General features: G+C 31.3%; 7 protein-coding genes, 1 long non-coding RNA gene and 1 pseudogene across 12 annotated transcripts in view; 4 read left to right on the plus strand and 5 right to left on the minus strand.

Annotated features, from left to right (window-relative positions):
• The window catches only part of LOC134725571 (40-kDa huntingtin-associated protein-like), an 18677-nt gene extending 4148 nt beyond the window's left edge, over positions 1 to 14529 (minus strand). The window contains exons 1-10 of one of the 2 annotated variants that reach the window (XM_063589501.1): positions 14432 to 14529; positions 12584 to 12630; positions 11441 to 11513; positions 10917 to 11076; positions 10117 to 10185; positions 9847 to 9909; positions 9071 to 9091; positions 5083 to 5140; positions 4799 to 4861; positions 163 to 254 (exon numbers count right to left, since the gene is read on the minus strand). In XM_063589501.1, the coding sequence (XP_063445571.1) occupies positions 163 to 254; positions 4799 to 4861; positions 5083 to 5140; positions 9071 to 9091; positions 9847 to 9909; positions 10117 to 10185; positions 10917 to 11076; positions 11441 to 11513; positions 12584 to 12630; positions 14432 to 14490 (705 nt within the window). In that variant the 5' untranslated portion in view covers positions 14491 to 14529. The remainder of the gene's footprint in view (positions 1 to 162; positions 255 to 4798; positions 4862 to 5082; positions 5141 to 9070; positions 9092 to 9846; positions 9910 to 10116; positions 10186 to 10916; positions 11077 to 11440; positions 11514 to 12583; positions 12631 to 14431) is intronic. The other variant, XM_063589502.1, reaches the window with a different exon arrangement.
• Positions 14530 to 16486: 1957 nt separating this feature from the next.
• Positions 16487 to 148487, plus strand: LOC134725572 (unconventional myosin-XV-like). Of its 3 annotated transcripts, XM_063589505.1 has the most exons (64): positions 16487 to 16526; positions 18541 to 18610; positions 20612 to 20748; positions 36182 to 36251; positions 48009 to 48098; positions 54440 to 54503; positions 56300 to 56409; positions 59785 to 59859; positions 67165 to 67365; positions 69577 to 69640; positions 75200 to 75313; positions 77492 to 77767; positions 78223 to 78281; positions 78729 to 78858; positions 87634 to 87987; positions 90218 to 90295; positions 90704 to 90858; positions 91292 to 91462; positions 92778 to 92901; positions 93412 to 93587; positions 98312 to 98396; positions 100108 to 100188; positions 104597 to 104678; positions 105111 to 105244; positions 105735 to 105836; positions 106430 to 106504; positions 106760 to 106920; positions 107365 to 107534; positions 113595 to 113667; positions 114722 to 114928; positions 115444 to 116146; positions 116591 to 116620; positions 120948 to 121059; positions 121821 to 121924; positions 122873 to 122887; positions 124288 to 125076; positions 125470 to 125653; positions 125908 to 126134; positions 126920 to 127055; positions 127494 to 127615; positions 127940 to 128055; positions 128452 to 128542; positions 128845 to 128895; positions 129140 to 129254; positions 129498 to 129601; positions 130082 to 130138; positions 131479 to 131529; positions 132378 to 132484; positions 132996 to 133111; positions 134694 to 134746; positions 136942 to 137014; positions 138352 to 138428; positions 138984 to 139066; positions 139739 to 139964; positions 140994 to 141074; positions 141739 to 141829; positions 142139 to 142317; positions 142624 to 142692; positions 143204 to 143268; positions 143670 to 143809; positions 144312 to 144361; positions 144763 to 144849; positions 146080 to 146214; positions 148093 to 148487. In XM_063589505.1, the coding sequence occupies exons 5-64, from the start codon at positions 48034 to 48036 to the stop codon at positions 148207 to 148209; spliced, it is 8142 nt and encodes a 2713-aa protein (XP_063445575.1). In that variant the 5' UTR covers positions 16487 to 16526; positions 18541 to 18610; positions 20612 to 20748; positions 36182 to 36251; positions 48009 to 48033; the 3' UTR covers positions 148210 to 148487. The 3 variants fall into 3 exon arrangements, with proteins under 3 accessions (XP_063445575.1, XP_063445574.1, XP_063445576.1); XM_063589504.1 differs by lacking the exons at positions 16487 to 16526; positions 18541 to 18610; positions 20612 to 20748 and adding an exon at positions 32892 to 33096 and having other exon boundaries at positions 144763 to 144894; XM_063589506.1 differs by lacking the exons at positions 16487 to 16526; positions 18541 to 18610; positions 20612 to 20748; positions 36182 to 36251; positions 48009 to 48098 and adding an exon at positions 48362 to 48373 and having other exon boundaries at positions 144763 to 144894.
• On the plus strand, positions 80201 to 85964 carry LOC134725570 (uncharacterized; annotated as a pseudogene).
• A 5766-nt stretch (positions 148488 to 154253) lies between the features above and the next one.
• On the minus strand, positions 154254 to 168518 carry LOC134725573 (chitobiosyldiphosphodolichol beta-mannosyltransferase-like). The gene is made up of 13 exons (XM_063589507.1): positions 168249 to 168518; positions 165079 to 165159; positions 164383 to 164486; positions 163577 to 163725; positions 162560 to 162646; positions 161547 to 161663; positions 160408 to 160517; positions 159718 to 159756; positions 159423 to 159485; positions 158917 to 159027; positions 157598 to 157712; positions 156443 to 156518; positions 154254 to 155501 (listed from the first exon to the last, which is right to left on the minus strand). The coding sequence occupies exons 1-13, from the start codon at positions 168448 to 168450 to the stop codon at positions 155355 to 155357; spliced, it is 1401 nt and encodes a 466-aa protein (XP_063445577.1). The 5' UTR covers positions 168451 to 168518; the 3' UTR covers positions 154254 to 155354.
• Positions 168519 to 168672: 154 nt separating this feature from the next.
• On the plus strand, positions 168673 to 200663 carry LOC134725574 (ankyrin repeat domain-containing protein 54-like). Its single transcript, XM_063589509.1, has 8 exons — positions 168673 to 168790; positions 173318 to 173546; positions 174436 to 174483; positions 196133 to 196231; positions 198378 to 198449; positions 198925 to 198972; positions 199257 to 199381; positions 199864 to 200663. Exons 1-8 carry the CDS (start codon positions 168701 to 168703, stop codon positions 200041 to 200043), a joined length of 891 nt encoding a protein of 296 aa, XP_063445579.1. The 5' UTR covers positions 168673 to 168700; the 3' UTR covers positions 200044 to 200663.
• LOC134726069 (uncharacterized) lies at positions 179480 to 194903 on the plus strand. Its single transcript, XM_063590465.1, has 4 exons — positions 179480 to 179727; positions 186609 to 186860; positions 190898 to 191082; positions 193087 to 194903. The coding sequence occupies exons 1-4, from the start codon at positions 179581 to 179583 to the stop codon at positions 193580 to 193582; spliced, it is 1080 nt and encodes a 359-aa protein (XP_063446535.1). The 5' UTR covers positions 179480 to 179580; the 3' UTR covers positions 193583 to 194903.
• Positions 200664 to 208374: 7711 nt separating the features above from the next.
• On the minus strand, positions 208375 to 214019 carry LOC134725575 (uncharacterized). Its single transcript, XR_010108569.1, has 3 exons — positions 213858 to 214019; positions 212936 to 213009; positions 208375 to 209184 (listed from the first exon to the last, which is right to left on the minus strand). It is a non-coding gene; the product is annotated as an uncharacterized LOC134725575 (long non-coding RNA).
• An 8534-nt stretch (positions 214020 to 222553) lies between these two features.
• On the minus strand, positions 222554 to 236346 carry LOC134725576 (uncharacterized). Of its 2 annotated transcripts, none has more exons than XM_063589510.1 (12): positions 236265 to 236346; positions 234252 to 234434; positions 233644 to 233723; positions 232796 to 232933; positions 232195 to 232310; positions 230950 to 231068; positions 229045 to 229157; positions 227563 to 227693; positions 226563 to 226681; positions 225716 to 225885; positions 224898 to 225011; positions 222554 to 223767 (listed from the first exon to the last, which is right to left on the minus strand). In XM_063589510.1, exons 2-12 carry the CDS (start codon positions 234363 to 234365, stop codon positions 223509 to 223511), a joined length of 1473 nt encoding a protein of 490 aa, XP_063445580.1. In that variant the 5' UTR covers positions 234366 to 234434; positions 236265 to 236346; the 3' UTR covers positions 222554 to 223508. The 2 variants fall into 2 exon arrangements, with proteins under 2 accessions (XP_063445580.1, XP_063445581.1); XM_063589511.1 differs by lacking the exon at positions 236265 to 236346 and adding an exon at positions 236057 to 236144.
• Positions 236347 to 239349: 3003 nt separating this feature from the next.
• On the minus strand, positions 239350 to 243442 carry LOC134725577 (collagen alpha-1(III) chain-like). The gene is made up of 3 exons (XM_063589512.1): positions 243225 to 243442; positions 241381 to 241476; positions 239350 to 240147 (listed from the first exon to the last, which is right to left on the minus strand). Exons 1-3 carry the CDS (start codon positions 243394 to 243396, stop codon positions 239537 to 239539), a joined length of 879 nt encoding a protein of 292 aa, XP_063445582.1. The 5' UTR covers positions 243397 to 243442; the 3' UTR covers positions 239350 to 239536.
• Positions 243443 to 259657: the final 16215 nt, after the last annotated feature.

Genomic DNA, 259657 nt, shown 5'->3' on the forward strand with positions numbered 1-259657 from the left:
TGCTGATTTTAGTGTTTTGAGCACACATTTTGTACTCAAAGCACTGACTAAAGTTTTATGACCATAGAACTTGAACTTTTCGCTGACACCACCATTTTTTCATCATACTTTAATAACTTAAAGTTATCAAGTCTTTTTTTCCCCAGAGTATTTATACTATACCTGTAGCAACATAAGAAGTAAAACTCTGCACACTTCACATCTTGCCAGTATATCACAATAAGCTCCTATTGGCTTCCCTGTCGTAGATGATCCTATAAAGTATTTTAAAGTCATATTATCTAATATGATGACGTAAAAAAAGTTTTTAAAGACTTCTATTTGATATTATACATTTATTTCCCAGGCCTGAGGGAAATGTGAAGATGTGTTCACCCAAGAACATCATATTTCACGAGGGCATCGAATGGGAAATATGACTTTTCAAGGGTGAACAAATCTTCGCATCTCATGAAGCTAAGGGAAATTAATGTTTTATTCCACTGACTTTACTTCTTTTAATTTTGAATATAAATTTACATAATTGTTTTCTTATTCATTTTGTTTTATAACTTAACACAACATACACAATGATAATCAGTACTGATTTAAAGTTAATTGTTTATCTTCTCTTTTTCTAATTGTTTTTAGATTTGAAATATTTTTTAAAACAAACTGTATCTAAATGTTTATTCAACCCTTTCAAGGCGAACAATGCGTTGAGGCATCCCCGTAGCCAGGCCGAACAATGTGTTGAGGCATCCCCGTAGCCAGGCCGAACAATGCTTTCAGGCATAGACAATCACGTGATAATCATATTTTTTTTGTCTTTTAACTCATTTCCCCCCGTAAAGCTACGTTTAACCAATACATATAAAGGTTTTCAGGAAGCTTGTATATCACAGTTAAAGAATACCAATTCTGACTGAATTTGATACCTTATATATACTTCAATACAATGAAAGATCGGTAGCGTCAACAAACAAAATAAGCCGCAGTCATTTTGTACAAGACATGTGATGCGAACATGTGATCTTTTTCGTCGAAAAAAGGTTATTTGGATTGAAAGTTGAATTTAATTTCATGAATATTTTGATTAACATTATGATACAAATTACGAAAAACGATTTTAAAAATTGCACGGAGAATAAAATCAAGTAATAATCCGACTTCCGTCGGCGCGGTAATTGGATTTTTCCCAAGAGTGCAAAAGGTCGCACTCCTTTTATGGAAGTTCTAAATAAAACAATCCAATCACATTCCTCTCTCACTTGCCGATGTCAAGGACGCAAAATTATAGTAAATATTAGTAAAATGTCGTTTCATGGTCTGTATCGTGTCTGTAACATTCTGAGACACAAAAATGTCCGATAGTTCTGAGAACGAGTTTGAGGGATTTTCTATGGGAGAAGTAGATCTTCTTGGTCAACGGTATGAAATGCATTGACCTCAAAATGACATCGGTGATGATTTCATGATCACTCCTGAAGTGATGTTGAAAGAGAAGGGGTCAGCGAACTTTCAGACGAAAAAAATTGCAGCTGGCAGATGTAAATATGTCCCCCCAACAATGACTGATGGCACCAAGAATTTTATATATTGAAATTTGAAAGAGGTTTTCCCCATTCTTCCCAGAAGTAACTGGTCCACAAAACATATGAGACCCAAAGAAGGATATTTTTTCCAGATGTTTCTATCTCACAACCAAATAATTGATAGTTATAATTAGATAAGATAAGACATTTGTATTCCAAAGATAGGATATTTTGATTACAGAGATAAGATATTTTTATTCTAATTAAAGGGCCCATGAAGAGCAAAGTAATATTGCAATGATTTGATGATTTACATGAAACCTGTAATGTTTTTATAAATCATATATAAATGTGAATATAATCATCTCAAATCTAAGATGTTAAACCGCAGCCAGATCAGAGCCACACACATATATTAAAGTAACAAATATTTTTATTTTAACAGGCAATTATTCTCATATTCAATATATATGTACATTGACGGAAAATAAAATATAATTGTATGAGCTTTAGAATTTAGGACAAAAATGTTATATTTTCTGACAATGTACATAGATTGTTTTTATCCTGAAATGTATTAATCCCAACACTTGAAGGTTTTATCATGTTTAAAGTTATTAAAAATATAAGTCATGGTCTCTTAATTTTTCAAAGAAATGGACGAAATTATGCAGATAATAAGGTATCTTCACTTCACTGATACGCACCAGCGAGGTGAGCAAAGATGGGAGGCTAATAATGATGTATCTTACAAACTCAGAAATAAAAGACCCCCTTAACAGACAAAAATGAGGGACCAACATGTCCCCAAACGATAGGTGACCATTCATGATACCTTACAAAGGGAGGGATGCATTCAAGCAATTCATGCCTCCTAAAACAAAGAAATGGGCCATCAAACTTTGGGTTTTGGTAGCGTCAGACACAGTGTATGTCATATTGTGAAATCTACCACGTCAAGACAGATCAAACACATGTAGGTTAACTCTGTTTGCCAGTAGACTTTGGGAAACAAGATAAGGTGTCACATATGCTGGGCTAGGGTAAATATTAAAGGTACACAGGAAAAAAGGTTTCAAAATATGGTTGTGTTGAATGTAGAAAACCCCTTTGCCTACCCCATTGCTTCACTGTCTCCCACTCAGTCAAAAATTAAACTTTAACAGCTATTTGTTACAATTTTTAAGTTGAAAGGATATTATATACATAATTTGTTGAAAAGGTTTTCACAGATAAGTTGTTGAAAGGATATTCATAATTTATATTTGTTGTTACAGTTGACATTTTCATTTAATAATTTTTGTCATTTTTCTTTAATAAGGAACATTAAATTATCTTCATCATTGAACAATACAAAATCAAAGACAGTGAAAATTCTAGCATCCCATGGAGTCAGGACACTTATAATAAATAATTTTAAAAATAAATCATAGACTTTTTCAAAGTAATTTTATTTTTAAAAGTTCATGATTGTCTTTCAACATTTAATTATGTCTCACTTAATTTATCAACACATTATTAAAGTGTTAAATGTACATGGATTAGTGTGTCAGGTCATCTTACATTTAATTAATATTTCCATGCAGTCAGTGTTTTGATACAAAAAAAAAAAAACAGAAAAAAATATTTGCACATTAAAAAAAAAGCACATATCAATCTCAAAAGTTTTGATTTTACCAGATTAAAATATCATTAGATATCTCCATTAAAATATCAAAAATTCCACAAAAGATCCCAATAGTCAATTTATATCTATATTCATACAAAAATTCAAAGAAAACATCGGACTAAGAAAGACAACTCCAACTTATCCAGGGACACAACTTCCTATCTGGTGATTGCATTGTACAGGTAAAAAAATGGCCGCCGCGTAATTTGACAAACCATTTTCATTCGTATTTATTCTGACTAATAAGCTAGAATTTTGACTCTGGAGTTATTTTTTTTCTATAAAACTTCGATAAAGGAACACTCGAAATTGTTAATTACCGTTTGTATTGTTAATTTAGAAGATGGGAGGCAAAAATGTAAACCGGTCACAAAAAAAAAAAATATTTTGCAAATCAAACGTCATTTTCTTTCCACAAAAGGTTAAACAAAATCAAAAGTAGGTATTGTCATGTAAATTTATTTATACTGCAACACTCCTTTGATACTTAAGTGTAACAATATCGAGTTTGAAACCGATTTGATGAGAAACAACAAAGATACACACGTTTTTTCTAAAACGTCATTTTTTTTCCCATTCACACGTCAAATTAATTCAGGCCAGGCAAACTGCGCGCGGAAATTTGATCAGGTCACACAACGTCGCGGAAAAAAACAATTCAGTAAGGAAAGTGTTAAACATTAACCTAGGGTAATGTCACACAAGGCAATCCTGACGTTAAGAGGGGTATATGAAGTTTTGTTCGAAATCACATGTGATAGTTTCAACCAATCAATATATTGATTTTGCTATCAAAATTATCATATGGAATATTATACATTTATTTTCTGTTTCTGAGGGAGATATGAAGATTTGCTCACCCAAGAATATTTATATTTCACGAGGGCTTTGCACATTTACTGTGTTTAATATAAAACTATGAGTTCCCGATTGACAGAAGGGAATATGATGTTCAGAGGGGAATATGATATTCAGAGGGGAATATGAAGTTTTGTTGGACACCACATGTGATAGTTTCAACCAATCAAATGTTGATTTCACCATGAAAATCAACATGCAGTGGAATAATAAGTTTTAATCTATTTTCATTGGTAAAGGGAAATAAGATTGAGTTGAACTGTATAATTTGTAATGAGACACTGACCATACATTTATAATTCTAATGCAACATCATTTGCATTGGATAACATCATCAATTCTCATGGGATCAATTGACAATTGATGCTATGAAAATGTTTGTGCAAGCACAGACGATGTTTGATAATTTTAAATGTGTGATTTTAAATTGTTTTCTGTCAGTTTCATTACAATGCAGATAACAATATTGTATTCTAAGCTCCGACGGCATCAATTGGGGATTTGATGGTCATAAATACCTGTTTACTGGCCTCGCTAAACAATCGCCAGTAAACTTAATTTGCCTCCATCAAATCACCAATTGATGCTGTCGGAGCTTAAAATACAATACAGCTATCTCCTAAAATTCTTCAAGTCCTAAGCTTTTCCCTTGAAAATGCCTGTAAAATTCTAATTCTGAAAGAAAACAAATTATGCTGATCCATAACAGATATAAGTGCTATACTGTGACAGCAAATAAAAACATCAAAGTAATTACCTCCCCTTTCTTGCGCTAAATATGCCATTTCAGTAAAAACACCAAGTGCTCCATCATAATCTCCTGAAAAATAAAAACCATGCAAATCATTTAACACCAAATTGAAAGATACACCTTTATAAAAAATAGAAGTGTATAACTGATGCATTATCATTGTAAAAGAATAATTTTTAACCCAAAATGTCAGCTGTTATTGCAAATCAAATATAAATAAGAAATGAGGTCTGGAAGCTATATTTTTTTTTAAATTGCTGAGTACTCTAATATAAAATAAACTAACTTACTCATTTCTATTTTACATGTGGCTACCAACCCCAGTGACTGGAGACATTCTAATGGACTCTGAAAAACACGAGGACAAAGCATTTTTATCTATAAATCAAGTTTGTTAATTTGGATAAAAATTGTAATACAGTTTCTTTAAGGACAATCATGTGATTTGTTTGCATAAAATACATTTTATCAATGTGTCTAGTTGTTTATTCAGTTAACTATGATCAACTGGAGGTAACTTTTTTAGATCATTAATTTTTATTCATATCAGGAATGATCATCAACTGTCATTTTCTCTAAAAATGAATTCAATGTGTAAAACCTAAATAGGAGCTCTCATTTAAAGGACTATTTTTATACTGATGTGATCACAATAAATGTAGATCCAAATATTTTCGTTTTCACACCACAATTGTTTTAATATAACAGTTCTGTATATTCAGCAGTCTGTTAAAATCGCTTTCGAAAATTTCTGAACTAATCTTTTTGGAATTTGTAATTTACTCATTTTGCTAGAATTTTTCTTAATATTAAACTTTCATTTATAAAGCGGCCTCTTTTTAATCAGGAAGTTTAAGAAACCAACAGTGTTTTCCTAATTCACAACATAGCACACATTTTTAGCATGATTTTATTGGTTACTTTTTTAATTTTCAACCAAATATATATGACAGTCAAAATAGTGAAGTATCAGATTCCTTAGCCCACAATTGTCTAAAGAAAATACTGACAGTCTAATATAGTTACTGAATGATATCAACTGTCACCTTCTTTTGAAATAAAAAACTAGAGGCTCTAAAGAGCCTGTGTCGCTCACCTTGGTCTATGTGCATATTAAACAAAGGACACAAATGGATTCATGACAAAATTGTATTTTGGTGATGATGATGTGTTTGAAGTTCTTACTTTACTGAACGATTTTGCTTCTTACAATTATATCTATCATGAACTTTGCCCATTAGTAACAGAGAACTATATTTGGTAAAAATTTACATAAATTTACCAAATTAACGAAAATTGTTAAAAATGGACTATAAAGGGCAATAACTCCTTAAGGGGTCAATTGACCATTTAGGTCATGTTGACTTATTTGTAGATCTTACTTTGCTGAACATTATTGCTGTTTACAGTTTATCGCTATCTATAATAGTATTCAAGATAACCAAAAACGGCAAAATTTCTTTAAAAATTACCAATTGGAGGGCAGCAACCCAACAACCAGTTGTCCAATTCATCTGAAAAATTCAGGGCAGATAGATATTGACTTGATTAACAATTTAACTTCTTGTCAGATTTGCTCTAGATGCTTTGGTTTCATAGTTATAAGCAAAAAACTGCATTTTACCCCTATGTTCTATTTTTAGCCGTGGCGGCCATCTTGGTTGAATGGCCAGGTCATCGGACACATTTTTCAAACTAGATACCCCAAAGATGATTGTGGCCTAGTAGTTTCAGTGGAGATTTTGTAAAAGATTACTTAGATTTATGAAAAATGGTTAAAGATTGACTATAAAGGGCAATAACTCCTAAAGGGGTCAACTGACCATTTTGGTCATGTTGACTTATTTGTAGATCTTACTTTGCTGAACATTATTGCTGTTTACAATTTATCTCTATCTATAATAATATTCAAGATAATAACCAAAAACAGCAAAATTTCCTCAAAATTACCAATTCAGGGGCAGCAACCCAACAACCGATTGACCGATTCATCTGAAAATTTCAGGGCAGATAGTTCTTGACCTGATAAACATTTTTATCCCATGTCAGATTTCCTCAAAATGCTTTGGTTTTTGAGTTATAAGCCAAAAACTGCATTTTACCCCTATGTTCTATTTTTAGCGGTGGCGGCCATCTTGGTTGGTTGACCAGGTCACGCCACACATTTTTTAAACTTGATACCCCAAAGATGATTGTGGCCAAGTTTGGATTAATTTGGCCAAGTAGTTTCAGAGGAGAAGATTTTTGTAAAAGATTACTTTAATTTACGAAAAATGGTTAAAAATTGACTATAAAGGGCAATAACTCCTAAACGGGTCAACTGACCATTTTGGTCATGATGACTTATTTGTAGATCTTACTTTGCTGAACATTATTGCTGTTTACAGTTTATCTCTATCTATAATAATATTCAAGATAATAACCAAAAACAGCAAAATTTCCTCAAAATTACCAATTCAGGGGCAGCAACCCAACAACCGATTGACCGATTCATCTGAAAATTTTAGGGCAGATAGATCTTGACCTGATAAACATTTTTATCCCATGTCAGATTTCCTCAAAATGCTTTGGTTTTTGAGTTATAAGCCAAAAACTGCATTTTACCCCTTTGTTCTATTTTTAGCCGTGGCGGCCATCTTGGTTGGTTGACCAGGTCACGCCACACATTTTTTAAACTAGATACCCCAAAGATGATTGTGGCCAAGTTTGGATTAATTTGGCCAAGTAGTTTCAGAGGAGAAGATTTTTGTAAAAGATTACTTTAATTAACGAAAAATGGTTAAAAATTGACTATAAAGGGCAATAACTCCTAAACGGGTCAACTGACCATTTTGGTCATGTTAACTTATTTGTAGATCTTACTTTGCTGAACATTATTGCTGTGTACAGTTTATCTCTAACTATAATAATATTCAAGATAATAACCAAAAACAGCAAAATTTCTTCAAAATTACCAATTCAGGGGCAGCAACCCAACAACCGATTGACCGATTCATCTGAAAATTTCAGGGCCGATAGATCTTGACCTGATAAACATTTTTACACTTTGTCAGATTTGCTCTAAATGCTTTGGTTTTTGAGTTATAAGCCAAAAACTGCATTTTACCCCTATGTTCTATTTTTAGCCGTGGCGGCCATCTTGGTTGGTTGACCGGGTCACACCACACATTTTTTAAACTAGATACCCCAATGATGATTGTGGCCAAGTTTGGTTTGATTTGGCCCAGTAGTTTCAGAGGAGAAGATTTTTGTAAAAGTTAACGACGACGACGACGGACGACGGACGCCAAGTGATGAGAAAAGCTCACTTGGCCCTTCGGGCCAGGTAAGCTAAAAAGTATCATGCAATGCAAGAAAAATGTATAGAAATTCCTAATTCATCACCAATCAGTTTTAACACATGCAAGAGAAACACATGCATTTAACCGACCAAGTCCATAAACTTATAGAGCAGATAAATATCTTAATCAATTGTGCAAAGTTGCAAAGTGGTTGAATCTGTTTCTCTGATGACTGAAAGGAGAATGCTGAGTCAACATTATAAACAGTATGGCAGGAAATCACATTTCCTTTTTAAAAATTAATCAAACTGGTCAGAGATGGTTTAAAAGTATACATAAAATACATAATAAACAGCTTACTTAATTAAATTTCAATAAACATCAAAATGTGTTTCTTAATTTTTTTCTCTTGGAAAAGTAAACAAATGCAAAGTTAAATGAATTGAAAAGAATGTCATATAAAATATAAGTCATCATTATCTATATTAAAATAAGAGTCTTTATATCTGTTTTTTTTTTTTAAAAACATGATGTCAAATCAACAATTACTGTGTTTATTTGACATTTTTTTGTAAATATCATTGATCAGACAGTCAAAAATATTCTGCAATATTTTGATTGCATGAAAATTGTATACATTGTATAACAAATTCATATATAAATATTTCAATATGAGGTTAAAATACTTGCAATCATCACCAATGTTATTCCAGGATGAACAGTAAGCACAAAGGTTAGATAGCATAAGGAACAAAGCTAGCATGAAGTAGCAGGATAGTAGGTTTTTAAGAAGGTAAATGCAATTAACTCCAGAATTTTTCTGTTTTAATTCATACTAGACTGTTGAATCACTACTAAAGGATGATTTTCAATTTAAACAACATGCCATCCACACATTGAAGCAATCTTGTGACAATGGGTCACACACCTTTAGTACCATTACATTTGGGTACCAAAATGCACATGATTTCTGATTTTTGTGAGTGCATATACTTACAAATATACCATAAGTCTTCATCTGATATGAGACAATTTATCAAAGATCAATAACAAAATATTAAAATGCTATATTATGATCTCTGACTCTCTTCTTATGTTATAATAGTTAATATATATTATTAGTAAAACTAGAACTTTAAGTGAGCTCACAGCAGATTACCCCTTGCACCTAAATGTTAATAGTTTATTGAAGTTAGTACATGAATTATCTACCCTTTATCATGTTGGACTAGGATTATATTACTTTATGCACATCCTATGAAAATGTTCTACAACTATTCAAGATGAGACAAGGTGTATGAACTCAAAGTTAGGACTGAGTTATATCAATGATGTATACACTGTAAATTCAGAAATTATTGGGTGCATTTATTATTGCGATTTTGTCATTTTAAACTAAAATGCGATTTTAATTTTTACGATTTTGAAAAAAGTCATGCTTAATTCAGTTAAAATATGCGAGTTTTAATTATTGCATTTTCATCTCTGTTGCATTATTCGCAATAATAAAAACCTCGCAATAATTTCTGAATTTACAGTTGTATAGGTCAAAGTGACCTACTTTAAATGGCCTACTGCCTTACTCCCCTATATATATGCCCACACAAAGTCAAATCATTGCAGTTCAATATGTATATGAGAATTGAACACAGATTTCAAAACTAAGTGAAACTAGTCACATTAAAAAAAAGTTTTTACAACACTTTTTAATTAAATTCAATAATATCATAGAAGCATTTACTATAAACTTTGATAATAAAATTTCAAACAAACCTGTGACTGTAATTCTGCGGCCCTTTGAAAGTGTGCCATTGCTTCTCCAGGTCTTTCTAGTTTCTAAAATAAAACATCAAATATTTAGGTAAGTTTTCCTGACAGTTAAATACCAAAAATGTTAATCAGGTGCTTATTGTTTGAAATTGACCTAGTGTGTTAGTAGATTCCAGTATCAGAATAAAAAGGTCCACTTAGCTTATAAGTGGTAGGGTAAGGCATGACAAAATATGGAACTGTTAAAATATAAAGTGATACATGTTATATTACCTGTAAAGCATTGCCTAGTTCTATACACAATGCTGCTGCCAATGATGGGTTGTTGTTTTCAATGTAAACCTGAAAATGCATAATAAAAAAGTATATTTTTACAATAATCAAATATATATTTTCAGCAGACCTCTAAAAATCAATTCTGTTATCTTGAACTGGGCTGTCCAAAGAAAAGAACTGACAATTCAAACACTTAATAGACAACTTTCGAGGTTGTTGCATTTCTGTCAAAAACTTTTGTGGACATCATTCATGCGTTGAGTTCATTCCTATGTTGAGTGATAGGTTGAAAACATATAATGCCTAATTGTACAAATCATTCGGCAAATTAAATTCTTATGAATGATATTCAGCACTGCTATCATAAGGAAATTGTGATTCAGCACAAATACTATTTCTAGTCTATCCTGCATAACTACGATTACAAAGATGCTTGATGAACTTAAATAGAGCAGGGATACAGACCATCCCCTCTATTTGGTAAGTGACGTCACAAAAGCTAACAAAATTGAAGAACTTTTCCTACATAACTACTATTACTAAGATGCTTGATGAAATTTAATAGAGCAGGGATACAGACCATTCCTTCTATTGAGAAACTTTTCTGTGAAATTCATGTCCTATCAGAGACCTTTGAAATTTTTGAATCCAGCTTCTTTAAAGAGAATGCTGATCAACAGATACCTTGTTCATGTTATTTTTAAATTTCGGGAGCTACAAATTCAAAAACATCTAAAAAAAATCTTACATAACCTAAAATAATATCAAGAAAATAGATTTCAATCTAATGTACAAACCCTGATGGCATGACTATAACAGTTAATGGCAGCCGTTAGATGTTCCTCAAAGCTTGGACACTTTATATCTCTGTTATTCATTTCAGCATCTAGAAAGGCCCTTGCTGCTTCTGTCAAAGCTTGAGCTTCTCCAGCAGCATTTACAAGAGTATGTTCACATCTAAAATCACAACAAACAAATTAAAAAGAGGGTTTATCCAGCAGCATTTACAAGAGTATGTTCACATCTAAAATCACAACATACAAATCAAATATAGGGTTTATCCATAGTTTCACCTGAAATATATCATGGATACATGTATATATGTGTTTGTTAAATGCACACCTAATGGAATGTCACATTTGTTTGTTTCTTCATAACCATGAATTGTAAAAGTGATTCTCAAACTTTTTCTATTCCAAAATAACCTGTAATAAACATAATATCACGACTTTTCAATTTAAAAATGTAAAATAAAAATGATTGTTTATGATTTGAAGTAGAATAACATATCATTTAGACTGTATGTTGTAATAGAATATACCTTGCTTGTGCTAAGCAACAAAATCCAGCATACTGAGGACATTCTTGTTGTCGTAGGGATTTTGCCAAAGCACCTAGAAATAAAAATAGTTCTGTTCTAATAAATATATTCAACATCAAGTAATTAGCAGTGGTATAAGGTATATCAACTTATTCAAGTTATACATGTATGATCGGGGCCTTCTATAGCTGACTATGCGGTATGGGCTTTGCTCATTGTTGAAGGCCGTACAGTGACCTATAGTTGTTAATGTTTGTGTCATTTTGGTCTTTTGTGGATAGCTGTCTCATTGGCAATCATATCACATCTTCTTTTGTATATGTATGAATCTGTTTCCAAGATAAAAACATTGTAGAGTTAATTAAATAATTATTGGAATAATAAACATGATTTTTAAAACATATTACTACATCTTTTGATTGATTGATTGGTGTTTAATGTCTAATGGCATATTAAGGTGATACTATGCCAATGTTATGTGAATGTCCATGCTAAATGTGCTGGACAGACTCATTATTAAGTCCAATTTATTTATTTTTTTCGTTACAAACTCAGTTGTATGAAATCTGCTCATAAAGACTGTTACAGATATTACAGTGTAGAATGTCAATTTTTTTTCCCAGTAAGTTAATAACTTGATGATGATTTGGAATTGTTTATTATTGCTGTGCTTGCAATTCTGTCTTTAATATCATTTATAATTGTATTACAGAGTCAAGCACTTTTTCTCAATTATTTTTCTTGTACTGATCAAGATTGAACAGAGAAGGATTGAGAACTCAGAAAACAAGTCTTTCTCACACCATTAAGCCTGACATATTGAAAAGACACTGCTCTACAGTTGAATGTATTGAATTTTGTGACAATGGATTGTTGTCTCCCTGGTGTATCCAGAAAAATATGTTATACTCTGTCACATTAATTTGAAATTTAGCTGACTAATCTTTGCTTTTCATCCTAAAATTTAAATAAGTGTCTTTTAAGTTTTAACAAGCCAAGGATGAAATCTATTAACTCCCAAACTCAATAAAAGCATGAGACCACTAATGCTCTGTTAAATCCCATATTATATTGTTACTTTTATAATATATTTAAGTTGTAAATGTTTCAACAACAAACACCAAGTACAAAAGCAAAATTTACCATACTGTTCTATTCCTTCCGCAATATTTGGTCTCTTCAAGAAACGTCTGCAAATATAAATAACAATAGAGGTTTATAAATTTTGAAGAATCATTGGGTAAACCTAATATGAAAAGCCTTAGTTGAATTTTACTATAAATTATTATAATAATCCTGCTATAAATCCTTAATTTATATTAATTAATAACATATGTTGCTGAATATTAATGATTTACCCTAAAGAGTGAAGCGTGTTCTGCTAGATTAGAGTATTTTAGGGCACAGTGCTTGCTACTCACATCAAAATATGCCTATAAAATCTCAAGTCAGCACAGTTTTAGTGGCGACCATCTTGGAGAAAAAAGGGGGACCAATTGACAACTTTAAATTGTTCATAACAATGTAACCCTACTTTGGATTTTAAAAAAACAAGGGCTTAAAATGTTTGTCTTGACAAGATCTTTAAAAAAATATGCAAATTATACAATATATTCCCTGTAATAATATAGGCCTGGAATCTCTACATAAGGGACATGTAATTAAGTACCAACAGAGCAATCATCAATGATATTTTTTCTAGTTTATTGAAATATAGTGCATACAATGTATTAATGACGATCATGATGACGCTTCATAAATTTTAATAGTGAAGGGATACAGGAAATAACTTTTACATGTAGTTGGTTAATAATGTCATAAAGACATGCATAATTGAGGAACATTTCTGGTGATCTAAAGTGGTCTAATAATAAATATCTGTTAATAATCAACCACACTGTTAATTCTTGTTTGACCCTTTGTCCATGATGTAAGGTCACATCAATGTTGTTGTTTTCCAAGCACAGCAATTAATATTTGACTTTAATAAGTGATAAAATTGAGAAATGAAACGGGGAATGTGTCAAAGCGACAACAAACCGACCATAGAGCAGACAACAGCCGATGGCCACCAATGGTCTTCAATGTAGCAAGAAACTCCCGCACCTGTAAGTGTCCTTCAGCCAGCCCCTTAAAAAATATGTATCCTAGTACAGTGATAATGGACGTCATACTAAACTCTGAATTATACACAAGGAACTAAAATTAAAAAGCATACAAGACTAACAAAGGCCAGAGGCTCCTGACTTGGGACAGGCGCAAAATTGCGGCAGTGTTTATTTTATTACCATAAACTGTACTAGCTGCGAAAACATAGCTCTTAAGGTCCTTTTGATGATTTTGTTACATGTATTTGCGGACTATTGCACTATGGCAAAAAAAAAATTTAAAGGATAATAGAGGTGTGGTAAGGTTACATTAGCTAGACATGACGAGTACGGACTGGGACGAGAGGACGAGAGAACCAGAGAGGCCAACTGGAAGTGTGTGTGTGGAGTAATCGTCCTCGTGTGAAAGACAGTTGCAGACCAGTGTCACAGATATATTGCAGACAATTTGAGAGCATTTAAGAGTAACAATACTTATACCTACAATCTAAGCCTTGCCAATCACAGCATAATTGATAAGTTAGCTTAAATATACATCAGAGCTAAGTTTTCATAGCTAAAACTGTAAATGTTTATGTTTTAAAAATCTAAATCAGACTGTCTCAGAATTAAAGTATCTCCAATCTTCTTGGGGAATTGTTTACCATCTACCTAAATCAAAGTAGTGTCATTAACAAATACTTTATTCTTAAACCAGAAGCAGACAAGAATAGAATAAAAGACATTTATTTGTTTCTCAGCTATTCCCCAAAAATTGAGGCGAAAACTCATAATGAGGAGCAAGCCGCGGTTGGTGCGTATGGTCGAACTCAGATCTTTAGGGAAATGGGGGTAAGGTTCAAGGGAATGATATGTTTTGCCGTTTATGTGTCTGCTATCTTACTTCTTTAATTTATTTGTGACATTTCGATATTTGCCCAAAACATCAACATCTCTTTCCATTTTCACCTTCTTCACAGGAGAGCTGCAGATTTTCGATACTCTCGGATTTTTCCGTAAGATGATTTATTTTTGGCGCCAAATTAAAGAGTACAAATCAGGTAGTCCCCTATGGATATGTTAGCTACTGTCCTCTCAAGTATTATTTTCATTAAAAATTCCGTTCATCAAACTTAATCTAAGACTAAGGTATTGACTGTTGTTCGATCCAGACAAGTGCTCTGTTTTAGATTTAACTTGACTCCACTAACATGATACTGAGACTACTGTGTTAAACTTATAGTAGTCTCAGCATGATAGAGTAAAATATAAAGTCCACTGAATAGCTACTGTAATTCCTATTTTGGCATATGATACAAATACATTCAGATTTTAAATGTAAAAAACACATGTCAACAATATTCCATCTTCATCCATAAACTTTATTGAGAGGGGGTTGGAGGGGTCCTGATTATGAAATCATGAGCTTAAAAACACAAGATCCCAAAATCCCGGGCTTAAAATCACGAAATCCAGAGGTCCCGAAATTGGAAAAAATCAATTCCGGGATCCCGAGAGTGTCAATCCCCAAATCCACAGCTTAAAAAAAAATGATCCCAGAGTCCCAATAAAGGTCCTATCCCCCCTCTTTATTATAAGACTTTTTATAATCAACCAATGTTTTCCCACGAAAGAGGGGGCCTGGGCAGTGACAGATCCAGAAATTTCCAAAAGTTGGGGCCCATTGACTGCCTAAGAGGGGGGCCTGCTCCTGTCATGATTCAGTGATTCTTTATAAATATAAGCAACCAAATTTTTCCAAGAAAAGCCCCCCCGGCCCCCCGCCCCCCCTCCCCTTCCCTTACATCCGCCTCTGCAGGGCCCCAAGAAAAAAATAAAATTTATCTGCCTCTGGTGAAAGAAAAAGCTTACACATCACTTGCAAACCTGTTTGTAGGAATTTCCAAAAAGGGGGTGGGTATTTCACAATTCAAACAGAAAGTTGACGAAAAAGCAAGTCATAGCGATCCTACATTCTGTCGTTGGTGTCGTGTTTTTGAAATTTTAATAACTTTCTGAAACTATCTTGGATTTCTACCAAACTTGGACAGAAGCTTGTTTATAATCATAAGAAATATCCAGAGAGATTTAAAAAAAAAAAAAAATCCTGTATTTCCTTATTTTACTTGTAAAACATGTAAAAGGTCGAAGATTTTCTGCCATGAAACAATATATTAAAGTTTGTAAAATTTGAATAACTTTCTTAAAACATCCTTGATTTGTACCAAACATGGACAGAAGCTTGTTCATGATCAAAAGCTAGTTCATTTTTGTTAAAATTTTGTACCTGTTTTTCTGTAGTTTACATATATATGGACTTAGTTTTTCTTCCAGTTAACATTACATATAGTCTGCAGTTAAAAAGTTTTTAAAACATTTATTAGATTCATAAACTATCCTGAAGTTTTACCAAACTTGGACAGAAGCTTCTTACAATTAAAAGATAGTAAAGAGAGGAATGTTTTTATTGATATTTTTCCTCATTGTTGTTGAGTCTGCAATCAACAGCAAAAGTAGGCATGACACCCTTACATTATTTTTTATATTTACCATTTTGATATAATTTAAAACAGTTTTGTTATTGCCAAACCTGTTGATGATCAGTGATGTTTTATGAATTATTTTGACATTTAAAAGTGCATTTTGTGAAAGAAACCATCTTAAGTTAGTATATATGTCAAATAGTTGATTATAAATATTTGAATTTTAGTATAATATAAATCATTCATTAGTTATTCACGACTTAATCATATACATGTATTATGATTATCATATACCTGTATTTTTTTCAAGATCAATGACAATTCTTATGTGTTCAATAGAGTTACTTCCCTTTAACTGTCTATAATCATTTGAATGTGAAATTGTAGAATTATGAGGTAAAATTTAACCTTATTTCTTCACCATGTCCATGGTGTTCCTTTGAGTGAATCAATTTAATATCTCTTCTTTTTTACAGAACATTTTGGTTATAGATGGTGGGATGAAAACAACTGAAGGTAGTTTCTGTCAGTTTGTGTTCATAGAGCATGTTGAATAAATATACATGTATATATTATAAAAATAAGGAGATGTTGTATGATAGCTAATGAAACAACTATCCACCAGAGTTCGAGTGGATTAAAACAAGTATAGGCCATCAATTGCAACAATGAGAAAAAAACACATTCTGCTTTGTCTGATATAAAAGACCTGACATAAAAAATGTGAAACAATAAAGGAATGGAAAAATATGAGGGACATGCTCCAACCACAACCAATGCACTAAAGACTCCTAACTCAGGACAGGCATATAGAATATGGTGGGGTTAAACATGCCTGTTAGTGCTTAAGGGCATATGATACAGTTACAGGGAAGGTAATGACGTTGCTTAGGTAAAATGTTATTTTCGCGATGTCAAACTATGACATATTGGGAAAAGATGCATTTTTCGACTAATTTTTATCATTGAAACTGATTAAATTGGAAAACGAGTGCATGGACCCCTATTTTTTAAAACAGCAATTTGTTTCATTTTGCAAGGAGATTATGTGACCCAAATTTTATAAAACTGTAAATTGTGCAATTTTTTTAATTTTGATAAACATGCAGCAAAAAATGATGTTTTTTTGTGTCTATTCATGAACATTTGATAAATATAGAGTTATTTTGGAATGAAAATTGCATAATTTTAAATGATACTTATAAAAAAACAGAAATTACTGATTATTTAACAAAATAAAATCTTTTAAAACAAAAAAGTTATGTCTTTCTTTTGAAAGAGAAAATATGGACACAAATCTGAATTTTGAGCAAATGTACATAATTTCGACCTCATTTAACTCAAAAAGTAGCACATGAAGGTATATTTTTTATTACATCTTTGATTTGATCAGGTAAAAAAAAACCTATACGCAAATTTTCATCAACTTGTAAATACAGGTTCAAAACTGTATTGTATGCCCTTAACCTTTTCCCTACACTTGGCATAAGAATAAACTGTAAAAAAAATACTGTTAACTATTGTGCACTTGTTTCATTAACTCAATGCACAGTTTTCAAGCTAGCTAGATGAAGATTATATAGAATTTCAGATTGAGGAATATTTGTACACATGCAAAAATATGTATAGTTTTAAGAATTTTGTTTTCTTGCATAATATAAATTAAATAGTTAAATGAAGTTAATTATGCATTTGTCATGTTTGTTAGTCTTTTTCATGATGAAAAGTGACTTTTTAATGCAGAGAATATAAAATACATTGCTGCACTACTGTAGATAGTACAATAATGAAAATGTTGCATCATTAAAATCTTCAGTATACTTAACACTCTTCATAGTTTGTTTCTTTTAAGTTTGGGATATGATAACATTTTTTTAAAACAAAGATAAAACTTTTTAAACTGCCTTAGGTCAGATAAAATGAAAGTTGGGTATATCCATGTTTGACTTGGATGAAAAAAGACTTTGTAATTTAATGGACCAAAACAAGATTGGAATCTTTAGTTGTTCAGTGGAGAAATTATACTTTATTAAGTTTCTGTTGATTTTTCTGTTGTATTGATATTCTGAAATATAAGTTCCATGCTTTATCATTGTCATCTATAAATAAATCGTCCAATTCCATCAAATAAAATAAGTAATGTTATGCTTATCGATTCAATATAGAATATGATTCAAGATATAAATTTCTGATAGATTGTAAATACATTTGTACAACCATTATCATGATGAAACATTTTGTAGCTTGTTTCTTAGAAAATTGAAGGATACATATAAACTAACACAGGTGACATTTCTGAATTCTTTAATTAAATGATTTAACACTTTTTAAGTAGACATTGACAAATTTGATTTACAAAAAAACGTTTATAGAAGACAAACATTACCACAGTACTACTTAAGTGTTTTAGTTGTCTAGTTTCTTCTACTGATTTAGTAATTTATGAGTTTAGTAACACTTTCAGACTAATAAAATGGTCATTTTTGTCGTTTGTTTAACCACCTTTTAGTTAGTCTATTATTTATTGTAGGTTGTTAGTCTCAAGGATACATGATAGAGTATGACAGATTTGTCAGTTACAGTTTTAAGGACATGTTGAGGTAACTTTAAGAAAAGATCCATAATAAGTAATGTTGGAATGCATTGTCAACAAAGTATAACATAGATTGTAAAAAGCTTAATAATCTTCTTTCTGATAAGAAAAACCGTGTTGTTTTTCGGCATTGACCTAAAGGCTACAAAAGTCATTGCAATCATTGGAGTTATCATCATCACCTGTCGTGTTAACAGTTTTGTTGTTATTACATATATTTATATATATAGTCTCCAAAACAACTTTCTACCATTTATGTAGCTAACTTTGAAGAGCAGATTTAATTTTGTACTGGTTTCTTTATTTTGAAATAATAATTTTATGCCCCACCTGAAATATAGAATTGTCCAATGTTGGTCATGGCTATCAGGCATTTTATTTGTGCTCCCATTCTCTTTGTAAATAAGGAAACACTGTCTTCTTTCCTGTTTGTTTTAGGTAACTTATATAAGTTTTATTTAATTGACATTCAAATTATTTCTTCATAGAATGCTATTTTGAAAACTATAAAAGATAAATAGAAACTTTAAAAACCAAACATGTTCAGCATGATGACATCTTCAAATATATCAAATTTTGGCTGAAATTCTTAGTAAACTTGTTACAGGAGTGATTGGCCTTGTCTGACCATTTTTTTTTTTTGGGGGGGGGGGGGACACAACAATAGATGTTACAATTTCCAAAAATAAAAGAACAGTAAAAAATTATCAACAATATAACTAGACAAATAGTTTTTTGTCAGGAATTTATTTTTGTCTATATGTTGGAGAGTGTCCATTGCTGAAGATGCACATAAGCCTAGGCGAGAGATACAGACTCTTAACAGACCCTTTACAGTCTCTAGTTTGTATTTTTTGACATGAGATAAAGATGAATAATTATAGCTGGTTGTTATATTAGGTAAATGCACTTGTTCTTTGTTTAAACCAGTACTGTCTAGTTTCTCAACTTAAAATATACAGACATGAAAAGTAAAATTAAAAAAAACCACAGATATTAACTGTTTGTCTTGTCTTTTACATAAATAAATTATTCAGTATTGAGTATATGCTATCACTACCTATAATTGTTTATTTATATTAAAGTTTAAACTATGCTGATTGGTTGATTTCAATAGACTCCTATATATATATTTGTATTAAACTGTTTTACATGATTAATTTAAGTACATGTTCTTGGTTACTCTCCCTCAAAAGAATAAGTTCAAATAAAGATAGTGAAAGTACTTCCTGAATTATGTCTGGAACAAAAATGAAAGTTGTTTGAATTTCAGACCATATCAATTTAAAATATTTTTTAATCAAATTGATTAAGATCATATCTACAATACTCACGTCTAGAATGACTAATAGATTACTTACACTAATGTAGATAATATAATGAAAAGAAGAAAATAGTTTTCTCTAATAGACAGGTGTGGTATCAGGTGGCAGTTATTCAGAAAGTTTACAAATGCAATATTTTAAAAATGCAATGAAAAGTCCTTTTTAAAAATGCTTAATTTTATTGTAGACCTATCAATTCACTGTGAACATGAAATTCACTTGATTTTATCCATATAAAACTTTAATATTCTTAAAACTTCAAAGAAATTTTCAGAAAATATTTAATTGTCTATTTTTAAATAGCAGTATTTATTAAGTCTACTGTATATAAAGATAGTAATTTCACAATGGAGATTTATAACTGTCAGGTAAACAGTGGATTACATTGAGAGGATTACGGATAAAGTCATTGTAATCCTCTAATGCTGTCAATTTAAAAAAATAATATCAGTTTGACAGTCACTTTTTATTCGGAAATTGTTTTTGAAAATGCTATGTTTATAAAATTTTAACTTGACATTTGTGAGTTATAGACTTGTATTTATGTAATGAACATATTGAAAATAACAATAAAATAGTTTGATATTGTATCATAAAAAACATTGGAAAGTTTTCAAGATGCCTTTATATTCCCTTTGATTGGCCTTTGAGATATCCTAAGCTCTCTCTCCTTTATATTATAGGTGGTTATTGATTTAATATCATGTAGAAAGTGTTTGACAACTATAGGATTTACTTTGGCAGACCACAAGCACCTGTTTTTTACTCATTGAAGAAAATCGTGGCCTCACCTGGATACCATACTAATTAACGAAGAAAGGTAACTTAATTGATTAAGGATGTCACTTCCTGGTTTTCAATTGCTTATACTATAGTACCGATTTCTTAATGGGACATGATCATGTTAAAGTTACGAAAGCACCCGCTACAATGATGCTGGACGATTTTAGATAGTATTGACTAAAAAAGTACTGATCTTTTTTGTATAACTATATTGATGTATTGAAGAAAGTTTTGTTGAGGCTGCTTGCAGAGATAATTTATCAATTCAGATCAAGAGAATTAAGAACAAGGTATGGTAAATTGGGCTGTAAACAGCATTTAGTAAGATTTTGCATATAAATTAGACATGCTGAAATTTAATTTTACTGAAAGGTATAAGAAAGAAACCTGAAATTCCTGAAATTGTAACACATTTGTATAGAAAGCATGTAAAAAAGGTAAAAAATATTCAAAAATTTGCCAAGTATTTAAGAATCTTATCTTCCTTGAAACCAGTCCATAGGGATTCCTTGGATATGTAATTCAGAAAATACAACTCTAAACAATTTGGCTCTATAATATTTTTTTGTGCATTAGGGATAGTGATCTGGCGGCGGCTAAGGAGGCAGCGGGGTGAGCTCACTTCTTAAAAGCTTTATATTTTAGAAGGTGGAAGACTTGGATGCTTCATACTTTGTATATAGATGCTTCATGTTACGAAGTTTCCGTCAGTCACATGTCCAATGTCCTTGACCTCATTTTCATGGTTCAGTGACCACTTGAAAAAAAAGTTCAGATTTTTGTAATGTTGAATTCTCGCTTATTATAAGTAAAAGGATAACTATATTTGATATGTTCATACCTTGCAAGGTCCCTATGTCTGTCAGACAGTTTTCACTTGACCTCGACCTCATTTCATGGATCAGTGAACAAGGTAAAGTTTTGGTGGTCAAGTCAATATCTCAGATACTATAAGCAATAGGGCTTGTATATTCGGTGTATGGAAGGACTGTAAGGTGTACATGTCCAATTGGCAGGTGTCATCTGACCTTGACCTCATTTTCATGGTTCAGTGGTTATAGTTAAGTTTTTGAGTTTTGGTCTTTTTATCTAATACTATATGCCATAGGTCAACTATATTTGGTGTATGGAAATATTTTATGATCTTTATGGCAGTTGCGCAGGTTTTATTTGACCGTGACCTCATTTTCACGGTTCATTGCACAGTGTTACGTTATTGTGTTTTGGTCTATTTTTCTTCAACTATAAGTAATAGGTCAACTATATATGTTGTATAGAAGCATTGTTAGCTGTACATGTCTGCCTGGCATGGTTCATCTGACCTTGACCTCATTTTCAAGGTTCATTGGTCTTTGTTTAGTTATCTTGATTAATGTTAAGTTTATGAGACAGTTGTAATAAAGCTTTATACTTAGGACTATCAACATAATATCAATGATTAGTACAGAAGGCGAGACATTTCAGCGTGTGCACTCTTGTTTACAAATTTGCATCTGTTTTTAGGATTAAAAGAATATTCAGATATTAGTTTCTCAAATATATAAGGAAAAAAGCATTTATTTTTGAATTTTCAGTGAGTTAAATATGCTGAATTTGTTTATGCAAAAAAATAGTACAATCCATAAAAGTTATAAATGTTGGTTTGCTCCTGTTTACAGATATGAAACAACAGTTAAACAACATCTATTGGAGATCTTGTTTGAAAATGATCATATAAAAATTGAAATCAGAAGCTTAATGCTGAATATTGCAAGCTCAATTCTTGATTATTTTGAAAATATTAAAAGCCTATATTTTGAACACAACATGTACAGCATGTAGTTTTATATTATGGTACTTTGTAAGATTGTTTACCACAAGTAGAGAATGTGATGTGAATAAGATTGAAGCTTTAGCATAAAGGTTAAGGTCATAAGAATTATTCAATGTTTACTAATTTTTGTCAGCAAGGTTCCTTGAACCCCATGATATTCAATGCATTGTAGACCTGTTGGTGACCTTCTGCTGCTGTCTGCATTATGGTCGGGTTGTTGTCTCTTTGCCACATTCCCCATTTCCATTCTCAATTTTTAGCTCACCTGGCCCGAAGGGCCAAGTGAGCTTATGCCATCACTTGGCGTCCGTCGTCGTCCGTCGTCTGTCGTCGTAAACTATTTCAAGAATCTTCTCCTCTGAAACTACTGTGCCAAATACTTCCAAACTTTAACTGAATGTTCCTTAGGGTATCTAGTTTATAAATAGTATCCGAGGTTTTGATCTATCAACAAACATGGTCGCCATTGCTAAAAATAGAACATAGGGGTCAAATGCAGTTTTTGGCTTATAACTCAAAAACCAAAGCATTTAGAGCAAATCTGACATATATTGTTCATCAGGTCAAGATCTATCTGCCCTGAAATTTTCAGATGAATCAGACATCCCGTTGTTGGGTTGCTGCCCCTGAATTGGTAAGTTTAAGGAAATTTTGCTGTTTTTGGTTATTATGTTGAATATTATTATAGATAGAGATAAACTGTAAACAGCAATAATGTTCAGCAAAGTAAGATTTACAAATAAGTCAACATGACCGAAATGGTCAGTTGACCCCTTTAGGAGTTATTGCCCTTTATAGTCAATTTTTAACCATTTTTCGTAAATCTTGGTTATCTTTTACAAAAATCTTCTCCTCTGAAACTACTGGGCCAAATAGTTCCAAACTTTAACTGAATGTTCCTTAGGGTATCTAGTTTATCAATTGTATCCGAAGTTTTATCTTTCAACAAACATGGTCTCCATTCCTAAAAATTGAACATAGGGGTCAAATGCAGTTTTTGACTTATAACTCAAAAACCAATGCATTTAGAGCAAATCTGACAAGGGGTATTATTGTTAATCAGGTCAAGATCTATCTGCCCTGAAATTTTCAGATGAATCAGACAATCTGTTGTTGGGTTGCTGCCCCTGAATTGATAATTTTAAGGAAATTTTGCTGTTTTTGGATATTATCTTGAATATTATTATAGATAGAGATAAACTGTAAATAGCAATAATGTTCAGCAAAGTAAGATTTACAAATAAGTCAACATGACCGAAATGGTCAGTTGACCCCTTTAGGAGTTTTGCCCTTTATAGTCAATTTTTAACCATTTTTCGTAAATCTTAGTAATCTTTTACAAAAATCTTCTCCTCTGAAACTACTGGGCCAAATACTTCCAAACTTCAACTGAATGTTCCTTAGGGTATCTAGTTTATAAATTGTATCCGAAGTTTTGATCTATCAACAAACATGGTCGCCATTGCTAAAAATAGAACATCGGGGTCAAATGCAGTTTTTGGCTTATAACTCAAAAACCAAAGCATTTAGAGCAAATCTGACAGGGGGTAATATTGTTTATCAGGTCAAGATCTATCTGCCCTGAAATTTTCAGATGAATCAGACAACCTGTTGTTCGGTTGCTGCCCCTGAATTGATAATTTTAAGGAAATTTTGCTGTTTTTGGTTATTATGTTGAATATTATTATAGATAGAGATAAACTGTAAACAGCAATAATGTTCAGCAAAGTAAGATCTATAGATAAGTCTATCTGACCAAAATTGTCAATTGACCCCTTAAGGAGTTATTGCCCTTTAAAGACTTTTTTCACAATTTGTTCATCATGTTGACTTACTTTAAAAAATCTTTTCCTTTGAAACTGCTGTATCAATTTCAGCCAAACTTTGGCTAAATAAGTTTCATAGTATCTAGTATAAATTTTATATTTTATTTCCTTGTATGTCAAGAAACATAGCTTCTATGGCTAAAATAGAACATAGGAGAAAATGATTTTTTTTTTGCTTTTGAAGAAAATAGGACGATCCAAAAAACATTTAAATAAATTGAAAAGCCAAAATAATCATTGATGAGAGATTTAACCAAAAGAATTAAGGTGAGCGATTCAGGCTCTTCAGAGCCTCTTGTATTGATAATACTTTCTATAATAGTTTAGTATAATAGAAAGTTTATTGTTAAATAATAAGGTTGAATTGACATTGAAAAGATCTAGATCACAAACTTCTTGTAATGTAGCAGATTCTAGATCTAGATCACAAACGTCTTGTAATGTAGCAGATTCTAGATCTAGATCACAAACGTCTTGTAATGTAGCAGATTCTAGATCTAGATCACAAACGTCTTGTAATGTAGCAGATTCTAGATCTAGATCACAAACTTCTTGTAATGTAGCAGATTCTAGATCTAGATCACAAACGTCTTGTAATGTAGCAGATTCTAGATCTAGATCACAAACGTCTTGTAATGTAGCAGATTCTAGATCTAGATCACAAACGTCTTGTAATGTAGCAGATTCTAGATCTAGATCACAAACTTCTTGTAATGTACCAGATTCTAGGTCTATGGTTACAAATTGCTTCTGTGATATTTTGAGAATTAGAATTACTTCACCATTGCAAGACTGTAAATTCCTTATAAGTTTGCAGGTCATCCTTGGTTCATGTTAACAAACTGTGTACACCATTATGTACTGATTTTAGTTGAATAAGCATACTTTCTATGACTGTCATTTCACTTAAAAATTTGTTCTGTAGAAAGTGAAATCTATTCTTTGAAGGCAAAGCTTCTAAGCTTTATATGAAAGTAAAGTATAGACTCTAGGATAATGAGCCAATATGACAAGAAGATGTTTAAAATAACACAACATTCAATACATAAAAACTTACCAAAATAGTGGGATCATGAGCTCCAGGATAGATGTGTCTGAATATACAGAATTTGATAGTTAAATTGAAATTTTTTGAATATAACTGACATGAATACCTTCAGTTTACAGGAGGCATTCTTTTCTTATCTATGACTTCTGCTAGATTACTGGACAGAAATCATCCAAAAGCTCTTAATCATTGCAGGAAAAAAAAATTATACAACTATTCATAGCTTTCTATCATTGCTCAATATCAAGATTCATTGTTTAGTTTTGTTTCTCGGGTACTATTAGAAGCAAAGGTCAAGTATATTAGATGTAAGAAATGTTTTAAGGTGTACATGCCTGTCTGACCAGTCCTATCTGAACTTGACCCAATTTTCATAGTTCATTGGTTAATGTTCAGTTCTTGTTATTACATCTGTTTCTCAGATACTAGAAGCAACTGGTTGACCATATTTAGTGTATGGAAGAATTGTAAGGTGTAACTGTCTGGAAGGTTTGATATGAATTTCACCTTATTTACATAATTCATTGATAATGTTATGTTTATGTGATACTTGAAGTTAAACCTTTATCTTAAAGACTTTCAATTCAATTATGATACATTATTCAGGAGAGACATTTCAGTGTGTCCACTCTTGTTTTCATACAATTCTAATTCCAATATTTGGTCACATTTATGTCTTAGATTCACCCAGGCCAAATAGGGAGCATTAACACAGGAATGTCTTCTCTGGTATACTGACATCTATATAAGTTAAAAATAATAAAGTAATAACATAAATAGGAAATCAATTCATGAAACAGATTCTGATCATTCAATGGATAAGTAGGTTATGTGTACTGCATACTGATGTTTGTCTTTTTTGTTTTGCCATGGAGTGGTCAGTTTATTTTTTGACTTATGAATTTGATTGTCCCATTGGTATTTTTCACCTTTCTTCTATGCTTTGATGGAACTGACCTATTCTTAATCAATAGTTACTTGGAATGTGTGGTATTTTTTAAAGCATGGAAAACGAAAGTGATTTTAAATTAAGTTACAAAAGAAAATGTTCATAGTGGACTATTCAAACTTTTATCCATTTGGAAATGTCATATAATAAAATCAAAAGAGTAATAACTTTGAAAAGTATGAGCTTGGAAGGATACATGGCTTAAGCTCAATTCTCTTACTTATTTTCATAATCAGCTGTTTTGAAAAGCCTACCTAGTCAAACAAATATGAAAGGGAAAGCTATTTGAAACTGAGAAAAATTGAAATGAGCATATAGATTTTCATATGTTTGTTTCTATAACTTTTTAACTTGATATTGTTTCCTATTCAAATTTTCAGCATGCAGGAAATCGAAAAGTATACTCAATATTATTTAGTTTAATAATTGTAGCAAACCTGTAATTGATTTTCATTCAAGTGTGAAAAAACATGTTTTGATGATAAGTAGTTCATGTTTATATTCATTGCATGGCATTCGTGGTGAATATGAAATGTTTTTATTTTTTCATAAAAATCCATATTAATTGATTATTCTTACCACGTGTTATAATTTATACAAACTTCAAAGGTGTTTGTATCCTGCTATCTCAATTGTATTTTCTTGTGGTCTTGTATTGTATTTTCTTGTAGTGTTCTATTGTATTTTCTTGTAGACTCTTATTATATATTTCTTGTGGTCTCATAGGGAAATATTATTTCTTGTAGTCTCATATGGCAATATTATTTCTGTAGTTTCAGTAGGAGGTTGTGTAATCTTTTGTTTGTGTAATCTTTGTTTGTGTAACTGTTGAGGGATCCTGATATAGCAAATCTCAATAAAGTCAGCATTGCAATATGATAGCTATATATAGCCCACCTTAAAATGAGCAAAAAGACCAAATAACTGCTCCAAAACAAACTACAACCAAGGCAAATATAAGGGGTTTCTGTGTGTAAACCAAAACATAGTCTCAGCAAATCATACTGGCTTAAAGCAGAAAGACAGTTAGAATAATAATATTTATTAAAAAATCATTTAATTTTGGCCCTTGAGAAACACTCAGCATACAAACGCAATTTTGAGTTCCTGCCTGAGCAAGTCAGCTTGCAACCTTCAGTGTAAGGAAGAACCTGCCTGCCCGACAATGCGCCAGCCGGGGAATGTGAAGCGAGGGTTCTCCACTTAGGTGATGAGACTAGGCGTCTCATCGGCAGCCAGGTAGTGCAAGGGTCTGCCTGGGGGATAGCCCATGTACTCGTGAAGTAGCAGGGGTCTATCAAACTGGCACTGGAATAAATTTGATAAAATTTGTCCCCGAAATGCTTGGGGATGAATGAAATTTTAGAAATGACCAGTGATAAAATTCCATTAAGGTCCAAAAACTCAGATGGAAACATATGAGTGCCCCCAAGGATTTAGGAGTTTGGATTATTCACCTTCAATAAAGTCATGAGAAAAATTAAAAAAAATAATGAAAATATATGTTACATACTGATTCATAATAATGTTACTACATGTACATGTATTACTAATGATATTTAGTATTTAAAGATTAGAAGTTAATGATAAAATTTTCTTAACAAAACTGCATACTTGTTAGGAAATAAACATGAGAATTTTATAAACAAAGGTATCCAGTATTCAAAACATTAAGTGATGCTATTAACATAGAATTCAGTATCCCAAATTTGAAAATGTTATAAAAAATGATATTCAGTATTCCAATTTAAAAAAAAAATGCTATACAAAAATGCAATCCAGTATCCAAACAAGATTAATTCAAAATTTTATATGTTTAAAGATTCAAACATGATTATACTACCATAGTCAGTATATTCAATGATGAGAATGCTATAAAAATGATATTCAGTATATTCAATGATTAGAGTGCTATAAAAACAATACTCAGTATATTCAATGATGAGAATGCTATAAAAAATTATATTCAGTATATTCAATGATGAGAATGCTATAAAAAATTATATTCAGTATATCAATGATGAGAATGCTATAAAAAATTATATTCAGTATATCAATGATGAGAATGCTTCAATGATAGAGTGTGTCAGTATCAGTTTCTGAAATACAAAAGCTGCACCAGATGGTTGATAAGATTTGAACCTTACAAGAAATGCAATCAGTTTTCAATTCAGAGTGGGGGAGAAACTGCCTGTATAACAATCTGCTAGTTTAGGGAATGTGGAGCGAGGATTCTCCACGAAGAGTGAGACATGGCGTCTCATTTGTAGATGTTTGTATGCAAGGTATGCTTGGGGATATCCCTGTGCTAGTACATTACCATACAGGCATGAGAACTATAAATCCATAATTCAAACATGATAAATTTTCCTAAACAAATTTGTGAAGAAAATGCCACTCTGTTCAGTTAAGGCAATTATAAAATAATACTTTCGGGCTAAAAATTTCTCATCATTGAATACGATGTTATTATATGCAGTTATATATTTAATAATTTTTTACGAGGTGTGTCAAATTTCACAGCTATAAAGTTCTGTTAGATTCTAGGGTATATGTAGTATTAAAGCTATGTATACTTCCATCTGCAATTTATCATTATGTGAGTAAAAGTTTAAAATACATTATACTCTACAGAAAATATCACTATATCCCATAGTATAAATATCTTTAACATCAATAAGACGATATAAACAATCTCTATAATATCTTAAATAAATAGGAAAACTGTAAAGATCCTTGGTTTTGACATATTTTAGATGTAAAGTTGTCTATTTAAAAAGTGTATGTTGTCCAATTTTAAGAACTCAAATTGCTGGAATAGCTACATCCCGAGTTATGTAGTAGGTTTACAATAAGGTTCGATATAATATACTTCTAGACTGCTTGGGCACTGACGAGGCTGTAGTTTGTCCTTTATGATACATCACAATTACGTAGTAGGTTTACAATTTTGGTTCACAATCAGTAACATACTTCTGGAATGTTGCACGGGCACTGATGAGGCTGTACTACTGCCTTCTAGTCAATAGCTAATGTGCTACATGATCTCATTGAAAGGTTGGAGAAATAATATGTCCACACAGATAACGGAACTGATATATACACTTATGTCCATGTTGAAATGCATTAAGTCTCATTTCAAAGTTAAATATCTGCCATGTCTGTAATGTAATCCTGTTTGAAAACCTTCTGAACTTGATAAAAGTGAGAACTAGTGCTGAATGTGCTTTAAACCACATAAGCTGGTAGAATATGATAAGAACACTGGCAATGTTCATGCTCTGTATAATATGTAGGTACGACTGAGGTACAGTTGAATAAATGTAAAGTTTAAAACAAGAGTGGAAGTATATCCATGCCAAGTAAGTCAAGCTGTAATGCCACATCCAAAGTAAAAAGAAGAACTTGATCATGTTGATAATGTCTAATCCTTTGTTGTAATTCTGATGAAACCAAAGTGCATACAGGATGTGTCTATGTCTCCATTTCCTCAGTGTTAAAATATGCAATATAAGAAATGAAGAAAGGTGTCAGTAATGGGCAATATCAAAAGCTGTACTTATGTAATAATTCTATAAATGTAAACTGTATAACAAGAAAATAACAGTTTGACTTATTTAGAATAATTCAAAAACTGAATAAAATATACTAAAAGTATCTTATATCTTATCTATCTAAGATCATGAAACTACTAAATAATTATTTGCAGAATGCATGAAGGCAGGGTATATATGAAGACAGCAAGTAAAAATAATATAAAAAAAGAAATAAAGATAAAATAAAGCATTGATCACTATATACTAATCCAAAAAATAAAAAAAATAGGATAACCAAAATTCCAAGTGGCTGTTTCTGAATAAATATTTAAATTACAGAAGTGAATATTTGTTCAAGCTCGTCTCTAAATTGCCTTTAGATAATAATAATGAAAAGAAAACACCAAACACCATACATCTGTATATAAGAAATAAAAGTTCAAACAAATATACTTGCCTAGAACAGTTGTGTAGAATGTAAAGCCACTTCAATATATAACACTCATGGAAATCTCTGTATGGTCACAAATATATAAGGATCTGATGATATATAGATCCTGCTCGATCACATAATACTCTCTAGCACAGTAACATGGTTATAAACTTCACATGAAAAACTACACAAGTTTGCAAACAATATAAACTCAGCTGTGTATAAGTAAATAAGATCCAAAGGTATAATAAACATGATAGTTCATATCGCAAGAAGTAGATATCTAAAATTAGTATGGTAGCGGTTGAAAAATAATGCAGCCACATTGTGACATAATAATGGTAAAAGTTAAAAAACAAATGAAGTCCAGTGAATAAATTGAATAATAGCACTGTAAAACTCCATCAACTAGTCAGGCTGCTATGAACCAAGAAACTGATTATACAAAAACCATGCAATAGGCTTTACACACAGATTGGGTACATCTAACATCCAGGGGAGGAGACTGACCTACTGACCCTCAAATAATATACTATTTATTGTGTAATCAGTATTAAAGAGATCTGGTATCATATTCTGCTTCCTCTCCCACAGTGATTGTTTGTGACATGTATCTGATTAAGACAAGATTAGTGTGCCTCCTAGTGAGATTCCAGTTGTAACTTCAAAGTGTCAAATGTTAACAAGTGGTCTGTGTATGTTAATTAATTGCATCCATAATGTCAGCATCTTTATCATAAAATTAATTACTTGAAAACTGAAATAACTTTTCTGTTTGTATAAACAATACTTAAATTACATATAAGTAACATTAAAACTTTAATACTGTTTTAAATCAATGAAGTTTACTGACTTTCTAACAGTTTATACATCCTTGGAAATTGTGATCACATTTATTTGGAACATGGATTAAAGTGAGGAGACTAAAGTTTTGAATAAAATTTGTAATTAATGTTCTTTACTCAAATTTATCTTTGGAAAATTAAGAACAGTGAAGATTGTTATGACTGTAGTGCCGTCCATCCATGTGCAGAATTATTGCTATAGCAAAATAGTGCCATTTAAACTAGTTAAAAGACAAACTTTAACTGATGCAAGCAACAACTCCTTGAATTTGTCTCTCTGTATCATTGGACTTTTCTCCATTCATAATCGCAGTATTGATTGATTCTGCAAGGTAGGACATATTACATATTTTAATCAGGATTTTATAACATTCTTTCCATCTGTGTTGATATAACTTCTAAAGATATTATATTGATAAAAGGAGTCCATGACACAGCAACTCAAAATCACAATAAACTCTATATAAGAATATGTTTTATATATTTTACATGTTTTGTACTAGTGTTGTTCTCATTTTGTTGACAATGTAATGGAATTTGATGCGACTGTCATACAAATGAGAGGTTTAGCTAGCTATGAAACCAGGTTCAATCCACCATTTTCTACATTAGAAAATGCCTGTACCAAGTCAGGAATATGACAGTTGTTATCCATTCATTTGTCAAAAAACATAGAACAACAGTCCACTAAACACTATTTTGCAAGATTGAGCACCAAGAACCTAATAAAAGACAGTGGGAATTCCTGTGCAACTTGTGGCACCTGTTTAGGGTGTACTAAGTCATGATTCTGTTATGTTAATGAAGGCATAAAACTTTGCTCAGTGCTCGGAGCACAAAAATCATGCTCAGGCTCTCGTCATTAAACTTTACTCAGAACTAGAAGCATAAGATTTTGTACTCAAAACACAAAATCAAGTATTTTAATAAGTTCATTTCTCAGTTTGAGTATGATAATATTGCTTAAAAGTTTAATGACTGCAAGACCAGATGATCATTAGACAATTGGAAAAGAACACAAAGTATTTCAAAGTGGAAACTCTTTCAAACTTCAGTCAACTTTGTATTTTCCTAGGCAAACTTTGGAAACAGTCTATGTAAAGTATATTTGGGTATGATATTAGCATATACATAAGATTTGTTATATAACAGTGTTAATATTTTCTTTTTAACCCCTAATTTACACTTTCAAAATTTATTTTTTTCTCTGATATACTTTGTAAAAAAACTATGTATCTTCTTTCAAAATCAAGTTTGTTGTTATTATCCCAAACATTAGAAAATATATTTTTACAAAACATAATTTTTATGCTGTATAAAGTATGTTCTAAATAAAAACTTCTCTCGATATTGTTATAAAAGATTTTGTTTAACAAGACTGTAGGTTCACTTTGATGACCTTATAAAGTATATATATATAAGTTTAATACTTGTCCACATGTTTATAATAAATTGTTTACATTGTAAACAAAGATTTGATCAATCCAATATTCACTGGTTAATAATCAATACAAAATTAGCTCTCTTCTTCTAAAGATTGCCCAGAAGCAATCTTTTACTGCATGATTTAAATGTTTCGTTCCTTTTCATGTCACGGTCATGTTTGAAAATGTGTATTAAAACAATCAAATTAAACATGTGTGGAATAGACATTGAAATTTAGTTGTGTTTATAAACCCGTGAAGAGAACAGAAAAAAACTTGTAATATAAGTATATGCCCCGTCAACCATGTTGAATTCCTTGTATTGTTATTTAAATGTTCTGAAGGTAACTAGCCCTTCTGATTACCTGTGAAGAAACGGTTTCACTTTGTTGATAAGGTCCGTCTAACTTCTGTCTCGGGGAATTTTAAAATTTAGTTTTAGATTCTGTATCTGGATTTATTTGCACCTATTCGTTTGGATTATATCATTTTGTTCATTTCGTTAAAAATGGTAAGTTTATGAATTATTAAAATGATTATGAATGGAATAAATATTATGAAACATACCTGTTCAGGTAAGTTTTAACACCTGTAATCAATTGGCTAATTATACCTGTCAATAAATGATTCTGTTGAAAATGCATTATAGAAAAGAATAAGAGTTGGTTTGAAGACTGGGATTTATAATTTCTTTTCTAGCTTTTATGCATTGATATTTTCAGAAAATTAAAATCAATTTTTACTATTTCATTCTTTCTTTTTAAATGGCAGGTGTGGCCTATAAATTTTTTGTTGTCAAGTTTTGATATCAAATTATTGAAGTATGACAGCTAGTAAAAAGAAATGTCAGGTACTAAAGTTTAATCTATAACATTGTTTGAAAGTACAAAACATATAAAACTTGTAATAAAATAGACATATACATGATTTCTTAACAGCAATGATTGCTATTTTATTTTATTATTGTATAATTTGGTTAAGTCCTGATTTACGGTAAAAAAAATTGTGGTCAATGTAAAAATTCAATTTCAAGTTCTTGTATGTGTACATGTACTTTTTTATTCTATAAATAGATATTTAATCAGATTTTTCTGATAGGAATTTAATCAGATTTAAATGACATCATTTGATGTAAAATTTACAGACACTATTTAAAAAAAACATTATGTTACTTAATTTTTGAAAGAAACTTAATTTGTTTGGGAATTTGTTTGTACTTGAATGTGGAATATTAAAGTACTCAATGAAATAATCTGCTGATCAAACATGAATGATTTTTTATTCAATCTTGGAATTTTGGACGAAATTTGAAACTTTCAAATATCGCTGTTTAATTTATTTTAAATAGGTAAATTACTTTTGAATTGAAGTTTCATTATAACAGGTAGATCATATATCCTGTTATATCTAGTTAGAATTATTTTGTATATAGAAGGCACACTGTGTCTTTTTCCTCCCTAAATCAACAACTGAAATTAAAGATGTGTCTGAAAAAATAAGACATTTCTATTTACTCTCAAAAAAAGAGTTAATACTCTATGCATTTTCACCAACTCAAGAAAATAATTTCCAGTTTATGATAGAATATTACAATTTTGAATTAATTACTTTTTTTAGTTAGATGAAGACATAGTATAACCTTCAATATCTAATAATTTCATGTTTGTGCAGCATAAATGCTTTGCATTAACAGTATAACAGCTTAAAGTTGCTCATATCTACGTCATTTGGTTGGTCTCTGGTGGGTAGTTGTATCAATTGCAATCATAACATACCCCTAATTTTTTATATTAAGTTTTTTAGTGATACTGTTAGTTAATAGATTTATTTCATTGAATAAATGATCATTTTGAGACTTTTTTTTGTTATCGTAACTTTTTTTACATAATCCAATTACTTGAAAATTCAATTAAGTAATTATTACACTTTGAAGCAGACCACATATTGATTCAATAACTGTAATCAGACTATGTTATTCAAATAGAATAAATTTATTTGAGGAATTATTTATAAGGTTATGATAGCAATAAAACACAGGTAAGATTTTTGTCCCAGTCAACTTTACTGCAGTAATCATACTTTTGTATACCCCACCATGGGGCAATTTGATTTTTTTGTCTGTGCATCATCCAACAATTTTTCATCTGTCTGTCTGTCCCTCTTCAGGTTAAAGTTTTTGGTCAAGGTAGTTTCTGATGAAGTTGAAGTCCAATCAACTTAAAATTTAGAATACATATTCCTTATGATATGATCTTTTAAATTTTAATGCCAAATTAGAGTTTTTACCCCAATTTCACAGCCCATTGAACTAAGAAAATAATAGTGCAAGTGGGACATCCTTGTACTATGGACATATTCTTGTTACTTTTATGTTTACATGTACATCTGTTATGGCACTTTCAAAAAAAAAATTTTGCCAGACTTTCTTTAGTTTTGGGAAAGGTTAGTAGAAAAGAAAAAGGTTATGGGCCAAGTGTCTGGTAACCTGTGCCAAGCTGATGAAAAAAGCACATTCTGTATAGTAATATTAGGATGCTGTGTGGTTAGCATTGAGACAACTATCCAAAAATGTCTTTATTTAGACGATAACAGTGTTGAAGGTTGTACCTTCGCCTATAAGTTTACTTCTTTACATTGTTACTTGGATGGAGAGTTTCTCAATGGCACTTATACTACCTTCCTATATCTATTGTATTTGAAGTGTCCTGCAAGTATCGATTACACTGACTGGAGATGGTTTAGTAAAGCCAATAAAAAACATATTTGTGACCATCAAATAAAAATATTGATGTGCAGCACTCAAATCTTTAAATACAATTACTGTTATCCAAGTTCTGATTCCAACCATTTTGTCATATTCTTGTGTGATTATTTTTTATTTATTTTGATATTGATGTGGGCTCAGTCATGCCACAGAGATAACCTTCTCAATTTACATTTTGTTTGTGCAAAATGTATGACTTGGGATGACTATATTGGCATAAAAACAAGTTTCTCTCAGATCTCGATGACAGTTTTATTTGTATTCAACTTTAAAATTCTCAATCTTGATTTCTGTCGTTACTTAAAGGTTTATTTACATAGGAAATTAATGAATGTTTTATAAATAAAGGTTTTCTTTCTAATTGAATCATACATTATAAAACTTATTTGTTTCATGTTAATTACTTTATATCCGACAAAGGTTGTATTTGTTACAGAACCAGGAAATGGCTTTAACTGACATTATCTGTTTAAATTAAAGTTCATGTCATATAGTTCGTCACAAGTTTGTCTCAAGTTCGCCACAAGTCCGTCATTGAACCAACATCTTTCATAATTAACAAGATTTTGTCAAACAGTATAAGGTGACTTATGTAGAAAAAAGCAGATTGACAAATTACTTATCAATTTCCTTGTTAGGAAACATTTCTCAAACAAAACTTTTTTTGAATTTCATTGTTTTTGCAACTGGCTAATAAGATGTGAACTGACAGGCGATGATCTTGATTCTTTTTCATTTATATAAGTACAGATGACCTCTATAGATTGATGTCAATTTCATTATGACATTGTCATAAAACTCTTTGATCATATCTGTGTTGTTATTATTGTAGATGTAAGTGATACAAAGTGAAATGGACATGATTGACAAGCACCTGTCACCAATCTACAGGTAAACTCTAGGTAAGATGTAATTAAATTTGACATTGATTGGGGCAAGGACTTCCGTGAAATTCGAAGAAAAAAAATGTTTGAAAAAATAAAATTGGATATGATTTGAACTTTAACCCCCTCAAGGATGACTTGGGAGTAGAAATATGATCCTTCCTCATCCTGCTGACTGACAGTAAAACCCAAACCCTTGCCATAGTGGGATGTCCGCTTGGTAGTACTGGAACCTATACATGCATGAAATATTTGCCACTGGATGTTAAACCACCAACAATCATTGAACCCTATGGGCATTTTGTAGATTTTTGTGATTTAGAGAAAGTTATATTATACATAAAGACTGGAGATAGCATCAAATTAAGTTTAGTCAATACTAGAAACAGGCAACAAATTAAAACAGAATCCAAAGAAAAGATTTAGGCAACCCTAAACAGAATATATTGATCAGATTTATGCAATTTAAAGCCTAATCCAGAGATTCTATCTTCTACTTTGCATGTTGCATTTATAACATAATCTAGTTTCCAGAGCAAGAATCAAAGACAACACCAAGAATAGCATGCCGAACTTGTTTCCATCAATGTAAGATTTTTTTTATAATAATTCAGAAACAACATACATGACATACTTACATTTATTCTAAATCTTATGAATTTCATCTAAAACATTGGGTAATACTATGAAATAGTGAACTGCCTTGAAAGCAATGGTTCTCTCCTTCAGCTTGGATGAATATTGAAAACTCAGTATGCATTACATGTAGTAAAAATACTGATTTATTGATATCTACATTAAATGTATTTGTTTAAAAGGTTGAAGATATATTTTATATTTTATGTGAAATATGGACTAGTTTCATTAAGCCTCCTATCTTTACAAAAACTAAATATGTTTTTTTAAAGTTTTGGATCAACATATCTAGTATTATTTGTCTAATAAGCAAATTTCTGGCTTTTATTTATTTATTGGATTCTAACATTGTTCAATAAGATTATGCTGAAATGTTATATGATTTTTCTATACCAGTAGCAGTGCCAAGTTGTCATAAATATTTATGATGTAAAATATTGTTTGTAAACTTGGCATGTTGCTCATTGACGGATACTTCACAATTCATACAAATATCAATGATCAGTTTATCACCACTTATGTAAAGCCATATTGTATATTATAGTTATCAGAGCATGACTACCCTTATTGAGGAATAGGGTAGATATCTATTTATTTAAGAAAATAGGTAGACCTCAATGCTTATGTATTGTATTGGTTTTATCTTGTCTACTATGTACTATATGTGCCGTCATTCTTTTGTATTATTGTTAGAATATCAGTGTTGTCAAATCTCAGGTTAGAGTAAGATACAAAAAAAATATCATCAAGAAAATTTATATATATTTTGATAATCTGAATCCTTCATATATATAAAACTTTTTTTTTGATAATGTCTCAAATCCAGAATTAAAGCATTTTAAAATGAGGGAGAGGTATTTGGAGTATTTTAATAGACAAACTTGTCATCTTTTCATATATTTTTTGTTTAATTTCTTGAGTTATCATATATAATGTAACTGAAAATTAAAAGTTCATAGTTACCCATTCAAGGGGCTCATCCCTACTATTTCTTACATAGTAAATGCTGCTAGCCTAAAACACACATATATGGAAGGAGGGTGCTTCAGTAGCTCTGTGGTCTTAGTTGTTTATTTGTTTTGATCACAAGCCTGTCATTTCTGGTGTTCTGCATCCAAAGCCTACTTTTGTCCAGTTGTTTTCCACTCTGATCTTTATTGAGATCTAAGCAGCTTTCATACCAAAGGTTGTGTTTCTCTCCATACACTTTGACACTCTCTACCAATAAAACTTGGCCACAATGATTTAGCTGAGAGGTTGAAATTAACATTAAACACCAATAAAACATGCAGCTTCTGTTTGTACTTGTTCTTAGTCAGGAATATGATGTTCAGTTGTTGTTGTCAGTTGATGGGCTTAATAAGTGTTTTTCGTTCCTTGTTTTTTATATAGATAAGACAGTTGGTTCCTGTTTGAATGATATGGTTTTAGACTACGGGTAGTCATTTTTGGGGCTTGTTATAGCTTGCTGTTTATTGTGAGCCAAGGCTCTGTGTTGAAGACCATACTTTGAACTATAGTGGTTTACTTTTACAAATTGTGACTTGGATGGAGAGTTGTGTCATTGGCACTCAGACCACATCTTTTTATATCTAAGTACCAAAATGTCTTCAACTGTTAGACTAGGAAGTCTATCAAGATCAATATGTTACCTTTTATTGGCAAAGTAAATATTGTTTCAATTGATCGCCACCTAATTAAAGACTAATTGCTTGAGTTGAAATTAAATATATTGTAGGTATAAGTTCTAGATTTATGTCTGGTTGAAAATTCAGGTTGATCTGATAATATTGTCCATCCCAGTAATAGTCGATTATCATTTCTAAAAGATTCTGCTTCTTATAAAAAAAACTTGATGTGAATCCTATGGACAAATATTTGGAATAACCAGTTATATTTTATGGAATATATGAAAATATTGAGAATTGTTACTTTAAAATTAGTTTATTTTTTTCTACATTTGTTTTGTAAACATTTTTATTCTGAGAACATATACTAGTCATGTTTGTTCAGCTTTAAAGGACGTTTTTCTAGAACCTGTTTTAGTTTTATGACATTATAGCACTGATGATCTATTTGTAAACTACTACGCAGTTGTCAACATTTGGTTACTCTTAAACATTTTCTCTCATTATTTTTTCTAAATTGAGTTCTTTCTTCTAGGGTTATACTTGTTTTAAAGAAAATGTAAGTTTAGTATATGGTTGTCTATGCAGAATAATTGCATACTTAACAGATAAAAATATCTGTTTATTTTGCATGTAATTGCGTAAATTATTTTGACATGTCATGGTGTAATTAAGTATTTAAACTTTCACTTTCTGAAAATTTCATGCATTTGAAATTTTCAAACTGCAAGAATGATTATTTCATTAACAAAAGTATGAGAACATGTACTGAAAAGTTGATCACATTATAACAAGTTTTCCTAAATAATCATTTTAAATTTTGAAACTTATAATTCATATGATAAGTTATAATGTACCATTTAAAGATTTTTTAAATGATTTTGTGCAGTTTTCATGCTTTAGTTAATTTTAGGAGAGGTGTATTACTGTAAACAAGTATTGGAAATACCTTTGTGGTTAATATAGGGGGAAGTCATACATATCATACATGTTGTTTTGCATGTATAGTAAAACAAACTGATAGAATGAACGTGAGAGATAGTCAGCAGTAAGTACTGGTAGAAAAGTTTTGCTACACTGAGGTTGAATTAAATTGTTTTGGCTGTCCTGTTGAAAGTCTTGATTTTGCCAATTTTTGCTGAATACCTTTCGATTTAGACTACTTTGGCTGCTCTTTTGAGGCCCTTTTGAATTGTCAAAGGTTTTATATTTTAGGTATTCAAACGCTTGGTCTTCAGAGTACCTGATGGAGATGCAGTATACAGCAAAGGAAATTTGTTTCATTAGGGCTACGCTAAAGGCGGGTCGCCCTATAGTGATCAGTCTGTCCGTCCGTCCGTTCGTCCGTCCATCCGTCTGTCCGTCCTTCCGTAACACTTTCGTGTCCGCTCCATATCTAGAGAACCATTATGATTTCATACTTAATACTTAACATGATTATTAACCAACACCAGATGTTGTGTCATGTTGTATGTACAACTTCCTAGGTCAAAGGTCAAGGTCAAAAACTTTGGTTTCAGTTGACAACCCCGTGTCCTGTGGTGAAGATTGTGTCCGCTCCATATCTATTTAACCATTATGATTTCAAAGTTTATACTTGACATCCATTTTAACAACCACCAGAGGGTGTGTCATGATGTATGTACAACTTCCTAGGTCAAAGGTCAAGGTCAAAAACTTTGGTTTTCGAGTTGACAACCCCGTGTCCTGTGGTGAAGATCGTGTCAGCTCCATATCTAGATAACCGTTATGATTTCAAAGTTTATACTTGACATCCATTTTAACCACCACCAGAGGGCGTGTCATGATGTATGTACAACTTCCTAGGTCAAAGGTCAACGTCAAAAAAACTTTGGTTTCAGTTGACAACCCTGTGTCCTGTGGTGAAGATTGTGTCCGCTCTATATCTTGAGAACCGTTATGATTTCAAATATTATACTTGACATCCATTTTAACCAACACCAGAGGGTGTGTCATGATGTATGTACCACTTCCTAGGTCAAAGGTCTGTCTGTCTGTTGGTCTGTCCATCGCTAACAAATTTGATCCACACTATATTTTGAGAGGACAGCTGTTATTATTTCATACTTTATACCTGACAAACATTTTCAACTTAACATATATATTAACCAACACCAGAGAATGTGTCATAATGTATGCATCCTAGGTCTAAGGTCAGTCTGTCGGTCTGTCCATCCGTTCGTTGTTCTTAACAAATTGTGTCCGCTCTACCTCTCGAGAACCGCTAATATTTCATACTTTATACTTGGTGGGTCTTAATATATTGAAGGCATAATTCTAAAAATATGTGACAAATATCAATTGGGCAGCACCTTTAAACATATTGTTCAAACATCAATCCATATATCCAGAAGTCACCTTAGAGTAGTCAACAATGAGTTCACATCATGCAGTCATGTCACTATTATTTTATGAAAGTAAGATGAGAATATTTATCAGTTTTAACTTAAAATCTTAGATCAAAATCACACATGAGACTATGTAATAACTTCAAATAATGCTTCATATCAGATTATCCATGCAACTTATTTACCCCACGTTATTGACAGCGGGGCCCACAGAGATGGCTCCCATCTCAATGATATCTAGTTCTTTTTCTTAGCACACTGTAATAAAGTTTGCACTCTTTGGGTATATCCATTGAGAGAGATTTTTTACTCAATCTTAGAAACACCAACATTAAAAAAGCATATTTTCAGTATATAAGCTTTAGTTTATATATACATATACTTGGCTTAAAAGAAAAACATTTAGTTTGAATCAGTAGAATAATTTGTACTTTTGACTAAGATATTATCCTAACATTTCACCAGTGACTACCTAATTTAGAGATTAAGTTTGATATAACATAGAGGCATACTGTCTTGTTTACACTTCTTTTGAAGCATATCTTTCAACTATTTGAAAATCGTCAGTATAAACACACTTAGATTCTAAACAGAAATTATATTAAAAATTTTTGTATACACAGTCAAACATTTGAATTAGGGATATGAAGCAATTATAGATAAACTTTGCCGATAAATTTTTGAAGAATTTTGTTTGATCATATAGATTAAAGCATATATTTAAAAAGCTTTCAACTACATGTATTTCTGTCTATAATATTATGCAATGTTTACCAATCCTTTAAGTCACCACAAATTATGGTTGTCATTTTTTGTCCGTGAATAAGGTGTTTTGGTAAATGTAAACAGTGATTCTGTTGTCTGACTGTCGTGTTATCAAGTTTTTACCATTTAACAATCATTTTTTTACATGCATATATTCTTAGAACTGATATTTTGTCTTTTTATTAAAATATTTTTTAATTCTTCAATTTGTTAAAATGTACATTTAAATTTAGGATTACATTGTGTTCTGAATATCATGACGCAATACACAAACCCCTGTTTATGTCATGTCTAACATCCATGAATTGTTCTTATGGGTTATTTTTGGGTTGTATTTTTTTTGCAGTTTGTGTCTTAGGCTTTCAACATTTATATTACAGCAGATAGCAATAGATGCAATATTAAGGAGTAAGAATGTGAAATCACAATTTCCTTTTACATTCTTTACATACAGATCCCCTTTTATGAACCTCATTTAAGTAAGATTGACAATTGTGCATATTTTAAAATTTTAATTGTGTATTGTTTGTAATTTAAGTTTTATTAAACCGCAAGTTTGACAATTTTCTTATTTTTCTTTTTCCGTTTTTGACCTCTGTGTCTTTTTAATGACTAATTTTTCAAAAAAGAATGTATTATAAGTAGAGTATTATTCTTAATGATCATTCAATTTGAAATGCACCAAGGTACTTGCAAACTCAGTTTGTGATACACACTGCCAGGAAATGTTCTCTATGGTTAACTTGGCCAGAAATAATGAATCATTCCATCCCTGGTTCCCTAAATATATAATTACTGAGTCCTTATAAGTTTGAAAACTGAATTCATGCAGAAAAAAAAGGCAAAATCTTGATACCCGACAAAGGTCTTCCTCCTAAAACCATAAGAAAAATCGCTTATTATGCTTGAATGGAAACTATATTTGTAATAACAAAGGAAGTTTTTGGATATCCATAATTATTTTTGATATTTTCTGAGAATTCAGTACACGTAGACTGACTACTTTGATGACAACAGTTTCTCATATTTGCTGAGTGGACAGTATCTTTTGTTTTGAAATTATTACAGTGAGCAGGAAATTAATGTCCCATGATATCAGTCCACTGTGTATAAGTCACTTTAGTTATATTAGTGAAGAAGTCATGTGTTAAACTATTGCATGTAAACTTACTACTTTATTTGTTGTATAGTATACCATGAAGAATTAACGGAAATGAAGCTGATGACAAGTTGATGAATTATTTAAATATTTTTCTTGATTTAAATGCTACAACTGAATAAAATTTATTAATGGTCCAGCTATTATTAGGTGAGGTTTTCATACTTTAAGTTAACATTTGAAATTGACCGATCATTGATTTGGAATGAGAAATCAATAGTAATCACTATTTATTACGGCTTATTTTGGTGCAGACTTTTGTTATTGATCATCAAATTTTCACGATTGAACATTTTACAATAGTTTAATTATAGATCAGTTTCAGGTACTGTACATTGATTGTAGTATTATGAAGTTTCTGGGTTGTTAAAGCTTAAGTATTTGTATCTGTATTGTTGTATTATGATGTTTCTTGGTTGATAATTCTATGGAATTTTCATATCCAACAGGGGCGTATTGTCAAAAGTATAATTTTGTTAACAGTTGAAATGTTTTTATTACAACAAGTTGATTATAGAGTTTTTTACATGTTTTATTGGTTTCCAATGAATTTTTGATTGTCATATTTTTAAGTTTGAATGATAACTTTTAAGATTTCAGGGTTATTCTAAACGATAGCTCATATTAACAGGAACAATGAACAGAAATACCCAGTATATCCTTGTTGATTTCCTACATTTGATAGTGTATGCTTCATCAGTAAAGTTACTTCAAGGGGTACATATGCCGTGTAAACCCTTTATGCTGAATAATCAGACCTTCTTCGGAAGACTTAGGGTACCTTCATTGAAAGTTTTTATATTTTTTTGTGAGGACTTTAATTTTAGGCATCTTGGTAGTCACATTAAATATTTACTCTGAGTCAAACAAAGTCAAAAACAGGTCAGTGTCATTTCTTTACACCAGTTCTCTTAATGCAATTAAGTTGTGGTGTTGAATTAGACTTTTTGAGGAGTCAACCCTCACCCTTTAATCTCTACAGCTATCATATGTGAAATAAATGTTTCATAGAATAGTATTGGTGACTGAATTATATAATGCCCTATCGTTTGACTCATATTAGAAGGTTTTGTGGAAAAGGGTCAAGGCAGATCAGGAACTAAAATTCTGAAATTGTCATCCAAGAATGCAATATTGTTTTTAACAAGTTACAATTTGAGCTTCTATTTAGAGTTGCCGGCAATTTAACTAGCTGTAATGAGCTTATTTAGTTCAAAAAGTTGAGTTTTTTGAAAGGTTAAATTATTTTAGGATTATGTAACTTGTATAAGAAATGAATCTGTATTACGAAGAAATTGAAATGGGCTGATAGGAAATATTTACATATCTCTATTGGTAGCATCAGTATTAAAGCCAACACCTAAACGATTTATTTATGTATATATATTCCTATATATGACATCACTTTTATAAAAATTTAAATTATATATGATAACTGGTGTAGAAATGGTTATTTAATGGGAAATTCTGCAAAGCTTGTACCAAAATTTGCAACCTTGTAACAAGATCGAGTTACCAGTGGGCGGTTTTCAATTAAAAGTCATTTTACAAATCTTTTGAGATTGTTGAGATTGTGCTGTATTGTGTATTCTGTACATGAAATTATTTTCTTCCCAAAGCTTTTTCTCCCATAATACCATTGAAATGAGTTATTATATTACACAATATTTTGACATTGCAGGAAAATTATAATTTAATGAGTTTTCGACATAGGTAATTTTGTATTTTATACTCCTTTCATATTTGTATTTTTTCTATGTAGTGTTGTCATTTTGAGAACTTCTTGTCAGAACCTTTGTTATTTATTTTTGATGTTAACAAAATTAAACTAATTTCATGCAGGTCTTTATGCTGTGGTAGATCTTAAGTGTTGAATTTTGCTGTATAAAATATATGAGATAATTTCTCATGTTGATGAAACCATATACTAATGTTAAATTTATTACTCTCAGATTAAATATCTTGATAATCTTTCTATATAGGAATGAAAATATCTGCCTCCACTCCACATAACCTTTTTTCCGCTAATGGCAGTTCTATATTTACCACTTATCATTTTGTTCCACCCCTTTTACAGAATTTTCCCATTGAATTTAATATAAACAGAGGTGGATTTAGGGGGGGGCAGTGTTATATAGTTGCTTATATAGGGATTCACTGAAGCCTGAAGGGATTGGGCCCCCTCTTAGGCAGCCAGTGGGCCCCACTTATGAAAATTTCTGGATCCGCCACTGATAAATATAAGGGATGTGTTATGATTGCCAATAGATGCTGTTCATTAGAGACGAATTAAGGTGTGTCAGCAACTATGGATCACCTTATGCCATGGCCTTCTTAAATGAGCAAAAAACAAACCAAATTCCCCAAGGTGAAACAATTAAAACAAAAATACTACCAGTCTGATTTATTACATAACAGTAAATGACAAAAACAAATGTGTCAAACAGCAACCACCAACAACCACAAATGGCTAAATGTTCTATTCTTTCTTCCTCTGATATGCATGAAATATTTGCCACTGGACTTTCAATGAATAAAAGTTAAATTAGGAATATAAGTATAAAAAGAAGGTCTGAGGATTAACCATGAGTAAGACTTTAAGTGTCTGTGTTCAACCAGAATTCAAAAGAAACCCATGTATTTTTAACTGATCAAAAACAGGATTTTAAATTAACAAATTTAATTACACATGAAGAATTGCACACACACACAGTAAGTCTACTTATTGACCTAATATCTATACATATACGATTTACATTCATTACATTCAAACAAGTTCTACGCATTTCATTCTAAATATAGAAATAAAAATCACATGTTGGGTGGACTCCTTAATATTTATGTCACTACTTTAGAAATTATGAGTAATGAGAGGTTATCAGTGTTATAACACCTAGGACAGTTTTTAAAACACAGTTTTTCACATTTCTGACATATATACCTGTATTTAATTTCTTCTAAAGAAAGGTCGTATGTTTATAAATGTGTCTTGTATTACTAATGACCAACATGATTCTTTAAACATTAAACACAAAACATTAACTTTTTGGAGGTTTATTTTTTTATTTTGAACTGGATTGCTTGAAGCTTATACCCTGACAATTAGTAGTATTAAATAGTTCTGTTAAAAAAATGACATGACAAATTTGCAAGTTTACAAATTAGGGACACATTTGTAAATATTCAGTTCATGTTGTCCTTAGAATACTTGAAATTTATTTATGCAATAGGGAGTAGGGGTGGGAATTTTGGAATTTTATTTTATCTTTTAAATCATTATGATTCCCTCTTGTTTAAAAAACAAATAAAAACACTTTTTTTGAACCATAAAAATTGATACAATTTTCTACACCAAACAAATGAGATGAACTTAGTCTTAGAATAATAATCTATATAAATCAGTATATTAACACTACCACTTAAATGTTCGGCTGGCTGTTTATACATGTAGTTAAATTAACTTATAGAAGACTTTTACCATATTATGTGCAAGCCATTTAATTTATCATGTTATGTGCAGGCCTTTTATCATATTATGTGCAGGCCTTTTACCATAGTATGTGCAGGCCTTTTACCATATTATGTGCAGGCTTTTTACCATATTATGTGCAGGCCTTTTACCATATTATGTGCAGGCCTTTTACCATATTATGTGCAGGCTTTTTACCATATTATAGACACCTTTTACCATATTATTTGCAGGCCTTTTACCATAGTATGTGCAGAACTTTTACAATATTATAGGCAGGCCTTATACCATATGATAGGCAGGCACATAGAAGTGCATCATCCATGCCAAAAAAGTACAAAATCATTATTTTGATTAATACACTTCCCTTTTTAGCTCACCTGGCCCGAAGGGCCAAGTGAGCTTTTCTCATCACTTGGCGTCGTCCGGCGTCGTTAACTTTTACAAAAATCTTCTCCTCTGAAACTGCTGGGCCAAATTAATCCAAACTTGGCCATACCCATCATTGGGGTATCTTGTTTAAAAATTGTGTGGTGTGACCCCGCTAACCAACCAAGATGGCCGCCAAGGCTAAAAATAGAACATAGGGGTAAAATGCAGTTTTTGGCTTATAACTCAAAAACCAAAGCATTTAGAGCAAATCTGATCTGATGTAAAAATGTTCATCAGGTCAAGATCTATCTGCCCTGAAATTTTCAGATGAATCAGACAACCTGTTGTTGGGTTGCTGCCCCTGAATTGGTAATTTTAGGGAAATTTTGCTGTTTTTGGTTATTATCTTGAATATTATTATAGATAGAGATAAACTGTTAACAACAATAATGTGCAGCAAAGTAAGATCTACAAATAAGTCAACATAATCAAAGTGGTCAGTTGACCCCTTTAAGAGTTATTGCCCTTTATAGTCAATTTTTAACCATTTTTCGTAAATCTTAGTAATCTTTTACAAAAATCTTCTTCTCTGAAACTACCAGGCCAAATTTAAACAAACTTGGCCTCAATCATCATTGGGGTATATAGTTTAAAAAATGTGTGGCGTGACCCGGCCAACCAACCAAGATGGCTGCCATGGCTAAAAATAGAACATAGGGGTAAAATGCAGTTTTTGGCTTATAACTCAAAAACCAAAGCATTTAGAGCAAATCTAACAGGGAGTTAAATTGTTTATCAGGTCAAGATCTATCTGCCATGAAATTTTCAGATGGATCGGACAAACCACTGTTTGTTTGATGCCCCTGAATTAGTCATTTTTAGGAAATTTCGCCGTTTTTAGTTATTATCTTGAATATTATTATAGATAGAGATAAACTGTAAAGAGCAACAATGTACAGCAAAGTAAGACTTAAAAATAAGTCAACATGACCTAAATGGTCAATTGACCCCATAAGGAGTTATTGCCCTTTAAAGTCAATTTTTAACAATTTTCATAAAATTTGTAAATTTTAATTAACATTTTCGACTGAAACTCTTAGGCCAAGTTCAATATAGATAGAATGTTTGTAAGCAGCAAGAATGTTCAGTAAAGTAAGATGTACAAACACATCACCATCATCAAAACACAATTTTGTCATGAATTCAAATGCGTCCTTTGTTTAATATTCACATAGACCAAGGTGAGCGACACAGGCTCTTTGGAGCCTCTAGTTTACAACAGTTGTTGACCAATTACCCAGGCTCTAGTTTGTTGATGCCCAATAATTAAATTTTGGTTCTATTTGACTATTATTATTATTTTTTTCTCTTCCTCAGATAATCAGGTAAAGGTGCTGTCAAAATGGAGGTAGCAGAACAAAATGGTGGTGACCCTGAAAGAGGGGTGGAGGATATGATCAACCTCAGGTATGTATTTAGTGTAATATGGGGAAGGGAAGGGAAATAAAACAAAATGGTGGTGACTCTAAAAGAGGGGTGGAGGATATGATCAACTTCAGGTATGTGTTAAGTGTAATGTGGGGTAGGAGAGGGAATCAAACAAAATGGTGGTGACTCTAAAAGAGGGGTGGAGGATATGATCAACCTCAGGTATGTATTTAGTGTAATATGGGGAAGGGAAGGGAAATAAAACAAAATGGTGGTGACTCTAAAAGAGGGGTGCTGGATATGATCAACCTCAGGTATGTGTTAATAAAATTGAGAATGGAAATGGGGAATGTGTCAAAGAGACACAACCCGACAGCAGAAGGTCACCAATAGGTCTTCAATGCAGCAAGAAATTCCCGCACCCAGCTAGCCTCTAAATAAATATATATACTAGTTCAGTGGTAATGAATGACATATTAAACTTCAAATCATACACAAATAAGGTGGTTCAAGTAGTTGAAATTCTAAATCATTAACCAGTCAACACTGAGGTTGTGAGTTTGAATCAAGCACAAATCAGTTGAACTCGACTCTAATCTTAATTGACTAGTATTGACAGTTTTCTACCAAAGGTTAGTGGTTCTCCCTGGACACTCTGGCTTCCTCATCCAATAAAAATTGACAGCCACCAAAATAGCACAATAGTGTTGAAAGTGGCGTTAAACACCAATCGATCAATCAATCAAATTGTCTCGGTAAACATCATATGATAATGCAATTGACTTCAACCACACAGTATCTGGAAAATAAACATGTAACTCAAATATGACTTAAAGACAAAATATAGTCTGAGTGACTATTTTTCCAAGAAGATTAGTGTACTCTTTCATCCTCACACTAAATAATATGATAGTAGGTATTTTGCTGAGAAAAAGGTACGTAAGTCAATGAAGCATGAAAAAATAAAAGTCAAAGTGACGATTTTGATCTAGGAAGATGCTTTATTCCCAGCAGTTCAGAATCTCCTAAAGTACCCGAGAACTAAACACTTATGAAAAACTCAATCATGTTTAAAACTATCAAAGCCACTGAATCTAAACTAATGTCCATACACAGGTTTTATCCATGGTCCTGATAGAGGAATAGAATGTCATCAAACTGATATTGCATTTTATTTTGAAACCAACACTTTAAAGAATGTCTCGAAACTTTCAACGGTTGTCTCAAAACTTTCAACGGTAATAGACTAGTGCAGGGGTTTGAAAAGGCTCATGTCCAGTTTTGATAGACTGGTGCAGATGTTTATGAATAATAAATGTGAAGTTCAGTTTTTGAACGGAGTTTATATTGACATTCCAAAAATAGTTTCACAACTATAAATAAAGTTTAAGAAAAGTCATATTAACTTAGTATCCCTTTATAAAAGAAATAAAATCCAGAAGCATTGTGTGTCACTTCTTCTAGGTTTATAATTTGGCTTTGTATGACACTTAAAAATACTACAGAACCTAATGTATTGTAAAATCCTTGGAAAAAATAAAAATAGTCCCACCCAGATTGGCTCTCTAATTGTAGAATTGATTGATTGCATAAGATGATATAAATCTGGTGTAATATGAAGGAATTTAAGTGACACAAAAGAATAGTGGATTATATCATTCTGGCATAATAGAAAGAAAAAAAACCCAACAAAACCCCATAAAGTCGTGATATTAATTTGGATTTACTTTAGAATTAAACACATGGTTTTTGTCAGCGCAGGTCTTCGTAAACTTTGTGTTATGTAATTGAACTTATCTTTTATTTGATCAGAGTGCAGTAATATGCATGTAAGGGTTGTATACATTTTACATGCATGAAATTCTTAAGTTGTTTAAATAATTCATGTTGAGAGAAGATTTTAATTGATAAGTGCTCCCAGTTATATCCACGCACAGTAAATCCTCATGTTATATAAGGCTTGATTAAGCAAACACGATATTGTATTGAGATATGATGAAGATATCTGTCTTAGCTGACTCTTATTGTGAGGATGCTTTTCATTGCTGTTAAACTCAAATTTGAGAAAGCATTTTTTGATGAAAATTTGTTAATAATATGTGACAGATGCATCTTGAAGACAAAATTTTTCTCTGACTTTCTTGTGATGAACTCAAATTTAAGGAGCCATATTTTTTATAAAAACCATAAAGTTTATAGATCTTTATAAGATGTTATATAACAGATGCATCTTAATGTCTTTAGGGTCAGTTTTATAGATAGGTATAAAGGATTGATTTTCATAAGAGACCTCACAACATAGACCATAAAGTTGATGTATAGGGCCTTATTAACATCCCGCAGAAAGAATGAGGATATAAACTTTTCAAAACTAGGATCATACTGATATGGTACCTTATATTCTATGGTTTGAAAAAAAAATTGATAAATTATATTACAGTATTGTCAAACACTTGAAACAGCCAGATGTAGTTGGAATTCAAGACTAAATATTTATTAACAAAGCTTTCCAGTATTTTCTCTTTCATTGAAGTTTTTCATTGTTTGAATGGCTACCTAATGTGTGTGAGTCACACTTTTGTCCAGTTTAATTCCAATTAAGCGGTTTGATAGTGGGGGATTAAGATAATATGATATAAGGAAGTAGGTAAATCTATAAGCTTAATATTTAACGTGGATTATATTTGAGGATTGTGGGTAGAACATTGTCCTAGTTTCACAAATGGAACAAAACTGGTCTATTATCTGTACGAGATATAAATAAAAGAAAAGCTAGGGCATACATCAATTAGACAGCAACACAACCACAAAAATCCAGAACATTTACAAGTGGTCTTCTTAAAAAAAAATTGTAAAAATATCAAAGTCTGCAAAATTTTATATCTATTTACACTAATGGCTTGTCTTTTCAAATCAGGCTACTGGTAGCTAGTTCCTTCTTGTTGTATTCTGCAGCCATTGTTAGCCTGACAATGCACATTGTTGATGCAACTTCTTGTTTTATATCATTTGGAATAGGTTCTAATCTGTTTTTATTAACGCTTTTATTGAACTATGCAAAACTTTAAAAAAACTTAATCGATGGTAAATTATAAATTTAAAAAGAGATAAAAGTCACATCACATATCAATTTGCCATTTTAAGGTTTAGAAGAGTTGTGGCTAATAAAAGTACATATGATTTAATACTACATGTATAGCTATTGGAGACATGTTGAATTTTATAGGTAGACAGATAAATTATGATGCTTTATGATAAAGCACTCACTTGTTAAAAAAAAGCATGTCTACTGATACTTATATTTTTTGGAAAAGTTTAACCTAAATCTTGGAAGCTTTGACATTCATTAAAAGGTTAGACGCTCCCATGTCCCTCAAATGATTTAATCAGTTTAAACAAACTGAATGAAATCTTATTCATTTTGTAGATTCAAATTTCATGCTAGTTTATTGAGAATGAATTATAAAAACATATATTCGGGGCAAATGAATTGATTATATTTACTCCAGTAAATAATCTAAAAAGTGTTTGCTTTAAAAAGTAAATTATAAAAACATTAGTATGTTTCACACATTTTATTGCTTTATCAAATTAATCTTATATTATCAAATTAAATATTGGCAAATAGCACTTTTTTAAGGATTTAAAAAAAATCAGCAGATTTCTCATAGCCATTAGCCAAGATTTTTAAATAATCTAATTTCTTATCAGTTTTCCTTGCAGAAATAATATTTTTCTTTATTTGAAAAGAATTTGAAACTGTGATACAAAACATTTCACTTGTAACCATGCTATATTTATCATTGGGGTTGTGGTAATAATTTTTGGAAGTTTTTGCATTGGTTGTTCCATTGTATGACATTTGTTGTGTAACAGTAGATGTTCTTACAGTAATGGTTAAGGTTTTTGATGAGTTGATTACCATAAATTTATTTGAACCCTACTTTTTTTTAGAACTGATTTTTTATGCATATCTCATTCACTTACTATACATCATTTGATCATGTTGACTAGTGGATGCATTTGTTCTTGAATGTAGGTCAGCATATAAGCAAAATTAGGTCACTTACATAATATTTTTGAATTCATGACTTCAATGAAGTTTTATGGTCAATTTGTTATTTCTATAACTCTACATAAATTGACCATGTAAATAGGGTACCTTTTTTAAATAATCACCTTTTGCATTATACTGATAATAGACAGTTTTGCTTGCTGGTGAGCATACATGTAATTTCAGGACAGCTGTTTGTTTTTGTATTGAATGTTCCAGACCTCTTTTTGGAAGCCCAATGCTTTAATATGTTATTCTCTTTGGTAGTATTGAAGTGATTTCATGCATTTATCAATATCATACAACTTAAATGTTCTTGTTAACAGATCTTTTACATAATCAACCTCTTAATAATACATAAGATCTACTCAATTTGTCTTCATAAGAAATAACAAATCGACAAAAAACATGCATGAGGTGAAACCAAGCTGGAATTATATTTTGTAATACAAGCCTGTGAAGTGCTAGATTATATTGTTCTCTAGCCTATACTTTTCATGTCGCTGTGAAAGGATCTACCAGATGGTTTATTTATTATCCCATCAACACAATTAAAAGAACTTCGAAATCCCTCCATAATCTCCATTACATTATTAAGGTCACCCTTTAAATTCATTCAGTATTACAGTAGCACACCTGAATAACTCTATACAAATAGTAGAATGCTAGAGAACTGAGGATGACAGAGGATAAATAGATACTCCATTGTTAAAATTACCTGGCCCTTTATTAATTATGTTGTTTTTGTTACTTAAGATGTATCTTTATATTTTTTGCTAAGCTGTCAGTCAAAAGTTGTCTGGTCGTCAGCATCAATTCTTGTGAGAAAATTTTAATCTGATCCGAAAGAAGGACACAAGATAATTTTTTTTTCAATACAAACAAAGAAGGAGTTCATCGAACCGTTGAAAGTTTATCCTGTATAGACCTGATGGTTTTTTTTTAAAGTAAAAACACATAAACAGAAAAGTGTTTCTCAAAACTTATTCACATGACCGTGCTTGCATAACATATAGTTGGCAGAGCACCATTGATACAATTGAGAAAATTAATTTGATTTCAAGCATGAGCTTGAACAATTCACAAGACTGTTAACTTTGAGCGATAAAAAGTATGGTATATCCTTGTCAATAAATCAGTACAATATTTCTTCACTTAAGAAAATAAACAAATATATAGTTTAATTTTCATTCATAAAAAGTTGAATCTAATGATTGTTCAAATACACAAAACTAGTTTATCTTTACTATTGGTACAAACCTTTCCTAACTTGGACTTAGTAATATTTATTTTAACGGTTTTGACACATACCGGTAACGGTAACGGGTATGGCCTGTCTAGAATATATAAATCTTTTTTTAAAGAGTCTGACATAAATTATACCTGTCAGATCTATATTATTCATTGTTGATAAAAATCTTACATTCAAATGTGAAAGTGTGAGTAGGGCATGATGCCCTATGGACACAAATTATTGCTATCTGATGTGTCAGACAATTATATGAAAGTCTTATTGGGTTGGAAGTATTCAGTCTCCGATGTTGTGATTTGTGAACTATAACTTATTATTTAAACAAAGGTTATGGGGTATCCATCCATAACACAAAATCAGTTCATGCACAGCAAAAAAAAACAACATTCAAAGCAAACAGAGCTTTTTATTGCTGTTCTTCATCTCAAAGTCACAGTGAAGCCTTCAGCATAGAGCAAAACAAACTCTTATCTCACTGCAAGTCTAGCACTGGCTTCAGCAGATTTCTTGGCAAAAATAATTTGGATAGACTTTATTAGATGTAACACCACCTACTTGGGCTGGACCATTTTATGCCCCACCTACGATAGTAGAGGAGCATCATGTTTTCTGGTATGTTCTTGTTTGTCCTCTTTCAGTTTAAAGTTTTTGGTCAAGGTAGTTTTTGATGAAGTTGAATTCCAATCAACTTCAAACTTAGTACACATGTTCCCTATGATATGATCTTTCCAATTTTAATGCCAAATTAGATTTTTGACATCAATGTATTGTCACAGTCCACTGAATATAAAAAATCATAAAAAATCATAGTGCTAGTGTGGCATTTCTGTACTGTGGACACATACTTGTTTAGTTCTTTTCCATGGCATTTTCAGTTTGTTTTCAATCTTTCAATCTGACCCTGTTAATAGGAGGCTAGAGTGTGTGTTAAGAAAAAAATTCTATATGTTTTAGAATTCTCAACTAAATACAAACTTTAAGGAATATACTCTGCATGTTAGTTTATTGAGCTATATGTTTTATTGTACCTTTACTGTAAAAGCTAATTTCATATATATTTAATTTTCATTGCAGTTTACTTGACGAAGAGGTCATTCTAAAGAATATCAAAGCCAGATATGAAAGAGAACTTATATATGTAAGTTTACAGGACAACAGGTTTGAGGAAAAATTGATTCCTTATAGCTCCTCAAGTGTCTGATATTCGAGTAAAGGGTTTAATGCACATATGTTATTGATTTCAGTTGGAACAACATTGACATATGTCTAAACCATAAATGATGGGGTTATCATCTGTCAGACAGCACCTACCAACACAAACAAACATGACCTTCACCTATAATGTGCATGAACCCATCCCATGTCAGGCTCTTAATAAGCCTTAGCCCAAGTACAGACATTTATATCATCAAAGATATGGTATTGATGTCCCAAATTTTAAAGCAGTAAAAAAATGATTACAATAAGTTGGATATTATATTTCTGTCATAAATCAACCCAACAATACAAAACCCTCTTGAAGATATTTATAGGTCAACATGTTTTCCTCAAGAAACTATGTCAAACTCTAATGACATCCCAGAATCAAGACTAGCTATAAATAAATTGAATAGAGAAACTAACAAATGTTTGCCATCAGTTACAAATTCCTTACTGGATCAAAAATACTTAAAAGAATCAAAAACATCAGACAGGGGTGGGTTATAAATTGGCACATGCACATTAAGATATGTGAATCAGAGTATTCAGCATTATAAACCCCCGCCTCTTTTTTTGCCCCACCTACAATAGAAAGGGGGCATTATGTTTTCTGGTCTGCGTCTGTTCGTCCATCTGTTCTTTCGTCCGTCTGTCCAGCTTCAGGTTAAAGTTTTTGGTCAAGGTAGTTTTTGATGAAGCTGAAGTCCAATCAATTTGAAACTTAGTACACATGTTTCTTATGTTATGATCTTTCTAATTTTAAAGCCAAATTATACATTTGACCCCATTTCATGGTCCACTGAACATAGAAAATGAAAGTGCAAGTTTCAGGTTTAAAGTTTTTGGTCAAGGTAATTTTTGATGAAGTTGAAGTCCAACTTGAAACTTAGTACACATGTTTCCCTATGGTATGATCTTTATAATTTTAATGCCAAATTATATTTTTACTCAATTTCATGGTCCATTCAACATGGAAAATGATAGTGTGAGTGGGGCATCCATGTACTTTGGACACATTCTTGTTTAAACTGTTTATAGTGTTGATGTCTAACCTGAAATAAGTAAAATTTATATAATGAAGACAGGTACACTTTCGGTTCCGATAAACCAAGATTTAAATAGAAATTAAGGAGAAAAGAATTGCCTTAATTTAGAAACAATAGTTTGTACAGGAGATTGATAACTTTTCTCTTTACCCTTCTGTGTATACAGAGACAAAAATGTCTGACAAACAAGACGACTTCTGTGTGTGTTACTACAAACATTTATATACAATTTGGATGATGTTTTTATGTTTTAAGTTTGCATTGACAGTAATTACAGTTTTCTACAACAAATGTTCCTGTACTTTCACAACGATAATAGGATGTAGTTAGGTACTGGTAAATACAAGTTAATGTTATAGAACATTTATCTTGAAGATTTACATGGTACATATTTGAGGAATTTGTGAGAAATTTTACATCTTTTATGAGATTTTACAGCTGTATCTTTACAAATAGAGAAATGTGTTTTTAAAAAAACTGTCTCTTTCTTGATACATTTATACATGTAAACAGAAAAATACAGACTTATTACTTATACGTAAGCAGTAAAGAAACATTATTTTGTAGTTTTGTTTCTGGTATAAAAAAAATAATACATTTAATTCTATTACTAGTTTTCAAATAAGTAGAAATCTTGTATTGCAGAGTAAAATGAAAGTAAAAATTTCATCCAAACTTATCTTTTCAGACATTTACTGGGAGTATCCTGGTTTCAGTCAACCCTTATAAGATGTTTAATATCTATGGGCTTGATATGGTCAAGAAATATGAAGGCAGAGCTCTTGGAAATTTACCACCGTAAGTCTACTTAGGAATCAAAAGATCTTTCTTTAATGTATTTTAAGCTATTGAGGGACCTGATAAACCTCAGGGTTTCTAAATGATGGACCAAGGTCTGTGAGGAAAATTTGATTTTTAATTTCAAAAGTCCAGGACCTCCCATTCTTTACATGGATGCTTTATAAGGACTGTCAACATTCTTACACGGGGCTTTTCACTTAAAAATTCAAATGGTCCTAGACCTTTTATTATAAAAACAAATTTGAACTATTTGATCTACTGTCAACACTTGTCCTTATTTGTATGTTATTACTTGTGGTTAGTAAGGACTTTAAAAAGGTTTTTTTTTGTTTTTTTTTAAATAAGCAGGATTCTTACAATGTTCAAATGGAGAAGGTTTCATACATTATAGATAAACGGTTGATGATGTTCCCGCCTTCCCATTTGTATGCTATAATTTGGTCATACCAAATAAATTACATGAACTAAAAAATTGGCCTTGTATTTAAAAATTTTTCATTGTAAACATTAAAAGCAAAAAAAAATCGATGTATTATTCTCATAATGTGACATAGTTCAATGATGTAACTTGGTAATCAAGGCCTTTTGAATATTTACTTCAAACAAGATATTTTGGGAAAGGAAATTTGTCAGATACCAGAAAATTTATAAAAAGAATTTAGTTTAACTTGTGATTTGAACTTTCTTTGAAGTTATCTTGTAATCACTAGTACAAATGAACTAACAGTTCACATTCACAACTAAATATTGTCAAATTGAAAATTTATTGCCCCTAAACTATGATAAAATCTGATGTTTTAAAAGTAAACCCAGATAATTTAGAAATACTAAATACGTAATTGGTTTGTACCATTTATTAGGTGAACGTTTTGTGTTACGACCAGTTTGGTATTTGAAAAGAATGAAATTTAATAAATAATTTGAAATAGTAAAATTGTTTTCTTTAGATATTTGTACTAAGATGACCATAAATACTTCAGATTTAGACAAGTTCTTTAGTGGTGACATTTTTGACAAATATAGTGGCAGAGAGTTCATGAAATATCTGACATGTCTTTATATTGGGACAGTTTATGAATATTAATATATTATAAAGTACATTTTTAAACTCCTAAAATTTTCTTCTGAAAGTGTTCATCATACCAAGATAAAGTTGTATTTTCTTAAAATCCAACAATGTGAAATTTTCCTTGCATTTTCCCAAGTGAAAAGTATTCCATCATCTTGCATTTTTTTGGAAAAGGAATAGCAAATAGATATCCACAATTTAAAATCTAAAATATATACATCGCATGCATCTTGCCTTTTATAAAAAAATTAAGTTGTCATAATTTAAAAACCTTTAAAAAAAAAGATGAATATGTTGACAACTTACCTGGAACAATAAACGATTCAAATTTTAAATATGAGAAAAAATGATTATCTTGTATCTTACAATAGGAGTAAGTAGGATGTTTTGGGGTTAAATTTAGAATTTTAATGGTTTGTTTATAAGATGATTGTAAATCTGGGACCATTTACTGATAGTTTGATGCATTTTATTATTAACAAATTAAACAACTTTTTTTCCATGAATCATAAAAGTATGGTACACCTCATATAATGCTAAATGATTATAAAAATTAAAAAATCTCACTGCCTGGTCTTTTTACTTTTTAAATTTGTGAAGTATTTTCTAGTTTACTTAATATTATGAATAAAAGGAAACTTCGGATATAAGTCAACTAGAGAGCAACCCAAAGATACTTAAAACTAAAAGTCACATAGATGTCAACTGTTTACAATGATCATTATATAGTCAACAAATATATAAGCTATTTAAAATTGCATGAAGTCTTGATCAACAGTAAAACATGTATCTCTAATATAATAATTATCAGTTAGCGAATCTTTTTGTAAACATTGTAGACAAATATAGTGGTTTAAGATTGTTGTGCATCCGAAGCTGACTTATAGAATTTATTGAATAGTATTTAGAGCACCATAGTCTCAGTGCAAGAGTGATTTAAGTAGTTCTCCTACTACCGTATAGCAGTCTATTATCTCGGTGGTAAAATTTCATAATTTTCATTAAATAAGGTATACAAAATACTTTGCAGCTATTATTTAGGCTGATTCAAAACTTTTATCTTTACCTTTGCAAAGCACTTTTAAATTGGCAGAATTTATTTTGGCGATTTTATTCTATTCACGAAAACTTTACCATGAGATGATAGCCAATAGTGAAGTTGGAACAAAATCAAAAATATTTAGAGGTTTTTTTTTAGTAACAATTAAGTTTTAAGGATTTTTATTTAGCAGCATGTCCTTTTAAAACATCTAAGTATAACATTTGCACCATTGCTTCTAGCTGCAATATGAACAACAACTAAACTTTCTTGAGGTAATCTTCTCACATCAAGAAAATACTGATTAGAAATGTTAATGCGATCTTGTCTACACTACAGTCATAAATAAATCTGCTGCATAAGAATAGACAATGAAATCCGAACATCAAAGTATTATTTGCAGAGATGTATAAAGGGTTTATTTATAAAGTTAGCCAAATAAGAACTGATGGTTTTTGATAAATGTTTATATGGATAGATTTCATCTTACTGTCTATTTAAGATCAGCATAGCTTAGCAACACAAAATTTCATTAGACAAACAATCTGATTTCTGATGTTTTTTCACCTGAAAAGAATTTATTACAAAATTCCTTGTAGATCCCAATGTCATGTTGATATCTTGAAGAAATCACTTTAAAAGTCTTTTTATTAACTACTCGGGCATTTGACATTTAAAAACCATAAATAAAACTTATTTACGATTTTTATATACAATAACTTAGCAATTTTTCATCATTTTTTTAGTTCTTGTAAAATGTTTGTAAATTTGTACCTGTCACTCCAGGTGTCCACTTACACCTGTCTTTGTTTACCTTAAATGTTTGAGTCATATTTTATTGCTTTAAAACACTTTCTATAATCCATAGCAAATTGAGATGCATATTTTTGTAAGAAAATTTTGAGCCTACTAAGTGTTTGCTGATATTTTAGATGATTATTTGTGGATTCTGTGTAGTACTATGTCACAGGCCAAAATCAGATATGCTGTGTTCTTCTTACAAGACTTCTGCTCTTTATTTACCTCCAACTTAGATTTTCTTTATTGCCAATTCCTAAAAATTAAATATTTAGATCTGTAACTGGTTTTAGGTATCTTGAGGGCATTTGTGTTCCTCATTTCAGTCATTCTGTCGAAATAAAACCAAACAGTTGTTCTGAGTTTTTGTGTGGAGAATTGTTGTTTCCATATGTTGTCTTTTGAACCAAATGTTCAACATTTACGAAAAATCATAGCTGAATAGATATAAATTTGTATTTTTCAGACATCTTTTTGCCATTGGTAGTACATCCTACAGTAAGATGATGAAGGACGTGGAGAACCAAGTTATTGTTATCAGGTAAATCTCATAATATATGGGTCACACCTACGATCTTCAAACTATGCATCTTCATATTTTGTTAAGGAGGTGTACAATTGCATTGGATTTTCATAGACTATAAACAACATGGTTTCAATAATAATTTTGGTTCTGTTTGACCAATTTTAATTTCAGTTAATTGTTCTTTGGGCCCAAATTAGTGATATAAACAGAAAAAAGGGCACTAAAGACTTTGATTCCATTAATATTTGATGATGACATATTTAGTATCATTTTCGTTATGGTCTTGAAATGATCATTTCATGAAAAAATGAAAGTCAAGGTTGAAACATAAGATTTACAAAATTGGATCTCTGTCAGATAAATTAGAACTGTTTTAACATTTGAGTGTATGTAGATCACAAGTGTAAATATCTATCAGTTGGTCTTGTGTACTTGTTTTCAAACCAAGTTAAATAAGAACATTTGTGTGTCAGTTTTATTAAATTTACTTGAACTTATTGGGGTTAAAATTAAGTCTTTGAAATTGAAAGGTTATATTTTTTATGCAAAGTTATTCTTTAAGATCAAATAGATTCATACATATAGGAATGCTTTAGAAATTTTCTGTGCATTTTAGATACCAAGAAAGCTTCAATGCCATAATGTTAGATATTGGCATTGACATAGAATTCAGTAGGTGGTCCTCCCAATGCAATATTGTATAAAAGGTGTTTTATTAAATAATACTGCTCTGATACAATCTTTCTATTGTTGCTTATCCTTTGTATGTGAGCAATCTTGATACACATTATTGTATAATTGTGTTGCAACAAAACTTTCAATGAAGTATAATTACGCCAACTTATTTGATTTGATTCAGGGATTTACTATTAATTTAAGGCACGATAAAACCATATTAAACTGTACAATATGTTTGTCTGCCTTTAAATTGATTTTGGTACAAGATAAGGCATTTGGTGTTTAATGGCTCCAAAATGGTTAATCTGAATTTCATTCAGAAGAATAAGATAGCTATACTTTGATTGCATGGTTTAATATATACATTTAAGGTATTAAATTGTAACGAGATGGTTCTTTGTCGAAGAGAAACTTCTTAAAGGAAAAGAAGTCTGCTAAGTTATTTCTAAGCTCTATTGATTAATTGTTGATATTTTGAGGTTTTTAAAACATTGGCAGACTTCCAGAGGCATAAAAGAAACATTTAAAAATTTCTCTGTTGACACAACATGATATCCATTTAAAGGATTATTTTTTTAAACAGTGTATTAATACTCAGATCTTGAACTTTAGAATATTTTAATGAACGTCTTTGACAACTTCCTATCAAAACAAAAATATCAATCTCATTACTGTAATCTATCTTTCATCAAACTTTACCAATTTACAATTATATACATGTAACTTTTTGATTTGACATTTTACTGATGATAGTAAGATTCGTGAGAAGTTTAATCTTCCCTTGTAATTTCCATAAGTATAATGCTATTGCAGTTATTGCATAATATTCATAGATATATAATTCTGTCAAACCTTATAAATGAAGAAAAGTAAGCAATATGGAATATGTACCTATTCTTATATATCTAACAAAGCATCTTGGTCTGTGCTGCATGATGAAATATTCATCATTAAAAATGCCTTTGAAGATTTGAAACCTACACAAAAAAAAATCAAGTTTTCTTTTCTTTTAGTACATTAATTTGATTTAATTAATTTTTTATATAAATGATATCAAACTTATACACAAAGCTTATTACACCGATCAAGATTAAATTGGGTTGCGTCACTTTAACCATTCTTGAGTTATGTCCCTTTATAATTTATATGCAACAAGTGCATTATCTGTGTTCCTTGGACACATTCTCCATTTAATTTATGTATATGAACATTGTGCAGGGTTAATATAGTAGTGAAATAACAAGATATATGACCTAAGACATGTACTCAAACATTGTGCAGGGTTAATATAGTAGTATGACTACTCAACTACCCATCTAGTAACAAGATATCTGACCTAAGACATGTACTCAAACATTGTGCAGGGTTAATATAGTAGTATGACTACTCAACTACCCATCTAGTAACAAGATATCTGACCTTAGACATGTACTCAAACATTGTGCAGGGTTAATATAGTAGTATGACTACTCAACTACCCATCTAATAACAAGATATCTGACCTAAGACATGTACTCAAACATTGTGCAGGGTTAATATAGTAGTATGACTACTCAACTACCCATCTAGTAACAAGATATCTGACCTAAGACATGTACTCAAACATTGTGCAGGGTTAATATAGTAGTATGACTACTCAACTACCCATCTAGTAACAAGATATCTGACCTAAGACATGTACTCAAACATTGTGCAGGGTTAATATAGTAGTATGACTACTAAACTACCCATCTAGTAACAAGATATCTGACCTAAGACATGTACTCAAACATTGTGCAGGGTTAATATAGTAGTATGACTACTAAACTACACATCTAGTAACAAGATATCTGACCTAAGACATGTACTCAAACATTGTGCAGGGTTAATATAGTAGTATGACTACTCAACTACCCATCTAGTAACAAGATATCTGACCTTAGACATGTACTCAAACATTGTGCAGGGTTAATATAGTAGTATGACTACTCAACTACCCATCTAATAACAAGATATCTGACCTAAGACATGTACTCAAACATTGTGCAGGGTTAATATAGTAGTATGACTACTCAACTACCCATCTAGTAACAAGATATCTGACCTAAGACACGTACTCAAACATTGTGCAGGGTTAATATAGTAGTATTACTACTCAACTACCCATCTAATAACAAGATATCTGACCTAAGACATGTACTCAAACATTGTGCAGGGTTAATATAGTAGTATGACTACTCAACTACCCATCTAGTAACAAGATATCTGACCTAAGACATGTACTCAAACATTGTGCAGGGTTAATATAGTAGTATGACTACTCAACTACCCATCTAATAACAAGATATCTGACCTAAGACATGTACTCAAACATTGTGCAGGGTTAATATAGTAGTATGACTACTCAACTACCCATCTAGTAACAAGATATCTGACCTAAGACATGTACTCAAACATTGTGCAGGGTTAATATAGTAGTATGACTACTCAACTACCCATCTAGTAACAAGATATCTGACCTAAGACATGTACTCAAACATTGTGCAGGTTTAATATAGTAGTATGACTACTAAACTACCCATCTAGTAACAAGATATCTGACCTAAGACATGTACTCAAACATTGTGCAGGGTTAATATAGTAGTATGACTACTAAACTACCCATCTAGTAACAAGATATCTGACCTAAGACATGTACTCAAACATTGTGCAGGGTTAATATAGTAGTATGACTACTAAACTACCCATATAGTAACAAGATATCTGACCTTAGACATGTACTCAAACATTGTGCAGGGTTAATATAGTAGTATGACTACTAAACTACCCATCTAGTAACAAGATATCTGACCTAAGACATGTACTCAAACATTGTGCAGGGTTAATATAGTAGTATGACTACTCAACTACCCATATAGTAACAAGATATCTGACCTAAGACATGTACTCAAACATTGTGCAGGGTTAAAATAGTAGTATGACTACTCAACTACCCATCTAGTAACAAGATATCTGACCTAAGACATGTACTCAAACATTGTGCAGGGTTAATATAGTAGTATGACTACTGAACTACCCATCTAGTTACAAGATATATGACCTAAGACATGTACTCAAACATTGTGCAGGGTTAATATAGTAGTATGACTACTCAACTACCCATATAGTAACAAGATATCTGACCTAAGACATGTACTCAAACATTGTGCAGGGTTAATATAGTAGTATGACTACTAAACTACCCATCTAGTAACAAGATATCTGACCTAAGACATGTACTCAAACATTGTGCAGGGTTAATATAGTAGTATGACTACTCAACTACCCATCTAGTAACAAGATATCTGACCTAAGACATGTACTCAAACATTGTGCAGGGTTAATATAGTAGTATGACTACTCAACTACCCATTTAGTAACAAGATATCTGACCTAAGACATGTACTCAAACATTGTGCAGGGTTAATTTAGTAGTATGACTACTCAACTACCCATCTAGTAACAAGATATCTGACCTAAGACATGTACTCAAACATTGTGCAGGGTTAATATAGTAGTATGACTACTAAACTACCCATCTAGTAACAAGATAATCTGACCTAAGACATGTACTCAAACATTGTGCAGGGTTAATATAGTAGTATGACTACTCAACTACCCATATAGAAACAAGATATCTGACCTAAGACATGTACTCAAACATTGTGCAGGGTTAATATAGTAGTATGACTACTCAACTACCCATCTAGTAACAAGATATCTGACCTAAGACATGTACTCAAACATTGTGCAGGGTTAATATAGTAGTATGACTACTCAACTACCCATCTAATAACAAGATATCTGACCTAAGACATGTACTCAAACATTGTGCAGGGTTAATATAGTAGTATGACTACTCAACTACCCATCTAGTAACAAGATATCTGACCTAACACATGTACTCAAACATTGTGCAGGGTTAATATAGTAGTATGACTACTAAACTACCCATCTAGTAACAAGATATCTGACCTAAGACATGTACTAAAACATTGTGCAGGGTTAATATAGTAGTATGACTACTCAACTACCCATCTAGTAACAAGATATCTGACCTAAGACATGTACTCAAACATTGTGCAGGGTTAATATAGTAGTATGACTACTCAACTACCCATCTAGTAACAAGATATCTGACCTAAGACATGTACTCAAACATTGTGCAGGGTTAATATAGTAGTATGACTACTAAACTACCCATCTAGTAACAAGATATATGACCTAAGACATGTACTCAAACATTGTGCAGGGTTAATATAGTAGTATGACTACTCAACTACCCATATAGTAACAAGATATCTGACCTAAGACATGTACTCAAACATTGTGCAGGGTTAATATAGTAGTATGACTACTAAACTACCCATCTAGTAACAAGATATCTGACCTAAGACATGTACTCAAACATTGTGCAGGGTTAATATAGTAGTATGACTACTCAACTACCCATCTAGTAACAAGATATCTGACCTAAGACATGTACTCAAACATTGTGCAGGGTTAATATAGTAGTATGACTACTCAACTACCCATCTAGTAACAAGATATCTGACCTAAGACATGTACTCAAACATTGTGCAGGGTTAATATAGTAGTATGACTACTCAACTACCCATCTAGTAACAAGATATCTGACCTAAGACATGTACTCAAACATTGTGCAGGGTTAATATAGTAGTATGACTACTAAACTACCCATCTAGTAACAAGATATCTGACCTAAGACATGTACTCAAACATTGTGCAGGGTTAATATAGTAGTATGACTACTAAACTACCCATATAGTAACAAGATATCTGACCTAAGACATGTACTCAAACATTGTGCAGGGTTAATATAGTAGTATGACTACTAAACTACCCATATAGTAACAACATATCTGACCTAAGACATGTACTCAAACATTGTGCAGGGTTAATATAGTAGTATGACTACTAAACTACCCATCCAGTAACAAGATATCTGACCTAAGACATGTACTCAAACATTGTGCAGGGTTAATATAGTAGTATGACTACTAAACTACCCATATAGTAACAAGATATCTGACCTTAGACATGTACTCAAACATTGTGCAGGGTTAATATAGTAGTATGACTACTCAACTACCCATCTAGTAACAAGATATATGACCTAAGACATGTACTCAAACATTGTGCAGGGTTAATATAGTAGTATGAGTACTCAACTACCCATATAGTAACAAGATATCTGACCTAAGACATGTACTCAAACATTGTGCAGGGTTAATATAGTAGTATGACTACTCAACTACCCATCTAGTAACAAGATATCTGACCTAAGACATGTACTCAAACATTGTGCAGGGTTAATATAGTAGTATGACTACTAAACTACCCATGTAGTAACAAGATATCTGACCTAAGACATGTACTCAAACATTGTGCAGGGTTAATATAGTAGTATGACTACTCAACTACCCATCTAGTAACAAGATATCTGACCTAAGACATGTACTCAAACATTGTGAAGGGTTAATATAGTAGTATGACTACTCAACTACCCATCTAATAACAAGATATCTGACCTAAGACATGTACTCAAACATTGTGCAGGGTTAATATAGTAGTATGACTACTAAACTACCCATCTAGTAACAAGATATCTGACCTAAGACATGTACTCAAACATTGTGCAGGGTTAATATAGTAGTATGACTACTCAACTACCCATCTAGTAACAAGATATCTGACCTAAGACATGTACTCAAACATTGTGCAGGGTTAATATAGTAGTATGACTACTCAACTACCCATCTAGTAACAAGATATCTGACCTAAGACATGTACTCAAACATTGTGCTGGGTTAATATAGTAGTATGACTACTAAACTACCCATCTAGTAACAAGATATCTGACCTAAGACATGTACTCAAACATTGTGCAGGGTTAATATAGTAGTATGACTACTCAACTACCCATATAGTAACAAGATATCTGACCTAAGACATGTACTCAAACATTGTGCAGGGTTAATATAGTAGTATGACTACTCAACTACCCATCTAGTAACAAGATATCTGACCTAAGACATGTACTCAAACATTGTGCAGGGTTAATATAGTAGTATGACTACTAAACTACCCATCTAGTAACAAGATATCTGACCTAAGACATGTACTCAAACATTGTGCAGGGTTAATATAGTAGTATGACTACTCAACTACCCATATAGTAACAAGATATCTGACCTAAGACATGTACTCAAACATTGTGCAGGGTTAATATAGTAGTATGACTACTCAACTACCCATCTAGTAACAAGATATCTGACCTAAGACATGTACTCAAACATTGTGCAGGATTAATATGACTACTCAACTACCCATCTAGTGCTTCTAGTAAAGTTAGTCCCTAAATTCAAGTTTGCTTTATATGAAATGTAGGATCAGTAACATCTTGCTTAAGATCTGGTGTATGAAATTTTATATTCCTACAAGCTGCATAGCTTTTGGGAATAAAATGCCATTGTCTATGTTTTTTCTAGAAAGATAGTATATACTTTTGATCACTTTTGTCTATTTTATTTGTTGTCCCAGTATTTTGATGTATTTTTGAATGAAAAGGATTTTATAACTTTTTTAACTTTTATGTTGCAGCGGAGAAAGTGGTTCTGGTAAAACAGAGGCAACAAAGTTAGTGATGCAATATCTGGCTGCTGTTAATAAGAATGGAAACAATCTGATTACTGAACAGATCCTGGAAGCTAATCCACTCTTAGAATCATTCGGAAATGCTAAGACAATTCGCAATGACAATTCAAGCAGATTTGGAAAATACATCGAAGTATTCTTTAAGAGGTATAAATGACTTCAAACAGGTATATTACTGCGTATTCATTTTAATTCACGGGATACAAATTTTTATGGATTTCATGTTTCACAATGAACAAGGAATTCAAATTTTTACGAAAGTACAAATTTTTTATAGTATGTAGTCAAAACCACGAAATCAAATGTCCACTCAAAGTTTTTCCTCAATCTGCACATATCGGTATCCTTGAAAATAAATTAATCTACAGTGTACCAAACTCATTCTGTTTTATATCTCTTTTAAAAATTCTAATGACAGAAGTTTATCTTTAATCTCACATAGTTGTATGTATATCACAGGTTTCTAAAATTAAAAAAAATGAAATAAAAGGTCTATCTTTGATATTTTGTGGTATTTATTTGTTGAAACTAAATTGACCTGTACATGTATTTCATGAATTACACACAATATTTAAATTAAATGGATTGAAAGAGACAATGGACAATATTTAAAACAAAGACCATGTGTATATTAAATTATTCCTTAACACAACAAGATAGTTAAGTACTGTTGTATTTATTGTTTTAAACAATGACATGACATATTTAATTCAGTGTTAAAACAATCATTTTATAAACAATTCGGAAATATACAATTACCTCGAAGACAATGTTTACAAGGGAATCGTATGTCACCTTAAACTAGACATAAATTAGCCCTAAATTCTCAACTGAGATATTTGTAAGATAAACTAACTTGTTAGACATGTTACACCAATCAGAACATTTCTTTGTTACTGAAATTTTATATCTAGATTGAAGATCAGTAGTTTATTTATTGTTGATAAAGTAAGGTTACAAACATCAACAAGAAATATGTACATTCTTCTCATGTATAATCTGTTTGTGACCCTAAAATTATTTTCTTGTTTCAACATTTCATTGACATTATAGTAAATATAAGAGTCTATAACTGATTAATAATTAAACAATACAATAATTTATCAAACTGTTTTAATCTATGAAATGATTTGTAAACATTCTAATTGACTTTAAGCAAAAACTTTATACTAACATACTAAAGAACCAAAAATCTTTACTGCAGCAATTGTACCCAAACTATAATAATGCAATATTAAAAACCAGCAGTACTAAATTCAATGTTTAAATTACCTTCTTCCTAAAATAAAACCCCAGGGTTGACTACAGTATAGAAATATTCGGCCTTGGGCTTCTTCCGTTTTGGCAGTAAAAGCTTTGCTAAAGTGGTGTTTTCCTCTTTAAAAAAAATGTAATACGGAAAGTCCATTATCAAGTAGCAAAATCAAAAGCTCAAACACATCAAATGAATGGATAACAACTGTCGTATATATATTCCTGAATTGGTGCAGGCATTTTCTTATGTAAAAAATGATGGATTAAACCTTGTATGACGGTCACATTAAAAGTCTCTCTGGTCAGAATAGGGACATTAAATTGATTGATAGTTCAACATGAGTGCCACTCTCTCTGCATGTTAAAGAAGCAATGTGGGAACTGAGGTTCTGTTGGTGGCCTGTTGCAAGGGAGATTTTCTGTCGTTATCCAAAATACTCCTTATTTCCAGTGGCATTTCAAATTCCCTGCCATCTACCTTATCATCCCACCTTTCAATTCTTACCTATTGTATTCAGTTTTACTTTGTTCTCTTCTAGAATATGTATGAAATAGTTGCCACTGGATATTCAGCAAGCAACAATTGACCAATCCAAAAATAAGTTTTGACTTGAATTTAATTTAGATTTCTAGTTTTGACTTATAATGCCTTCCAGATAATACTGCAAGTAAAATTAAGATTTAAATAAAAAAAATCATAATAAGAAATTGATACTCCCAATTATTTATCTTTATTTGGCCTTCAAATTTGTTTTGTTACATAGTTAAAAGTGCAAATAACTATTAGTACCTGTATCATTTATTTTATAGTTTTGTGAGTTTTATGAAATACACATTATAAAAGCAAAGAATACAAAAATAGATAGGTAGTTATGTATCATAATGGTACCATGATGTGCCTAATGAGATTTATGCAAAACTTGCTAAGTCACTGTAATATTGCTTCAAACTTACAAAATACTGCATTCAGTATATAATTAAACATGGAGGTCGTCATTTCAAACTGTGTGGCCTGTCTAATAATCTTACAAATAAATGTTGTATTGTTTAATATTTGTATTAAATCCAAAATAACCTACTTATTTTGATCTTTTTTTTTCACAGTGGTTCAATGGTTGGAGCTAGAACATCCGAGTATCTCCTTGAAAAGTCACGCATTGTAACTCAGGTGGGTACACTTTAAATTCGCCACACAAACAATCCTTACAAAAGTGTCATTTATATTTAAATAACAGCAGATTATAAACTTATCTTTTTAAAAAATAACAATTCTTTTGTTGGTTAAGAATAGAAATAAATCCCTGCTGCAGGATAATATGATGGGTAATAGGTATTTTACAGATTTCTAAAAGTTTTTCTTACATTAACCATTCCTTCAAGGTCAGAGGTTAAAAAAGATTTATCTGGTTTTATTCTGGTGTAAGTGTCATCTGTGTTCTTTTTACTCCACCTCAGATTGATTCTATAAAAAAAGTTTTCACTCAACTGTTCCGTAGCAGCATGAAACAGAATAGATTTAAATTGGTAGATTAATTGCATCTGGTTCCAGTTTAAGCTTAACCATTATCTGAAGTTGCATTGCAAATTTAAACCAAACATTGTTTTTGCTCATTGTTGAAGGCCTTACAGTGACCTATTGTTGCTATCTTCTGTGTATTTTGTTCTGATGGACAGAGGGCTCATTGGCAATCAAACCACATCTTTCTATTTTTATAATGGCTACATTAATCTTCAGGATACCTTGTTTACACAATTGTATATTCTGGTCGAGTGGATCAGCTCAAACATTTTCAGTTATTCAAAGTAGAAAATAAGAAGTAAATTGACCATACACATAATTAAAAAAAAGTACTGAAATTGCTGAAAACTGACAATTGTGTCAATTGGGGAATTGCTGGAACATGATAATTTTTTAACTACCTACACAAATTCTCAAGATTGCCTCAGTGATGATTAAACATGGTCACCACTGCTTATTTATCAGCAAAAAGTTTGATCACATAAAAGGGATAATAGAACAATCCAAAATATATTAAAGTACAATATACCACATAAGCTCCTCCACCAAAAAAACACCCCAAAAAACAAACAACACACGGTATGGTTATGAATATAAGAAAGGAGATACAAAGGCATTACATTATATCAAGTTTAACATGGTCATTTTTTACACTTTGCCAAGTACTACAGGCTAATATAGGCCTCTAGTTCTCTGTAATCTAAGCTTGGAAGTAAACATGCATAATTAATTTTATGTCATATGTCACAACTAATAATGATAATTACTATGTATGAAAAAACTATATGTATATAAACATAATCTACTTTATAAAAGTTTTTAAAAAGTCGACCACAAATCAATGCCTCTCTTGATAAATGGTTAAAAACAAATGAAATGTCCCGACTGTTCATGGCAGTAATTAGCCATTTTAATAATTAAATGAAGCAGAAGTAATTAGAAATATAGACAATAGTGTCTTCTCATTGTTTTGAATGTTTTAAATTGAATAACTTGTCAGTGTACCTGTCTTTATGAAAAGACGTGAATTGAACTTGAAGTCTCATAAGTTATTCAAGTTAAGATTTGAGTCAAATATGTAAATGTAGCTTTTATAAGCCTTATTCCACCACTACAGATACATTGATATGGTTCTTGTCGTTGGGCTTTGGGAAAATTGTTAAAATTATCAATTTCCATTGCTTTAATTTCAATTGTAAAAATTTCAATATTCCAACAATGATGTTTTGATGAAGAAATATTTTATTAAGATAAAGTTGGTAAAATATGTTTTGTTGTTTAGAAATTCATTTATATTTCATCAATACATCTATAGAAAAAATATATAGAGCCTTTAAATTCAACAAAGCAAGAGAGCTGGTCTAATTTAAAGAACATAATTAACTTAAGTGATGAATTCTGTAAATAAATATCTTTACTCACATATATGGATTTCCAGAGATAACAGAATTCCCTGTTAAAGAGATCCTTAATTTCTATAAATGACTCCATTTATTAAAAGTTATGAACAAGGAAAAAGTTCTATAATTTATAACTAGTTTAAAAACATTATGGCATGTTTTGTTTTATTATAATAATTAAAAAAAAAGCTTCCTGTTCACAGATCTAGACATTGTTGATTAAGCAAAATTGCTTCTTGTCGGTCCATATGTTCATCTTCACATTTAATCAGAAACAAATTAACCAGAATGACTTTGGTCAGCACTTTAACAGTGATAAGTTGTAATCTGTGAGCACTTTACCAATGGCAGATCCAGAACTTTTCATTAGGGGCGGGCCCGCTGACTGACCTAAGGGGGGGCCCTCTCCAGTCATGCTTCAGTGATTCCCTATATAATCAACCAAATTTTTGCTCGGATCCGCCTCTGTTTACAGATCAGTCTGTTTCATACTTTCTGTTTTGAAATACTTTTCATTCATCAATATATTTTAATAGACTTGAAATTTGTCATCACACATATTTTAAATACGTAACTATACAAGATGATTTAATATTTGGTTTTCAGCTTGACAGTGATAAGATGTACTTGTGTGCTTTTTCTAGAACTGTCAGACATCTACTTCCTGTTTTCGTGTTCTTTAAATGACGAACGTGGGCATTCTTAGCACGACATCATGTGCATTCGTGTTTAATTTATCACTTACAAAATGATAGTCAGTAGAAATATGTATGTCATAAAGACATAATATAATTCTTTTATTTATTTTTCTTGAATGAAATTGCAAAATTCTCTCTCATAACAGAACTTTATATAGTTACTTGCACTTAAAAGTTTCTGTACAAAATAATTAGTTTTCATACAGCACAACCCTGAATGAACATCCCAAATAAGGTTGATAAAATAGGAAAATAATACTACTTGTCCTCGAAAAAAATAATAGCATCCAAAGAATATATATAATAGTGAAATGTATATCCCCAATTGTTTGTATAAATGTCTTGTTGTCCTAAAGGCTGTGAAATTTGACACCATGTTTGTTGATCGTAAGATACAACCACAATCTATTATGTTTATCTAATAGTTTTTACTGAAAACCCCATTAAATCAACAATAAGGTTATAATGTATTCATAATTGAACATATTTATGGTGGGTAATTCCATTAAGGGTTGTTTGAGTCTACCGTAGTTGGAAATATTTTTTTAATTCATTCAGTGCTCAGTCATACATTTACAATGATGTTTACCAATGATTCGTTTTCCTTCATCATTTTCATGGCCTACCCAACAAAGTGTATATCAAATCAAAAATGTCATTTGGTGTTCATTTAACCAGATCAAATACATGTGGCCACTTTTGGTCATATATATAAACAAAAATGTAATGGAAAAGCTCAAGATTATGGATACATTTGCAATGTAGACTTTTTGGAACCTTAAGTTATGTGATATATTGTTATTGTTTGAATGTCCAGTGGAAAGTATTTCAAACATGTTCAGGATAACAAGGCAATTTGGCCATTATTTCATAATTTGTTTGCTCAACATTTTATCATACATCCATATTGAATGCTTGAAAGATGTTAGTCCAACCAAAATCAGAAAATTGAGATATACAATGATGATGCTTCTGAAAAAAATAAAAAAATTATAGAGAAAAAAGGGGGGTGGTATATGTTTTTATTCTGACACTGAATTTTAAAGAAAATGATATATAAAGAATTGAAAAATGTCAAAGAAATACATGAATGATGTTCTTCCAAGCCAGTCCCTTTCAAGATTCAAGTATCAACTTCTTCAAAACATACCTCTTTCATTTTTTATGAAATAACTTTCTAGCCATGCATGAAGTTGAAAAAGCTTAACCAACTTCATTAAAATTTAATGGTTGGTCCCTGATAATAAATATTTGGAATTCATGAATATAAGTCATGTTAAAACCTTAAATACTATCCATTTAAAAGTATTTGATAAAGTGGACATCTCCTTTAGAAAAACCTGAACAATTCCATTCTTTTCAATTGAATTCAGATTTTGATAAATTATTCAAAAGAATTTAAATAAAATGATATTTTTGAATGAAATATAGGTTGGCAATATAAGTTTAAATATTGTATTAAATGAATTTGAAAATAAACGAAACTATTTATCAATGACTGCTCAAGAAAAGGTTTTCTTTGTTAGATTAACAAAACTACAGTGATTTGCTGTCAACTCCAATAGACAGTTAATCAAACTCTTAATTGAAAATATGTTGTAACATACAATTTATATACCATATTATTAACAAATATTTTATTTACAAATATATTCATAGGGTTTTTTGGTCCACTTATGAAACTATCTTGAAGTATTTATTTTGTGCAAGTGCAGTAAATGAGCAAGAACTCTTTTTTAAACTTTTTTCAGTTGTCAGGAAAGTCTATTTGTTGACAATTTTTATTACTCAAATAAATCATAGCACACCAATTCATTTACACCTAGAATGTCTTTAATGTTTATAATTCGTTAAGATCTTTTTACATCGGGATATTTTTTTGGTGATTTTTTTTTAAAGTTAAAGATGCAATTATTATGCTTCTTGTTATGCTTGGTAAAAGATAACAGAAATAAGTATAAAAGTAAACAAATTTTATAGATATTTAAAAAGTTCATCAAAGAATCTCGTCAAAGTAATATGTTTGTACTGGGACGAAACATTTGACTTATTTGCTAAAGTGCTTAAGCTACTATTTAATGTTTACTTAAGTTTATAAAGTTTAACTTTTTTTAAAAATATGGACAAAATGTAGATTTATCAATAATATTTTGTTTTTATACACTGCCTAGTAATACAGTTCATCTGTACTCTAATGAATCAGATTAAGCTTTTGATAACAGTCCTTTTGTCAAAAGTGAAATGGTGACACAAGATATTTTCGGTAAAAAATCGAAATATAATGGACATTTTTAACTTCTACAGTATAGCCTATTTTAGCATTTCATTAATCCATGCATCTGCATTTTCTTTATCTCATTTTAGTCGAAACTTCCTAGTTGAAAAATTCTAATATTGTTTAGTAAAACTAGAAATAAAAAAGATGTAACATATGGTAGATTTCATTGTCACATCACCATTTTTTTAGGGCCAAGAAAATTAGACCAGGGATATCATCCTAAACATGCATGAAACATTTGCCACTGTTATTGTTAAGGGATGATTAGAATGAAGTTGTATTAGAGAGTTGCTGATAGAGTTAAACTGCCTAAAACTGTCATTCTGTATATAGTCTTTGCCACTTGGTTTTATTTTACCAATACCTGACAAATAGTAGCATACCAACAGTTAGACTTGAGATATTGTAATACTAAATGGAAATAATTATTAAATTACTGACAAAAGTCTACCAGTATACCCTGTATGATAGCAGTTTTACCTATACAGCATATTGTATGGTTCAGACATGTATAAAATGGTTAAGTAAAGGTAGAGTACAAGTTCAGACTATAATAAAATTGAGAATGGAAATGGGGAATGTATCAAAGAGACAACAACCCGACCATAGAAAAAAACAACAGCAGAAGGTCACCAACAGGTCTTCAATGTAAAGAGAAATTCCCGCACCCGGAGGCGTCCTTCAGCTGGCCCCTAAACAAATATGATGTATAATTCGGACTTCAGTCCAGTAATATAAAATAGATTTCAGACTAATTCAGACTGGTCCTCGTGTCATGAGAATATGATCTCTTGGAGAAAACTATAAGAAACATATTTTCTTTATTTTGTAGGCACCAGATGAAAGAAACTACCATGTGTTCTATGAAATTTTAGCTGGCATGACAGAAGATGAGAGAAAGAAATATGGTCTACAGACAGCAAATAAATACTTTTATTTAAATCAGGTAAAAAGTAAAAGAATGGCATATCTACTGTTATAGCGATAGGATTTGATTTTAATGATACTCCATACTCACTTGGGGGCAGATCAAGCCATTTTTAGCTCACCTGGCCCGAAGGGCCAAGTGAGCTTTTCTCATCACTTGGCGTCCGGCGTCCGTCGTCGTCCGTCGTCGTTAACTTTTACAAAAATCTTCTCCTCTGAAACTGCTGGGCCAAATTAATCCAAACTTGGCCATAATCATCATTGGGGTGTCTAGTTTAAAAATTGTGTCCGGTGACCCCCGCCAACCAACCAAGATGGCCGCCACGGCTAAAAATAGAACATAGGGGTAAAATGCAGTTTTTGGCTTATAACTCAAAAACCAAAGCATTTAGAGCAAATCTGACATGGGGTAAAAATGTTCATCAGGTCAAGATCTAACTGCCCTGAAATTTTCAGATGAATCGGACAACCTGTTGTTGGGTTGCTGCCCCTGAATTGGTAATTTTAGGGAAAATTTGCTGTTTTTTGTTATTATCTTGAATATTATTATAGATAGAGATAAACTGTAAACAGCAATAATGTTCAGCAAAGTAAAATCTACAAATAAGTCAACATAATCAAAATGGTCAGTTGACCACTTTAGGAGTTATTGTCCTTTATAGTCAATTTTTAACCATTTTTCGTAAATCTTGGTAATCTTTTACAAAAATCTTCTCCTCTGAAACTGCTGGGCCAAATTAATCCAAACTTGGCCATAATCATCATTGGGGTGTCTAGTTTAAAAATTGTGTCCGGTGACCCCGCCAACCAACCAAGATGGCCGCCACGGCTAAAAATAGAACATAGGGGTAAAATGCAGTTTTTGGCTTATAACTCAAAAACCAAAGCATTTAGAGCAAATCTGACATGGGGTAAAAATGTTCATCAGGTCAAGATCTAACTGCCCTGAAATTTTCAGATGAATCGGACAACCTGTTGTTGGGTTGCTGCCCCTGAATTGGTAATTTTAGGGAAAATTTGCTGTTTTTTGTTATTATCTTGAATATTATTATAGATAGAGATAAACTGTAAACAGCAATAATGTTCAGCAAAGTAAAATCTACAAATAAGTCAACATAATCAAAATGGTCAGTTGACCACTTTAGGAGTTATTGTCCTTTATAGTCAATTTTTAACCATTTTTCGTAAATCTTGGTAATCTTTTACAAAAATCTTCTCCTCTGAAACTACCAGGCCAAATTTAAACAAACTTGGCCGCAATCATCATTGGGGTATCTAGTTTAAAAATTGTGTGGCGTGACCCGGCCAACAAACAAAGATGGCCGCCATGACTAAAAATAGAACATAGGGGTAAAATGCAGTTTTTTGCTTATAACTCAAAAACCAAAGCATTTAGAGCAAATCTAACAGGGAGTAAAATTGTTAATCAGGTCAAGATCTATTTGCCATGAAATTTTCAGATGGATTGGACAAACTGCTGTTAGGTTGCTGCCCCTGAATTAGTCATTTTAAGGAAATTTTTCTGTTTTTTGTTATTATCTTGAATATTATTATAGATAGAGATAAACTGTAAAGGGAAACAATGTACAGCAAAGTAACACCTAAAAATAAGTCAACATGACCTAAATGGTCAATTGACCCCATAAGGAGTTATTGCCCTTTATAGTCAATTTTTAACAATTTTCATAAAATTTGTAAATTTTAACTAACATTTTCCACTGAAGCTCTTAGGCCAAGTTCAATATAGATAGAATGATTGTAAGCAGCAATAATGTTCAGTAAAGTAAGATATATAAACACATCACCATCACCAAAACACAATTTTGTCATGAATTCAAATGCGTCCTTTGTTTAATATTCACATAGACCAAGGTGAGCGACACAGGCTCTTTGGAGCCTCTAGTTTAAAAAGGGGTTTGACACCCTGGATAAAAGGAGTTCAAACTATATGTGCCCATTTAATTGCATTGATTGTCCAAAAAAAAATGGGGTTACCGGTTGGTTCCAACCCTCTGAACCCCCCTGGATTCCCAATGGCTCACTTTTTTGTAAACCGTTGAATTGCAAGGAGCACTGAAATAATACACATACAGTTACATTCATAATTCCACAAATACAATAAATAAAAAATATTGTTACCATGTCACTAATTGTCTTAATGATATCAATGTGTAATGATGATCTCACTTATTTCCAGGGAGGTAACTGTGATATTTCTGGTCGGAACGATGTAGAAAACTATCGTGTATTAACTGGTGCTTTTCACGTGTTGAACTTTGAAGGAAATGAAAAGGAAACAATATACAAAATCTTAGCTTCTGTTTTACACTTTGGAAATATATTTTTCAAACGAGTACATGACTCTTCCCATGATACTGTGTTACTTGGAAATGATGCTGAGATCAAATGGATATCACATCTCTTACAACTCTCTGAAGATTGGCTGAAACAGGCTCTTACTAGCAAAGTCACGGTAAGTACAACATAAACAGGGTCTTACTAGCAAAGTCACAGTAAGTAGAATTGGGATACTTTTATATTAAATGATAACTGTGACAAGGTACATTACTGCAAACTCAGAAATCATTGCGTGCATTTATTATTGTGATTTTTGGAGAATGACCAAAAGTGTGAATAATTATTGCAATATAAGGAAAAGCTCATGGAGTCAATTTTTTCTCATTAATAAAAACCTTTCTATAATTCTAAATTAACAGTAATTAGGTCATGATACATTTCTTCTGAAAATTTATCTTTTTTAATTGAAATGTACATAAATTTCAACCGAAAATTCATTTGAGTAAGTTTACAAAATCTAGGAGCATACAAGAACCATCATGATGATAAGAACTTAACAGATTCTCTTAACCTGAAGAAATATTGTTAAAAAAAAAATGAAAATCTAAACATTTGTATTTTGCTTTACAGGAGACTAGAGGAGATAGAGTTGTTTCCCCCTTCAACATAGATCAAGCTTTAGATTCAAGGTTTGTAAAAGTTGTATAAAACCATTATATCGTTATTTTATCTCCAGAACACTTGATATGTGTGTTGTTCTATTCATCAAACAGACAATTACCAATTTTCTCTATCAATGCTGCTTTCGATCAAAAGTATTTGGGAAATATAAATTCTTCCCGCGTCTGCATTTTGCCATGTTGGGCGGTCCGTAACAGACTTTACGGATGTCCGCTTTCCCCCAGTGATTTAAAATTTCAAGTACAGTCAGACCTTCTATAAAGTTCACCTTTATTTATCAAATAATTGCTTTGTCATATCACCCTATTCTTTTCAAAATTAAGTAATAATCATGTATTTTGAAACTTAATTCAGAGTTCAACCTCAAATAAGGTAAAGGTTTCCTTTATATAGAGGTTTGACTTTTTAGTACTGAACTTTTCAATTTATTCTGAAAAATTAAATTATACTTTCAGGGATGCCATAGCCAAAGCTTTATATAGTCGTCTATTTACCTATTTGGTGGAGAAGATTAATTTAATTACCTGTAGGTCAGAGAGAGAAAAGTCCACATCATTGGCACTACTGGATATTTTTGGATTTGAGGTAAGATATGATTCCCGTTTGGGATGAAAATTTCAGGAACCCAATTTTCGGCTCTCCCTTGACACCATTCGCAAGTATGGTCTTGAGGAAACGATGATAGTCCGTCGGACGGGGACGATAAATGGCTGGCCCGTGTTAAGAGAGAGCCACATCTCTTGCACGTTAAAGACACCCTTGTAGATTTCGAAAAAGAGTAGGCTAATGCCGCTACAAGGCAGCACTCGCACCCGCAAAGTGGAAAGGGATTAATATAAGTTGCAAAACTTGTTTCCCAATCCACTATAAATAAATATGTTTAAATTAAATTATGAAGTGTACAAGCAACATGATAATAGACATTCAAAAAAACACTTAATGAAAACAGACATTCAATGAAACACTGAACGAAAACAGACATCCAACAAAACACTTAATGAAAACACACATTTGACAAAAACTAAATGAAAACAGACATCCAACAAAACATTAAATGAAAACAGACATTCAACAAAACACTAAATGAAAACAGACATTCAATGAAACAATTAACGAAAACAGACATCCAACAAAACACTTAACGAAAACAGACATCGAACAAAACACTTTATTAAAACAGACATTCAACCAAATACTTGATGAAAACTGAAATTCAACAAAACACCCCTTGAAAACAGACTTTCAAAAAAACATTTCATCAATACAGACATTCTACAAAACACTTCATGAAAACAGACATTCAACAAAATACTTAATCAAAACTGAAATTCAACATAGCACTTGATGAAAACAGACATTCAACAAAACAATTAATCAAAACTGAAATTCAACAAAACACTGAATGAAAACAAACGTTCAGCAAAACTCTTGATGAAAGATAATTCAAGGAAACACTTAAAGAAAACATACATTCAACAAAACACTTGATCAAAACAGACAGTCAACAAAACACTAAATGAAAACAGATTTCCAACAAAACACTTGATCAAAACAGACAGTCAACAAAACACTAAATGAAAACAGATTTCCAACAAAACACTAAATGAAAACAGACATCCAACAAAACACTTCATGAAAACAGACATTCAACAAAACACTAAACAAAAACAGACATTCAACAAAACACTAAATGATAACAGACATTCAACAAAACACTAAATGGAAACAAACATTCAACAAAACACTTGATGACAACAGACATTCAACAAAACACTTGATCAAAACTGAAATTCACCAGAACATGAACATGTGTTAATTACAAAATAAATTTTAATAGGTGCTTATATGTTATATAAGTTATGTTTATACATAATTTGATTTTAATTACTCAGTAGTCAATATTTTAGGATTTTCCCATGATGTGTATTTTCTTTGCTGTTGAGATGAAACAGATTTATTATCATATGTCAATCAGTTAGATATGAAGTTTATCACATGTTCTTAGCAGGAGGTCTAATTTCATCAGTTCCAATACAAATATACATGTCTTGTTAATTAGTGACCACTTGTGGCATTTGGCTTCCTTTGTCCTTTGTTTCTTGATACATTAATCTGGGTGCAGTTTTAACTCCTCCCACTTAGGAGTATCCCATTAACAAGTTGTGTATTAAAAACCTGTGTATGCTGCCTTGAGTATTCATTTATCTAAATGCAGATTAAGTAGTTATAGAATAATCTTGGCTAATAGTGCTAATAGTGTTTTAGCTAAAAACTTGAACTTTCAGTGTTTGGATTACTTTACAACAGCTATATTACAGTTTTTAAACAACTAAATATAATTCAAACTATATAACCTGAAAAAATAAAACATTATTTTGGAATAACTGACAACAAAATGTCTGGCAGAGGAAAAGGTGTTCGAAGGAAAACTAGGAGTTCTCCGTATGAGACCCAATGGGATTCTAATAACCCTTCTAACTGGACAATAAACAAACTAAAAGAAGAACTTAACAAAAAGGGAATAAGAACACCTTCTGGTATGTCAAAACAAGTGTTAAAACAACTTTATTTAGAGAATTGTTTTGATGGAGTAACATCTTTAGAGACACAACAGACAGACACCATTAGTGATGAGATTAACGCAGATTCCTCACCAGAGAGCACTCTTCCAATTAACTTAGAAGAATCAGTGCCTCAACACAGAAGCAGTGTTACAAATGGTGAAAATGAGAATGGTGGAACAGACAGGAACATAGCTCAGTGTTTTGAAGGACTTCAAGAGACCTTCAAACAGCTAATTTACAGAGACAATTGTACTCATGACACAGGTAGAGATCGTGAATTCAACCTTCAACAGTGGTACAACCATGCAGGGATTGGGAATAGGAGTGAAACGTCTAACAGAGGAAATAATACCGTTTTACATGGAAATACACAAGAGCATGCATCTTTCATCTCAGGACCACAAGTTGGAAATGTTTCATGTGGAGTGCGTTCGGATGAATATTCTAATGTGGACATTATATCTCCTTCTATTCAAAAGCAAATCATTGACGGTAAGGATGTTAATTTGGCATCTCTTCTTATCCCAAACTATGAAACTCCCCAAATTCACTCTGTTGCAGCTAATGGGTTAGAGTTAAATATTTCTGGGAAGCCAGATCCCCGTCTTAATAGAAAACTCACAATTCAAGAATTCATTAAGGCATTTGGCAAGTTTAAGAGGGTCATGTCATCAGTTTACCCTGACCGTAGAGCAGAGCTAGATGCTTATGAAGATGAGATTATAGATATTAGTAATTTTTATGGTGACATATTTTATGATAACAATAAATTGTTTTCTGCAAAATCAGCAGCTCTTTTAAGGGAGAGAAGGATTAAAGTTGACTGGAGCAAAAGAGATAGGGATCTTCTTTCATTAATAGTTGCTGGTGGGAATGTAAATGTTTGCAAAATTTGTAATTTGGTTGATCACACTACTGCTTTTTGTCCTATGCAAACCTCCATGACATATCAAGACTACCCAGATAAAGTATCAAGGCAGGTAGACACTACTGATAAGTTAGGTAGAAAGAAAATTTATCATTCTGGGCGGGAGGTTTGCAATAAATTTAATACCAGTAGGGGTTGTACCAGGAGTTTTTGTCATTTTTCACATATCTGTAGCAGATGTAAAGTCGCTGGTCATACCCTATTATCTTGTCAAAAAGTTTTCCCCTCTCAAGGTAGGACTGAAGTACAATCTAAGCCACATACAGTAAACTCTTCACAAAAGTTTGAGAAAATAACAACAAATAAGCAAGGTCAATGACTACATGATTTCCCATATCTGGCTACTACTCCAATTAATGTTATTAAACTTGCAAAAGAATTAATTTCTCATCCTGACAAAAAATTTGTTAACTATTTATGCAATGGCTTAGAGATAGGATTTGATACTAATATCTACAACAGATTTACCCACAAAAGAATGTAGGAATAGTTTATCTGCTAGGACACAACCAGATGTGGTTTCTGATTTGATAGAGAAAGAAGTTTTTAAAGGTTTCTTGTATGGGCCTTTTAAGGATCCCCCTTTTCAAAAATATAGGGTAAGCCCAATTGGTATTGCAGAAGGGAAATATTCTGGTAAAAAGCGTTTAATATTGGACTTATCTTCACCACATAATGATGATAAACATCTAATTATTAATGATCTTATTGACAAACAGGATTGCTCAATGTCTTATGTTAGAATAGATGACGCTATTGATGTTATTTTGAAATTTAGAAGAAATTCCTGGCTTTGCAAGTTCGACATATCCGACGCGTTCAAAAATTGTCCAATTGTACCAAGTCAGTGGCCTCTTTTCTGCATAAAATGGGAAAAAATGTATTATTTTTATGTCCGTTTAACTTTTGGATGTCGTTCAAGCCCCAAAATGTTTGACCATTTATCCCAAGCTTTGTGTCATATTGCAGAAAACAATTACAAAGTTAATAGCATTTTGCATTTATTGGATGATTTCCTAACCATAGATCCACCAGATGCTGATGGTGAGAGGACTATGGCTATAATGATGATGATTTTCAAAAAACTGAACATTCCTATAGCAAAACATAAGACAATAGGTCAAGTAAAATGTTTAGAATATTTGGGTATTATTCTAGATTCTGAAAAAATGGAAGCTCGACTACCTCTTAATAAAGTTGATCGCATTTGTGAATTCATCAAAAAATTATACAGGAAAAAATCTTGTACAAAAAGGGAATTGTTGCAGCTTTTGGGTCACTTAAACTTTGCTTCACGTGTCATTTTACCTGGTAGATCCTTTGTTTCATACCTCATAGGGCTGTCCACTACTGTCAATGATTTGCATCATTATGTTAAATTAGATAAGGAATGCCGTGTTGACCTAGAATTTTGGTTACTTTTTCTGAGCAGCTGGAATGGTGTGAACATGTTTTACAGTAGACAATTTTACTCAAGTTATGATATGGAACTTTTTACTGATGCCTCATCAACAAAAGGATTTGGTGGATATTTCAAGGGAGAATGGTTTTATTCATCATGGCCATCAAACATTGCTTATCCTGACAAAACATTTCAATGGCTTTTCTTGAATTATACCCCATTGTAGTATCCGCAATACTGTGGGGCTCACAGTGGACAACAAAACGCATTCTTTTCTGGTGTGACAATGAAGCTACAGTGGCTATAGTAAAAAAGGGCCGTTCAAAGTGTTTACAAATAATGAAATTAATGAGGAAACTTACATGGTGTGCTTGTAAATTCAACTTTCATTTTAGTGCCAAACATGTTCCAGGATATCAGAATGATATAAGTGATGCTCTATCTCATTTACAGATAGACAGATTCCGCAAACTAGCTCCCAGTGCAGCACAACATCCAATGAAGTGCCCAAGCAGCTCAGATGTAATGTGGTCCTAAATCAAGCAGTGAATGAACTTTGGAACAGTGCTATTGCTAATACTACAAGAACTGTGTATGATACTGGGTTCAGAAAATTTGAGACTTTTATGTTATTGAATGGTTTTCAATTTTCTAACTTACCTCCTATTTCTGAGGATATTTTAATTTATTTCATAGCCCACTGCTTTAAAATTCTGAGTTTACAATACTCTACCATTAAACTATATTTATGTGGAATTAGGTATAAATATGTACAGGGTAATCAAAATGATCCCTTACAATCTGCTCATAATACACCTTTAATCAGACTTGATTATGTTTTAAATTCTGTAAAAAGACTGCAAAAACCAAAAAATCACATAAGATTACCAATAACTTTCGAAATTTTGGAAAAAATTGTAAATTGTTTGAGAAAAGGTTTTTGTTCCAAGTTTACTGATTTAATGTTAAGAACTGCATTTATGGATTTTTGAGATGTGGCGAGTTTACAGTGTCAAAGGCCTCACAGTTTGATCCACATATTAATTTATGTATTGAAGATGTTGTATTTCACTCAGACTTAGTAGTTTTGAAATTAAAACAATCAAAAACAGATCCTTTTAGAAAAGGCATAAATATACAGCTACATAAATTAGGTCAGCTTATCTGCCCTTACACAATTTTGTTAGAATATATACAAATAAGGAAAGAATTTTCTCCTACTAATCAAACTGATCCACTTTTCATAACCATTGATAAGAAACCTCTGGAGAGACAATATTTCATCACTTGTATTAAAAAAGAACTGGATATATGTGGTTTCAACTCAAGTCATTATAATGGTCATAGTTTTAGAATTGGGGCAGCTACAAGTGCTGGTAAGGCAAAAATAGAAGATCACTTGATAAAAACATTAGGGCGCTGGACTTCAGATAGTTACATCAGATACATTAGGGTAACGCCAGCATCTATTAAAACAGCTCAAAGTAGGTTAGGTAGAATTTAAGGGCATGCTCATTTTCAAATATTCCATACGCATGTTTTTTACAGAGATTCTGGATGATATTGTTTTTGTTTGACAATTGATTTTGATATTGTGTATTATTATGCGATAACATTTATTATTTTTATTTTTATTTTTTTTTATTTCATGGCTTTATTGAAGGTACCCCCTCCCTAACCTCACAAATCCTTGGGGACACTCAGCTGTTACCATCTGTGTTATGGCCATTTATGAAATTTTATCACTGGTTGTTTCAAAAATTTCACTCATCCCCCAAGAATTTCTGGGGATAAACTGTCAAATTTCATACAAATTCATTCCAACACCAATTCAACATCAACACTACTAGGCTTCCTCATAGCCTCCTTATAGGCTTCCTCATTGTCTCATTATAGGCTTCCTCATAGCCTCATAGGCATGATAGCCTCTAGGAATGATAGCCTCATAGGCTTCCTGATAGCCTCATTGCATTTATTTTGAACCATCGTTCCAATTGGGTTGGTGTGATGTCAAGCCAGGGGTCTATACTTTGCTACTTTTCAGTATGCACATAGCTAGGCTCTTGGTTTAGGCATGGAGCAAAAAATTAAATTTTTTAGCTGAGTAGTTTCCCCAAGGGCCAAATTATAATTGTGATGTATATATATAAAATAAAAGTTGTAATTAAATTATGATTTATGTTTAATTCAAACATGGATACCAATGGCATTGCTACACAGTATTTCCCAGGAGTTTTTACAAGATAGGTGATAGCAGGAAAAATTAGGTTGATAATAATGTGAGCACTAAATCCTTAATTTTACATATCATGAGTTCAAACTGTGTGTTCTGAAAGAAATCAGGGGTAATTAAATTATTTAAATTACTATGAAATTAATATGAACTCATTATGTGTGACTTTGAGGATTTTGTTCACTGACACATTTATTAGCAAAATTAAAATATAGGGCCGAAAGTTAGATCAGGATGGTTTAATTGTCAGGTCAAAGAATTTGCAAGAAGATATGAGGTTGGATGTTTTGCTCAGGTGTTAACACACATTTCCCTATTACATAACAGATTACCACAGAAAAGATACAGTATAAACAAAAGACAATTAAAATAAGGTTAGAACAGCATCACATCAAACAGAAATAAATTTACCCTAAAAAATATTTACAAAGAATCAGAACACAATGCAAACATGGAACAAATGACAATTAAACATATTCAGGATCATTTCTGAGAATTTTGTATAAATAGGTGCTTATATGTTATATAAGTTATGTTTATACATAATTTGATTTTAATTACTCAGTAGTCAATATTTTAGGATTTTCCCATGATGTGTATTTTCTTTGCTGTTGAGATGAAACAGATTTATTATCATATGTCAATCAGTTAGATATGAAGTTTATCACATGTTCTTAGCAGGAGGTCTAATTTCATCAGTTCCAATACAAATATACATGTCTTGTTAATTAGTGACCACTTGTGGCATTTGGCTTCCTTTGTCCTTTGTTTCTTGATACATTAATCTGGGTGCAGTTTTAACTCCTCCCACTTAGGAGTATCCCATTAACAAGTTGTGTATTAAAAACCTGTGTATGCTGCCTTGAGTATTCATTTATCTAAATGCAGATTAAGTAGTTATAGAATAATCTTGGCTAATAGTGCTAATAGTGTTTTAGCTAAAAACTTGCCTCCCACCGACCCCTCCTTTCACCTTCAATATTGCCATGACAGGGGAAGCAATCTCAGCATTATGTTTATTGATTTCATTTATGAAATTTTATCACTGGTTGTTTCAAAAATTTCACTCATCCCCCAAGAATTTCTGGGGATAAACTGTCAAATTTCATACAAATTCATTCCAACACCAATTCAACATCAACACTACTAGGCTTCCTCATAGCCTCCTTATAGGCTTCCTCATTGTCTCATTATAGGCTTCCTCATAGCCTCATAGGCATGATAGCCTCTAGGAATGATAGCCTCATAGGCTTCCTGATAGCCTCATTGCATTTATTTTGAACCATCGTTCCAATTGGGTTGGTGTGATGTCAAGCCAGGGGTCTATACTTTGCTACTTTTCAGTATGCACATAGCTAGGCTCTTGGTTTAGGCATGGAGCAAAAAATTAAATTTTTTAGCTGAGTAGTTTCCCCAAGGGCCAAATTATAATTGTGATGTATATATATAAAATAAAAGTTGTAATTAAATTATGATTTATGTTTAATTCAAACATGGATACCAATGGCATTGCTACACAGTATTTCCCAGGAGTTTTTACAAGATAGGTGATAGCAGGAAAAATTAGGTTGATAATAATGTGAGCACTAAATCCTTAATTTTACATATCATGAGTTCAAACTGTGTGTTCTGAAAGAAATCAGGGGTAATTAAATTATTTAAATTACTATGAAATTAATATGAACTCATTATGTGTGACTTTGAGGATTTTGTTCACTGACACATTTATTAGCAAAATTAAAATATAGGGCCGAAAGTTAGATCAGGATGGTTTAATTGTCAGGTCAAAGAATTTGCAAGAAGATATGAGGTTGGATGTTTTAAAATTTACTTTACATTATGAAAGGGAAACAATTTATCCCAATAATGAAATAATTTTATTTGACTGCTATTCAAGTGGCAGACACATTTTATTCATTTGATCTGAAACCTTCTAACATGAAAAAAAACCACCTAAAGATTAAATAAAGTGTACATGCCAAAAAAATTAAATAACTAATGGGGAGGAGGACATGGGAATGAAAATCTAAAATAAACTAAACCTACAGAAACTTGTTCTCTCAACTATATAACCATGGAAAAAGAATATACAGGGCAATATGTCTGGATTAACAGTGAAAATTCAAAAGACTTTCAATAAATCTGAATATGATAAGAGAAATATATGAGGTATATAGCCATGATATATATATTTAGAACATTTTTTAATTACATACATTTCTTTCTTTTTCAGGATTTCCACACAAATAGTTTTGAACAACTTAATATTAACTATGCTAATGAGACAATGCAGTTCTTTTTCAATCAGCATATATTTAGAATAGAACAAAATGAATATTCAAAGGAAAACATAGACTGGCGACACATAGAATTCCTGGATAATCAACCAGTGATTGACTTGTTAGCTAGCAAACCAGCAGGAATATTAAGCATTTTAGACGATGAGTGTAGTTTTCCACAAGCATCAGATACTTCATTCTTAGAAAAATGTCATTTTCATCATGCCAATAATCCATTATATGAAAAACCAAGGATGTCAGATCCAGAATTTTTCATTCGTCACTACGCAGGAAAAATCAAATATAATGTAAGTTTTACAGCTGATTTCCTAATGCTTGTAGAGTAAAACTTTGGTAGGCTTGCTTGCTCTGTTTGTATAAACATTAATTCAAGCTTTGTCATAGCATTGACATCTTCAAACAATATATAAAGACATATTTTAACCTATATATCATACTTAAATTAGATTGGACGTTATCCCAATTACATTATACAATATTCAAACAAAGCAAGCAAACTAACCAAAGTATTGCTTTACATGCATTAGGAAATTAGCTGTAAAGATTATGTCAGTCAATTATTACAGAGTAGATTTTTGTTTATTACTACCATATTATTAAATATTGCACATCTGCATAAAACCCCAAACTAATTACAATCAACAACAAAAGGCTACCACATTTGCCCAACACACACATGAAACAATGTCACAAACTGGTTCTTAAAGGCAATCACCCAGGTATATCAAATTTAGTTTGGTTGAGAGTTTGAATTTCTCACAAAAAGGTAAAGATATGAATAAAAAAAGATTTAGAGTCTATATCAATGGGACAGCAATACTACAACACAATAAATCCAGGAAGTATATATAATGTTATGAACAGAGACTACTAGATATCTGTTATCAACTCTGATATAAACAAGAATTGCAATGTTGAGGTTCATGGCTTGTGACAGCACTTAAACATATTACAATCTTAGATTTAAATACATGTATGAGCATCAATACCCCCTATTTTGTATCAATCCATTCAAAAAACAAACCAAGTTCAATGTACATTAAAACATGTTCAGAAAACCAATTATATGAGTTATGAGACTTCTCTTGACTTTACTACCATAGTAACACATTGTGACACACACTAAGATTTATGATGTATATAGTGGGGAAGAATTTTTAACGCTTCAGCTTGGTAATCTTGTTTACATTCTAAAATTGTCCTTTATTTATTTATTACTTAAAAAGTGACTTTAAGTTAAAGGTTGAATTGACAGAGGTCTGTTGGATTCTCAAGTTAAGTTTATAATGAGAATGCAGTCACCTGGAGTGTCATTTTATGCTCAATAGACTTCTGTTTAGTTTTTACATTCAATGTCAGTTTTAAAAAAAGAAATGTATCACTGTAACTTAGCATCTAAAAATAGATTTAGAATTTGTTAGTCACACTGATTTTAAATTTCAAACTTCATTGACTTTCTTAAAGATTAGCATATTTTTAGTATTAAGAAATATAGGCTATATTATTTCTTTTTGAATCAGTCTTGATAACTTCATTGCTCCATTCCAAAATTATTTTTAATGTCCCACCTATGATACTAGAGGGGCATTGTGTTTTCTGGTCTGTGCATCTGTTATTTCGTTCATCTGTCTGTCTGTTTGTCCTGCTTCAGGTTATAGTTTGGTTGGGGTGCAATTGGGCATCCATGTAAGGACATGTTCCTGTTTTATAAAAATTTGGTTGATGAGAAATTAGGCAGTTTATTTTGGAACCAACAAGAAAACAGGCTATTTCATAGAGAACCATGATTTTACAGCAAAAAAAACAATCTTAGTCATACAAGATTGGAATTGAGCACACCAGTCACCCGTGGGGTTGGAACTCACAACTACATTGGTGACTGTATTTATGATGTTGGACTGCTAAGACCACTTGGCCACCAAATCCAACATGTCCCCTTTAACTTATCTAGGATTGGAGACTATATTGCCTTTAAGGTGTCTGTTTTTCTGTCTGTTTATCCATTTGTCTGACAAATACTGAAGTCACATTTTTCAGATTAGGTGCTACTGAACAGAATTACGTTGAGACAAATTACTAGCATGACAACTTGTACATTTATTACGCGTTATTTAATAAATCTCATGTTCCCATATGCAAAACAGGGACATAGGGCAATTATACACAAGACAAAATTCATTTCATTTGATGAGTGAGATAGTCTCAGTTTCAGAGTTTACTGTTGTTGAATAATAATTCCAATATTATAACTGTCCAGAAATATTAGTGTTTCATCTCCTATCTGCATTTGGCATTTCGTCACTGGCAGTTTATATCGAAATTAAAACCTTGCATAATTGCTTTATAATGTACAATTATGTATCTCAAGATTTTATACCATTGAATGATATTTTATTAGAGAATAGAAAGAGGGGGGATGTTTTTTGTTCTCTTTTGTGAAGTTATATGTCTCAGTCATACATGTATTAATGTTTACAAAGTTATATGTTTCAGTAATACATGTATTAATGTTTACAGGTTCAGCAATTTTTAGACAAAAACAAAGATACTCTTAGGAGTGATGTGATAGAATTACTGTGCGAAAGTAAAAACAGGGTATGTATGGATTATACAATCTGAAAATTCAATTTGTAAGACAAAAAAAAAGTTTTATAAGGAGACCATGATTTATAAGTACATGACCTAAACCTCCTGCTAAACATGGTCTAGGCATAAACAACACATGAAGTTTGGAAAAAATACTTTATTTTGATTCAGAGATATTTCCCTTAGTCTTCATCTATGTTAATTTCAAGGTGATCTGGTAAAATATTTTGTATTAATATTTCTATTTCAAAATAACTGCTTTTTCTTGCTTTTTTGACAAAAGTTTCAACATAACTTCAACTTTTTGGTTAGACATAGGGAAGGGGTGTGGGCCAATGCTGAACAAACTAAACCATAACAGCGTTTGGTCTTGTTAGAAAAAGCCTTTTTCCACTTTAGAACAATGATTTTTTTTAGACAATAGCACAGATGTTTAAAGAAATGAGAGATAGATTTATAACGAAGACATTGAGTAAAACCACAGGCCGTTACATCACAGTTAAGCCAAGGACTCCTACAGTAGCAGCAGGATTCACTGAATCTTTACTCTCCTTGATTGACAGCATGTCTAAGTAAGATACAATATAGATTTTTTGCCTCACTAGAGAAATTTAAAGAAGTTTTTTGTTTTTGTCAGAAAAGTTTTATGATGTTTTATTTCACAGTACAGGTTTCATAATTTTAAAGCTAATATTTTTTCTCTGCAACATGATCTGAAACCATAATAATTAATCTCACTTGTTTGTCAATTGTACCAATTACATACTAAAATGCATGCACAAATTTCTGAATTAGTAGTATCAATACTCAGCAAGGTGAAAAAGTAGTATTTCATTATTAATGATTATGAGCATTTATGATTAATCATTTTTCATAAATACTGCAAAATATTTATTTAATTCCATATCTAGAGTAGATTGTCAGTATATTGATAAAATAGCTTAATGAATAGTTTATAAATCTAATGTATTTGTTATTAAATAATTATATTACATTTACTTTCAGATGTAATCCATTCTTCGTGAGATGTTTGAAGCCAAACAACCACAAAGCTCCGATGTACTTTGAATCAACTGTTGTTCTGGACCAGCTGAGATACACTGGGATGTTAGAGACAATCAAAATAAGGAAGATGGGATATCCAATCAGAGTCAAGTTCCCAACATTCATTGAAAGGTATGTGGCTAGATATCCTATCAGAGTCAAGTTCCCAACATTCATTGAAAGGTATGTGGCTAGATATCCTATCAGAGTCAAGTTCCCAACATTCATTGAAAGGTATGTGGCTAGATATCCAATCAGAGTCAAGTTCCCAACATTCATTGAAAGGTATGTGGCTAGATATCCTATCAGAGTCAAGTTCCCAACATTCATTGAAAGGTATGGGGCTAGATATCCTATCAGAGTCAAGTTCCCAACATTCATTGAAAGGTATGTGGCTAGATATCCTATCAGAGTCAAGTTCCCAACATTCATTGAAAGGTATGTGGCTAGATATCCTATCAGAGTCAAGTTCCCAACATTCATTGAAAGGTATGTGGCTAGATATCCTATCAGAGTCAAGTTCCCAACATTCATTGAAAGGTATGTGGCTAGATATCCTATCAGAGTCAAGTTCCCAACATTCATTGAAAGGTATGTGGCTAGATATCCAATCAGAGTCAAGTTCCCAACATTCATTGAAAGGTATGTGGCTAGATATCCTATCAGAGTCAAGTTCCCAACATTCATTGAAAGGTATGTGGCTAGATATCCTATCAGAGTCAAGTTCCCAACAGTCATTGAAAGGTATGTGGCTAGATATCCAATCAGAGTCAAGTTCCCAACATTCATTGAAAGGTATGTGGCTAGATATCCTATCAGAGTCAAGTTCCCAACATTCATTGAAAGGTATGTGGCTAGATATCCTATCAGAGTCAAGTTCCCAACATTTATTGAAAGGTATGTCATTGAAAAATCGTATACTCGTTCATATCAAAATTGAATTTGCAATGAAATAGTTTTTTAATTTCATTGGTGCAAAATTAAATCTATTGAATTTAAATAAAGTTTTAAGTGATATACAAGTTACTAACATTGTGTTTCAAGATTCAAAATCAACATCTATTCATGCTCAATGCCTGTTTACAATCAAAATTGTAAAATTATTTTATGCTCAATTAAATAAGTCTGGAAACTATAAGCCTTGGAGAATGATACAGCACTGGATCAACACAGTAAAGGGTGTGGTTCAACAGAGGAATAAAGGGTGTACACCAAATTACCACTCCATTTGTTTTTATTTTGTTTTGTTTTTTATGTCTTAGGAACAATTATATTAACACAGAAAAGGGTGGATATATTCTAAATAAATTTAATACTAAATTATTAAAGAATAGACCAAACCTTTAATGCCTGTGTTGATCAAAGATAGCTTTTGAAACCATGGTAAAAACAAGTGATTTGACCTTATTATGATTTATTTTTAAAACATTTTCCTCATTTCCTATAGGTATAGATTCCTGTTACAAGGACAAAAAATCAGCACCCACCTGTTACCAAATGATGTGTGTGCTACAATACTAAAAACACAAGGGACCCAGTTTATTGATCAATACAAAATAGGAGCAACAAAGGTAAGTCTGAGTTGTCTCCCTTTTAGTACATTTATAAAAATTTACCAAAGTATTAGGAGGTACTCCACAAACTATTAATTTTTCATCAAATAAGTGAATAATTTGAATTTCAGATATTTGTTGCAAAATATCCCCACTTTAATACTAGCATAGTTTAATTTTTATCTACATACATGTACTAATTTGATGTATCCATTATTACTGTATGATAATTTGTATCTGCTACATTTGAAAAATTACAGTAGAAAGTAAGAAAAATAAAAAAAGAAGATGTGGTATGATTGCCAATAAGACAACTCTCCATATGAGAACAAATGACACAGAAATTAACAACCATATAGGGTCACTGTACGGCCTTCAACAATAATCAAACCCATACCCCATAGTTGGCTATAAAAGGCCCTGAAATGACAAATATAAGACATTTCAAATGAGAAAACTTGCAGCCTAATTTAAGTACAAAAAATTGAAAGAAAAACAAATATTTAACAGAGTCTTTGAATTTTTCAGGTTTTCATGAAGGAGTCATTTGAACAGAGACTAGATGAAGTGTGTGGAAAGATCAAAATAGATTCAGTGTTAATTCTACAGAAATCCATACGAGGTTATTTAGCCAGAAAAAGATTCATTAGAACTGTAGAATCTACCAGGAAAATACAGGTGGCATTACAAGGATGGATAGCACGGTGGGTACTACAAAAATATACTGCTCTTAACATGGCTTGGCTCTTGAATATTTAACTTCTATAACAAGGAGTGTTTTAAGACCTTGTCTGCACCTGAGGGTCTTGCACCATTAGTAGCTTCTGCTTTCAAAGAAAAATAATACGGAGGAGTAACTAATTACTATTCTGATTTATAAAAAAAATAATGAGTATCCTGGATTTTGCTTTGTTGACAGCTGTTTCAGTATCAAATTTTTGAATTTGTATGAATTATGAGATCTCACAAAACATGTATAACCCTGTCGATGTTTGCAATTGTTCCAATTCAGGCTCCAAGTGCTGTATATTCTCACTGTGTTGAAGAGCTTGACTTTGGTGGCTTTGGGCTGATGTCAGCTCTTTGGTGAGGTTGTTGTCTCATTGACACATTTCCAATTACCAATCTCAATTTTATTATTAAGTTTCTGATATTTTTTATTAAGATCCTTTGAAATTATAGATTTTCAGTATATATTTTTTGCTATCCACTGTAAAGCACACTTTATATGAAGTAGGTCACCTACAGATAAAAATTCATTGTTGTATGGTTTTTGTGGAAGGGCTAAAATTTATTGTTTTAAATGAAAAGAATAGTTGTCTAATTACAATACAAAAATAGTGAAACCATTTTAAAATGTATGTCAAAAAAGGACCTATATTACTCATAGTTATTGTTTGTTATGTAATGATTGGAGGTTGCTTAAATGTAACAGATTGATTTTTATATTTCCCCACCAGGACATTCTACAATAAGGTATTTGGTACAAAACAAAAAGTTTGTCATGCAAAAATTAATTGAAGTTATTAAACATAGCTTGGACAAAACTTTGTAATTGTGGGGTTTAAATTTTAACAAAAGTTGAAGACTTACAACTTCATTAAAGTGAAAAGTACGCTGTTGTGTTTAGGCATTTTTTTTTTCTCAATAGGATGAATATATTTTATTGTCATTTCACTGCGGTTGGGGAATCACTGTATAAATTCTGTTAGTAGTGATAATTCTGTCATAAAGTTAAAGATGAGCTAGACAATCCATTATTTGGCTGATAGACGTGCTTTGCTCCAAAGATGGCAATGTTTAATGAGTTCATAATGTCTGAATTGCAACTTAATGATTAATTTCTTTTCTCAGAAAGGAGAAAACTTATAAACACAATACTAAGTCACAGAAACTTCAATTGAGACCGTTTTGTCTTGCTTTAACAAAGTCGGAAACGTTTGACTTAGGCCTGCTGTAGTTGGCATGTCAATGGCATTTGGTATGCAGTTGTAAGAGCATTGGTACATTTCATCCATGGAGATTATTTGGCCCTGTACCCATGGTCATGGTCAATTAACTCTAAAACTTTAACTTAGTTTACATGGCATAATTAACATAACATTGTTTTAGTTTGTCTGAAGGTCAGTTTATATATCATCACTAGAGGCGTGTCAATGATATTTGGTATGATGTTGTTGAGTATTTGCACAGCTCATCTCCAAGGAGATTATATGGCCTTGCTCTTGTTGAATTTAAAAGGGGGCTACTTATGATAAGTTAATGCAAATGGTACACAGATTTATGAATACTTGCATTTCTTATATCATTATAGGTTATTTTGCCCTGTACCTTCAGTTATGGTTTATTGTTTTGGAATGTTTTGCATAGTTTCTCATGTTTAAATATTCACACTTTAATTTCAACATTTGCATTTTAATATCAAATTTACAAAAAGTGAGACAGATCTCTGTGTCAACAGTTTATATGTTTCATGTTTCTATTTGTGTTATGCTTTAATGGACAAATTTATTAAGTTTTACAATAGTATATAGTTTTAAATCTATGAAAGAACAAGGAACCTTCACATCCCTTATTTGTAATTAAATTGAAAATATGGTATATGAAATATTAAATTGAGATTAACATACTTTTAGATAAGACTTCGAAGTTATATTGCTTACATAAATCCTGCATCTCGTACAAGACTTGGCTTCTTATAACGTACAGTTATCAATCATCTAATTATTTCTTCGTGTAAATGTTAAATTTTGAAAAAGAGACAGTTCTTCGTAGGAGGAAGGTCAATTTTTTTTATTGACAGTTATTTTTGTCTTTTTCCTCAAGTTACAAATAACACCTGTTATACCATTCAAAAAAAGTTTGAAAAATTGATAATATACAAAACAATAGCTGTGAGGAGATGAGCTTGTCTGATCAATAGAGATATATTTTACTGGTACCCTCGGGACAGGTATACAGAATCAGATATAAAAATTCTATTTATGCAGACTATAAAAACATTTAGTTGCCAATATAAACTATATTTACACATAATAATTAAAGGTAAAAGGATTCAGATAGATACATTCTGTTTACTCATAATATTAAAACATTTTGTTGCTGCAATAAACTACACATAAATAAAAAATATATTCAAAATTTTGTTAAATACGAAAACAAAATTTATTAATATAATGGATAGACTCTGATCGAGTAAAGGGACAAAAAAAGTATTGGTTAAGTAATTTCTTTGGAAAGGGTAAATAACCACTTTGCATACATTAACTCTTTTTCACTAATAGTTGTATTAATAGAAGAAACTAAAGTAGCCTGGGTAGATCACTTATCTTTGATGTGGAACTGATAAACAGTTGTTATCTCCTGTCAATAGCTGTGTGCACCATGACATTTGTTGTTTGTCTGAAGTGATCTGTAAAGGCGGAGCTATCTAGATTACTTAGATAGTAATTCTATGTGAGATCTAATGACAAGTTATATACCATTTTCTGTTTAAGGCTTCAATTAGTGTTCAATCATTTTTCTTCAAATGGTGTTCTAACATTTTTGGCTTCATATTGTGTTCCATAGTTTTGGCTTCATATTGTGTTCTATAATTTGGGTTTCATAATGTGTTCTATAATGTTTTACTTCAATTGGTGTTTTATAGATTAAGCTTCAAATTGTGTTCTAAAGTTTTGGCTTCAAATGGTGTTCTATCATTTTTGGCTTCATATTGTGTTCCATAGTTTTGGCTTCATATTGTGTTCTATAATTTGGGTTTCATAATGTGTTCTATAATGTTTTACTTCAATTGGTGTTTTATAGATTAAGCTTCAAATTGTGTTCTTAAGTTTTGGCTTCAAATGGTGTTCTATCATTTTAAGCTTCCAATGGTGTTCTATAGTTTTAAGGTTTTCAATGGTGTTCTTAAGTTTTTAGATTCCATTTCTATAGTTTAAATAATGCAATGGTGTTCTTAAAAGTTTTTATGATTTTAAGCTTTAAATGGCTTTCTTAGGTTAAGAGCTGCTTCATCATTTTACAATAGATACTATGCAAGAAGTCTAAAGATATATTTCAAAGGATTTCTTGACTGAAAGAAATTAATTTGAACAGTTGTTGGAATTTTTTTCTATGACCCTCAAAGGGCAAGCTAGTGAAGAGATCAGAAAAATTCCCAAAAATGAGCAAATGGACTTAAAATGTACTGATGAGGTCAGTCATGAAAGTTCATGTTTAAGGACAAACTTAAGTTCAGCCTCATTTTGGCAATTTTAAACTCTCTTGTCAAGTGTTTCATGGGCCTAGAGGTCCAGAAATCACTTAGTTTACATGTTGTCCTTAATTTCGACAGGAAATCAATTAAATTGTGTTAAAATTGACTAGACCTTTGGGTATCACTTAGGACTGAAGATAATAAAATCAGTTAAGCAGCAGTATTTCCATGGAGCACCAACCTTATGAGAGATTGAATCAAATAAGTTATATTGAAATCACCTTTACTTTCCCTATTTGATCAAGAATGTGATTGAGTAAATTGTTATTATTATGTCTGTAAGATGTTAGTGATTGTACTTACTTTACAACTTGATAATTACTTGTGGTGTAGCTTTTATTACCTTATTGAACATTTAAAAGTCACTATTAATTTGTTTAAAAGAGGAAATTTTAACATTGTTGTAAAGGTCCCTACATTGGATGTTTAAGTTTCTCAATTTAGTTTTTTGGGGCCCAAGAAAGGGTGAACTTTGGTAACAAATATTTAGGTCAAGATGACAGAAGCATATCATTAGCAATGAATTGTCTAAATCAAATAGATAATAAACTATATTAGGTGCTAATTTGTGTTTTAAAAGAAATTTTTAGTGTTTAGAATTTTGATAAACACCGATAACCTAATAGCCCTTGAAAATGGTTCATTAGAGTTGAATGGAAATGATTAGAATCTACAGTTTCTTATGATTTCATTGTTTATAGGAATTTGATTTTCTTTTTATATAGAAAAGGATTGGTTTTCCCTCTTTTTTTAAACGATAAGCATAACAATGGACCTACTTTCTGTATAAACTATTTACTTATTTTGCGTTTAGAAAAATGAATTTATAATATGACTTTTGCATTCACTGCTTGAAAAGAGATGATATAGTGAGAGTTGAGTGTGACATTTCTGCTGGGACTTATAATAACAAGATATTTAAATCGGACAATATTTTAAATAACAAGATGCTGTGTAAGGCAAGCAATAGAAGAAAATCATTATGTTTGATTTATTTTGACACAAAACTGAAACACAAAAAGCTTTCCACAAAAAGGCTTATGAAGTTGATAGGATCATAATAAATGTGTATAAAAGACATCGATAATAAAATGAAACTCGGTCAGATAACCAGAGGATAATATTTACTTGACTTATACCTTAAGAAGGAACTCACTTTTATGTTTGCAGACGGAGATTCCTTGCTGTAAAACATGGAATTGTCAGAATCCAGGCGCAGTACCGTATGTACAGACAACGTAGGAGATACGGAAAGGTTAGTTTAGTTCTGGCTTTATAATGTATCATAAGTACACTCATTTTCATATATCATTATTCCTCTGGGTGAAGGATTTTCTTCCTGGGTTGAAAACCCATTGGTAACTTTTGGCTGTTATCTGCTCTTTGGTCGTGATGTTGTCTCTTTGATATATTCCCCATTTCCATTCTCAATTTTAAGCTAAGAGAATGTGCTTTCACCTTATGTTGTAAGAAACAGTAACAGTTTTCAATTTGAATTAAGTAAACATTATTTATGACATAACAGCATAGAAATTAGTCTTATTTACGTTTAAAGGATTAATATTGCACAGTTTGCTCCGTGTTTTGCAATACGAAGAAAACATAAGCTCATTGAGAGTCACACACCTTATAGCAAGGTTAATGTTGGTGTTTACACATCTTTATAGTAAATGTGAAAAAATACAACATTTAAAGTAATATTTTCTACGTAGTCATTCATACAACCAAGAGTCATACGTTGTTGTGTAGGACGTTTAACACCTCCATCTACTGTAAATTCAGTAATAAATGGGTGCATTTACTATTGTGAATCTCTGATTACTTGTAAAAATATGTGATTTAACTAATGTAATGACAAACTGTGCAAAGAAAATAAAACTACTGAAATTATCAATGCTATTTTTCATTATTGCAACCTGATACTGACACAATGTTCCACATTCATTTAAATAAAGCAATATTTTTTTAATTTACACTTGCAGTAACTATTTATACTGCCTAGGGAAAACATGAGTATGGAATATAAGCTGAATTTAATAAGTAACAATATATAATTTGAATACAGCAATAATTTTATGAAATAACTTTTTACAAACCAGGTATGTTTTAATTTATCTGAAATTTCACCACAATAATGTTTATCTTTTTGTCAAAACAGAAATAAATTAACTCTACATCTTTATGAATATTCTTACAGCTCTTTAATTGGAAATTCATGAGACCTTTGACAGAAGTGTTATAAATCATACTCCACAATGTCTTGTTAAATTTGTCACTAAAAATGAAGATGTCTTTCCACCCATTGTTGACCCGAGGGTAAAGACTTGTTAATAGAATGATATAAAACAATTTATCATACCACTATATCTTCATACACCCTAGCCTAACCTATCCACATTGATGATATTGCCCACAAATTGTCAATATTTATACCTAAATCAACATTTTTACAAATTGAACATAAAAATTAAAAATAATTGGTCTTTCATTGATAAAAATCATCCTAATCAATCATAATATATAATATGTAAATAGTTATGATCAGTTATGATATAATTGGTTGTCAATCATTACATATGTACTATTTGATTGACAAACTGTTCTGCTTCATTGATTTGATTTTGTTTTGTCTGGGTTTCTGATCTGTTTTTCTCCAAGGTGTTATGATAGATGAAAATTCCAACATTTATGATGGATGACCAGTACACATGGTCATGTTTACATATGGAGTTTTGGACTTCTTGAGACAATTTTTGGTTAAAGATTTTTTATCTACGAACTCTAGAACCAGGAAGGGATTATTTGTGGTTATATTGAAATAGATACGGATATTATAGCTGACTCTGAATAAATTATTATCCTAAAAGATGACTTTGTCTACATTTGATTCAGTTGAAATGGATCCTGATTATGCTTCTAGTGAGGCCTCGTCATGTGCAGCAGAAATTAAATTTTACTTTTTACAGGACCTGAGAGACAAGTTCGAAAGAGAAAGGGAAGAAAAAGAAAGAAAAGAACAAGAGATCAGAAGGGAAAGAGAAGAAAAGGTATTCAGTTCATTTTAATTTTGATATTGATTACCGTGTGACATATATATTTTTTTCATGTGAAAGGGAGAAGTAGGTCGACATTAAACCATAAGGTACTAAAATGATATTTTAAGATCCTTTATATAGTCTTAATAATGTCAGCATCTCTGTAAGGGATATGTAGTGTACTCATGAAAGTTCAAGAGGATACACTCATAAATACAAATTACATACAACTGTTCTAATGGATTACAAAAGCCAAATCAAATCAAGTTCAAATTATTTTACAGTTTCTGAGAGAAATGGACTATACAATGTTATTTATTACCTCTATTTAATAGCATTTCTGACCATTTATTTAAGTAATCCCTTAAGCAGAAAATTTCTATATTCCATCTATTTTGTGAGTCATATATGATATATACAACAATGATACACTTATAATTAATATTAATTTTTCTGTAAGTTATTATTTAAAGGTTTAAGGTCAGCTAATTAATTGTTGTAAAACATTGAAAGTATATCAGTCCAATATTCATAAGAGAAATTTTCAGTCTTACATTGAATAGAAAATAGAATCATCCAAAAATGGATATTGGATAAATCATCCATAATCATATTTTGTTGTATGTATCAATGCATTCAGCATGAGGGATAAAAAGATTCCTCAGCAAAGGTTCATATCAACAGTTGAGGGATGTTCCCTTAATCATTTTATCATATCCCATCTCCCTAAGGACTGTTTTATCATATCCCATCTCCCTAAGGACTGTTTTATCATATCCCATCTCCCTAAGGACTGTTTTATCATATCCCATCTCCCTAAGGACTGTTTTATCATATCCCATCTCCCTAAGGACTGTTTTATCATATCCCATCTCCCTAAGGACTGTTTTATCATATCCCAGCTCCCTAAGGACTGTTTTATCATATCCCATCTCCTTAAGGACTATTTTATCATATCCCTGATCTCACTAAGGACTAGTTTTATCATATCCCATCTCCCTAAGGACTGTTTTATCATATTCCATCTCCCTAAGGACTGTTTTATCATATCCCATCTCCTTAAGGACTATTTTATCATATCCCTGATCTCACTAAGGACTATTTTTATCATATCCCAGCTCCCTAAGGACTATTTTTATCATATCCTAGCTCCCTAGGGACTATTTTATCATATCCCAGCTACTTAAAATGACTTTTTCATATCTTGCTACCCAGAATTACTTTTTCATATTCCAGCTACCCTGAAGGACTATTTTAAATCCCAATTGTGTTCATGTGTGATTACTATTTTTGCAAACACCCATAGTTTGAATTCATAATGATACATTTAAGTGTTCAGACAGCGCTTCACCAGCTAGAGAAACCCCTGTGTCAACAAAGTACTTTATATAGCCTTTATTTTAGTACTCAAGTAATGTGGAGAGATTTAACTGGTATTTTTTTTTTTTTTTCGTTCTTATAGATTTTTGCGAAAAATCAATTGACCCTGCAGTTTAATCTTTGCATAGTTATTTGTTTTTATTGATTTAGAGATGTCAGAATACAATATTGAAGTATTAAAAGCTCTTATATTTTGTGAAGAAAATTAATGGTTTTGCATGTATTGTATAAAGTGCTTGTTTTATAATATTATTTATTGATTAAAAATGTTGCTTAAAGTTCAATTGAAATACTTCTATAATATTTGAGCTTAGATAAAAGTGTTTGAAGTTTTACAAAAAGATGGTGAAATAAGTTACATGTAGAATTTAATGTTTCCCTTAATATCCCAGGCGTGGATCCAGTTTTGATGTTAAGGGGGGCTCCTGGGAATAAGAAGTTGGAGAACAATATTTTGACTAAAAAATGACTGTGATTTTAGTTATGAATTATTTTTTTGTGCTTATCTTAGGCGGCATACAGGGGGAGCAGGCTTTTCTAAATGCTCACCTGTAATTAAGCCACAACAATGGTCCCTAAATAATCTTAGCGTCCCTCCCACCTGCCCATCCCAAACTCAACTAAAATATACTGGACCAGAATCATACTCTGAAAAAAACAATCATAACAAAAAAAGGTGGTATTTATTTGTACATGAAGATACAGTAGGTTACAATAGATATATTGAAATAAGTCTGTCAGTTGGTCATATAAAGACATTAATTACATCAAGTAATGACCAATCTGTCAATCATTTTAACAGGTATACTTGTTTATAATACATATATCTGTCATGTGTGGCCAATCAAGAAATCATTCATGAGTCTTCTATTTTTAAATGATTCAATATATTTAGATACAGTTGCATAAATTTATTATACTATAAGGTCAAAGTTCTAATTAAGGTCAATATTAGTTTTTTTCAAGTATTCATGATCCATCTTTTTAATCTCAGAAATGTCACCAGTTCTCCCTGGATTGTAAAATATTAGTTTCAATTTGGGATTATATTACTTTTTTAAGCCATAAATATTTGGTATATAATTACAATATTAGCTTACTAGGAAGTAACATATTTGGTTTGTTGTTTATGTATGTATACTTATATAGTAATTATAGTTTTAAAGAGAACTTTATTTATTATATTTTTAACCAAAATTTATTCTTTTACAATCCTGATTTGAAGCTTCCAAGTAGAGCGTTCTGTTATTAAGCTTCCATAGTCATTGCTGAAAAAAAAAACCAGTTTCTTATTGGGATCTTGCACAAGAAATAAACATATACTTCTAGGATATAACTTAATAAACTTAGCCTATATAGTAGAGAAGATATGAATTAGCATTTTAAAGAACTTTCGTTTTTTCCAAACAAATGTAATATAAATTTTCCAGGAAGGCAATGTTAACAAATGGCTGATACAGTAAAAACTTAATTTAAATTTACTTGCATTTAACACCTTGATTTATTCAAAAAAGAAACACTCAAAGTTGATTTAATATTACATAGTCAAAAAAGCAAAAGATTAATGAATATATATCATATGCCTGTCTTAATCAAGACCTGTATTTCACCAATTACAATTATTTTAAAAGTAATAAAAATAATTTTCACCATTTATGCCTGCCCCTAAATCTTCCTTTTTTCACATTGAAAACAAGAAATTAAGATAAAAATGTTAACGCGTCTAATTTGTATCTTAATCTTTGTGAATTGTTGACCTACACAGTAAATAGAAAAGATCATTAGATCTTAAAAATACCTGAGATGGGCAGGGCACGAAAGGTTAAATATGTTTGTAGTTACCTGTCATTAACCTTCCCAGGGGGGACATGCTCTGCATCAACACCTCAGATTTGATATGAAGATCACAAGATCAAAGGATAAAACATTTTTTATACATTGTTTCACTCACCAGAAAAGATATTGTTATTTCGTATATTATATAAAGTACAATTTAGATACTGATACTGGAGAGTCAGTTTAAGGTTGTGTAATTCACACTCAAATCTATGCAAAAATGGACAGTTTTTTCCTGTTTCATATTGATTGTAGAGAGGGGATATGAGGGGTCCTGATCCTGAAATCCCGGGCTTAAAAACACGAAATCCTGAGGTCCCAAATTTAAATAAAGTAAATCCCGACATTTCGAAAACAAGAATTCCCGGATCCCGAAAGGGTCAATCCCAAAATCCCGAGCTTAAAAACACTCAATCCTGGAATCCCGATAAAGGTCCTATCCCCCCTCATTGTAATACCTTTACCCACTGCTATTAGATATTGTTCTATCCAATTTTGTTGCGAAATTATTTTCATGTATTTTGTATAAGAGAGTTATGAAATTTATGATTATCTTTGAAATAAGTATGCAGTTTATACTTGATGTGTTATTCTTATAAAAAAATTGTAATTTGAGTTTATTTTTAAACTTTATGTTAACAACCTGTACAGTAGCCCAAAAATTGAAACATGTTCTTTTTAAGGTGTGATCCTTTCTGAAATCAAAACTTAAAGTTGAATGTAGGAAGTAAACAAATGTATTACCTACTTATGCACCGAAATGTACAATTTTGACCTTGAATTCAATTTACATAACAAAGATTTCTAATTCATCTGCTATAAGAAGAATATTATAATACAGTTTGTGGAAAGATATTAAATTCTATATAAGTTAAAACTGATTAGGTGGCCTTCAGGTAAGAATTAATGCATATGATATCAGCTAACTGTGAATGAAGTTGATTAAACATATCAAATGTTGATTCTGAATCTGAATGTTGGGTTTAGAAGAGTTTGTTTGACTACATTCTAATAAACATGAAAAAGAATGCATGGTTCATAATATCTATCTTAATTATAAGGAAAACTTGGATGAAGTTCCATAAACAAAAGTTTGATTTTGACATCCATGTAAATTTATAGAATAGATATACATGTGTAGCATGAAACAATACAAAGAAAGCAGAAAACCCAATATTAGAAATGTCTTTTGTTATGTTTTCAGGAAAAGAAGGCCAGAGCTATGGCTCTGATAGCAAACCTTGATATTCCTGGTCAGCTGGCCTTTGTCTACAACAAGCTAGATGGTAAGTCATCAACATAATACGACTTCAACTCAAGTAAACATGTGGGGCCCTTAAAGGCTGAGAAGTTAAACTTCTGTTTCATTAGCATGTCAACACTGAGGAACTCAAATCCCACAGATAACTGGTGCACTTAACTGCAATTTTAATTATAGAGAAAAATGGGCTTCATTCGTTTAGGGCTGTTCCAGAAAATATTATGTCCCCCCCCCCCAGGGAAGGCAATTTTTTTAAATATTATGTGGGTGGTTGTATTTGAAATACCAAAATGCAAAGGGGGGGGGGGACATAGTATTTTCTGGAACAGCCCTTATGAAGTAGTACCATGTAAGATTATTTTTTACTTCCAAACATTTGTAGCCTAATTTGTAAAACGATTATGTAAATAAATTAAAAAATATTCTATGTGCAACTTTTCTTTTTTCCAACCTTTAGAATGGCAGTGTATCCATAGTGACCGACAGATTGTTGTTATTGATGGTCATGTGGCACCATTGGACATGAAGTATAACCTACCAGAGGATATTAATGCTCATCCATTCAGCAAATTTACAAATGTCTACTTTAAGGTAAATTACTTTGAGGTGAACCACAATGACTTTTTGTAATGGTCAACATAGATAAAATATTAATATCAAATCTAACTAGTTCCTCTAGCTAGTAAAGTGATTTACTAAAATTTTGCTTTTTTCTTATTGTTTTTCTGACTTTTAAAAACATTTGATTAGATTATCATGAGTAAATCAGAAATGTACTATATGTAAACAATGGACATTCCCTTTTCCTGTTAAGACTCCAGTTTGACTATTAACAGTTAAGATAATGATCTTATACTTTAATTTAGTCCCAATCATCTATTCGATCCATAAAATATTGTATTTATCTCCTTACATGTCTCCATCATATAAACCTCAGATAATTGTATTGACAGATTTGTAGATAATGTTCTCAGATGTTTATATTTAGACCTGAAAGAATTTTTATATTCAACTTCTATTTGTGGTTAACAAAAAAATTAAACATGAAGAAAGTTTACTTAATGCTAGAATATTTTTTCAGGATCCAAACTGGGGTGTGACTTTTGAACCCGTAAAATCTTCATTGACAACCTATGTAACAGGAGAAGATAACTCCAGACAAGCTGTCTCTACTTTCAAACTGGTATGATTATTTTTTCATCCTATGTGTTGTGAATTAGTTTTTTGTTTCAGTTCAGGTATAGGAAGATGTGGTATGTGTGCCAATGAGACAACTCTCCATCCAAGTAACAATTAAGTAAACCATTATAGATCAAGGTACAGTCTTCAACTCTGAGCCTTGGCTCACACCGAACAACAACCTATTTAGGGCCCCAAAATTACAAGTGGAAAACCAACGGTCTAAATAATCTATATAAAGAAATTGAAAAAAAGTATATTTTATACTCTCTATTTTGTTAATTTTTTAGCACCATTTTATGTAACATTAGGCCTGCAATGTCCACACTTGCTGACGTCTCTGTGTATATCATTGACTCCAAGAAAAGCATACGATACATTGAACACGCTTTTGAGTTCATAGCCGTAACTTGTCTTCATTATCTACTTTCAAATCAGTATGAATGACTGAATTATTTTGAGGTACAATAATGCTGTATATGGATTTCTCAGAAACTTTTGGCAATATAGCAATGAATTACAATGCTATTCAGCAAAATGGGTCACTATGACCTACATTTCATTCATGATAGAAATAGTCCATTGATTATTTTGTAGATCCTGAGATTGATGAATGACCAGACATTAAGTGCCAAAAAAGAAAAAGCAATGGCTGATTATATTGTACAAATGGTATGTATTTTGAAGTAACGTCTATCACTACAAATAAAAAATTAAGGATTTTAAGATCAGATTTTTGAAGAATTTTTGTTCCCAAAAAGAATTTGAAAGCATCAATAAGTGAAGAATAGAACATAGTTGTCAGTTTTCCATTAAAAACAATTTATTAAGTTTTACTTTCATATTGTACATGTACAGTTTCTTTCAGTTAGCATAAATGAGTAAATTTAAGAGTTCTATACATTGACATATAACTGAACATTTCAGGGTCTACAAAATGAATCAATAAGAGATGAAATATACAGCCAGATTGCCAACCAGATATGGAATAATCAGAAAGTGACAGCATTGGAGAGAGGATGGACATTAATGGCTGCATGTCTGAGTGCCTTCCCATGTAGTGATAAAATATTCAAATATCTACTCAAGTAAGTTTGTGTTATGTCAAAGACTTTTTTTGCACTTATCCCAAGTCAGGGGTCTATGGCCTTTATAATTCTTGTATAATTTTTTAATTTTAGTTTATTTATGAGTTTTGGAGTTAAGTATGATGTCCATTTTCACTGAGCTTGTTCACATTTCCATTCTCAATTTTATTGTTTATTACTGAAGTTTTGATGAGAATCTCATGTACCTATATAAAATCTAATTGAAAAGTTATCTAGAGCTTGACATCTTGACATAATGTATGGCCACCTGTCTGTTGAAGAAGATTTTGAGAAATAAAAGAGTAAAAATGTAGGGTCATCTTAACAATAAACCATTTTATCTATATTACAAATCTGGTGACCAGGTCTTTGCAAAACTGACAGACAAAACAACTGCTCACTATATTGAAGACAGCTGTGTAAATTTGTGATTATTTTCTTCAGATTTGTGTCAGATATTGGTTATAACCGGTACAAGATTATTTGTCAACACAAAGCCTTACAGTGTGCCATGATTGAAGCTCAGCTGTGTAGAGTATATCCTCCATGTTTGTTGGAATGGCGAGCTATTCAACAACAAAGTAACATGGCTTTACCTGTACGCTTTGCTGATGGTAAGTGTGAACTTTTGTTAGTCCATACCACTTTACAGTGGTCATCTTAAAAACTGGCATTAGGCTGGCCAGTCCTTTTAAATTTACCTGCTCCTCTAAATGCAATACCACCAAATTTGATTTTAAATTGACCTGTTCATATCTGGTCAGTCTGAAATACCCTTAACAGCCTTTGGGAGCGGTACAGTGCATAAGTTGAGCCATGCTAAAAGAAACCATTCTGTTCCATTTATTTTCAACTTCCAAAAAGTAACGGTGAGGAATAAATATACGGTAAAGATACCTACGTTATTAATGGTCTTTGTTTATTTTCTTTGAACATACATATCTTGCATGAGTGATTATTGTTGGAATAAACAAAATTAAATGCATTTTCATAGTGTTTGTAGAACTTTTAGTGTCTACAACATATTCGTTTAACATACATGAATAATTCAAACCAATCTTTAGTTCCAGTTGATTTTAAATCTATACTTTACCTGACTAAAAACATATTTTGAGGTTCCTTAGGTGTTCATGAAATCAGAATTTTATATTCCTCATTTCCTTACTTAAATATCTGTTATGGTTCAGATATATCTAGTTCATATCTTTAATGATTCCAAAATATCCCGTTTGTAACTGTAACTAGTAGCGTTAACCGATTAATGAGCAAAAACTACATACGGAAAATGAATTTTAGTGTTCCGAACTTCCTACACGTCCAAATACTAAAATCCTTAATGTTTTAGAAATTTCTATTTTATTACTGCTATAAATACATTTAACATCTTACAGAGCAATAACTTCATAGAGTTACATGCATTTAAGTTTTTTATATATTTTTATACTGACATATTTTAAATGTTTCAATATCTACAGAACATTACTACAACATGTCGTTTTTCACTGATTAACCAGAAAAAGTTACATGACGTTAATTTCAGTAGGATAGTTTTGTCTGGTAAACAGTTGTTGGGGCATATGTAAAATCATGCCTCTAATTAATTATTTTATGATGATTCAATATGCCACTTAGATAACTTTACAAAGTTTATAGCCATTTATGTCATTAATTTAAACAAATTCTGCATGTCCTTCTCTGTTACTGAAAACGAGAAATGCTGTAAAGGTATGTCCCTATGACGTACATATTCAAGATTAGTCGTATATACAAGTGTGTTTTGAACAAAAGGGTTTATATGGTATTGCTTGATTAAATGTTTTTGTAAAAAGACAGTTATTTTGCTGAAAAAGAACCATAGAATGTATCTTTGAAAAACTTTGAATAAAAAATCAGTTTTTCAAGTCAAAGGAATAGCTGTCAAAAGGTATAAGACAGTCAAATTGATTGTTTGAATTCAGTCATAAACCCCCCACCCCCACTAAAAAGAATTCAGTCATTAACAACACCTCTCCCCTTAAAAGAATTCAGTCATAAACAATACCTCCCCCTTAAAAGAATTCAGTCATAAACAACACCTCCCCCTTACAAGAATTCAGTCATAAACAATACCTCCTCCCTTAAAAGAATTCAGTCATAAACAACACCTCCCCCTTACAAGAATTCAGTCATAAACAATACCTCCTCCCTTAAAAGAATTCAGTCATTAACAACACCTCCCCCTTACAAGAATTCAGTCATAAACAATACCTCCTCCCTTAAAAGAATTCAGTCATAAACAATACCTCCCCCTTACAAGAATTCAGTCATAAACAACACCTCCCCCTTACAAGAATTCAGTCATAAACAACACCTCCCCCTTACAAGAATTCAGTCATAAACAACACCTCCCCCTTACAAGAATTCAGTCATAAACAACACCTCCCCCTTACAAGAATTCAGTCATAAACAACACCTCCCCCTTACAAGAATTCAGTCATAAACAATACCTCCCCCTTACAAGAATTCAGTCATAAACAACACCTCCCCCTTACAAGAATTCAGTCATAAACAACACCTCCCCCTTACAAGAATTCAGTCATAAACAACACCTCTCCCCTTACAAGAATTCAGTCATAAACAACACCTCCCCCTTACAAGAATTCAGTCATAAACAACACCTCCCCCTTACAAGAATTCAGTCATAAACAATACCTCCTCCCTTAAAAGAATTCAGTCATTAACAACACCTCCCCCTTACAAGAATTCAGTCATAAACAACACCTCTCCCCTTACAAGAATTCAGTCATAAACAACACCTCCCCCTTACAAGAATTCAGTCATAAACAACACCTCCCCCTTACAAGAATTCAGTCATAAACAATACCTCCTCCCTTAAAAGAATTCAGTCATTAACAACACCTCCCCCTTACAAGAATTCAGTCATAAACAACACCTCTCCCTTACAAGAATTCAGTCATAAACAACACCTCCCCCTTACAAGAATTCAGTCATAAACAACACCTCCCCCTTACAAGAATTCAGTCATAAACAATACCTCCTCCCTTAAAAGAATTCAGTCATAAACAATACCTCCCCCTTACAAGAATTCAGTCATAAACAACACCTCCCCCTTACAAGAATTCAGTCATAAACAACACCTCCCCCTTACAAGAATTCAGTCATAAACAACACCTCCCCCTTACAAGAATTCAGTCATAAACAACACCTCCCCCTTACAAGAATTCAGTCATAAACAATACCTCCTCCCTTAAAAGAATTCAGTCATTAACAACACCTCCCCCTTACAAGAATTCAGTCATAAACAACACCTCTCCCTTACAAGAATTCAGTCATAAACAACACCTCCCCCTTACAAGAATTCAGTCATAAACAACACCTCCCCCTTACAAGAATTCAGTCATAAACAATACCTCCTCCCTTAAAAGAATTCAGTCATAAACAATACCTCCCCCTTACAAGAATTCAGTCATAAACAACACCTCCCCCTTACAAGAATTCAGTCATAAACAACACCTCCCCCTTACAAGAATTCAGTCATAAACAATACCTCCTCCCTTAAAAGAATTCAGTCATAAACAACACCTCCCCCTTACAAGAATTCAGTCATAAACAATACCTCCCCCTTACAAGAATTCAGTCATAAACAACACCTCCCCCTTACAAGAATTCAGTCATAAACAACACCTCCCCCTTACAAGAATTCAGTCATAAACAACACCTCCCCCTTACAAGAATTCAGTCATAAACAACACCTCTCCCCTTAAAAGAATTCAGTCATAAACAATACCTCCCCCTTACAAGAATTCAGTCATAAACAATACCTCCTCCCTTAAAAGAATTCAGTCATAAACAATACCTCCTCCCTTAAAAGAATTCAGTCATAAACAACACCTCCCCCTTACAAGAATTCAGTCATAAACAACACCTCTCCCCTTAAAAGAATTCAGTCATAAACAATACCTCCCCCTTACAAGAATTCAGTCATAAACAACACCTCTCCCCTTAAAAGAATTCAGTCATAAACAATACCTCCCCCTTACAAGAATTCAGTCATAAACAATACCTCCTCCCTTAAAAGAATTCAGTCATAAACAATACCTCCTCCCTTAAAAGAATTCAGTCATAAACAACACCTCCCCCTTACAAGAATTCAGTCATAAACAACACCTCTCCCCTTAAAAGAATTCAGTCATAAACAATACCTCCTCCCTTAAAAGAATTCAGTCATAAACAACACCTCCCCCTTACAAGAATTCAGTCATAAACAATACCTCCTCCCTTAAAAGAATTCAGTCATAAACAACACCTCCCCCTTACAAGAATTCAGTCATAAACAACACCTCCCCCTTACAAGAATTCAGTCATAAACAACACCTCCCCCTTACAAGAATTCAGTCATAAACAACACCTCTCCCCTTAAAAGAATTCAGTCATAAACAATACCTCCTCCCTTAAAAGAATTCAGTCATAAACAATACCTCCCCCTTACAAGAATTCAGTCATAAACAACACCTCTCCCCTTACAAGAATTCAGTCATAAACAATACCTCCTCCCTTAAAAGAATTCAGTCATTAACAACACCTCCCCCTTACAAGAATTCAGTCATAAACAATACCTCCTCCCTTAAAAGAATTCAGTCATAAACAATACCTCCCCCTTACAAGAATTCAGTCATAAACAACACCTCTCCCCTTACAAGAATTCAGTCATAAACAACACCTCTCCCCTTAAAAGAATTCAGTCATAAACAATACCTCCTCCCTTAAAAGAATTCAGTCATAAACAATACCTCCTCCCTTAAAAGAATTCAGTCATAAACAACACCTCCCCCTTACAAGAATTCAGTCATAAACAACACCTCTCCCCTTAAAAGAATTCAGTCATAAACAATACCTCCCCCTTACAAGAATTCAGTCATAAACAATACCTCCTCCCTTAAAAGAATTCAGTCATAAACAATACCTCCTCCCTTAAAAGAATTCAGTCATAAACAACACCTCCCCCTTACAAGAATTCAGTCATAAACAACACCTCTCCCCTTAAAAGAATTCAGTCATAAACAATACCTCCCCCTTACAAGAATTCAGTCATAAACAACACCTCTCCCCTTAAAAGAATTCAGTCATAAACAATACCTCCCCCTTACAAGAATTCAGTCATAAACAATACCTCCTCCCTTAAAAGAATTCAGTCATAAACAATACCTCCTCCCTTAAAAGAATTCAGTCATAAACAACACCTCCCCCTTACAAGAATTCAGTCATAAACAACACCTCTCCCCTTAAAAGAATTCAGTCATAAACAATACCTCCTCCCTTAAAAGAATTCAGTCATAAACAACACCTCCCCCTTACAAGAATTCAGTCATAAACAATACCTCCTCCCTTAAAAGAATTCAGTCATAAACAACACCTCCCCCTTACAAGAATTCAGTCATAAACAACACCTCCCCCTTACAAGAATTCAGTCATAAACAACACCTCCCCCTTACAAGAATTCAGTCATAAACAACACCTCTCCCCTTAAAAGAATTCAGTCATAAACAATACCTCCTCCCTTAAAAGAATTCAGTCATAAACAACACCTCCCCCTTACAAGAATTCAGTCATAAACAATACCTCCTCCCTTAAAAGAATTCAGTCATAAACAACACCTCCCCCTTACAAGAATTCAGTCATAAACAACACCTCCCCCTTACAAGAATTCAGTCATAAACAACACCTCTCCCTTACAAGAATTCAGTCATAAACAACACCTCCCCCTTACAAGAATTCAGTCATAAACAACACCTCCCCCTTACAAGAATTCAGTCATAAACAATACCTCCTCCTTACAAGAATTCAGTCATAAACAATACCTCCTCCCTTAAAAGAATTCAGTCATAAACAACACCTCCCCCTTACAAGAATTCAGTCATAAACAATACCTCCTCCCTTAAAAGAATTCAGTCATAAACAACACCTCCCCCTTACAAGAATTCAGTCATAAACAACACCTCCCCCTTACAAGAATTCAGTCATAAACAATACCTCCTCCCTTAAAAGAATTCAGTCATAAACAACACCTCCCCCTTACAAGAATTCAGTCATAAACAACACCTCCCCCTTACAAGAATTCAGTCATAAACAACACCTCCCCCTTACAAGAATTCAGTCATAAACAATACCTCCTCCTTACAAGAATTCAGTCATAAACAACACCTCCCCCTTACAAGAATTCAGTCATAAACAACACCTCCCCCTTACAAGAATTCAGTCATAAACAATACCTCCTCCTTACAAGAATTCAGTCATAAACAACACCTCCCCCTTACAAGAATTCAGTCATAAACAACACCTCCCCCTTACAAGAATTCAGTCATAAACAACACCTCCCCCTTACAAGAATTCAGTCATAAACAACACCTCCCCCTTACAAGAATTCAGTCATAAACAACACCTCTCCCCTTACAAGAATTCAGTCATAAACAATACCTCCTCCCTTAAAAGAATTCAGTCATTAACAACACCTCCCCCCAAAAAAAAATTAAAAATACCAACAAAACAATCAAAAGAAAAAGAAGCAAAGAATATCTGACTCAGTTCACATCCAAAATTATAGACTAGACTAAAGAATAAAAAAAATGATGGATAATGATGAAAATAATGCTCAGATAACTATCTTTTTATTTCAGGAAGGAAGATGATAGGTCCAGTAGAATCCTGGACAACTGCTGAGTTGTTTACAAGTCACTTACTGAATACAAGGTATTTAACAATTACCCCCAAGGTATGGTTTTGTTTGTGTCTGTGATATATCACTTATCAGTAAGGCCAGCCCTTAAAAATAATCACATCAGTAGATAAATTTAATAAAATAGCAATTACTTCTTAATATAACTGGTGAAAAGGAATATTTATTGATTTGTTTACTTTATGTAAATAACAACAGACAGTGTTTTAGAAAATTTGGACTTTATTGGATTATTTAAACAACTATTTTAAAAGGTAAATGCATAAAAGTGCCTTCAGTCTATTATGGTGAGTTATTATATATACTTGTACTTTAATTGATTCATTTTTTGAATGAAATTGAATACAAATTAATGATAAAAATCTTAATTGTTTTAAAAGGTAACAAAAATCTGGATTTTTTTCATAACATTTTCTGTAATTTCATTTCCTGAGAAAATAAAAAGTGTAATAAATTATTTTGTGGTACATTGTAATTGAAAATAAACATTTAGATAAAATATAAATGCAATGGTTTTTATAATGAATCCATTTGTTTCATATCCCAGAGGTGATATATAGCCACCTGTGAAACATATTCTTTACTTTTCTGAGAACAACAGAGATATCAAACCAGTCTGTCCTTAGGAAATATACGACCAAATTTGTTATCTGTTTGAAATTTAAATAGAATTTTTATCCTTTGTTTTTGTCTATGTATACTGTCAACAACCTTGAGAGTTATCTAAGTTATATTTATAATGTAAGAAGAAGGGATAGTAGCTCATGTTACTAGTTTGATATTTCAAGTAAGACTTTAATGTAGTTTTTTCATAGAACTCTGAAGTTGAGCCTATTTATGTCCTAGCTTTGATTTTCAGTTTTTTTCGCTGTATAAAATCTGATTTTCAGTTGGAATTCATAATCTAACTTTCAAAAGTAGAGAAATTATGTGATAATAAATCACCTCAAATATGGCTTTGCTTGATACTGGTGCTAAAATAAGTTGACATAAACTTATGAATTAGATATTGGCGGGATTTATTGATATGTAACTTTTGGAATTTCTAATAAATACCTCCAATTTCAGAGGATTAAAAGAGAATAGCTTTGGTTGGACTTTACAGCTACAAGAGGATGTGGATTATTATGAGTTGATGGGATATGAGTATGTCCTTGACCTTTTAAGTGAAATGGAGATTCCCCCAGGATTCCCTGTCTGCAAGTCTTACAATCTGGTTTCCTCAGATAGAACGAAGGAACCATCACAATCTACAAGGAGAGCTTATAGAGATACGTAAGTAAAGTAACTGAAGTTAGACAAGAGATTGTAAAACTAGACTAGTAGGTTAATATATGCATTTCTGAGTTTTATCTGTCTTGTTAAGAGATCCAAATCAAATCAGTTTTCAGAGTTCACAATAAGTATAACATTCAGATAGGCAAGTAAAAAAGTTGAATAAGAGTGATTTTTGTTCCCTCTTTTATGCCATATTGACTCATTTATAAATAAAAAAATTAAACAGGATGTTAGTATTTCCCCTTTCTATAAATGGAGTGCAATGAAACTATAGCTCCACTAATCATGCTCATGTGTTATTTAGAAATTCTTAAAATTTGTAAGTGTTGCAAATGCATAAAATTAGTATCATGCATCTACATTATATAAACAAGTCATTTCTGGCCAGGAAACAATCATACTACATATGGTACTTCTTGGTGATATCTGCCTAATTGCTTGTAAACTGACACATTTTTACAAGAATGTTTACATGTTTTCACAGTTTAATTCTATGTGCTTTGTTTTTTCAGACCACACAATACAGATGCCCCCAGATATATGGTTTTGCCTGGTCGTTTGCCAGATCCTTTCAAAGTTGTGTCTAAAAGACTTGAAGAGAGAACTTTCTCTCCGAGAAGTAAAGAAACAAAAGACACTGATGGAATAGAATTCTCAATGACAAGTGTTTTAAACCAGAGGCCAACCGATATTGCTCTTGATGGTCTATCAGAGAGTAAATTGAACCTACGATACATAAAACGAAAGGCTCCAAACCCTCCATCACCCAATGGTGTGACAAATGGATTTACAAATGGTGATATTTCACCGATTATTGAAGGGAAAGAACTTGATCTATCTCAAACTAAACTAAACAATAGATACACTAATGGTGTCATTCCCAATGGTGGGACCAAACAAATGGAAGATGCTCTCAGTCCAAGCTCAAAACTAAATGCTCGTTACATGAAGACTGGAGTTATCAAAGGCTCAAGAAAGCCTGGAGTACAAGACAAGATTACAAAGAAACAACAGCAAATAGATCGTTCATTAGAGCTCCAGACTGCTTCATCAGACATTTCCCATGCTACAGGACAATCAGACTGGTCACATTGGGTGGAAGATGTGTTCAATAGTGCATTGGATGAACATGTAGATTCATTGAGTGATGCTCGGTCTGTGGAGAACAGAATGAAGGGAGGTGGTAAAGGAATACCGGGACCCGGGATGCAACAGGTTGGTATATTTAGTATTGTGTTAATGTTTCATAGTTTGATGCTTTATTGCTAGGTTATAAGGTGCTGTAATTGAAGGAATATAAAATAAGGAGATGTGGTATGATTGCCAATGAGACAACTATCCATCAAAGTCCATAGGATGAGGATGAGAAATTCAGACAACTACAGATAACAGTATATACTCGACAATGAGGAAAATCATACTGTCCCAAGCTACAATAAAGTGCAACAACTGTATGACAATTTTAAAAGAGAAAAACAAACACCTAATAGGTCACAGAATCAAGCCTTGGTGTAGACACTTAAGTAACTGATCAAATCAATAATCAAAAACTTGTTTTGGATGAAGTTTGTTTAAAGTAATAACCCTGACTCATGCAGCCTTTTGAATTTTTCTTATCCGTCAGTTGGTTCATCAAATATATTTGCTACTCTTTCCTAGGTACCAATGAACAGAATGAATTCATATATGGTAAGGAGTTTGAAAGTGATGAGTTGTAACATAAGCATGATAAGAGCACTTTTCAGATTTGTCAGACACCTAATTTCTGTTTGTTGATACCTTAAATTTTTCATTGTTAAGTGTGAGCTGGCAGGACTTTTCCCACTGTGTTGAAAACCCATTGGTGGCCTTCTGTTGTTTTCTGTTCTTTAGTCTGGTTGTTGTCTCTTTGACAAATTCCACATTTTAATTCTCAATTGACATATCTGTTAGACACCTTCTTTTTCCTTCAGTAACTGCAAGTAGGAATATACATATCATGAAAATGCATTCATACTTGTTTTGTTTTAAGTTGCCTCTAAAAAAAAAAGCCTTGCATACAGAACAGTCACTTGCTTGTAAAATCTAAATTTAACAATGTTACTTTTGGATCAAAACATGGCAATATAGCCATCTGGTACATTTTCTTGTAAAAGACTCATTTTATAGGTCAGATCTGTATAAAAACTGCTGTAAAAACTTAAGTACTTTTACGTGAGTCATGTTAAATGCTTGTAACTGTCTCTGCTTTCACTTGTGATGACTGCTAGGTGATTATTATTAGCAGACAACTTGTGAACATTGATAATTTTTGTGTAACTGTCACAGTAAGACATAATGGCTTTTGATTAAGACATATTTTTTGACGTGAGACTATGTAGTTTTATAAGTTTGTCAACATGTTGATTTCATTATTCTAAATGTAAATAAATATGGATCACCCTTAAGACAATTATCAATGGGACATCAAAATTTTCACTATATCAGAAATTTCATATTTGCCAAGAGCAAAATTGTACAAAGAGTAAATGTCGTATGAAATGTTTCTACGAATAAATTAAGATCATTGTTTTCTGATAAGTGAGCATGTAAAATTACAACATGTATAAGTTTTATAAAATGTTCATGAAAAAACAAATGATGAGCAGTGACGAAAGAATTTAAATAACGTGCAGTCATGATCCGTCTGCTTATCACAATCCAAGTCACTGATGCGTTTTGTGATCTTTTGACCACCAAAAGTACCGCTGGTATTATCCATGTATGACAAATCAGCTGCCATCTTACAGATGAGAATAAAGCAGTGGCTGCAGGCTCTTCTGATTGGGTGTAACAAAACTATCTTGTGTTGTCATTTACAAGTTTTATCTATCACATCCACAGTGCAGTGTTGCCGTATCATACTATGAAGGGATGTTAATTTTTTAATCACCTATTCTATGACAATATTATTTTATTAATAAGTGTTTCGTAAATTATTGGAAGGAAAAATTAACTGCTGATAGTGACATTATAAACTTGTTTCAATGGATTACTAATACCGTTATATGAAAGATTTCAAGCTTTAGTATTGGGAATTACAAATATGAAGGACATGGTAAGCAATTTGAGAAAAATATATTTTGTATAAAATGTTTTGCCATCCCCTGATTGATTTATAAGTTTTGTCAAGGATAGTATTTACTTGATTAGATTTTTAAAATCAAAAATAAATTATTCCTTTAGTTTTAGGCCACAAAGATCAGTTAATATGTGTAATATCTACTAATTTTTCATATCCAGTATCATTGCAGGAACTCTGAAAATAGGAGCCATTAATAGAAATATTTTGTTTAAATTCTCAAATATTTCATTCTTTAATTTTTTAGGGCAATTTAAAAGTGTCATATATGTTTTAATCAAACAGCCTTTAGTCATCTTGTCATAAACTGAAATGAATTCATTGATATTAATGTAATTTTGACAAGAAACTTATGTTTCGATGTTGTAGAACTATTCAAGCTGAAAATTGTTGTTTTATTTGTAAATCGTGTTTTAACCACAAGAACCTTTTTTTGAAACACATGTCACAAAGACATTTATAAAAACTATCCTATGTAAATATATATCTTTGTTGGAATTAACAAAAGTTGTCAGAACTTTAATGCAATGATTGTAGTCTTAGACTACTTGATTGTGTTTATCTGAATGAATTAATGCAAAGACTGTACTTTTGGACTAATTGATTGTGTTTATCTGAAAGAATTAATGCAAAGACTGTACTTTTGGACTAATTGATTGTGTTTATCTGAAAGAATTAATGCAACAACTGTACTTTTGGAATAATGGATTGTGTTTATCTGAGACATTTCATTCAATGACTACTCCTGGACTATTTCATTGTGTTTATTTGACTTCACTTTTGGACTATTTCATTGTGTTTATTTGACTTCACTTTTGGACTATTTCATTGTGTTTATTTGACTTTACTTTTGGACTATTTCATTGTGTTTATTTGACTTCACTTTTGGACTATTTCATTGTGTTTATTTGACTTTACTTTTGGACTCTTTCATTGTGGTTATTTGACTTTACTTTTGGACTCTTTCATTGTGGTTATTTGACTTTACTTTTGGACTATTTCATTGTGTTTATTTGACTTCACTTTTGGACTATTTCATTGTGTTTATTTGACTTTACTTTTGGACTATTTCATTGTGTTTATTTGACTTCACTTTTGGACTATTTCATTGTGTTTATTTGACTTTACTTTTGGACTATTTCATTGTGTTTATTTGACTTCACTTTTGGACTATTTCATTGTGTTTATTTGACTTTACTTTTGGACTCTTTCATTGTGGTTATTTGACTTTACTTTTGAACTATTTCATTGTGTTTATCTGAAAGATTGCTTTTTGGTACTGTGTATCAGGTAAATCTAACAAATACTTGTAAATGCAATCAAACATGGGATTATTTGAGTAATGAAATGTCATGTTTGTCTGTATTGTAAATCTGAAAAATCTAGGCTTCACATTGTATGTCAATGTAAAATACAGATTTGGAAAGTAACACACTTTTAATTCATGGCTAAACTTGTAAGAAAACAATCAAACTGAACGATGTCTATATTTTGCCCCACAGAAAAAAATGTGGTATTTCAGGTAAAATACCAAAATAAAGATTTGGAGGGATAGAAAGATTTATATAAGATGGATTAAAGATCTGACAACTGACATAACTTTATTTCTCTGTTCATTCATCTTTCAATACACATCAAAGAGATGTATTCTTTTGAACACTCCCAGACCCTAAGGCTTCTGTGGTAATCCATCCTAATATTTGTTGCTATCCCAGAGCTCCAGTCAATGACAGTTTTGACATGAAGGTAGTGTAATGGAAATTAGGTTAAATGGGTATGTCAAGGTCATTGAGGTCATCTGTCAAGATGACTTCTTATAACCTTTGACCTGTGTTGAAAGTTTCAATGATGGTCATTTATAAATAGTATACATTATAGGTGAAGACTTTTTTAATTCTATTATAAAAATTAAGTTACATTAAACTAGACAGTTCAAGGTCAGCAGGTCATTAAGCAACATATGATTTTTAAGTGCCACATGGTTTGACAAGGAATTGCTGTATCAAATCCCTTAAGTTCAAATATAATTCTGTTAACAAATTGATTTACCTCAGCAGTAACATTGAAATAGATTCCAACGTAATTCCAAACTCATGGTATTATAATTCACATTGAATTAAGAAAGGATCATGGCCATTAGTGGTGCTAGTACCAGTAAAATCTTACATACATCAAACTTGACTATCTTTTAATTTGTAATTTGGGTCTTACAGACTTCTTTGAACTAGTAACAAAATTTGCATTTATATTGTAGTTTTCTGTATCAATTGCTTTAAAGTTGCTGTGTATAGGTACCAGTCTTGTATTACAACTCCAATTTCCGGTGCATGTCAAAACATGGAGGGAAACAAAATAGTGCATTTTTTTCTGAACTCAATTTTTTCTGTTTGATTATAAGTTTATGCTGAATTGAAACATATATATAGACTTAAAAAAAAATCTTGCATCTTTTGGGTATATCAATCCAGGAAAGTGGAAGGATATCATGTTTACTGGAAGTGGTGCGGCCTAGTAAAAATAGCAAACAGAAAGTAGAAAAAAATGTTTTGACTTCAGGATTGCGTAACTTTTTATTCTTCGTGGCAACTCCCACTTTTTTTTCGATTAAATCACAATTTCACATTAGTACATACATGATATGAACCTGAAATTTTTTTTCTATGTAGCATTTTTTATTTTTTTATTTTCAAAGATCAGCTGTTTAACATGTAAGCCTATGGAGCAGTCAATTACAAGACTGCAACCTATACAATATTCACGATATTGGTTTAAGGGTTTAAGAGGAAGTCTTTCCTTACATAGTATGGAATGTCATTGAATCACTGCATTTGGTTTTTTTTATTTGAATTTTACCATATAAATAAATTGCTGAATTTAAACATTGTCTTAAAGATTTTATTGTAAACTATTTTTCAGACCCAAGCCCAGCCTCCATCATCTCTACCATTGTTTGTGAATGGCAATGTTGGTGTTGCAGGAATACCTATCCAGAGTAGTCCAGGGGGCCATACACCACAGCTCCCTCAAGGTGAGTTACACATTGTTTTTAGTAGATGTAGGAAAAGAAAGTCCAAGAATAAATGATCATGGGACAACAGTCCCTTTTTGTTACACTTTGTTTGTAGTAGATGTAGGAATAGGAAGGCCAAATATAGATGTTCATGAGACAACATCCCATGAGATACTAGTGTATAACTAATCTAAAACTAGAATCTTATTTCTGTAACTCATAAAGTCTTACTTTGAATAAAACTCTTTTTATGTCAAATGAAGCTAGTCATAGATTAATTGGCAAAAATCTTAACTGAAACATTGACCTGATTGCAACTAGAGATTTACGTCAAGTAATTTAAAGTTTGTCAAAACATACAAGAATATTGAAGCTTATGGTAAGCTGTACAATTTTGAGAAAATGTGTTCTATATATTTTTGTCATCTCTGTAAGATTTCTCTGATTAGAATAATGTCATATTTGGTCAGCAGCTAGATAGAGTTTGTAAAGTTATAAAACTTTTAGTAATTGATAGACACATACTTCTTGTTTGCTGGTACTTCAAATTTAAAAAAAAATGTTGGATGAGCTTGATTAATACTTTTCCAGTTCATAGTACAAAATGACTTCATATTTGGTCTGCAGTTTGACAGTGATGAGCTATAATGAGTGTTCAACACCTTTCATTTCTTCTTTAACTTTGGGGAAATGCTTGGCACAACAACACAACTACCTCAATTTAAGTAATTGTATTTCGTAGTTATATATATGATTAAAAGAGTTGTTCTTTTTTACAGATATGTCGGGGATGTTACAAATGCAACAGCAGTTAGCAGCTCAGCAGCTGGCACAACAACAAGCACAACAACAAGCCTTACTACAGGCTTACATCAGTCAAATGGTAGGTTAAGCTATTTGTATGGCTAAGATCTTTGTACTCTTTAATATTGTTGTTTCAATTAATTTTATTATTCTCAGTAAAAGGGGTTTTATGTTTTATCACTCCTCTAATTACAAAAGGGACCACTTGAAGAAAAACAAAACAGATAGTCTGTATCTTATGGCAATGTGATAAGGAAAAATAAAGTTTGATTATCTTGCAGAGTGTCTTTGGTAAAGGTCTTCAGGCACTGAAAGAGGTACTATGAATTGAAAGCAAATGTAATAAAGGAGTGAATTTGCTAGACATTCTTATATTATAATAGGTTTTTGTGAAAGCATCAATTTTGTAAAATATTTGCTGTGGATTGGTGTATTTGCTTTTAGACATGAACTATGTTTAAATTGTGTCTATGTCCAGTGTGGTTTTGAGCAAGACTCAGATTATTGTATATGAATTAAATCAATTGAAAACTATTAATTCAATTCATCACAAAAAATAAAGTAGATGTATTCCTATTTTGATTTAGATTAATTTGTGATGCACATCCACTTTTGTTCTACCAGAACCTTTTAATAGCTTTTATCAGTCTTGTCAATCCAAAACTAAAGATTTCAAATTTTTATTTTAGTGCTATTGACAAAAAACAACAGGTCTATAAAGTGTTACCATTCAGGGGTTTGCCCTAGTCGAAAATAGGATTTTTTTTGGTTTAGGTATGAAAACTTCAATTTGAACAATTAAAACTGTTGAACAAAACCAAATTTCCAATAGGCCTTGTATGCAGACTTTAGCAAAACCATGAAATCAAGTATCCACAAAAATGTATTTTTCCTAATTCCACAAAAAGTACTGGAGAAAATAAATGAATCCACAGTATCTTATGTGTAAATTGTGATATACTTTTTGTGTGGATTTTACAAAAGTCATCAGCCATACAATAAAATGATGTTTTATTTTGTTTAACAGAATGCTAGTAATCAGGTAGACCTTTTTATCATTATCATCCCTTAGATCTGTACTTTATACTTTTAGAGTTGAAACTCTCCAATACTACTAGCATATAAGTTTTCTTGCAACTGGTCATTGTTTTTTAATTTCAATAAAAGCTTTTTAGTAATAATAACTTTTGAAATCATTGATTGCTGGTAAACAAGAATAGGAAACTTTCACAGAATTTTCTCAAATGAAGTACTTTAACATCTATTTCTTTTCATATTCTGAATAATTGTTTGTTTTGGTGGAGCTACATTTCTCTGAACTATACCTTGTAAAATCTGTTTTTTCCTCCATAAGCCTTTCAAAATTTAATTTAACTTTTTCATACTTTTAATCATACAATGCCATTGTGCACCTCCTATTTCAATTTTTTTAATCTATATTTTATTTTACCTAACCATATTTCTTCTTTGTTAATGTGTTAGGGAAGGTAAATGGGGGGTCACTTCATGAGCTTTGATTTAAATGGCTATGATTGAAATAAAAAAAAACGTGACTGGTTTCAAGAGAGAGTTTCTGGTGTAATACTACTACTAGGGTGGTTTTCAATGACCTTGACTGGCTGTTTAGCCCTCATGGTTTGCATGGTCAGTAATGGTGTAATAGAATTACAGATATAGATAATCAAATTTGAAAGGAAGTAGCATGAGCCACATATATTTGCTATGAAAATATAACTTAATAGTGATTACAAAATTAGCTATAAGGCTGCATAACGGTAGCTATATTAATCAAAACTATTGTCTCAAAAATCCATTTACATTAAAATAATGTTAACAGATTGAAGATTCATCATATTTCATCTTAGTTAAACAAGCACATCCAGTTAGTACAAACTTAAAAGCACTTACAATTAACAGTAAAATATTCCTTGCCTCTCAATTGCTTGACTGCTTAATTAAGTGACCAATGACATAATTATATATTTCTTAGAAATTTGTGACAATTCATTTGTTCAGGAATGCTGACATTCAAATCAACAGCTATTTGCTTTTATTATATCATTGAACCTGTAGCAAAATGCATTTTTTTGTGTGTATAGAATATACCTTTGTATGGTTCTAGGATATATAGCTTGTTATTTACTAAAGAACACAGTCCAACTTGTTCAAATTTACAAATTTACACACATGCAGGTCTACTTTGAAATGGTTACTGTACAATCTCAAAATATGTAGTTGTATTTTCAAATAGTTTCTGTAAAAACTTTAATAGAATATCATATTTATCTAATGGACTCACACTGTATAAAAACCTTTGACAAGGCAGGTAACTCTGTTACAATTTTTAAGTTATCAGATATTCAAAAATAAATACTACTCTGATAAGAAAAAAAAATACTTTTAAATGTTTGATATTATATGGATATCCGACTTCTCTTTCAGGCACAGGCTCAAGCCCAAGCACAAGCTCAGGCCCAGGCTCAGGCTCAAGCACAAATGCAGGCTCGTTATCAACAACAACAACAGCAACAACTTCTACAATCAGCACAACAACAACTGTTACAACAACAGATGATGGGGCAGGGACCACAGAATATTGTCAGTCCAGGCTCTAGTATGAGCTCTGTTGGGGTGTCCCCATTCACACGTCCTCAGATGAATGGACTCAATGGAGGCCCGCCACCAGTATCAGTCAGTGGTATGACTGTATCACATGTGGAAAATGGGTCAGGACAACCAAAAAAAGTATACAAAATAAAATCTCAGTTCGAAGGTAGAACCGAGCACAAAAGTTTCGGACAGCAAAATAATGTGCCAGAGGAACAAAAGGTTCATATTGATACACAGTTAAATGAAAGTCATTCGAGGATGCCTATATCACATGCTCCACCACCTCCAATGCAGTTCCAGGATCAAGATTTAATCAGTCCAAGGATGCAGGTCAAAGCACCACCCCCTCCCCCTCCACCACCCCCGCCAGCAAATATTTTTACAGAAGATACTTTTGATAGGGTAAAAGGAACATTTTCATTTACAGACAAATCAGGTCGTGCTAGAACTGTAAGGATTGGTCGTGTAGTGTGGCCACCAATAGCTGATAGAGAGGAAAAACAGAAACGTGAAGTAGGTCGTCTGGAGATTGATGAGAAGGTGGAGAGAAGTTTAAACGACAGGATGGGAGGGAAAAAACAATGGAAGAAACCTGAGCAAGAAATTCAAGAACCAAAGAAGGTTTGTTTATACATTTGTAGCAGATTTTTTACTATTACAGAAAATTAAAAAAAAAAAAAATATGTAGATTTTATCAGGAAAAATCATCCTTTGCAGAATAAAAACAAAAGACTTGTGTTTTGAAATAATTAAGATTCTTCATTTTACATTCTCGAAACAAAAAAGAAGGTTGCAATATTCACACTTTAATCTTACTATCAAACAAAGATGTGTAATATTTGATTAATTTGCAGTTATATCCAGTTAAGAAACCTGCTCTTAAATTGAAGATATTTGTGCACCAGTTGTGCCTATGTTGTTCTTTAACAGTTACACTTTTAAATGTAGAAACAATCTGTCCTGATGCAGTTTTGTCTCATTGTTTGCAATTTCTATGTTCTTATTTGTTGATAGGAACATGCAAAAAGAACCAAATCACTAGCTGAATCTGTTCATTTGGCAACACTGCAACTTCTGGAGAATAAGTTAGGTGGAAATAAAGTGGAACAACACTCAGACCAGGTCCAAACAGACGATTTACCACCAACTCCCCCTCCACCAAGACAAGAAATTGTACATTATTCCCAAAAAATTATAGGTATATGTAATTTTAGTCAAACTAGTTATTTTTGGACTTTGAACTATACATGTAGTTGATGCAAAGCTACATAGGATAAAAGTAATCATAAAAAGTGATAAACACTCTTAGTTTAAATGTTGGAAAAGATAAGTCAATTATATATGGAAAGCTGGTTGATAAATATTTTCATTTAAATGTACAAATTTCATATTTGAACAAAAATTCTGAATTATTTATTATTTTGTTAAAATGACCATTTTATATATTTTTAGAACGTGAACCTTCTCCACCTCCATTACCAAAGAGTCCTCCACCAAGATTTTCACATAATACGCAACAAGAGTTAGAAAGAGTGGAACATCACGTAGAACCAGTCCAAGAGAGAACCATCATTGATTACCATACAGTAGAGAAAATCAGGACACCACTGTACCCTCAGAGTAAAGAGAGATTTCTTTCCTATCAAAACACTCCATGGAATTTGAATGCAAGGAAAGAGGTAATAAATAAACTAGATTTTAACTTTGAGAGTACAAGTTTAAAAAGATATTTAAAAAGTAGGCAGAATTCACCATTTTGTTAAAAGATCAAACGTAATTTTTTACAATCTTCTTCACATTTATAATAGAAGGATTGAATTCCTCACTTGTCAGACCTTGGATCATAAACTATCCCACCATGGATCATAAACTATCCCACCATGGATCATAAACTATCCCACCATGGATCATAAACTATCCCACCAAGGATCATAAACTATCCCACCTTAATTTATACTTTTCAACTCTAAATAAAATTGAGAATGGAAATGGGGAATGTGTCAAAGAGACAACAACCCGACCAAATAAAAAACAACAGCAGAAGATCACCAACAAGTCTTCAATGTAGCCAGAAATTCCCGCATCCAGAGGCGTCCTTCAGCTGGCCCCTAAACAAATATATACTAGTCCAGTGATAATGAACACCATACTAATTTCCAAATTGTACACAAGAAACTAAAATTAAAATAATACAAGACTAGCAAAGGCCAGAGGCTCCTGACTTGGGACAGGCACTAAAACCTATATTCTTAAATACTACTAAAATTCTATTTAGAGAAAACTCAGGCCTAACAAATCTTTTATTGTAACTGCCTTTTGAACTTTTCTTATACCTCAGCAGAATCTTTAAGTTGCTGTTACATATACATTTTCCCATAGTGCTTTGTTTTTATTGATCAAATTCAAAGCTGTTAGTTTGTATTCTGATTTCAGAATTTTTATATTGTTTTTCTGTTTATTTCAGATATTTCATCCAAGAGAAAGATTAGACAACCCTACAGCCCAAAGTTTAATCTTTGATCAGATTGTACAAGATGTATATAATCCAGGGTGTATGAGAGTTAATAAAGATGACAGAATCAAAATGAGAGGCATGCTGGGTAAGATCACCATTTATCGTGTGACTCTCGTAGCTTTATATTCTGTCTTTCTTTCAAGTTATCATCAAGAATGTCTCTGAAATTCAATCCCATTTTTGGCACAGTAAATTCTTAGTCCTGAGATACACAATTTCATTTTGCAATTCCAAAATTTGAAAAACAGAGCGCACTGTATTTCTATATTTTCAGCATTTGTTCAATAATCTTCTGACTGAGAAAAAAAGAAATTAAAGGAAATTGCTCCTTTCACTTTCTGTAAATAACAACTATCTGATTGGTATGAAAGAATATCTCAAACAATAATTATGCAAAAGTATCAGTTAAGAAAATTGTAACTCCTTTTTACAAGGTATCTTGTTTTAGCTATAAAGAAATGAAACAAATTGAAGTTTAAAAATGACATCACTTTATCTTTTTTGTTATTTTGTCTCATTACAGAAAACTATGGAATAAATGAGAGAAACTACCTCACCGGTCCTCATACAAACCAAGTGAAGAAAATCATCATAGATACAGCTAAAGACTGGTCGTCTTATTTCTGTAGAATGTTCCCAGTAGCTGTAAGTTTACCTCCACTGTAATTGTAAAGTTCAAAAAGGGATAAGACACAAGTTAGGCAAATCCAAAAGTCTTTGTTAGCTACAGAAACTGCTAACATTGCAAAATATGATCAGTTCTGTTTTCTGCTAACTTTTTGTAAATTAACCTTTATTCCTTAGGTATTTTCAGGGATTTGAAAAGTATAAGTGAAGACGATTTTTTTTAAATATTCAATAAAGTTGTGCTACTGAAAGCTAAACAATCTTTTGAATGTCCATTGAAATGTAATATCTCAATTCCTGTATTTTGGCTGCCCATTTTTATGTTGTATCCTTTATTTTTAGGGTGAAGGTGAATATTCTGAAGTGAAGTACGTTGGTGTAAGTCATTCGGGTATCAGATTCCTCAGACGGGAAAGGTCACTGGTGGATGATAATTTCGATGTATTAGATTTCTTCAAGTAAGTGTCATTAAGGAATTGTTAAAAGGAAATTCAAAATCTTAATTTGTGCAATTTTTATTACAAATCATTATCATCCCATAATAATTTGATTTAAGTACAATTTCTTTTACCAGATCATGTGGTTCACTAGCAAAAATTGAAATTTATGTTTAAACTATTCTGATATTCTGGTATTTTTCCACTTACAAAATATTGCATTCTGCTTCAAATTTATGGTATATCAACCTTATACAGCATCATATATACTTCTGCATACATTGGCTATGTCATGTAAGATGTTTTATTATGCCATTAAGTTTGATATTCACAATTTGTTTGAAGATGGTTAGAAATATGAATGGCTATTTTTTTGACTTGTGTATATTAAATTATTATTGTCACAATCTTTTGTAGATTTGAGGATGTGATAGATGTACAGATACACAATAGAAATGTGGCACAGATAAACTTCAAAGATAGATCCGTAGTATTCTATACCAACAGGGTAATTATTAAATATTCAGTTGTATATTCATCTTCGAAGGTAAAAAAAAACCCACTAAATTTGCATGTGTGCTTGCACGTAAACCAACGAAATATAAAGTTGGTCTTTCCTGCCAATTAAGGACAAATGTATAAGGAAAAATGTAAAAGTTAAAATGGATGCATACAACGTTTAGCACACAATACCTTTTTTGAAAAAAAAACGGATTGAAAGAAGAGAAATCTCCTGCAAATGGAAAGAAAGAATTATTTCAACATAAATGTCACAAACAATAGTTTTATTTTATGATTATTATTTTTCAGGCAAAACAAATGAAAGAACTGATTGACATGTATTTGTCGGAAACAGATAGGGTAGGTTTTAGTTTATATAAATTCTGTTTTGTTTTCTCATTCAAAAATATATTAAATCATTTGATATGAGGGTCTTTTGGATAACTTTCTGTTTTACAATATTTTGAATTCAGTAGAAATCGTCTCCATTTAGCATTTTGTTATTGTGATGAATAATTTTGTCAAAATACCTAAAAGTTCGGCTTTGTATTCTAAATCTTAATTTATAATTTCACTTAAGAATCTCTATTCATTTTATTTGCAGGTTCATAAATATGTTGTAGCCTCTAAAGACTACATCACAAGGGAGTCAACTCTCCTCAGTTTCAGGAAGGGAGATGTTGTCAAATTATTAGATGCTGAATTTCCACTAGAAAGAGGTATGTAAACCAAACAAAATTCCAAACTAATTTGTTTAAGGCTCTAACTCGTTTCAAACTTCATTTTGTCAGTGCAAGTTTTCACTCTTGATTTATTGCACAATTTCTTTCAAATAGTTAGACTGTAGAAGTGAATTTTGTTGCAATATAAGGAAGAGAAAACATATTGCAAGGCCCAGTCTCCCAGCTGATATCTGTCAAAACTTAATGTCATCAATTATACAGATTTAAATTAATTTTCAGGTTGGCTGTATGGATCTTTAAATGGAGTGTTAGGTTATTTCCCTGAGGAATATTGTAAACCTTTACAAAGACATGAAGTTGAAAGGTCACCTAGCAATACTAAGGTAAGCTATATATACAACAACAGCCTAATTTGAAAATAGCCTGATCAGAGAAGTTTTTAAATGAAATATTCATAAGATAGGAAAATATAAAAAAAAAATATTGCACCATAATTGATGTTTTAATATATTGGAGTTTGACATCAATATTGGACAGATTTCAAAAATCTTTTCTTTACAGAATGTACCCAATATTTCTGAATTTGTTATAAATGTTTTGTGATAATTTTTCAATTTATTTACTATGAAAAGAAAAGATATCCATCCGGTTTCTGTATTCTTTCTGTTATATTTCAAATATAACAAACCCATGCTTATTTTGTCCTTCAAAAACATATGAACCCACATATTTATGACCTTATATGAGAGTTAACAACAACAATAAAAAATAAATATTGTCTTAAATTTACATTTAAATGTAATAAATTTAAGACTTTTGGTAGTCACAAGAAGTATCGTAATTGTTGATTTCTAACTAAACAGGATATTGAGAACGGGACAGGTGATGAGGTACAAAAGGTGTTTTACTATCCTTATCCGGTAAATGTTTTAACCAATTTTAGTTTTAATGCTTATAATCGAGTGATTGCAATCATCACCATTAGCAATTTGGTTTCTTGTGACATTTTGCACACAATAAAAAATTTCATCAGCTTTGAACTTTGATTTTAAGGATTAAAAAATCCATGGGCAATGACAACGATTTTGGCTATATACAATATTAGATTGTCATGCTGTTTATACATGTGTGTTTTCTATCTTGCAAAGATAACAATTGCTATCAGCTTCGTTTTGTAGAAAACTTTATTCAGAAATGAGATGTAGATTTTACATAGATGGATTATAGCTAATAGATTGACTACTTTGTAAAAACCCTTCCATCGTATTGAGTCATTTAGAGGGCTCTCCCTTATAATAGAAAGATTTTATAAATGTTGTTAGTAGACATATTTCATACCGTAGTATAAACATTTCGTTGTTCTGAATTTAGGTCCTTGAATGGAAGATATTTGAAGAAAAAAAATCTTTGATAATTAATAACTTATCAATTACAAGCTTTAGTAGAAACCAAGTTTTCTATAATTAATGCAATAAGTTTCTTTTACTGTATCTTTTTTTAAGGGACACCACAAGTTTGATTTCACATCACAGGCTCAGACTTATATTCCACTGTTTATGTTGTGAAATATATGGACTGATACATTCATTTTCTGGAAAATACTGCATATAAAATGTAGATTTTTTCATAAACCATGTACTAAGTTTTATTTATATCCAGGGCATAGATTGCCTTAGCTTTAATTGGCAATTTTTTTTTTTTTTGGTTTTTGGTTTTTAACGCTCCTCATTTTCATATTTCATTTGAACTTCCCCATGTTTCGATTCAAGTGTAACTGATGAGCAATATTTCAAACAAAAAACAGGTCTTGCATACCAAATTTGTTTATCTAATAATGATGGGTTTTAGTAATTAAAAAGTGAAGCTAGGATATTATAAATGTTTCTTTTACTAATCAAGTTTATTTTGTTTTAACAGCAGTCAAATTTTTTTCCATATGAAGTTTTATAATGTTATGTTATTTGAATTTTTTGCTACTTATAGTTTTACTGAGTATATGATGCACATTTAAATAAGGATGAATTGGTTTATTGTTTTTTGTATACTTAAATTTTTTTCTTCAAATACTAAAAATAGGAAATTAACATTAACTAAAGGTTATTGTAGATGAAGTACATATACATGAGAATGCTCTACTCCTGGTTCATTCAGGTACTATCCTTTAAAAAGCAATGAATTGATCACCAATTTGACCATCTTTCACAAAAGCACAAAAGTAAAACTATTGGTTAAGTGTTTATATGTTTTCTACTTTTCACAGGCTCATATGACAGAACATGTAGTGCAAAGAATTATTAGACCTCCAAGCAGGGTAAGACAAATATCCAAATACCTATATGTTATACAAATGTACAAGTAAAGAGCCTTGCTGAATATCCACAGTAGTAAAACAGGGTCTTTCACCTTGAACTGCTTGTACTTAAAGTTCACCTCTTTGGTTTTCATAGCAGAATGCTCACCTTAGTTTGAGGAGGTCATAGGATTCAATTTCTGACAAAAGTTAAACCAGACTGGCAATTGTAAAAATGGCTTATTTCATATTGATTAGATCAATGCTGACACTAATTTGATTCGGATGAAAATCTTTTTATTAAAGAGATAATTCATTCAATTAGAAAACACCATCTTAAGTAATAGAATTAATTAAATACAGAAAATAATGTGCATTAAAATACACAGTATGTCCATATTATGACATGCTAGATATTTCTTTTAATCCAATCATTTGTAGGAAATTCAGTTGATTTTATCATCTTAACAGTTGTCGTTTAAGAATTTAAATGCATCTCTTTGAATAGTTGAAACATTTACTTTAATATTAAATAGGAGACATTAAGAGAAGGTATTTTAAGATCACTTGTATTGATGCTCAACAGTGCATGCAAATTTGATGCAATGGGTGACTACCATGCATATCATTTATGTTTTTATTGAACACAAAATTAGTCATAGAAATGAAATGTCATGATTGTGTACAAATGTAATTAAATTGTTAAATAGCATGGAACAACTGCAAAAATTGTGCACTGATGTGTAAAGGGTGGGTTTTAAAAATTTATATGATAATGAAATTGATATTTGAATTATAAAGCAATAAAATACGGAAGTATCGATTTAAATAATGAGGAAAAGTATCTAAGTAGATTTGTTTATTTACAGGATGGTCGTGATAATATCAGCGAAACTAGTCAAGGAACAGCCGTACAAGATGGCAAGTTTTCTATGATGGAATATTCCTTAATGAACTTTAAGGAATCTCAAGAAAAGTAAGATTTATAGTCTTGTAAAACATCACATGATTTTTATTAAATATCGGATTTTCTTTTCTTCAAGAAAGATTGACAAAAAAGACAACTATGTTATATTGAGTCTTTGGACATGATTCTTTTGTGTTGAGATAGAAATATAGAATAAGGAAATGTGGTATGATTGCCAATGAGACAAATATCCACCAAAGTTCAAATGAAGTGGATGAAAGCAATTATGAGCAACCTTAAGGCTTTTAACAATGAAAAAACCCATACAGTATAATGTTGTATTCAACCGTCCCAAAAAGATTGATGTTCCAACACTATTAGGTTAAGGTTACTTCATATTTCTTTTATGGCAGTTCTTCATGTACATGTGCAAATAGGATGCAAAACTGTAGAGTTTGATTTTACAGATGAAAAATATTTAAGTGCACAACAACGCATTACATACTTGGATGCATGGAAGAAAATAAACTTTTTATTTATTTATGAACAAATAAGATAACTTTTGATGGTACCTTTACAGAAAGAGAAGTCAAAATCACCGTCAAGGTGGTAACGTTCGTAGTGGGAACATTCAGGGTGGTAACGTTCGTACTGGGAACGTTCAGGGTGGTAACTTTTACAATATGTATCAGCAAGGTAAACAACACAGACTTGTTCTGTCTTGCATGAAATGTTGTACTCCAAATGTTACAAAAAATATTCTTTGGTTTATTTTTTGCAGCAAAATTTTATTACATATTTTATGTTATTTCAAGATATGCTTCATCTATAAAAGGAGGAAAAAACTATTTCCAATCATGTACCTTTTCTGTCGATTTTTTTTCTTTCAAAAACTTAGATGAAGCATACTTTTTATCATTATATGTATATAAAAGTCAGTGTAATTCAGTTTTTTCGCGATGGAATTTGGAGTTGGGTTGAGATTTATAAATTACAATTGTTACTGTGATTTTAAACTACACTGACTTTATGTTATGCTTCATGTGTTCTTGAAGAACAATATCTCGAATTTGTTCCACACAATAATTTCAAGATGTTGTTTTTTGTTCTTGTTATTCTGCATGTATGTTATGCATCTTTACATGTTTATATTAACAGTTTTATTTACATATTTTGTATACAAGTTTATATGGAAAGCTCAAATAACTTTAATTCGATTTATAGTTCAAATAATCTCACTTGATTCTGTAACCTAAAGACAACTCTACCTTTTTATAAATCATTTTTCTAGTTTGCTTATTAAATGCTGTTAGCATGCATACAATTATTTGAGCTTTCCAATATGCATGATATTATTGTATCTTATTATTGCATTATAACAAACAAATTTGTAGATATGAAGTAAGAAAAGGAACTGATGGTTCATTGTACGGATCTGTTAAAAAGATAGAAAGTATTAAACTTCAAAACATGGAACGAGATCAAAGGAAAAGAAGAGGTGATGGCTGTTTACTAATGTCCTTCAATAAATCCAAAAAATGTCGGCAATATTTGCTCTCCATTTTAAATATAAATTACCATTTCATTTAGTAAAGAAAAAATAGATTCATATTATATTTCCATTTCTGATAATGTATCTTTTGAGCATTCAAAGATTTCCTTGTTATTTTTGGTTTCTGTATATTAGCAATAGGAACAAATGTTCCATTGAATTTAAAATAGGAAGAATCACAAAGAATTTATGTTGCTGCTTTTTGCAATATGAAAAGGCTTCGTATAAATTATTTCTGTCTTGCTTGTTATATTATGATATTGTATGTATAAATAATCAGGATTATAAAGTATATACATATAAACTTTTATATCTTTCATTTGTTGTATGATATTATCATTATTCAAAACTTTACTTTAATATAGTAATTTGTAATGATCAAATCCTAAATATCATCAGAAATGCAGAGTTTATCTGAAATATTCTAAGTTGAGTTGTATTTTAAATAAAGCCTAAATTATATGATAGATCAGTACTTTTGTGTGGTATTTTAATGGGCATGACGACCAGTAAATTGTGACTAAACAAAAAAATAAAAGTTATCAGTTAAAGGCAATGCATGTTAAAAAAGAAAGGATAGTTAGCAGTCAGAACTTACAAATAAAATCAGAAAATTTTTGGGATGAAAAAGAGCCATAGACTCACATAATTATTAATTCAGTACTTCCGTACTAGTTCAGATAATTTTATTTTGCAAATATTTATGTATAATTTATTGTTATATAGGTTCTGGAGACTGGTCATGGAAGGAACAGGCAGAAATGGTCAAATGGACCAGGGTAGGTTTGATTAAAATCAAAGTCAGGTTTTCTTCAAATGTTTGGCCATGTCTAAGACTTCAAGCTTTATAGTGCATACAGCCTGTTATCTCTAGTCATGTTGTGACTTTGAAATTTAAGGGCATGCAATACAGTTTTCATCCCATGTTTACATTTTGATGAGAATTTTCATATAGGCTATTTTTTGCCTGATTAAATCAAATATGTAATAATCTCCCTGCAAAATGAAACAAAATGTTGTTTTAAAAAATATGGGTCCATGCACTAGGTTTCAAATTAAATCAGTTTGAATGATAAAAATTAGTTGAAAAATGCATCTTTTCCCGATGTCATAGTTTCACGTCGCGAAAATAACATTTTACGTTAGCAACGTCATTACCTCCCCTGTAACTGTATTGTATGCCCTTAAAAGTGAACTTTTTTCTTTATAGACAAACATTTGGGTATTTTTATGCCCCACTGCATCTGAGGCCAGAGGGGGGCATTATGTGTTACCCTTGTCTGTCTACAACTCTGTAGTTTGCAAATATAAAAGTACTCTCAAATCCCAAACAATGGACAAAATAGAAAAAGTCTTGAGCTTTATGAGGCTTCCAAATTTTGGAGACTGTAACTGACAGAGTAATTAAATTTTATTTGAACAGTCAAATTGACAATGCAGTTAACTAATTTTTTAGCATTGCTGGACCTCTTTGAGACATATAAGAGAGAGATCTGTCAAAGACCACAAAGATAGACCAACAAGGGCATTACTATGTATCAACTTTAATGCAATGGGGATATTTATCTGTTTAAATCAAATATTATTTTTTTGCAAATAGGCATACTCTCTTTACTTCTGAGGTATTTACCACAAAGATTATGATAATTTATGAGTTTTTACAAGTTATCATAATGATGACAATAATTTGTCTTAAATTTGAAATAAAACATGTTTTTCTTCTTTAAAGTGCTACATTGTCCTTTAAACATAAAATCAAATTTAATAATTAATCAGATATAAGTTTAAGATGTCGAAAAATCAGTAGGCATAATGATTCACTGCTATAGATTGTGTTATAGAAACATGATATTGACATGTTTTCAGGGAAATATTCCCAATGGTGTAGTACCAAAAGAAAAAGACAGGCCTTTCATTGTGAACCACCAAACGGTACATTTGCAATGCTTGCACTACTGCCACTAAAAACTCATATGCTATGTTGTACCTTTGTTTAGCAAAAATAAGGGATTGAATAGTGTATAAAATATCCCTTATCACTATTTGTCTGCCTTTACAGGACATCACAGATGATAATGTAATAGAAAAGAGATTTTTGCATTACATCTTCAAGTACTGCATATTTTCGGGTCAATTATAACAGATTCTCAAACAGCAATAAGGGCTACATCTGCTTAATCAGTCATCCATCTTAATTTTTTATGTAATGATGAACTGTGAGAGTGTGTTTTTAATGTGCTGTAACTAATAGATCTATGAGTTAATTTTGGGTTAAAAAAACATTAAAGTGAATTGAACATCTATATTGAAAAAAAAGATGGTGAAAGGTTTAGTTAGGATCATAATAAGTAAGTGTACCCAGGAACAACTGTTGACAATTGATCCTAGATGTGCTTTGTTGTAATGCTATTATTTGTAGACATTATATAGTGCTGAATCATTATGTCTGCTTGTTCTTTTTACTTTTTTTTAATTTATAGAAAATAATACTGAATTATTGAATTTGTTTTAATAATAGTTTAGAACCTTGAAAAAATGTAAACATTTGAAGTCTGAATTAAATTAGGTTGCCTTCTTCATAACCTTGACGTTATAAATAATGTGAATGAAGATTTTTGAATGTTGATATCTTTTAAGCAGAAAAAATAAAACAAAATTTTGAAAAAGTGTTTAAAAGTAAAAAGATTGATAACTTGAAAAGTGGATAATTTTAGTTTTGTCTTTATAATACCTTGATCTTATTAAAAGATCATATGCAACATTTTACAAAATGTTTTGTTTTACATATTTCCAGAGAGTATTTTGTCTGTTTTCAAATAATAAAAACTTGTTGGAGTTGGGAAATAATTGTTGTATAAAGCAAATATTCAGGTTTCCAAACATATTGTATTCTATCTAATTGCGAAGTCTTTCAATTTGTTTATAAATATCAGCTTTATGTAAGTGTTATCAATATATATGTTTATCTTTTCAGTCGCCAATCCAGACCTCCTTGTTAAAACTGAATTCAAATGAATTAAACAGACTTGCATTGGAATGTTTCCTATGTAAGTACCAGAGCATAACAACTTAATAAAGTTTGAGTCATACATGAAGTCGGTTAATAATAATAATCTGATTAGTATATGGTCTCGACAGAAATTAGAAGGGCAGTCATAGATCTTTCAACTGTCTGATCTTATAATCTATCGAAACACTACTGGGGGAAATTTGTGATCTTTAAAGTACAGTTTCATATATCTTCTACTGAAAATTATAAGCTAATATCCCCCAAATTTAAACCAAAACTTTTCTGTTCATAGTAACTAGGTGAACATTCAGTAATTAAATAATGAAAGATATATATCTCATAATTCTTTCATTGTAAGGCATAGTCCTCTCAAGGCATTTGAGAGAAAAAATATATACATTGTATTGGAATATTTTGTTTTGAGTTACTGTTTTGATAATTTTCAGGTGTAATGATGTTTATTTTGAGTGACTATTTTGACTGTTTACAGGTGTGATGATGTTTATGGGTGATTATTTTGTTATTTACAGGTGTGATGATGTTTATGGGTGATTATTTTGTTATTTCCAGTGTGATGATGTTTATGGATGATTATTTTGTTATTTACAGGTGTGATGATGTTTATGGATGATTATTTTGATTATTTACAGGTGTGATGATGTTTATGGATGATTATTTTGTTATTTACAGGTGTGATGATGTTTATGGATGATTATTTTGATTATTTACAGGTGTGATGATGTTTATGGATGATTATTTTGTTATTTACAGGTGTGATGATGTTAATGGATGATTATTTTGTTATTTACAGGTGTGATGATGTTTATGGATGATTATTTTGTTATTTACAGGTGTGATGATGTTTATGGGTGATTATTTTGTTATTTACAGGTGTGATGATGTTTATGGATGATTATTTTGATTATTTACAGGTGTGATGATGTTTATGGATGATTATTTTGTTATTTACAGGTGTGATGATGTTTATGGGTGATTATTTTGTTATTTACAGGTGTGATGATGTTTATGGATGATTATTTTGTTATTTACAGGTGTGATGATGTTTATGGGTGATTATTTTGTTATTTACAGGTGTGATAATGTTTATGGATGATTATTTTGTTATTTACAGGTGTGATGATGTTTATGGGTGATTATTTTGTTATTTACAGGTGTGATGATGTTTATGGATGATTATTTTGTTATTTACAGGTGTGATGATGTTTATGGATGATTATTTTGTTATTTACAGGTGTGATGATGTTTATGGATGATTATTTTGATTATTTACAGGTGTGATGATGTTTATGGATGATTATTTTGTTATTTACAGGTGTGATGATGTTTATGGATGATTATTTTGATTATTTACAGGTGTGATGATGTTTATGGATGATTATCCAATGAAATCTGGTATGGATGAAACAGATTGTGCACTCAAAATATTAAAGGTAAATATCTGGCTGACCCGTGTGAAGAGAGAGCCATATCTCTTGCACGTTAAAGACACCCTTGCAGATTTCGAAAAAGAGTAGGCTAATGCTGCTACAAGGCAGAACTCGCACCTGCAAAGTGGAAAGGGATTAATATAAGTTGCAAAACTTGTTTCCCAATCCACTATAAATAAATATGTTTAAACTAAATATCTTATCTAACCTAGGCAGAAAACTTAGTTTTTCAATTAGAAAAGAAACTTTTTGAATAATTATGTCTTCAAATTTTGCAATATTTTTATGCTTTATTTTTAACTTGCAAAATAAAACACACTCATCTTTATATTGGCAATGATTTTTTAAAGTTGTTCATACATTGGAAAAATAGCAATAAGTTAAAATTTAATTCAAATGAAGTAAATAGTATCAAAAGACCAGATAAAACTTTTTAAAAATCCCTAAGGAACAGCATATAGATACAGAACAGTTGATTTTATGAGCTGTTTGTCAGATAGATCTTATATAATATAAGAGTGTTAACAGGTTGATACACAAGTACATTTTTTGTTTCAGAATTGCCATAAGTATCCAGAATTAAGAGATGAAGTGTATTGCCAGTTATGTAAACAAACAACCAGTAACAGGAGTATGAAACCGTGAGTTTTCTAATTAATTAGTTCTTCAAGTTTGATTAGGCTTCAAGTCTCGTCTAATAAAACTTGTCTCCTAAAATACATGTTAGTAGATGAGTTAACCTTCCTACCAAAAACAAAAAAGAAAATTGACTCCAGACAACATTGAAAATGAAAAGTTTTGTCTTTAGGAATATAACAACAATCTCCTAAAGTCTCTTTAAAGAACTTCAAGCTTTGAAACAATGAGAAAAGACAACTAAAGCTCTGAATATATGAATAGAAACCGAAATCTTTATACATGTAAGAACAACAAGCTGTAAACCTTGCCAACAATGATTTGAGTTCACTATACAACCATAAAGACCACTAAGTCTCTCAATATAGGTATAGTAATCCTAACTTTAAACAGCTTTGAACAACAAACCATAAAAGTTGATCTTGATAACACTGACTTGAGCACAACTTGGGTCCACAAAAAAATTATTGGCAGGATTTATTTAGTAATAAGAGTTAAAAATACTTTTGATATTTGTGCTTAAACGAGAAAAAATTGGAAACAAAGCAGAAATGTTTATGCAATCTTTTTCAGTAATGTATTTATTTATTGTGTCTTATAATAACTATTTTATAGTTTATATTGTGCATAAAAACAATTTAAAATTTTACATATTTTTTTCTTATTTTTGTTTACAGAAAGAGTTGTGTTATGGGATGGAGGTTGTTTTCAATTGTGGCTTGTTATTGTGACTGTACGGAAATGTTACGACCATTTTTATTCAAATATTTAGAAACAACAGCTTCTGATACTCAACGAACATTTAGTGGTGCTGCATCAATTTGTTTACAAAACTTACGAAAAACATTCAAATATGGTGGACGTAAAAATGTGCCTCTGAAAGAAGAAATTAGTGCTTTAGCAGTAAGTGTAATAACTAGATACTGTGGATCCATTTATTTTTATTAGTACCAATTTTCATGGAATGTGGAAACTCTTTTTGTGGATAAGTGATTTCATGGTTTTGCCAAAGTTCAATACAACCTTATAGAAATTTGTATTTAGTTGAACAATTAATTTTTTGGTTCACCTATACACACAAAACCCACAAAAAAATTGGTATCCCACAAATAATAATGAATTAACAGTATATACTCCCATAGTACTTTTGATTCTTTTGGTGTCAGCAGAGTTAAGGTGGTACTTAACACTACAGGAAGATAACTCTATAAAATCAGTTAAAAGTTTTAATTACGTTATATTGTTAAGGGATTATTAAGCTTCTCAATGAGCAAAATTATTGTGTATCATACTGCTTTATAACCAGTGTAATTTTTCTGATAAAATGGTTGGTTCAAATTTTTTGAAATTTTTATATTTTTGTCAAATGGTCAAAGTAAATACTTTGTCAAAATTTTATGAAAATTAAACGAGTCAAATTAATTTAAGTGAAAGTGTTGGGTACCACCTTAATCTGGAATCTTCACTTCTTTTTTACACATCAACACACTTGTCTATGACATTTAAATTGATGTTACTGTTCTTTCATTCAGAACAACATGAAATTGCAAGAATCTCAATATTGATAATTTTCTCTGTAATGATAGGGTCTTAGGGGACTGATAATGAAAAATTATCTAATAGTGGTCCCTTTTTATATAGGGTCAGAGGACACCTTCAACTTTGTTTAGTCATTCATGATAACCTATACCAATGAGTCCATTCTTTTAATCAAGTCCATCAATTGTATACAACTTCTTACTATAGGCCCTGATCATAAGGTTATATTTCCTTTGGTTGAAGGGCTAACCAATAAAATTGGTCTGCAATTTTAATGCTTGTTAAAATGTATTTTTACCTGTTAGAAATAGAAATTTTACAACTTGTTTATATTTGAGAATAATATGTGCAAGTTTAGTCCAAGTATTCTAACAATATTATTTCATTTTTCAGAATGGAAGAATTTCAAAAAGATTTTCATTTATATATAGTGGATCAGAGAAAGAAGGCATGGTGCATATAAAACCTTGTTCTGTAAGTATTATCTACATGATGTGCACAAAGAGGCATATAATACCAAAGTCAGAATTCATAAGTCTATGAGAGACTGAAAAATATCATTGCAAAACATTTTGATGATAAAATGACAAACTACAATCTACAAAACACTTCATAAAACTACAGAGGGGGTCTCATTGGGGTGTTCTGATCCTGGACCCCACTTACTGTTTTGTCAGATTCCTGTATCCCGCTTACACTATGTACATAAGCAATTCTCAGTATTTTATAATTTCCCGTGTTCCGCTAGGCTTCATTTCCCATTTTCACAGCACAATAATTTGACTTTCACATGTCAAGCTTACAAAAAAAAGGGCAATTCCGCATCACACTCAGACCCCAATGAGACCCACTTCAGACTAATAAACACTAACCCCACATATAAACCGGGAGTTGATTTCAGGTACTCCAAAAAGGTTGACAGATCCTGCTACACAACTGACTCATTGTGTTACTCTTATAATATTCAAAATGCATCCACTTGATTATCAATACACTCAATGTTTGGCATAAAAATATGCCCACTTTACAATTTGAATCAGCAACCCAACAACACAATCAACCTGAAAAAGACAAGTGGGCCATATATGATCACATGACTATTAGGTTTTAAACATGGCTACCTTGTTTTATTTTTCAGGTTGTTAAGGATATAATAGAAGACATCTGTAATAGATTAGATATATTTGATCCAGTAGAGATGGAAGAATATACTCTGTTTATAAGAACAAGTAAGTTTCATCTGTATAATTTCTAGCAAAATCATTTTCTTTTATAAAGATCTAAGACTTTGATTGAAAAAAAAATGTCAATTTGAATAGGATACATATTAATTAGTTTTGTGGAACTTTTTATTGAGTTTATATTTTTCAATGATTGACATTTTACACAGACAACACAAACTTTTAAAAAGTAAATTTATAGATACTGTGTAATTATGAATAGAAAAAAATTACCCATATTATTCTACTATAGACATACTACATGAATATAAGTTACATTAAAATTGACCTCTAACCTATTGGTCTATTTTATTGTAGAAGATGAAGCCAATCAAATACACTTCAGTAGATTACGGCCAACAGAATATATCCTTGATGTCACATCAGAGTTTGTCCGTAACAAGAGAGATTTCTCACTAGTCTTCCAAAGAACTGTATGGTTTTTCCCCTTCAGACAAACAGACAACAATCTATATAATGACCTCATGTTCTTCCAGGTAAGGCAATTGTTCTTTAAGCATTCTAATCAAGGAACATTATACTTATCAATACCTTTAAATACTTGTCACAAGATCCATGTTTTTCTTTGTCTTGATTGAGTCAAAAAGCAAGACATAGGAATGCTGTTTCCTGCTGTGGCACCAAAATCAGAAAGAGGAATGACATATCTCTGTTTATTATAAAATGAAAGCGATGGTGTGAATGTTATGGAGACTTTTATTAAAGATGTACTTTTTTTAATTGTACCATTATCAATTGTCATTAGATAATTTTGTAAATATGATTTTTTTCTGTTCTTACAGTGTCTGCCAGACTACATGGATGACTTATTGCTTGTGATGAAGGATGGACGATTATCACATCAAGATGAGGTATTATTTTGTTTCTCAGTATAATGGCAGTTAAGAATTTTTTTTCTTATTGCTATATCTCTGAAACGGTAAAAGATTTTAACAATCTGTTTTCATCAAATTGTTCGTCTACTTTTAAGAATGATTTGGGTTATTTAGACTGGAGTGATTTTGTTATACTAGTATTATAGAAAACCAAGATAATAAACTGGACCTCAATGCAAAGTGTTTTCTATTACTGTGGGTTCATTTATTTTCATTGATACCATTTTTTGTTGGATTGAGAAAAATGATGTTTGAAATCGTGCTGTTGCCAAAGTCTTTATATAAACTTGCACAAATTTTAAATAATTTTACATTTAAATTCCTGGTTACCTTTAACCATGATATCCTAAGAAATTGGACCAACACGAATAATAATAAATCCCCAGTAAGACTATAATATCTGAAAAGAAGTCTTGGGGACCATTTAAGGGTTGACAAAGATGTTTTAGAATAACATTTGTTCACTATCATTTGTTTTGTGTTACAGGATGACGTTGCATTCCTAGGATCATTACTATACAGGGCTTTTGATAGAGTTGGTATGCCTCAAACGTAAGTACTCATTTTATGTGGTTTACTCATAGTTTATCATAAAAAGGGGTACCAGTAATCAAAATTTATAAACTAATTTGAAGAACAGTACCTGGTACATTAACCAGAACTAATTTTTGCACTTCAAAACATTTGGAATATTGTACAAAAATCTATTATGTTGAGGTATAAAATGCTTTTTTTTCTGGAAGTTACAAAAAAAACCTGATGAAATTCTGAAGTGAATTGTGAATAATATTTAGAGAACTATACACCAGGAAAAATCATTTCATTTCTTTATTCATATGTTGAAAGAAAATTATAAACATTTTCTCCTAAAACCATCAACAGAAAATACTAATTTTTAACAGTACATAGCAAGCCAATTGTTTGATTGAATGAACTTTGAACTTTAATTATAGAAAAGACCTGACCTATTTATTACCTGGTGCTGTACGTAAATTATCCGACTACAATCCACAGAAATGGATAAATAGAATCCATCAGCACTCGACAGAGGTGATGAGAAGAAATCCTTATGATTGCAAGGCTAAGTTTGTTGGTAAGTTGCTGTCTAATTGTTAGAAGCCATTGTAAATAGTGATCCTGTAGTATGTTTTTCAGATAAGCTCCTCAATTTAATTTTAAATATTTGGGATAAAAGTTATTACCTTAAAAACTTTTTATAAGACAAGAGTAATAATGTTTATGATTATAGTAAATAGGCAAAATTTTCTGCATATCAAGAATTGATTTGGGTTTCATTTGCATGCCCCACTTTGGGGCATTATGTTATTCGGTCTGTGTTTTCGTTCTTTAGTTTGCTTGCCTGTCCGTCTGTCCCCCTTCAGGTATAAGTTTTTGATTAAGTTAGATTTTGATGGAGTTAAGTCCAATCAACTTGAAATTTAGTACACTATGATATAATCTTTCTAATTTCAAAGCCAAATTAGAGTTTTGACACTGTCCACTGAACATAGAAAATGATAATATGAGTGGGGCATCGATGTTCTATGGACTTATTCATTGTTGCTTATAACTTATTTTATTTTATTCCATTTTAGATATACTAGCAAGATGGCCTTTGTTTGGTTCAACATTCTTTGTCATCAAGGTATGATTTTTACACATTTCATTACTATGATATCAAAATGATAGGAAATAATTTTGAAACATAACTGCATAGTTTTGTCTCAACTATATTTATTCAGCATTTAATAAAGTCAATAGATGTTTAGATTTAATTGAATAAATATCATTGATTTAACAAACTTAGAGGAAGAATAACTTTACTTTGTTTATTTTGGCCTCTAGTATGACAATACCTACCTATTGTATTTATTGTAAACTTGTTCTCGTACTGATTATGCATGAAATATTTGCCACTGGACATTAAGCAACCAACAATCAATCAATCTAATATTGTACGAGTAATAATATTACTTTTCTTATATTGTACGAGTAATAATATTACTTTTCTTATATTGTACGAGTAATAATTTTTGTATTTTTCAGAATCCCCCAACGACTCCAGCCATCAAGGGAGAATGTCTGTTAGCTGTCAATAAAAATGGAATCCAATTCCTCAAGTTACAGACACATGTAAGCACCTGTATCTTACAATGTTTGTTACATATAATGAGAAGAGTATGTAGTCTGTTATACATTATAATGGTGGCATGATGTTGGATCTCGCATGCCACATTTCCTGGAATAACCGTTAAATAAGTTATTTGGATAACAAGGGTCTGACGACTTTCATAAATATGTTATACATTATAATGGTGGCATGATTTTGGATCTCGCATGCCATATTTCCTGGAATAACCGTTAAATAAGTTATTTAGACAACAAGGGTCTGACGACTTTCATAAATATGCATGACTTATTGGTGGCCTTCGGTTGTTTTCTGCTCCTTGGTTGGGTTGTCTCTTTGACACATTCCCCATTTCCATTCTCAACTTTATGAAATATTTGCCACTGGGTGTTATGGTAAACAGTGAAACTCTCAATCAATCTTGTCCACAGATGGAAAATTGTGATGTACATTTATATTCTTGACAGCATAGATTTGCATGTGATATATATATAAACTGGTAAAATTTGAATGGAAAGACTTGTACAAATTATTAGAGAAGAAATATTTTTCATCAATTATTCACAAAAGTATACATCTCTGAATCCAGGTTATCTTGTTTAGGATCCTCTCATAAATACAATATATACATTATAAAATGAAAGTCTTGTTTATTATTGCTCGTTTTTTTATGTGCATTTAGGGATTTTGTGTTATAGATTATACATCATTATCATCTCATTTCCCATTATTTACACATACTGTAAACCAACTTATTTTCTCTGATACTTTATTTCACATTCAGGCATTTCAAACCTACTTCATGGCAATTCATGTTCTTCATTTTTGAAGTTTTATGATTTATTAATAAAAGGGTCGATCAAAATTTCATGTATTTTTTACGATTTATTTTTGCTGTAATTTTTTATTCAAGAAAAATAAATTGCATGTGAAAACAAGTTGGTTTAAAGTTTGACTACTGTTGATTCATTTATTTTCGTGGGTTCCTGAAAACTTGCATATTCGTGGATATTTGATTTCTTGGTTTTGTTAATCTTTGTATACAAAACCTATTGAAAATATGATATTCGTTGAACATTTCAATTTGTGGTTAAGCTGGACCCACTAAACCCAAGAAAAATTGGTATACAACGAATAATAATGAATCCACAGTACTTGTATTCATTAGTTCCATTATTGCTTTAAACATAGTTTAAACTAACAATTATTTAATGTATTTTATGCTCCATTTGCAGGAAACTATTTTACAGTATTCATTCAGTGAAGTTTTGTCAACAAGACAATATAGAAGTGAAAGTAACCAACATTATCTGGACATGAAACTTGGTAATCTCATGGTACAGAAAATTGTCAGGATTGAAACTGATCAGGTAAAGATATATATTGAATGTTAACTGTTGTATATTTCTAAGTTATTATATTGAAGTGGAAAATTAAATCCAGAAGTAAGGAGTTTTTTTTTTCTTTATTCTTTGTAGAACCTGGAAATTTAAGGCTTTAGAAAATAATGTTTTTTTCGTCTTTTTATTATGCCCCACATACGATAGTAGAGGGGCATTATGTTTTCTGGTCTGTACGTCCGTTCTTCCGTCCATTCGTCTGTCCGTTCGTCCCACTGCAGGTTAAAGTTTTTGGCCAAGGTAGTTTTTGATGAAGTTGAAGTCCAATCAACTTTAAACTTAGTTTCCCATGATATGATCTTTCTAATTTTAATGCCAAATTAAAGTTTTGACCCCAATTTCACGGTCCACTGAACAAAGAAAATGATAGTGCAAAGTTCAGGTTAAAAATTTTGGTCAAGGTAGATTTTGATGAAGTTAAAGTCCAATCAACTTTAAACTTAATACACATGTTCCCTATGATGTCATCTTTCTAATTTGAAAGCCAAATTTAAGTTTTGATCCAAATTTCACGGTCCACTGAACATGGAAACTGATAGTGCAAGTGGGGCAGCCGTGTACTATGGACTCATTCTTGTTCTTTTTAAGTTTTTCCAGGTACTTTTTATTGATATTGCCTTTGAAAAAAATAAACTATAAACTAATTATTATTTCAGTTTATTTTAAATTTAAGGATGTACACCTCTTGAGGAGCCAAAAATTTCTAGAATTAAACTTTTTTTCTAAACCTGTTTTTTGTGTTCATATGACTGTAAAAATATAATTGGTGAAGAAAAAATCATACAGTGGTGTACTTCTTTTTTTGCTACGGCCCTTTGAAAGTACCCAATTTTCATGATTTTCCCATTTTTCATCAGTTTTTACCTATTTTTGGGCTCTAATCATGAAAAAAATCACATTTCCACAATTAAACTTTTTGTCATACTTTCAATAAAGATGAAGGGGACCAATCTGAATAAATTTTAATTTCAAAAACTATAGGTAGGTGTTAATATAAGAAAGTTTTATCATATTTTGATGCTTTTTTGTGTCAAATTTACCATGTTGTCAATTTTGTAAATTTGTGATTTTTCTCCGTTTTAAGTACAAATTGCATATTTTTTCAACTTCTTTGTTATAAATGATTGAAAACATACATATCTAAGAAATTTGAAAAGAAAAAAGGGATGTGGGATGTACATGTTTCTGGTAAAATCATTTTTTGTATCCCTCACCTATTTTCTTGATATTTTGGCTAAAAAGACTGACTCGATTGGTAATAAAATTTGAAAAATGTATTACTCAAAAACAACTCATTCGAAATACCCAATTTTTTTACAGAGTTGAGTTTGATTATTACATTTTTTAAATTCATTCATATTTTACACTTGTATCTCATGTTTTAGACATAATTCCAGAACGAGATTTCAACGAGACTGAACGAGACTGAAATGTCAGAAGAATACATCCTTAAGGAGGATGTAGAATACAAGCCATTAATTATCTCCCCTGAAATTAAAAAAAACACAAAACTATTACAAAGCTTCATCTAGTTATTCTGTTCTGTGTGACATGTTTTCAGTTTATTGAAATTTGAATTATTTTTGTTGAAAACTTGAGTTATTATTTAGTAAGCAAGACCGTGCCATTAATTTTGTTTTCATAAACATTCATGTATCTGGTATTTCTTTAAACATCTTTTCCTTAATTTCTTACATATTTTTTTGTTTTCATAAACATTCATGTATCTGGTATTTCTTAAACATCTTTCCTTAATTTCTTACATATTTTTTTTTTCATAAACATTCATGTATCTGGTATTTCTTAAACATCTTTTCTTAATTCCTTACATATTTTTTTGTTTTTTAGGGATCTGATATTTCCAATTTAATAGGACAATACATGACAGTCATTGCTAAAAACAGAAAACGGCCACTTACAGACAGAAGTACTCTTGACAGGACTAGCCTACAAAGATACCATTGAGGACTGTTATCACATATCTTTCAAGTGTCCAAAATTCTACAAAAATAACTTATACCAAAGTGTAGAATTAAAAACTATTAAAGCATACATTCCCAAGAAACAGTGACAATGATGGTCGTGATTATGTTAAAGATGTATAGTGCTACAATTTTTTGTTGTTGAATATATTTGTATAAATAATGAGATGCAAATTTATTGTTTGTACAGGGTTCTATGCATTTCAGACTATATAGATATATATATATTAATTGTAACCAATGTATAGAAATGTTATACTGTATGTAGGTTACAAGAGCGCAATTATTCGTAATGCATTTTCCATAGGATACCACTAGTGTTCCGTATTTTTTTTCTCGAAGACTACACAAACTAGGGAAAAACGGGTGGCAGTTCCTGTTACTAGAAATGCCAGTGTTGCATTACAACCAACAAAAAATATAGGGTCATGCGGCTCAAATTGACCTAAAATGCAGTTGAAAAAAATCGTCTACTTTTTTCGCTTACTGAAAAAGGCATATTTTTAATGGCTCCGACATGCAGAAATTGAAGATATTTTCTATACTTCGTAAAATGTGAATATGATTTTCGGCAATTTTTAAACCTAATTGGATAAGCTTTCGATTTAATGTAATTCCAATCCTGTATCAACCAATCAGAAGCCGTATAGGATTCTATTCTGAGTACCATCTTGGGGTAAAAAACTTGCCGGTAAAATGTAAACAAATAATTGCGCTCTTGTAACCTATAGAGTAGTGAAAAAAATTTCCGAAAATTAAGCACCCGCGCCAAAAGTCGCGCTCGCGTCTATCTAGATGATATCACATCTTCAAAACATTATCTGATCACTCTCTGAATTTGGAGAAATAGTTTTTGCCCGCCGATCAGGCCTAAAATTGGAACTGATTTTTTCACCAAATACGGTACTGGTCAAAGAGACATGAAGATAATGTTAATTTATTGGCTTAATTTTTCGAAGGTCATCCAACACTGACCATATTGTCGACAAAACCGTTCTGATATGGAAAAGCTACATCGAATTTGGAAGAATGGCTATATATGAAACCATTTCTCGAAAAAACACGTTTTTGAAACAGACTATAGTTTTCCCAAATGTTAAAAATATTATGATATTTCTACTTTAACCAGAGAAACTATTCTTAGACTACGATATTCAATGCCAAGATTAATTTTTCTACTTTGCAATTTAACTAAATCGTTGGTATTTGCTTAGGGACCCTTTTGGCCAATTTTCACGAAATTAGCTTTTTGCTAGAACAGCAACTGAGACACTGTCATTAAGGTTAAAAACCAAAATTTACCTTCAAATTCAAGATTCATACATGCTCTTTCCGATAAAAACAGTAGATATCACAAAAACGTTGCATACTCTTCATACCTTGTCGACATTCGAGCCCACCCTAGATTTAGATATAGAAATAAATACAAATAGGAAACAGACTATAGAATGAATACACGTCGATGAAAAGTCCATTTGACCCCGTTTCTCACTGTTTCACATTTTTCCCGAGCAAAATGACAATTTTTGATATTTTTCAAAGCCTTATTAAAAAAAGGTGTCATTTCTCTATAGGTTACAAGAGCGCAATTATTCGTAATGCATTTTCCATAGGATACCACTAGTGTTCCGTATTTTTTTTCTCGAAGACTACACAAACTAGGGAAAAACGGGTGGCAGTTCCTGTTACTAGAAATGCCAGTGTTGCATTACAACCAACAAAAAATATAGGGTCATGCGGCTCAAATTGACCTAAAATGCAGTTGAAAAAAATCGTCTACTTTTTTCGCTTACTGAAAAAGGCATATTTTTAATGGCTCCGACATGCAGAAATTGAAGATATTTTCTATACTTCGTAAAATGTGAATATGATTTTCGGCAATTTTTAAACCTAATTGGATAAGCTTTCGATTTAATGTAATTCCAATCCTGTATCAACCAATCAGAAGCCGTATAGGATTCTATTCTGAGTACCATCTTGGGGTAAAAAACTTGCCGGTAAAATGTAAACAAATAATTGCGCTCTTGTAACCTGTAAATACAATCTGTGATAACCAAACTGTTCTAGGAAAATTATATTTATGATATTTCAATATGCCTCAAACATTGTTTGTGTATCACTAACACTGAGAAATTATAACTAGCAGAATCCATTGTAGTATGATGAACAAGATGTAGCTATAGGAAACAATTCTTTAAAATCTTTATCCATTGCCAGATCCAGAGGGGTTCTGGGGGTTGAAACTCCCCCTTTTTTTGACGATCAATGCATTTGAATGGGGACAAATAGTTGGAACCCCCCCTTTTTTAAATGGCTGGACCCCCCCCCCCCCTTCCTGTTATCACATTAAGGATATTGTTAGTTATTACAAATAATGCTAAATAAAATCAAAATATACTTTTTTTGATAGTTAATCGTTTTTATGTATATAAGTTGGTTTAAATCTCCTGCTTTGAGCTTTATACTATCTTGGAAGTATTCAAATAGGCTATTGTAAATTTATAGTACTCATGGTCTTTCATCTATTATTATGTTGTTTAATTTTGGTTGGTCTTTTGCCATTTATATTTACATATCAACATTTATTGAAATTACCTGTGTTACTTTGTATATTATCTTATAATTGTAAAAAAAAATGTATCCCGGGTATGCTAAGTTTTAAGAAGATTTTTTACTTTATATATGTTTTGCAAAGATTACATTCCTCCTTATGGGAGCCTCTTGTATTCCTTCCTCAGTACTGGATCATTTAAATGCCATGTAGGCACTTTTGATAGAGAAGGATCCATTATGTTATGTTCAACTGAATTTCCTGTTAAAAGAGATCACAAAGTGCATATGTTGTGTGCTTCATATATTTAAATTAAGCATGCCTTAACAGATCAAATTTTGTGTAATATTTAAAATTTGAAAATTTTTCTTTATTAAAGTTATGTTTTTAAGTTATTTTCATTTCAAGCAAAAGATCTGGGTTATTTTTAGTCTCAGCAAAAAAGATCTGACATTTTTTACTTGTCAACATTCCAAGTGCAAATTTTTGCAGACTTTTTCTTAAAGATTAATATTTTTTTTAATATTTTGAGCTTAATTTATGCAAAAATACTAGTAGCCTTAGATATAATGCATGTTTGTCATAATTTTCAAATGACTCATTAATTGTTATATGTAGTTATATGTATTTAAATGAATAATTTTGTTTGTTTGTACTGAGGTTTTAAATGTAATGTTATATAATAACACTTTCAATTATTTTCGAACGAATTCTAATTCTCATTTCCAAATCTTAGTCATCTGTCCATAAAATTGAATAAAATGGAAGTAGTTTGGTAAAAAGCATTTATTGGAATTACATTGTAAATCTTTTGTCTTATAAAACAATAATCAGATTATAATTATATTTTGACTCATAGTTTTTATTTATTTTCAAGTTATTTATTTTCTTGTTTATCAGATGAAAACTAACCATGATTATGAAAGAAAATTGGATGTTGCAGTTTTTTTTTTGTTTTTTTTTTTTTATAAATGTTCATTGAAAGATTTATTGGTGTGAGTCAGAACAAGGAGGTATCATTTTGATTTAGATCAAATATTTTATAGTAACATGAATTTGTAAAAAGTGTATAAAGTGTATATTTATTAACCCCTAAACTGCTGAATATTTAAAATATACAGTAAAATTTATTATATTTTTCATAATATGTATAGAATTAAAAATTGTGTTAAATTAATAAGTTACTTATATTTTTTAAGTTTCTATAGATTATACACAGGGTTTTGTAAACTGGTAGACTTAACATATTGACCCCGTTGCACTAAGATGCAGTCATTCACAGAAACATTGCATCATGGGTAAATGATGAAGTTCTCCTGGATTGAAGGTTCTCCATGAACATTTTCTGGTAGAGATTGTCATTTTTAGCTACAACAGAGTTTCTAATAATGTTTGAAATATAATTGTGAAAGGGTTTACCATTGTATTTGATTACCTATAACGTTTACATGTAATCAGAATACTTGTTATTCAATATGTATTAATTTACCATATTCTTTATTTTGTTATGATTAATCGAATGTTAGGATAATTTTTGCTTTGTTGAGGTTGTGTTTACATTTGGATTATTTATGCATGTAATAGCATTTTCTGTATTCACCAACAAAATAGCATATAATTCCTAGATTTTAGATCATACTATAGTGTTTTGGTATGAACCCTTAAAAGGACCTGTAACCCAAGGATAAATGCTGTTGCCTCTATCACATTCCTGGCCGATCAGTGGTTAAAATGTGTGGTGAATAAATAGTGCCACTGTGGTGGAAAGATGGTGCCACAACATGTCTAGAATCATACTAACTTCTTCACTAGATGAAGTTTATTGATATGTGCAATTGTTACATAGTATATCATTCATATATTATACAATATATACATAATACTTGAAACCATTATATTTTTTATATTTCAAAAAATTAATAAATAATACAAGTTAATTGCTTGCCTTGTTTTTACTGAGTATGAAAAAGTGGTGTCAAAGGAATAACAATACTACACTCTAAGAATTGTAAGTCAACCAATGATTTATTGGTTGCAGTTTTACTTTTAGATTTTTCTTTACTTGACTCTTCATGAGTGCTGTAAATTGCAAATTATATTAGGATATGTTCCTTACTGATAACCCAAGTATCTGGAATTCTACACCAATTTCAAGTTATGTCCAGATAGAGGAAATCGCAGGTATCCCTGCTCTATTAAAGCTCATCAAGCTTCTTTGTAATTGTCATATTGCAGGTTAAACTAGAAATAATGTTTGTTTATTAATAAATGATGTTTACTTAAACCTATTTTTGGACAGAAATGCAACAAACTAGACAGTTGTCTATAAGATACACTTGAGGCTAATATCTTGTAAAACCTTGAGAATCCACATTATCTATAAGATACAATTGAGATAAATATCTTGTAAAACCTTGAGACTCCATCTTATCAATAAGATACACTTGAGACAAATATCTTGTAAAACCTTGAGACTCCACATTATCTACAAGATACACTTGAGACAAATATCTTGTAAAACCTTGAGACTCCACATTATCTATAAGATACACTTGAGACTCCACATTATCTATAAGATACACTTGAGACAAATATCTTGTAAAACCTTGAGACTCCATCTTACCTATAAGATACAGTTGAGACAAATATCTTGTAAAACCTTGAGACTCCACATTATCTATAAGATACAGTTGAGACAAATATCTTGTAAAACCTTGAGACTCCACATTATCTATAAGATACAGTTGAGACAAATATCTTGTAAAACCTTGAGACTCCACATTATTTATAAGATACACTTGAGACAAATATATTGTAAAACCTTGAGACTCCACATTATCTATAAGATACACTTGAGAAACATATCTTGTAAAACCTTGAGACTCCACATTATCTATAAGATACACTTCAGACAAATATCTTGTAAAACCTTGAGACTCCACATTATCTATAAGATACACTTCAGACAAATATCTTGTAAAACCTTGAGACTCCACATTATCTTAGAGATACACTTGAGACAAATATCTTGTAAAACCTTGAGACTTCACATTATCTATAAGACACACTTGAGACAAATATCTTGTAAAACCTTGAGACTTCACATTATCTATAAGACACACTTGAGACCAGTATTTTGTAAAACCTTGAGACTCCACATTATCTTTGTCAGTTTCAACACAATATATATGGAATACAGTAATGTATAGTTATGTAATACAGTTTCAGTGCCTCACATGGATGTTGTTAAGGGGGTACTAACATTGGACACTGTGTCCACAGGTTTCAGAACTTGACTACATTGAACGTTGGTTTGAGGAATGGATGTCTATTAAGAGGAGGATCATCTATCTGAGTCTAGCAAATATATTCCTATTAAGTTATACTATTCTTGAACAGACACTTTGAGAACCCTATATCAAAGTATGTCTTGCTGTGGGACTGTTCCAACTCTTTTGAAAAAAAAATACATGACATTTATATCAAACATTTATTCAGTTCCAATGCATGACACATAAAGCATTATCACTTAAATAAATAACACAATATAATATCCCTAAATTGTCTACATTCATAACAACAGGGTTTTCAATGTTAATTGAAAATATGTACCAAATCTGTTTGTAAATTGCTGCAAATTTAAATGTATAATTTGAACTATGATATAAACTCTTTGATTAATTAGTCTTAACATTTAAAAAAACATGCAATGTATTGATTCATTAACACAAAATCTCTAACATTTAAATTTTAAAAATTAAAGAAATTCCTAAGTCAGTTTTTAAGATGATATTACTTATAAACATGAGTGCACATGAGGCTGAAATAAATCACTACCTTACAGACCATTTATTTCTTGTTGAAAGTCTTCAAGATGAAGGTTTTACTACAATCTGCTGGATAGTAATGACAATGTCTTGCATACTGGCAGGCGAGACAAAAATTAAATAAAGTATTACATTGGTCCTTGATCTTTTAATGTTATAAAGAATAATTTGTGGGAACATGCTGTATTTATTTGTCTGTGGAGAAAAGCATAGGTTTATTTCACATTATTTCAAGTTTCTTATTTACTGGTGAAGTCTATCATGAGGATGGAAGGCATTATTATGATAATACTAAGGTCCCACTTGCACATTTTTTTGTTTGAAGCACAGTACCACACAAATAATAACTTTGAAAACAAAGCAATACATGTTTCTATGGTATCAATTTTCATGGACATTTACTATACAAAATGCACAATAGTCATCAAAATTAAGTAGAAAATAAAAAAAAATGTACAAAATAACAACGCTTAAAAGGCACAGATAGATTATCTAAATTTATCAAAATACCAAGCTCTAAGTTTGCATTAAATATGCAGCAGTGTAAAGTCTGCCATTAGATAAGTTCCATATGAAACATATCAACAATGTGAAGAGAACAATGATAACCTGCACCTAGTTAGTTTAGATGTATTTCTTATTTCTTATAATTTAAGAAACGTGTTGTGTTTCTAGTTTTAATGTTAGACAGCTGTACTAAAATCCAGCTAAGGTAAGACCACCACATGTGAAATGATTGTACACTAGATTTCAGTGGACCTTAAGTTTTTCACTAGTAAATAAAGGTAAAACTGTCTTTTTCCATGACTCATGCCATCTGATAGCTTGAAATATTTCCAATTTTTCTCTCATTTCTGTCAGCCTTTTCTGTCCAGTATGAAAGTCATCTAAAAGAATCTGGAATTAAACAAATACATACATTTTTTTCTATTTTAAAATAAAGAAATATTGAACAAAAGCTTATACAATGAATACTAAAAATCAATTTTTGAACAAACATGTTTTACCTAGTCAACTTCTTTATATGCCTACCCAAGCCAGGATTCTGTTATTCACTGGTTGTCATTGATTGCTGTCAGTCATAATGTTTTTTGTTTCTTGTTGGATTATAAATCAGGAAGTTGTTTTTCTCTTTTGAATTGTTTCCAAATTTTTATCATGTAGATTTTTATAGTTTACTAAATACTTTTTGCTCACTACTGAAGCCCATAAGTCGGTCAATCATTGTTCACCTCTGGGTCTGTAGGTATTCTTTGGATAACTACATGTCTTAATGACAACATTACAATATCTTTTTATTTTAACATTTCCTGTACATGAATAAATTGATATACACAACAAATATTGAAAACACTATACACATTAACCCATCATACTTCATATTGTTTTTAAGAAATAATTCATGGCAGCATTTGTTTATTGAAGATTTTAACTCTGGTTATATTGTTTGTATAAAACTGTGATCAGCATAAGTGTTTAGAATTGAAACTACAAAAGATAGAATCGATATAAAACTGGAGATAAAATTCCACAAATAGCTGAGTAGATAAAAGATTGCACTTTCAATGGGGGTGTTGCTTCTTTTGAAATAGCACTGTTTATGCAGTTAATATATTGAAAACAGAAAGAATTTACCCAAACTTAGATATACATTTGTGAACATGTATTGGGAAGACAATTTGTACTTTGCTTAGCTGTGCATGAATTATGTTCAGTATTTTAAAGTAGTAGAAAACAACTACCATCCATAAAATGTGTATTAAAGCCTACTGCCCATTTCTTATTCTAATTCATACATTTGTGGAAAATCCTTAAAGTGGTATAGAAAATAAACCTACCTTTATCTGCTGAAGCAAGTGTTTACTATTACTAAAAACTAAGCCATTATGATTATGTTGAACCAGTTCTGATATACTGTAAAACAAATTAATAGTCTAATATAGATATAATTTTTTGAAAGATAATGCAATTCCAACATTATAATCATTTATATCACTATTTTGGAGAGGGGTGGCTTATTTGCTCTTGTTATTCAGGTACTTATCCTTCAATACAACAAAAATATAATTATTGTATCTCTGAACTTACTAATGACATTCAAAGTCATTAACATGATCAGAATTACACATATTTGTTCCATACTAAACTTGACTTTATGGATTGAATTGACTAATAATTTTCAAGTCAACTCTACATCAAATTAAAGTAGAATTGACAATTAATACAAAGAAAATTTGTCCATATTCGAACATGTTGGAGTTGAATACATATTATCTTAAATATCAAGACTTTTGTTTACAATGGTCTTAATTAAGAAAAAATTCCTTCATGTCATGCTCTATGCTCATTTTAACATGATTAGGCATTATATTTGTGGGTATTTTACACTAAGCGTCAGTGAGGTGTAAAATGTGGTCAAATATAATGCCTACCCATGTTAGAATGAGCATAGAGCATGACATGAAGGAATTATTTCGATTCTAATAGGACAAATACAGTATTTTTACAGGTCGAAGCATACAAAAGTACCGTACAAATGTTTGGTTTTTCAAGTTTCCTCTCTGAAGGGTATGTGCATTACATTTCATATTTGATAAGTTTAAAAACTATGAGCAAGGTAAATGTTTGTTGTTTTATAAAAATATATAATAAAAGTTAATGCTAGTTGATTAAATGTATATATTTTAAAGGATAACGATGGACATAACGTTAATATACACAGTAAGTTCGTGTGCGTGTTTTAAAAATATTTTGTGCTCATTAGAACACAGCTTTGTTTACAAAGCGTAATAAGGACATCATATTAGAATGGTGTATATAAACTGAAACTGAACTTTATCATAAATAGCATAAATATACATACAAGAGAAGAAGAATACCCGTTAGAGTAAATATAATGGAACATTCAGAAAAAAATTTGTTTCTGACAAACTTACACTTAAACGCAACAATAATTTCAAATTTATTTTGGATTGCATAAAATACAAACTTACCAATTATAATCAATAGCACATACAGGTACACCACAACCAAACATATCAACCACTTTCATTGGCAGATCTAACCCACTGGATGAAGTGTGTAAACAAACACCTAAATCAGCTGATCCTAAAAAATCATCAATACAAGAAACATAAGCAATATTCCTCAAGTTTTCAGGTATTGAACAAAAAACTATATATATATTTTCATTAGCTATGATTTTTTTGAAATTATCACATAGAATTGGATGTGACTGTCATACAAGTGAGAGGTTAAGCTAGCTATAAAACCAGGTTCAATCCACCATTTTCTACTTTAGAAAATGCCTGTACCAAGTAAGGAATATGACAGTTGTTATTCATTCGTTTGATGTGTTTGGACTTGATTTTGCCTTTTGATTTTGGACTTTCCTTTTTGAATTTTCCTCAGAGTTCAGTATTTTTGTGTTTTTACTTTATACTTTTATGAACTTATGAACCTAGATTCTTTATCAATTCCTTTTAGAATTGATGTTATTAAACAAACAGCAGTGATGCCAATGCTGTAACAAGAATGTGTCCCAAGTACACGGATGGCACATCTGCATTATTATTTTCTATGTTGAGTGGACCGTTAAAATGGGGTAAAAATTCTACTTTGGCATTAAAATTAGAAAGATCATATCATACAGAACATGTGTACTAAGTTTAAAGTTGATTGGACCTCAACTTTTTCAAAAACTACCTTGTTTAAATACTTTAACCTGAAGTGGGACGCAAGAAATGAACGAACAGACGAACAGACACATAGATCAAAAAACATAATGCCTATAAATGGGGCAAAAAAATAATTATGACGAACGGACAATCAGACCAGAAAACATAATGCCCATTAATGTGGCATAAAATAATAACAATTTTCCACAAAGTTAAGTTTTTAATGTTTGAAAGTAAAAGAAGAGGATAGCTAATAATATTTGATCATCAAAGATGTTAATGTTACACAGATAAAGAACAGCTTAAATTGTGTATATGTGCATATTTCTCAAGTAAATACTGAGTAAGCAACATGTATATTATATCTGTGTTCTTCATTAAATTTCATTAAATAACAATCCTAAAAATGGAAATTTTAAATCATGTCTTTTATTCTTATAATCAATATAAGAATGGCTGACTCTTGGAAACAAACTTAACTTATCAAATTTGTGCATTTACTGTTTGAACAAAATGATAATTTTATAAGAAAAAAAATACATAAGAATAAAACTTATTTCGGTCATTTTGTCATTTCATTTGTAAACCAAAAAGTGAGCTTAGAAATTATTTGTATAGCTGTAATAATACTATACCTAGAAGTACGGGATAATCTTCTGATTCCAACCAGGGGAGACAAATCTTTACATGTTTCCATTCAGCTTTTTCTATCTTCTCTTTGTAATATTCTTTCTGTGGACCTTTTCCTAATCAATCAAAATATTTAAATAAGAAATATGAACTTTAAAAAAAAATGTAAAGTTATTTTTTGTACAGATTATCTATTCAAAAGTCAGAAAGATAGTCTATGGTAATTTGACAATTTCCTGTTAAGCAAACTTGCTAATCATGAAAAAAACGTACTTTGAAATAACTATGCTAAGAACAAAGGATAAATATTTGCATCTTTTTAAATAAAAACATAAAAAACTATTGCAGCTGTTTAAGGATTGAACATTTTACAATAAACTATTTTAAATATCATATTGTAGCTAGTCAATAAATGTAGAAGGCTCATGTGACCATTTATCTTTAAAGATGATCAATGTTGTATTTTTTTCATAAAATCTGCAGCAATTAAAATGACATTTATATAACATACCTGTTATGACACAAACAACATCTGGTAATTTGTTATCCTTAGTATCTGCTGCTATCTCATACTCTGTAAGACAATATAATAAAGAATGAATTATATCTTTTTTGGCTAAAAAATTCAAGTCTTGAAAAATGAGGAAGGGCAGTGGATGAAACACATTAAAAAATGGTTTTATTATTGGTAATAAAATTCAAAGAAAAAGAAAAAGACGACAAAATTTAACTTTTTTTTTATTTGAAAGGTTCTCTTATTTGAAATTTATATAATTTTATTTAGTTCAACATTATGATGTACTTACCATGCAAAGTTTGTAGTAATACTCCAAAATCCTCATCCTCTAAAATATATATACACATCTATTTGAAGATAATTATAATATAAAGTAAAACTGTATAAAGTCCATTTCAATTCAACTTTTGTAAATACATTTTACTCTGCTAGATATTCATAAATCAGCAGTTAGTACTAAATTGTTGATGGTACATTCTGAGGCTTGTTTCCTCCTATAAATTCATTTCACCGTTTTTATCTTTTTTTAAATAATGATAATATTGATGACAGATGAATTGCTTACAAACTGAACTTTAACCTGATGTTAAGGAGATAACTGTATTGTATTTTACGCTCCGACAGCATCAATTGGGGATTTGATGGTCGCAAATTAAGTTTACTGGTGATGCTTTCGGGGAGACAGTAAACGGGTATTTGCGACCATCAAATCCCCAATTGATGCCGTCGGAGCCTAAATTACAATATTGTTATCTCCATTCTAATGAAACTGACAGAAAACAACGTTAAAACCTGTAATTAAAATCTGTCATATGCCGTCTGTGCTTGCGCGTACCTCCCATAGCATCAATTGTCAATTGATGCCATGTGAAAAAGTGACCTTATCCAATCAAAATGAACGTAACAAACATTGTTGCATTAGAATATCAAATATATGTAGGTTCTTTGGTGAAGCACTATATGAATCAGTTTTAATTACCTGTCCAGCTGGTACTACTTATTAAGAATGCAGGTCTGTCTTGTCTGTTAACAATTTTTCCATCAGACTGTTTAACTGTCAATACTGTTTCTTCTTTGTATTTTTCAGGTCTAGAAAGGTAAGTATCAACAAAACAATATAACAGCAAGTCATTATCATAAATTCATGCCATTTTGCATGCACAATGTCAACAAAACTGCAATGCATGTTCTATGTACTATTGTTCCATTGATAAGAAATTGGAATGAGCACATTTTAATACATTAATGTCTGTAAATAAATTTGAAACAAGTGATACTGCAGGCTACTGTTCACTGTCTAAATGTTTGAATGAACTGTCCTTACATTTCAAGATGAAAACATGCATGAAGAAAATTCTCTATAAATTCAATAGTATTGCCAAGCCTTACACAAAATATTTTTTTCAAATGACTAAAATTACTACCTGTCTACAAATTGTCATTTATATCTGACTTGAAGATGCTTAGATTTTACCTGAGGTTTAAACACTACCTTTAATTACAAATGTGGTTCAATTTTACTCAATGTTTGAATGTCAAGCACACTTAGATCCCTGTCGGTAGTTGTCTCAATATCAATCATACGGTATTACCACATCTTCGTATTGTATTATAGGGTTATTGCATGAATATTGGGGAACATTGTACCAAGTAGAATTTTATATTGCACGAGCTTGTGAGTGCAATATATGTTCTACGAGAGACAATATTCCTCAATATTCATGCAATAACCCTTTTATTGTATAGCAATATAATATTTGAAAGTAAAAATTGGTTTATACTAAGATTTTGATGTTGATGACGTCATGAATTTTAAAGATTTATTGGACTAGTGCAATATTTTAATTTAATGCACGCTAACTTTTGGTGACTTTCTGTGGGAAATTTTATATTGCTATGCAATAAATTAATATACTTTATGACTTATATTTGCATAGATCTAAATTCTAGACCTTTGAAATACAGCATTGTGTAAAAAATTATACTTGGTTGAAGTATTATATCTCATTAACTCTGTTTGGGAGGGAAATATATTCATCAATATTGGAAGACCTTTAAACATGAAAACTAACAAATTACAAATACTTTTATTTATATATATTTGTTTTAATTTCTTACTTTTTATCTGGTACAAAGATGTCATATGTTTCTGATAGTTTTAGAAGCAGCTTATGTTTATCTTCAACTGGTGTTTTCTTAAATTCTTCAGGTGCCTTATCATACAAAGTATTGGCACTGAAATATAAAATTAGCATTTTTAACTACATTACATATCATAAAAGTTGAGGAAACTCTACTATCGTAGGTGGGGCATAAAAATCATTTGAACACACACAAAAACATCATCATTTATCAAAGTATATCATGTTGATTTTTTCTTGATAAACAATTTTTTCTTAGTTTAATTAAAACTTAGCTTTACTTTTGTTTTCTTAAAATTCTTTTGAAAAGAGAAAAAAAATCCTAATATAAAATAGACATAGAAAGAAAATAATTCATAATATCTGATGCAATACATATAACAAAAAGACTCTGGTTAATAGTCTAAAGCCCGTCTGCTTTCCCTGACATGTAATGGCAAGTAAGGAACCATGTCAGGAATTGCTGATGTTTCTTCAGGTTATTGGTATACTGATAATGTAGTGCTGTTGTCAGATATTTGATTTTATCGCTATTTTGTGCATTTTTCCTTTGATCTTTTTTTGTGATAATTTTCATATCATGCTACTCGCTTGAGATGGAAAAATTATCGCTAGAAACTTAGGACGCCACGTGCGTTGTTAACAAAATTGACATTGAAATTGACAAAGTCGTCATAGGTAAAATAGCGATAAACAGATTATCATTGGTCATCTCAACTCGATTGCTTTTCTCACTTTCGCTGTTCCAGCTCAAGCGAGAAAATCATTCTTGTTGAGATAATCAACGATAATCTATAAGTACCTGCTAAATTCATTCATAATTTGTCAACACTCACAATCTATGTTGTATTAGAGTAGCATGAGATCTTAGTAATATAATCATAGATTATTAATGGTTTTTCAAATGAGAGGGATTTGACAGGCTACAGTCTCAACTTAAAGCCGATCTTCTTGTAGCATTTTTCCTAATTCATAAACTTATAAACTCACCTTATTCCTAATGAACTTAAATCTGTCCTCATTGCATTGGTCACACAAAAATTAACTGCTGAAAATCTTCCAAAAAAGAATTCATACCTGAAGTATAAAATAAGCTGTTAAATTGTAAATTTTAACAATTTGTTTACACTGCAGACAGATTAAAGCAATTTTTTTGGTTTCCAAAATAATTGCTGCAAATAATATTACTTTAGATTCTGCTAACACTCTGTAATGTTTACAATGTTTGATTAAAAGTGTAAAAGGTTTAAAATATGTTCGTCATTTTTTAAGATTTTCAAAGTTCTTTACATTATTCACCATATAAAACTGTCAAGAGTAAACAAAATAAATAATATTATAAACCAAATAATTTGGCAAAATACTTAAAAACTTCTTTTGGGATTACATTTAGAAAAATATTTGATCAGGAGAGGTTGGTCAAACAGGGTATTCCTATCCAAAATCCACATAGAGATCTGAATCAAGAGGAGCAATTATTTTTTTATGAAAAGTTTTAAATGGTGGGTAGGTAATATCTGGAGCCAATTCCCACAGAGTGTAATTCCTCCGTTGGAATCAGATCTAGATTTTACTTATCTACATGTGGAGCAGAATCTGCTTACCTTTTGGGATCACCTGAGATCATCCCAGTTTTTGCTAGGGTTTGTGTTGCTAAGGCTTTTGTTTTCTATGTTGTGTCTTCTGTACTATTATTTGTATGTTTGTCTTTTTATTTTTTAACCATGGCGTTGTCAGTTTATTTTCTATTTATGAGTTTGACTCTCCCTCTGGTATCTTTCATCCCTCTTTTACCTACTTTGATATAAACTCTGGATTCAGATCTCTCTGTGGTTTCTTATTGGGATACATGGTGTGTAGTAGGTAGCGATTATTCAGTAAAGCTCCCAAAATACAGATCAGACAATGTGAAATCCATAAAGCTAACTTGGAAATCATCTTTATATTACTGAATTCAAATGTCAAAAGATATAAAGTATATTAGTGAACTGAAAGAGATATATTTACCATTTTGCAATTTTGACCAGTGTATGCTGTTCACCAACCCCTAAGCTAAGGATTGTGTATCCATAGTTATGCCAATCTATCACCAATTTACTTCCTCTCAGCCAACAAACAAGCCAGCAAACTGCCAAGGTAGGTATGCATGGTGGATTCTGTAAGTTGAAAGTTTCACATACTTTCAGTACAAATCACGAAATAATGGCATCAACTGAATACATATTGACTTCTGCATCTTTTAGATGACCATTATTCTATGTTTTCTTTTATAATTATACAAATAAAATGAAATAAAATAAGAGAGACTGAACTGAAATACTGTCAGCTATTGGTAATAAAAATACTAAGAATTGATGAAAAGCTAGGAATAGTATATTTACAATATGTTATGACCCAGTTTCAAGACTCATTTTAACACTACATGTAGTAACAAATCTACCAAATGCATCAAAAAATATACAGCTTGCTCTAATGAAGATTTGTATAAAACATAAAGAAGGTATGATTTATTTCCAGTTGCTGAGAAAATCATTAATGTCACAAAATTTGTCATATCTACATATAAAAGACAAATACTGGTATCAATTTTGCACAGCTTGATCTTGAGGAAGCATGGTCCCTTCAAGCACATGAATATGTGGAGAGGTGGGCTTAAAACTTTTAAAGCAGTTCTACCGCTTCCCATTGAATGATGTAGCATATAGGATAAAGAGCTCAGAGAACAATGTAACCAAGTGAGGTTTTGTATATGTCCATGATTTGTAACTGTTATTTTTTAAAACTGTGTAGGTATTGTTTTATATTGTACTTACCTGTATCATTATGAAACCAGCTTTTGGTGAAAATAACAATGTTACACCAAGTGTTATGCTTTGAAATATTACTTTCAATATGAATACCAGAAGTCGGGGACAATCTGAAATTGAGAAGCAACATTGATTAAGCATATATACAGTGAAACCTGCCTTATCTGACACCTGGGTTAGTATTCCAATCCTGCTTTAAGGGACACACTTTCATGATCCCAAAATATGCCTATCCTTGCACTTGTGAGTATTGAGACACCCTGGTTAATCCAACATTTTATTCTGGTCCCCCAGTCTGTCGTATTAGGCAAGTTACACTGTAGCTCTAAAAGAAGATCTCATTAATTTAAAATTCTTAAATATTTTTGAATTCTATATATAATAATTAGATTGCATTGTTTTGTTGGAAATTATACAGTTAATGATTCTTATATTAACATATAGTTCTATATTGTACTTGAAACTTTCCGCAGTTGTTTATATTCAATGCAATCAATTAAAAAAGCAAAAAAAAGCAGTAATAATTTCAACATACACTACAAAAGATCTGCTTACAACACAAATAAATGTAAACATGGTAAAACAAAAAAGACAAGAAATGTAAGCTTATCAGTGCTTACAAGTCCTGATAGATTTTTGCCTGATATTTCTATGTCAACTTCTCTGCATTGTAGCAGAGGCAATAAAAAGAAATATATTTACATTTTAAAAAAGCAGGGACATCTGGCAATAAATACTTTCTGATGTCTTTGTTTCTTCTAATAGAATCAGGCAGTTTAGATCCTGAAATAAAGCATTTAAGCATCATATAAATATATAATACATTTCAAAACTCATGTAGACACATTGTAGAGGGGCAATTTTTTACTGATTTCACAATCAAATAAACATTGCAATAGATAAATCACAAATAAGATCTTCAAAACTTTTTTTTTTAAACATAATTTCACATCTAAGAGGGAAAAATGGATAATTTAGACAATTTAAAAGCAGTGTAAGGGAGGTAATTCTAAAACATTTAACATACCATGTCGGATATGTTCCAATTTATTTCCCTTGCACTACTTGTATATTTTTTAACACTCACTTGGTATTGGGTTGGGGATTGTATGGGATGGAGAGTTGTATATAAGTTATTTAAAAAGATTAAGACCATCTCCGTTCATACTGATAGGGCATGTAGGAAGTTTCATTAATTTCACTATACTCTGATTCATAAGGATGTTTATTTGTTTTTTTAAACCTGCATCTGAGATATAAGCTTGTAATGTTTTCAGTGCATCATAGTATAAGTAATTATCATTCAGTATGATTATCAAGACAAAAGGGTTTTACCACATTTAAGATATGAAAAATTAACACTTATCCTGGCTTGTATTGTTATCTAAATTTTGAGAAATAAATTGTCTAATCTTAAGACTTCTTGAGTTAGTAAGGGTTTCACTTATTATTGAAGTCTGTATTGTTACCTTTACTGTGAAAGTAGAGTATCAATTTTTATAGTTTAACCCTAGACACTTGTCTCTGTAATAAAAATGACCTGTATACTTTCATATACATTTTGAAATAAGAAATTTCCAATTGTGCATTGCTACTATCCCAATAATGGTATGGAAACTTGTTGTTTTAATTCAAATAGATTCATACACTTAAACATAAGTTATTGTTTGAAAACTACAAAAATGATTATTTTGGGTCCCTTTTTTGGCCCCTAATTCCTAAACTGTTGGGACCATAACCTCCAAAATCAATCCCAGCCATTCTTTAGTGATTTTGAACCTTCTTGTAAAAAATATAGAGATCCATACACTTTAAACAAAATTTATTGTCTGTAAACTAGAAAAATGCTTCTTTTTGTTCCTTTTTTTGGCCCCTTATTCCTATATGTTCAGGAAAATTAACTCAACTGAATCCAAGCCTTCACTGTGTTATATGGAAACTTGAGGTTCAATGTCAGAGAGATCCATCCACACAGTTACACACAAGAAAAATGCTTGCTTTCAGACCCTTTTTGGCTCTTAATTCCTAGACAGTTTGCCTAACAATCCCTTAAAATAAATCCCAACCTTAAAATTATGGTATAAAACATTGTGGTACAATTTCAGAACAATTGAAATACTTATACACAACGTTTTGTCCTGTAACTAGATAAATGCTGTTTTTGGCCTCTTTGAGCCCTAATTCTTTAACCTTTGGGACAATAACCCCCAAAATCAATCCCAAGCTTCCTTAAGTTGTTATAAATATTGTGTTAAAATTTAATTGGTTTCTTTTAACTTATTCCAAAGTTATTATCCAGAAACAACCCACCTTTGGACAACAATGACGACAACGACGAAGTGATACCAATATACACCCAATTTTTTTAAAATTTAGATAAGGTGATTGAAGCTGAAGTAATTGAAGCAATATCTGAAATTGATCTACAGTTTAAAGTTTGAAACCACTTTGCCTTGATAAGACACGAACTGGTTGTTCTAACTTAATCTTCTTTCTAGGTACCAGAAGTATGTGCAGATACAAATGAATGACAACTTGCCATTGAATAAAGGTCTGCCAACTAACCCCACTATAAACATGATAAATGAAAAAAAACCAAGTACTTTACTACTGACGAAAACCGTAGAAATGCATTTTTTTTAATTTCTTTTCTTTTGATATACAGTTGAGCTAGTTGTCAGGACTAAATTAAACCAGATTTAAACCTATTTAAAGTGGTGTCAGTTGGCAGGGCAAAATCAGTAGGATTTTAATATAGATTTAAGTGTGAAAAGAGTTGGCAGACGGGTGAGATCTATATTCATTTGGATTTTACCTTTTTTCTTATTATGTGGGGGCAGCCTCAGTTGGCAGGACTAAATCAAATGGGATTTAAATCATTTTGCTAAATAGGGCCAGCTGGTCAACAAAGTGTGGGAAAAGTTGTATGAACAGGGAACTTTTTGGTGATTCTAACTAAGACATTGAATACAAATTAAAAATTATTGTTTGTCGTTACATTCACTGAATTTACAAAATCAGGAAATAACCGATAATTTTGTATATATCTTTCACATTTCATTCCCGATCATATGACAAGTGAATTATAAAATAAGTTGCAGGTACAAATCAAAATCAAATATATTTTATTGTCAATTAAAGACGCCCATTACAGGCAGAATAATCACAAGTTAAATTTGGTACAATGATTACAAAATGATTACAATTATTTGAATACAATTAAATCAATGATTACATCATGTACATGTAGCCTACAAAGGCCAATTTGGCCATGTGTATCCACATGTGGGAATGTCACGGAATAGAAGTTCCTTCATAATATAAGTTCCAAATGGTAAAACTATTCTGGAATATTATTTCCACAGGAATAAATATTCAATAGATGTTCCTATTTGTTCCAACAGGTACAGGTATTATGACATTGTTTATAATAAAGTTTCCACTGTAACTTCTGTTAGGTGGAACAAATATACGTTGACAGGAATGTGCAGTACTGAGACACGGGAGCATAGTTTTAATCCGACAACCTAAAATTCTGACAGTCCAGTAGTCAGACTATCGGTCTGTCAGATTACAGGACTGTCGGACTATCGGTCTGTCGGATTACAGGACTGTCGGACTGCAGTACTGTCAGATTATGGGACTGTCGGATTATGGGTCTAACCCCCTGAGACACTGCCTTGTTTTATAGTGTTTTGGAAAATCATAACATAAATGTGTTTATAGACCTGTAGCTAGTGTATAGTGGTGAACAGGTGAAGTACACTCTCAACCATGTGTTTCTACTCTATATCCATTGATCTTAGCTCACACACTCATATTCAATTCGGAGATTTAGAAACCCAATTGGATATGTTATTTTGCGAACTCACCACCGTAACCAACCAAATCAACGTGGAAGCCTTCTTTTGCAAAGGATGACGTGTGGTACAACATTCTTGGGCTCCTTCCCAAATCACCAAGTACAACGATACATACTGAATTTTTACCCTTCACAAAATAGTTAATTGAAATATAAAGCAAAATAAAAACGAATGGCAAATACAGTAATACAGGCCCTACTACAAAAAACATTATTCTACAATTCGTGGCATGCAGACGAAATCTTCCTGTGCCCCATACGACTGTAACAATCAAAAGCACATTTTTTTTGTATTTTTTTGTGTGTAGCAGTCTTATTCAAGTAAAGATTCAATTATTATTGTATTTGTCTTAATAATGGGTTTTAAAAGATCAAAACCATTATTAACACTTTTAAAATATACAAAACATTTTACTTCCGCTCTTGTTTGCAGAGTTATAAGCGGTGTAAACAAAGAACAAAATGCAAGATGATGAGGCCGAAGGGTCTGACAGTGACTGTTTGAAAGAAGACACTTCAAGTTCGGAAGGAGAATACCCAGTTTATGACAAAGTATATAAAAAACTAGACGAATATAACAATCTCATTAATTTGATAAAAAGACTTGTACCTAAAAGCCTATTTTTGTGGGAGAAAAACACAGGCACTTGTCTCAGAAAAAAATTTCCTATACCTTATTTTAACACAAGGTACTTAACTTGCATTTTAGAAAAATGTAGGGTTGTGACGAAGTTCCGTTATATGCCGCGTAATAGGCTGTTAATCCCACTAAAGCTTGTTTTATCGTAAATCTAAATTGATTTATCTTTACAATGGTGTATAACATGCCTACATTTATTGTCAGAATCACCCGTAGCAATCCTACCAAAGTATGTCAATCGTTATAATTTTGCAAACCGCTGAAGAATTGGCAATAAACGCGTCATGCTCCTTGTATATCTCGGTTTCCGATTGGTCAATTCTATGGGAAAGTCTAAATGATTCTCGGAGTTATCTGATCTTGTTTCATTTCATACGTAAAGTCAAAAGAGAGTCTGAAAGACATTGACGTCATAGGAAAATTTGTAACTTATTAGACATACCACAAACAACACTTGTTAGATTTTTTTCAAGGTATATCTTACAATTTTACTTACTGTATGTTAAGTTCTATTCATACGAAAACTAACAGGTTTTTTTTTAAAACGATTTTTATAATAAAGCATTTACTGCGGCCGTTTATTGCCAATTCTTCAGCGGTTTGCAAAATTATCAGGATTGACATACTTTGGTAGGATTGCTACGGATGATTCTGACAATAAATGTAGGCATGTTATACACCATTGTAAAGATAAATCAATTTAGATTTACAATAAAACAAGCTTTATTGGGATTAACAGCCTATAACGCGGCATATAACGGAACTTCGTCACCACCTAACATTTTTCTGAAATGCAAGTTAAGTACCTTGTGTTATAATAAGGTATATATATAGGAATTTATTTCTGAGACAAGTGCCTGTGGAGAAAAATCATTAAATGGCAGAAGAGGGAGGGTATGAGGGGTCCTGATCCCGAATTCCCGTGCTTAAAAACATGAAATGCCGAAATCACGGGCTTAAAAACACCCAATCGCGGAGTCCAGATAAAGGTCCTATCCCCCCTAGCAGAAGGATAGATAGTGGGTTACTTCTGGTCTAGTGCAAAATATTTCAAGCATATGCCGGATGGGAGAAATTTTGGAGAGTTGATTCGAAGTACTGAGAAGGACGTCAAAACTCTTCTGTTCATATAGATTTTTTTTTTATCATGAAAACAGAATTTCTTGTTGCATTGAAGACTCGTTGGTGACCTTCTGCTGTTGTCTGTTCTATGGTTGGGTTGTTGTTCTTTGACACATTCCTCATTTACATTCTCAATTTTATTACATTAATCATGTTAATCCATGGATTAATTTAATTTTAGCCCTGTGAATCTGCCACTGCATATATTGTGTATCAGATGGTTACACTTGATGCTTTTATGACACAGTAACACTTTATATGTTTTAACATCATGAACATGTTGATCAAGTTTACATTTACCCTACCAAGTAAGCATGACACAATAAAATCATCAGAAGATATACATGTATGTATATCAGAGATATTTTACAAAATAAAGATGTTTGTATAGTTTGAGTTATCTTCCTTGTTACAAAAATAATTTTCTTATACATTATTCAGGTGCATTTGAAATTGTCTTATTATGTAGAAGAAACATTTTGTTTTATAAAATAAATAGAAAAGAATACTCTAACTTTAGGACCTTAAGGTGGACTAGAAAATTACATGTTTTCCTATTTGTAATTTTTTTTGAAAAATTGATTGTAAATAACTTAATTAGAGTTTTCCAAAAATTATCGGATACATTAGAAAAGAAAAAAGAAAACAAACATGAACCAATAACCTACATGAACTCATCAGGATTATAATGGTAATTGCCTCATATTAAGTTAACATTATCACACCATAATTTACATAAAAAATAAATGTTATTCAGCAACATATAAATAACATGAACATGTACTTAGATACAAATGTATATATAGAAGGTAATACATTTGAAAATGGAAAAGGGTTTTGACACACTGTCAAAGAGACAACAACCTGCCTTAAGAGCCGAACACAACCCTAGGCCACCAATGGTTCTTCAAAACAGCGACAAAATCATTGCAATAAGGGGTCAACTTCTGGCCCCAAAACAAAAACGTACACTAGTTCAGCAAAAATATATGATACCATTAAAACATATAATTAACAAAAAATAGGAAAAACATACAAGACTATCAAAAGACACAGTAGGAGTATTTTTCTAAGGAAGGTTTTTGACAGGGTAGGATGTGAACATAAGAGATAAACCTATTTTTTTAATTATTTATCAACTTTATTAATTTAAACTACAAATAAACTGAACTATCAATGATTACTTTTAGTTTGTTATACAGGGTTGGTAAAGTATTACCCGTTCGGGAAAACCCTGGCAATATGATTTTTTAAGCTCATATCAACACAAAATAGTAAAGACTTGTTGTACTTTCATAGTATTATAGCTAAATATATTCACTTTATACAGGTAACCATTTAGAGTCATTTCTAGAAGATTGAAAATTCAATTTCAACCCTTTTCTCCCCTTCTTCAATGTAGGCAAATTTTAACATTTCAGAATACTTGTTAATTTCCATGTACCGGTATTGTTTCAAGAATCCAAACTTTAAAAAAAATCATTTAATATCAGTGTTTATGTGAATTAATATTTTAAATTTCTATGCAATCATATTTCTAAATAAACACCCTACAGGGTCAAGTCATTAACACTTATCATTGCTTATAGAATGAAAAGACTGAATATTGTTATATCTGTCCTAATCTGAATAATTACTAATTAATTAGTGATGTACATGTTCCAGATCGTATGCGTATTTGGACCATACGCGTACGGTCTGGACCGTATGCATACCTTTTCAAAATACTCATATGGTCAGACCGTACGCGTACGGTCTGACTTATATTAAAAAGTTGGTCAAGTTTATTAGATACAAATGCATATAGCAGATCAACATAACTTAACTATCAAATTAATATAAAAGAGTTCAATTGTAATTGACACAAAAACTTTATATTTTAATTATTTTTTAATTCACGCTAATTTAATATGTTAATCTCTTGTATTAAGCATGTCAATCAGTAATACATTACTTGCATTATGAATTGAAGATATCGGAAGTAAACATAAAGTGACTTATTAAAGTGTTTTAGAATATTTAGCAACTTTACCAAAAAATGTAAATGCAAAAGAACATGACTGAACTGTATTCATGAAAGTGCTAAAAATATTACGTTTACTTGAATTGTGTCACCTTGGTCGAGCGTACCAAAATAGGATTCAGATATACAATAAAACAAATACCTAATTTCAATAGACCACTTTCGAGTTCATCCGTCACCGGAAAAAACTCGTCAATTATACGCGCCTATATCACCGTCATTTGTGCGTTTAGGGGCGTCGTCACTTCCTTCCAATGTTGAGCGAGTGGTTGGAAAACTATAATTCTATATTGTACGAATTATTCGGCAAATTGAATTCTCATAATTGACAATCAACACTGCTGTCATTAGGGAATTGTCAGTAAGTACCTACAGAGCAGCCATTATTTCTAGTTTATCCTGCACAAAGACGATCACTAAGACGCTTGATGAACGTAAATAGTGCAGGGATACAGGCGAGCCCCTCTATCTGGTAAATGACGTCATAAAGGCGTGCATAATTGACGATTTTTTGCCGGTGACGGATGAACTCGAAAGTGGTCTATTGTTCGTTTGTTCATTTTATCTATCTAATTGTAATAAATTATCAATAACAATTTGTTAAACTAAAAATAAAGATTGTTTCAATGATACCCATATATGATCATATAACATGTACGGTCAGCTTGTACTGGACCGTACGTGTATACTCATTTGGTCTGACCGTACCCATATGGTCGGACTGTATTTCCAAATACTCATATGGTCTGGAACATACATATAAATTAGGCAGTAGTAATTTTTCTAGCATTTTCTTGGTAATTCTTAATGTAAGCTAAGATAATATACACAGTTTGACCAATCTAGACGTGAGGGTGATATAATAGACTTTTAGTAGAATTATTGAGAAAGGCCTTTTCCATTAATATTTGTCTAATGTGTGTTTACCTGTTTACTTGTCTCATATTTGCTAGAATAGTACTTTTTCAAATGTATACACTTGTATTGTCAGACTTTCAAACAAGTAAACTGATTTATAAATCAAAATGTGTTTATAAATATCTTAAATGTCAAATGAATGTATTGCATGTGAGTTTGATCATTAATCCTCTTTACAATTTAGGCCAGTATTTTATATTACCCAGTATTGCCCAGTATTACCCAGTAAAACCAAGTAAAACCCGGGTTTTCCCAGTATTTCCCACTGGGCTGGGCAATACTCATAAAACCCGTGTTTTTGCCAACCCTGTTGTTATATACATATACATTTGTATATGGAGTTGTGAAATTGAGGATTTTATTATTACAACTTCAGATTCGTCCTTCATCCAGTCTTGCAACAGTGCTGCCTGAGGTTGATGTGTCAAAATGGAGTCCAAAGGGCCCTGCTTGTCTTCAGTATCTTTGCTTAGTACCTTTTGTATCAGTCTACAATCCAGATTATCAACAAAGTTCATCAGCAAGAAAGGTCAAAATATCTGTTGTTCACAGAAAAAGACGAATGAAAGAGGTCACGGGAAGAACTAATTGCAGAAATATTCTTGGTATAAACTGATTAATTGCTTACTCCAGTTAAGTTTACTATCTATTGTTATTTTATTTTGATCATTTGATTGATGGCTTGACAGATTATTGTGAACTTTTTTATGCATTTAAGAAGAGAAATAGTAATAAAACATACATATTTATCTTGTATAAAATTATATATTTTAAGGTTTGTGATTTCTAACTGTTATTTATGCATATAATCCTTGACCAAATTTTCATAGTTCAATGGTTGCATGAGAAATATTACTACAATTGATATTTTACATCATTAAAATGTATGAGGACTACATTGTACATGTACCATTAGATATTCTGGGGTTAAGGTGGGAGTATTAGGAGGAGCTTTTTGCTTACATTTATTTTCACTATGGTACAAATTTGTTTCCTACATTTGTGTTACAGAATACTCATTTACACACAGTCTAGTGAAAAGATGCTGGTACTTATTTTCAGTTCCAATGTATAAGACAATTGTTTGTTATTCATTTTCAATTATTTCACAACTTGTATAAATTTGGGGTTTAGATCTTGACATATTATCATTGTATGGATAATTGTGTATTAATATTAATCCATATGTTGATTCTAGATGTTGTTAAGTTAATGTCTCACTGATCTTAGTCCAAAATCTCATTCTATATTTATTCATTTAAAATTTGCTGGGTTGTCTCATTGACATTATACAAGTACATGTGTCTCCTTATGTTTACATGATGGAGGAAGACACAACTTATTTTTAAATAGATTTAGTCTAAATTTAACTTTTTTCAAAAACTACTGTAATAATCTAAATGGATTTAACCAGTAACATTTTTTTCTTATGAGATTCCATAAAAATCTTTAGAGATTTGATTTACAAAATTAATATGAATACATTTTTTTTAGATGAGAGAAGATTGAGAAATGCTGCTAATGAAAATGATTTTGAAACAGGTAATAATTATGAAAATAATATAAGATAATAAGATGTAGTTTAGTTTTGCATTTAGTGTTAATGTGTGCAACCCAAAGTGAAGAAGTAATGATATATTATGATTGGACTCATCTCAGAGTATGATGATGACCTGAGGATGATGATTTACGTGAAAAAAACGTACATTTATATGTAAGTCATATCAATCCTCATTACATGCCTTTATGACTAAGTCAAGTGATTAAGTATATATATATATCTTATGCCGGTCAGTTACATGTACACCTAAAATAACTGTTGGTGAGTTTTGCATGAATTAATTCAGTTGTAATTAAGGTGTATACAATAGATTTGATGAGGTTTTTGTCTTGCCTTGACTGAGTCAAAGGGAGACATAAGTATGTTGACTGAGTCAAAGGGAGACATAAGTATGTTGACTGAGTCAAAGGGAGACTTAAGTATGCTGATTCTGGTAGTGGATTCAATAATGTATCAGTTTGTGATAAGATCTAGTTTATGGTGAACCACTAGTGGAAGACCAATGATATTTAGTATGCAGTTGTAAAAGCATTCACTACAAAAGTCCAAAAGTCTGAAAAGACCAGTTTTTGTCTCGATTTGCATGAACTTTTACTCGACATTCTCTTTTTGTATGAAATTTTTGTAAAAATTCTCGACAAAGTCTTAATTTGTCTGAAATATGTATTAATATTCTCGACATTGTTCTCGACTATCTTTATTGTTTCTCGATTTTTCTCGACATATGTCTTGACAGTATTAACATTGTCTGAATATTCTCGACACTTTCTCGACAGTCTAAAATGTGTCTTGATTTGTCTTGACCTATTCTCGACTGTCTTGAATTTGACTCCATAAGTCTTGACATATTCTTGACATTCTTAATGATGTCTGAATATGTCTCGACACATTCTTGACATTCTTAATGATGTATGAATATGTCTCAACACATTCTCGACATTCTTAATGATGTCTTAATATGTCTCGACACATTCTCGACAGTATAAATTTCATCTGAATTGTGTATCGACGCAGTCTTACAGTCATAAACACTTTCTTGAGCTGATTTGTTTTCATTTCCATTATGGCTTAACTAGACTAAAAGAATTAGAATACAATATCACAATGCAAATTATAAAAACAACAATTTGGTCAATAATTGTTTATTAGCCATATAAACATTGAATATTATGCATGTAAAGTGAAATATGTCTACAGTATGAGTGATTTCAATTATTAAGCACTTATTTATCATATGTATAAATTAACATTTGTAACCCACATTTAAATAGGTTTATATTTAACCATACTCACATTTGTATTTGTAACATTTTCATACCAATATTTGTTCTTATCAAAATATTCACATATAAACATTTTAATACAAAATATTTAATTGCCAAAATTTTGTTTCAGTAATAATAAGTGTAACTTGAAAAAGAACAGTAAATTCTAGAAAAAGAAATAAAGCAGAATAAATATCCTGTACAATGGTTGTAATATGAAATTTGGAACTTTTTTTTTTCAATTACAGAAAAAAGTAGGATGTGAAATGTGTGGTTTGGTTTCCACATTTTGGCACTACGTTTCTGAATTTTTATAGAAGTCGTTATCCTCATTGCTTTTTGAATAAATCAAACATATGCAAATTTATATAAAAGATATAACAAAATACTGAATTTATCAAATATGGGTCCACTTTCTACATGATAACTTTTTACTCACAATGTTAAGGTAGATCATATGTAAGTTTCCTGAGATACATTTTTTTAAACTTTGCTAAAATGAAGATTTCTATATGCTCTTTTAAAAAAATAAAATAAAAAGAATGGGCCTCTGTGCTATTTTTAAAACTATGAGTCATTGAAAAATTGTAGGATCGTGCAAAAACACATTTTTGTGCAAAAAAAAATAATCTATGAGATAGAACTTTCATTGAAATAAATTGTGAGAAGATATGTTTTATATAATAATATGTAAATATAAAAAAAGGGGTCACTGAACTGTTTTCTTGATACAAGTAAAAAATCCCAATCAGACCAGTAACCTTTTTTACTAATAGAGTTATCTCCCCTTAAATGGCTCAGTTGAAAAAATGTCTCTAAAACACAAAATGTATGGTATTTGTTTAAATATTTTGGATAATGAAATAATTATATACCGATTGAAGGAACTCATTAATTACAAATTAATAAGAAATACTATAATAATATTAAGTCTTATATATCATTATTCCCATTTTTTACAGGTTAAATACAGGTAAATGCGTAAAGGTGGCAACTATTTATTTTGGAAAAGTTAAATGCAAGAAAATGTTGGAAACGTAATACACCCTTTGAAAGGAATATCTCATAGAAAATAGCAAAGTTGACTTCCATTTAAAAAATCTCTTTTTGTCCACTTTTTTTTTCTTTTGAACAACTCGTTCCATATACAGCAAGAAAATACATAACAATGTACCTTTCCAAGTATATAAACTATTTATCTACTTCATACAAAATACATACATGTATAAATGCATATCTAAACATTTAAAAACCATATTTTATTGTCTTCTGAAGCAAATACAACTGGATTCCTTATTTTATCAAAACTAAATATATGTGTGTCAATCTTTCTGTCATCGGTGACCAAGAATAGTCCAGACTGTTCCGGAATGGGAAACATCTCCAATTTTACCCACATGGTAGCTTTATCTAGATGGTTGTGTTTGAAAATCTTAGAGAAATTGTGCCAAAGCGACGGTTTGTCCTATGTGAAACACTAACACAATAGTCATGTGAGCGTGATGCTGTCGTCTGATGCTCTGTTGTTGAGAAGAAAATTTGTCTTTTTAACTCGGCATCCTGTCTTTGGCTGAACTTAAGATATGTGACCACTGGGTCTATGTCAAATAACTCATAATTTTGGTCATATATATTATTGTAATTGTCTCTTAGAATTGATAGATCCTCACTTTGTAATATGAATCTTTTCGTAGATGCTGTAGATATATCTTGATGGTGAATGGAATTTACTTTTTCTGCCAAGCGGCACAGACTTTATTTATAATTTCACCACTCAAAATATTGTGAGAGCTCCAATCGTATATCTGAAATATGAATTAAGGAAATTAATTTATGCATACTAGAGTAAGTGAATGAGATGTGATAAATTGTATCTTAACAAGGCTGTATTCCTTAACTCTTGAAAGCCAAATCAGCAAATTGTAAATAAATAATGTTAAATGCTGAAAACCATCACATATAGCTTGCTCATGTGAACCCTCATATGCAGTATCTCAAGAAAAATGCGACAACCATATAAATCTTGTCTGTCTTGTGTTAGACTAAATACATATGTGTTGACTTTTAAACCTGAAGCAATTGTTTACAACTGTCTTAAATAAGGTACCTGGTGTTCAGTTGTTGTCGTTTGTTGATGTGGTTCATTTTTCTTTTCATTTCTCGTTTTTTTATAAAAATTAGACGGTTGTTTTCCTAATTTAATGGTTTTACACTAGTCATTTTTTGGGTCCCTTAATTAGTAGAAGTTGTTTGGTATGAGCTAAGGTTTTTTGTGGAAAATCGTTCTTTGGTCTTTAATGGTTTATTTTTAGTGATAATTATGAAAATGCAACACAAAGAATAACTTGCTAATATGCACCTTGATTCAAATTTCACCAAGCATTTTGACCGTATTGCAAGGCAAAACATAGATCCCTACTTATAAAATTTCATTACACTGCAACAAAATGCTTTGACTATCACTTGTCAAGGTGTAAAGTACAAACAAATATCAAGTCAATATCTTAAAGAAGATAAAAAAAAAGGGGGGAAGTAATGATTTGAGTGAATTTTCAAAGTCCAAGGACCATAACTCTGATGCCAAATTTGATGCAACTCAAAGCGCCTTCATTTTATAACCTATCATCTATATGTAAGATGTTGTGGTCTGCTCGTTGTGGCTCATTATTGAAAGTCATACGGTGACCTTTAGTTTTTAATGTTTTCGTCTCCGGTGGACAGTTGTCTCATTGGCAATTATACCACATCTTCTTTTTTATGTTATCAACTTACCCGGTATGTCTGCATCACTGTTGATTCTTCATGTCCGTGTTGTAAAATTTGTCTGGTCACCCAACTGTTTGCTCGTTCCAAAGGATAAAGCCATCTATCATACAATGGTCCATAGTCTTCATAACCCTCTGGGATATGATGTAGCAGGTGTGTTGTGATATTCTACAAATAAAAATATTTTAAACAAATGAAAAATTATAAATTCATACAGTATTATATAGTACTACATCTGAAAAGAAAATTATATAAACCTTAATTCTGACTACAGTACTGATACTGGTTTAGTGTCTGTCTGTTTTCTTGGACATAATGAAATTAAGTGAATCTCATCATCCACAGACAAACTGTGGATTTTCATAGATTACCAAGTCTTTTGATTCTGTTGAATTAATTTTTATTTGACAAATTTTGCCAATAAATTGTTTCACATAATCATATATTAAAGAATATTACTGGTTAGGGCTATAAACTTTAAAGTTAATAGTACTATTTAAAAATGTAAACACAAAACCGCTTTACATATAATGCACAAGGATGCAGGAAAATAAATAATTTACATTTATATTTATTCAAAAACACTTTAATTATAAATATAAATGTATTATAAACATAAAACTTCTGATTGTAATTAATGCATATCATTAACATTGCAAATACGGTATATTTGTACACAACATTTCAAATGTATTATACATAGTAAAATAATTTAAATGTTGTTTTGATAGCAATTAGGAAAAACAATCCAAACATTTAATGAATTTGCAAAAAACCTTTCATCATTTGAAGTTTCCTATCAGGATATATTTGAATGGCTTCACAAACCCAATCATAATATTAAAAACACAATAGAAATGGCATTTTCAATTTACAAGAGCCATATACATGTCAGCTTGGCATTGACGCCATGTTCATTGTTATTATATCACCTGTAAAACTTCAAATAGAAAACACAAGTAGATGTTTAACCAATCAATTATCATCTTTTTAACCTTATATAAAAAGTAAAACTGAATTCTTGCACATTATTGTTTGCTTGTCAACATGGAATATCAACGTCACTACCAGCCAACCTTTACACATCTTAACAATGTGAGAAGTAACAACCAGATAATGCATCAATACCAGCCAGCTTATTCTCTGCCAACTAGTAGTAGATCAACAAGTCAGATGTCATACCAGCAAAATACGGTGAGTTGCAAATACACTATAGTAATTAGTTTAAATAATTAACATGTGAATAATTAATATAAGGCATTAAAATCTGTCTAGTAAAGTTACTTATTTCGGTTTTTTATTTGGGAGGACAGATAGAAAAAGAGGGGAGGAGTGTTAATTACTCTGTATAAAATAATAATATTCAAATACAACCATTATAGACCCAATAAACCATTTCAACTCATTTAAGTTTCATTATTTTCTCACCTGTTTATGAATATGAACATGAATATTGCATTTTTAGAAGTAAAGTTATTTTTTTTATCATATTTTCTAATAATCAGATAATGTTGCTTTGCTTTATATATCATATTTTATTTTTCTCAGCATAAGCAAGGCCCTATTTTGCAATTTGATGTTGTTAAGTATTTAAAATCTTGATATTTAACATAATTGTATAATATTTGATTTAAACAATGATTTGTATAGTCTAACTATGATCCATGATTAACATAAACATTAGTATCAAATTTATGATACAAATTTTTTTTAACAAAATTGTCTTCAATTATATTTAAGGATGTTTGCTTGTCGTGTTTTGGAAATTTTGTCAGCTTTTGAAATTCTCTGGTTTTATCCATTTGAATGCCTTAAAAAAATTTGACCATGAACCCACATTTTTTCTTTGTATAAATCTTATACATGTATAATTATAAGCCATTTGTGAAAGTCTTATAAATCTTAATTATATTAAATAGTTTTTGAGAACTTTTAACTGGTCAATGGTAAAGCTAGAAAAGTCAAGAGAGAACATTTCTGGCCAAAATTCCAATGGCTAATATCTCAAAAACAATCACATTGACCCCTATATTCTTTTTGATTTTTTTAATCCTCAACTTAACCCCTATCAATACATACTAGTTTTTGGAAAGTTATTTATTTTGAATCTGAGCAGCAAACATCATTAACTGATGATATTCTGATGGTAGGTCATGTCAAAATGTTTTTGATACTTATATCATGCTGATATACCAACAGATATTTATTAAATGAACACTCTCTGTGTAATTATAATTAATTTTTCAACATATTTCTTGCATTCCATGAATATAGGTTGTAAATTATAAAATATCCTTTTTGATGTTTATAAAAACAATTTCATCTCAGTATAGGTGTTGCTCATTGTTGAAGGCCATACAGTGGCCTATAGTTGTTCATTTCTGTTTCATTTTGGTAGCTTTTGGAGAGTTGTCTCATTTGCAATCATATCACATCTGCTTCTTTTGGAAACATCTGTGCAAAAAATTATGATCTGATCTTCTAATGGTTTAACTGTGGACCCTTTTGGCCCCTTTTTCCTAAACTGTTTGGACCAAAACTCCCTAAATCAATCCCAACCTTCCTTTTACGGTCATAAACCTTGTGTTTAAATTTTATAGATTTCTATAAACTTATACTAAAGTTATGGTGCTAAAACCAAGAAAAATGCTTATTTGGGCCCCTTTTTGGTCCCCAATTCCTAAACTGTTGACACCAAAACTTCCAAAAACAATCCCAACCTTTCTTTTGTGGTCACAAACATTATGTCAAAATTTCATATATTTCTATTTACTTAAACTAAAGTTATAAAACAAAAAACAAGAAATTGTTTATTAGGGCCCTTTTTGGCCCCTTATTCCTAAAATGTTGGGATAAAAACTCCCAAAACCAATCCCAACCTTCATTTTGTGGTCATAAACCTTGTGTTAAAATTTCATAGATTTCTATGCACCTTTACTAAAGTTAGAATGCGAAAACTAAAATTATTCGGACGCCACAGAAGACAACGCAATCATGAAAGCAATATACGACGAAAAAAATTTCTATTTTTGCGGTCGTATAAAAATTTAATATAATTTAAATCATTGTGAAATTATTTTTAGTGGATATGTTATTTATGGATTTGCTTACAATTTATAAAATAGTATTTAAATAGGTTAAATACTGATCAATACTAGGGGTCCTTGTTGAAATAAAGGTTAAAATGTAACAATACTTTAATGTTGTCATTAGTTTTTGTCAAGCCTTCGACTTTAGTCGAAAAAACGAGACTAAGCAATCCTACATTCAGTTGTCGGCGGTGGCGTCCACAAATATTCACTCTGTTGTTAAAGTTTTTGAAAATTTTAATAACTTTCTTAAACTTTACTTGATTTTTACCAAACTTGGACAGAAGCTTGGCCCGAGAACACAGTTATTTCATAGTGCATTTCTTTTAGACAATAAATTTAAATTAAAAAATCGCACCTGCTGTTTCTCAAAAATATTTTTACAGTGTAGGGTACTACCAGTGAGACAAATAATATCAAAATTATAGAAACTTCTCCCAGCTCTAACTCAAAATATTGACAATTCTGTATTAAGGGTGTGTAAAATTCAGTTTGACAGCTTCAGACGTGATAAAATTTGACCTTTTAGAACTGGTCCAATTCACTACTTAACAAAAAGTTTCAGCACCAAAATTTTTTTGCCATGAATTACATCCCCCTACTTAATATTTCATGCATTTAATATAAAGAAATAAATTGGGAAAGTGTATTAAATAAAACATGTTAGTTATACACTGTTTACACAAGGGACTATATTCCTAGAAAACGAAAACCAAAGGACGATAACCGTGTCCTTGGACCTTATGATCATAAGATAGTATCCAGAAGAAAATTATGTTTTAATAAAATTCCATTTTTTCAATATTTTACATGTAAATGGACTAAGTTTTTCTGCGGGGAAACATTACATTCACTCTGTGGTTAAAGTTTTTAAAATTTTAATAACTTTCTTAAACTATCCTTGGTTTGAACAGAAATTGGACAGAAGCTTATTTATGATAATAAGATAATATCCAGAAGTAAATTTTGTAAAAAATAAATCCATTTTTTCCATATTTTACATTTGAATGGACTTAGTTTTTCTTCCAGTTAACATTACATAAATGTATTCTGTGTTTAAAACAAGTGTTGAATGTGATTTAAATATTCAAATAATTTTAAAGAGTTATCTCCCTGCTATGTTATACAAATGAACATTTTTAGGGCCTCCTTATAGCCTAACAGTGAAAAACTGAAGAAATAACATAAAATGAGAACTAACTAACAATACTTTTCAGATCACTAATATAACAATTTAAGACTAGTAGAAAGTTACTTTCACTTGAATGTCATTTAATCAAACCATTCAATAATACCTCTTATTATTTTGTATATTCTGTAAACAAACTTATATTCACAGATACTTCTTATCACATTTAACTTTCTCTAGCCAGTTTCACAGTGATTTAATTTCTTGTACTTTTATTATACATAATTGCAGTCCCCTTGATAATACTAGAGCAAGGAAAATTCACATAATTTAGATTAATTTAAACTTTAGAGATAAATTTGTGATCAATCCTGCAGTAGATACAATAAATTTTACAATTTTAATGCATCTTTGGAATTGAACATGATGAGTCTAAACTGATTTTGATGAGTCTGGGACTCATTGACTTGCCTTAGAGAGAACCCTGATAAGATATGCACTACAAGTATAAATAAAAAAAATCATTGAAAAGCAGGGGTGGATTAAGCGGGTTTTACATAGGGCACCCCCCTTTTTGTGGGAAAAAAATGATTGCTTATATAAATCACTGAAGCATGACTGATGCAGGGACCCTCTTAGTTAGTCAGTGGACCCCCTCTTGTGAACATTTCTAGATCTGCTACTGAAATGGACACTTTTCTTTTCACTATAAATATTGACTAAATAAATAACTATGCTGTGTTTTGTGAGGCTGCAACCTTTTGATTATCGGGAGGGGGGATTTCAATTTAAGACAAACATCTTTTTTCTTTGGCAAAAACAATCTATATTTTTGGGGACTAGTCCAAAATCAATTTGTTTTCTTTCAATTTTAGCATCATATTACACATAGTCATAGTGGCAGCTGCATGAGGATGCAACATACATATCCTATTTACTGGTCAAAAACAAATATTTTTTTCTCTCCAAAACCTGTAAACAAACTTATAACCACCACCCCCTCCTAATCAAATGGTTTGTCTTAAGTGCAACATTACCATTTCTATTTTCACCTGGATAAGGAGGTTAAGTTAGGAAAGGCTTTGAAAAACAAACGAAGAAAATCTCTAAAAATCCTACATTTATCCATCTGTCTAATCAATCTGTCTGTTTGTCAATGTTCACGAGATTGGCAAACACAGAAAAAATGTCACATGATACAACGTTTCAACCTTCACCTTGAATCAGCTTCTAGCTCTGTCGTCTGAACTATATCATATATGCAGCTAAGATGTCAGACAAAATTTCCTGTTTATTAACCTTTTTGCATAATAAGATGGGACTCAGTTATTTCAAAAAAGGTAGACAATATTCAATTGTTATAGTCACTAATAATTATGTGAGGGACTATCCACTAGGATGGGGGAGGGGGATGATTTTTCTTAAAAAAATTATCATGGTCAAGCCATGAAGCAGATGACAAAAAAATATATATATTTATAAGAATATATTCTTAGCCAGTTTGTCCCATGCCGTTAATATACAATGTAAGTGTTGAATATAGAAAATTAATTTGAATAAAGCGCCTATAAGGGACTGTGCAATATTTATATGAGGGTTGGGCTAGTGCAAACATGGACGGGCACATAATTTTTTTTAGGCGAATAATGAGTGGGGTGAAAAGTTGATTAACTAACATATGGGGGGTGCACACTTTTGAGGGCCCTCATGGGGTTTTTGATTATGTGATTACTTGGCTGTTTTTTTAATGATTATTTGATTATTAAGCCAAATATTTCATGATTATTTGATTACCTAGGACTGTATTTTTAGTTTATGATTATTTGATTACTAAAGATAAGCAAATATTTAATGATTATGGGATTATATTGGCAAAAAAATGGTGATTATGTGATTACTAGGACCCCCCCATGAGGGGCTCGACTTTTTTAAAAACCCTTTCATGTGTGCATTTTAAAACAATTAAATCAATTCAATTCTATTCAATTCTTTATAACTTTAAGCACATTATGCTTATCAGAGCAATAAATACAAATACATTTCTATAACACAATATGACATAAATCAAGAGTGTAAAAGATGAAAACTATATTTTTTTAAATCAAATTGAATAACAGCACTTTAACAAATCAATGAAGTGAGGATGATTGTTAGTCCATATACTTATACATTATCTGAATGCATTATGTTTATAGGTCTAAATGTTCTTATTTAGTATACACATATTTGTTATTTCTGTGAAAAAATTTAAAGAAAAATCACACTAGTGTTTCAAAAAGTAGTATCTACATTGTATTATCATATGGTGGAATTAAGTCGACAATTAAACATGAAATTCAGAAGTGGCATTATAGTAGACAAATATAGTGTTGCAAAATCTAGTACTTTTTATATCTTTTTAACAGAGATTATCCCATCTGTACCATCTCCCTTTTTCCAAAGATCTTTCTCAAAAGTCATAATTATTTATTAGCTTTCTCTTTTAACAATACATACATGTTAACATGTTGTGCTACTTTTTTCTTTCACAAATAAATTTTTTACTCTTTGGTCGGGTTGGTTTTCTGTGACATTCCTTGTTTCCATCTGTAATTTTATTGTTATTGACCTCATCCTATTTCTTTATATAAATCTGATTTTTTTTAATTTTCAAACAATGTATTATGATAATTTGTGTTGATAATTACTTAATACAAACAACTAACAAGAATAAAATTAAAACTCTGAGATGGGGAAATATGAACTTTTTGTTTAAAGAGTATACTTATATATATATAGCTAATTAGCTAAATAAACATGATAGATAAACTTAAAACTATTTTGTCCAGGGTAAAACAGTTAAGATGGTTACACTAAAGACTGGTGTCTGTGTAAATGGTGAGAAGTGAGGGTCTATAGATATAGGAAGATGTGGTGTAAATGCCAATGAGACAACTCTCCATCCAAAAAACAATTTAAAAATTAAACCATTATAGGTTAAAGTATGGCCTTCAACACGGAGCCTTGGCTCACACCGAACAACAAGCTATAAAGGGCCCCAAAATTACTAGTGTAAAACCATTCAAAAGGGAAAACCAACGGTCTAATCTATCATTGATATTAACCATTTATATCTAAAATTAATAAGTCATTTTGCAATAATATGTCATTATAAAAACAACCATTTTTTTTTCAAGAAACCAGTCATGGTTACTTCTAGTACAGGGGTACTTCTAGTACAAGTTATTTGTGTCTACTTATAAGTAAATTTTGTTAGATTCAAATTTCATTGTCGATGAAATTAAACATACATGTTGAATAATGACATCTGTAAACATACACATATGGTAAAGGACAGACACTCATGTTTGATAAAAAAAATCTCAAAGAAATTAAGATAGTTTGACTTTTTTTACTTGTATAAGTTAAAAAATTTAATGTCCATGGTACATACATGTAACTAAATTAGCTAATAAAATAATATATTAGAAAAATTAAATAAAATACACTTGTATCAAAGTTGTATGTTTATTTTTAAAAGTACCTGTATCTTACTAATTAACTTCTTTAAATAAATAAAATAAAAGTAACTTGTACATGTATGTAGTACTCTTGACTGTGATATTTCTGTACATTTCCGCATCTTTGGCAAATAACAATTTCTTAGTTAATTATTATTGTTCTATTACAAAGGCAAAATACTCAAATAATTGCTATGACTAGATAATAAAATAGTCTATCAAAAAGGATGTCTATGCTCAAGTCTTAATTTACTGAATCTTTTAAGAGTTCACTGATTTTATTATCATGTTTCCATATTTTATTATGCATACAAAAGTGATTTAATTTACATTGCAAATTTCTTATATAATTTTCAGATGCTAAATCCTTCCTCTCAAGACATAACTATGGCCACACTACAGAACTTTAATACACAATCTGACAGAGGAGATCAGCCACCAAAATGTGATCTAAGATGCAAGTGCTGTGCTGTACAAATGGCTTTTGGACTAGTGTGTGCCTGTAATCTGACCAAAGAAAGTGTTGGTACACAGACTGATATTTTAGTTCTCAACATGACTACTGAAGACTACTTCAAACCAAAGACAACTGCCTTTAAGCTATTACAGGTAAGACAATTATGTATTTTATATTTTACTAGACCTTTAATTAAGAGTATCAGTTGAACATGATAAAAGTAATATTGCATTCTTGTATAGACATGATAGATGTAGTAATACTATCATACTTTGAAAAAATATAAAAAATAAAGGATCTGTTCCAAAAAAAAAAGTACTTTTATTTTCTAAACTAAATTCTAACCAATATCTTAAAAAGGAAATTTGTATTAAAGACATTTATAATCAAAAGAATGTTGGATTAGATATTGTCAGATGTGATCTTAATATTATTTATTTCTATTAGAAAGTAAAACAAGTCTTATTATATCAGAAATATCCTCTCATACATTTAGAAGTGATATTTTCAAACTAATGAGTTACCAGTATGATTGATAATGGTCTATGCATTCGTTATAGAGAGTGTTCAATGAAAGAAAGTAACATATTATTATACTGTATTAGTCTGGTGCTAATTTAGCATGATCAAAACTACCATTCAGAAGCATACTACAATTTGTACATTGTATATCAACAGAAACAACACATTTAAAGTTGAAAAGATGATGATCAGTCTGAATTAACCATAATTAGAAAATCTTAACATTCAGCAATTATAAATATATCAATTTATTAATGTTTTCCCCCCATTTTCTAGCATTTAAAAAAGTATAATTTAAGTTTTAAAGTTATCCAATAAGTGTCAAATTGTAGATTAGCTTTAAACATTCAGTGGTAGTTCAGATACATATTCAGGACAAGCCATGATAATGAGAAATTTATCAATTAGAATTGTTCTTATAGGGAAGATAAATGTGACTGACATTGCCTAGCCTTCAACAATAATCAAATACTTCAATTTAGCATTAAGCCCCATTTATACAAATTAATATCTAAAAATGTTTATTTGCTTATGTGTCAATATTTATTTAAATGACCTGCTAATTTTAAATTGAATTGTAATTGAAGAAATTATAAGTAATTTAGGTAAAACAGGCAGTATGTATGACCTTCAAATATATATATATTTTCAGTTCTGATAGCAAAAGTCTATACCATGCACTTAAAACTTTGAATATTTAAATATTTTAAATCCATGAAATAAAACTGAATTGTACATGCTGTAACTTACAATTGTCATTTCGGGGCCTTTTATAGCCGTCTATGCAATTTTGGCCTAAATTTGCTTATTGTAGTAGACTGTACAGTGATTATTTAGTTAAGTGTCATTTGGTCTCTTGTGGAGAATTGTCACATTGGCAATAATGAATCATACCACATCTGCTTTTTAATATGAAAGAACTTAATTATTTAGAAGAAAAATTGCCAAAGTTTTATATTCATATTTTTACAAGTTTCTAAGGATCATTATAATATATATAGCACAATGTTTTTTGTTCGAAAATGCATTTTGAGGGGAAGCGACTATGAAAAAGTGCATTTTCTGAAGGAATCTACTTGTGTATCTTGCTGTTTGTATTATAGGCTTAACTGTCCCTATTTATTCTTTAGATATATTTTAAAAGCCTTTTCAAAGGTATCTTACTAATTGTTTAATTTTTTAACCATAAATAAACATCAAAATCTATTTAGTTTTGTCTCTACTGCGAGTGTATATAATAATCAGTATAATTATATTCAAGTATGAGTTAAAAAAAAATAAAGTCTACTCACCATATTTGAAAGGAACTGCAACAACCATAGTTTTTTTGGTAAAATTGTATGAGTATCTCCTAATAGTTAATTTGAAATAAAATTAAAAAGATTCAAAATAAGATTCAAAATTTATCAAGGAAACTCAAATGTTACTATGTGACTTTTAGGTAAGCAGGAAGAAGTCTAAGGACTTAAAGTCACAGAAAAAATGAAAATAATTGCAGTGAACATACTTATTTCAAAATGCTTATGACAAAAATGATACAAGATTTTATAATTTAAATATATAAAAGCAAGATCTTCAAATATTGTCTTTTTATGACATATTCATTATTCAGTTTAGGAATTTGTTCTTAAGGAGGCTAATGCAACGGTACAAAAAAATCTGCAAAAATTGAAACATTTGTTTTTTTCATTAAACATTTTATTTATTACATCTAAAATTAGTTGTTACTTTAAAACAGTTGTTTTGGCCCCAGATGACTTTTAAATTTTTTAGATGATTAAAAAAGCTCCCTTGTTGGTAAAAAACGCCATTATTTTGCATAGAAATTAAAATAACTTTTTTAACTCATTAGTGACCTATATTTTTTTCAAATGAACTGATCTTAAACTAAACATTGTAAAATTTAAACCATTTCTGTAGTTTGGTTCTTTTTTTGTTTCAATTTTACCTTTTTTCTCCTATAAGTTCAATAGAAAAGTACTGTAAATTCAGAAATTATTGCGATTTTGTCATTTTAAACTTAAATGCGATTTTAATTTTTACAATTTTGAGAAAAGTCATGCTTTATTCAGTTAAAATATTACAAAATGTGAATTTTTAATTATTGCGTTTACAACTCTGTCGCATTAATTGCAATAATAAAAACCTCACAATAATTTCTGAATTTACAGTACCTTAAAAAAAATGCATGCTTTTTTCAAAGGTAGATTGTGAGCTGAAATAAACAGTGACCACATATTTTTATTTATTTATTTCCATTAAGAATAGGATAATTTATTTATAGAAAAATAGTGAAATCCTATGTTTGAAAAAAAATAATTATTTAGACTTGCAAGCCCCCTTAATAGAAAAAAGAATGTGTGGTATGATTGCTAATGAGACAACTCTCAAAAGGACCAAATGACACAGAAATTAACATCTACAGTTCACTGTATGGCCTTCAACAATGGGCAAAGCCCACACACATAGTCCGCTATAAAAGGCCCAGACATATTTCTTGGTTTTGACCCCCCTGGGAGCAAAAAATAGCTGGATCTGCACCTGAATAGAGAGGGGAAAGGTACCAAAGGGATATCCAAACTCATATATCAAAAATAAACTGACAGCACAATGACTATATATAACAGAAATAGGGGTCAGGTCAGTGAACCATGAAATTGGAGTAAAAACTTTCATAAGTCATAATTACTCATTATTAGATTTAAATCTCATATTATACAAAACTGTTGTCTGCTCTATGGTTAGGTTGTTGTCGCTTCGACACATTCTCCGTTTTCTTTCTGAATTTTAAAACTGATATAAGAGTTTAAGTAATAATTCATAGAAAGTCTCATGAAGTTTTTTCAATTTATTGCAAGAAAATGATAAGATTGTCGCATATTTTTAATATTACAACATCACTTCTGACAATTTATCACTTATGGTCACATCTAAGAAGAAGAAAAAAATTGGATACAAACACTGAAAATTGCAAGATGAACCTGGGCATGTAATTATGGCCTTAAATGGACCTTTAAGGGCAAAATTGATAATTCTTGTTGTTTTAAGATAAACGTCAATTTTAATGTCCCATCTGCTATTTCTATGTTCTCTATTTTCCATGTTCCTAGATCTTTCTGTCAGTAAAGATTGTTGCATCATTTCTTGTTAAAGTTTCCGGTCAAGGTAGATTTCAATGACGTTTAAGTCACAGCTACTTTAAACTTTTAGAACATATAAAAAAGAAGATGTGGTATGATTGCCAATGAGACAACTATCCACAAAAGACCAAAATGATACAAACATTAACAACTATAGGTCACCGTATGGCCTTCAACAATGAGCAAAGCCCATACCGCTTAGTCAGCTATAAAAGGCTCGGATGAGACAATGTAAAACAATTCAAACAAGAAAACTAACGGCCTTATTTATGTAAAAAAAGGAACGAAAAATAAATATGTAACACATGAACAAACCACAACCACTGAATTACAGGCTCCTGATCCTTATTAGTTGTAAGTGAAATTAGTGTTCTGACCAAGTTTCATGGGTTATTGAACATTGAATTTGAAAATATAGTGTGTCACACTAAGTGAATGTCAGTACATCAGAACTGTATAAGAACTTATTCCTTAATTTCTTTCTGTAATATTATCATTCATTTTATCATATTGATTCATCATTGTAGAACCAGAAAACCAGTGTCCTCCATACAACCAAACTGAGCAGCACATCTGACAAAACTTTTGAGGACAGTGTTTCGGAAGTTATCAACTTCATTAATGATCTACCAGATACACCTAGAACCAGAGAAAAAGTTAGAACAAGGTTCAGAAAAAGAATGTACAACCAAAAGGGATATGAAAAAACCAAGTGAGTATAATTTTGTTTTAAGAAGTGCATGCATAATTCATGCTCCTGCCACCAGGTCAAAAGGGTGTTAAGTTTACCTTTGACCTTAAGAATGTCAGTACATATTTGTCTGTAATGTGTTTAAAAAATAATGGGGCGTAGCATACAACATTCTTGAGTTATATAAAATAGAAGATGTGGTATGATTGCCAATGAGACAACTATTCACAAAAGACCAAAATGACACAAACATCAACAACTATAGGTCATAGTACAGCTTTAACAATGAGCAAAGCCCATACCGCATAGTCAGCTATAAAAGGCCCAATAAGACAATGTAAAACAATTTAAACAAGAAGACTAACCGCCTTAGTTATGTAAAAAAATGAACGAAAAACAAATATGTAACACACAAACAAACGACAACCACTGAATTACAGGCTCCTGAATTGGGACAAGCACATGTATACATATTCTTTAATGAGGCTTGAGGGTGTAAGATTTTCAGAAAAAATTTAAAAATTTATTTTTCATTACAAATTTTATTAATTATCCTTAGTAATAGGTACTTTATCATATGGTACAAAAATCATTCAAAAAAATATTTCTGTGTTGGCCCCAGGTGACATTTAAAATGTAAATATCATTGAAAAAGCTCTAAATTATCTCCCTTTGATGCAAAAATGCCATTTTTTGGCATTAAAATTGATTTTTTTTTTAAATCATTGGTGAACTATATTTTTATTGTTTTTTTCAAATAAGCTGTTCATAAATTAAATAATTGTATAAGTTTAATTGATTTCTGTAAAAAAAAATTCTATTTTGATATTACTGTTTCTCTTATTATAAGTTTGACAGAAAAAAAGGACATTTACAAAAAATGTATGCTTTTTTTTGAAGATTGTGAGCCGAAATGAATGGTGACCAAATTTTTTTATTTATCTATTAAGAATAAGATAAAGTTCATTTATTAATAGAAAAATATAGCGAAATCCTATATCATATAAATAAAAATGTTTTAGACCCATGAGCCCCCTTAATCAGGTTATATATAAGCCAGGCTACATAGCAAGTTATAAGAAGACCAAGAGTAACACCTGCTTAACAATCCAATAAATGGTCTGAATAAAACTTAAAATTGAAAACAAATAACATGTATATAAATCACAGAATTGCATGCTCTCGATTACTTTTGACAAGTGAATAAGTGACATAGTTTACTCAGAGTTGATATGGAAATGTTAATAAAATTAACAGTTGTTGATAGATATATCTTCAGTGAATCTTTGCCACTTCTGTTCTATACAAACAATTAAAGAATCAGGAAACAAATACTGGCAAATAAACTTACCTTACAGAATGAATGAGATGATGATACCAGTTTCTTTTTACTTCTTAGAGGTCTTCTGAGATTTTTGTTCAGTTGTTACATTCCATGTTTCTGGTACTGGCTTTTTAAACTATCATGCAAACCGTGAATTAAAGGTGTACGCAATATATATGAGATATGGAAGTAAAAAAAAATCTTCCAGTTAATCAAAATAAGAATTCTGTTTATGAAATGTCAGTTCCTGATCCTAATAATAGAATGAAGAAGTCTGGAAGACTCGTGAACTTGCTTATTATTCCCAAATTTCTATAAAATAAAATGGTTTAATTATGAAAAATTAAAAAAGACCCTTTCACCCTCTGATGTTAATATTTCCCCATTGTGGCTAACATTGGACACCAACTAAAAAATGGAGATAATTGAATCTTTTATGCAATATGATAACAGTTATTATTATTGTTATTGTTAACAATTCAATATTTTAAGTTGTATACTAGTGAAAGATGTGTTATAATGCAGCATATTCTGAAATTTTGGTGCATTAGTCATAACAGCTAAAACAAATAATAACATTTCAGTTGACGAGTTAACTATATAAAAAACAAATTACTTATAAAAAGAAAATCTGTATAAATATTTACAAACTTAGGTTTATAGAAGTACAGAGATACTAATTATTTATTTTTTTATTTCAGAGAGTTAGCCATAGCAACTGGCGGTAGTGTTAGAAAATTGCAGTGGAAGAAAGCCAGAGAGGCAGTAATACCACCAAAACAACCCAGGGCATCCTTCAAACAAAGGAATATTTCAATTGTGAGTTCCGCAACAACATCACCCATATCTTCCCCTGCTGTGTCTCCGGTATCTACTCCAGCAAATTCTCCACAAACTTCACCCACTCAACCTCCAATGATTTCTCCTGCTTCATCAGTCTCTTCTCATACAACAGAACAGCTTCCACAGACAAACAGTTTAGGAGTTTATTTTAAAGTAGGAGACAATGTCTGCATTGCAAGTGGCGGCAAGACGTATGACTTTGCAACTGTGGAAAAGATATGGACCTCAAGAGTCGACATTACCTACCTAAAAAAAAAGCTGGGCCTAAGCTTTCAACATGGAAGTTGGGTAGTGGTAAACTTTACAAAGACAGTATTCATAAGAACAGTGTCTTTCATTACTTGGGCAAAGTAGATCAAGTAGAAGGTCAGCTAATGCAGACAATAAAGAAAAAACTAAATAGTCTTTTTTAGTAGACAATTTTGTAAAAACATGTAAAGTTTGACTTTTGAAATATGTTATCTTATTGTCATTGAAATTTTATTTTCAGATTTTATCAAAATTTACTAGTAATTTAAGGGCCCTTTATGAACCGAGGCTTTGTGTTGATGGCTTTTCATTGACTAATAATTGTTTACTTTTTTAAATTGTTATTTGGATGGAGAGTTGTCTCATTGACACTCACACCACATCTTCCTATATCTATAAGTTAACAGTTTTGATTATAGGTTAAGCTAGCTGATTGTTTTTTGTATATATTTATGTAAATATTTCAGGTTTCAATTAAGATATATAATATAAAGTACTCATTGAATAAAAATATATTTAATTCATTTAAGACTGTTCTCTCCTCTTCTATCTTAAAACTTGCCAGTAATTGGGAATCCTATAGCTTTGTTTTAAGTTTATCCATGAACTACCATTTAAAAATTTTGCACACTAACTACGACTTTTTTCCATTAAATGTATCACATAGAGTTAAAAATGTCATGTTTACAAAACTATAGAAATTCTTGTTATATTTTCATGGTTTTTGAAAGAAAAAATGTGCCAATGTTAAGTGGAGGAAAAGTTGAGAACAATATTTATTTTTTGACAAATTTTCAATGTATTTATCTTGAAAAAACGCACACAGACCAATTATTTGTTTTCTGCTTTTTCAGTCCCTTTATTTATATTAAATCAATTTGTAATAGTATTGTAAAAAGCTGGTTATTTTTACACAGAGTAGAAAATACCCTTTAACAAGTTAAATTAAGGAGATAAGAAACACAAAGAATACTTTGTTTATTGTTTAACTTAGTTGTCTTGTATTTTTATTGTTAACAGGCAAATATGTTTTGAATGTTGAATTGTCACTTTACTGTTTGTCATCTTACAGGAAAAAATTAAATTTCTTTTTGTCGAGACTTTGGGTTTTCCCTGTGTTATTGTTATAGTATTTATAAGTTCAAAAATGGTTAGTGAGAGAAGTTGTATAATAGGTTCTTGTTTTGGGAAAAAGATATATATAGGTAAACTATGCAAAGACATACTTTGGCGGTTCAAAAGGTGGGGTTCAGTTATGTTATATTATTTTTTCACAGAATGTATGATTTACAATATCAAATATGACTTCAGTCCATTTAAATAATGTATTGGACATTTTGTAATTTGTTTTGTTTGAATATTGTTGTTATAATATATATGTTTATTTATAATGTTTTAACATGATTAAAATTGCTAGCTAGAAAAGAGAAATGTTATTGCTAGCAACTAAACCTATATCTAGAGTTTTGTTTTATTTATTATACGAAGGATTAACAAATGCAGAAAAAATGTTTATATAGATTTACATAGTACTATCTGCACTTACACTTCCAAAGAAAAAATAATCTGCTTTAATTCATTAAGGGGAATAACTCTAACTTAACAATTGGAAAACTAGTTTGACCTAGTGTTAAGTACATTCAAGACAGATTTTAGCATGTCAAGAATATATCAAGAAAAATTAAGACACAATTCAAAATGTTAAGAATGTGTCGAGACATAATGAGGAAAAAAAAGAATGTCGAGAATCAGTCGAGACATAATGAGAAAAAAAAAGAATATCGAGAATCCGTCGAGACATAATGAGGAAAAAAAAGAATGTCGAGAATCTGTCGAGAAATTTTAAGACATTATTCAGAATGTCGAGAATATGTCGAGTAAATTTCATACTTATTTAATACAAGTCAGAATTTGTCAAGAAAAATTAAGACATAATTCATTCTTTTTGAGATTGTCGAGTAAAAGTTCATGCAAATCGAGACAAAAACTGGTCTTTTCAGACTTTTGGACTTTTGTAGTGATTGGCATACCTCATTTCCATGGAGATTAATTGGCCCTCCCCTCAGCACTGGTCTATTGATCTTTAAAATTTTGTTCAGATGACATGTATTAGTTTGTGATCAGGTCAGATTAAGATGAACAACTAATGTTAGGTCAATGATATTTTAATGCATTTGCAAGTCTCATTTTTCATGGAGATTATATATAGTTTATTTTAGTTGGACATGTTATAAGAAACTCAAAAATTGTAAACTAAACAGTTTATAAAAAACTATTGTTAATATACCCTAGTAGTAACCTACCTGTAATTTCATTTGTAATAGAAAAAATTCAAGGAACCTCAGTGATGCATGCATAACATCACTAGGTGAATATTTGTAAAAACTTGTATAGTCATATGATATTACAGACTTTATAGAAAGACCAAGGATATGGGTATCCATCCATGACACAAAATCAATACATGCACACCAACAAAAAACACACAAAAAACAACCCCTGGATGTTACGCAACCAACTATCAATCAATGAATAACTAAAAGCAACAAAAACACACTTTTATTTATGTTCTTCATAGCTATTTCCTTCTTACTATGTGATTGTTTTAGCAAGTCAATCATAGTCATATGATTCAATTTTTTTTTCATATTTCAGTTGTTGAATTACTTGACGGAGGTGTTGATGTGTGTAATGCTGATGAAAAGAAAAGAACAGCACTTCACTTTTCTTCTTCTCAAGGCAATGATAAAATAGGTAAAATACAATATAATTTATGAAAATAAACATTTGTATATTTCACATGGAGATAAATTTATAAACATAGTGGTAAAAATGTTTGGTTTTGATTGATATTAAATTCTTAATTGCTAACTATTATCTTTTTATAACAGTAAACAGTAAGATGGTATTTAGACCTTTAAGACTATATATATTGTTATTTTAGAATTTTGGATTTCAGTTTTTATACGACCGCAAATTTTGAAAAAAATTTTAGTCGTATATTGCTATCACGTTGGCGTCTTCGTCGTCGTCGTCGTCGTCCGAATACTTTTAGTTTTTGCACTCTAACTTTAGTAAAAGTGAATAGAAATCTATGAAATTTTAACACAAGGTTTATGACCATAAAAGGAAGGCTGGTATTGATTTTGGGAGTTTTGGTCCCAACATTTTAGGAATTAGGGGCCAAAAGGGCCCAAATAAGCATTTTCTTGGTTTTCGCACTATAACTTTTGTTTAAGTTAATAGAAATCTATGAAATTTTGACACAAGGTTTATGACCACAAAAGAAAGGTTGGGATTGATTTTGGGAGTTTTGGTTTCAACAGTTTAGGAATTAGGGGCAAAAAAAGGGCCCAAATAAGCATAATTCTTGGTTTTCGCACAATAACTTTAGTTAAAGTAAATAGAAATCAATGAAATTTAAACACAATGTTTATGACCACAAAAGGAAGGTTGGTATTGATTTTGGGAGTTTTGGTCCCAACAGTTAAGGAAAAAGGGGCCCAAAGGGTCCAAAATTAAACTTTGTTTGATTTCATCAAAATTGAATAATTGGGGTTCTTTAATATGCCGAATCTAACTGTGTATGTAGGTTCTTAATTTTTGGTCCTGTTTTCAAATTGGTCTACATTAAGGTCCAAAGGGTCCAAAATTAAACTTAGTTTGATTTTAACAAAAATTGAAACCTTGGGGTTCTTTGATATGCTGAATATAAAAATGTACTTAGATTTTTGATTATTGGCCCAGTTTTCAAGTTGGCCCAAATCGAGGTCCAAAATTAAACATTGTTTGATTTCATCAAAAATTGAATAATTGGGGTTCTTTGATATGCCAAATCTAACTGTGTATGTAGATTCTTAATTTTTGGTCCAGTTTTAAAATAAGTCTAAATTAAAGTGCAAAGGGTCCAAAATTAAACTAAGTTTGATTTTAACAAAAATAAATTCTTGGGCCTCTTTGATATGCTGAATCTAAACATGTACTTAGATTTTTGATTATGGGCCCAGTTTTCAAGTTGGTCCAAATCAGGATCTAAAATTATTATATTAAGTATTGTGCAATAGCAAGTCTTTTCAATTGCACAGTATTGTGCAATGGCAAGAAATATCTAATTTCACAATATTGTGAAATTGCAATTTTTTTTTTAATTAAGAGTTATCTTTCTTTGTCCAGTATAGTAAGCAAGAAATATCTGCAAGAATTTTTTTTAATTGGAGTTATCTTTCTTTGTCCAGAATCAACTTAAATCTTTGTTATATACAATATACAATGTATATTCACTTTTTACTACCAACTGATAAATTTAAATAATCTTTACCATTAATATTTTATGATGTATTTAAATGAGTAGTAATTGTTGCAAACTCCATTAGAATATTTTAATTGAAATTAGTTTTGGAATAAGGGAAAGGGGGATGTGATTAAAAAATTGGGTTCAATTTTTCTCATTTGAAATTTCATAAATAAAAAGAAAATTTCTTCAAACATTTTTTTGAGAGGATTAATATTCAACAGCATAGTGAATTGCTCTAAGAGAAAACAAAAATTTTAAGTTCATTTCAATACATTCATTCTGTGTCAGAAACCTATGCTGTGTCAACTATTTAATCACAATCCAAATTTAGAGCGGAATCCAGCTTGAATGTTGTGTCCATACTTGCCCCAACCGTTCAGGGTTCAACCTCTGCGGTCGTATAAAGCTACGCCCTGCGGAGCATCTGGTTTACTTTATATTGCAGAATAAAAGGACATTTACTTTTTTTCATTTAAAAAATCATTTAATTCAAATATATTATTTACTTGTTAATTTTGATGTACCTGTCTAAAATTCAAAAATGAAAACTTGCTTATGACTACCTGGTCACTACCAAATGTATTGTGATATTTTATTTTCTTCTAGTTAAAGCATTGTTGGACAAAGGTGCCAATCCAAATCTGAAAGATCTTCTTGGAAATACACCGCTGCATTTAGGTACCTTCTTGTAGTTTTTAAGATTTTTAACAAGAAAAGAAGCAAAGGAACAGGTCTTTACCACAGATTTTCAGCCTGAAGACTTTTCATATGAAAGAATTAATCTTCAGGAAAGCTACCAAACTTTTACAAGGAGCAAAATTTTCATTGCATAAAATCAACATTAAATTACTGATTGGTACCCATGTCCCATAGTTATATGCAAAGATTTTTTACATTTTACAGCAGTTTTGGTTTTGCATTCTTGCAAAATATATATATTATGGAGTGTATTAACCAAACATATGCTGATATCAAACATGCCTTTTGTTCGCAAAAATATGTTTAGATAAAAGGAAATGTAAACGTTTACTGCTTGTAAGGTAGCAATATTGTAAATGGAAAAGAAGGAAATCATTTTGCTAAAAAAATTAATTAAGATTAAACTCACATTTAAAAAAAAATCATATATATATATAAATATTTAATCTTTCAGCTGCTTGTACTGGAAAAGTGCCAACAGTTACTCTGCTGCTTAAAGCAGGTATGTTATATTACATAGCTAAGAGATGTGAATACATTGTATATAGGATTAATCATTCAGAGAACTTAGTTGTTTATGCTATAAAGCCAAAGATGTTTAAATATTCTATTGTCTGCTTGCCTAACTTTTAACCTCACTTTTCTAAAAACAAATCAAAATTATCTGCCATGTCAGATTGTGGTTTTATTTTTCTGTTGTTATTACATTGTGCGAAAAAATGCTGTCATTTATATTTTATAATTGTAACTGTAAACTTGCTTTTATAGTATGATTTATTTTTCTAGGTACTGATATAAAGTCAGTAGATAACTTTGGTAGAACTCCTATAACATTAGCCAAATCAAGGTTAAAGTTCCTTGTAGAAGACAAGACCTACTCATCTCAGCGAGTCAAAGACGAGGCTTTAGAGGTACTTATCTCCCTTACACAATTATTTTAATCTTGATTATTTTCATGAATTGTCACGAATTAAAGAATAAGGAAAGCAGTAGGTTCAATATCAATGAAGCATAGCTAATACAATTACTAGATGGGAAATTAAATACCCAGATTGTATTAAATTCTGATGCTGAGAATTGTGGGTGATATTTGTTTGTTTTCTTGAAGTATTTCTTATTATAACATGACTCATTATTTTTCTGTTGAAATGTATATTTTCTTAAGGGTTTATATTTATTAAATTTATGAATACACAATATCAACACAACAAAGTTTATCAAATAAAAAAGACAAAAATGCCTGATAAAAAACTTGATTTCTCAAGTTAGAAATAACATAATATTATTCCAACAAAATTAGATTTAGAGACAAAGCATTAAAATTCCACAGCAGTTTATTCTTTAACAGTATCTTTGAAATGTAATTAACCCATTGACAATTCTTTAATTTTAGGTAACAGACATGATGAAGACTTTTCTGAATATCTCTGGTCAGACAGAAAATGCTGGTCAGTTAGAGGAACTCTGTGATAGACTTAAACAAGTATCAACTCGTGAAGACGTGGATCATGTCAACCAGCTCTTGTCAAACTTTGCTAGTCTGGCTATCGAAAAGAATAGCAATGTAACGTGACATGAGGCGCTTGTCAAATTTTGCCAGTCTGGCTATCAGAAAGAATAGCTGTATAACATGACAAGAGATATAAAATCTCTTCTTTTTTTCAATTGTCTTTCAATATTTCACAAAAGACAACAGGGTTGTAAAGGTGATTGCTATATTTATTGCTGAAAGTTATATGGGTATAAATAAGTTTATGTGTATTCACATAAATCTATAGCAAAGTTATATGTATGATTCAGTTAATGTTTTACAGAGATAAATACACATCTTTTTTAAAATGTTTTTAAAAATCTTTTTTGAATCTTTTTTTAAAATGCAGAAATGAAGAGGAAATTATATAAACAAAAGTCTCATAATATCAAATGTTAAAATGTGGTCAAATTTTATACTCAATTGATTTTAATTGCAATAGTAGTGTAAATACGTGTTAATAGCTTGTGGCTGCCATTTTTAAAAACTTCAGAAAAGGTTTAAAGAAAACATGAGCATTGCATTTGCTTAGCACATATATATAAGTAAATTGTTTTTTTTTTGTCCAACATTTGGATATTACTGATTTTCTGGATAGAAAGAAATGTACTCACAGAAATGTAAAAAAAAATCCAACAATAAATTTTATTAAAAACAGTAAATGTATCTTATTCTTTGGGAATTCAAATATTGCTGTTAATCTTTTTTATAGAAAAATAAGTATGGGACATTCTAATCATTGGATCTACATTTAAACTTGATCAGCTTGACAAAAGTTGGGGATTTTTGTCCAGGTGGATATTTTTTATTTAAAGATGGTCATTTTTAATAAGTCCCCTACTGACGAAGCCAAAGGTACTATAGGTTTGCACTTCTTCCATCTGTCTGTCTTGTCCGAATACACAATTATCATCCCTTGATTATCGTTGTCCATGAATAAAGTCCCTAGTGTGGACAGTGTGTTACTTGTCAATTTTGTTTATACACCTTCCAAATGATATTGGAAATGCATTTGCAAGTCTCATTTTCATGGAGATTATATATAGTTTAGTTTAGTTGGACATGTTATAAGAAACTCAAAAATTGTAAACTAAACAGTTTATAAAAAAAAAACTATTGTTAATATACCCTAGTAGTAACCTACCTGTAATTTCGTTTTATGCCTCATATAGCAAGAAGGGGGATAAAATTACACTGTGAAAAAAATGATTCATGAATTACAATGTAAGGTAGGGATTTGGTGTAGTTGAAAAAGATTAGAAATTAGCATTTCCGAAGCTGTCAAAAGATTTCAAGACTCCCTTACATAAATTGTCTATATTTTGAGTTAGAGCTGATGGAGTTTTCTAAAATTTTGAAATAATTTGTCCCAAGAGTAGTACAACACACTGTAAAAATATTATTGAGAAAGGGCAGTTGGGATTTTTTTTATTTCCATTTATTGTCTAAAAGAAATGTGCTGCGAAATAACTGTGTACTACTGGTAGGTACTCAGATTGTCTGCCCATCCACCAGCCTGGCAAATCAGTTTTCCACACTTGTTTGGTTCATGCTTGATGATATTGATTTGATATTTGGTATATTGTTTTATCATGCAGATCAAGTTTAAATTTTGTTCCGATCTATTGATTTTGTGCAGAGTTATGACCCTTGGATTTAGAAAATTCACTTCCACACTTAAATTATCAGTTTTCCACACTTTGTACACATGTATGTCATGTTTGAAGATATAGACTTGATATTTGTTATATAGTCTATCGACTAGCTACACCATGACAAGTTATAGATCAAGTTTGCCTTTCATTCTAGTACAATGAATTTTCAACGGATAGGGGAATGCTAGTTAAAATGGTCATTCTGTTGTGGGTACGCTTTTAAGCTCACCTGACCCTAATGGGCCAAGTGAGCTTTGCTCTTAACTTGCGGTCTGTTGTCCATCGCTGTTGTCTGTAATATTTACAAAAATCTTCTCCTCTGAAACTACTGGGCCAAATGAAACTAAACTTGGCCAAAATCTTCCTTAGCTTATCTAGTTTAAAAAATGCATCTGATGACCCCTCCCTATAACCAAGATGGCCAGCATGGCTTGAAATAGAACACTGGGGTAAAATGCTGTTTTTGGAAAATGACGCAGTCGTTGTTCCATAACTGCCGACCTGAATTCTCTGCCTACCGCGCTTGGTTTCGTATTTACAAATTTCAATACAAACTGGAATGTGCTTGTGTTATCATTATGCATGAGCATTGTGTAGTAATCAGCCAGGAACCAGTTTACAAACTAACTGGTTTCTGTTTGTATTCCACTACAGTCGAACAAAGTGTTGTAGTTTGACAGGAACCAGTCCAGAATTTTGTAAACTACAAAACGTAATCGGTTATTATCATTCCGTTTTGGTGTTTCATACCGACTTATATGGTTTGAATAAGCTTAAGACCCTTCAAACATTAATGTGATAGGTATATTTAAGACTTGTTTTACAAAAGGATGAAACTGTTTTGCTTTAAAAGTCGTACTATAGGGATATATGTTATGTACGGATTTCCACTCTCACCGGTTAATTTCTTCTTTTACACGTGCTTTTGAAACTTCCTGTTTAAACATCGCAAGTTTTAAAATTGTTTTTTGAGTGAATTAAACTTATTTTAACAATCACGAAGCGTTCGGGAATCATTTCAAGCAGTTTCTTCTTCTCTTTGATGATGGAAAATAGGTTTTCTCAAGAAAATACCGCAAACGATCGCAGAGGAATTGAAACGTACAAGTCAAGTCGGCACCTGGTTAAATTGGCATCTAGTCAAATCGGCACCTATTTGACGTCAATTCGGCTTCCAATAATATTTATTATAATATTTTCTATTCAATTAATTAATAACTGTTACCAAGTACATAGTGAATATTAGGTAAACATCGAAACCAAAGTGAATATGTTGTTGTGTATAAAAGTAAACAACGAAGCTATTGTTTTAACCATTTTACCATTAGACAATTATTAAAATTAAATGGAAAACTATGAGTCCCTTTCAATAAATTAAACTTTCATGCCAAATAATTAGCAAATTTAAGGTGGTTTTTTTTTCAGTAATGTTTAAACAGCATTAAACAAACAATCCTGTAAAAGACTCAACTGGTTAAATAATGCATAAAAATATCCAATATCTCATGTATTAGTCCAAATAATAATGACGTCTGACAAGGCTATTTTATTTTTTTCTGGGACGCCTTCCTAAGACGTTCGTAGGAAGGCTTCCTAAGAAGGCGTCCCAGAAAAAAATTAACATAGCCTTGTGGTCATAGGAAGGTGTCCCAGAATAAAATTTAAAAAGCCTTGCCAGACGTAATAATTATTTGGACAACTCATATATATCATTAAAAATACACCAAAAAATTCATGTAGTTGAGAAAAATAAATACATACAAAATGTATTTTGTAAATTCATTGAGGTGTAAAAGCGTTGACCGAAGAACTTTTTGTATGAAGCGCGTAAGCGTAAGCGTACGCGCTTCATTCTAAAAATGTGCACACGGTCAACGCTTTTGCAACCCTATGAGGTTACAAAAAGAAACATTCAATACTTATAATTACTTTTTTTAGCTAGGATCATGAAAACACGAATTTTATAACTTTTTTATTCAATTCATCTGTGCACTTTATTGTGGGACCACGTGTTATCATGAATGAAAAGTTTTATTGAGTGATGCAATTGCTTGAGGAATAACATGTGATGTGCAGTTAGCCAATCAGAATAAAGTATTATAATGAAACATATATCAAATGTAATTATAACAAAATACATTATGTTGTAAGAGTTATCTCCCCAAACACTGTTTTTCTTGTGGCCACCTCTCCTTCGTAACCGTAAAAGAATTTATTTTACCAAATTGCTCGTTACATATTTAGGATAAGAATATTCGTTTGAACCATAGCTCTATGGGGACTCCATATGAGAGTTATTCACCCTTTTTCATTTGATTCAAGCGATATGCATTTTCAACTGGTAAACCATAACTGATAGAGACCTAAGGTCTTCATGAGGTCATTGGTACTAAAAATGTAAATGAGGTCAATGTCAAAGGTCAAGGTCATATTATAAATTTTGATTTTGGCTTATTTTCACTTCTTTTCAAATACTGTATGACATTTTGACAAATAATTTTTCATAAATTTTTAGTTGCGACATGTCCTTACTTGTATATTTTGGTTGAAAGGCTGCGCATACAATAAAAGGGAGTTTTTGTCCATCTTACATTTAAAATTACGCGTCAAGTGGTAGTACTCATTAACCAAACATATTAAAGACCTAGGATATTTTGATTCAAGGTCCATGGTTTGTGACCTTGAAATTGAGGTCAAGGTCATAGGTTAATAGGACGTCATAAAGCCATAGGAACTAACATTTTAAACTGATTTTTCATATTTCAATATAAAAATAGATCTTTTCTAGTGGAAAGACTTCAATTGTTCTCTGAACAATTTGTTTTTAATTTACTTCATATTTTGTGGGAGAAGGGGGTTCAGACTATGTGGTATCAGGTCTGTTTGCGCCCAATACACTTTCGCACCTAGCACGTTCACACCCAAGGTTCGTTCGCACTCTACTCATTCGCGCCCAATTTTTAATTCAAATTCAAGTTGAATAATTGGAAAATCATGATTGTTGTTTTAAATTGCTTTGGTGTAAATACTGAATGTATTTATAGCTTGGTATGAGTAAAACATTGAAGATTTTAAAGGAAAAACACAAAAGATAATTTTGAGACAATGACAACAATTATACTTATAAGAAAACACTTGCTTACAGAGTTATTAAACACAAAACCAATTAAGATTAGTTGCGAACATGTAGGGTGTGAAAGTGAAAGGGGGTGAACATGAGTTGGCGCAAACGTGAATGGGCGCGAATGGACCCGGATTCAGCCTATGTACCAGTGAGAAATATAGAAGCCTTTCCACGGGATTTATTTGTACAATTCAGGTAGTCTTGACCTATTCATTTGTCTTAAAAAAAAAACAGCCAGTTGGCACCTTCACTTCACACACACACATATACGAATATCAATTATATGCTTACGAGACATGTTGCATTGTTAAACAAATTACGGTATGTGAAAATCAAGACTTGCATAAAAACTATCCAAATATTAGAGACAGTGGCGTCATTTTTCTTCAGAGCTTTCAGCTCTTTGATTAGCATATATCACTGAAACTAACACATTTAGAGCAAATCTGAACAGAGAAGAAATTCTTCTTGTTATTCCATCTGGTGTGATGATATAAAGTATGTGCACTGATAAAGTACAATTTTGATTGACATCAGTCATCATAAAAAACTAGAAAAAATCATTTACTGTTAGGTGAATTGACAAAGCTATTATCAAAATGATCCCTAAAACTTATATTGAGCCATCTTTAATCTGCCTTTTGTCTTTCAAAACAAATTAAAATGAGAAGTGCTGACATCTAGAACAATGTAGCTTAAGCATTGACCTGACAGTGGCTATTTTGCAGGATCTGATTAAAATATCTTAATTCAAGTTGGCAAAATAGCATGTTTTTATAGCTGGGTAAGTAATTCTGATGAAGTTAATCCAGAAAAGTGCTTCGGACATTCTAAACATCCTATCATTGAATATTCCCAGAAATTTATGATCATTTATCAATGTAATATATTGATATATATTCAAGTTACAAAATGATGTTGTACTTGTTAAGGAAAGTACATAACTTGTTCAAGTTGCAGGAATCTTAAATCTGTTCAAAACATATCAATGATGTCATTGTTTAAATTTGGAGTTATCTTCCTTTTCCGAAACTGTAGTTGAATAAGCTTCAACAAATGTTTTTTTTTTACTTCTGGCACTGATAAATTAATGCAATCTCTACTCTTCATTGCTTACAAGCACTTTGATTTGGGGCTTGAATTTGAACTAGCTCTTATTGATCGCCAATGATCACAAAACTGTACTTTTGTTTAATCAATTTGCTAAGTCCATTTCTGTTGATTTATATAATGTATTCTTATGTTGTGATGTCCCAGCTTCGTTTGTTGATCTGTCTGTCTGTCTGGTGTATTGTTTTATAATGACAAGTTATCAAAAGGACCTAGAAAATTCACTTGATGTTTCTGCACTTTTTTTCTTCATGCTTGTAGATATTGATTTGATAATTGTTTTTCATTACAAGTTACAGTTCAAGTAGTAATTTTGTTCTGGTCTGATGATTTTGTGCAGAGTTATGGTCTTTGGAATTAAAATATTCACTCAAATAATCACACTTTTTGTGTCATGCTTGAAGATATTGATTTGAATAATAAATTATAGTTTTATTGTCGAGCCTACAACTTTTGTTGAGGAAAGCTCGACATAGGGATATTGATCTGGTGGCGGCATATACCTTAGAAGATGGAAGACCTGAATGCTTGATACTTTGTATATAGATGCCTCATGTTACGTAGTTTCCGTAAGTCATATGTCTAATGACCTTGACCTCATTTCATGGTTCAGTGAAGACTTGAAAAAAGTAAAGATTTTTGTAAGGTTAAATTCTCTCTTTATTATAAGTAATAGGATAACTATATTTGGTATGAGTGTACCTTGCAAGGTCCTCATACCTATGTTAAGTTTTTGTGTTTTGGTCTGTTTTTCTTATTAAACTAAAAGCAACTATATTTGTTGTATGGAAGAATTGTTAGCTGTCCATGTCTGCCTGGCATGGTTCTTCTAAGCTTGACCTCATTTTCATGGTTCATTAGTCAATGTTTAGTTTTCTTGGTTAATAATAAGTTTATGCAGGAACATATATATTAACAATGTTAATATTATTATATGTTAGATATACTGTTCCCATGTTTTTGTGACAGTTATAATAAAGCTTTATATCAAAGACTGTCAACACAATATCAATAATAAGTAAAGAAGGCGAGACATTTCAGTGTGTACACTCTTGTAATGACAAGTTACAGTTCAAAGTTCAAATTTTAATCCAGTCAGATAATTAAATGTCGAGTGATCATGGTCCCTGGAATTACAAAATTCATTTACATAATCAGTTTCCACTGAACATATTTTTAGTCATTTTTAAAGATATTGACTTGATATTTGCTAGATAGTTTACAACATGATATAGTTTTAGTTATAATTTTGTTCCAATACCATTGATTATGGACTTTCCGATTTGATTTTCCTCTGAGTTCAGTATTTTTGTGATTTTACTTTTTAACCGGCAGGGGAATATGTATTTCCATGCAATACTTACAGAATGCTTGTAATAAATATAGATTAGACCGTTGCTTCTCCTGTTTGAATGGTTCTACATGTACACTAGTCATTTTTGGGGCCCTTTATAGCCTGCTGTTCGGTATTAGTCAAGGCCCCGTGTTGAAGGCCGTACTTTGAACTATAATGGATTACTTTTTACTAATTGTGACTAGGACAGAGAGTTGCCTCATTAGTAGTCATATCAAATCTTGTTATATCTATCAACCCCACCACATTCTATGTGTGCCTGTCCCAGGTCAGAAAAAATTGTTATTAAGTGATAGATGTTGGTTGCTGTGTATCCTAGCTACTTGCTATTCGTTTGTAGCTTTATAAATATTATTATGCTGTTGGTCCGCTGTCCAACGTAAGGGACTGGTTGGTCGATCCTGAACTTGTTTAATCTCGCATGATTCTGTAAGTACCTTTCCCAAGTTAGGATTAGTTCAGTGGTTGTCGTTTGTTGTTGGATATCATGTTTTTGTTTATTGTTTGGCTCATTATTATGACTGTTTAGTTTTTTTGTTTGAATTATTTTGAATTTGACATACCAGGTCTCTTTTTCGCTTTCTATGTGGCAGATTTTTGCTCATTGCTGAAGGTTTGATCATTTGATTTCAAGTTTGAATACCTGCCAACTGTCACTATTTGCGGGGGATTTCCTCCATGGAGGCTCCCAAACAGAAATTTTGAAAGAGCAATTTAATAATTAAAATAATTATTTTTACAATGACTTTCGACTTATGAAAGTATGAAGAAACTAGAAAACAACATTAAAATGTATTTGCAGGTCCCCTTGCAGGTTTTTTAGGACTATGAAAGCCATCTTGCACGCAAAACCCCCATGGGCATTTTGAAAAAGTGGTAGGTATGGAGTTGTCTCATTAACAATTATACCACATCTTCTTATTTTTATAGTGCTGTCAGTTTGAATAGTGCTTTGGTAATTTTCACCTCTATTATCTACATCACTTGTATTCAAATCGTGACTGTTTGAGTGTTTCCGATGAAGGTAAATCCAGAAAAGTGCTTCGGTCGCACGATATCAATAGAGAGTTTTTTTCTTCATATAGATAACAATAACATTCTAACAGCCAACAAAAAATCAACACTCTCAATGAAAGGAGACACTTGAAGATATATCGTACAAAGGAATTTTTGTCAGAAATTATGAAGTATAAAGTAATTTAATCAAAATGTCAAACTGTCTGTTACGTACATCGACATACTGAATAAAATGGCAAGAAATCACAAAACGAGAAATCTCAATATAAATGCATGTAACAAAAAACATGAAATATGTTCCTCCAGTCAGTGTTGTTAACTATAGCTATGGTTTAGAAATATACAATTTCTTAATGTTACATCATAGTTGATTTTATTTAATAAATATATAAGAAGATACATGGACGACAGTAGTTCATCCTTTGTTTCCTGCATCTTCACATGTCATCCAACATTTACTGATTTATGTTATGCAGTGTTTTACAGTTTGTATTCCCAAACCATTGTTTGAACAATCAAGTATTATTTTATCCATTGTTTGCATGTCTTGAATGTACGTGCTAGAAAATATGAAATTAAAGTCAATCCAAGTACACTACATATCAAAACGGCGTAAATAAGCATGTAGCTGTTCATAGAATCGTGGTATGACAACATTGCCTTTTCAAATTTTATTCAGCTGTTGGTAATGTTTCCAAAGTTGTTATGGTATAAATAGATGAAATCTGTTGTCTTGTTTCTTGTTCACATTTTATTGTTCACAATATATCCAACTGTCTAAAGGCTATTCCCTCAATAAACAACATTTGACTAAACCTTATTATTTCTTTCTGCAAGTTAGTCGATCTTCGTGTGAAATGATCACATACGATAGCTCCTAGTCCTCTATTTGAAATGCCAACGCCTTATGTTTTTTTCTCTCTCTGAAATAAAAGTCAATATTTACTTTAAATATGAAAAATGCGTCTACCAACGATTTTCCCTTGTTGATAAGTTAACTGACAAGACACTTCCCATTTTTCCGGAAATGTGTACTCATTTGAAAAGGAAAAGAAAATAAAAAAAATATGTGATTTGAAGTATAATATTACGGATGATAAAATTTTGGTGCAACCTTCTTAATAACAGACTTGATAACAAGATTTTGTCAATGTTACATACATATGAATTATAAAAGTGTGAAATTGAAATCAAATGGTTGTTATTTATGAAAAGTATGTTTGATAATCGTGGAATGTCAAACATATGGCAAAATCAAGATTGTATTTAAAAAAAAATGGATTGTATTAAGCATTGAGCAAAATTTAACAGATCAGTTTAGTATGGCTGGATGCGGCCATTTCACCTTTTCGCGTTTCGCGTTTTCTCCTTTCAGTTTGCAAACGCGAAATCGCGAAATCGGGAAATCGAGAAAGCGAAATCGAGTAATCAGGAAATCGGGAAAGCGAAAATGCGAAATCGAGAAATCAAGAAAGCAAAAACACGAAAGCGAAAACGGGAAATGACATAGATTTCTCGATTTCGTTTTTTCGCTTTCCCGATTTCTCGATTCTCCTTTGTGAATCTGCTGACATCGGCGATTAATTCCATTATGTAATGCCTTGTCCTTTTTCAGTCAAAAAAGACCTATATAAATATTTACCACACTAATGTTGTACCAATTTTAATATTCTTAAATTAAAAAATTTATTTACTTCAGTCGATATTGTCTTACTAGAAAAATTGTGTAGATTTATAAACTATATATCAGTGAAAGTATGTCCTCCTGGTTAATTCACGTTTATTTATTTATTTATATTTCATACATGCAAAATATGTTGAATTGTACATATTTCATCTCTGAAACTATGTTATTTAGTTAACGAAAACAATTATACTGTAGACAAATAAACAAAAAAAAATCATTGAATTTTTTAGATGAACTATGTTGGACCAAGGATTAAAATGTACATCTTTTGCATTGGCTCTATATTACCATATTTTGTACATTCACAGAACATATAAATGATTATTTTATATTTTTTCGTTTATATATGTTCGATCCTGGTGGACTGTTTAAGTGCAGGGCTGATAACAGCATATGTTTCTGCGAAACGGAGTGTTGTAAATAGGTTGATTGAAAATATTATCTCAAAAGAAGCAAGCCAAATCATTAAATGGATTTTCGTGCAATTCAATTCTGTGTTAAATCGGGTTTTTTTCTTCTCTCCACGTAATATCAGCTCTAGGCAACGATAGATGTATGTTGCACTGAATTAAACAATGATTTTTCGACTTGCAATGTTCTCTAGTGTAACCAATATACTTGTCTGCCATCATACTTCGCAGCCTATGCTCTTGATCACAATACTTCGCAGCCTATGCTCTTGGTCACCATACTTCGGAGCCGATGAGTTTGAAAAACTCTATAATCAGTCAATGGCAACATCAGTTTGCTGTGATGGAAAGGCTTCTCGTTATACGGCATTTAATGATAGAATAATGTGACGGGGTATGATTGCAAATATAAAATTGAGAATGGAAATGGGGAATGTGTCAAAGAGACAACAACCCGACCAGAAACAGACAACAGCAGAAGGTCACAGGTCTTCAATGCAGCGAGAAATTACCGCACCGAGTGGCGTCCTTCAGCTGGCCCCTAAACAAATATATACTAGTTCAGTGATAATGAACACAGCTTTCCACCAGACACAAAAGGACAAAAACAAATTAAAGCAAGTACATTCACCATGCGGCCTCAACAATGTGCAAAACACAAAATGAAAACCGTGTAGTAAACCATCAAAGTCCCAGGCGACTAAATGTCATGAAATAATTCAAACGAGTAAACCAACGATCTTGTTGATTGTTCAACAATAAATGTATAAAAAATATGGTAGACAGCAACCACAGAATACCACTTACTTAAAGCCACATCTGTCGGACATGGACACAAAAAATATGGTTGGGACAAACATAAATGTGAACGCACAACCTCCTCACCACCCGGAACAGTGACGCGACAGCAAACATTAGAATGATGAAAAGGCAATTAAAATGCATAATGTGAGGTTTAGGATGCGACGCTTAGTTGAAAATTTCTATTATATTGATAAAAAGTAATTAAAAAAAATCATAAAATGATCAACTGGATAATTACTATAACTATATATAATACAAAAATATACCTTTACAGTTTTGTCTTAGATATATTTAAATGTTTTTTTTATGTGCTAGAAATTGACTCGTCTTCGCTAGCCAAGGGTAACGATCCACTCCCGCTGTCTTCAATGAAGAGTGAAGAGAGCGGGAGCGGATCGTAACCCTTGGCTAGCGAAGATGCTATCGACTATGACCATGCTGACTGATTTTAAACTTGACTTATCATTGTGTATATCGTGTGAGTATTGTGATGTTTTAAATGCAGCATTTAGAAAATCATAACTGACGGCATATCTTCATATGCATCTTTTGGCATGAATAAGTAAATATATCCTCTTATATATAAATGTACTGTTTTATTTCTAGAAAGCGAATTAAATATGACATTAAATCTTATACTGTATGCTGATGGGGAAATTTGGAAAAATGCATTCTCCTAATCAATATTCTTAAGATTATTTTACAATGTAAGAATTATTTTTAAAATGTGTCTTTGTTTTCTATAAATGAAAAAATGATGGTATTCATCAAATTAAGACACTGGCAATGCATGTTATGTCGAAACTTTTCTTTTGCAAACAATGAACAAATTTAAATGTTTACATAACAAATGTACCTTGTGTCACGATCATATTGAATATAAATGTATTAGGAATAGAAAACAATCAATATTATTCTTCAATAAATGCAGAAAAAAACTACACTTTCAAAACACTACTTTTAAGTACTAAAGATCTTTAAATAATACAAGAAAAGAATCAATAACGCTGGCAAAACAAACGATGGCTGAATACATGGGGAGCTTACCAAAGGATCATGGTTATAACTATCAAAAATCTTTTATAGTTGTACTATTATAGTTCTATAGCTTTTGTTTAACTCGAGCAAACATTTTCCCGCTATGGACGATGTTCAAGGTGATGCTAGCCTAGAACTCAAAAGAAATATTATCTCTGCATAAAAGTAATATTTTAATTACTGATCAGTGTTTGAGTTGGCATTGGAAAGTAACACTTCTTTGTATCTGGATGACAAATCAATAGTTATTACACGTCGGTTATCATACTTATAAAAAAGTTACTTCGAAACCACAATTGTACATGTATAAAAGTGCATGCCTGGAAGCCATGCATGCAAATATGAAATATGTATAATCATCTCTCTACCTTTGTGGAAATAAAGATATATATATAGAGAGAGACCTATGCATCCCAAATAAGTTTGTGCGGTTTTCAAAAGTTTGAAAGTATTCAGCATTTTGTGTTTGGTATTAATGTTTAATAGTCAAAAAGCGGTTTTTATGGTATACATTAAATTGAGTCACGAACTTGTTATCACCTATGTAAAACATTGGTGTTTTTAACCTAAATGCATTTCACTTTTATCTTTACTTTTACTGATCTTAATCAAATCAGAAACTGCGAAAAGCTGTGTCGTAATATACCAGCAAGGTCGAATATTCAATATTTATTTTTTAACTTCAAATATTTTGTAGTTTTTTTGTGCGAAATTTGAAACCACAACTCAACATACCTTGTGCGTCCTATCTCCATACATTCTGTCTGGTGAGATATTTCCTATTGTTTGTACAGTACAAATAAAAATACCTGTTCATATCAGTAAAATATTGATAAGATTCGGGATTTAATATATGTACATTTAAATTTTTACATAATACCTCTTGTGAGCTAGTCTTGTGGGATTTAATTTTATCACCTATATTTTTTATGTTTTTAATTCAAATTCATTATTGGACAATTCCTATTGGCTCTCTCTTAAACATAATAAGACTAAATAAATAGTATGTTTCATGCATGTAGCTGCGGAATCGTGTACATGCATATGAGCTACGGTTCCGCAGCTAACATGGATGTGTCCAGATTTTACTTGCAAGCTAGACGTATAAAAGTTATAAATCCTAGTTACTACTGACTAATTACTAGCAAATCAATCCATTTTGGAAAAAAAATGATCGCTTCAACCACAACACAGGGTCAAAATGTTGTCATTAAATAGTAAAAAACCTGAAAAATTATCACAAAAAAAAAGATCAAAGGAAAAATGCACAAAATAGTGTTATATGGTATCCAGGAAGGAAATTACCATGTTGCCACGCCAACTTGTTTTGAATTTAAACATAGCCACTATAAGTCGCTGCTTTTGAAGAATCTCACCGAAAGTCAGCTGGTTGGCTTTTGTGTGGTATTCTTAGTTACAAAATTATTAAGCATTGCTTTAGGTTTTAGAGACTAAAGTTTTGGTACCATATATATAATTGACTTAAAAAACCTCTACCTTTATTAAACTTGACTAGGTATTTTCAAAATAACTATAGCTTTACAAGTATGCCATACTATGCCGATAGCACGTTTCTAATTTATAGAATATTTCTTTGATAATACTAAATTTTGTTAAGCTCATGTTTTGCTTAGACATAAATGACAACTAAACATACCTTGTAAGTCCTATTTCCGTATTTTCTGTTCAGATATTTGTCAATGTTAATACTTTATAGATAAAATACCTGTTCAAATCAGTAAAATATTGATAAGGTTTGGGATTTACATGTACATTTAAATTTCCCCGTTCAACCTCCTGATATTATCTAGTCGGTTTTAGTTTTATCACCCGTGAAAATGTATTGTTTATAGTTCGTTGATAAATACATGTATATTATCAATATTTATATCAGGTAACACCGAGAAAGATGTTTAATGAAGAACATTCACATCGATTATGGAATGATTGAGAATCAGTTTGTTTGTTGTATCTAGTGGCAAAAATCACACACATATTAGGACGGAACATTTTTTTTTGCCACAAGATACAACAAACCAATTCATTCTCAATCATTCCATAATCGATGTGACTTTCTTCAATATTCTGAATATGTGGATTGTTATTTAAAAATCTTGGCTAGTGAGCTGTTCAATATAAAGTTTCATAAACAAACAAAATATGTAGTAAAACGTGCGATTTAAACACCCCACAGTTTTCAAGTTTTAAAGCCACATTGATGTAGTAAAAATTCGCAAAGAAATCAAATAATTAAAGTGTTTGTTGACTCTGGACGCATTTGGCAATAATTGTTTAAGTGTTACTGTAGGTCCTTATATATAAATCTAGAGTCTCTAAAGAGCCTGTATCGCTCACCTTGGTCTAAGTGAATATTAAACAAAGGACGCAGATGGATTCATGACAAACTTGTGTTTTGGTGATGGTGATGTATTTGTACATCTTACTGTACTGAACATTCTTGCTGCTTACAATTATCTCTCTCTATAATGTTCTTGGCCCAGAAGTGTTAGTAGAAAATGTTAGTAAAAATTTACAAATTTTATGAAAATTGTTAAAAATTGACTATAAAATACAACAACTCCTTAGGGGATTAATTGACCATTTTGGACATGTTGTCTTAATTTAAGGTCTTACTTTGCTGTAAATTAGTGCTTTTTACAGTTTATCTTTATCTATAATAATATTCAAAATAATAACAAAAAACGGCAAATTCCCTTAAAATTACCAATTCAGGGGCAGCGACCTTACAACGGGTTGCCCTATCAATCTGAAAATGTCAGGGCAGATCTCGAGGGGCAGATAGATCTTGACCTGATAAACAAATTAACTTAGCCAGATTTGCTCTAAATGCTTTGGTTTTGAGTTATAAGCCAAACACTGCATTTTACCCCTATGTTCATTTTAAAATGTGGCGGCCATCGTGGTTGGTTGGCCGGGTCACGCCACACATTTTTAAACTAGATACCCATATGATGATTGTGACCAAGTTTGGATTGGTTTGGCCCAGTAGTTTCAGGGGAGAAGATTTTTGTAAAAGATTACTAAGATTTACGAAAAATGGTTAAAAATTGACAATGAAGGGCAATAACTCCTACAGGGGTCAACTGGCCATTTTGATCATATGACTTATTTGTAAATCTTACTTTGATGAACATTACTGCTGTTGACAGTTTATCTCTATCTATAATAATATTCAAGATAATAACAAAAAACGGCAAAATTTTCCAAAAATTATCAATTTAGGGGCAGCAATCCAACAAAAGGTTGTCCTATTCATCTGAAAATTTTAGGGCAGATAGATCTTGACCTGATAAACAAATGTACCCAATGTCAGATTGCTCTAAATGCTTTTGTTTTGAGTTATAAGCCAAAAAACGCATTTTACTCCTATGTTCTATTTTTAGACGTGGTGGCCATCTTGGTTGGTTTGCCGGGTCACATCACACATTTTTTAAACTAGATACCCCAATGATGATTATGGCCAAGTTGGGCTTAATTTAGCCCAGTAGTTTCAGAGGAGAATTTTTTTTGTAAAAGTTAACGACGACGGACGACGCCGGATGCCAAGTGATGAGAAAAGGTCACTTGGCCCTTTGGGCCCGGTGAGCTTAAAAGGAGATGTGATGATTATCCAATGAGACAACTCTCCACAAGACCAAAGATGACAATGTAAAACAATTCAAACGAGAAATTTAACTTTACAGTTTGTATATATATATACCTCGTCACAATTTATAATACAGTTGAATACTTGCGTTTCATTTTCTGTAGGTTATTGTTGAATTCAAACTAGAAAAGTGCCTTTGACGCATCTTATTATATAAATAAGTGCTATTTGCATTTTATAAAGGCAAAACACACATTCCCGACAAAAAACAATTCAGTTAAAAAGGTACAATATGGAATATAACATTATAGTTTAATTAAAAGATCAGACTGCCATTCAGTTGATCTATGACTCAAAAAAAAAGACCTTCCTTATGCAGATCAAATTTCTACACATTTTTCTTGGAACATTTCCGAAAGGTTTTGTTTCCCATCCGACCGTTCAATCTTTATTGTTATACAGTATGACACAAATGTTTCCTCTCAGTCTAGTATACCAATAACTGCTTTATACAGCACAAAAAACTTCAACAACAGTAAACAGATAATGATTTTAACTGTCAAACTTATCCGTGACGCTTGTACAGCCTGTCAACTTTCGGTATACTCACATGAGCATGCGAGTAAATATGAATCAAACTGTGAAATCAGTGTATAAAGCTTGAGTAATGATAAATGTAAACCATTAGAAGCTGGAGTGTGCGGAGAAAACCAACGGTCTTCAATAGGAAAACTGACAATCCTGGTAAATTAAGATTTGAGTCGAGTACACTTGCAAGAGCGGGGTTCGACTTACAACCTCAGTGTTGACTGGCTAGCGATTACAATAGTAACGGTCCATTTAGACCAGTCTACTCGGCCACTGAGGCCCCTCTAAAGGATTTGATGTGGACAAAGTTGTCTTGTCGGAGCCTTTTATAGCTGACTATGCGGTATGGGCTTTGATCATTGTTGAAGGCCGTACGGTGACCTATAGTTGTTAATTTCTGTGTCATTTTTGGTCTTTTGTGGATAGTTGTCTCATTGGCAATCATATCACATCTTCTTTTTTTTTATAAAAGCTTTCAAAATCCATCTATTCAACCAACGAAATAACCAAAGACCGTCAAAAGGGAGATACATGAGTGTTAATAGCAAGCAAAACAACACTTATAAGCACGGAACAAACCAAATTAAGAACTGAATGTGAGATTATTTGGACTAAAATACAAAAAAAAGGAAGCCTCTATATTGGATCCTTCTACAAAAATGCAAAAAGCACATTAGAAGGCCTTCAAAACCTTGAGACATCACGAAATATGATTGATACAAATAGCAACAACATTATACTAATGGGCGACTTCAATCTTCCAAGCATAAAATGGGAACGTGGAACAATCACACCATGGTACAAACATCAACCAAAAGATGCTAGATATCATAAATAACTTCAATATTAAACCGATTGTATCAGAACCAACAAGAATCAACAGCATTCTAGATTTATGTTTCACCAACAACCCTAACCTTATAAAGAAAGTAGAAGTAGAACCAGGAATAAGTGACCATAACCTTGTTCAGATCACTATAAATACAAAGGCAAAAATTCATAAAAAAAAAACGCCTAGGAAAATATACATCATGTATAAAAAGGGGAACATGGTATGTATAAGATCAGACTTAAGATCAAAATTCAAAGAAGACAGCAATAGAAGGTGTAGAAACATCATGGACAAACTTCAAAAACATAGTGACAGAATCAATTGAAATTAGCATACCAGCATACTACCACGAGACGGAATCCTCCCCGGATGACAACAGAAACTAAACAAATGATAAGAAAGAAACAGACTTTACAACAAAGCAAAAATATCAAACGATAAGCAACACTGGGAAGTTTTAAAACTTTATAGGAAAAGTGTAAAAGCAACTTCAAAGCAATCACGACCAATATGTCAAAAACATTTTGACACCAGAAGAACCAACAAAGGCACATACCGACAGTTTCAGAGAACAAATATATGCTACAACCAAGAAGTTGTGGTCATATATAAAAGGTATGAAGAAGGACAGTAGTAACATCAGCATGCTTAATAAGAATGGTAAGAACATCATACATGCAGAAGAAAAAGCAAACTAGCAGTACGAATCAGCATTTTACTGATTTTGTTTTTAATCAGCACTAAGACATACGATTCTATACAGATGTTGAATTTAGGCTACCAAAATTACCAAGACCTATTGTACACATGAAACCAATAAATATGGTCATTACCTGGAATTATCAAACAGCTGAAAATATAAATCCCAATGAAGCAACAGGACCTGATTTGATACCTTTCAGAGTCCTGAAACAGACAGCAGAACATACTTGGAGATAATATTTAATAAATTCATCAAATTAGGAACAGTACAAACAGACTGTCTCATCGGTAATGTCATCCCGAATTTCAAAAAGGGCGATAAGACAGATCCAGTAAATTACCGTCCTGTCTCTCTTACATCTATCCCTACAACATTATGGGGCACATCATCTTTATTAGCATTTTGAACAACATGGATAACAACACTGAAACTCCTGTCACAATACCAGTATGTATTCAGGAAAACCCACTCGTCCTAACAACAGCTTTTAAACACCACAGAAGATATAGCTAGAATAAGTACTATATATACCATGGTTATTACGAGTTTTAAAACATATTTAAACAAACGAATCCGAAGGATGAGTTTGTTTAAATATGTTAATGAGTAAGACACATGGTATATAAAATTTGTAATATAAATAAAATGATTGACAGCTTCAAGACCTTCAACTAATATTGGAAATTGATCATGTTACAGTTTTATCCAATGAAATGGAAGCTCGCGCAAGTCACTTTTGGGCCTCGTGTATGATATTCTGTGTATTTCATGTAATAGAACCCCTGAATTTGCAAAAAGGAAAGAAAATGTCAGATTTTCCCGATTTTTATTTAGTTTTGCGCCCCATGTATGGTTGTTTGCGCAAGTAACTTCATAATGTCATCAGACTGAGGTAAACAAAATTATCGGATTCCAGCGTCGGACAAGGATTAAATAATTATTATTCTAATGACGGTAAGAATTGTTTTTGTTTTTGTTTTCAAGTATCATACAAATTAATCATATTTTACAGAATTTTCATCTCATTGAAAAATGCATAATTATAAATTTCTAGTTTTCGTACAAACTGCTTTCTTCCGTTATTTTATTAATTCGATTATTAGATTATTTATTAAAACACAATTTTAATGATAAAACACTGTACTTAAACAGTAGCGGATCCAGGGAGCGTAGATAGTGTACGTTCCCCTAATTGATCGCAAAACAAAATCATGTTTTTTCACAGATATTTGTAGCCGATATTTATTCCTTTTTCTATAGGTACCCCCTTTTAAAATCGAAATTTAATCGGATCTTCGCAAAGGAAATGATAGTTTCACATTTCATTTTTTTGCACAACTTAAAGAAGAAACATTTAGTAATTGTTTCCAAAATTAGGGAAATTCGTGACAATCCTATATAGTTTGAAAAAGGTTTCTTAAGATTTGGGTACACATAGTTTATTGCTTTTTGTTATGAAATGAAAACAAATGAAGATCTTGACCTTTTAGTACGTTTAACAGTTTCCTAAATATTTAAGAGGCGGATACATTTAAAAAAAAAAGTGGAGCTTCAGCCATGGAATAACATGAATATGAATATGTTATACCATGGCTGAAGCTCCGCCTTTTCCCTTTGAATTCTAGTTGAGTTGCATATTTAATTAGCAAAGTATGGTACAACATTAATTTGCATATAATATACCATGGTTTTGCCTCACCACACTTTTTAAGCAAATTATTTCATAAAAACATTAAAGGAAAAAAATCTAATTTAAGTTACAAGAGATAATAAAGACCAAGTACTATATATACCATGGTTTTTACGAGTTAACATATTTAAACAAACGAATCCGAAGGATGAGTTTGTTTAAATATGTTAATGAGTAAGACACATGGTATATAAAATTTGTAATATAAATAAAATGATTGACAGCTTCAAGACCTTCAACTTATATTGGAAATTGATCACGTTACAGTTTTATCCAATGAAATGGAAGCTCGCGCAAGTCACTTTTGCGCCTCGTGTATGATCTTTTGTGTATTTCATGTAATCGAACCCCCGAATTTGCAAAAAAGGAAAGAAAATGTCAGATTTTCCCGATTTTTATTTAGTTTTGCGCCCCGTGTATGGTTGTTTGCGCAAGTAACTTCATAATGTCATCAGACTGAGGTAAACAAAAATATCGGATTCCAGCGTCGGACAAGGATTAAATAATAATTCTAATGGCGGTAAGAATTGTTTTTGTTTTGTTTTCAAGTATCATACAAATTAATCATATTTTAAAGAATTTTCATCTCATTGAAAAATGCATATTTGTACATTTCTAGTTTTCGTACAAACTGCTTTCTTCCGTTATTTTATTAATTCGATTATTAGATATTTAATTTTATTAAAACACAATTTTAATGAAAAACACTATATTTAAACAGTAGCGGATCCAGGGAGCGTAGATAGTGTACGTTCCCCTAATTGATCGCAAAAAAAAAATCATGTTTTTTCACAGATATTTGTAGCCGATATTTATTCCTTTTTCTATAGGTACCCCCTTTTTTAAATCGAAATTTAATTGGATCTTCGCAAAGGAAATGATAGTTTCACATTTCATTTTTTTCACAACTTAAAGAAGAAACATTTAGTAATTGTTTCCAAAATAAGGGGAATTCGTAACAATCTTATATATATAGTTTGAAAAAAGTTTCTTAAGATTTGGGTACACATTATTTATTGCTTTTTGTTATGAAATGAAAGCAAATTAAGATCTTGACCTTTTAGTACGTTTAACAGTTTTCTAAATATTTAAGAGGCGGATACATTTAAAACTGAAAAGGTGGAGCTTCAGCCATGGAATAACATGAACATGAATATGTTATACCATGGCTGAAGCTCCGCCTTTTTTCCTTTGAATTCTAGTTGAGTTGCATATTTAATTAGCAAAGTATGGTACAACATTAATTTGCATATAATATACCATGGTTTTCCCTCACCACACTTTTTAAGCAAATTATTTCATAAAAACATCAAAGGAAAAAAATCTAATTTATGTTTCAAGCAGATATACTGGACTTCAGTAAGGCCTTCGATACCGTGCTACATCGCCATCTTGTACACAAACTCAGGAACAAGGGTTTTGACAAGTACACAGACATGAACCTACCACAATTTTAAACTTGTATATAGTTAACTTGCATATAGTTATATACTTTTTTCGGTTTTGTTGATCAAAACTTGTACAGTACCTGCACTTGATGACACAACATCAGCGCGATGGATATTTTCTGTTGCTGATTAACGATCAAGAAGAAGTATAAAACAGCAAGATTACTTAAAAATAGCACAATTGAAAAGGTTTTTGTTGTTTCAAGAGGCAGATTTAGGGGACAGGGCGACGGTGCCCCCCCTTTCCTGGAATATTTGATTTATTGTTTATTGTTTTGGGGAATCACTGAGGCATGACTGGAGAGGGCCCCCCTCTAAGGCAGTCAGTGCTACATCCCCCTGGCTCTTAGTCTGGAAATAAAACAGTTAAGACAAAAACCAAACCCGCGATTCCAAGGTGAAATATTAAGTGAAATATGTTCCTTACCTGTTGAAATAAGTTCCTTTGTTATTGAAATATGTTCTACTGGTTTTTCAAGTTAATATCTTTAAAACTCATCATTGTCATAAGTGATGTAAAGTTGTCATTAAAGTGTATAATAAAAACATGTATTATATTGATAATAAAAAGTGTAAACATCCAATATGGATCCTGTGGAGTATAGCATTTTTTTTATAACATTTGGCCAAAATATCAACTAAGCATCAATCATTTATTGATGAATATTTCATGTTACTTCATATAAGAATTCGTAGAAAAATAAATTAGTTCGTTTGAAATATTTATCACAGTTGGTTATCTTCGTTGTGCATTTGCTTTTTAATCATGCAACTATGAACAATTTATATGCGGACTTAATTTGATTTTTTTTTTTAAATTACCATATTTTTAATGTTTTCGTGTTGTTTTTAGACTTCAATGGTACGTATTAAATTTATCAGGTACAACTATAGAATGTTTTGATAAAAGGGTAATTCATTAAAATCAAATATAATACAATACCATCATTTGTATTTCTATACTTCATCCTAGAGTAGTGTTCATACCTTTAATTGGAAATGTACCCTCATGTATGCAGATTGCATTAGCATTTATGAAAAGTATAGTGAATATGTTGCAAAGAAACTTGGTTTTTTTTTCTGTTAAATAGGTTCAAGTGAAAAAAATATATGGAAATATTTTTCTGAAACTTGTTTCAATTCTTTTAATTATTCAATATCGGAACAAAATTCATGGAGCTTTTTTTCAAGACTAATCCAAAATTTGGTAAAAAAATTAGTTCAGAAACAAATTTTACAGTGCTGGCACTTATTTTTATGTACTGTAAATTCTGCAAAACATAGTCACTCACCTAACAATTAAAAATTAATGTTCTATTTTTGGCATTGAAGGCCATGTTAGTTGACAGGTTTGGGTCATTGGACACATTTTTTCAACAAGATACTCTTATGATGTTGCCAAGTTTGGTTAAATTTCTCTCAGTAGTAAAAGATGACAAAATTTTGGGAAATAATAACAAAAAATTATGGGGAAAAAAAAAAAGATTTTAAAGGGCAATGACTTCCTAAGGGGTCAGTTGACAATTGTGTTCATGTTCATTTATTAGTAGATCTAACTTTGCTGAACATAACAGCTGTTTAAAGTTTATCTCTTTCTATATTAAGATAATAAGATTATAACCAAAAACTTCAAAATTTCCTTAAAATACCAATTTAGGGGATTGTATGATTTGTCTGAAAATTTCATGGCGGATAGATCTGCAACTGATGAACAACTTTACCATGTGTCAGATTTGCTCTAAATGCTTTGGTTTCAGAGATAAAAGCAAAAATCTTCATTTTTTGGGCTAGGTGAGCTAAACTTTCTGTGATATTAAATATTACTTCTAGTGGAACATATTTCCTAAGAATTAAGTTCTGGCAGAACAAATGTCATGTGAGAACACATTTACACAGACTTATAAACATAAACACCCTACTATCATAAGCACAGGCATAACAAAATGATTGCTTCATACCTTGAGATTATTATGCTTTGAATATAAAAAAGGAGGTGTGGTATGAGGGATAATTAGAAAACTCAACATCCATGTCCCAATGTATCAAAAGTATTCAATTATAGATCAAGGTGCAGCCTTTAACACATGACCTTGGCTCACATAAATTATCAAGCTATACAAAGCACCAACATGACTATAGTGTAAAACAATTCAAAGAGGAAAATCATTGGCTCACATAGATTAGCAAGCTATAAAGAGCACCAAAATGACAAATAATATTGAATTGATATACAGGCACTAAGAAAAAACCTCAAACATTTTACATTTTTAGTGCTTGCAGTTATACAAATCAAAATGTACTATTTATTAGAGTAGTGAAGGAATAAATACTTTTTAAATGTAAATTTTACAATCATGGTTGCATATGTTACAAAATCTGTAAAAAAAAAACGATTTCCTGAGAATTTAAAACTTTTTGAAGTTTTATCAATACAAATCTGTCATATTTTGGATATTCTCAGTACCAATGAAGGGTGTGGTCTTATAGTTATACTCATCACCCTACGGAATGTAAATCCAGGTTTCATTTCAAATTTAAATTCTTTAACGAGTCTTGATATCACAGTTTTAATTTCCAATTGAGCAAATTTATTTCCAATACACATATATGGTCCTTTACCGAATGGCATAAATGTCTTTGATTCTGAAGGTGATAAAAACCTCTCTGGTCTAAAGGTTTCTCCATCTTCCACGTTCAATCTGAAATAAAATAAACTTTTAATTACTGCTACATCAAATATAAAATATAAATTATTGCAAAATAAAAGTACACTTCCTGTCAGCAGAGTTTGCAATTTACATATACTTCCTCTCATTCACTACTGATTGAACATAATAACATGGCACAATTTTTCAAACGTTCAAACAACTTCAGCAAAATAAATAACAAAACTGCCACTGTTTTACTATTTTACTAATTAAAATTAATTTTATTTCAGAAATTGTTTTAGATTTTACATTATCAGTGATCCATGATATAGAAGTCAAACCTTGTCAGAAATACAAGTTCACATTTTAATCATTGTATTCACCAAAGATAGTTGACATTTTACTAATAGTACTTGAGAAAACCACCTCATCACTAAATCTTAATCGTGCAACTGTAAAATGAGGTCAATGTCAGATGGACATGTATCTCTTGGATTTGGTAGTCATTTTTAATAGTAAAACCATTATTATATATACCTATGTAATGCACCAACATGGAGGCCTATAACAGTGCCTGCTGGGATTTTGTAGTCATTTTAATACCCAAGTATGATTATTATTATATATACCTATGTAATGCACCAACATGGAGGCCTATAACAGTGCCTGCTGGGATTTTGTAGTCATTTTAATACCCAAGTATGATTATTATTATATATACCTATGTAATGCACCAACATGGAGGCCTATAACAGTGCCTGCTGGGATTTTGTAGCCATTTTAATACCCAAGTATGATTATTATTATATATACCTATGTAATGCACCAACATGGAGGCCTATAACAGTGCCTGCTGGGATTTTGTAGCCATTTTAATACCTTAGTATGATCGTTATTATATATACCTATGTAATGCACCAACATGGAGGCCTATAACAGTGCCTGCTGGGATTTTGAAGTCATTTTAATACCCAAGTATGATTATTATTATATATACCTATGTAATGCACCAACATGGAGGCCTATAACAGTTCCTGCTGGGATTTTGTAGCCATTTTAATACCCAAGTATGATTATTATTATATATACCTATGTAATGCACCAACATGGAGGCCTATAACAGTGCCTGCTGGGATTTTGTAGCCATTTTAATACCTTAGTATGATCGTTATTATATATACCTATGTAATGCACCAACATGGAGGCCTATAACAGTTCCTGCTGGGATTTTGTAGCCATTTATAACATCATCATGTAAACTCTTCCTAAAGAAACATGGAACTGGGGGAAATAATCTGAAAAACAAATTTTATTTTATCACATATATATTGAGTCTTAAAGAGAAAAGTTTAACTACAGGTAAACTTAACAGTATCAATAAACTTTGCAATCATTCCCTACACCAAATACAATTGACCTATTGTCTATACCAGGTAATATCTATGAAACCAACCTTTATGCAAAAATAACATTTTCAAAAGAACCAAGAAAGTAAAGTCAGCGGAAAAGAAGTGTGAGAGGGACTTGCATACCTTACAATCATGTTGTACACCAAATAAATTTGACCCATTGCTTTGAGTATCTTAAAAACAGACTAAAGCATTAAATCCTACCATTTACAAAAGAACCATGAAGTCAAGGATAGATGAAACCCTACATAATTAAATTATTGCTTATAGTATCAGAGAAATCACAACAATGACCGATGAACCATAAAAATGAGGTGCAGGTCAGTTGAAACCCAATGAAAAGGATCATGTACAACTTACAAGCACTGCCTTTACCAAATAGAGATAAACCACTGCTTATGTTATCTAAGAAAAGGATGTAACTTTAATATTCAAAGACTAACCAATGAGACACAAATGAGGTCAAGATTAAAAAAAAAGCTGCAAGAAGGAAATGTACTGAACAATGAAAATGAGATCAAAGACAATGGACATTCAATAGAAAGAAGCTTCACAACTTGAGGCGTCACTATGCCTTTATTAACAGTTACCTCATGGTTTCCTTGATAACACAGTTCAGGTATTTTAACTTGTCTAACTTTTCTGAGTCACATTCAGATATATCTGAGAATACTTGGTTCACCTCTGCTCTTACTTTATCTTGTACTTCTGGATACTGTGCTAGCTGTAATAAAATCCATGTCATAGCTGTGGCTGTTGTCTGAAATTATAACAAAGGTTATTTAAAGGTTAGGATTAGATAAGAAAATAATCTTTCCCTTAACCTTACAGGAAGTGTATTTTGAGTATTCTGAAAGCAAATTTGCAAAATACAGTGGATTTAATAATTTCTTGTGTACCAATTTTTTTGGATTAAGAAAAAAAAATTGAGGTTACATTGGTTCTCAAATAGTCTGCTTTCAGTGATTTTAGAAAATGTGTACTTTGTGATACATTTCATTTAGTGGTATCCCTATCTTACAGAATCCAAAGAATAATAAATAATCCAAATAAACTCATCATAGATACCAGGACTAAATTTAGTATATACGCCAGACGTACATTTCGTATACAAAAGACTCATCAGTGACGCTTAAATTAAAAAAAAGTACACTAAAAAAATCTTACATGAAGTATTCAACCTCATACTTTATTTGCAACCTTAATACATATGTAGGAACCTGCAGAAATAACACCAATACATGTTGTACAATTGTCAGGAAATTCTACAAATACCAGTGATATTTTCAGACCAGAGTAAATAGTTCTATCAAATAGAAGAAAGCTCAAAATAGATCTGTAATTTATTGTTAAAATTAATAATATGTCTCAAATATGTGATAATTGTTAAAAAAAAAAATAATAAATGAATCTTTTTTCTGAATGAAAGTTACTTACATCAAATCCAGCAAAAATAAATCCAATGATTTGACCAAATAACTCTTTATCAGATAATCCTGATCCTTCAGAATCTCTGGCAGACATCAATGATGTTAACAAATCTCTATGTTTATTTGCTGTAGGAAAAAAAGAGTCAAATCTTTCAATTATAATGTAAAGCACTTTCACATTTTTGAAAATTGTTTTCTTTGCTACATCATGTAAGAAGCTTTACATGAATGTACCTAAAAGTGAGGACTTTCCCCAGTTTCATATTTGCTATCTGGTAGTTATTTGAGCATGTAGTTTTAAGCAGTTATTGAATACATATAGATTATACCACTGCATCGAGTGTAATACCATATTTATCCACTTGAGACAGTTAAATTTTCAAATTTAAAGTCCGAGCCGCCTCGTCGTCACAATCGGATTTTAACCAATGAAGTACTGAGATCAAAAGAACCACACGTTGATTAAATTTTTTTATACAATGGGTGCAGAAAGGGATAAATTGACGAAGAATTAGAGAAATATATTTACCATTTTATTAATCATATTTGATAATTAATTGTAGATAAAGGTGTGTACATGCATAAACTTTATAACTGAATGCATGCAGTGAGATGTAAATAAATTATCAAATTAAATTGAATCATCAAGAATTAATTCAGGTATTGTTTTGCCATTAATTTAACTTACATTAGGGTAACGTCACGGTACCCAAATTGCACCGAGTACCCATTTTTTTTTTATAAATTAAGTAAGTAGTTATTGGATGGTAAATGTCCAATAGAAAAAAAACTGCTTAATAAATACTTCTTATGATCCTTTCTTCTTACAATAGATGAGATAATAAGGTACAATATTTTCATAATGAGTAATGTGTAAAATAATCATTTATGGTATAAGTTTTGCTCATTGTTTCAGGCCATTACATTACATAGAATTGTTTAGTTTGAAGATGTCTCATTCACAAACATTCCACCAAATTGTTAATTTTGTATAGCAATATACCTACCATTTAATTCTTGCATTTCATATTCTTTAATAATTTTGCTGGTAAATTCTACAATAAATTCTTTATCTGTTGCTGTTTTCTTATTTTTCTTTGTAGGAAGTAGTCTTGAAAAAGGCAGTAAATCTACAAAACTACAAAAAGTGTAATTCTACATATAAGTTATTATAATTGATACATGAAAAATAAACCAAAAAATAAATGCATTATAGTACACAATTCTCTACTTGCACTATCGTTTGGATGTTCAGTGGACCATAAAACTGTGGTCAAAACTCTGATCAATATTAAATCATAATTTCATAGGGAACATGTGTACTAGGTTTCAAGTTGATTGGACTTCAACTTCATCAAAAACTTTAACCTAAAGTGCATGTGGAACAGACAGACGAACACACAGAGGAAAGAACGCACAGGCCCCAAAGCATTATGACGAACCACACAGAGGAACGGATGCATAGACCACAGACTAGGATAAAAAAAATTGTCCTGCATTTTTTTTTAGCTGTAATCTCTGTTCTGCCTTTTTATTTTTCACTCTGTTCGGTCCTGCCTTTTTATTTTTAGTTTACCTAAATTATGTCCTGACTTTTTTTTTTGGCAAGTGTCTCATCCTGCCTTTTCTTTTACTCAAAACTCCTGTCCTGCCTATTTTTTTCAAATTTCATCCTAGCCCCCCCCCTAAAAATCAAATGGTAGCTCCCTAACTGCAATGTTTATAGAAATGATACTGCTATGAATGTTTTTTTGTTTTTTTAAATTTTATGAGCTGTTATCATTTCCAGCATAAAGTAATAATGATGATGAATGTGTGTGGGTTTAACATGCATAACAAAATTGATTGTTGTTTTCTTTTAATGTCAGTGGCAAATATTTCATCCATGTCCATTACGATCAAACATCATACATAACAGGATGAGAACATGTTTCTGTAATATGGATATGAATCCTGTTTTGTACTTGATTGATACTTTTAATGTATTTTTTAACATAATAATTTACGAGGTAATTCTTTGGGAAGACTTTTCACCCTTACCAAGATCTCATTGGGGGGTTCTGATCCTGGATACGGCATACAATTTTGTCAGATTCCTGTATTCCGCTTATACTATGTACATAAGCAATTATCATTTTTTTGGTAATTTTCAGTGTCCTTCAAGACTTCATTTCCCCTTTTCAAGGCACTACCAAAACATTATTTCAACTTCAAGTTGAGCAGACTTTGCTCATACTCCTCAGTGCATCATAAGTAGAGTAGCAGCAAATACCAATTTTTACAACTTTAATTTGATCAAACCCATGACCTCCTGCACTCAAGGCAAGAACACTCTTTCCATATGACCACTGTGGCAGTTGTATGAATAGATATTTTTAGTATCATTATAAATTCTATATGGTATGAATAAGTGGTCATAAATAATTGTACACTTTTTAAGCAAAAGCCTTGTGATATGTTCTCTATTCTAACTTTAAGTGTAAGCTTACGTTGTTCTAACAGAATCTACAAGATGTCTAAATCTCATTACACCAGTGGACTTTGGATTCTCTATAGACTGTAGATCATACTGGAAACCACACTTACATATCACATCTAATGTCTGAAATATAGAAACCACACTTACATATCACATTTAATGTCTGATATATAGAAACCACACTTACATATCACATCTAATGTCTGAAATAAAGAAACCACACTTACATATCACATCTAATGTCTGAAATATAGAAACCACACTTACATATCACATCTAATGTCTGAAATATAGAAACCACACTTACATATCACATATAAACCACACTTACATATCACATCTAATGTCTGAAATAAAGAAACCACACTTACATATCACATCTAATGTCTGAAATATAGAAACCACACTTACATATCACATCTAATGTCTGAAATATAGAAACCACACTTACATATCACATCTAATGTCTGAAATAAAGAAACCACACTTACATATCACATCTAATGTCTGAAATAAAGAAACCACACTTACATATCACATCTAATGTCTGAAATATAGAAACCACACTTACATATCACATCTAATGTCTGAAATAAAGAAACCACACTTACATATCACATCTAATGTCTGAAATATAGAAAAATTATTTGTCTTCATCCATAAATCTTCTTTTTTTTTATAACGAATTTTCTTTATTGTAACAAATAGACTGGCACAATATGTATGAACAAAGGTATACAGAATGGCATTTTCACACAAAAGAAGTATAAAATAATAAAACAACAATTGAATATATATGATGGTGCAATAATAGGTTGAAATAAATAAATATCTTATAACATTGAAATCTTATGTGTTCTTACAATATACATAAGTGGTGTTTCAATCAAATTTTAACATTTATTTTTTATTCTATGATAGGAGCCCATAAATCTTGGTGAGTATCTCAATACTAAGAACTGTTATTTTGATATCTTATTCTTGTATCTGTATGTGTTTTTTCCTGAAATTGCAATAACAAAGGAGAAGGTCCGGTAAGACACCTTTTTTAACCCCAAAATATAGCAGTTTGGAAAAATTGTTAAAATGTAAACTTTTAGTTATTTTTGGAACAGTAGAATGCTTCTGCTACATAAATATGGCCTGTTTTTTACAATACATGGCACATATATCGGGTACTAGCACCATAAAGTCATGCTAAATCACTGAAATCTTCACAATTCTTGCATTTTAGAATAATTTTAGACGGTTTTCGTGTTAAACGAAAGTGGCCACATTCGTGTTCATCCTTAATATTGAAATGCAAGTTGTATTTGATGATAATACATAACATATATAAAGGTTGAGGATGAACACGGATGCGGCTACTTTCATTTTTGACAAAAACCATCTGAAAAGTGACATTTTTTCGGCATATTTGGTAGATTTTTCATATTTGAGCTTAAATCGGATCGTTTTTAATGACAAAATTAGTGAAAATCTTTCACATAAACTAATAGAATCAAATAAAATAGACACTTAAGTTTTAAAAAAATGGTCCAAGTACTCCTTTCATATTTTTGTCCATTCTTAAAATCTTACTCGTCTTATAAATGCACACAATAATTACTAAATCTATACTATTTTATGGAGATTCAGGACAATGAATAACTTATCAAGAAACAGTACACTTAACTGCTTTTATGTCTTCTAAAAGTTTCATGTTTTTCTGGTATTGAAACTTATACATCATGCTGACAGTGAGGTTGTGAACAGATTTTCAAAATTTCAGGAAAATTGTATATGATAGTATAAACAGCAGATAATCAGTTAATCTATTTAATCAATTTTCATAATTTAAACAACCATATATAATACAAACTATAAAGTAACATATAAATAATTTATGCACATATATGTTAATTTTATAACTTACTAAACGACTCAGGGTAGCTTGAATATCTATATCTGTAGTATCTGTACTAGATTGTGATAATGCTTGGTTGTACAGTTGGAATAATGCATTACCTCTTTCTTGGAATACTGGAACCATAGCTGTTCAATAAAAGTAAGAAAAAAAGTTAAAGGCTCAAATATATCATAAGCTTCTCAGGCAAGTCTGAATTAGGTAAAGATGATTTTGGTGAGAAGGTTTTAATTAGGATTCGTTTTTACAGGTATTATATTACTTTTAATATGACCACCAGAAAGGTGTGCAGGTACAGCAGATAATTTCTTGTCAAAGAGATCAAATGAACTATTTTTTTTCCTTCTGTGAAAGTGACTGATTTCATCTATACATCATTTACATCATGCAAATGTTTCAGGTATAGATCAGGCGAACACAAATAAATTTGCAAGTCATGTCAGGAAAAAACACCTGTTTTGGAAACCAGGGTATCCTTAAGGATGTTTGCTGCTCAGTTTCAAAATATATAACTTTTCATAAAACTAGTATGTATTGATAAAGAATAAATTGAAAAAGCAAAAAAGCAAAAAAAATATATGGATCAATGTGCTTTATTTCGAGATATAAGCCATTGGAATTTCGGTGGGAAAATGTTCTCTCTTGATTTTTCATAGCTTTACCACTGACCAGTTAAAGTTCTCAAATACTATTAAAAGATAAATAAAATTTTATAAGACTTTTATAAATGACTTATAACTATGCATGTTAAAGATTTGTAAAAAGAAAAATGGGGGTTCATGGGGAAAATATTTTTAGACATTCAAATGGATAAAACCAGAGGATTCCGAAAATCTGACTAAAATTCCAAAACACAACAAGCAGACATCCTTAGAAGGTAGTTTGAATCATGGCCAGGTTAAACCAAAGACTTGAAAATGTCTCAGCAAACTGCAGTCAGTATTGGTTTGGAGTCAGAGTAATGTTTCTGTGTAGGGTGACATATCTTTCTGCAAACCATGTGAACATGGATGATAAAATCTGGCTTATAATGGTTTACTTTTATAAATTGTTATCTGGATTAAGAGTTGTCTCATTGGCACTCATGCCACATCTTCCTATACCTAATTAGCCTGTCAGTCTAGTACTAAGCAGGCCTGAGGGTTTATACTCATATCACATCATCATGTTCTCAATACTGAATATGCATTTTAAATTTACCACCAGACTTTATTGCAGACATCCATCAGAAACTTCAGAATTTGTACAACTTACTATGAAGAAGACTGAGAACAAATCCAGGATTACAAATCTTCCTAATCATATGATGGTGTTCCCCAGACAACACAAATAATGCTGGACTCCCTGTCAATCCAGTTATTTCATTATTCCTGAAAAATAACAAAATAACTTTTAAACAGATTTGGCTATTTCCCTAACTAGAAACCTAAGAGTTAATTTGAATATTATCTAGGACTCTTTCTACAACAAGGAATTCAGGATTACTGGAAAGCTTTTGTCTAAGACTCTTTCAATTTAGAAAGAGCTATATAAATGTAATATATATAAATTAGGGGTGTATCCCAAGGATTTGTATAGTACTATACAAATCCTTGTGCAGCCCAAAATTCTCTTTTTAGCTGACTATCTTAATTTAGCATCATATAAAAAAGAAGATGTGGTATGATTGCCAATGAGACAACTGTCCACAAGAGACCAAAATGACACTGAAATTAACAACTATAGGTTGGAAGGCCTTCAACAATGAGCTACATAATTTTAGGTACAATGTATACAAAACTCAAAATGAAAAGTGGAGACAAAAAACTCACACTAAGACACCATAATTTTGTGTGGATTTGATCAGTGAACTTACTGTGCATCGAGTCTGTGATAATTTTTACTATTTGTAACTAGTATGTGCTGAAAAACTTCAGGGTCACCAGTAAGTAACCTTTCTTGACCTCCAAACCAATAAAATCTTATCAATTTAGATTTTAGCTGTGTCATCCACCTTCAAGTATAGAAAGAAAGAAAAATGAAATGTAAAGTACACATTTTTTGTGTATTCATAGCAACTGTTATACCTGTTTATTTCTAGTCCATAATTGAACTGACATCTGACATTCTTTTCAGACTTGCTTGGGTTTTTGGACAATGACATCAAACACGTCTTATTGCTAGTCCGAGATTGCGCTGATATCTGACATCCTTTTCAGACTTGCATTGGGTTTTTGATCAATGGCATCAAACACATTTCATGGGTACTCATAGATTGCCCTGATATCTGACATCATTATCAGACTTACCTGAGGTTTGGGACAATGACATCAAACACATCTTATTGCTAGTCAGAGATTGCCTGATATATAATGGCCTTTTTGGGATTGGCTTGAGTTTTGGGAAAATGACACAATTTATTGCTAACTCAAAGAATGCCCTGATATCATATGGCCTTTTTAGGACATGGACATGATAAGGCCATAGTTCTAGTTCATTACTATTATGAGAATAATAGAGAAAAAATTCTCTGATCTACATGTGTAATATCAGCATTCCTTGTAAACAATTTATGTACATCTAATGATAATCGTTGATTTTTTTTTATACATGTACGTATTGTATTGTAATGTTTATCCACTTAATTTTAAGGACTAACACTAAATCATGTTGGTAAATAACATTTGTATAATGTGCAGTTTATTTTCAGTCTCTATTCTTTACCTCAAAGCATTAGTCATAGCCTCCGCTCTTCTAGCTTCCAACATATTTCCTACTATTGGATAGTATGTTAATCCAGGAACCTGTCAACAAAGACATCATACAACTGTCATCTGTTTTATCTGTAATAATTCTTTATATACATTTGTATATAAAGTTCACATTAACTTTAGTGCTCAAGTTTAGTTTCTTGTGTTTTTCTTTAATATAAACTTACATCATGTACATTATGCTTACCCTTCCAGAGCACCTGAGATCACCCCCATTTTTTGTTGGGTCTGTGTTGCTTATTTCTTTAGCTTTATGTGTTGTGTCATGTGTACTATTGTTTGTCTTATTCATTTTTAACCATAGCATTGTCAGTTTATTTTCGATTTATGAGTTTAACTGTCCCTCTGGTATCTTTCGTCCCTCTTTTAAACATGACTTTTTTGTTAAACAATCTTGTTTGTTTGCTGTTTCATTGCAGTTTACTCATTTTCTCAATTAATTCAAATTGTTAGGTTTAATATTCAGTTTATAATAAGACAGATTATTTTTTTCTGTGCTATAAACAGCTTGGCATGAAAATGATAATCACAAAAAGAAATGATGAAAAAATAAAAACTTACTGCTCGTAGTGGTGATAAAAAGGGCTTGATCAACATCTTATACATGTACCAACTGAACAACAAAATAATTCCATAAACAATCAAGTCTGTGACGAGAGAAATGTTTTTCTCCATAGCTGTCAATTGCAATTAATCTTTATACAACCATATCAGTAATTTACCAAAACATCATGGATCACTGAGCTAGAAAAAATATATTTCAAATAAATTTCAACTTCAAAACTTTCTAATACATACATGTACATGTAGCTATGTTTTAAACTGTGTTGGTGTTGAAAGTTTTTCAATTTACAGCTACATGTACATGTATGGTCTAGATGGTCTAGACTCTACATGTACATGTATGGTCTAGACTGGATTTGGTGTTGAATGGTTTTTGTGTAAATAATTATGCTTCAGTCATACAGTTTCACTTGTAGTGTACACCTGTAATTTAGTGATTGTCGTTTGTTTATGTGTTACATATAATTTGTTTTTCTTTAATTTTTTTACATAAATAAGGCCGTTAGTTTTCTCGCTTGAATTGTTTTACATTGTCTTATCAGGGCCTTTTATAGCTGACTATATGCTGTATGGGCTTTGCTCATTGTTGAAGGCCGTACGGTGACCATAAATTGTTAATGTTTGTGTCATTTTGGTCTTTTGTGGATAGTTGTCTCATTGGCATTCATACCACATCTTCTTTTTTATATTTATAGTATATATTCAAGCTTAATATATAAAATTTTCTATTTTGACATACAATGTACATGTACAAAAATGTATGAATGAAAGGATCGATTGACTGCAGGTGTCTGCTGTTCAACGTCATATTGTCAGAGCACTATATTGGTCATTTTGAGGCAGGAATTTTTATTGGTGGCGGAAGCCAGAGTCCACTCTGGTTGACAAAGCCAGAGTTAATGGAGAGAACCAGGATCATATGCAGGAAGACTCAGAATATATAATATAAAGAGGACATATTGAAATATAATGCCAAAAAGACAGAAACCCAACAAAATAAATTACTAAGACATACAGTCTTTGATGCTATTGTTAAACTTATTGATCCTTTAAATTAAATATTTCTAAAGGGTTACCAATTCAACATTGTAATTACTCATAAATTAGATCTTTGAATATTGTTTTAATTGGTATTACTATTGATTTTTTAATCAGTAAGGCAGCAACCATTTGATTTTCTGGGGGGGCTTTGGATTTTTTTTAAAGTTTGTTTCCAGTTTGTGGAGAAAAAAATAATTTGTTTTTGACCCTGAGAAAAAAAATTGTTTGTTTCACCCTCAGCTGCCACTATATGTAATGCTAAAATTGAAAGAAAATAATTGTTTTCGACTTGATGTAAAAAAAATAGATTGTCTTTTGCCAAAGGCGAAATGGAAATTTGTCCAGAAAAAAATTCATAGCCCCCCCCGGAAAATCAAACGGTTGCTGCCTCAAATAAAAGCAAACTAAATTATTATGATGCATTTATATATTTGCACATTCTACAATCAGTAGATACCTGTATCTTGACACTGTGCAAGGTCATGTTTTTCTCTGATTGTTTTTGATGTCTTTACACTAAATCAATTTGGATGTTGGATGTAAACTGATTGATAATTTAGTCTTAGATGCATGATTCAACCAAATGCAGTGTAGTTAACTTAAGTCTCACAAAAGTTGCTTGATGTCAGCACATTCATGCTTATTTGATAGCATTTTGACCTACATGACCTATGTTTTCTAATTGTCTTTTATCTTTACAAATATTGTAATTAAAACTTGACAGCCCTGTAATCAATCAAAAACCAAGGACAAAGACTTACAAAATCAAAGGACATTTACATCAACAGTGTAAACTGGTAAATGTATTTTACCAATGCAGCTTTTTAAATTAGCAATAACAAAAGGTCACGTCCTAGATAATGAACTTTGAGATTTTGATCATTCACATGTATTTTACATTTGGCTTTCATATACTGTGAGTTTTCTAAGCTTTCAAGAGCAGTTGTGGTACAATAACAAAGAACTTACATTCAGTTGATTTTTATTCTGTCATATTTTTTCCTGGTACCGAAAGGTTAGGGGACTGTAACTAGAATTAAACATTACTAGTAAAAATACCATTAAATTCCTCCAATCAAGAAACACCACCAGTATTAGGTCCGAGTACACAGTTATCGTATAATATAGTGGTGTGTTACTTGTCATTTTTTTGTATACCCCTTCCAAATTTAGTTCTTCATGTTTTATGCCTCAAATAGCAAAAATAAAATTACACTGTGAAAAAAAATTATTCATGATTTTGTTTTGGCCAGCTAAAAAAGGTTAAAAATTAGCATTTCAAAAGCTGTCAAAAGATTCCAAGACCCCCTTTAGATTAAACAGTATTTATTAATGAAAAATGTCAAGACAAATATTGCAATGTTACATAAAGTTCAAATATGGGATTCGGAAACAAGTTTGGAAAAACTTTTATAAATCCGTCTCCCTTTACATAAATTGTCCATATTTTAAGTTAGAGCCGATGAAGTTTTCTATAATTTTGATATAAATTTGCCCCAAAAGTAGTACAACACACTGTAAAAATATTATTGAGAAAGTGCAGATGGGATTTATTTTATTTCCATTTAAGTATTGTCTAAAAGAAATGCACTACGAAATAACTGTGTACTCGGACCATTATGCCGGCGCCGGCCGCCAAAAATGAATTCGTTATATTGCCGGTTCTTTGTTTAAAGCAAGTTGTTTAAAGTGAAAGAAAAAAAAATACGAAAATGTGTGCATAGCAGTAACATAAAAGAATGAAATCATTACTCATAGATTCTATAGCGTAAAAATAAGATATATAGTAACAATTTTTTTTAGATATATAAATGATTGGAAATCAGTAAGATTTTGAACTTATAAAAAAGAAATTTTAAAAACTTAAGTTGAACTGAACACATGTAGTTGAAATAACTTCTTACCTGTCATAGTATCAAAGTATTGCTACATTTTATGCATACGAATACAATCTGAGATCAATTTTTGTTGTAAAAGTGAAAAAACTAACTGCATATAGATTTGATAAAAACATTATACAATCTAACAAAATCCATCACATTGCTACACAATCAAAAATGTTTATTTTTTTTGCATTTGAAGTAAAAGACAATTCAATTTATTTGTTGGAAAAAAATGTAAACCTCAGACTATAACTTTTAGTACCTGTTAATTTTGTCCGTAAAACACGGGAAAACTTACTTCAATATTATGCTCTATGTCAGTTTACTCTTTTGACCATAAACAGTTTCTGTTTAACTTCCGGAAAATTTCACAAAGGTTTGCCAAAGTAATTGTTATTTAAAAAAAAGTTTCTCACATACTGACCGACGCGCCTGAATTTTTTCATATCAGTGTTTAAAACAAACTGAAACGTTTTTTCATGTGACTTGTAAAATTGGCTTCCGATTAACTTTACATATGAGAATTGCCGGCAAAACAGTTTTTTTTTAGTGGCGGCGCCTTTAAAAAAAAGCACACATTTTGATTGCTTTGATATCATTTTCTTGGTGATCTGATTCTTTTATTAACTATGCCGGTATTGAACATTTTTTTTTAAGGCGAAGAGAACACGAATACATTGATTTTTGTGCCTGTCCCAGGCCAGGAGCATCTGGCCTTTGTTAGTCTTGTATGTTTTTAATTTTTGTTTATTTGTATGCATCACGTCAGTTTTTCCTGAACTAGCACACAATTTTTATAAGGGACCAGCTGAGGCGGGTGCGGGATTTTCTCGCTGCATTATTGACCCATTGGCGACCCTTATCTGCTCCTTGGCCAGTCGGGTTGTTGTCTTTTTGACATATTCCCAATCTCCATTCTCAATTATATATGATACGTTGTATTTTTTATTTTTTGTACTGGTACTTATATAATTTGTTATACCATTTAAGGCTTAAGAGTAACTTATTGTTTTTGTTGTCCCGTTTTTAATTGTATGTTCTTTTACCACTTATAATTAGTACTTTGGTTGATATGAAAATTGAACCCCGGGAAGGTTGGTTGAAACATAAACAAAATGTAATATTCACGTTCAAATAAGATGTGGTATCACTGGTTCAATAGTCAATGAGACAACTTCCCACAAGAGATTGAAGGACGAAAATGTGTGTTGCTATATATGCCAAAGGAATGCCCTCAACAATGACCAAACTCCATACCGTATACCATCAAGACTCGGAATGTATGGTGACAAGAGGTATCTTGACATCAATATGTATTGTACTGAGTTGTCTCAATCACAATACTAATCTCCTCAGTTAATGTTATTTCACTTTATGAATGCGTGGCTAATGCGCTTTTCAAGAGTTTACCTTCACCAGGAACGATCACACCAAAACATTTGAAAGCTAGGGATGTTGGAATTATTTTCGGCATTATATGTATCTGCGAGTACTTTGTTACATATCCTTTGTGTTTTTGTTGGTTGGTTTTGCTTTGTGTCGATTGGATTTGTTAACATTGTTTTCTTATGTTGTTTTGCCTAAACACTGCACGGGTTGGGTAGCGGTTGGGCACCAACAAACACGTTTAATCCCTCCACATTCTAAATTTGCCTGTCCCAAATCAGGTGCAAGTAATTAAGTGGATGTCGTTTGTTGCTGTATAGTTCTATAATATAAGACTTCGAAGGTCCATATAATTTATATCGGATATTATTTTTACTATTAATGTTGAAACTCGAACATTGATAGTAAAAAAAAATCCGATAAAAACTTTGAATGTAAATGGTATGAACCTTCGTAGTCTTGTATTTTAGGACTAGTTGCTGTATATCATATTTGATTTCGTTTATTATTTTGTACACTCGTTGGTTATTTTGTTTCTCGTTTGAATTGTTTTACATTTGTCATCTAGGTGATTTTTATTGCTTGATATGCATTATAAGGTTTGCTTTTTGTAAAAAAAACACATGGTTACCTATGGTTACGAACCTCTACGTCATTTGGTCTCTATGGAGAATTGTCTCATCGGCAATCATACCACATCTAATTGTTTATATTAAAAAAAAATTAGCCCAATATAAGCTATACTTAGAGTATACGTTTACCAGCAAGAAGCAACAAAGATAAGATAAAAAAGTTTTAGTTTTTATTTCATCTTGACAAGATCACAGATATCTTTTTTTTTAAATTCTACAACTGTTGTTCTCGTCACGGAACTAATCGACTAGAGCGCTCTAGCCGAAGACACGACTGAGATGGAATAGAAAATATATTATGGAATTTCAGCCAATTGTATAAACTAAATTTTAAAGATATTTATCCCTTCCTATTTCTTGTGTAAACTGGGGCTGCAACATATTTTCCATAAACGGGGGCAGGTGCTTGGTAAACGGCACCAGCTGCTCCTCTGGCTCCTGGGGCACCAGTTACTCCTCTATCTCCTTTGTGTCCTGGGTATCCTTGTGGTCCGGAACCTCCTTGTTCTCCAGATTCACCCTGTGGTCCCATTGGTCCTTGTGGTCCATTTTCTCCCTGAACACCTGGTGGTCCTGGTTCACCTTGAACTCCTGGGGCACCTGATACTCCCATGTCTCCCTTGGCTCCCATCATTCCTGGAGCACCAGTCATTCCTGGGTAACCAGTGTCACCTTTCTCTCCGGTTTCTCCTTGTTCGCCTGGGAGTCCTTGGTGTCCTGGGAATCCTTGTTCACCCTTTGGTCCTGATGGGCCCTGTGGACCTGGAGCACCTGGTACTCCTGGTGCACCGGTATCTCCTACCTCTCCTTGTGGTCCTGGGGCGCCAGTAAGACCTTGTGGTCCTGGGGCACCAGTTATTCCTTGGTCACCAGTTTCACCCTTGTATCCTGGATATCCCTGAGGTCCTTCTGCTCCTGATGATCCTTGGTCTCCCTTTGGACCTGGTGCTCCTGAAAATAGAAAAAAAGAAAGTTATTAATAACAACTTCTGTTGATATAACTGTTTGATTGTCATTTATAATGCTATGAATACATTACAACACACTGAAGTAAGCCCTGCAGAATCCACATGTGGCCTGTGTTTTTGTATTTTTGAGACGAACCGTTTTTGTTTGTCAAACTGTTTATTTTTCATATTACGTTAGAGGGTGTCAAAATTTGATAATGTTGACCAGCCTTTTTAAACAGGTCATATTACTAAAACAAATACGTAACTGTAAAGGTCTGTAAAATATATGGAAAATACAAGTTTTTTATTCATTCGTATAATATATATATATTTTTAATATGAATGCAAATATGCTAATAAATAAATTCTTATCACAAAGGTGATTTAGACTTTCATGTAACCTGTTAAATCTCTGGGTGTTTTTTTTTAATTTCTTGCCACAGACAATCAATGTAGCGAGGAAATAATAAAAAAAAAAACCTATTTTTTTATCCAGGTTTGCTTGTTTCAAGTCGAATAATTTAATTTAAACATATTTTATTTGCAAAAATAGTCGACGAAAAGACAAATAAATATAAAATTCACTAATAAACAAATATATTTTAGAAATGCATTTCCTGTTCAAACCAACAAAGACAGTATGTAACATCCTGAGCGATAACACCAACTTTGGAAATAATTTATTGGTCAGCTTTATTACAATAAGGCCCTTAAACATGTTTGGACTTAAATTATTTAGCTCGTATTATGCTGAACTCCTTGTATATCCAATAAATTCATTAGTCGTGTACAAGACAGAACGATAGAGAAGGGAGTGTATTAACTAGCATCGCACCCTCAATTATGTTTGCAGAGATAATTTTTGAACGAACGAAGATGGTTAAGTCAAAATCTATACGTGTCAAACCGAAATTTATTACTCGTATATTTATAAATGTTTGCTAATTTCAAATTATTTATGAAGTTTCATTTTAACAACAATTTTAAATATTAACGTGCATGATCAGTTGCCTTCGTATATTCAAAATTATAAAAAAAAAGAAGATGTAGTATAATTGCCGATGAGACAATTCTCCTCAAGAAAGCCTTTTTTATGGGCCACGGGTAATTCATGATTTTTTTAGGTCCTGCGATGTATGTAACAAAGGACTTACATCAATATCATCGATAAAAATGATGTTGAGTACGAAACTATTGACATAAATAGGAAGAATTAACTCAGAACTGTACGTACCTTGTCTACCAGCTGGGCCTGGGGGTCCTCTGTAGTAAGCGACTGGTGCAGCGGCATAGGCATAAGCACCGGATCTCTTAGACCTCACTGATGGCTCTGTAAATAAATCAAATGGTATTAGATTGAAATGAATAATAATAAACATCAAATGAAAGCCGAAATTTAAAATAAAACAACACAAAACTAGACACGGACGCACTATTTTTCTTTTCTTTTATCTTCTGCTGATTTCGTGAAAACAAAGAAAATATAATATGTAGAATTAAGAGTCAATCACACATACATCCATAGTTTAAAAGAAATACATTGTTTCCTTCTCTTTCATTATAAATGCATTTATAATATTTGCTTATTTGTTTGGTGATTATTATATATTCGCAACTCATATTTCAAAACAGGTTACAGACTTCACATCACAAAATATATCCATAATTTTATTTTTTAAATATTAAAAAGACAAAACATAGATCTACTCGAAATGGTTAAAAGTTATAAAAAAAAAAGATTAAAGAGTTGTTACAAAATATTGTATTTAATATCAAGGATTTTAACTTTCAAATGTTATATGATATTTCTCGTCAAAAATAAGAAACAGTCTTGAATTGAAAGTAATGATTTTTTTTTCCGTATGAATAGAATCTCGAATACAGAAATAAATTGAAAATCGAAATTAATTATGAAGACATTGCAAGACGAAGCAATTGAAAAATATTTGGCAGATCAAAAAATATCTTTTTATTTAATCATATGCTGAAGATATAATATGGATGAAAAGAATAAAATAAACAATTGAAACCAATGCTCAACTTTTAAGAAACTGAAAATATTGCAAACAATAAAAATTGAAAATAAATGTGATTTAAGGTACTAGTATGATATTCTTGTGGATAGTACCATGTTGGCCTAATGGATATCATACAACATCTTAATATTTTATAGAAATTTACAAAGAAGTCTTGAGTGTTATTTTTGCCGTTGGGCGACTTCCTCATTGTCGGATAGCCTAAATCTCACATTATTCATTTGTATCAATTCAATAAAGATAATACCGAAGCACTAGCATGCAACGATACAGACATCACCTTCAAAGACTGATAGTCAATCAGTAAATAGCGGCAACGAAAGCTTACAAAGTTAAAGTTGGGAACTGTATATAGCGGCAACGAAATCTTACAAAGTTAAAGTTGGGAAAATCTTACTGTATATAGCGGAACCGAAATCTTACAAAGTTAAAGTTGGGAAAATCTTACTGTATATAGCGGAACCGAAATCTTACAAAGTTAAAGTTGGGAAAATCTTACTGTATATAGCGGAACCAAAATCTTACAAAGTTAAAGTTGGGAATCTTACTGTATATAGCGGAACCGAAATCTTACAAAGTTAAAGTAGGGAACTGTTTATAGCGGAACCGAAATCTTACAAAGTTAAAGTTGGGAAATCTTACTGTATATAGCGGAACCGAAATCTTAAAAAGTTAAAGCTGGGAAAATTTTACTGTATATAGCGGCAACGAAAGCTAACAAAGTTAAAGTTGGGAAAATCTTACTGTATATAGCGGAACCGAAATCTTAAAAAGTTAAAGTTGGGAAAATCTTACTGTATATAGCGGCAACGAAAGCTAACAAAGTAAAAGTTGGGAACTGTATATAGCAGATTTGTTTTAAATAAAGGGAACAGTGGTATACCGCTGTCGCTGTTCGAAATTCATAAAACGATAGAGAAAAAACAATTCCGGGTAATACAAACTAAAACTGAGGGAAACGTATCAAACAATTTTAAGCTTTGAATTGAACAAGATACTTTACAAAATCTGAAAACTTGTGTCAAAACTTTAAAGAACTTACCCTCGTCATCAACAACAACCTTCATCTGTTCCATCTCATCGCTCATTGTCTGGAAAATCTTTCTCAACTCCGACATCTCGTCTTCCAATCCCCTAATCTGGCTGGAACATGATGTGTCTGGAGCCGCAAAGGCAACAGCTAAACCTATACAGAAGACAACGAGGACCTGCATTGTGAAAGTTTTCAGAAAACGATGAGCCTTCGACTGACAATACTCAACAGATTCAAGGCTTTTATATCAACTCAATTCGAATCGAAAGAAACCGAAGTGTCAATCATTTCAGTAAACGAGGGTGTGTTTCAAAGTATAATTTGATAAGCTACAATGCAAGGCAAGCAGAAAAAAACATATTCTTGGATGTCTGGTGTACGTTTTTTTTTCTTTACGGTCATTTAATAGATAAGTAAATTAATCGCTTTCTTTGATAAACTCGAACAAAATTAGTTACTGCATTTATTCAATGCTTTGCAAAACCATAAATGCTTACATTTTATGTTGGAGATAATGGACACATATTTTTAACAATTCAAACAGACATATTATAAAATTGAGAAAAGAGCTTTATATCTTTATATTGTTAAATGTAAAGCCACTTATATCAAGGGCAATTGTTTTTTTTTTATATTCGTGCAATGTCTATTGGAAAAAAAATCTATTTCTTATTTTTTACTTTGCAAACAACGCAGACCAAAGTTCTTTTTTTCTCTTTGCAACCATTCTTGATGGAAACATAAGTTATATCTATACTTTTATTGTAAAATATTTACAAATGTTCGTTAAAATCGTTATTCAAAATGATCAAATGTTTCTAGTATTGAAGATGTGACGTGTACATGCAGCAGGCAGGTGTAGATCAGTGAAAAGAGACATTTAGTGAAATGGAATTTTTCTGTTCTTTTTTTTTTGCAGTCCTTACTTATGTCATGCTGATACTAGTATTTGGCATTTAAAACTATATCAGATCTTTATATAGTAACTTTTGACTTTGAAAATGTTACATAAATTCATTCATTTCGATTCATGCTAGTCCACTGTCAGATGTTAAGCTGAATTTGTATGCAACTAAGTAATAAATAGTTAGCTGATCATAAATGTGTTAACACAAAATGATATTTTCCTTTAATTGTCGGTGATGCAAAGTAAGTTAGACAAAGGACAAATCCAAAACGATTCTTGAAACTCAAATGCATTTCTGAATAAAATTGTAGCATTGCGAGGATTTCGAGAAAAAAATAGAAAGAAAGACATACAATATAAATTATGCTATTATATACATTTTGATACCTATAAAAAAACCGGAGTATTGTTTAAAAGTATTGCACTGCGTCAACAGTCAATAAAAAGGTTGAAAACCACAGGCACTTGTTTCAGAAAAAAAATAGAGTTTTTTTTTCTTTCTGAGACAAGTGCCTATGTTGCAAACGTGTTGTGATAGGCACCTAAACATTCACCTCATTAAATTATTCTATCAACATATTACTTATATAAACATGTTTCATAAACATGTTAAATAATGTTTCAATCTCCAAAGAGTGTATATATAGTTTCCATAGACACCCCTTTTTAATCATTCCATATAGCATTAGTTCCCAAAGACACCCTTTTCCATCATTCTATATAGCATTAGTCCCCAAAGACACCATTTTTTCATCATTCTATATAGCATTAGTCCCATAAGACACCTTTTTTCGTCATTCTTTATCAGCATTAGTCCCCAAAGACACCCTTTTTCATCATTCTATATCGCATTAGTCCCCAAAGACACCCTTTTTCATCATTTTGTATAACATTAGTCCCATAAGACATCCTTTTTCATCATTCTATTATAGTATTAGTCCTCAAAGACACCATTTTTCATCATTCTATATAGCATTAGTCTCCAAAGGCACCCTTTTCATCATTCTATATATATAGCATTAGTTCACAAAATAATAAAAACTCCATGACGAGGAAAAGAAATAATAATTCACTCGGAAACCCACCCTATACTGTAAGGAAAACTGAAATAGTCATATTGATACCCGTATCTTGACATTGAATAAGGTCATGTTTTCTCTGACTATTTTTGACGTCTTTACATTCAATCCATTGGATGTTGGCTGTATACTGACTGATAATTTAGTTTTACTCTTAACAGACGTATAACCAACCCGATTAACAGACCCACCACCGATATAGCCGCATACTCAATATAGATTAACCGACCTATCTCTCGGTTAGCCGAGTGTCGACCGTGCATTTAATATATCGGTAGTTGAACTCAAATTTCATATAACTGTAAATTTGTGTATCTTCTGCCAGGGCGGTTAGAATCAGATGTCGATACTAAAAGTTTCGGGAAATCTGTTAGAATAATACAATCTAAGTTTAAATCTTCGTACAAAAGTATAAAAAAAACACTTGACCTATCTACCCTGAGCACAAGTATTCCTCTTTCTAAAAAAATATAACAAAAGGAGATGCGGTATGATTCCAACGAGACTACTAGTCACCAAAGACCAAATGAAGTGGAACCGTAAACAACAATTTAAGGTCAGCGTACAGCCTTGAAGGCTTTGTCAATTTGCAAAACCAATGCCGTATAGTAAACCATATGCTGTTACATGACAAAAGTTAAATACTTCAAACGAGAAAAGCAACGGCTTGATTATTGACAAACCATTAAACGAAGGAACAAAAATAATTTATTAGCAGAACAAGATCGTCAAACATTCTAGATGATTTAAATTAAGTTTTATTCTGCTACATCGATTTTAAATTTAGAGTATCAATTCTCTACGGTCGCCATTTTGTGACCTTTTCCGATATGCACCCAAGTTATGTCTAAGGACCAAAACGACAGTAACCCGATGTAGTCGTAATTGCGTGTCGATATCTTGTCAATCGTACGGTTGTTTTATCCGACTAGTTAATTAAGTTGATACGGAAAATGTTCGGTACGTCTAAACACCGCTCAGGACCTCCTGAGTGCACTTAGGACATACAAAGTGCACTCAGGACCCTTTATAGTCATCGTATCTGCACACAGGATGGATGTTTATATTCGTTATACGCTTCTCACTTTAAAGTTAAATTTTGGTAGATTTTGAAATCGAACTTAGATAGATATGTTAATTCTTATAAAATAATGAGGGCACGTGTCACTCATTACACAACTACTGAGCCGTGAATTATCCAATCAACAAAATTGATTGGATTATCTTTATTGTTGTTTATGGATTGTGTTGTTAGTACAGTGTGACCATGGAAGTAATATTGTGACGTTTAAAATAAATATCGCGATGTTTTAAGATTTTCGTATTTTATTAAAATTTCGTTCCATAAATTGTTAAATTTTATTACTAGTTAAAAAGATAAGATGAATAATTCTTTCGTATTTTCATATCTCTCTATATATTACAATAGACTTTAATTGCATTGTTCCATACTAAAAAAAAAAAGAATCGGTGAAACGCCATTTATATAAAAAAAAAAAAGATGTGGTATGATTGCCAATGAGACAACTCTTCACAAGAGACCAAAATGACACAGAAAATTAACTATAGGTCATCGTACGGCCTTCAACAATGAGCAAAGCCCATACCGCATAGTCAGCTATAAAAGGCTCTGAAATGACAATGTTAAACAATTCAAACGAGAAACCGAACGGCCTTATCTATATAAAAAAATGAACGAAAAACAAATATGTAACACATGAACATACGACAACCACTGAATTACTGGCTCCTGACTTGGACTTAAAATTTACTTTCAAGCTAACAGTTAATCTGATCACTCACTAAAAATAGCGTTGATTTTTGCGTTTTAATTCTTATTTATATAGGCTAAATGTGTATGTACCTGTGTGTTTTGATCTATTTTCTAAATGTTTTAAGAAATCCGCATTAAGTAAGGGTTTTTCTCTCATGAAAGTCGTTATTGTCCAGTGATACAAACCTTGAACGAATTTCAATGTGAAAATAAATTCTGAAAAATGAATTTGTCTCCGTTTACCTCTCCGTTTTCTGAAAATTATGATATGTTGGGTATTGTTTCTAAACAATTTGTAAGTTAGATTGTAGTAAGATTCTAAACTAAATAATAAAAAAAAATGATTTTTTGTTACAGCGAGAAAGATTATTTCGAAGACTATTTATTGACACGAAATCCGTTCAAACCACGACTGAGTCTTCGTGCACAGATTCTGAAGTGCCCCCCCCCCCCAAAAAAAAATAAATAAATAAATAAATTTGTTTTTAATAATAAATGGAGGTTTTTACTACCTTGACTTGATATACAGCTATACAGCCCCTGCATGATTTGGACCCCCCGCCTTTCCGAAACATGCTCGTAAGCCAAACCATATGAATGGACCAAGGACAGCACGTACGCAGCCAAGATATTAGACTTAACAAACCATATCAATAAAAACTGACCTGTCTTGTTAAGGTTAAATTATAAATATTGTACATCATTGTATTCTCTATACCTATGTATATGGTTTGTTGAGAATAAAGATATACAAATTCAATAAAATTTTATGTTCAGTTAACATTGTTTTTGTATATTTATAACTTTAATTATAAAGGTAACACTGTACTAACAACACAATCCATAACTAGCAATAAAGATAATCCAATCAATTTTGATGATTGGATAATTCACGGCTCAGTAGTTGTGTAATGAGTGACACGTGCCCCTCATTATTTCATTAAAATTAACATATCCATCTAAGTTCGATTTTAAATTCTACCAAAACTTAACTCTAAAATCAGAAGGTTATAACGAATATAAACATCCATCCTGTGTGCAGATACGATGACTATAAAGGGTCCTGAGTGCACTTTGTATGTCCTGAGTGCACTCAGGAGGTCCTGAGCGGTGTTTAGACGTACCCGAAAATGTTCTTATATATTTTTTCTGATAACTATGATCGCCGTCATGATCTGTTATTTATAACAATAATGATAATATTGGAATTAGTTTTAAAAAAGTAAAAATTTCAAATCATAAATAAGTGTTCCGTGAAACTTGAATTGTTTTCGGAAATCTAATTAGTTCAAAATCTTTTATTGAATAAACTTTATTCAAATAAATTAGGATCTTCGCTTCACTGATCACCCGCATGGCTAAAGGTATTACTCCCAAAGGTATTGCAGGGGGGGGGGGGTGAGGTGACACGTCCAGGTATCCAAGCTTGCATCGTTTCGCTTCTTAGGGTATTGATCAGTGTACACGGCCGATAACTTAAAACTTTCCATTTTGAACTATTAGGTGTATGATATGCATCTCTATATTGCGTGTCCGAAAGTGATATAATACACTAGTCATTACTAAACTCATACGCTTGTTTATGAATAACATTTCTGGTGTAAAGAAATTTATTTATAAAAATATAAATAACACGTACAAATAAACAACAGATTTGATGAAATAAAAATCTATATACATATTTTTTCCAAGTGTTAATTTGGAAAAAATGTAATTAATACTCGTTGTCAATAGTGAAGGACAGATCGGACCATACCAGAAATATTGATTTAAAAAAATGTGCGCACTTGTCGACCATTCGTATATACGCCTGCGTAGGACAGAAAGTCACAGGACAAAAAGTCACAGACAAAAAGTCACGGACAAAAAGTCACAGGACAAAAAGTCACAATTCATTTTTTCTGATTATTTTCTTTGAATAAAAAACCCTTATTTCTACAAAAATATTTTTGTATTTTTCTTGAACTATTGTATATAAACCAACTTTGTAAACAAAATTTATCAAAAAAATATTTAAGATGATCAAATAATTGTTAAAAAAACATAGTGTTAAAGTTGCTTAGCACTTAAATGGCTTCACGGTGCCAAGAAATATATCTTTTGCATGATTAAAATTAAATAAATCTTCATTTTTCAAGTATGAGGTGACACGTCCAGGTATCCAAGCTTGCATCGTTTCGCTTCTTAGGGTATTGATCAGTGTACACGGCCGATAACTTAAAACTTTCCATTTTGAACTATTAGGTGTATGATATGCATCTCTATATTGCGTGTCCGAAAGTGATATAATACACTAGTCATTACTAAACTCATACGCTTGTTTATGAATAACATTTCTGGTGTAAAGAAATTTATTTATAAAAATATAAATAACACGTACAAATAAACAACAGATTTGATGAAATAAAAATCTATATACATATTTTTTCCAAGTGTTAATTTGGAAAAAATGTAATTAATACTCGTTGTCAATAGTGAAGGACAGATCGGACCATACCAGAAATATTGATTTAAAAAAATGTGCGCACTTGTCGACCATTCGTATATACGCCTGCGTAGGACAGAAAGTCACAGGACAAAAAGTCACAGACAAAAAGTCACGGACAAAAAGTCACAGGACAAAAAGTCACAATTCATTTTTTCTGATTATTTTCTTTGAATAAAAAACCCTTATTTCTACAAAAATATTTTTGTATTTTTCTTGAACTATTGTATATAAACCAACTTTGTAAACAAAATTTATCAAAAAAATATTTAAGATGATCAAATAATTGTTAAAAAAACATAGTGTTAAAGTTGCTTAGCACTTAAATGGCTTCACGGTGCCAAGAAATATATCTTTTGCATGATTAAAATTAAATAAATCTTCATTTTTCAAGTATAATGACACATTTCCTCAACTTTGGTATGAATATATGTATTAAAAAGTAAATATTTCAAGATATTCTCTAATATATTCAAACAATTGTCAACAAATTATGTGTGACTTTTTGTCCTGTGACTTTTTGTCCTACCAAATTTGTGACTTTATGTCCTGTGACTTTTTGTCCTGTGACTTTCTGTCCGTTTACCACGCCTGCAACGGAACTATAGAGCGCAAATTCAAATATATACATGTATACATTGTACATAAGAAAGAAACATACATTTTGTGTAAATTGGGGTAAAAGTTTTGTTAATAGACTAGTTCACGGATGCCAACAGTATGTAATCATCAAATGTCGAAAGACTATTGTATACCAAAAGAAGAAGAAGAAGAAGAAGAAGAGATTTAAATACAGGTCGATATATAACTTTCTTTGGCTCATCGAAGTTATGGACATTTATATATCAATTAGATTGTTCTCGAATAAAGGAAGAAATTCGTCATCATCACAATTGTTCCGACATGCATGTAATATGTACGCAACTGGACGTACACTAATAATCCCTTAGGGATGTGAATATTTTCTAAGAAAAGTATAGAGTATCAAAGTTTCAAATCAATTTCAGGATTTATTTTCTTTCTTGATATTCAATGACAGCAATTTAAAGAACAAACTGCTTGTCCGCTTTAGTGGTATTCTTGCCAGTTGAAACAAACTTATAATTACATTAAACAATAGGGAAAGATGACATTAAATTCGTTCTGTTTTTTTTATACATCGTTGGTCAAAAAGCTAAAGTATTATACATAGTTCGGCCCGATATAGTTACGGTGTGAGACGAAGACTATTTTGTTAAGGACATTCCCGATTATGTATAAATTTTGTTGATGTTTTCACACTTGAAAAGCAAATATGTTCGTAAATTTCGATTCCATTCCAAAAAGATAATGATTCTTAAATTTTCTGTCAATTTTTTAAAGCATCTTTTTTCAAATATCTGAAGTATTCGTGCGTTGTGAGATTTGAAATATTTTGATGAGAACATTAATTCCTAAATAGGTAATTAAAGATAACTTTGGATGGTCTAAATTATATAATTGCAATTGTTAATGATCTGCTTGAAATATTTAAGGCTGCCGATCCTAATCTAACATAGTACAATTTTTAGTTCATACATTCGTGATTAGAAGGCTATTTTTATTTATGAATTTATACTTCAATTAAAATAATTAAGTATTTTATCGTTACTGAATTAATCAAAAGTCATAATTCATTTAAAAGTGATCTTAGCATGCTTATGCAAAATGTAAAAATATACAACAGCTATTCAGTTATTGTGCGACCTTATTATTCCCGTTAATAAATTATAATTATTTTTTGTACATTTCTGTGTCTAAAACTTTGAATGACTCCCGTTTACAACTCATACGAAAACGGTTGTTCACACCTGCAATGCCAGTAAACCGTGACGCCTAGATTTCACTGAATGAGGATCAAAGGATTAGAATTACATAATGCTAATCTTTTAATTACCTTGAGTTAACCTACGCATTCAACATTCTTTAGGTGTCACAAAACATTACACATTTTATTTCCACCGTACAAGCAAGTGAAAATGTTTGATGGAATGAAGCAAAAAGGTCACAATACAAACATGTATTTTTAATACACTATTGATCATGTCAATTTCATATGTTTGTTTAAAGTATTTGTAGAAAAAAATCATACAAATGTTCTATTGTATGAATTAATTTTATTATTAAAATTCGTTTTAAAATATCCACACGATCTAATTTTAAAAGTTGCATTGCTATCACTTATTTTTCGTTGGTTAATAGCTACACCAAAAGTCGTCGATGCGCTTTAAATCGCGTTATTAGATCGTTAACGAACAAGACTTAAATGAGATATTTTCACTCCCGGCATGCATCAAATTAAACTACGTCACATAAGTCAGGAAGTTTCAAGAAATAAAAATAATAATTCCCAATTTCCTTCTTTATTAGATTTCATATCAAAATAAAACTTGGTGAATATGTTTTTTATGGTATAATGAACATAATAAGATGAAAAGTGAAAAATCGCGAATTATCCCTTTAAGGATGTTATCAGTCTCGTTGAAATCTCATTCTAGAATTATTTTCAAAACATATGATACAAGTGGAAAATATCAATGGATTAAAAAAATATAATAATCAAACATAACAGTCTATGAAAAAAATTGTGTATTAGTAGTTTTTGAGAAATAAAATTTCTGTTTTTTAGACGATATGTCGAGAAAATGGGAAAAGAGTGTAATAAATGATTTTACCAGAATTATATACATCCCATATTAATTTTTCTCTTCATATTTCTTCGATGTATTTTTTAATCATTTATAACAAAGAAATTGAAATAATGTGCTTTTTTTTCCTAAAATAAAAAAAGATAAATTATAAAATTACAAAATTGACAGTATAGGAAATATGACATCAAAAAGCAACAAAATTTTATCAAACTTTCTTATATTAACACCTCCTTTTTTTGGCTCCCCTTTTTTCAAGTTAAATTTGTTCAGATTGGTCCACTTCATCTATTGTGAATATAGCATGATAAAATGGGGGAAAATTAATGGAAAATGGGGAAATCCTTTAAACTGAGTACTTAACAATGACCGTAGCAAAAAAAAAAAAGAAGAAAAAAAGACAGAAATGCAGCATCATATATAATTATCAAAGTTACCAGGATTATAATTTAGTATGCCATACGCGCGTTTCGTCTACATAAGACTCATCAGTGGCGCTCATATCAAAATATTTATAAAGCCAAACAAGTACAAAGTTGAAGAGCATTGAGGATCCAAAATTCCAAAAAGTTGTTTCAAATACAGCTAAGGTTATCTATGCCTGGGATAAGAAAATCCTTAGTTTTTCGAAAAAAATCAAAGTTTTGTAAACAGGAAATTTAAAAAAAAAAGGTCACATTATTGATATTCATGTCAACCCCGAAATGTTGACATATGACTTTTTCTTCACCCATCGTCTTTTTACAGTCGTATAAACCCCAAAATCAGGTTAAGAAAAAAAGTTTAAATTCTAGAAATGTTTGGCTCCTCAGAGGTGTACATCCTTAAATGACAATGGTAAATACCTGCGTGTCCAATTATTTAGAAATTGATAATAGATTTATAGAAACAGTTCTTTTGAAATGAGTCAAAAATTTTAGTTGGAAGATTAGAATATCAGTGTTTTGTACATTACGAATCCGTATATGTTTGATTTGGTGATAGCAATGCATAAAGAAACAAACAAAAAAATCTTGAGATTACTCGTAATTTCATGGTAGTAGATTATAAAATGTTATAACAACAATTATTGCACCTCATATCTTAAATAATTTTGCAGTGTTGAAATACCGTTAAAACTGCTCACATTTCTGGTTTGAAGCACTTCTGCTCCTACTTAAAAATGATTTCGATTAACTTTAGATATCATCATGAAAGTAATGTAGAAAATAGCAAAATTGACATATAAGCAAATTCGTTAATTGAGACCTTCATATTTGAGACCTTCATATTGTTGTAAAAAATGTGAAAAATTGAGGTTGAGGGCCTTTTGATTTAGTGAGAAGGAGGGGGCATTGGAGATTTTGTTATCATCCTTTATTAACGTAAATAACAAATGTGATCCTTGCAATTAAAACAATATTGGCCTTGATTATACTTGATGAATCTTTGAAATTAAAGAAATTGTTTCAAGAAAAATTATTCTGACATTGACAGTTTCAACATGAAAGCTTTATATCGTCCACTCACAAAGATTTTTGCGTGCTTATCAAGTTGAAAACAAAATTCAATTGCTGAATGAAGGCAAACTTATCAGGAGAAAAATGTTTTTTTCTATTCTTTTGAATTTAATTATACTTGATAAATCTTTGAAAATGAATAAAAAATGTTCACAAAAATATATAAGAATATTTTGACATCGACATTAAGAAAGATATACATCGACCTCTCATAAATATCCTGACATCGACATTAAGAAAGATATACATCGACCTCTCATAAATATCCTGACATCGACATTAAGAAAGATATACATCGACCTCTCATAAATATCCTGACATCGACATTATTAAAGAAAGAAATACATCGACCTCTCATAAATATCCTGACATCGACATTAAAAGAAAGATATATATCGACCTCTCATAAAGAGTTTGCATTCTTTTTTGCGTGTTTATTTAGTTGAAAACGGAATGCAATTGCTGAAAAAAGGCAAACTTATCAGAAGAAAAATACTTTTGTTCTACTCTGTTGAATAATTTCTTAGGTTAGTATAAATGCAGTAAACGATATTTGTTTCCTTTTGTCAATTTCATTTAGTTTTCTAAGACTATCCCTTACATTAAGATTACTATCACAGACAATTACACAATAAAATATTATATGACAATTGAAACGTATTGCAGATGATCTAGTTAATATATGAATATAAACAATAAATTTGTAATTACTTGGTTTGTTGTTATCAGAAAAACCTATATAGTGCAAGTCAGCCAAAGTTGAAATCTTCTATTCTTGGATTAGAACAATTTCAAGTAATAGGTATTAAGATTACGCTAAGGAGCAGATATCATGCAATTATTCTTGATTTCATTTATCATGGAAAAGGGTTCATTTCGGGTCGTCTGCGACTTTGGCATTAGGTTTACAGGCAGACACAGGATGTCTGTGGTTAGATTACAATACACAACATGAAAGTGTTCTTCCGACAATCATTTAATGTTTTTCTCTTGGTTAATGGTTACAGAAGTTGTAACATATATTGTTTGCAGAGGTATGATGAATAAATAGATAATTAAAACTGGGTTTTTGTTTCATTTAGGCGATGCCTTAACGTTTCATCTCTTTGAACAATTAAATCAATTTCAAATAGAGCATTACATGAAATTAGATCAGAGAAACGTATAATAAAATAGATTTAAAGGCGTTAAAATAAATTTACTGATTTGGCTTATCAATTTGGGTTCTTTGTTTATATTTTTCGATATAGAATGGATTTGATACATTTAACTTTGTTAGTAACTTACGCGTTCTAGTTTATGAAGTTAAAGCTCTTATCACATAAGCTTTATTCAACTAAAAATTGGCTAAAATGACACTTTCAATGGCCACTAGATAAGTACGAAATTTTAGGTAGGATTCACAAATATTTAAACTTAAAAAATCATTATAGTATACAAAATTGTTCCTTGTCATCCCCTTAATTCCATTAGTTCTTTAAACATTGTGTCATTATTTTGATAATATTATTATCAATACTGTATATATATTTGGTGTCACGATATCTCAGTAGCATGGGTTCGAATCCTGGCGAAAGCAAATTTACAGATCTAACATTGTTGGGTTGATGTTTCCAGACGAGTTGTATACAAATGCATATATATGTATAGACATGGCGAACACTATTATTTTAATATATTTTAATATATTTTTAGTTTTTATCACATAAAGGTCCAATGATGTATTGTTAATGTTTTACTTTTTTCAAGTTTCAAATACATGAGCATTCATTTTGGTTCTAATTTTCCTGCACTGGTCTACAAAATTACAAAAACTGTTATTGAAAGTGGCTTATCCACCACATAGTCCAATAAGACAGTGTGTATGCAAACTGGATGGTCTTATTTAAAATACAAATGGGTTTATAAAATTAAAAGAAATGGTATATTTACAAATGAGACAACTACTCACAAAGTCAAAACTGTAAGGACGAAAGCAGCTGTTAGTTATCAGGGGCGTAGCTAGAAAGAAACGAAAAAATTTTGGGACCCTTTTATGCAGGAAAATGTTTTTTTTTTAGTTTTCGGTCATAGGACAGTTGAAAGAGGAGCTACATGTAGAAAGGACTTACAAAACAATTTATGAATGTAAAACTATTCATAAAGCTTCTGAATAAAGTAAATCATGGTTAATTGAAAACATAAACTACACATTTTTCTGATACAGAATTTACTCAAAATTGTCCAAAATCTGCTCTTCGGGTCTAGGCAGAAACGAGCTTCTCTATTTATTTGTCAATATTCACACTGAAATCTTGTTGAATATGCAGTAATGCTAGCGATGACAACCTGTCATTGCTTACTGTTGATCGTACATTTGATTTCAACAGACGTTGTACACTGATAGATCACCACGGTAGCACTCGCGAGATGTTATAAACCAGTGTACGTGTTTGCCATCGAGCGACCTCCCAATTGAATTCGTCAAAATTACATACCAGGTCAGTTTCGTATGTCTCAGACAATGTTGAGATTTGTTCGTTTGTTATATTTCCTACAACACGAGGAAGCAGATACGGCACAAAGAAGCGATTTTCTGATAATACCAGATGCGACTCCACTCTCCAGTTCCATTATCATATGGTCTATAAACGCATGGCGTGTTTGAAGGATGAGTGGCTCTGGTAGTCCCTCGAACACATCGCCGTGGCATAATTTCAACGATATAGAAGGGTTTAAAGCTTATGCCGATTGGTACATCTCATTCCAAACAGATAAACCGTACTCTGTAAAATGTGCTCCGAAACTACATGTATTAGACTGAGTATAACAAATTCAAATCTTGTAAAAGATACAAGTCACAGTGTCCGATTTTGTCATGCATGATCTCCAATAACACTTCTATTTTGAAACCAAATGCCGTTATTTAATGACATTTCATCAATAAAAAAAGTGACATATTATGTGTTTCCTTTAAAATTTGATTTATAAATTTTTAATTTTGCAATAATTTTTTTTGCATGCCGAACCGATGTGCACGCAACTGCGTGTTGGCGTATAGGGAGCTACGCGCCTGGTTATTGTACGGCCTTAAACAACGAGCAATACCTATATCGTTTAATCATCTATAAAATGCAACTACATGCTAATGTGTCAATTAATTGAACTGGAAAACCAACGACCTGATTTATAATTAAACAGGAAACGAAAAACAACATATACTACATATCTTCAGTTTATATATATGCAATACATATTAAGATTTCACTTTAACCTACAAACCTTTTAGTTCAGCCTCAATACCAGTATATTGTAAAATGTTGTCGGGATTTTTTAACCTTTTTAATTGTTTACTTCACATTGATTTATATACAAAACAATGAGAAAAAAAAACAAATATGATATACAGCAACAGACAACAACCAAAGAATTACAGGTTCCTGATTTGAGCCAGGCACATACAGAATAACACTAGGTTATACATGTTTGTTAGCGATCAACCATTACCCTAAAACGGGACAGGGGCGTAACAGAAAACAGTTTAAATCAATTGAAAAGGGCGTAACTCATAAAATCGTTACATAGCACAAAAACAAGTAACACAATCACAGATCGGACGCGGCAGGCCATTTATACATCCCCACAACAAAAAGGACAGTAACATAGATACGAGTGAACTCGTAGTTACTGACTGTTAGTTGAAAGTCACTAACAACTAATAAAAAGAATATAGCTAATACTAAAATATCAATCTCCACACCTCAAACATCCAAAAACATTTATTTAAAGGATTAATGAGTTTACCTGGATTGCTTTTAAATTTTCGGGTTCGTTAAAGAACATCTCCGTGAAAATATGGATGTGCTATACCGTTTAGAATAAGTTTTGCAGCCAAACCGCCAAACCAAATATTTGTATCTATGAAAGAATTTAGTAAAACGAGGGTATCACCAGCCCAGTAGTCAGCACTTCGGTGTTGACACATGAATATCAATTATATGGTCATTTTTATAAATTTTCTGTTTACAAAACTTTAAATTTTTCGAAAAAACTAAGGATTTTCTTACCCCAGGAGTAGATTACCTTAGCCATATTTGGCACAACTTTTTGGAATTTTGGATCCTCAATGCTCTTCAACTTTGTATTTATTTGGCTTTTTAACTATTTTGATCTGAGCGTCACTGATGAGTCTTATGTAGACGAAACGCGCGTCTGGCGTAAAAAATTATAATCCTGGTACTTTTGATAACTATTTACACCACTGGGTCGATGCCACTGCTGGTGGACGTTTCGTCCCCGAGGGTATCACCAGCCCAGTAGTCAGCACTTCGGTGTTGACATGAATATCAATTATATGGTCATTTTTATAAATTTTCTGTTTACAAAACTTTAAATTTTTCGAAAAAACTAAGGATTTTCTTACCCCAGGAGTAGATTACCTTAGCCATATTTGGCACAACTTTTTGGAATTTTGGATCCTCAATGCTCTTCAACTTTGTATTTATTTGGCTTTTTAACTACTTTGATCTGAGCGTCACTGATGAGTCTTATGTAGACGAAACGCGCGTCTGGCGTAAAAAATTATAATCCTGGTACTTTTGATAACTATTTACACAACTGGGTCGATGCCACTGCTAGTGGACGTTTCGTCCCCGAGGGTATCACCAGCCCAGTAGTCAGCACTTCGGTGTTGACATGAATATCAATTATATGGTCATTTTTATAAATTTTCTGTTTACAAAACTTTAAATTTGTCGAAAAAACTAAGGATTTTCTTACCCCAGGAGTAGATTACCTTAGCCATATTTGGCACAACTTTTTGGAATTTTGGATCCTCAATGCTCTTCAACTTTGTATTTATTTGGCTTTTTAACTATTTTAATCTGAGCGTCACTGATGAGTCTTATGTAGACGAAACGCGCGTCTGGCGTAAAAAATTATAATCCTGGTACTTTTGATAACTATTTACACCACTGGGTCGATGCCACTGCTGGTGGACGTTTCGTCCCCGAGGGTATCACCAGCCCAGTAGTCAGCACTTCGGTGTTGACATGAATATCAATTATATGGTCATTTTTATAAATTTTCTGTTTACAAAACTTTAAATTTTTCGAAAAAACTAAGGATTTTCTTACCCCAGGAGTAGATTACCTTAGCCATATTTGGCACAACTTTTTGGAATTTTGGATCCTCAATGCTCTTCAACTTTGTATTTATTTGGCTTTTTAACTACTTTGATCTGAGCGTCACTGATGAGTCTTATGTAGACGAAACGCGCGTCTGGCGTAAAAAATTATAATCCTGGTACTGTTGATAACCAATTAAGAAGTTTATGGTAACGAAATCCCTGACTGAAAAAAATACTTTGATTACGTTCATTGAAATCTCAAACGTCACAGGTGGCGGATCCAGAGGTAAAATAGAGGGTGGCAAAGAGTGCATCTGTTTCACCGAACTTGTATACTGAGTACGACTAGTACTTTTTTCAATAACCGACTGCAACCTGTCTGCTGTGTGTGGCCTTTATGTCTCCATTTCTTGATCGTCATTCGCAACTTCATTGTCATTTCAGACTCATTCGTAGCCTTTGGTTTATTTAAAACCCTTCGCTTCCCTTGTTGTGTGAAAAATTTGAACCATACGTTTGGATAAACATTACTTATTTGTCTTTCTTCATGTCGGTCGTATTGTACATTTTTTGCATAACACTTGTATCTTGTTTGCAAATATGTGAGGCAACGCTTTTTTGTACCTTTTAGGAGTATAGCTCTTCGTCTTTTGATAAGCTTTTTAGGATTTTCAAATAATTTGGCCTCGAGCATCACTGCATTTAAGTCATTTATTATCGAAAGGCGCATCTGGTACAGAAACCTTGGTACCTTTAATGTAATTATGCTTACTAACCATACAACAAACGAGAGTGTTTCCATGTCCATTTTTACTGACAAATTCAACATCAAATGTATTGGTACCAGTACATATCTTTGAATTCATCCTATCATTTTATTATAGACAGTTATTTCGGAGAATACGGTATCAAAAATGTCCACCCT

Source organism: Mytilus trossulus, chromosome 7, assembly GCF_036588685.1.
Source record: "Mytilus trossulus isolate FHL-02 chromosome 7, PNRI_Mtr1.1.1.hap1, whole genome shotgun sequence".
Lineage (NCBI taxonomy): Eukaryota > Metazoa > Mollusca > Bivalvia > Mytilida > Mytilidae > Mytilus > Mytilus trossulus.

What these genes read in the sequence shown, in the direction of transcription:
- LOC134725572 (XM_063589504.1), top strand. Translation starts at nt 48,034, where the DNA reads ATGGAGGTAGCAGAACAAAATGGTGGTGACCCTGAAAGAGGGGTGGAG. An exon ending in CTGATTATATTGTACAAATG is followed by an intron (nt 106,505 to 106,759) that starts GTATGTATTTTG and finishes TGAACATTTCAG; the next exon opens with GGTCTACAAAATGAATCAAT. An exon ending in TGCATATAAAACCTTGTTCT is followed by an intron (nt 141,075 to 141,738) that starts GTAAGTATTATC and finishes TTTATTTTTCAG; the next exon opens with GTTGTTAAGGATATAATAGA.
- LOC134725573 (XM_063589507.1), bottom strand. Translation starts at nt 168,450, where the DNA reads ATGTTTTTTGTAGTAGGGCCTGTATTACTGTATTTGCCATTCGTTTTT. An exon ending in TTAAGTTCATTAGGAATAAG is followed by an intron (nt 161,664 to 162,559) that starts GTGAGTTTATAA and finishes TTTATATTTCAG; the next exon opens with TGCCAATACTTTGTATGATA. An exon ending in ACTTGCTTCAGCAGATAAAG is followed by an intron (nt 155,502 to 156,442) that starts GTAGGTTTATTT and finishes GTTTAATTCCAG; the next exon opens with ATTCTTTTAGATGACTTTCA.
- LOC134725574 (XM_063589509.1), top strand. Translation starts at nt 168,701, where the DNA reads ATGCAAGATGATGAGGCCGAAGGGTCTGACAGTGACTGTTTGAAAGAA. An exon ending in TGAAAATGATTTTGAAACAG is followed by an intron (nt 174,484 to 196,132) that starts GTAATAATTATG and finishes TTCATATTTCAG; the next exon opens with TTGTTGAATTACTTGACGGA. An exon ending in TACTCTGCTGCTTAAAGCAG is followed by an intron (nt 198,973 to 199,256) that starts GTATGTTATATT and finishes TTATTTTTCTAG; the next exon opens with GTACTGATATAAAGTCAGTA.
- LOC134726069 (XM_063590465.1), top strand. Translation starts at nt 179,581, where the DNA reads ATGGAATATCAACGTCACTACCAGCCAACCTTTACACATCTTAACAAT. An exon ending in TGTCATACCAGCAAAATACG is followed by an intron (nt 179,728 to 186,608) that starts GTGAGTTGCAAA and finishes TATAATTTTCAG; the next exon opens with ATGCTAAATCCTTCCTCTCA. An exon ending in AAGGGATATGAAAAAACCAA is followed by an intron (nt 191,083 to 193,086) that starts GTGAGTATAATT and finishes TTTTTATTTCAG; the next exon opens with AGAGTTAGCCATAGCAACTG.
- LOC134725576 (XM_063589510.1), bottom strand. Translation starts at nt 234,365, where the DNA reads ATGGAGAAAAACATTTCTCTCGTCACAGACTTGATTGTTTATGGAATT. An exon ending in GTTATCAAGGAAACCATGAG is followed by an intron (nt 225,012 to 225,715) that starts GTAACTGTTAAT and finishes TTTGTTTTTCAG; the next exon opens with ATTATTTCCCCCAGTTCCAT. An exon ending in CATGTTGGTGCATTACATAG is followed by an intron (nt 223,768 to 224,897) that starts GTATATATAATA and finishes ATTTTATTTCAG; the next exon opens with ATTGAACGTGGAAGATGGAG.
- LOC134725577 (XM_063589512.1), bottom strand. Translation starts at nt 243,396, where the DNA reads ATGCAGGTCCTCGTTGTCTTCTGTATAGGTTTAGCTGTTGCCTTTGCG. An exon ending in GGTTGTTGTTGATGACGAGG is followed by an intron (nt 241,477 to 243,224) that starts GTAAGTTCTTTA and finishes ATTTATTTACAG; the next exon opens with AGCCATCAGTGAGGTCTAAG. An exon ending in AGGCCCAGCTGGTAGACAAG is followed by an intron (nt 240,148 to 241,380) that starts GTACGTACAGTT and finishes TTCTATTTTCAG; the next exon opens with GAGCACCAGGTCCAAAGGGA.